Raw genomic sequence first — 288,358 nt, 5'->3', positions numbered from 1 at the left:
GGTGCCCACACTGAAGATGCCGGCTCCAGGGAGAGAAGGAGGACACTGCTGGAGCAAGGGACAGGTAAGTAACTGCATTTTAATAGTCAGCAGCTACAGTTTTTGTAGCTGCTGACTTTTATTTTTTTTTTTTTTCAGCTGGAACTCCACTTTAAATACTTGCAACATAAGAAAACATTAATCGGTTGGGAGAACCACTGTATGTCTACAGTTGTGTTCAAAATACAGCAGTGTGTTGAAAAAAGTGAATAAAGCTCAAAATCCTTCTAATAGTTTTTATTTCCATACACACAAAGGCATTGGGAACACTACACATTCTATTCCAAATCAAAACATGAAGAAAAATATATCAAATTTGTGTTGTTCCTCCAAAAAAATTGAAGAAAAGTGAATATTAGACTGTTCAAAAAATAGCAGTGTTTGTATTCTTCTTTACAAACGCAAACATTCACTATATAAACTGAAAAATGTTTGAAGATTTTGCTTTCCTTTGAATCACTTAATTAATATTTAGTTGTATAAGCACTGTTTCTGAGAACTGCTGTACATCTGTGTTGCATGGAGTCAACCAACTTCTGGCACCTGTGAACAGGTATTCCAGCCCAGGATGATTGGACTACATTCCACAGTTCTTCTCTATTTCTTGGTTTTGCCTCAGAAACTACATTTTTGATGTCACCCCACAAGTTTTCTATTGGATTAAGATCCGGGGATTGGGCTGGCCACTCCATAACGTCAATCTTGTTGGTCTGGAACCAAGATGTTGCACATTTACTGGTGTGTTTGGAGTCGTTGTCTTGTTGGAATACCCATTTCAAGGGCATTTCCTCTTCAGCATAAGGCAGCATGACCTCTTCAAGTATTCTGATGTATTCAAACTGATCCATGATCCCTGGTATGCGATAAATAGGCCCAACACCGTAGTATGAGAAACATCCCCATATCATGATGCTTGCACAACCATGCTTCACTGTCTTCACAGTGTACTGTGGCTTGAATTCAGTGTTTGGGGGTCGTCTGACAAACTTTCTCCGGCCACGAGACCCAAAAAGAACAATCTTACTTTCATCAGTCCACAAAATGTTGCGCCATTTCTCTTTAGGCCAGTCAATGTGCTCTTTGGCAAATTATAATCTCTTCAGCACATGTCTTTTTTTCAACAGTGGGACTTTGCGGGGGCTTCTTGCAGATAGCTTGGCTTCACATAGGCGTCTTCTAATTGTAACAGTACTCACAGGTAACTTTAGACCTTCTTTGATCTTCCTGGAGCTGATTGTTGGCTGAGTCCTTGCCATTTTGGCTATTCTTCTATCCATTCCAATGGTAGTTTTTCGCTTTCTTCCACGTCTGTCAGGTTTTGGTTGCCATTTTAAAGCATTTGCGATCATTTTAGCTGAGCAGCCTATCATTTTCTGCACTTCTTTATATGTTTTCCCCTCTCCAATCAGCTTTTTAATCAAGGTACGCTGTTCTTCTGAACAATGTCTGGAACGACCCATTTTCCTCAGAATTTCAAAGAGAAATGCACTGTAACCAGCATGTACAACATTTTCTGCCTTCCTTCCTTAAATAAGGGCAATAATTGCCACCTGTTTTTCAAAGAATGAATGACCTCACTAATAGAACTCCACACTGCTATTATTTTGAACATGCCCCTTTCAATTAGTGATTCAATTACACAGAATCAGCAGCATGCATGTCATGACTGTTGGGTCTGTTGGATTTCTGTTACTCTACTACACCTGGTAGTCAATTATTTGCCATGTAGAAATATCATTTCTACCAAAAACAGTGATTGATCAGGTTGGTGATGTCTGACTGCTATTATTTTGAACACAACTGTACATAGAATATGGGTCAGTTTGTTCTACCAGAAACACTCAGCTTCAGACTAGAACAAGGGAATATATGAAATAAATAACAAACAGATTACAGCAAATTTGTTTTTTGTTCTCTTTTCATACTGTGTGTCATTTACATCTTTGAACAAGAAAAAGTACTGGGGTTGGAATCTGCTGCTTCACAACATTTTATGACATAACCACAAGGTGGAGAGAAGCATAAATAGGATGCAGGAAAATAGTAATGCTTTGCCTATATAAAGACATTCCCATTTCAGAATATTTATTTTTACATTTTTGGGTGTGCCAGTGTTTCCCAGTTAAATCTCCTGTGCTGTTGCCACACCCCGTGGAAAGAACATTAGTGTCCATCGCATTGTTAATCACATTTTTCAGTTCAGGTTGGTAGTCCTCCACATCTAGAAGGCTGTGGTGATTGACTTGTACCTGCCACTCCAAAGAAAAAACATCAACGCTCTGTTAGAAAGACTTAACATTCTTATATGGGCTGACAAAATAGGAGAGGGACCCTACACAGAACATTCTGTATATGATTTTCCAAAAATATGTATATATATTAATAACACCTACAAAGCCCAAAGTGGTAGAATTACCATTTTTAGCAGATTTTTATACTACAAAGTGGATCCAGGAGGCACATTGAGTGAATCAATCATAAAGGTTTTAAGGGGTATGTTAGGGCAAAATTAAGAAAAAAAAATATGCAGTACATCTTTGCAAAACATACACAATTCTCCAGGTTTTAGACCCCTGCAAGTACAGAAAAATAATTGTTGATCTGCCAGAAATGCACTATACTGCTGGTTTCCTGTTGTGGCTGACAACATAGTGCCTTTTCTGGACTGAAATTGCAAGAATTGATGTCAGTCCTGTCCAGCTTGGTAAACTATAGAATCTCTTTCACTCTCCTTTAGCCCTATAACATCAAGAGTAATTGCTTTGTAGTCCAAGATAACTGGGGAGGATATTACATTACCTGAGATAACACAGGTATAGTGATCAACATCCTCGCTACTCTCCCCCACCCCCCTCCCCTCCAGTGCAAAATCTGGTGTGGCTGTGCATGGTAGTCAATCAGCTTCTAACTTCAGCTTGTTCAGCTTTGAAAATTAAAAAAAACTGGAAGTTGAATGGTTTTTATACAGCGCTGTACTATATTTTTCACTCTCTAGTTTTAGTAAATCAACCCCTATGTTTCTTGCTAAGAACATCTAAGAATGTTTCAGTGTGAGGACCTTGTCCTATAAAATCTTCTCCCAGGGCATGTCAGATAGTCAAGCCATGGGCTGGAGTGCAGAAGTAATTAAAGGTTTTTACAACATTCAAGCATTTGTAGTCACGGGATATATATATGTGTATATATATATATATATATATATTTTTTTTTACAATGTGCTATATTTTTATGTGAGAAATAATTCTGCATGTGTCTGCCCTACGGTGGCAATGAAAATGTATTTTCTGGATATGATCGAGCAGACCTTTCTGGATTTGATTGAACAGACCTTTAATTTTACCAAGCAGATCTTGGTAAACTATAGAATCCCTCTCACTCTCCTTTAGCCCTATAACATCAAGAGTAATTGCTTTGTAGTCCAAGATACCTGGGGAGGATGATTACATTACCTGAGATAGGTATAGTGATGAGGACTCAGAACATCTATGAATTTTTGACAAGGCCGACAGGTGTTATTTGCGCTTACCAGACAGATAAAACAAATTGATTTTTTATGGTATATTTAACAGACTAAAAGGGAGCAAACAAGAGACATTTATTTTTTAGGGTTTGCTTTTGCCCAGACCTGCTACTTGAATCGAATCTCTGATGCTTTAAACAGGTTTCGTTACGAGTACAATTTTTCCCAAACAAAAACCGCATTTGCAGTTAGAAATTAATAGAACAAGTTGCTGACTCTAGTTATTTTAACCACTTCAACTCTGGACACTTTTACCCTCTTCCTGACCAGGCCAATTTTTAGCTTTCAGTGCTATCACACTTTGACAATTGCGCGGTCATGCAACACTGTACCCATATGAATTTTTTAACATTTTTTTGAGACAGATAAAGCTTTATTTTGGTGGTATTTATTCACCACTGGGATTTTTATTTTTTTGCTATATAAATGAAAAAGTCCAAAAATTTTGAATAAAAGTGTTTTTCTTATAACATTTTGCAAATAAATAATATTTCATCATAAATCTTGGCCAAAATTTATTCAGTTATCTTTTTAGTAAAAAATAAATAACACAAATCAGTTTATAACCAAAAATTATAATTTTTAAATTTTTTTTTCCCTTTTTCTTTTTTTTTTTTATATTATTATTTATGGGGTTTTTTACATACTGTCACCCTAGCAGTACAGTGTCATCATGGTGACACTGTACTACTTGTGGGGGGGGGGGAGGAAGATTTTTTTTTTTTACACTTTTTGCAGCCATTGAGAAATACTGTGTGATCTGTGATTGGTCTCAGCTTGTCACATGGTACAAGGCTGTTGTGAATAGCCTTGTACCATGTGACCTCAGTGATCATTCACAGATTTCACACAAAGTGACATCTTGCTTACTACTCTGCATGTGATCACTGATTGGCCAATCAGTGATCACATGATTGGGACCTTGCACAGAGGTCCTGTACGACGATCGGTGTTCCACTGTGTCCGGAGGACACAGCAGGCACTGGATCGCGGTGCTGCGTGCTCCCAGGGAGCGTGCACAAGCAGGGGGCGGGGAGGCTGTTTATAAACGGCCACCCAACCCTGCACTGCCACCGTCTGGCCGTTTATATACAACGGCCGGATGAGAGGTGGTTAAAGTAACTCTTGAGCACAAAAGTCTTTCCAAAGGATGCACAGCTTATGATAATAGCCGATGAGTGGATCTGTATAAGAGGTGGAAAGGAAGGATCTAACTGCAAAACTTTGAGCTGGAGTGCTAAGGGCCTAAAATCCAAGAAAATTAAAATAAGATAAATTGAGAAAAGGAGAAAGAAAAATAGAATTGGAAGGGACCGTATTACCATATTTTGCCATTGAAGAGGTGTTGGTAGGATAGGAGACAACTATTCTGAGCTGTTGAATTTTTTACTAGAAAAAGTAAATGTATGACCATCTGTCTAAGCGACAGAGATAGCATGTCTTCAGATATGATGCTTAAAAGTGAAAACTTAGGATCCATAGGTAAACTAATATGACCAATGCCATTAATCATGTCAAATATGGAGGTCCAATAATGAAATAGCTCCACAAAATATGTATCATTATACCAACATTGCTCACACTCATGGTACAATTAGGTGATGGTGCATGCCCCCACAGGTACACCTTCTGTGGACTATGATAACCTCTATGTACTGTAAATAGTTGAGTAAGCCTTTGAGATGGAGATAAGAAAACTACTTGAACAACCTCAAGAACTTCTGTCCACTGCTCCTCATCCAAAGGGTCCAAATCTTGTTTCCAGCTTTTGTCCCCCCAGAAATGGACTCTGGTACTATTAGCTGTTAAAGGAGTGGAATAAAGATCCCCTTTGAAACACTTCTTTGTCAATGTTTCAGATGCAGCCAGGGGCGGACTGACAACTCATGGGGCCCCTGGACAATAGGGGATCATGGGGCCCCTGTGTCCTCACTCACACTCAAACCACACCAAAAAAAGCCTATCAAAGGTACTAGGGGCATCTCATGGGGCCCCCTACTAACCCTGGGCCCTCGGACAGTGCCCGAGTGTACGAATGGTCAGTCCACCCCTGGATGCAACCATCGTTAGCACCTGAGATGGATTATACTACAAAGGAACAGTGCAAGAGGCCTGCAAGGTGTGAAGGAGATGCAAATGTTGGAAAAATGATTGTTTAGGTAATTGATATTGTTATGATAGAAACTGAAAAGAAAGAGAAATATCATTATTAAACAACTGGTGAATGAAGAGAATGCCAGTCTGTTGCCAACTCCCAAATCCCTTCAATTTGGATAGTTTGGAAAGATACAAATTAATCCAAATTGGGGCATATTGGGTATACCCAGTAACCATTTGGATGGTCAGCCAAATCATGTGAATAAGAAAAAGCATGAGGAGTGAAAATGCCCAGCTTACAACAGAGATATAAGGCAGTGTTGTGGAAGATGGGCATATTTTATATTTAAAATCTTACAAAACCTGAACATGTTCTAGTATAATATATATATATATATACAGTTGTGTTCAAAATAATAGCAGTCAGACATCACTAACCTGATAAATCACTGATTTTGGTAGAAATTATATTTCTACATAGCAAATAATTTACTAACAGGTGTAGTAGAGTAATAGAAATCCAACAGACCCAACAGTCATGACATGCATTCTGCTGATTATGTGTAATTGAATCACTAATTGAAAGGGGCATGTTCAAAATAATAGCAGTGTGGAGTTCTATTAGTGAGGTCATTCATTCTTTGAAAAACATTTGGCAATTTTTGCCCTTATTTAAGGAAGGAAGGCAGCAAATGTTGTACATGCTGGTTACAGTGCATTTCTCTCTGAAATTCTGAGGAAAATGGGTCGTTCCAGACATTGTTCAGAAGAACAGCGTACCTTGATTAAAAAGTTGATTGGAGAGGGGAAAACATATAAAGAAGTGCAGAAAATGATAGGCTGCTCAGCTAAAATGATCGCAAATGCTTTAAAATGGCAACCAAAACTTGACAGACATGGAAGAAAGCGAAAAACTACCATTCAAATGGATAGAATAGCCAAAATGGCAAGGACTCAGCCAACAATCAGCTCCAGGAAGATCAAAGAAGGTCTAAAGTTACCTGTGAGTGCTGTTACAATTAGAAGACGCCTATGTGAAGCCAAGCTATCTGACAGAAGCCCCCGCAAAGTCCCACTGTTGAAAAAAAGACGTGCTGAAGAGGTTCCAATTTGCCAAAGAGCACATTGACTGGCCTAAAGAGAAATGGCGCAACATTTTGTGGACTGATGAAAGTAAGATTGTTCTTTTTGGGTCTCGTGGCCGGAGACAGTTTGTCAGACGACCCCCAAACACTGAATTCAAGCCACAGTACACTGTGAAGACAGTGAAGCATGGTTGTGCAAGCATCATGATATGGGGATGTTTCTTATACTACGGTGTTGGGCCTATTTATCGCATACCAGGGATCATGGATCAGTTTGAATAAATCAGAATACTTGAAGAGGTCATGCTGCCTTATGCTGAAGAGGAAATGCCCTTGAAATGAGTGTTCCAACAAGACAACGACCCCAAACACACCATCATGCAACATCTTGATTCCAGACCAACAAGATTGATGTTATGGAGTGGCCAGCCCAATCCCTGGATCTTAATCCAATAGAAAACTTGTGGGGTGACATCAAAAATGCAGTTTCTGAGGCAAAACCAAGAAATAGAGAAGAACTGTGGAATATAGTCCAATCATCCTGGGCTGGAATACCTGTTCACAGGTGCCAGAAGTTGGATGACTCCATGCAACACAGATGTACAGCAGTTCTCAGAAACAGTGCTTATACAACTAAATATTCATTAAGTGATTCAAAGGAAAGCAAAATCTTCAAACATTTTTCAGTTTATATAGTGAATGTTTGAGTTTGTAAAGAAGAATACAAACACTGCAATTTTTTTGAACAGTCTAATATTCACTTTTCTTAAATTTTTTTAGAGGAACAACACAAATTTGATATATTTTTCATGTTTTGATTTGGAATAGAATGTGTAGTGTTCCCAATGCATTTGTGTGTATGGAAAAAAAACTATTAGAAGGATTTTGAGCTTTATTCACTTTTTTCGACACACTGCTATTATTTTGAACACAACTGTGTGTGTGTGTGTATATATATATATATATATATATATATATATATATATAAAATTATACTTAAAGCTGAACTCTTGGCAGGTATAATAGATACAAACTATTGTGGTTCTGTAATCATTAATACATAAGTAAATGTAATTTATTATATGTAGGCAGTGTAAGAACCTGATTTGACCTGGTATTAGCCTTTTGCAGTCCCTGCTCAGCAGGGCTCCAGATTGAGATGAAGAAGTAGCAGAAGTAGCCAATCAGTTCATGTGCTGCCAAGGAGCACGCTAATAGGAGAGAGCAGAAAAAAGGAAAAATTAGCTAATCACTGTGCTGCCTTTCACTGTCCAGTTACAGGCTGGGAAGGGTTCAGGATGACCTGGGCTCAGAGGAAGTGGGTTTATAATGCTTACCATCAGACTAAGGAAACCTAATGGCAGAAACAAAAGGTACTGCAGGGAAATCTCTGGAGGTAAATATGGCAACAAAGGCTGCTTTTTTATGCTATCTTTTAATGGGCTATCAATGTTTACCTATTATATTTGGAAGGAATTCTGCTTTAAAACATGTTGAGCTCGAGGAAAAATGCTAAACTATTTAATTATACTTCGCATTTCTATTCTGTCAGTGACAAAAGCATTGAATCAGTTTCATTTTGATTAATGTGAAACTGATAAATTACGTACATTTTGCTCGTTATTCATTTACGCACATAACTAAGTGATGTCAATATCTTGACAGTAAAATTAATGTTTCTGTAGCTACTATAGCTGTGAGAGTTAGGAAAAGCCTTTCGTTTCATGTATTGATGGATGAATATATTAATCAGACAAACAGACGCAGAGCAAAAGTGCCCATACATGTGCTTTTTATTGGTAAAGAAAGGCCAATTCAGACCATGATTGCCAGTAACTGGCATGTTTATGGACTGCCCCTGTTCAAAGCAGGGTTATTGGAAGGCTCCCTCTATTCATGTGGTACCATGGAGTAGGTGTGGCAAACCAGGCCCTATGGGTGGTCAGAGGATAGATGGGCAGAGTTATTATTATTATTATTATTATACAGTATTTATAAAGCGCCAATAGTTCGCTCAGCGCTGTACATTACAAAGGGAGACAGAACATGTGACAGAACAATACCAATACAATGCAAAACATGAGGGGATCGAGGGCCCTGCTCTTTCGAGCTTACAATCTAGGAGGGAGGGGGTGGTGGCACAGGAGGAGATAGCTGTGGGGGATGGAGTGGTAGGAAGAGTGGAGGAGGTCGGCAAGTTAGCAGGGGGTGGGGTAGGCTTCCCTGAAGAGATGGGTTTTCAGGGTGCGCCTAAAGGAGAGGAGAGTAGGTGATAATCTGATGGGTTGGGGCAGGGAGTTCCAGAGGATGGGTGACACCCTGGAGAAGTCCTGGAGGCGGGCATGGGAGGAGGAGACCAGGGAACTAGAGAGAAGGAGGTCTTGTGAGGAGCGGAGTGTGCGTGTTGGGCGGTACTTGGATATTAGGTCAGAGATGTAGTACGGGGCAGTATGGTGGACAGCTTTGTACGTCAGCGTTAGGATTTTAAATTTGATCCGTTGCGCAATCGGAAGCCAGTGGAGAGATTGGCAGAGGGGGGTGGCGGAGACAGAGCGGTTGGAAAGGTGAATGAGTCTGGCAGCCGTGTTCAGGATGGACTGAAGAGGGGATAGCCAGCGGCGAGGCAGGCCAGTAAGGAGGGAGTTGCAGTAGTCGAGTCGTGATATGATGAGGGAGTGGATGAGCTGTTTAGTGGTTTCTGGGGTTAGGAACGTGCGGATTTTGGCGATGTTGCGGAGGTGGAGTCTGCACGAGTTTGTTAAAGATTGGACTTGGGGCTGGAAGGATAGGTTGGAGTCCAGAATGACACCCAGTACTCTGGCCTGCGGGGCGGGTTTGATGGTAGCGTTGTTGGATGTGATGGAGAAATCAATGGGGGGTGGTGTCCGGGCTGGGGGGAAGACAAGAAACTCGGTTTTGGAGAGGTTCAATTTAAGGAAGTGGAGCGACATCCAGTCTGATATGTCGCTCAGTAGGTGTGTGATTCGGGCTGAGACCAAGGGGGTGAGGTGGGGGGTTGAGAGATAGATTTGTGTGTCGTCGGCATAGAGGTGGTAGTTGAAGCCGTGAGAGTGTATGAGTTGGCCAAGGGAGGAGGTATAGATGGAGAAGAGAAGGGGCCCGAGGACAGAGCCTTGAGGGACCCCAACAGAGAGGGGGAGTGAGGGGGAGGTGGTAGCATTATAGGTAACGCTGAAGGAGCGTTGTGACAGGTAGGATGAGAGCCAGGAGAGAGCAGAATCTCTGAGGCCGAGGGAGTGTAGTTTTTTGAGGAGGAGGGGGTGGTCGACTGTGTCGAAGGCCGCAGAGAGGTCAAGGAGTAGGAGCACTGAATAGTGGCCATTAGCTTTGGTGGTTAGCAGGTCGTTGGAGAGTTTGAGTAAGGCAGTTTCGGTGGAGTGTAGGGGACGGAAGCCGGACTGTAGGGGATCGAGGAGGTTGTTGTCGTTGAGGTGAGAGCATAGGCGGGTGTAGACTAGGCGCTCGAGGAGTTTAGATGTAAATGGGAGCAGGGAGATGGGTCTGAGGTTGTTCGGGTCATTGGGGTCCAGGGAGGGCTTTTTAAGTATGGGGGTGATGTGTGCATGTTTCAGAGGGGAGGGGAAAGTGCCTGAGGAGAGGGAGAGATTGAAGATGTGGGTGAGGGAGCATAGGATGGAGGAGGAGGAAGGTCGTAGGAGTTGTGAGGGGATAGGGTCGAGGGGGCAGGTGGTGAGGCGGGCATCAGAGAGGATCTTGGAGACTTCCTCGATGGTAGTAAGGTCAAAGGTGCGGAGTGTTGGGGGAGCTTCAGTATGAGGAATGTAGGGTGGGGTGGAAGAGGAGGTCAGAGCAGTGGTGGGGCCGTGGGAGAGGGGTGATGAGGGGGTAGCTGAGTGAGGGTGAAGGGGGTTGGAGAGAGTTTGAGCAGCGACGAAATCCCTGCGGGTTAAGTCGAGGGGGAGTGGGGATAAGGGGGTAGCTGTGTGAGAGGGGACAGGTTGAGAGGGCGTGTGAGTTGCGGCAATGTCCTTGCGAATTGTGTCAATTTTGTTTTTGAAGTGATTGGCAATCTCAAGGGCAGTGAGTGAGGTGCTGGGTGGAGGTGGGGGTGGAGAGAGTAGAGAGTTGAAGGCAGAGAAGAGTCGGCGAGGATTGGAGGAGAGGACCTTGATGAGGGTCAAGAAGTAGGCCTGTTTGGCAGCATGGAGGGAGGAGGTGTAGGTGCGGAAGGCAGATTTGTAGCGGGTGAAGGCTTGTTTGGATTTGGTTTTGCGCCATAGTCGCTCCAGGGCACGACTTTGTCGTTTGAGGGTTTTGGTGTGATCAGTCTGCCAGGGCTGGAGCGGTCGGGGTCTGATGTTGCGTGTGGTTAAAGGCGCTAGTGAGTCAAGGGCTGTTGAGAGCGCGTTGTTGTAGGCGGTCAAAGCCAAGTCGGGGCAGGACAGGGGGAGGATGCGGTCGTGGAGTTGATCAGCTGCAGAGTGGAGGGAGGCAGGATTAAGGTTGCGGAGGTTACGGCTGGTAGTAGTGTGACATTTGGAGGGGTAGGCGTTGGAGGACGAGGAGATAGAGAAGGTTATCAGGTTGTGGTCAGAGAGAGGGAAGGGGGTGTTAGTGAGGTTGTGGGGAGCGCATCGGTTGGAGAAGACAAGATCAAGGATATTTCCGTCGGAGTGGGTGGTGGATTGTATGCACTGTGCAAGTGCAAAGGAGGAGGTTAGGTGGAGGAGACGAGCTGTGTCCGGGTTGTCGAGGTTGACAGGGATGTTGAAATCCCCAAGAATTATGGTGGGTAGCTCAGAGGAGAGGAAGAAGGGTAGCCAGGAGGAGAAGTCATCTAGGAAGCGGGGTATGGATCCAGGAGGCCGGTATATCACAGCAATCTTCAGGGGGGTTGGGGAGAATAGTCGGAGGCAGTGGGCCTCGAAGGAGGAGAAGGATAGGGAGGGGGGGTTTGGGAGGACTCGGAAGGTGCTCTGCGGTGACAGGAGCAGACCAACCCCACCACCTTTACGACCGTTAGGCCTGGGTGAGTGGGTCCAGGTGAGACCTCCGTAGGAGAGTGCAGCAGGGGAGGTAGAATCAGTGGGCTGAATCCAGGTTTCCGTAATCGCTAAGAGGTTGAGGGAGCGGGAAACAAAGAGGTCGTGGATGACGGTAAGCTTGTTGCACACCGAACGGGCGTTCAGGAGTGCACATGAAAACGTGGGGGAGATTTTAGGGAGCAGGGGGACAGATACTAAGTTGCGGGGGTTGCAGTAGGACGTGGAGGTGGGAGGGTGTTGAGCGGGTGAGGGAGGTGGAGGGCCAGGATTCGGGGAGATGTCCCCCGCGGCTAGGAGGAGGAGAAGGGTGAGAAAGGTGGCATGGGAGCAGGATGTGCAGGAGCGTGAGAAACTCCTAGTGGAGGTGTTGGGGTCAGTGGGAGAGAGGAGTAATAGGAGGAGGTGGTGGGTGCCATAGAGGGGTGAGGGAAGCAGTGAGGACACGATATACAAATGTTTGGGAAGGGCAGAGGGATATAGTGAATGGATTTTGGGAACGGAGGAGAGGAAAATGAGAAGGAGGAGTGGAAGAGACATTTTGGGGAGGTGAAGAGAGCAGTAGTAGGGAGATGATAGCAGTGAGGGGGAGATGTACAGGTTGTGGGGTGGAGCAGAGGGGTAGGGAAATGGGATTTGGGAACAGAGGGTAGTAATATGATGAGAAGAGGGGTGTATTATATAAAGGTACACAGAGTGGGTCTCAGGCATGTATGAGGTTTCCCAGGGTGTTTGCTTGCAGTCTTCCAGCGTGCAGGAGAGCTTCTTGCTGTTGTTGTGTCTTCCTGCTGCTTGAGTTCTCCTGCTTTAGTTCAACTGCTGCGTTTAACTGCTTCTTCTATGCACTCGTTCGAAGCCGCCCTCAATCTGAAGCAGCACCCCATCAGAGACTGTGCCCCCCATCAGAGATCTCCCCCATGAGCTGATCGAAATTTATAGGGAGATGCTCAAATGAGCATTCAACTCCACCCCAATTAGAAGCTGATAAAGATCACATGAGGAGTGGGGGATGATTCTCTCAGGAAACAGACACCAGTCGTAAAAGGGTGCAACTGAAGGTGAGAGCTGATCAACATATACAAAAATATAAATACACCATTTGTTCTGAATATAGCAGGAGTCAATGCGTTTTGGAGTTAAGAGTGGAGGTAGGAGAAAGGAGCATTTACCCAGGAGGAAGGCAGCAGGAGTCAATGCGTTTTGGAGTTAAGAGTGGAGGTAGGAGAAAGGAGCATTTACCTGTGAAAGTAGAGAAGGCATAATTAGATTGCTGCGTTTAACTGCTTCTTCTATGCACTCGTTCGAAGCCGCACTCAATCTGAAGCAGCACCCCATCAGAGACTGTGCCCCCCATCAGAGATCTCCCCCATGAGCTGATCTAAATTTATAGGGAGATGCTCAAATGAGCATTCAACTCCACCCCAATTAGAAGCTGATAAAGATCACATGAGGAGTGGGGGATGATTCTCTCAGGAAACAGACACCAGTCGTAAAAGGGTGCAACTGAAGGTGAGAGCTGATCAACATATACAAAAATATAAATACACCATTTGTTCTGAATATAGCAGGAGTCAATGCGTTTTGGAGTTAAGAGTGGAGGTAGGAGAAAGGAGCATTTACCCAGGAGGAAGGCAGCAGGAGTCAATGCGTTTTGGAGTTAAGAGTGGAGGTAGGAGAAAGGAGCATTTACCTGTGAAAGTAGAGAAGGCATAATTAGATTGCTGCGTTTAACTGCTTCTTCTATGCACTCGTTCGAAGCCGCACTCAATCTGAAGCAGCACCCCATCAGAGACTGTGCCCCCCATCAGAGATCTCCCCCATGAGCTGATCTAAATTTATAGGGAGATGCTCAAATGAGCATTCAACTCCACCCCAATTAGAAGCTGATAAAGATCACATGAGGAGTGGGGGATGATTCTCTCAGGAAACAGACACCAGTCGTAAAAGGGTGCAACTGAAGGTGAGAGCTGATCAACATATACAAAAATATAAATACACCATTTGTTCTGAATATAGCAGGAGTCAATGCGTTTTGGAGTTAAGAGTGGAGGTAGGAGAAAGGAGCATTTACCCAGGAGGAAGGCAGCAGGAGTCAATGCGTTTTGGAGTTAAGAGTGGAGGTAGGAGAAAGGAGCATTTACCTGTGAAAGTAGAGAAGGCATAATTAGATTGCTGCGTTTAACTGCTTCTTCTATGCACTCGTTCGAAGCCGCACTCAATCTGAAGCAGCACCCCATCAGAGACTGTGCCCCCCATCAGAGATCTCCCCCATGAGCTGATCTAAATTTATAGGGAGATGCTCAAATGAGCATTCAACTCCACCCCAATTAGAAGCTGATAAAGATCACATGAGGAGTGGGGGATGATTCTCTCAGGAAACAGACACCAGTCGTAAAAGGGTGCAACTGAAGGTGAGAGCTGATCAACATATACAAAAATATAAATACACCATTTGTTCTGAATATAGCAGGAGTCAATGCGTTTTGGAGTTAAGAGTGGAGGTAGGAGAAAGGAGCATTTACCCAGGAGGAAGGCAGCAGGAGTCAATGCGTTTTGGAGTTAAGAGTGGAGGTAGGAGAAAGGAGCATTTACCTGTGAAAGTAGAGAAGGCATAATTAGATTGCTGCGTTTAACTGCTTCTTCTATGCACTCGTTCGAAGCCGCACTCAATCTGAAGCAGCACCCCATCAGAGACTGTGCCCCCCATCAGAGATCTCCCCCATGAGCTGATCTAAATTTATAGGGAGATGCTCAAATGAGCATTCAACTCCACCCCAATTAGAAGCTGATAAAGATCACATGAGGAGTGGGGGATGATTCTCTCAGGAAACAGACACCAGTCGTAAAAGGGTGCAACTGAAGGTGAGAGCTGATCAACATATACAAAAATATAAATACACCATTTGTTCTGAATATAGCAGGAGTCAATGCGTTTTGGAGTTAAGAGTGGAGGTAGGAGAAAGGAGCATTTACCCAGGAGGAAGGCAGCAGGAGTCAATGCGTTTTGGAGTTAAGAGTGGAGGTAGGAGAAAGGAGCATTTACCTGTGAAAGTAGAGAAGGCATAATTAGATTGCTGCGTTTAACTGCTTCTTCTATGCACTCGTTCGAAGCCGCACTCAATCTGAAGCAGCACCCCATCAGAGACTGTGCCCCCCATCAGAGATCTCCCCCATGAGCTGATCTAAATTTATAGGGAGATGCTCAAATGAGCATTCAACTCCACCCCAATTAGAAGCTGATAAAGATCACATGAGGAGTGGGGGATGATTCTCTCAGGAAACAGACACCAGTCGTAAAAGGGTGCAACTGAAGGTGAGAGCTGATCAACATATACAAAAATATAAATACACCATTTGTTCTGAATATAGCAGGAGTCAATGCGTTTTGGAGTTAAGAGTGGAGGTAGGAGAAAGGAGCATTTACCCAGGAGGAAGGCAGCAGGAGTCAATGCGTTTTGGAGTTAAGAGTGGAGGTAGGAGAAAGGAGCATTTACCCAGGAGGAAGGCAGCAGGAGTCAATGCGTTTTGGAGTTAAGAGTGGAGGTAGGAGAAAGGAGCATTTACCTGTGAAAGTAGAGAAGGCATAATTAGATTGCTGCGTTTAACTGCTTCTTCTATGCACTCGTTCGAAGCCGCACTCAATCTGAAGCAGCACCCCATCAGAGACTGTGCCCCCCATCAGAGATCTCCCCCATGAGCTGATCTAAATTTATAGGGAGATGCTCAAATGAGCATTCAACTCCACCCCAATTAGAAGCTGATAAAGATCACATGAGGAGTGGGGGATGATTCTCTCAGGAAACAGACACCAGTCGTAAAAGGGTGCAACTGAAGGTGAGAGCTGATCAACATATACAAAAATATAAATACACCATTTGTTCTGAATATAGCAGGAGTCAATGCGTTTTGGAGTTAAGAGTGGAGGTAGGAGAAAGGAGCATTTACCCAGGAGGAAGGCAGCAGGAGTCAATGCGTTTTGGAGTTAAGAGTGGAGGTAGGAGAAAGGAGCATTTACCTGTGAAAGTAGAGAAGGCATAATTAGATTGCTGCGTTTAACTGCTTCTTCTATGCACTCGTTCGAAGCCGCACTCAATCTGAAGCAGCACCCCATCAGAGACTGTGCCCCCCATCAGAGATCTCCCCCATGAGCTGATCTAAATTTATAGGGAGATGCTCAAATGAGCATTCAACTCCACCCCAATTAGAAGCTGATAAAGATCACATGAGGAGTGGGGGATGATTCTCTCAGGAAACAGACACCAGTCGTAAAAGGGTGCAACTGAAGGTGAGAGCTGATCAACATATACAAAAATATAAATACACCATTTGTTCTGAATATAGCAGGAGTCAATGCGTTTTGGAGTTAAGAGTGGAGGTAGGAGAAAGGAGCATTTACCCAGGAGGAAGGCAGCAGGAGTCAATGCGTTTTGGAGTTAAGAGTGGAGGTAGGAGAAAGGAGCATTTACCTGTGAAAGTAGAGAAGGCATAATTAGATTGCTGCGTTTAACTGCTTCTTCTATGCACTCGTTCGAAGCCGCACTCAATCTGAAGCAGCACCCCATCAGAGACTGTGCCCCCCATCAGTTAAGCACAGGACATTTAAGAACAGTAAATCTGACCATACACGCCTTAAATTTCTCTCTCTTGTTCAACCAGGGAGAAAGGGTGGATGCCAACAGGGAGAGGAATTGGCTAGGATGAGCAGTGTATTGCCAGAATTACCATTGCACAGAGGAGGTGAGTTAAACATGTTCCTCTTCCTCTTTTGTGGCCCCTGTCAGTGATCTTGGCTCCTCTTCTTCACATGTTTGGCCCCATAGTAAGCCGCTTTCTATGGGGGCAGATGTGCTGGCTTGCTCCTGAGCTGGGCTATGTGTGCCCATAGACACACACAGCACAGCTTGGCACCACTCCTAGCTCTCTGCTCACAAGATTTGACTGACAGCAGTTGGAGCCAATGGCTCTTGCTGTTCTCAGTGTGGTGTAGTATGAGCAAGGAGAGGGAAGAGAAGACCGGCAACTGGGCACAGCTTTGGATCAATGTAGGACTCAGGTAAGTGTTTGGGGGGCGCACAGCAAGTTGCAAAATGTTTTTTACCTTAATGCAGGGAATGTATTAAGTAAAAACATTTAAGCTTTAAAACCACTTTAAGCTGGACATACATTAGTAGATTTGTGAACAAATAAACCACTTACACTGTTAGATATTAATTTTATTGAGAAAAATTTTCTATCCTGCTCCTTCAAATTTTCTCTGCACTGTCATAGTAAATGAACGTCAATTTGGCCCACTACCAATTAAAAATTCAAACAAATGAAAAATTATGAAAATATTTTTACGAGCGTATGGCAAGCTTAAAGGGGAACTTTACCCATAACAGTTTGATAACAACTAATGTTTTTAACAAAAGAACATACATTCCACATTAATAATTATGCTACCAAAATTAGCATGTGCTGTAAATTACCTGCAGCATTGTCCCTGTTTATCTTGCTGGAGGTCGCCATTTTGTTGAAGCCCAGAGCAGTCACTTCCTTATTGCAGAAAGGAGAGAAAATGAGGGAGATAGACACAAGATAAGGTACAATCCTTGTTTAATTCTTTTGTCTACACAGTGTGCTCGATTATTAGGCAAGCTATATTTTTGAGGATTCATTTAATTATTGAACAACTACAGTACCCTCAGTCAATCCAAAATGTTAATAAACCTCAAACTTGAATATTTAAGAAAGTAAAAATGAGGTTTTGGTCTTACGAGAATATATACATGTGCATAATTATTGGGCAGCTATTAGTGTGCAAATTATTATGCAACTAAATGAAAAAAAAAACAAATTTTCCCATCTCACTTCTGTTAAACTGAGAATAATAAAACAACTCAAAATGTACATATAAACATTTCTGGCATTTAAAAAAAAAAATCAGTGACCAATATAGCCACCCTTCTTTTCAATAACAGCCATAAGCCTTCCATTTATGGAGTCCGTCAGTTTCTTGATCTGGCGATCAACTTTCGTACAGCAGCAACCACAGCCTCCCAGACACTGTTCAGAGAGGTATACTCTTTTCTTTTACTGTAAATCTCCTATTTAAGAAGGGCCAACAAGTTCTCGATAGGGTTTATGTCACGTGAGGAAAGTGGCCATGTCATTATTCTTTCATCTATAAGGCCTTTACTGGCTAGCCACGCAGTGGAGTACTTTGATGCATGCGATGGAGCATTGTCCTGTATAAATATCATGGTCTTCTTGAAAGATAAACTTTTTCCTGTACCACTGCTTGAAGAAAGTGTCTTCTAAAAATAGACAGTAGGTTTGGGAGTTGATTTTGAGTCCATTTTCAACCTGAAAAGGTCCAAGTAGCTCATCTTTTATAATACCAGCCCATACCAGTACCCCACCTCCAACTTGCTGGTGTCTGAGTCGAAGTAGAGCTCTGTGCCCGTTACTGATCCAGCCACAGGCCCATCCATCTGGTCTGTCAAAAGTCATTCTCATCTCATAAATCCAAAAAACCTTTGCAAAATCTGGCTTCAAATATTTCTTGGCCCAATCTTGACGTTTCAACTTATGTGTCTTGTTCAGCGGTGGTCGGGTTTTAGCCCTCCTTACCTTGGCCATGTCTCTGAGCAGTGAACACCTTGTACTTCTGGGCACTCCAGGTAGGTTGCAGTTCTGGAATATGACAGCACTGGAGTATAATGGGTTCCTGGTAGCTGCACATTTGATTCTTCTTAAAGTTTGGCAGTTAATTTGCATCTTTTTTAACTCAACATGTTTCTTGCGACAATGTTGACTGTTTGCAACAAAATGTTTGACGGTTCTGTGATCATGCCCAAATATCTTAGCAATTTCAAGAGTGCTGCATCCCTCTGAAAGCCTTTTTAAATTTTTGTACTTTTCAGAGTTAGTTATATCTCTTTTTTAACCCAATTTGACTGAGGAAAAGAAGCTGCCTAATAATTATGTACACCTTAATATTGGGTGTTGATCTCCTTAGTCCACATCTTCCCTAATTGCACAAAAGCGCATCACTGGATATGCTTAAATCCAATAAGCAATCAAGTTTATACAACTCGTACTTTGACAATATGCATAAAAATGATGATTTGGTCAAAATATTCACTTGCCTAATACTTGTGTACACAGTGTACCTGACAGCAGAGTTTGTCCTGTCACCTCTCCTGCTTTTCTCTTCTCTCTCCCTTCTGTCACACAGTCAGTATCATTCCACCACCTCCACCACCAGCAGTATATCTTTAGGCTGTCAGATGATCGGCCGCTAGTGGCTCTGAATTTAGGCACAGTGCTGATAATTTAGGACAAGTGAACATGTGTACAGCAGGGTTAAACAAGGTATATTACTGGATTTAAAACAATATAGGCACTTATTTTTAACTACTTGCAGTCCAGGCCAATTCTCTCCTACATATAAAAACCACAAAATAAGCAAAAATGGATACCAAACATGTCACACTTTAAAATTGCTTATGCCCGTGAAACAGCGCCAAACTACGGTACCTAAGAATCTTCATAGGTTATGCTTTAGAAACCTTTACAGGTTTCCAGTTTAGAGTTATGCAGAAGGGCTGGCAGTAAAATTATTGCCCTTGCTCTGATGTTTGTGGCGATACTAAATATGTGTGGTGTGATCGCCATTTACATATGCATGCAGGATTGCCGTGCGCATTCGCACTTGCATGTGAGCACAGGGGTGTTTTAAGGAAAAAATTTCTTTCATCATTTATTTTATTGCAAAAATATTGGACTGTCCTTTTTATTTAGTTAGATTGCTTTTATTGCTCTCACAAGGGATGAACAACAACCCTTGTGATAGCATGGGTCATGACAGGTCCTCTTTATGGAGAGATCTGGAGTCTATTAGACCCCAGATCTCTCCTCTGGCCTCCAAAACATCAGATCAAACCGAGATCTTCTTGATCTGCTGTTTCACAAGCCAGTAACCGCTTTTTAACATGAGACAGAAACCAGAAGTGACAAAATCCTTGTTGTTTCCAGTTTCTGGTGTCACACAGTGGAAGGAAAAAGATTGGTTCCACACACTGTGTCCCAGGAAGCATGTCGCTTGGACGCATCCTCAGCAGGCTCCCAAATGGGAAGAGAGAACCTGGTAAATGGAACCCTGGTGGGGTGGACACCCTCTTTGAACGCCTGTAAAACTAATCTAGCGACTCTATAGCCGCTAGGATTACTTTTACAGTGAAGAGAATCATTGGTCTTAAAAAATGATATCTTGGTTATAACTACAGCTGGAGTGATGACCGATATGACCAAGATATCACCCTTCCAATCCAAGGATGTACGGTTATGTCCTATGGACGGGAAGTAGTTAACATTCTATATAGCTATACTTGCAAAAAAGGGCATCCTAAAGTAATTTATCAGGACTAAATTTTCTGACAAAAGTTCCACTTCAAAGCTCCATACACACGATAAGGATATTGGACGAATGATCGTCCTTTTTTTTTTTTTGCATGCTAGTCTCATATTGAAAGAGAAGAGGTTCCTAAAGTTACGAAAATTCTTGTACAACAGAAAGAAAATTTGGAAGTGATGGAATGTATTTGTAATATATTTTTGGATGAAAACTGCACTGATTAAACGAAAATCGTATGATCTGATATCATATGAGAAACATTTTCGGGCTTGTCCCTTCAAATAATTTTGGACGAAAGCTGTGTGCTAACGATCATATTATCAAAGGATGATGTATTTTTCGTTCGATTTTCTGATCGTGTGTACTAGGCTTAAGGCTCCTTTCACACAGGCGGTTCAGTCAGGTCTGCCTGAAAAACAGACTCTATGAATTTGTGTCAGTTTACACCTGCATACCTCCAATTTGATCCGATAAAAACAAATGGAAGGGGGATCTGTTCCCCTCTGTCTGGCCGGATGAGAGGGCAGTTGGGTGTAAATGTACAGCTGGTCTGTGTACATACGGCTGCCCATTATTATTATTATACAGGATTTATATAGCGCCAACAGTTTGCTCAGCGCTTTACAATATAACGGGAGACAATACAGTAACAATACAGTTCAATACAAGAGGGATTTGAGGGCCCTGCTCCTTGGAACTTACAATCTAGGAGGGAGGGGCTAGTGGTACAAAAGGTAGTAACTGTGGGGGATGGACTGGTTGGAAGAGTAGAAAATTCCAGTATTAGCTGAGGGCAGGATAGGCTTCCCTGAAGAGATAGGTTTTCAGAGATCACCTAAAAGTGAGCAGAGTAGGCGATAGTCTGATAAATTGGGGTAGAGAGTTCCAGAGGATGGGGGAAGCTCTGGAGAAGTCCTGGAGATGAGCATGGGAGGAGGAGACAAGGGAGCTAGAGAGTAGGAGGTCTTGTGAGGAGCGGAGAGTACGGTTTGGGTGATATTTGGAGACAAGAGAGGGGTGGCAGATACAGAACGGTTAGTAAGGCGGATAAGTCTGGCAGCAGTATTCATGATAGACTGAAGAGGGGATAGCCTGCAATGAGGTAGGCCAATGAGGAGGGAGTTACAATAGTCAAGGTGAGAGATAACAAGGGAGTGAATAAGTTGCTTAGTAGTTTCAGAGGTTAAGAACGGGCGTATCTTGGAGACGGTACGGAGGTGAAGTCTACAAGATTTGGACAGTGATTGGATTTGGGGGTGAAAGGACAGATGGGAGTCCAGGATTACACCTAGCACCCTGGCATGAGGGGAGGGAATGATGATTGTGTTATTGATCTTGATGGAGAATTCAGGGGAGGGGGCACGGGCTGGGGGAAATACTAAGAGCTCAGTTTTGGAAAGATTGAGTTTGAAGAAGTGGAGTGACATCCATGCCGATATGTCACCTAGAGGAGAGCGGGCTGTGTCCATGTCCACTCTGCATGAGCGCAGCAGACACAGACCTGTCATCCGGCAGCTCTGCTAAGCTCAGCAGAGAATCAGCAGAGAATCAACAGACGGATCCCCTGCTGAGTAAAATTGGGAAACAGGCCTAAGTCTTGCTATAGTTATGAGCTGTACAATCCAATCTCTCTCATCTTCTTTTCACTGACATCTGAATATACACAAAGTCTGAAAAGTCCTTTTCAGTTGTCTGCTGAATTCTTTTCTGAATAGGAGTGATCAACTTCTGTTAATCCGAAAGGTTTACATAAACCTCAAGAATGTATTTTTTTCTGTCATTTCTTATTAAAAACTACCAATGCATTCAGATAAAACTTAAATCCTTAATAGGAAACATATTAAATATTTACCTGTTACTTTTTATTTACCATGGCATAAATTTTAAAAGAAACAAGATATTTATTTATGTCTCATGTTATTCTTTGCTTTACAAATAACACACTGTGATATTTTCATTTCAATTAATTAGACTCAATTTTAATTTGACATAATCCTTTGCATAATCTTCTTAACATTTCCTGACACATGGTGAGGCCAGACAAAATGCATTAGCTCTCTAATTTGCTTATCATTAACTTATACAATAAAAGTCAGATGAAAATGCTTTCTTACTATAAATGAAACATAAATATTTATGAGTGATAAAATGTCAGCAATTGTGTGGACTGTGATAAAAATGAAACTATTCATTAACCATTTGTTAATTGTGCTTATTAAAAAGTGCATTAAAATGAGCACAAATTTAGCTATGCAGACACAAATGTATCAGAAATTAGGTGGTTTATTAAATGAGTAATTATTATACAATAACGTTTCTTTATGGAATGATAAGTAACTAATTAGACATAAATTGTGTCAAAAGCAGAGTTTCTATACTCTGTTTCATCTGAAGTATTTTACAGCATTAAACATTTACATAAATATATATTAAAGGACCCAGTGAACAAAAAACATAGAAACATAGATGAGTAATGGCAGAAAAAAGACCAAGTGGTCCATCAAATCTGCCTCACTTTATCACAAATTTGGACTTTTTTTTGGATAATGGATTTATTTTTTTGTTTTTTATTATGATCACTTTATTGATATATTGAAAATTTTTTTGTCAGTTTGTATATATAATAGTATATTTCACACACTTTATATAGTTGGATAATAGGAGCGCAACATTTATAGATATATGGTTTAAATTGCACAGTTGGAGTATGTGTTAATTGTTAGGTTTTTTTGTTTAGCTCGCAAGTTACACACACCTGTATTTTGTAAATGTACTGATTCTAGACCCCAGACCTGCATTTATTTGTATCTTTTATATGTGGCTTTTTTGTTTCTCTACCTTTTTGTGTCATACCAATACAAACAAATGAAATAAACACAAGAGCATTTAAACATTTGTAATTGCAACAATTTTCTGGGTGAAGTGGTGCATTATCTGACAGAAATGCAGGGGTGCCAATATCTTTGGCCATGACTGTATGCCTGGGGTTCAGTTTTAAAATCCACTTCACTGACAATTCAACTGATTTGCATCAAATTAATCTCTCTGGGTTTCATATATCCATTGACCTGCTGTCAAATATGTGTAAAAACTTTACTCTCTCCTCTTTCTTCTGAATTTTATTTTAGAAACCTTTGTCATTATGTGTCCTTTTATTAATGTATTAACCTAGTTTTAATGTGTTACATCTTTGTTTTTATGTGGTATTTGTCCTGCAGTTGAGTTCACGTGTGTGTTAAAGGGTGATGGTTTCTACATCTATGTGTTCTTTTAGATGCTGTATAGAATGTCCTGCTCAAGTTTCTTTTGTCACAGCCCTTTACTAGGACACATCTTGTAAATGATACTAGAGCATTCTTTAATTATCCTAAATTATTCACAATAACCTAGCACTGGTAAAGGTATACAAGTTAATTGTATTTATGGAAGAGCTTTGATGTTGCCATAAAAATAAGCAAATTACATTATGTATAAATCCAATTGTGACATGAGATAGTAGTACAGGAGCTGGCCAGAGTCCTTGAGTCTGTGGCCTCCAGCAGAATGTGCAAACCTCTGCACTCCTTTGCTCAGCTGATCTTTTACAAAGTAGCAATCAATTAACGTGATTCCTCTACTACCTTGTTAGACATTAACAGCTATGTTTTTGTGAACCAGAATGTATGTTTATGCAACTATCTGTAAAAAACATATTTTTTGGGCAGTTGGATAGTGTCGATATGTCTTTATGTTTGAAGGTATGTATTTATTCTGAAAATTAGGATCAAACAATCTTTTGCCCTTCTGCTCCACAGGAGGTTTCTCTCCTCCCAGAGTTCACCATAGGACACCGTTTGACAGGTGTACCGTCCCAGTCAAACTCCCCACCTGCCACTGTCCCCTGAGCATGTTGTGCCCTGCAATTAAAGCCAGAACCAAAAGCCCCTTGAGGCTCATCCCAGCACCTTACCAGGTAAGTCTTACCATCTTTTAATGCCTATGGTTGCCTTAAAATTTCTTAAAATTTCAATTAGAAGGTCACTATACAAAAAATATAAATGTCAAACCATAATACTAATAGAAGTTATCATACACAAATATTGGTAAAACACTTTTATAATACAATGTTAACTTTTAGTCTATGGTGAAACAACACATTTAAATACTTAAGCAGTCAGAAAATCATTAGCAGAAATTCACTCTTTAAACACTCAAGCTAAAACAAAATGTGAATGATTGGAGCCTAGGAAATAATTAGGCAGTATCGGTATAGCAATTACATCGGAACATAGAAATTGATTTCCACTGCTGGGATATAGCAAATATAATAATCCTGCATTGCATGTGTATCACAATCAGCTGAATGCAGGCCAAGGGGATTAACCTGGGTGCACTTATACAGTGGTAGATAGACATAATGCAATTTTGCCCAAAAATGCAGCTATATGCATAGTCACGTCCTATAACTTACAATCTACAATACTGATTTCATCTTCAGAACCTCTGTAATTAATGTGTTTTGTTTTAAAGGAATGAGGTGGCAGAGAGAGAGAGAGAGAGAGAGAGAGAGAGAGAGAGAGAGAGTGTGTGTGTGTGTGTGTGTACTGCACATTAACCCACTGGGATTTTTAAGAATGTATAAAGAAACATATGAGGCAGGTCCAAAAGTTTGATTTGTTTTGTCTTTTTCAGTCTCACTCATTTTTTCTACTTTAAAATGTTGTTCAGACATATGTTGATTGTCAGGGAATAGAAAAGTAGAGGGAAGAGCATTGGTGAGCCAAATCTGAGTTTTGTCATTTTAAAAGAAGAAACAATAAGAATAGTCTAATGGTATGTAGTTGAAGTGCAAAAGCATGTCTCAAACAACTGAAACATGGCTCTTGAGAGCCAACCAAGGGAAATCAAGTAACAAAACCTTGCAAAACTTCAACTATAAAAGAGTGCCAAAATCTGAAGTTTTTTTTCATCACTCCTGTCTTTAACTTTTAGAGGTAGTTACCCAGAAAAAATAACTTCATCACCCAGGGCAAAGGGTGGCTCTACAAAAAGGAAACCTATAGCCTTTAAATTGCATTGACTTACACTATATTGCCTAAAATATTGGTATGCCTACCTTTACATGCACATGAACTTTAATGGCATCCCAGTCTTAGTCTGTAGGGTTCAATATTGAGTTGTCCTACCCTTTGCAGCTATAACAGCTTCAACTCTTCTGGGAAAGCTGTCCACAAGGTTTAGGAGTGTGTCTATGGGAATGTTTGACCATTCTTCCAGAAGCGCATTTGTGAGGTTAGGCAATGATGTCTGACGAGAAGGCCTGGCTTGGAGTCTCTACTCTAATTAATCCCAAAGGTGTTCTATTGGGTTGAGGTCAGGACTCTGTGCAGACCAGTCAAGTTCCTCCACCCCAAACTCGCTCATCTATGTCTTTATGGACCTTGCTTTGTGCACTGATGCACAGTCATGTTGGAACAGGAAGAGGCCATCCCCAAACTGTTCCCACAAAGTTGGGAGCATGAAATTGTCCGAAATGTCTTGGTGTTCCCTTCACTGGAACTAAGGGGCCAAGCCAAACCCTTGAAAAACAGCCCCACACCATAATCACCCTGCACCAAAATGTACACTTGGCACAATGCAGTCAGGCAAGTATTGTTCCCCTGGCAACCGCCAAACCCAGACACATCCATCAGATTGCCAGACAGAGAAGCATTATTTGTCACTCCAGAGAACACGTCTCCACTGTTCTAGAGTCCAGTGGGGCCATTCTTTACACCACTGCATCTGATCCATTGCATTGCACTTGGTGATGTAAGGCTTGGATGCAGCTGCTCAGCCATGGAAACCCATTCCATGAAGCTCTCTACACACTGTTGTTGTGCTAATCTGAAGGCCACATGGAGTTTGGAGGTCTGTAGCTATTGACTCTGCAGACAGTTGGCAACTTCTGTGCACTGTGAGCTTCAGCATGAGCTGACCCTGCTCTGTCATTTTACGTGGACTACTACTTCATGGCAGAGTTGCTGTTGTTCCCAGTTGCTTCCACTTTGTTATAATACCACTAACAGTTGACTGTGGAATATTTAGTAACAAGGAAATTTCACAGATGGACTTATTGCACAGCTGGCAACCTATCACGGTACCATGATTGAATTTACTGAGCTCCTGAGAGCAACCCATTATTTCACAAATGTTTGTAGACGCATTCTGCATGCCTAGGTGCTTGATTTTATACACATGTAGCCATGGAGGTGATTGGAACACCTGAACTCAATGATTTGGAGTGGTGTCCCAATACGTTTGGCAATAGTGTATTATACTGGAATTGCATGGGCCTATTACACTGGAAAAGATAGTCTTAGATTGGGGCTAAGACTATCAAAAGTTGCTGGCATTCCTTCCATCAAATGATTTAAACTTCTGAATCTCCTAGTAAAAACAGGTTTTACCTGGGACACAAAAAGTCAGTTGTGTTGCTTCATTCAGGAAATTAAATGAATTGAGACTCTCTAGTCCATGGAAACCCATATTATATCCCCAACTGCAGAAAATGACTAGGACACTATTCTAAAGGAGGCTCAGCAGTTAGTACATAATGTAAAAAAATGTATTGGATTTAATAATCTGAAAAAGAAATTCACACGGTTATGAATTAAAATAGATCTATTTCTTGATCTGTTATTAATATCTGTCATCTGGACTGTCTGATGCATTTATTAAAAAGAGGTGTACTCTTAATCGCCAAATCATACTCCATGCAGTGACATATGATACAGTATTCTTTTTATGATACAGTACATCTTTTTCATATAGACTACCAACCTTTGTCAACCTTTTTAACCCTCCAAAACCCTTGAACTAACTTTCAGCTATCAAGGAACATCTGCAAAAAATATTATACATACAGCTCACAGTACACTAGCTTGATTAGGAAGATGGAGAAAGTTTTTCATAACAGAGTGTAGCATAACAAAAGTATTTAACAACCAGCGAAAATCTCTTTTTAACACCCACTCCCTTAGGAGTTGCTGATGAATTGGGTGTCTTGCACAGCCAGGCATCACACATCTTCACAAAAGCTTTCGTTCAGTCAGAAATTGGTCCTTGAGCTTTGGTTTTGTTGTTTATTGAGGGGATTTGAACTGGGATAGGGTTAGGTGTGTACAGGATGCCCAAGGGTACTGCTAAACAGAGAACAACTTCCTGGAACTATGTACAAGCCTTCTCCGCAGCACAATCTTTGTTGGAGTGCTAGGTAGCGTCTCTCGATGTACCGCCCCAGACTCTAGATGAACTCACTCTTCACCCAGCAATCTGGAGGTATCTCTGAGCAGTGAATCCGTTTCCTGTCACTTTAAGTGGTAAACAGTCACTGGTAGATAGCTAATCTGGTTTTCCACCAGTGCTCCTTCCGCTATCCGCCCAGGGGGTGTACTCATTCAGATCCTCTCCTGTACCACTTGTGGGTTGGTGGGTGCTACCAGGCCTATCAGCTGGGCCACTCCTTCCCTGCCATACTGGTGGTCCTCTGTCAGGGCGCCGGTGAGCTCTCAGCTTTCTGCTTTTGCAGCTCAAGGCCCACTGGGCCTCCTCACAGCTTCCTTCAGCTTCATATCATCCACCCAAACTCTTCCTCCAACACTCTCCTCCAACTCTCGTGCAACTGATCAGGCTCCAACACTTTAAAGGGTGCCAGGCCCCTTGCCAACCTTTTGTTGGGAATTGGCTAGGCTCCCTCAGAAGTACAGCCAGCCACTCCACAGATCCACCCACTACCTCTAATGCCTTCCTCCAAAACCCCTAGAGCAGGGGGAAATTCCAGAGGGGCTGGCCTGCAGAGCCAAAGCAGGTCTTGAGCATGGCAACAGCACGGTCTCAGAGAGCAAAATGGGGCCTGACTGGTCTGCACCCAAGAGGGAGGATTCCAGGAGGATGGCATGTCCCTATCCTGTCCTTGCTCATCTGGAACCTTTCCCTACCGCTAATCACTATTCTTGACAGATGGGAGACCTGTCCCTATGCTATCCATTTGCACAAAGCTTGGGAGCCAGGGTCTTAAGTAGACTCTGTCTGATCCAAGATGGCCTGCTAGAGTAACACCCAACCGTATCACTTCCCTAGTTCCGCTTAACATCCTCTCCCTCTGCAATGCCACTGTAGTTGAGCACCACCTGCAGTGGAGAAAATACACTACACTTGCCTACATGCTCAAGGAATATATTCTGATGCACTTTACAAAGAGATATCAGCCTTTTAGGCAAGTCCCTGCCCCAGTGGATCTCATGATCTATTTTCACTACAAGGTTAAAGATCTTAGTGTCACTTACAATAATTAGAAACCGTTGGGATTTGGTGCAGAAAGATAGTTAGAACTTATAAACATCTAATGGAACAGCACAATTACTACAACCAGGGGCGGACTGACAACTCATGGGGCCCCCGGGCAATAGGGGATCATGGGGCCCCTCTGTCCTTGCCCAAACACAAAAAAGCCTATGAAAAAGGTACTAGAGGCATCTCATGGGGCCCCCTATTGCGCCCGAGTTTCCAAATGGTCAGTCCGCCCCTGACTACAACCAATTTCTAGTAATTCCTTTTTCTTCATAGGCAAGGAGGAAAGCATTTTGAAATATGAATTTCACAGAAGAAATTCAGACCTGTGGATAACGTAATACAAATAAAATCTCATTGGTTGCAATTTTCTGCAAAAGATCTGCACACAGACAATTTTGCACACATACCAGATCCACATTTTATTTGTAGATTTCCTAAATCTACAGGCTTAAAGCAGAACTAAATCCTCCTATCTTTTTCAGGAACGGAAGCAGCCATCTTACCCTCTATTTGATCATTAACTACCATTGTGCTGCATGTGTGATCCGTTATGACACCAGACATTTGATGGTTTGACAGTTTGGTTGAGAGCACAAGCAAATGTGACAGTTAGCATTCTCAGCACGTGCCAGGAATGTAACTGTTTTTTGAAACGGTTAAATCGATGGGTTTAGTTCCGCTTTAACAAAGCATGGAAATGTGCACTGTTGGTCTTGAATCTTTGCAGATTATCCTCGAAAATGTGACCCCAGTTTATGTCCTATCTCAGCGGCTTGACCCATAAGTTAACAATTAAAGCATATTCCCAGGACAACCATTTGGGATATTTTCTTGTAGAGACATAGGACCCCATTTGCAAATTTCAAGTTTTCTTTAAAAAGAAAATTAACAGTTTTCATTGGCAATGCCACCAACTGAAAACATTCTGGTGCTGAGGAATAGATGGAAGTGGCCCTTTATAACAGAAGTTACTTCATTTTTTCCAGGGTTTTGTGGGAGATGGGGAATTTCCATTTTTTTAATGTGTACTTTAATAGTTGGTTAATGTCATAAAAGATTGTATAATCTACAGCGTTTGGCAACATGATACTAAATAAACTTAAAATAAAGGATCTTCTTTCTTCTGCTAATATAGCACATCTAATTGTATTATAAACAGAAAGGATGGACACATGTTATTCAGTTGCCAATTTAATCACACCAACCTTATTTGCAATTACACTTTTGAACTGTTACAGATTATCTTTCATAACAAGCATCTGTTGTGTACTGCCTTCAATCAGTAGACACAGGGAACGTCACAAATATGTCGACTTGTCAACATCGGGGATAAGAAAAATATGAACCTTGGAGGCTTCATGCACATGGGCAGATGATTTTATGCTCAAAATATGCTGCATTTTTGTCTGCCAGAATTTGGCAGAAAATATGGCTGTAAGTATGTGTGGTTATGGCTGCATGGCTTGGAGCACAGGTGCATTCTACTGGGCAAAAGTTTAATTATTCTCTGGCCATTAGAATACATTTACACTCTTTATGCTCCTTTTTATGTGCGTTTATATGTGTTCATATGCATTTATGGGCATATGAGTGCAAATGATGCTCATGAGCATCGGAATACACCTTTGGTGGGGGTTTTTTTTGCTGTAATCGCTCCTCTTCCAATATGCCTGTAAATGCCTATGTGTGCATGACCACATAGACTAACACAGAGCTGCTTTTACAGGAATAAAAAAAAAAAGTAAACACCTGTATAAGCAGCATTTTTTAAGCCCTGCGTGCATGAGCCCTGAATCAACAAAACTTACAACCCTCATGAAAACACATAATGCTCTGGAAGACCAAAGCCCACTACTGCTACAGGGCGGCAGGTGTGTGCAAAATCACATATATATATGATTATGCATTTCCAGATAGGAGGCACACATGAGCCGTGTGCGCGCTCTACCCGCATTGGTGGCCTCACCTGTCGATCACCGGGTCCTAGCCGGAGATTTCCTGCTGGCACTCGGTGATTACCTTGTATCACCAATGGGGGATAGACCTGTATGTAAACAATACAGATCTCTCCCCGTCAGCTCCTGCACATTGCTTTATATTGCTCTGCATAGCCAAACAATACAAAGCAGTGTGCTTACACAGTAAAGCACACACACAGCACACAGTTAACCCTTTGATCACCCCACATGTTAACTCCTTCCTGCCCAGTGTCATTAGTACAGTATCAGTTATTTTTATTAGCACTGATCACTGCATTGGTGTCACTGGGGATGTCAGTGAAAGTTAGTTCCAACCAGTGTCGGAATGCCCGCCGCAGTTCTGCTATAAGTTGCTGACTGCTGCAATTACTATAATATATATATATATATAAAAATTTCCAATATCTATACTGCCATTGGTAGACGCAATAACTTTCACATAAAGCAATTAATTTACACGTATTGGGATTTTTTTTTCAGCAAAGACATGTAGCAGAATACATTTTGGCCTAAATGTATAACGAAATTTGATTTTGTAAATTTTTTTACTGGACATGTTTAATAGTAAAAAATCAAAAATATTGTTTTTTTTCTCACAATTGTTGGTCTTTTTTTTCTTATAGTGCAAAAAAAAAAAAAAGCACAGGCAATCAAATACCACTGAAAGAAAGCTCTATTTGTGGGAAAAAAGAACATCAATTTCATTTGGGTGCAGCGTTGCATGACCGCGCAGTTGTCAGTTAAAATAATGCATCACCGTATCACAAAAAATATCCTGGTCAGGAAGGGGGGTACATCTTCTGGAGGGCAAGTGGTCAACTGAGCATACATGTTGTGTACAATTGGTCTGATGTTAACCACTTCAATACTTTCACCCCCTTCCTTCCCAGGACAATTTTCAGCTTTCAGCACTGTCGCACTTTGAATGACAATTGCGTGGTCATGCAACACTGTAACCATCTGAAATTTTTATCTTTTTTTTTAGACATATAGAGGTTTCTTTTGGTGGTATTTAATCACCACTGGGTTTTTTTATATTTTGCTAAACAAATATAAAATCCCAAACATTTTGAAAAACGAAAAGGTTTTTCTACGTATCTGTTATAACATTTTGCAAATAAGTAATTTTTCTTCTTCACTGATGTGAAGGCGCGGTGCATTCTGGGAGGACATCTATAGACGCCCTCACAAAATGAGAGAACTGCGCTGTAGTTGTCTTTCAGCTATAAAGTGGTATTAAAGTCATTAAGACTTTCTGAGTCACTGACTTGGAAGAAGCATGCAACTAGAAAAGTCAAAGTCAAAACTCATGATTTGCATGGTAGTTCCTGGTCAGTTACTCAAAAATTACTGAAGACATCTGATCTGCTTGGCGGCCAAGAAACTAGAATGTTCAGGCTAGTTATGGCATCATACATATTTCCTTAGTACAGATTTCCTTTAAATGAACATGTGACAGCACATACGTTTTGTTACTTCGCCACCATCCCGAGGTCCGTTACATCAGTGTTTCTTAACCTTTTTTCAGTCAAGGCACCCTTTAATATTATGGACAGTCTTGAGGCATCCCCATTCTAAAATGTGAAAAACTATTCTAAAAGTTTTATATAACGCAGCAACATCCACACATGTAGGACACCCAACATTAGAGGGGATTTATTCTTCAAAAGCAAATACACTTTTGCACCCTGGTACTGACTAGTATTTCAATGTTTCTCTTCTCCCTCAGTTATTCTCCATCACTCAGGAGAGGGGAAGGGGAGGGTCAAACTAGGATGCTGTACAGGCAGCTGACATCCTCCTTATCAACTGATGATGCCATTGGTTGTCAGGACGCCGGCGGCTAAAAGGTCGTAATGGTGCACAATTTAGACCTGTGGCTTTGTGTAATTAAAAGGCAGGCTTGTTCCACCCTCTGACTTGTATACAATTTTTGGACAATTTTAGACATTTTGCCAAGGCACCCCTGAAGAAACCTCAAGGCACCTCAAGGTACCTGGGCACCCTGGTTGAGAAAGGCTGCCTTACATCACTGTCTCCACTTCCTGAGAGCAGGGAAAAGGCATGCCCCTGCTGGTATCCCACAGTACATTACCTGGTGCCTGGGTGATCTGTTAGCATTGCTACACAAGAGAAGGGGAGGAGAGAATACGATTATGCTATACATCAAATTTTTATGAGGATGGTTTTCACATGCATAGCAACTTACATAAACAGTGGAGAACACTTAAATGCTGGTTTAAAAACACAATTTGCCTAAGGCACGCTCATTGACATTTGTAAACTGTCAAACAATTAATTTCTTCCTATATAGGACAAAAAACATTAGGTACAGCAACATGAAGACATTTTCTTTTGGAAGAAAGACATTTTATGTTTGTTGAATATTGCAGCTTGTCAGCCTCTAACATTCTAATTTGATCAAATGTCAAACTGTCTTCGTGATTAATGTGTGTGGCTTTATTTTTATTGTCACCTAAATTTTCCTGACAGGAAACTGAATAAATGAATTTTGGAAAATGTAATAATGCTGAGTTTCAATGTATTATATATGATTTTTTTAAGAGAATTTGATATTCAAAATAATATACAGCATTAATGTCTGATTTTTGACTAAGGGAAAATTTAACCACCAAGAGACTGGTTGATTCGTTAGTTGGTTCTTACTGTGCCTGCAGAGCTCGGGATCCCTAAAGAGCTACCACAGATTCCTCCCATCCTCTGCCCCTTTCGACTGTCAACCAAATGTGTAGGGAAGCTTTATAAGTGCAGTGGGTGGGAGGAGATATATTAGTATGTAAGAATCTTCTACAGCCAGGTTTCCTTTTCATTGGCTAAATAGCCAATAGCACTTACAGTATTGTACAGTACACTACTGTAATTAAAATCCAGCTGCTACATGAAGTGTAACTAAAAGCAAAACTTTTTAAAGTTTTGGATAGAGTAGAGAGGGATTAGAAGCCGTCAGTTTTTATTGCTGTCTATGCCCCTGCTAGGGAGATTCACCCTCGCTATCTGTCCTGTTTACCATTATCACTGAACGTCAAAGTAAAAGAAAATTCCAAATATTGGTTCTCATCACCCTGATGACACCCCGGGATTCCTTGATTTTGAAGGAATTGTCTCTCACCTCTTGATTTGGCTATTCGAAAGGAAATCTCTTCTATGGGACACAGATGAAAAATGGAAATTACAGGGGTTATAACCCTTCCTTACTCTATCCAAAATGGAAAAAAAGTTTTGCCTTTAGTTACACTTTAACTGCTTGCCGACCGCATGCCCGCCTGCCTGCAATGTACTGCGGACGGGCGGCAGCTACAGGCAAAGCAGCGTATGGTCACGTAACTCTGTCTTTAATAACGTAGGGGGAGCACTATGCTCCCCATCTGCAACTGCTGTGTCCAAAGAACACAGCAGAATGAAGATCACAGTGAACAGGACCCGGTGATCATGTGATCGCTATGTGATCACAATATTAGCAAAGCTGTTATGAATCAATTTGATTGGCTCACAGCTCTCACATGATACATGAGACCAATCACAGCACTCTAGCCAATCACAGATCACTATTATATTGAACTGTTGTGAACTTAACTCATTCATGACAGTTCAAAGCAAACATTGTGTAAAAGAAAAAAACCCTGATCACCCCCCAAAGTAGTATAATGTTACTATGATAAAAAGTATTTTTTATTCGATAATTAAAAAATAAAAAATACTGTATTGAGAATTTAGAATGGTATTTTTTTTTCTTTTCTTTTTTTAACAACTTGCCAACTGCCTACCCGCATTGTGTGGGGGAGCAACTGCTCTGGGCAAAGCAACGTAACCTTACGTCGCTTTCTATTTTGGATTGTGAACAAGCCTGTGCCCCCCGCACTGCCCCCTTCGGTCCAGGGAGAGAAGAATGAACATGGCACTGAGCAAAAGCACTACATTTTACACGCACACATTAACTAGCACATTTAACCCTCTTGATCACACGTATTAACCCTTTGATCACCCCATCATCCAGCCAGTGCCATTAGTACAGTGTCAGTATATAGAATTTTTCACTGATCACTGTATTCCTGCCACTAGCGACATCAGATAATGTTAGGGTCTGTAATCTCCCCTCCCAGCCAGGGTCAGCTAGCATTAGATTGCCTGCACACTATCGCACTCACGCTATAGGTCGTTGATCACCTCCATTACTAGTATAGTGTTTGTACAGATCAATATAATGATCATGAACAGAACTATACTAGTGCCTGCTTTGTATAGTGTCCCCAAAAATGCAGTGTTAGCAAGATCAGACCCGTTCACTGTCAGCTCTAGCATTTATCCCCTGCTCTGTTTTTCACTGAAGATTTGTACCAATTGATTGTGGGCAAAAGCAATTTATATGCACAACAATACATTGCTGTCCACCCAAATTCAGCTCTTGCAGACAATTCGCATGGAAACCTATCACGGTTTCTGAATTGAAAACTTTTTTGGGCCCAACCCTCAACATTGGCATTACAAAAAAGAATGAATTGTGTTCATATTGGTCCACAGACCCGATTCATCGTATGCCCGTGTTCTCTGCTGTTACATATATGCCCAACAAGGACCAGCAACATACTGGTACATTGCTGGACTTTGAGTGGTTATACCGGGAGGATGCCTGCAGCTACAGGTATCATCCTGGTATCGTTTTTTTTCAGCTGGTGATCAGCTTTCATGTAAAATCAACCCTAGTGGTAATTAGCTGCTGAATCATTTTTACTAGCAGTAGGAAGGGACTTCGCCCGCCACCTCCCATGACTTTCTTGGGCTCTCCCGTTACACAGGGGAATCCAAGAACGCAGTCGGCAGTTCCATCAGCTGACCATAGAGCTGATCGAAGACCAAAATAGCTCCAATCATCTCTATGGTCTAAGAAACTAAAAGCTACGAGCATTTCATCAATTCTGTTTCACCAGGTATTAGCACAATTTTTAAACTGGGAAAGCATCTGATCGCATCGATCTTTGTTTGATCAGGTGCTTTAAGGGCAGAGGAGAGATCTAGAGTCTAATAGACCTGATATTTCTCAGAAAAGAATACCTGTCATTGCATACTGGATATTTACATTCCCTGTGATCAAAAAAAAGGGACAATGTAAAGATAGGAAAAAAAACAAAGTTAAAAAAAAAACAACCCCGCCCCCCTTTTTCATGCTCAAGCGCAAAGGCGAACGCAAGCGTAGGTCCCATGTCAGTATGTAAACAGAGATTGCACCATGCATGTGAGGTATCACCGCAAACATCAGATCAAAGGGAGTAATTCTAGCATTAGACCTCCTGTGTAAATATAAAGTAGCAACCTGTAAAAGATTTTAAAGCATCGTCTATTGAGATTAAAAATGAACATACTGTAGTCTTTTGCCGTTGCACGGGCATGTGTAATTTTAAAGCATGTCATGTTTGGTATCTAGTTATTTGCTGTAACATTATCTTTTATATTTTATCAAACAATTGGGCAATATATTGTGTTTTTGTGCATTAAGATTAAAAAAAGTGTATTTTTTCCCAAAAATTAGCTTTTGAAAAACCGCCATGCAGATACTGTGTGGTATAAAAATTGCCACACCCACCACTGTACTGTAGGGCCATTGCTTAAATTATATATATATATATATATATATATATATATATATATATATATATATATATATATCTATATATAATGTTTAGGGGTTAAAAGAAATTTTCTAGCAAAAAAAAGTTTTTTCATGTAAACATTCCAAACATTCCAGGGTAAGTAAACTTTTGATCATGGCCATTTGGGTGATTTCTGTTATCATTATGATTTAAGAATGAGCCAAACAGCTATTTGATAATAATTTGCTTCATATGATCATCATCCTTCAATAAAAGAGAATTTTTTGTTTTTGGCATGATCAGTCATATTTTCAATATCAATGCCAAAATTTCACAATTTCTGGCAGGGTATGCAAACTTTGGAGCACAACTGTGTATATATATATGTGTATATATATATATATATATATATATATATATATATATATATACACCTGTGGCCATGGAGGTGATTAGAGCACCTGAATCCAATGATTTGGAGGGGTGTCCCAATAATTTGGCAATATAGTGTATATATATATATATATATATATATATATATATATATATAATCTTTATGCTATGTAAAACTGTAATAAACTGTTTTTATGAGTCTGTGAAAAACAGTTACAGTTTTTTAATTGTAATCCATCTGTATATATATTTCAGCAGTTGGTTATATTATGACCCAAGGTGCTGATGAAGCTGGATTTTCCCATGAAACGTGTTGAAAATTTACAAGCTGATCTCAAGAGTACATGAATGACCATGTTGGATGGTTAAGATGTTTACATTTTTTTTATTCTTTTAATGGAACACTGATATACAGTCAGGTCCATAAATATTGGGACATCTACACAATTCTAAAATTTATGGCTCTGTACACCACCACAATGGATTTGAAATGAAACAAACAAGATGTGCTTTAACTGCAGACTGTCAGCTTTAATGTGAGGGTATTTACATCCAAATCAGGTGAACGGTGTAGGAAGTACAACAGTTTGCATATGTGCCTCCCACTTGTTAAGGGACCAAAAGTAATGGAACAGAATAATAATCATAAATCAAACTTTCACTTTTTAATACTTGGTTGCAAATCCTTTGCAGTCAATTACAGCCTGAAGTCTGGAACGAATAGACATCACCAGACGCTGGGTTTCATCCCTGGTGATGCTCTGCCAGGCCTCTACTGCAACTGTCTTCAGTTCCTGCTTGTTCTTGGGGCATTTTCCCTTCAGTTTTGTCTTCAGCAAGTGAAATGCATGCTCAATCGGATTCAGGTCAGGTGATTGACTTCGCCATTGCATAGCATTCCACTTCTTTCCCTTAAAAAACTCTTTGGTTGCTTTTGCAGTATGCTTTGGGTCATTGTCCATCTGCACTGTGAAGCGGCGTCCAATGAGTTCTGAAGCATTTGGCTGAATATGAGCAGATAATATTGCCCGAAACACTTCAGAATTCATCCTGCTGCTTTTGTCAGCAGTCACATCATCAATAAATACAAGAGAACCAGTTCCATTGGCAGCCGTACATGCCCACGCCATGACACTACCACCACCATGCTTCACTGATGAGGTGGTATGCTTAGGTTCATGAGCAGTTCCTTTCCTTCTCCATACTCTTCTCTTCCCATCACTCTGGTACAAGTTGATCTTGGTCTCATCTGTCCATAGGATGTTGTTCCAGAACTGTGAAGGCTTTTTTAGATGTCGTTTGACAAACTCTAATCTGGCCTTCCTGTTTTTGAGGCTCACTAATGGTTTACATCTTGTGGTGAACCCTCTGTATTCACTCTGGTGAAGTCTTCTCTTGATTGTTGACTTTGACACACATACACCTACCTCCTGGAGAGTGTTCTTGATCTGGCCAACTGTTCTGAAGGGTGTTTTCTTCACCAGGGAAAGAATTCTTCGGTCGTCCACCACAGTTGTTTTCCGTGGTCTTCCAGGTCTTTTGGTGTTGCTGAGCTCACCGGTGCGTTCCTTCTTTTTAGGAATGTTCCAAACAGTTGTTTTGGCCACGCCTAATGTTTTGCTATCTCTCTGATGGGTTTGTTTTGTTTTTTCAGCCTAATGATGGCTTGCTTCACTGATAGTGACAGCTCTTTGGATCTCATCTTGAGAGTTGACAGCAACAGATTCCAAATGCAAATAGCACACTTGAAATGAACTCTGGACCTTTTATCTGCTCATTGTAATTGGGATAATGAGGGAATAACACACACCTAGCCATGGAACAGCTGAGAAGCCAATTGTCCCATTACTTTTGGTCCCTTAACAAGTGGGAGGCACATATGCAAACTGTTGTAATTCCTACACCGTTCACCTGATTTGGATGTAAATACCCTCAAATTAAAGCTGACAGTCTGCAGTTAAAGCACGTCTTGTTTGTTTCATTTCAAATTCATTGTGGTGGTGTATAGAGCCAAAAAAGTTAGAATTGTGTTGATGTCCCAATATTTATGGACCTGACTGTATGTTAAACAAAGTGGCGATATTTCACATTTATACTTTTTTGTCTGTATTACACCTTCGGAGGTATATATAAAGTCCCATTTTGCAAAGTTTTTGTTCATATATATCCTTTGTCAGGCTTCTCTTTTTAGCAAAAGTTCTACCCATGGCAACAAAAAAGAAACACTTGTTCGCTTCATCGTAGCTGGGCAAAGGTTGTAAATGTGCTTGGAATTCTAAGATGAGGGCTTTCTGGGATTCCTTCCCTTCATTATTCACTTATGGTCCGTAATAGCAAGTGTACTATTCAAGTCTACTTTCTGCTCACTGTTTTATTAAAAAATAAAATCTTGTATTCAGGAAAACATTACCACAATTACCACAAGGATAATTTCCGTCCTTGATGCATTGCCTTGTTTCTAAGAGGTCATTACCTTGGGATATCCATAACCAACAGTTCATTTGTCTTTGAACTGTTTGCCATCTCCCTTGCTATTGTTACCATATAACCTCAACAGAAATTATATGTTTTCATTTCCACAAGCTCAAAAATAAGTAGAGAAACTATTGGAATTCTAAATTGAGCTGATAATGGAAAACTACATGATTTATGTATTTTTATTAGTTATCAATACAGATTATTTTAGCACAGTGATTTCATCTTGTAGACAACCATAATAATGCAAGTTCTCTCTGTGTAGCACAGCCATCTAGAGTTATTTTGGGCAATGGTTTGGAGGCAGGGAAGCAGGAGCATAACATGGCGAGGACAGTAGGGAGATAACAAGGGCAAGGGTGAAAGGTGACCCACAGTACTCAATCATTGGATAATAAGCGTTGTCAGTCAAACACTGTATATGCTGTAGTCTACCCACATGGAAGAAAAATATATTTGAAATATATTTTAAAAATATTCTTCCCAAATATATATATATATATATATATATATATATATATATATATATACACTGCATGTTGAAATGCGTTTTTTATATATTACAAAATATATGAAAAATATTTTAAAAAATATATATTTTTGAAATATATTCTTCAGATTTTATTAACATGTAAAAAAGTAGTTTTAACATATATTTTTACATATATCTGCAAATGCATTCCAAAAATGTAGATTTGTATTTTTAAAGACATACAGTATATTTGAAATGCATGTTCAAAAATATTTTTCATATACTTTGTAATAAAAACACATTTCAACATGCAGTGTATATATATATATATATATATATATATATATATATATATGTTTTGTTTTTTTAAATATATTGAATATGGCCAAAATTGTAGCATTTCAAATATATGTCAATATATTTGGGAAGAATATTTTAAAAATATATTTCAGATATATTTTTCTTCCATATGGGTATGGAGAAGGCAGGTGTGCTGCAAGCTGAATTATGCACAGATGAGTCTATGCTACCCCAAAGACTCCATAGAAGATGGAAAGCCTGAAGGGAGAGCTTAACAGATGCTCCAGAAGTGCTTCTTATTTGGATTTATTGGGTCAGTGTTCTTGGTCTTCAGAGCACTTTTGAAAGGGTAGAGATCAACTGTTTCAGTTTCAGTCACACAGTAATAAGTACCTGGAAGAGCTTTCTCGGCTGGGACTCATTTGGGGGAATTCATAAAGGGTGTTGCAGACACTCTTTAGACGTTTTCCATGACACAGCACCATAAATGTTGGTGCTTGAGCCAATTCATGTACCTGTCAGAGACACACTGGACACTCCTTCCTCAGTGCACTCACTCACTCATCCTAGCAGGCAGTGGGTTGATCCATAGCTACTATTCTAAGCCAATAGCGGTTTTCAATGAATCTGTGTACTGTCATACACTATCAATCAAAAGTAAAGTGGACCTGATGGGGAAGTAGTCTTTCAGCTCTGCCCACTCACTGAAAAGTCATTTCCCAAATATGAGCTATGTCAGGGAGTTTCACAGACAGCCATAAACCTCAGGACAAAGGATCATTTTTAGAAAAATTAAATGTTTCCATTACCTATGCTTTTCTGCACATAAAAAGATATCATGTTATCTGACTGAGTTTACCATAAAGAAGGACATCCTCTAAACTAGCAACTGTTGAAACAAGCGTTTTCATTTACATCAGGATCCCTAGCGTTCCACCTTACATCAGAATCTGCAGAGTCCCCCCTTACATCAGAGTCCTCAGTGTTCCCTGGGGTAGAAGCTGGGAGGCAAAACATTAGGAGGCAGAGCAGATCAGGAGGAGGAGATTCCATCTTGGGGCAAGCATTCACTGGTAGCTTTGATGCTGGGAATCCCTAGCAACCAACTACCAGAGCTGATGACAGCAGAGGACAGCTAGGTGTAGAAGTGGAACCTAGAGACTACAATGGAACCAACTGGGTTGTTTTCACAGACAGTTTCTCCAGCCTACAGACTTTAACTGATGCGAGAAAGCAGGGTATTTCTTACAAACTGTTTATGAAAATGCAGGTGATTGGCAACCCTGAAAATATGAAAGCTTCATGACCTGCCAATGAGTCTAATCATTTTTATAGAGACATAATGGGGACATGTCATATATCTCCTTTTGTGGGCTTGTCTGGGTAATTTTGTCCTCTAGAGATGGCGATATCTCTAAGAGGTTTTTGGAGCAGGAAGTTTATTGGATTTTTAAGCTGCGCTCTGGAATTTCCCTTGGCTTAAACCACCACTTGGATGTCCATTTGTATTTATCAAAGCCTTATAGCTTTATTTGTTTATTTATGCCAGCTCTTGCTGTTTGGTGAAATTTATATTTTTGCTCATATGTTTTTTGGTTGTTATATCTGCTTTTTTACTGTTTAAAATATTTATTAATAATATTAATAATATTGTAGTTTAAACAATCACAACTGTATTTTTTTTTTATTATTACCCCTTCTACCTTAACATCGGGATGGACATATTAATGGACTGGTTTCATCAGTTAGTCATGCCTTTTTAGCTGAAAAGAGTTAGTGTAATTGCCTTGTTTTTATGGAGATGTATAATTAATAATAAGTACATTTTTGAGAGGACCTGTGTTGTGTGCAGGACATTCGAGGGTTGCTTTGCGTATGGGCTTGAAGAGATCTTGAACCTAGCACTGGCGTTTCCAAGTAGCCTAAATAGGATGAGGAGGTAGAGCAGTGTTACATTGTTTCCATGACACTGGCCAACACTCCCTGGCTGTGCCTGTTATAAAGTTGATCAGTTGGGATGGATTTTACAGACTGATCTCTTTTTATTTAAGCTGTGGTCTACATGCATTCAAATGCTAAAGAGGAATGGGCTGATACCAGACTCCCAGGCCCCTCCAGTGAACCCTCTATGGACTTCCATCCCTTGATAAGTACTGCCACTCATCTTTGGATGCTCCTTTTTGATGCTTCATTCTCACTATGTCTTGCTGGTCTACCGATATACATCTGAAGGGACTGCCTATATTGTACTTTCTGCCTAACCTCTGCCTACTCTGCTTTGCCTAACTTGGAAGATACTTCTTTTGATTAATATTGAATACCTAAAGGGACTGCCATGTCTATCCTTATGCATCTCAAGTGGTTATTCCATTACCATGTCACTCTGCACAAAATGAGTTGTTTCATATGCTCCCTTGTCACTCTAATCTAACCAGTTTTGGCAAGAAGTCTCCTTGCTGACATGTTTATCCACATTCAAGGGACTGCATATATGTTTATCGTTCTACTCTGTCAATCTTGCAAGAGATAACTTGGCTGTTGAACACTATGCCTTACAAAGAGAGTGTATCTAATGTCTTTCATATTACTTAATTGAATTTGGAGCAACCTGAACTTTAACCACTTCCCATCCGACCCATGTACATAAACGGCCAGACGGGAGAAGTGCAGGAGCGCGCTGCCGTTCATAAACAGCACCCGCATGTACAGCCTGTGCGCGCTCCCAGGGAGCACGCAGCACCGTGATCCGGTGCTCTCTGTGTGAGGTCCCAATCATGGGATCACTGATTGGCCAATCAGTGATCACATGAATAGTAAGCAAGACGTCACTTCCTGACATCATTGCTTACTACGTCTGAAATCTGTGAATGATGACAGAGGTCACATGGTACAAAGCTATTCACAACAGCTTTGTACCATGTGACAAGCTGTGACCAATCACAGCTCTCACAGTATTTCTCAATGGATGCAGGAATGCAGCCAGAGAGAAAGAGAAATTATTGCTTTTACAGCCTTTATGGGTGTAAAAGCAATCAGCGTGAAAAAAAAAAAAATCTTCAACACCCTCCACAAGTAGTACAGTGTCACTATGGTGACACTGTACTGCTAGGGTGACAGTATGTTAAAAAAAAAAAACATAAACATAATAATATACAAAAATAAAATACAAATGTGAATAAAAATTTGAAAAATTATAATTTTTGGTTATAAACAAATTTGAGTTATTTTTTATTTTTTTTTACTAAGAAGATAACTAAATACATTTTGGCCAAGATTTATGAAGAAAGATTATTTATTTGCAAACTTTTATAAGAAAAACACTTTTTTTCAAAATATTTGAAGTTTTTCATTTATATAGCAAAAATAAATTAAAATCCCAGTGGTGAATGAATGCCACCAAAATAAAGTTTTATCTGTCTCTAAAAAATGCCAAAAAATTCATATGGGTACAGTTTTGCATGACTGCTCAATTGTCATTCAAAGTGTGATAGCACTGAAAGCTGAAAATTGGCCTGGATAGGAAGTGGGTGCAAGTGTCCGGACTTGAAGTGGTTAAGATTATCACATTTATACCAGGAATCTTCTACAGATGGGCCCTGGACCAAGGATGCTATTATTTTTCCATGTATGAGGGAGGTCCTTTTGACTGATAAATATCCCCTGGATGGTGTCCCACTATCAGGTGCCTGAGGGAGTTGAAGCCATTACATGTATATTATCATCACCAATAACATCTTCCTCTGGACTACATGTTGATGCATTGTCTGGGACTGTATGTTGTCATTTCCTCATGTGACATGAGGAGACTGTTATTTGGGACCTATGGAGTGTGGTATGACTCTTTGTGTTATTGTTTTTAGAATTGTCTATGTCAAATAAAGAAATGATTGCGTGCCATTGACCACTAGCCCCATTAGCATCATTGCTTTTGCATTACCAATGCATATAAACAAACCCCGCATTCTGGTTGAGTCCATAATTAGCCATTTTTTTCATGTAGTTTCTCCATATGTTGGTGTCTAGGGACTCCCAGTTTATTTTAAAAAAAAGTCTAAAGGTACCTAAACTATTATAATAGTTACACATTTAGGTACCGTGAGACTTTTTTGTAGGTTTTGCAACATTCAAATGCTAACATCCTATCATTTTCATCTCTGAAGACCAAAAAAAATGATTATATAAGAGGAACTTTGCATCTAAAATTCTTCCACTCTTGATCCCAAATGACCTCTCTACATATCTGGATAAGTAGTTACCTATAGCAACTTGTGCAAACAAGTTTTGTTTTGGACCTGAGATAGCCAGGTTAACCTTAGCTGCCATAGCAACTACACAATTTTCTTTTCTGCTCCTGATAAATGATCACATCTCTATGTTTACTGTAATAGCTAGCGAAAAAAAATACCAATAAATAAGTTTGAAAGTCTTGAAGCTCTGGCCCTATATCTTTGCCGTCGTACACAATAAAAAAGATGCCCTTTCTCTTTTGTGTGCCTGTATGCAGCCATTAGTCACCCCATCTTTGTTGTTTTTTTGCCAGTATTGATTCAGCCAGTGCAGGTTTATCGGTTTATCTCTTGGTCACTGAACTCATCTGAATCTTTCCTAAATTAAACCTTCCTAGATGTGTTCTACTGTTATCAGCAATTATTTTCTATTTCATCCTGCAAAATCAGCAATATCATGTCTAATACTGTATATTAGATTACACTATGACTCAGCAACAACTGACTTTTTTTTTTATTGTATTTTTACCTACTAACGTGTTTGATTTAATAATGTGCACTACTGATAACATTGGCAAGCCACACAGACGTGGAGATCCTTTCAAGGAGCCATTTCCTTGCAGTTTACAGTTTTAATATTGGTGCTACAGTTGCACAGATCAATGTTCCGAAACCACAATTTCACCTAAGCTGATCCATGAAAACCCAACCCAAATAACGGATTAGAAAAATGACTGCCTGCAAAAGGTCTTAACTTAAATATTGTATCCTTAAATTAGATTTATTTGTGCATGACCTGATATTGCCGCAAGTTTAAGGCATGCACGGAATAATTTCCAAACTAGAAAAAGTATGGAAAATATTACTACTGAATATAAGATTTATATTAGCTGGGCCACAAAAATGAAGAAAACAATTTATGAAGACGTTTACCTTGAATAGACTTGATAGTACTTGAGGCGTTTGTATTGTATTGAAAATACGGCATAAAATATGGAATTTTGCATTTACTGGTAGGAAATATTGCTATAGACTCTTATCTTTAATTTTTAATGACTTACTTCAATGAGAATCAGTAAAACGTATGTAGGGCCATTAGATTGGGAGTTTCTTGGGAGTTTCTTTAGGACAAGCGGTAAAGAGGCATAGGGGTTTATTTACTAAAGCTGGAGAGTCCAAAATCAGACTCCCTTCTGCATAGAAACCAATCAGCTTCCAGGTTTCATTGCCAAAGCTTTATTAAACAAGCTGAGGTTAGAAGCTGATTGGTTTCTATGCAGAAGGGAGTCTGATTTTGGACTCTCCAGCTTTAGTAAATAAACCCCATTATGTCATTTCTCGCTGTCTGTTTTAACCCCTAAAATCCCCACTCCACTGCACTGCAACAACATGCAGTGCATGCAGGTATGGCGCAACCCCATTCCGATGAGTGGGTCATATATTCGATGGGTGGCAAAGACCACCGAATGTGACTGGGGACAAATCATTGCATGGGTACATTACTATTCACTGCCTTTGCAGCTTTAGGAAGAGAGAGGACAGTAAAAAAGCAGTTCATCTGCATGTCATTATAACCCTCCCCCAACCACAAGTGCAAGCCTAGCACTGACAGGGGTGCTTACAATGGTCAGTGTTTATTATTTATGTAAAATCCTTATCCCAAAAAGAAAAAATAATAATTCTGCAACTGCTTAAAAAGGTGTTAACTGGAGTTAGGCTTATGTACAATCCATCTTAAATTAGATGGCTGAACAAAAAAACTGAGCCATGTATGGCCAGTAAGGGAGTCTCCATTCCTCTTACATACTGTAGATAGAGAAGATACCCTAGGACAGAAAGTGAGCTTTTAGCCAGATCACCAGGTGAAAGTATAGACTAAAACAGAAAACAATAGTTATGTTTTGTTTTTGGGTTTAGCTACGCCTTAAGGCTAGGTACATCGCATGTGAACCGCACCGCATTCCTTTGCAAATCACATGCAAATTGTGTGTGGTGCGATTGGACCCATACATTATGTATGGCTCAGATCACACCGCACCCACACCAAAAAGGTGCAGGACCCTTTTTTGGGTCTGCACTAGAATCGGATCGCATAGGTATTCACACCTATGTGATCTGATTCTGCACATAGCACCGCATTTTGACGACTATTTTCGGGGTGTTGTTAACTTAACATACACACCTGCATCGGTTTGCATGAACAAGGTGAGATCCTGATGTGGTGCAGAATTCGCACAGAAAACACTGCGAATTCCGCACCACATCAGTTTGAACCCTAAAGTTAACTGTGAATCCCCAGAGAAGTTGTCTTATCTCCTGCTCAGCTCTGAAATGAACACAGACCTTCTCTGGGCTTTTGTAGCTAAAGCTGGTCATACATGTTCAGTTTTGGGGTTGAAGCAAAAAAACTGAACCAATTCTTCCATCCACATAGTCAGGGTGGATAGGGGAATCCTTCCCGCTATGCTATTGTATTCTGACAGTGTGGGGAATCTCCCTGTATCAGAATACACAGATCAGTGCTGTAGCCTATTGCTTTTATCTGACAGTGCGTTTGAACAGAAATCAGTTGGTAGATCGACTTCTGTTCAACCACAGTTGCCACACATGGATTGAAATTGGGCCAATCCCTGCTGAACCAGCCAAGGTTTAATATATGCATGGCCAGCTTAAAGTGATTGTAAAGATTATTTTTCTCTGAAACAACAAACATGTTATACTTATCTGTTCTGTACAATGATTTTACACACAGCATCCTTGAACCTCCTCTTCTGGGGTTCCCCACCAGTGCTCCTGACTCTCCTCTTTTCTGAGTGCCCCCAAAGCAAGGCACTTGTTATGGGGGCACTTGTTCAGGCTCGCTCCAGAGAAAGGCTTTGTGCTTCTATAGACACACAATGTGGCTTGCCCTCGCTCCCTACTTCCTCCTCACAGGATTTGACTGACAGCAGCAGGAGCCAATGGCTCCCACTGCTGCAGAGTCTCCTGTGAGAAGAGAGAGAGCAGAGATTAGCTGCTGCTGCAGATAGGTACATCTCTGGATCAAGATTAGCCTCAGGTAAATGTTGAAGGAGGGTTGGGGGGAGCAACTTTCGAAAGTTTTTTTTTTACCTTAATGAAGAGAATGCTTTAAGGCAAAAAAACGTTTTGCCTTTACAATCATTTAGGGAAGTGATCATAAAACTGTCAGATAACAAAGCCTTTAGTTTTGCTTCTTGTAAATCGTACAGTATCTTGATTATATGACAGTTTTATAGCTTAATCTTCTGTTGCAGCACCCCAGAAGACTGATTACAATTAGCACTGAGCTCAGACAACAGACAACATCCTCCAAGTCTCTCTTGGTCATATCTGATGTGTTTAAGTCAAAGACTTCTGATTGATGTCTTTATGCATTTACCACGTGTTTCAAGGATTAATAGAAACTACATGAAAAGGTATAGTCCCCTTGGATCTAATGTTTCTTACTCACAAAACTCAAGAGAACTTAGAACCCCAGGGACTCGTTTTTTCCCCCATACTTTCTGTCTCTTTTTCTTTATATTCTTTAATATTTTAAGAGGGAACACATACCTTGCTATTCTTTCTTGTTTGCTAAGTTCTTTACAGTTCTTTTGTATTTGTGATTTTCTGCTAAAACCATTTGTGAATAAATGTCATGGATGAATACCGTGTTAATCCAAAATCAAGAAAAAAAGACACATCTTCACATGGCATGTCTGATATTTTATTTGATTCAATATTTCTTGAACTACTTCAAGTCCAGACTGTTTTCTTCCCCTACAATCCAAGCGATTTTTCAGTTTTCACACTCTGAATGACAATTACTCAGGCATACAACACTCTATCCAACATTTTTTTTAGACCGATAGGGTTTTCTTTTGGTGGTATTTAACTTCTTCCAGTTGGCTATACCCTATATGCGGCCTCTCGGCGGGTGGGCCTTAATGCTGAGAGGCTATCTACGCTATATTGCCAAAAGTATTGGGAAGCCTGCCTTTACACACACATTAACTTTAATGGCATCCCAGTCTTAGTCCATAGGGTTCAATATTGAGTTGGCCCACCCTTCGCAGCATTAACAGCTTCAACTCTTCTGGGAAGACTGTCCACAAGGTTTAGGAGTGTGTCTATGGGAATGTTTGACCATTCTTCCAGAAGGCATTTGTGGGGTCAGGCACTGATGTCGGACAAGAAGGCCTGGCTTGCAGTCTCGCTCTAATTCATCCCAAAGGTGTTCTTTCAGGTTGAGGTCAGGACTCTGTGAAGGCCAGTCAAGTTCCTCCACCCCAAACTCACTCATCCATGTCTTTATGGACCTTCCTTTGTGCACTGGTTCGCAGTCATGTTGGTACAGGAAGGGGCCATCCCCAAACTGTTCCCACAAAGGTGGGAGCATGAAATTGGCCAAAATGTCTTTGTATGCTGAAGCCTTAAGAGTGCTTTCACTGGAACTAAGGGGCCAAGCCCAACCCCTGAAAAATAACCACACACCACAATCCCTTGCCCACCATACTTTACACTTGGCACAATGCAGTCAGGCAAGTACCGTTCTCCTGGCAATCGCCTAACCCAGACACGTCTATCAGATTACCAGAGCAGCATGATTGGTCACTCCAGAGAACATGTCTCCACTGCTGTAGAGTCCAATGGTGGCTTACTTTACACCACTGCATCCGATGCACTTAGTGATGTAAGGCTTTGATGCAGCTGCTCGGCCATGGAAACCCATTCCATGAAGCTCTTTAGGCACTGTAGTTGTGCTAATCTGAAGGCCACATGAAGTTTGGAGGTCTTTAGCTATTGGTCTGCAGACAGGTGGCGACTTCTGCGCACTGTGCAATCAGCATGCGCTGACCACTCTGTCATTTTCTGTGGCCTACCACTTTGTGGCTGAGCTGCTGTTATTCCCAGTTGCTTCCACTCTGTTACAATACCGCTAACAGTTGACCATGGAATATTTAGTAGAAAGGAAATTTCATGGATGGATTTATTGCACAGGTGGCAACCTATCACAGTACCACACTTGAATTCACTGAGCTCCTAAGAGCGAACCATTCTTTCACAAATGTTGTAGAAGCAGTCTGCATGCCTAGGTGCTTGATTTTATACACCTGAATCCAATGATTTGGAGGAGTGTCCCAATGCTTTTGGCAATATAGTGTATATACGTACCTAAAGATAACCAGAGCTGTGCCCAGAGCGCATGCCCCGTGAGCTCCCGGCATAGTTACCGACGGCTAATGAATAATCAGAAACTCTGCTGCATCTCCCAGAATCTGAAACCTCTTAAAGGGCTGGGAGGCACTGATGCCAAGAGGATAATCACAACTTTTTTTTTATTTTTTATTTTGCTATATAAAGGAAAAAAGACCAACAATTTTGAAAAGGAAAATGTTTTCCTTAGTTTCTGTTATAAAACTTTCTCCATAAATTTGAGTAAAACAATATTTTGCTGGAAAAAAAAAACAAATAGGGGTTTCTTAATTAGTCTGTGTATAGAGTCTACAATCTAGGATACATATATCTGAAAATGGATCAGTCTTGATGTACTGACTGCCTATCTAATTTCTTACCCGCGCTGCTATTCGTGGCCGCGGCTGTCAATCACCTGGTCCCAGTCGGTGATTACTCGCTGGCACCCGGTGATCAAGCATTACCGATGGAGGGAGGGAACTGTAAGTAAACAATATAGTTCTCTCCCGTCAGCTCCTGCACACTGCTATGCATGGCTTTGTAAAGCACTGTGCTTACAGTGAAACACACACAGCACACAGTTAACCCTTTGATCACCCCACATGTTAACCCCTTTTTGCCCAGTGACATTAGTACAGTGTCAGTGCTTTTTATTAGCACTGATCACTGTATTGGTGTCACTGGGGATGTCAGTGACCATAAGTCAGTTCCTCCCAGTGTCAGAATGCCTGCCGCAGTCCCGCTACAAGCTGCTGATCACCACCATTACTAGTAACAAAAAAAATATATATGAAAAAAGTCCCAGTATGTATACCGCCATTTGTAAATGCTATAACTTTCACCTAAACCAATTAATCTACACATATTGGGATTTTTTTAAGCAAAGACATGCAGCAGAATAAATTTTGGCCTAAATTTATGATGAAATTTGATTCTTTACATTTTTTACTAGACATGTTTAATAGCAGAATACTAAAATATTGTTTTTTTTCTCAAAATTTTTTTTTTTATAGCGCAAAAAACGAAAACGCACAGGCAATGAAATACCACTGAAAGAAAGCTCTATTCGTGGGGAAAAGGATGTAAATTTCATTTGAGTGCAGCGGTGCATGACCGCACAATTGTCAGTTAAAATTATGCAGCGCCATAATGCAAAAAATGGCCTGGTCAAGAAGGGGGTAAATCCTCTGGAGGGCAAGTGGCACACACAGCATGGACATACTTACAGTTATAACCCAAAACACATTCTTCTACTCCTCCTGAATATAAATCTACCACATATGTGAGACATTTTCACAGCCTCGATGCATAGAGGGGCCCAAACTCCAAGGAGCACTTATAGGCTTTCAAGGAGCATAAATTACACATCTAATTTCCTGACTACCTATCACATTTTGTGAAGGCCCTAAAGGCCACCAGTACACGCCCACAAATTATCATATTCTGGAAAGCAACACCTCAAGGTATTGCCTGAAAGGCATAACAGATTTTTTAAAAATGTTTTTTGCCACAAGTTTATGGAAAACCCAGGAAAGAAAAAAAATGTATTTTTATCAAATACATTTTATCAATTAATACGATATTTCTAACCTATGGCATAGGAACATTCGTTTTTTGAAAATTAAATAATTTATTTTTCACCAAGTTTTCATTTTAACCACCTTCCGCCCGCCCTATAGTACGACAGGCGCAAGGTGGTTCTCTAGTTCTGATAGGACGTCCTATGATGTCCTACCATTCTCACTGCGCATGTGCAGCTCACGGAGCTGGCAGCGCGGCGATCGCCGGTGCGCTGTGTCCCTCGGACACAGCGGATCACGGAAAGAGCCGAAGATGTCGGCTCGGTCATGTGATCAGCTGTGTCCAATCACAGCTGATCACATGTAAACATGGAAATGCCGGTTATCGGCATTTCTCTCCTCTCGAGCTGTCACGATGACAGCTCAAGAGGAGAGGAGAGCCGGTAATCGGCTTTCAGCGGAGGGGACATGTACACTGATCATCAGGGCACTGATGATCAGTGTGCCCTGATGATCAGTGTGGCCCCAGAAGTGCCACGTGTCAGTGCTCATCAGTGCCACGTGTCAGTGCCCATCAGTGCCACATCAATGCCACATATCAGTGCATACCAGTGCACAATAATGCCACATATCAGTGCCTATCTGAGCTGCCTTTTAATGTCACCCATCAGTGCCAGTCAGTGCCACCTATCAATGCCAATCAGTGCCACCTATCAGTGCCAGTCAGTGTCGCCTATCAGTGCGCATCAGTGCCAGTCAGTGCTGCCTATCAGTGCCATATATCAGTGTCATGTATCAGTGCTGCCTTTCAGTGCCCATCAGTGATGCCTGTCAATGCCCATCAGTGCAAACTACCAGTGCCTCCTCATCAGTGCCACCTATCACTGTCCATCAGTGCAGCCTATCAGTGCCCATCACTGCAGCCTCATTAGTGCACATCAGTGAAGGAGAAAAATCACTTATTTACAAAATTGTATAACAAAAACTAAGAAAAAACTTTTTTTTTCAAAATTTTCAGTGGTTTTTGGTTTGTTTAAGAAAAAATAAAAATCCCAGAGGTGATTAAATACCACCAAAAGAAAGCACTATCTGTCTCAAAAAAATGATAAAAATGTAATATGGGTACAGTGTTGCATGACCACGCAATTGTCATTCAAAGTGTGACAGCGCTGAAAGCTGGAAATTGGCCTGGGCAGGAAGGGGGTATAAGTGCCCTGTAGGCTAGTGGTTAAAAAGTTATTTCTCACACACAGCATATACATACTTACAATTACACTCTAAAGAGACTTTTCAATAGCCTAGCCACATAGAGGGGCCCAAAATCCAAAAGAGCACCTTCAGCCATCCTAGGGACATAAATTACGCATCTCATTTACAGACTACCTTTCACATTTTTGGAGGCCCTGGAGCACCAGGACAGTGGAAACACCCACAAAATTACAACATTTTGGAGAGTAAAAACCACAAGGTATTTTTTAACAGGCATAGTGAGTCTTTTGAAGACTTAATTTTTTTGCCACAAGCTTTTGGACAATTCGGAAAGAATTTTTTTTTTTTAATTTTACACAAAGTTGTCAATTTAATAAGATATTTTCCAGGCACACCAAGGACATACCTAGAATTGCAACCCAAAACACATTATGCTACTCCTTCCGGAGTATGGCGACACCATATGTGTGAAACCTTTTTACTTTTTGGTCTGATTATGTACTGAACATTGTATCTTGTGTAGTGCACAAATCAATCATTCGTATCCAAGCCAACATACTGTAATAGTTATAGAAATAAATATGTTGTGCTGTGCAAAAGTGCATGAAATAACCAAATAATTCGTTCTTTGAACGCATTAGCCATGACTTTCCCAGGGGTAAGGGTCTTATTTCTGATTTGTATCGCCAGTTCTTGGTTAGCTCCTTTCCCACACCCCCTCTATATAGACAAAAATGGGAAGCTGATAGTGGTACCACCTTTTCGGATGAGGATGATTCCATGGTGGATAACATACGTAGGAGCTCTAGATCTCGCTCTGTCCGTGAGACAGCCCTCAAGGTATTAACCAGATGGTATTATACCCCATCTAAACTACATGCCCTATATCCAGGGACGTCCCACCTATGCTTCCGGGGCTGTGGCCTTGCCAGTACTCTGGTGCATACATTCTGGGCTTGCCCAGTTCTCTCCTTGGTGTGGCACAAGATCTCTGAGGTAGCTTCTGCACTGGCGGGTGACCCAGTGCATCTGACTATGCAGTCCTGCCTATTGGGAGCTCGTATCCCGGGGGTTCACACTGAATTATGAGGTTAATCCATACCATTTGCATATCCACCCTATGGGCTACCGCCCTACACTGGATATCTATCACAGTACCATTGGCCTCTGTTCTACATAGAGTTGATGCTGTGATGCTCATGGAAAGAATTAATTATTCTTTACTGGACAAGATGCACTTATTTGATAAAAAATGGGAAGTTTGGAAGACTCAGACATTTACTACATGACTAAGGACATTCCTTATTTGGGTTGATTGACTTACTCTGTTGGTAGTTGTATAACTCTGCCTTCCTCTTTATTTATATTGCTCATGTACTTAAACTCTATGCTCTCTTCTTCTCTTAACTTTTTCTTTACTCTATATGAATGTGCCTTTTTGAATGTCATTTTACAGTCTATTTCTTGAAAAATAAAATCGTTTGTAAACAAAAGAAATAACCAAATCAATATAAATAGCACATACAGTGGGTAAAATAAGTATTGAAAACGCACCATTTTTCTAAGTAAATATATTTCTAAAGGTGCTATTGACATGAACTTTTCACCACATGTTGGTAACAACCCATGCAATCCACACATACAAAGAAACCAAAACAAAAAAGTTCAGAAATTAAGTTATGTGCAATAAAATGCAATGGCACAGGGAAAAAGTATTGAACACGCTAACTGAAATTTATTTAATGCTTTGTACAAAATCCTTTGCTGGTAATGACAGCTTCAAGACACCTCCTGTATGGGGAAACTAGTTGCATGCATTGCTCAGGTGTGATTTTGACCCATTCTTCCACACAGTTTTCAAATCTTGAAGGCTCCATGGGCCTCTTCTATGAACTGATGTTTAGTTCTTTCCATAGATTTTCTATTGGATTCAAGTTAGGTGATTTGTTGGGCTACTCTAGTAGCTTTATTTTCCTTCTTTGAAACCAATTGAGAGTTTCCTTGGCTTTGTGTTTGGGATCATTGTCTTGCTGAAATGTCCACCCTCATTTCATCTTCTTCATTCTGGTAGATGGCAGCAGATTTTTATCAAGAACGTCTTGGTACATTTTTCCATATATTCTTCCTTCAATGACATGACATAATTCCTTCTGTAATCAATGCCATCAGTATATTTTGCAATAATATGGTTGCTAAGGTCTTGAGAGAGCTCTTTTGCTTTACACATCATGAAATGTTTCTTGTGTGACACCTTGGTAATCAGACACCTTTTTATAGGCCATCAGTTGAGACTGCACCAGCTGATATTAATTTGCACTGACAAGGGGCAGGATTTTTTTTTCTAAATACTGATTTATTTCAGCTGGTGTCTTGGCCTTCCATGTCTTTTTACAGCTCCCTTTCTTCATGTGATCAATACTTTTGTTGTAAAGTGCTACATAAACTGTTGGCACTATATAAATCCTGTATAATAATAATACTTTTTCCTGTGTCATTCTATTTTATTACACATAACTTAATTTCTGAACTTATTTGTTTTGGTTTCTTTGTATGTATGGATTGCATGGGTTGTTACTGACATGTGTTGAAAATTTCAAGTCAATAGCACCTTTAGAAATATATTTACCTAGAAAAATGGTGATGTGTTCAATACTTATTTTACCCACTGTATAATAATTCATAGGATACACAAAATTCATACATAACAGTGAGCATATAATAATAAATTAAAATATATAAAATAAAAAATCAAATCAGAAAATAAGTGAATAAATAAATAAATGGATAAACTCAAACAGCCCCAATAAATGTGAAAGTTCATAAAGTCACAGTAGTCTATTTGTGCAGCAAAAAAGAAGCTGTGGATATCTAATGCCTCCAATCTTCACCACAGTGCTATCTACTAAGAGGGATGATAAACCTTCTTACCAAAAATGTTAGACCTCTGTGCAGAAGGTCTAACAGCGCTTAGTGGAGAAAACCCTCACTGAATGGATTGATGCTTTGCTTCAATCAGGAATCAGGCAACTTGCCAAATGGCTGCAGGCATCCCCACTCAGCAGACTTCAGGCCGCCAGCTCACACCACAAGATGGATCACAGCATTCCCAATAGGGCTCAACCCAGGCAATCACATATAGAAAGGGGATCGCTAGTCCCTTTGAATTAAATATTTGTGTTGGTGTTTCAGAGGTGATGTCATTACGCCTGCAGATGTGCTTGATGCTGTTTTATGATATGCCTTTTACTTCTCCTAAAATGTGAGCAGATACCATATTTTAAATAAATGTATTTTAACTACTACACAATGGCAGGTGTGAAAAAACACTGTAAATTAAGAAAGCTTTCAGAAATAGAAGTGTTAAAAGTTTACTTTTAGAAAATAACAATAGGAGTAAAAAAAAAAAGGAGATCAACAGAAGAGAAATCCAAGGCAAATCAATATATGGTGCTACTACCCTTTGCCTTCAAAACAGCATCAATTCTTCTGGGTACACAGTTTTTGAAGGAACTCGGCAGGTAGGTTCTTCCAGACATCTTAGAGAGCTAACCACAAATCATTTGTGGATGTAGGCTGCCACAAATCCTTCTGTCTCTTTATGTAACCCCAGACAGACTTGATGTTGTTGAGATCAGGGCTTTGAAGTGGCCCAGTATCACTTCCAACACTCTTTGTTTTTCTTTACTGTATACTGAAAACAGTTTTAAATTACATTGACTACATGTTTGGGGTGGTTGTCCTGCTGCAGAATAAATGTGGGGTCAATCAAATGCCTCCCTGATGGTATGGCATGATAGATAAGTACCTGTCTGTATTTCTCAACATTGAGGACACCATTGATTGGGCAACATTGAGGACTGTAGACTCAATGGTCAGCTAAAGAACGTTAAGGCAGCAGATGAAAGAAATATCATGCTTACTTCCCTTTGATATCACAAGATGTCCAGTAGGGCCATCAGCACAGAACTGGCAGAAACCATTGGTACCCAGTTACGTCCATCTACTGTCCCAGAGGTGTAACTAGAACCTTCAGGGCCCCAGTGCAAGAAACCATGAAGAGACCCCTGACCCCCCCCCCCCCTCCGATCCATACCATCCCAGGGCCCTTTATTATGGTCCCATAGAGGGCCCCCTCCCTGATGTTTTAGGTAGGGTTGCCATTTTTTCTTTAAGCCAAACCTGAATACTTTTTGTAGTGTACACTATACATGTATTTTTTGATTACATAGCATTTCTAATCATATGGGTTTAATCACAAGAGTTCCCCTTACATCAGAGTCCACAGAGTTCCCCTATACATCTGAATCCGCAGAGTTTTCCATTACATCTGAATTCACAGAGTTCCTCTTCACACTGTAAGGAGAGACTCTGCAGACTCTTTAGTAACCAGAGCCCCCACTTACATCTGAGTTCCCAACATTGCTCTTTAATCAGGGTCCCCAGAGTAACCCTTACAGAACAGTCTGCAGAGTTCTCCCTTACATCAGAGTCCACAGAGCCCCCTTTTATCAGAGTCTGCAGAGCTCCCCTTACATCAGAGTATGCAGAGACTGCTTTACAACAGAGTTTGCACCGCTCCACTTACATCAGAGTCTGCAAAATATCCCTTGCATCAGAGTCCGCAGAGCAACCCTTATATCTGAGTCCCTCTTACATTAGTATACTCACTGGGAGGCAGGAAAGAGAAAGAAGAGAGGGGGAAGACTTACACTTACAGTGTATGGATGGTGAGCTCACTCACACATTGATAGTCTGCACCGTTCCTCCTCTGTCTGCTGTGCTTCAAACTTTCCATCCACACATCAGCTTTTCTGAGGTACAGCACTGCCAGGGATTGGAGTGTGGACAGGGCAGGCACAGGAGAGGGCAGGAGGAGGAGCAGATCAGCTCTCTCTTCTCCTATCTGTGTGTGTGTGTGTGTGTGTGTGTGTGGGGGTAACTGTCAGCGCTAGCTCTGGGCTGTGTGAGGGAGACACTCAGCTCAGCACAACTCAGACAACTGCAGCCAGCAGCCGCTGAGGAGCCACAATCCGGGTTCTTGCGCCCCCCCCCCCCTACAGTGGTTCTACTCCAGGGCCCAATTTCAAAACATGAAGAAAAATATATCAAATTTGTGTTGTTCCTCTAAAAAAAATTGAAGAATATTAGACTGTTCAAAAAAATAGCAGTGTTTGTATTCTTCTTTACAAACTCAAACATTCACTATATAAGCTGAAAAATGTTTGAAGATTTTGCTTTCCTTTGAATCACTTAATTAATATTTAGTTGTATAAGCACTGTTTCTGAGAACTGCTGTACATCTGTGTTGCATGGAGTCAACCAACTTCTGGCACCTGTGAACAGGTATTCCAGCCCAGGACGATTGGACTACATTCCACAGAAACTGCATTTTTGATGTCACAAGTTTTCTATTGGATTAAGATCCGGGGATTGGACTGGCCACTCCATAACGTCAATCTTGTTGGTCTGGAACCAAGATGTTGCACGTTTATTGGTGTGTTTGGGGTCGTTGTCTTGTTGGAACACCCATTTCAAGGGCATTTCCTCTTTAGTATAAGACAGCATGACCTCTTCAAGTATTCTGATGTATTCAAACTGATCCATGATCCCTGGTATGCGATAAATAGGCCCAACACCTAGTATGAGAAACATCCCTATATCATGATGCTTGCGCAACCATGCTTCACTGTCTTCACAGTGTACTGTGGCTTGAATTCAGTGTTTGGGGGTCGTCTGACAAACAGTCTCCAGCCACTAGACCCAAAAAGAACAATCTTACTTTCATCAGTCCACAAAATGTTGCGCCATTTCTCTTTAGGCCAGTCAATGTGCTCTTTGGCAAATTGTAATCTCTTCAGCACATGTCTTTTTTTCAACAGTGGGACTTTGCGGGGGCTTCTTGCAGATAGCTTGGCTTCACATAGGCGTCTTCTAATTGTAACAGTACTCACGGGTAACTTTAGACCTTCTTTGATCTTCCTGGAGCTGATTGTTTGCTGAGTCCTTGCCATTTTGGCTATTCTTCTGAACAATGTCTGGAACGACCCATTTTCCTCAGAATTTCAAAGAGAAATGCACTGTAACCAGCATGTACAACATTTGCTGCCTTCCTTCCTTAAATAAGGGCAATAACTGCCACCTGTTTTTCAAAGAATGAATGACCTCACTAATAGAACTCCACACTGCTATTATTTTGAACATGCCCCTTTCAATTAGTGATTCAATTACACAGAATCAGCAGCATGCATGTCATGACTGTTGGGTCTGTTGCATTTCTATTACTCTACTACACCTGCTAGTAAATTATTTGCCATGTAGAAATATAATTTCTACCAAAAACAGTGATTGATCAGGTTAGTGATGTCTGACTGCTATTATTTTGAACACAACTGTACTTTGTCTCTGTTGGAAGATTGAATTTTTTGCTCCTCCCAAGAACCTCCTATTTAAGCCATGTCCTTGCACTTCTTGTTTGCCAGATTATAGTGCTCTCTCCAACCGATAACTTGCTCCTTGCATACCTGCTGCTGTCCTTCTCTACCACTTGTTATCAACCCTTGGCTTGTTCATTAACTGCGCTTCTGTCTGACCCCTTCCAGCTATTACTCATTACTGACCTTTTGGCTTGTTTATCGACTACACTTCTGCTTGTTCACAACCTGCTTTGTCTGCTACCGGACCCCCGCTTGTTCTTCCTGCTGGTACAATCCTGAGGGCCACAACCTGGCATTAGCAGGCAGCAAAACCCATCTCTACCTTGAGAAGCTCTGGTGAAGACTGACTAGTGCTTAGACGCTTAGTGCACGTTGGGTGAGCTTGCATTATCACTAGGGGGATCTGCTTGTGTATTCATCCAGCTGACTATGCATAGACCTCTTTACTGCTATAGCCACTGGCCTTCGAGCCTGATCTCAGGTCACAAGTTTTTTCCCACTATGATAGTCGTTCATGAATTTACAGTCTTTATACCATCCTCCTGGCTAGACCTCAGCTTGGTCTTTTGCAATATGGACCCTGTTTACTCCATTGGTTGTCTAAGAAACAATCAATACATTCAACAAAATTGTGGCCCATGTTAAAAAAAATACTAACTGTTCCTATGGCGTGCCCTGTCCACTGTGCACTCAGCCCACAGTTCTGTTAATGAAACAAACATTTGAAAATTTCAGTTGTATGAATATTTTTAATGTATTAAAAACTGAACATAAATTGTGTTACATGGTAGAGCAATGATTAAATATGGTTTCATGTGATGATATTTGCAGCTGTGGCAGTGTTCAGCGCCCTGTTTAAAAATAAAAAAAAGGCATCCCAGAGTTACCATTTTCATTTTCTTTCATGTCTGCGGCTCAATTTTTTTAAAAGGACAAGTTCAGAATTTTCGAATCTGACACCTTTACACCCAGGTTTCCTAAGCTATAATGCACTAAGCCCCTCCCAACACACTCACACCACCACGTCTGGATCCTTGGTAATGAAATTCTCTGCATTACTGGCCACGCCTGTGCATTGCTGCACTTTTAGTATACAACTCCATTCAAGTCAAGACTGGATAGCCCAATTCAGCCAGCGATAAAGAGTATTTAATCGCCAACAATGTAAACATTGACTGGGTCATGGCTCTGCTGTGAAGTTAAGTAGCAGGGGTAGGGTGGTTAGTGCAGTTTAGGTTAGAAGGGTTGGTGAAAAGGGGAAGTTATTAAACTTTTTTTCAGAAATAGCTTAACGCATGCTTAAATTAGTGATATTTTCCACAAAGATATTGATAACCTGGAAAAATGATGGTTAGCACAGGAAACTCAGTGTTGTGTCTTTACAGAACTTGCCATACAAGCCACATTTGAAAGATCCAGCTGTTTTGTGTATAAATCAAACCTTTATGAATGCAAGGAGGAAGCAGAAAGCCACATACACAAGCTGATACAGTCAATAAGTAGAATAGCCAATTTGTTAATCATTGTAGCGGTAGCCCCTACCCCATAACTACTCAGTCAACAGATTAGGTCTAAAATAGTAAATTCTCCATAATCAAGCTGGACGTGGGACATGAATAAAGTGAATGAATATACTACATCATTTCCAAAATATACACCACATCATTTTATAGAATAACAAAACAAATCTGAAAACATTAATAGAAAAGTAAGTTAAGAACCATACGTAATTGTTTACCATAAAACGTGACGTTAATGAAAATCATTTTATTTGATATGCACCATTATTGTTTAGGTGTTTTCAACTTCATATTTGTTGTGTGGACAAAATATGCTTCAAGTTACAGTATAGCCATGATCAAAACTCAAAAACATTGTAACACAAAGAACTATTTAAATTTTTGATACCCACATGATTCAAATATTTCCATTCACCTCAAGTAATAAGGATAGATGTAAAAAGATGTGCTAGGAAAACGCATTGACGTTTCTCATGTGACATAAAAGCCCTTGTATAAAAATGGAAGCTTGCTCAGTTTCATTTATTCAATCCAACTAAGGTTCAGGCATCGTGCAATGAAGGCAAACATGTCAGAAACCTCCTCAATCACTTTAGTAGTGGGTTTTCCTGCCCCATGGCCAGCTTTGGTATCAACATGGATGAAAAGTGGATTCTGTTGCTTTGGACTGTGGCCCACAACATGCTGTAAAGTGGCTATAAATTTCAGAGAGTGTAACGGGACAACTCTGTCGTCATGATCAGCTGTAAGGAGCAATGTAGATGGGTACTGTTTTCCATCATCAGGCACTTTGATATTATGAAGTGGTGAGTACCTACAATGTTAAAAAAAACAACATGGTCATAAGGAAATCAAACAGAAATATCATGCTAAAATTACGCATACGAAAAACTTAGGGTTCTTAAAAGAAAAAGTATATAAATGCCTCTGCTGTGGTTCCTTCCTGCCACCCCCTATACAACTACAGAACATAGTAACTGGTGGCTGGTGTGGCACAGGACCAAAAAATTGAGAGTGTTAGACAGTGCCAGATTCTGAACCATTTTTAGCCTGAGTTTTTTTTGTTACTGCAGAGATCGGTGGACATAGACAGCCAGCGGGAGAGGTGAGTATTCTTTGCAGGGGTCTTTCATTTTATATTCTTATTTTAGCAGCAGAATTGCTTTAAAACATATTTTACTATTTTCAGAAGCTAAAGGTAGTGATCAAGACAAAAAAAAAATTAACTCAAATTAGATGTAGATTTTTGAATCAGTGGTTTAGTTATTTACAAGACAGTATCCATGACAGAAGCGTACATGGCATCTGCAGTAATATTCCTTATTTAGAAAACCTGTGCAGTAATAGAATTAGCAGTATTTATGAGCCACCTACTTGTGAGACATTGCAAACAAGTTTCTTATTGATTGAACATATTTACTGGTATGCTCTTTGAGGGATTTTCATAATTTGGGCCAGGATCTTTGCAATATAGGCCGTACCCTTACATTTTAGAGGCCTTGCCTGTCTATAATTAATGAATAAGGAAAGGTTTTTAAACTGCAGAGTTAAATGTGTAGTTCCAAGAATGGTGTAAAGCTGAATGTTTAGACTATGTTGGTCATAATGTTAGCAGGTGGTCTGCATCCCTCACACAAGGGTCCTGACACACTATCAGAAAATCAGAACAATAGTTTGATTTTCATATAATGTTCACACAACTTTCAACATCTGATTCAGACTTTCCAAATGAAAATTTCCAAACTCCAAATTTTTTTTTGAATGTTGACAGGACTAATGATTTTCGTTTATCCTCCCTAACGGTCTGATTATGTCCATATTTCTGTGTTCAAAGCGGTACATTTTTTTGCATGGAAATATGTATTTTTTTTATTGTAGGCCTGTAATTTTTAGGAATAACTTACTGAAATCTGTCCGAACAAGAGTCTAGTTAACATCCCGGGTATGTTAAAATTTGAAACACGAAATCATAAATTATAATTCAATAAATAATCATAAAAACTAATAATATAATATTAAATTTAATTCTATAATGTAATCAAACCAAAAACACTGAAATTTGAAATATAGCGCCAAGTTCGCACATCACTGAGCAAAGTCGCAGAATCGTTTTCAGTGTTCGATGACGAATTTCCCCACGAATCATTATCACTCAATTCTGCAAGTGATTCTAATTTACTATCGCTGTTCTCTAGCTGCTCTAAAACCGATTTTGACCTAAAGGGACACTTTTTGGATGCCATGGACATTTCTGTTTCCAGGCAGAAAGAACAGTAAAAATGAGGGCAGGGCACAGGACAAAGCTCTAGGGACAAAATGTATGTGAAATGGTTTGATACAGTAATGTTATACTATGTGATTTTATTGAATTTATTGAATGTCATTGTTTGTCATTTTCAAATTTCCGGCCAGTTCCATCCCCGTACTTCCCGACGCTCGCAGGGGACAGAACCCAGATGACAGATGCCGGCATCCTCCGGAGGATATTACAGGGGACACTGCAGGAGGGACATCGTGGGAGCGCAGGACATGGTAAGTGATCGAGGGATCCTGGAGTAGCGCCGCATGGTAAGCCTGAGTGTAGCTCGGGGTTACCGCTTGTGGTACTGAAACTTTACCCTGAGCTACACTCGGGAATACTGACAGGGAGGTTAATGTGTACTGTTTTTGTACGAGAAAAATCAGATATGAAAAATCACATATAAAAGACTGCGCAAGACCAGAAACTAAACAAAAACAAAAAAAAAAATCCCTTTGTCGCATGAGAATATTAGTACGATTAGTACCATCCTTGGTTTCAACCTGCAGTGCAACATCAAGGAAAACCAGACATTCATCCGATTTTCTTATAGTATATAATTCAGGAGTTTTTGGACATTAATTTAAATTCAGAACTGGGGGCAAAATTTTAATTGATAAGGAACATTTGTGTCCCTAGAAGGTAAAAAAAAATATGGGGGGTTGTGTTTCTAAAGACTTAACTAATGGGGTAGTTAATGCAGTTAAAGAAGAAGGAAAGGCTATTCACTAAGTACATTCAGGCAGCACAGTGGTTTAGTGGTTAGCACTTCCGCCTGGCAGTACTAGGGTCGTTGGTTCGAATCCCTACCATGGCACCACCTGCCTGTGCCTGCGTGGGTTTCCTCCGGGTACTCCGGTTTCCTCCCACACTCCAAAGACATGCAGGTAGGTTAATTGGATCCTGTCTAAATTGTCCATAGTATGTGTATGTTTGAATGTGAGTTAGGGACCTTAGATTGTACACCCCTTGAGGGTTAGGGACTGATGTGAATGTACATCATATATATGTAAAGCGCTGCGTAAATTGACAGTACTATATAAGTACCTAAAATAAAATAAATAAATTTCTACTAAGAAGCAGTGTAAATTAGCCTTCTTTTTTATATATATGTTATCTAGCTCCAGATCCTGGCCGGCTGCTGAGGTTGGTGGGAGGAGACTCAGACAATGTCCACAGTATTGGCACTAGTGGGGTGACATGACTACTCTTATTGTCTCTCACTAAGCTGCCAAGTTACGTGACTGTTTATTATTACAAAGCCATTATTAGTAAAAGCAGAGGGCAGGCAACACTGAACGCTTACTTAGTAGATAGCCTTTCCTTTTTCTTTAAAGATTTTGGTAGTACAGGTGAAACTCGAAAAATTAGAATATCGTGCAAAAGTTCATTTATTTCAGTAATGCAGCTTAAAAGGTGAAACTAATATATGAGATAGACTCATTACATGCAAAGCAAGATAGTTCAAGCCGTGATTTGTCATAATTGTGATGATTATGGCTTACAGCTCATGAAAACCCCAAATCCACAATCTCAGAAAATTAGAATATTGTGAAAAGGTGCAATATTCTAGGCTCAAAGTGTCCCACTCTAATCAGCTAATTAAGCCATAACACCTGCAAAGGGTTCCCGAGCCTTTAAATGGTCTCTCAGTCTGGTTCAGTAGGAATCACAATCATGGGAAAGACTGCCCTGACCTGACAGTTGTGCAGAAAACCATCATTTACACCCTCCATAAGGAGGGAAAGCCTCAAAAGGTAATTGCAAAAGAAGTTGGATGTTCCCAAAGTGCTGTGTCAAAGCACATTAATAGAAAGTTATGTGGAAGGGAAAAGTGTGGAAGAAAAAGGTGCACAAGCAGCAGGGATGACCACAGCCTGGAGAGGATTGTCAGGAAAAGGCCATTCAAAAGTGTTGGGGACTTGCACAAGGAGTGGACTGAGGCTGGAGTCAGTGCATCAAGAGCCACCACACACAGATGGATCCTGGACATGGGCTTCAAATGTCGTATTCCTCTTGTCAAGCCGCTCTTGAACAACAAACAACGTCAGAAGCGTCTTTCCTGGGCTAAAGAAAAACAGACCTGGTCTGTTGCTCAGTGGTCCAAAGTCCTCTTTTCTGATGAGAGCAACTTTCGCATCTTATTTGGAAACCAAGGACCCAGAGTATGGAGGAAGAATGGAGAGGCACACACTGCAAGATGTTTGAAGTCCAGTGTGAAGTTTCCACAGTCTGATTTGGGGAGCCATGTCATCTGCTGGTGTTGGTCCACTGTGCTTCATTAAGTCCAGGGTCAACGCAACCGTCTACCAGGAGATTTTGAGCTTTATGGGGATGCTGACTTCATTTTCCAGCAGGACTTGGCACCTGCCCACACTGCCAAAAGCACCAAAACCTGGTTCAATGACTGTGGGATTACTGTGCTTGATTGGCCAGCAAACTCGCCTGACCTGAACTCCATAGAGAATCTATGGGGCATTGCCAAAAGAAAGATAAGAGACATGAGACCGAACAACGCTACTGCAGCATCCTGGTCTTCCATAATACCTCAGCAGTGCCACAGGCTGATAGCTTCCATGCCACGCCGCACTGAGGCAGTAATTGCTGCAAAAGGGGCCCAAACCAAGTACTGAGTACATATGCATGCTTATACTTTTCAGAGGTCCGATATTGTTCTATGTACAATCCTTGTTTTATTGATTGCATGTAATATTCTAATTTTCTGAGATTGTGGATTTGGGGTTTTCATGAGCTGTAAGCCATAATCATCACAATTATGACAAATCATGGCTTGAACTATCTTGCTTTGCATGTAATGAGTCTATCTCATATATTAGTTTCACCTTTTAAGTTGCATTACTGAAATAAGTGAACTTTTGCACAATATTCTAATTTTTCGAGTTTCACCTGTAAAAATCAAACAGAAGATTACAGTTTTCCATGACGTGCACTAATGCTCAAACTTTAGGTAACAAGCTTTGTCAGTTGCCAACCACGTATGTCTAGGGATAATTTAGACTTTACTGTGATCACAGAAACAGGGTTCAGGGATTCAAATATATCAGGGTAAAGACTACACACTAAAGACGATAAAGGAAAGAGGTGAGGTGGAGTTACCATTTTGTCAAGAAGAGAACAAAACGAACGATAAAGTATATGTGAACCCTTACCTTGCAAAACTCATTCAGTTTAAAATAGAAAAGCAAAACACATATATATATATATATATACATATACACATTTCTCTAAAATGGTTATTAAAAAGCTCAATCTGAGGAGATCATATTCTAAACCTGGTACATCGACTGTCTATGTTAAAGTGGGAGGAAATGAGGATTCTAGTAATCGCCAAAGTCTTCATTTGATATTAGATCAAAAACTGAAAAAGCATATACAAAAACAAAAGTTTTATATTTCATAAAGAGAAATTTAGCTGAAAAGGGTATATTTCTAAAAAAGAAAATTAAAAGGCTGGAGTAAAATGGTAGCAGTCAGTGGGCACCAATAAAATCTACCATCATGGTGGCAACTAGATTATATGCCAGGTAAATTAGTAAAAGTAAACAGAAGAGAAAAACCATAATGGCTTTCTACAGAGGTAACTAAATTAGTAAAGGAGAAAGAAATCAGCATATAGGAGAAACAAGGAAACAGAAAGTGCAGCTGATAGAGAAAAAAAGACAAAAAGGGGGCAAACATGTTATCGATTCTTCTAAAGCACAGAAAGAGAAGGAAAAGGATAAATGTGTTAAGGAAGGAGACAAAATCCATTTTACGTATATCAGAGACAGGAAGAAAAGATACTGTACAATCGCAAAAATGAAAACTGGGAACAATAATTATGTTGAGGGAGACCTGAATGAAGTAGAGCATTTGCTGAGTCTTTTCAGAATTACAGGGCACAAATACAAGCTGGGGGATCATATTGGTTCTCAAAGTGAAGGTTCATCTTCAGAGTTTCTAGAAGCAAATGTGGCTTCATGATATCATTCCAGAGTTCCAAGAGAACTTCAAGAAGTAGTTGTGGGACCATTAACTGATCTTTTATCAATCTCTTCTAACTGGAAAAGTTATTCATGACTGGCAGATGGTTATTATTGTACCTATCCACAGGAAGAATGGTAAGGAAAAAGCAGGCAACTACAGGTCAGTGAGTTTAAAGTAGTTCTAAAGGTTGAAACTTTTTTTTTTTTACCTTGCATTCTCTCTGAGTACAGACTCTCCTTCCCCTCATATACCAACCTGAGCTCAATCTTCATCCAGCTCTCTGCACAAGAGCAGCAACTCTCTCAGCTTTCATCTTCCTCACAGGCTCAGAGACAGTCAATCACAGCCAGTGAGGAGGGAGCGGTGCTGAGCAGTGTTGTGTGCTTGCCTATGGACACACACAGCTGGCTCTGGAAAGAGCCCACACGAGTGCCCCCATAGCAAGCGGGCTATGGTAGGCACTTGTCTGGGGGACGAGCCAGGAGCCGAGACGTGGGGGAGTGATGCTGCTCATGGCAAAGCCATTGCACAAAGCAGGTAAGTATGACATATTTGTTATTTAGAAAAAAAATTATACAGGTTTACAATCACTTTACATCTTCCGTAAAATGAAGAGAACCAGTCCTAAAAACAAGTATCAACACAAGCTGTGTTCAAGAGACAAGATTAAGTGATATAACACACACACAAAGATCTACCCCCTTTTGTAGTGGCATGATAATGCCATAGCCACAGGTCTTCTGGTGCAGCTTCAGAAGCCTCCAAGTATGCAGTGACATATTGAATGCAGTGACATATTGAAGCTAAGCTTGGTTAGCATACCATCAAATAACATTTATACTATACCAAACACAAAAATTATTAGCAACAAAGAAGCCACACTCAGTACTACTCTGAAACTGAATATTTCTACACTAAAGATTTCTCTTGTTAGGCTGCAAAACAGTAATCATTTTCATAGTGCCCGTCCAAATCAGTCTACCCAAATTACCATCAAGGATCTAAAATGAAGACAGCAACATTACAAATGCATGGACTATCAAAACATCACTTTCCTTCCTGCATAGTAGCATTCTTTCCTGCTGTATCAGTGCTATTGTATACCATTAAATCAAATCAATAAGTGCTTACAGTATAGGATTTCAAACCCAATCCATGCATCCGCGCACATTATCATTTCATTTCTTGCCATACACAGAGTTCAGCATACACCACTATCAGATTACTATTTCCTATAATAATTGCTACTTGTTCTGCTAAAATAATTAAATGACAAACAGAAATGTGCTCCTTTGAAAACAAAGCTTTCCTACAAGCCAAAACTAATCAACTGAAAAATCAGAAATACAACATATATGGTTCTATGATTATTATATTATGGAATAAGTCTACATTTTCTTTCACATAAAATAAAATTTTTTTTACTTTTAATTTTGTCTTGTGTGGACTTTATGCCAGAAATCATTATACCACAAGGAACAGATTTTGTCTTAGGTTCCACTTTGTTCATCACTGTGGCTTAGCCATGTAGATTCATACTGGCTGAGTGTATGTTTATGTATGGAGCAGACACCCCTGGCCTATCTCAGGAAAACAAATGCGATCACTTGACAAAGTGCGTTCTCTGTGATTAGTTTGGTCAGGGGCTGCTTGTATAGGTTGCAGTCCACCCACTGACAGATTGTCATTTCTTTAAGCCAAATCTGCTGACAGCCACTTCAAGACTGTGGTACATCAATTCTTCCACAGCCCAACAGTTGAGCTTTCCACTTACATCCTGGTGTGTGGACACCAATGGCAAGGTTGTTGTTGTCCACACTTTGTGGACAAAACAGCAAGGAGATCTATCCAGTGGGGACACAAAAAGCAATACATTCTGACAAAGGCTGTAACCTAAAATATTTTGGCTGAAATTCTACTCTAATAAAGTAAATAGATAATTATAGACAGAATAGAAAACTTACTTGTACAGCCACTCAAACTGGTCCTCTTTGTCTGAGCAACCATAGTCTGTAGTCCAAGCATGACCGATCGTAAACTTGTGGAACTTCAGCATGTCCATAACACCAACTTGAGCAATGGCACATCCAAAAAGGTCAGGACGTTGATTTGCACAGGCAGCTTCAAAATAACATTGACATATATATATTTTAGATGCTGAAGAGGCTTATAAATAATGCATTGGATTAAAATTGCTTTAGGATAGCAGCAGCATCATCAAACAATCCATAAGGGCTTGAATACACTGGCATTTGCTTGCATTAGAACTACTTTCATCCAATTGGCAATGTAAAAGAATCTCAAAACATGTCTGAAGGAAATCAAAAGAAGGTCACAAGCAGCTCAAAAGCATCTAAAAACTAAGAATGCTCCCTTTGCTAATTGACATAAGCTCTTACCTCTTTAGCTGTGTTTTATCTACAAAATTTGTTCCTGGGATATCTTTGGATCATTTCCTCCAAAATTATAAAACTTTCCAAAACAACACCTAGAGCAAACCTGTCAAGATATAACCTTTATCAAGTGCTATAACAGTATGGGTTAGCCAATTTAGCCTTTGGCTTGATTGAAAGGATTAAATTGTGCAGGAGCCGCCATATTCATTTGTTATGTCACTATCAGCAGGCAGGGTCTAATTCTCATTTAGCTGCAGGCTATACAGAAATCTAGCACCTGTGTAGTGTGCACTGTCTTTTTTTTGTGTGTTTGCTGCTGTCGCATGTCCTCTGCATACTGGTGTCCATTTTTTTTTTTACCTCTGTGTCAAGGAGGGGAATATATATCCTTTACAGCAAGTGATGATGAGCTATCTATATAAGTAACGATCCTCTAAAACGGCCTCTGTCTACAAAACCTCATAATGGGGTTATTTGGTGTGTGTATGTGTATATATATATATATATATATATATATACACACACACACACACACATATATATATATATATATACACACACACACATATATACACATAAACACAAAAGCTTCAATTGTAAATAATAGTCTCACAAATCAAATTGAAACCTGCTCTCCTAAAGCAGGTAGGGGGAGACACAGCATACAGTGCACAACCTAAATAATAGGTAGTATTAATAGGTACTGATCTTGTTGTTATCAACATTTAGGAAATCTTCACAGTGTCGCAATGCTGATTAAAAGTTCTCCCATCAAGGGTAACTTGCAGACATAGGGAAATGCTTTTCTAAGTGTTTCCACATGGCATAATCAAATTACCACATTATTCTGCTGTTAAAGTGCGATTTAATTATGTGGATACTCTTTTCTAGATGTTGATAACAATGAGATATATAACTATCAAGTGCTTTCACCGTAGTGCACCATATGGGGTTGAGCCTACAACTGCTATAGATGAGCAAGCTTAATCTTGATTTGTGACAACTGATGCTCTTAGAAGCACCCATGTATTATTATTTTACAGGATTTTTATAGTGCCAACACGTTGCATAGCACTTTACAAAATGGAGGGAGACAGTACAGTTACAATACAAGAGGAATCAGAGTGATCTGTTTTATTTTGTGTTTGCACAAATCACATGCTCACAGAATCTGGCAGAATGTGAAATCACCCTATGTGCCCTACCACACATAGGAAAAAACTGTGAGATTTTGGAATTGCAGAGCCAAGCTGGGGTGGTGTCAGACTCCTAATAACTACATGGAGTTGCAAGCTGCTGGTGCTTTTTGTGCACAGCTTTTGAAAAAATCTAAATGCATCTATTACTAGGCACAAAAAGGTTACTTATATCAAAGGTTAGCATTACCCAATTACATTACACATTGACAATTAACTTTAAAATTAATTGGCTATGGAGGAAACACAAGAGATCCCAGCTGAGACTTTTCTACAGCTGCATGGAACATGAAATAAAAGCTAACTAGTTGCTACTAACCCCATGTGCTAAATCAGTGGCTGAAGGAAAGCTTTTTAAGATCGCTCTTTACAGTAAATCCTGTCACATAAAAAAAAACCCCAAAAAACAAAGGGAAGAACTAGAAACTGACATTTAGTCTGCAGTAATAGGATACTGATACCACGTTCTTGGAAAGGCATATTTAGATTCATTTGATGGGATGCAGTGTCAAACAAAAGTAATACATAAGTAGGCTGACCCTGATGGGGCTTGCAGGAGGTAAACTAACTTCTTCCTACATGTGCATACATACACGGCAAGAAAAGCCTGTACAAAGATGAGTTAGTCTGTTCATATGTACAGTAAATTATAGGTATATTAACAAACATGTATATGCAAGTACATATATTTCCTGGGTATTGAAAATCTATATTCACTCCTGCATGGTGCCATAATGCGCACACATACTTCAGTATGAGGGAAGTGACTAGTATCTAAATACATAGACATGTTACACTGTGACTGGTTTGCAGAATAGAAACATCAATCTCTGCAGGTGGCAGCCTAAGTGGTAAGGAAATGTAGAGATGCATAGCATATCGCCATACTTGTCATACATAAGTTGTTGGTAAAGAAATCCTGCCCCCCCCCCCCCCAAAAAAAAAAATGGTTTATGTGAGGTGTATTAATCTAGATTATATTTGATTCATCATTGCTCTTCTTAGAATTCTGCAGTCACTGGGGTGAAGAAATTAGAAGCACCACGCATAACATATAAAGGTCTCATATATAGTATCGCTGAAAATAAAATGTCTAACAGGAAAGCAGTCTGATTAGCATACTTTGAAAGACAGCCATCTTCAGTGAGTAAAATATGACTTTTGTACTTTGTAAAATCCTTAGATTGGTGGCCACTGAGGGTAATTCACGTTACAGTTATACTGCTGCCTACAGAAGCACTGGACACAGGCAAACATAAAACTGTAGGACAACCCAGGATTAACCCTCCTACTACCAGCATGCTTCAGTTTTATAGCAAAGCAGAACCTGAGAACATGATAATAAACACAGAGGGGTAGAACCAGTGTTCCACTATTTAATGCCAAGAAATGGATTTTACAATGAGTACAAGATTCAATTTTCTTTCTTGTCCAATGAGAGACATAAGAAGTAATTCACAATCAGGATGTCCAAAAGAAGTCTAACTTAATTATGGGAAATACAGCAAATAAACTAAGTGGCCCAAGAAAAAACCACAGAACAGGGTACTGCTTGCAGCTGAAGGAGCTGCCTGAATGACTTTACCCTCAAACCTGGCATCAGAAGAGGCCTGAACATTCACCTGATAAAGATTGGAGAATATGTGGACAGATGACCATGTGGCAGCCCTATCGAATCTGAGAAACAGTTGCCTGATGCCAAAAAGTCCACTAAAGAATCACAGATCTGGTAAAGTGTGCCTTGAGAGAGACATGTGGAACCCAATCTCTGAGTCTATAAACTTGAATGATAGTCTGCCTAAGTCCCCTAGAACTGGTGGAACATGAAACTGAAGCACCCTTACTGGGTCCATCCGGGATGAAGTCTTTCTAAAAGCTGCAGTGACTGAGAGACTCTCAATACACAACCACATCCAGATAACAGAGAAAATTTTCTTTTAGACATCTGGAACTGGACGGACAGACAGACAGAACGATGTCCTGGTTAAGGAGAAAGGAAGAACCTACCTGCATCACAAAAAAAGTCCTAGGCCTCAACACAACCTCATCCCTATGTAAAACCAAAAAAGGGTTCCCAACAACCCAAGGCCACCAGAGAGGGGAAGACTAAAGGAATATCACCTTGTGGGTGAGAGTAAAGAGAGGATGTCACTAATTGGTTAATATGGCAATTTTGAAAGTTCCACAAACTCACAGGACCAAATAGGGTGAGTTACATGGCGTTAACCAAGCAATGAGTGGCAAATGGTCTCTGAAATTTGACAGAAACCTGGCTTTGACAAAAATCTAAACCCTGGTCTAGACCCAGGTGTAGGAAGAAGAGGATTTGCCCCATAGAGGACCTCCTAGGGTGAAAGCCCCAGGACATGCCTTCCATGTCTAATGGTAGACCTTGCGAAAGGTAGACATTTTTAACATTGTGTAAATCATAGATTTGGCTATTGCCAATTAAGATTTGCTAGAAAAAAACCACTAGAAGCTGATTTCCTTGCCTATCAGAATTTAGGCTTCAACAGCCATGCTGTTAAAGCCAGCAATTGTGAAGCATGATGGGACGGACATGACCAAATTTGTTGGTACTGCTACAACCTCTTGAAACGTTATTCCTCTTAAATACTGATGCAATTAAAAGCAATTGTCTCATGTATTTATGCCTTTCATACAGTGAGGTTGATTTACTAAAGCTGGTGAGTGCAAAATCCAGTGCAGTTCTGCATAAAAAAACAATCAGCTTCTAGGGTTTTTTTTCTAGCAAAGCTTAATTGAACAAGCTGAATTAGAAGCTGATTGGTTACCAGGAACAGCTGCACCAGATTTTGCACTTGCATTTTAGCAAATCAACCCCCGTATGTCACAGAGTAAAGCAAAAAAAAAACACTTCCCCATGGTAGCTACCATGGGGAAGTGATCTGCCTGCCTGCCTACCCTGTGTCTTAGTGGGAAAGTCTGCTAAGGTGTTTGTGCATGGGGGAAGGATCACATTGATGGGAGGGAACAAGGAAAAGTCTGTTTTGCTCTAATTGTTGCACTAATTTGAGCACAAATATATATAATTATTGGTGTGAGCATATTACTCAATCATTTTATTTTTGTTTCATATAAAAAATTTGTTTGAGGAGACTGGCAAGATTTACAGGAGCATCTTTGGAGCCCCATGCTGTTGTGGATTGATGTGCGATTGGAAATTAGTGTTTTTGGCAAGGGTGCACACAACAAGGGGACAGAGAAGGTGCACAGGTACGTAATGTTAAATGTATATGTTGTCACATATTCATGTGAGCATATTTAATGCAAATATTTTTTATGTGATTTGTGTGTACTACACTATATGAGTTTTTTCTTTTTTTTTGGGAACATGTGTGAGGATGTATGAAGGAAAAAAACTAGAGAAGACACGGAGACAGTTTTGAGAATAAAGGCTCAATTAAACTCATTTATTTTTTTTATGGGTCAATAAATCTGGTAAGAGGCAGGGATACTGAACATACACAGACCTGTTGAATAGAGGAGTGTGTGCTATATAGGTCTGGATGGTGTGGACTAAATTTGGTGAACAATCACCAGGAGGAGTTGTGGATTCTTCTGGCTGCTGTGAAATTTAGTGTGGGGCACTTGTGCACTGGATAATAACATATGAGCATAATTTATGGACTACCTGCTCTTGATTTCTTTATTATTGACATTTGCATTATTATGCTTTGGTTTATTATATACACTATATTGCCAAAAGTATTGCGACACTCCTCCAAATCATTGGATTCAGGTGTTCCAATCACTTCCATGGCCACAGGTGTATAAAAATCAAGCACCTTGGCATGCAAACTGCTTCTACAAACATTTGTGAAAAAATAAAATGCTCTTAGGAGCTCAGTGAATACAAGCGTGGTACTGTGATTGGTTGCCACCTGTGCAATAAATCCATCTGTGAAATTTCCTTGCTACTAAATATTCCACGGTCAACTGTTAGTGGTATTATTACAAAGTGAAAGCAACTGGGAACAACAGCAACTCAGCCACGAAGGCGTAGGCCAGATAAAATGACAAATTGTAATGAAAATTCTTCATACTGAGGCATATTGCCTAAAGGTTTGGCAAACTTTGAGCTCCAGACCTTACGGGTGGACTGGGAGCAAAGCTTTGGGGGAAAGGGGCTGAGGGAGATGGATGATCTTGCCAACAGCAGCATCCTTTTAATGGTAACCAGAGCAGATGTGAAGAGACATTGTCCCTTGAAGGCCAAGCAGAGCAGGAGCTTTTTAGATGCAGGTTCTGCAGTCCAACACTTTATATAAAGAGTCTTCAGCATGTGGGGTAGAGACCCATGAGGGTGATTTATTTTATTTATTTGACATACTTACATAGCACTGGCAATTTAGCAGTGCTTTTTATAAATATAATGCTGACATTTTTTATGTTGGATTGCCATATTATATAATCTTCCCAGGAGCAGCCCTGGTCATGCTTTTTCCCCATGCTTTTTCCCTCTTTACCCTGATGACCTGCTTCTCTTTTTGAATGACCCAGACCCTTCATTGCATGCAGTTCTCTGCAGTTGTGATGAATTTACCAGATACTATGCCTTGAAAGTAAATTGAGCTAAATCTGCTATTTTACTGTTAGACCCTGGAACTACAGTATCTGCAGACCCTGACCTAACATATCTAGCGTGCAAATTACAACTGAGGTTTTGGACTACATTGCTCTAAATTTGTTGCCCCTGCTTACTATGCTGAAACAAAAAATTGAGGTCTGGAAACATTTAGCGCTGTCTCTAATTGGCAGGATATATCTCTTGAAAATGAAGTTCTCCTATATTTTCTGAGACATACCACTGTATGGGTACCCTGCTCTTATTTCCAAAAGGTTAATGGGTTATATAGCTCCTTTCCTTTGGCCATTCTCCCACCCTCCTATTGGGTGTTATAGGAACTTATGGGTCAAGCTGGCTTGCTATTACTTGATCTTAACTATTGAACTAAGCCCTAATTGTAAATGATCATCTTTGGTAAATAACAAATTAAATCCAGACAAGGGTGCGTGTCCCTATGCACTATCTGGCCAATTGATGAATCTAAAATATAACCTTTATTCAGATATATATAAAATGTATGCTAAACTGTAATTAATGCCTATTGGAGTGGAATGCACTGCGCACAACAGTATGACTGGATAACATTACAATTAGTTACCTTACATCCAAATGATTAATAAGACCAGCCCAGATCAAATACCATAACGTTTTAGATGAAGTTACGGCATAAAGAAGACACTGTAATTTGATCATAAGCCTATCAGATGGAATATATAATCTCTATTAAGGAGCTAAAGTTACCCCATGGACAGAACCAATTAAATTGCTACCGATATGTAATATGGGTACACTCATCCACGGGTCTTAATGTCAGCCTCTAATGGACAAGCCCCATATATCACTAAATCCAGTCAAAAATACCGCACTATCTTGAGGAAGGCAAATGATGCACTATAAGACGGAGTGCAGACCACTCCAATAAGGGGGGGAAGGGGTAAATACCATGTACATTTAAAAAGTGCTCCGAAAGAAAGACCCAAAGAAAAGAAAAAATAGCCATTTTGCCACCATGTGAAACTGAGCACAACTTCCAGCCACTATGTGACCAATTATAATTCTTTATAATCCTGACAAAGCTCTGTTTTTTGGAGCAAAACATGTAAAGTTTCTTTTTCTTTTTTTTCTTTTCATTCCACTCCAGTAGGCATTAATTACAGCTTAGCATACATTTTATATATATATCCGAAAAAGGTTATGTTTTAGATTCATCAACTGGCCAGATGGTGCGTAGGGACACGCAACCTTGTCCGGCATAGATTTATTACTTGATCTCAAGTATTTTTTAGCAGGTCAAATGGTGTTTGCTCAGAGATGTTTGATAAGGGATGATGGTGATGCTGCTACAGTACACACTAGCTTAAACTATCTGCTTTATAGGGGACCTCAGGCACCACATTTTGTCACTCAAATGATTCCTGCCATGAAAGCATGGGGTCAGGCTCACAAAATACTGTATCCGAGGGGATCTGGAGTCCCACCTTGTTCCCCAATTTGTGAGAGCCCATGACTTCCCCATTTTCTGTAACTGCCAGATCCAGCTCTATGAGCCAATCGATAGATTAAAAAGACTGGAGATGTGACTTCGGCAGGTACATTTTTGACATTTAACAAATTAAAGTGCAAATACACACTCTTTAGTGTACTTTTTCAGGCTTGTACAATTGCTTCACACTTTTGTGTTGCAATTTGGCTAGCTCGTTTGGTGAGTCAGCCCTCCTGGATGGAAATGGTATTATGTCCTGATTCTATGGTTAACCTTTATTTGTAATCTACAAGGAATTGTTCCCGATCAGACCTCCTTTCAATGAGCATTGTAGAATGAAGTGGGTAGCTGATGTTCTTAATTTACAGGGGGATGACTGAGAATATATGAGGGGACTACCCATTTCAGCATCTGGTGTCTGCTAAAGACAGACTAATTCAGTACAAGTTTCTTCACCGTATTTACTTTAAGCTTGCTAAATTAGCTGGCATATATTTGCCTCTTTCCGTGGAATGATGGTGTTGTACCTTTATCCCAGTTGATTTCTGACATATCTTTTGGCATTGTCCAACAATTTTGGATGGATGTAACTCAATTTTGGAGGTTACAACTCTCCCTGTCCCCTTGTCCATTCCAGGCTGTCTTTTGGACCTTGTGGTGGAACTGGCCACCACGAAGGCACATAGAATCCTACGGAGTGTACTTTTGATCTATGACCACAAAGCAATCTTATTGCATTGGGGAAAAAAACCATGCCCCCAATACTACGGTTCTGTATTTGAATCAGGGTTGTCCCAAAAAATGTGAAAATGTTTGGGGTAGCTGGGTGTCTACAGCTGATACTAATGGGTAGTCTCCCATTGATTACTGTATAATGGTCAGGTTGAACATTTCCATCCATCTGAATCTCTGCCATGAATGTGGGGTTATCTATATTTCTGGGAGTGGGATACTTCTTGAGGCATTTGTCTCAATTAATTTTATGATGTTGGGCATTGTTGGGATTGTTATTAATAGGGGCCTTGTAGGTTTTTGCCCTAGAATATTGGCCACAAACAACTGTCTTCCTATTTATGGTACATGCGTTTTCCTGGAATGATGGGAGGGTATTGTAAAGAAAGAGACTTTGAGGGAGTAGGGGGGCTGTCAGTCTGGTAGCTTTTCTATTTATAGATCGTTCTTAAAATTTGTAGCAAAAAAAAGGAAATAAAATTCTTGGAACATGTTTGGTTCTCTTGCTGGACTGTATGCTGTGGTAAGACAAGACACTGATGGAGCCACAGTGGGGGCAGACTTCTTTTTTAATAAAGTTCTCTTCACACAGACACAAGGCTAATATGTACTTAGTTGAACAAACAATTTGTCAGGACGTTTTCTATGAAGCAAGACCTCAGGTACTCAGGTAAGCAGGTAGGGGTTGGATGGCTGAAGGTGACAGCAATCATTGTAAGCCAGCAGCAGGTGCAAAAAAAATCAGAGTTCCATGTGGCACTCTGCAATGCATGAACAGTAGAAGCAGCAGGGGGGTGTTTCCTAGACCTGAATGGCAGAACAAGCATGCCATTCCACCCAATGGATGACATCAGCTCAAAATCCCTCAGCATTCACCCCGTCCACATTAGGAACAAGCAGAAAGTTGGAATTTAAAGGTGTTCACAAATCAACGTAAAAGAGGTATATCCTTGTGGTCAGCCTGATTAGTATACTCCTGGAGTAAACATTCATATATAGGGTGAGCACTGAGGCAATGCCAGTAGCTCTGATCTGGAAAATGCTCCAGAACTAACTTGTTACCAGAATAAAGTCTGGAAAGCACCTTATGAAGAAACCAGTGCTGAAGTCTCCTCCAGGCTAGTCCTGCAATGTTCAGTCTAGATGGATCTGGATGCAGCACCCCAAAAGCAAGGCTCGGGATAAGTGGCAGTAGGGGCAGTATAGCCCAAATATGAATTACTTTCTCTGTCTCTTAATGGATGAGAAAGAAAATACCTCCATTGGACTTTCTAGTGAAAATGAAAGTACTAGAAATGTACAATGTGCATTTACTTTTAGACCACATTTATAAAAATGAGGAAACTGGCATTTTAAAGCCTTGTTCTTAGAGAGAACAATGGAAATGAAATCTGTGGGGAACACAAGGATCCTAATAATAAAGAAAAGGAAATTTGTGCAGTGAATGTCAAAGCAGGAAATGTGTAGGTCAGCTGCTCAGGTAGCAAGTAATTCTGTCATGCAGAAAAATATAGGTCTTTTCCCTAAAGAATTAGAGGGAAAATATAGCCACAGTATTATAAGACACTTTCTAATTTAGTTTCCTATTAAGGATTAGAAAAACAAAGATAATCTCTAAAACCAAGAAGTACAATTTCCTCAACATATTTACTTTTGCATAATATGAGGAGGATGTAGCAGAGTGTTTACTTTGGCAACTTTAAAATAAAACATCAGGTTACAGACCTTGCTAAACAGTGTGAAATAATCATATTAAAGCAGAATTCCATTTAATGAGGTTGTATATTCTTGATGTAACTGTCTTGATCTCACCCTGCACAGTGGCACTCAGACTGGGAGAGGAGCAATACTAGGAACCAACCAGGCTCTGCCGCATGTACAGGGAACAAGCTGACAAGAGGAGAGAGCAAAGTTTGATGAACTGATGACTTGTCAGTATGCTGCTTCATTGTCCCATCAGCAGGTTACGGGCAAGAAGTGACAACTGCATTCCTGAACTAACAAAGAAAGCCTTGTCAAACTTCTGTGGTCTCTCACAGAGTCATATAGGACATAAAAATTGTCTGGAAAGAATTGTGAATCACTTGGCACATACGTTAATGTATGTGTATTTCACTCATCTTTATTGTTAGCTAATTATAATTTTATGAAATATTGCATTATATAACACATATACTGTATAGAGCAATTAACTGTAGATACAGAAAAATGCAAATACAAAATTAAAAAAGGAAAACAAATGAGTGAAGTCTTGAACCCAGCAGAGAATCATAGTTTTGACTGAACCCCAGTGGAGAGTCACAATGTGTAATCTCTGACATTTATTCCTACCCGGGTACCCGGCCACCTCTTTAACTATACTTAGTTAATCCCCAACACATCTTCCTAGCACATAAAAAGATTTAACTGGCTTACATGTTAAAGGGCAGCACAGTGGCTAAATGGTTAGCACTTCCGCCTGGCAGTACTAGGGTCATTGGTTCAAATCTTAACCACGGCACCACCTGTCTGGAGTTTGCATGTTCTCCCTGTGCCTGCGTGGGTTTCCTCCGGGTACTCCGGTTTCCTTCCACACTCCAAAGACATGCTGGTAGGTGAACTGGCTCATGTCTAAATTGGCCCTAGTATATGTATGAATGTAAGTTAGGGACCTTAGATTGTACGCCCCTTAAGGTTAGGGACTGATGTGAATGTACAATATATATAGTAAAGTGCTGCGTAAATTGACAGCGCTATATAAGTACCTGAAATAAATAAAAAAATGTTTATATAGCTACAAACAATTAAGCTTAATTTAATGCAAAGGTAAGTGTAAAAACAAACAAACAATCCTACACGTAGGAATCATTTATAAGTCTCTGCTGGCAAAAAAAACTTTTACTAACCTGCTGGCATTTGTAAGATGCTGGGAGTATAGCCAGGTGCCAAAAACTACATCATGAGTGCCTGCCCAATGGGCAAAACAAGAAGAGAGAGGAAACAGAAGCAGAGGAATATAACACTGCACTGGTGGGGACATCTCCAGCACCAGAGTGGATGTCTCCAGCACCTTTTTAATTTAATTTCAATTGTTACGGGATTCTAAATTTCCCTGACTTCATGGCTAAGCTTTGTAGGCTTTGCCAACAGCCAATTCCTGTCCCATGTGGCTGCCTCAGTGACTAGTAAGTGCACTCTCATTGAACAAAGGGAATGGCAATGACGGGCTTTGTCATAAATCAGTGTTTAGTAACAAGACAAAAACTAAAAAGAAAGGGATGAAGAAGAAACTTTTAACCACCATATAGCAGAAGTACTGCTACAGGGCATCAGAGATGCGCAAAATCACGTATATAAACATAATTTTGCATTTCCGGGTAGGGGGTGTGCACGCTACCTACCCGATCCCTATTGGCTCCTTGGCATGTCAATCACTGGCTCCCGGCCACCGATTCTCGTCCAGGACTTGATCGTTGGCAGAGCTGACAGGGGAGAGGTCTGTATGCAAACAACACAGATCTCTCACCTGTCAGCATGAACAGGCTGCTTTGTATTGCTCTGCACAGCAGACCAATACAAACCAGCTTGTCTACATAGTAAAACACACACAGCACACTATGTATAACACAACACAGCACACTGGTAACCCTTTGATCGCCCTAGATGTTAACCCCTTCCTGCCCAGCGTCATTAGTACAATGACAGTGCTTTTTATAAAAGGACAAATTTCATTTATGTACAACATTGCAGTTCTCATTTAAAGTAACACAGCGCTGTATTGCAAAAAATGGCCTGGACAGGAAGAGGGCTAAATTCTTTGGAAGGCAAGAGGTTAAAAAAGCCAAACTGACAATTTAGGGCTTATACTGACATTTTCCACTGCTTTCAGAATGTGGAAAAAAGTCACTAGCTATAAAACTGCTCAGCTCTTCCCTAATACAATATTTTATTGTAAAGCACATATATGGGTAAACCATTTAATCAAATAGACTTACCTACTAGAAGGCCACCGTTTGATCCTCCATTAATGGTGATGTTCTGAGGAGAGGAATATCCTTTCTTAATCAGAAATTCAGCTGCATTCTGGAAGTCATCAAAACAGTTTTGCTTCTTACCCAAACAGGCAGCTTAGAAATATATAAGAAAAAAAACAGGTGCTCATATGTTAACCAAAACTGCTTCAGTAAATTTACGATGTTATCCAGCAAATAGTGAAATGATGCTAAACTGAAAAAAACACCCAGTTGGTCTTACAGCTAGATATAAACCCCTATATGACTGACCAGTAACAAATATATTTTTTTCAAATGAGCAAGGTTGGTGCAGAGTTGCAGATTAAGGATTATGTGTTTTCACAACATTGGTTAACTGATGACCAGGACATTTGCACCTCAGGGTGGCATAGTCCTAGGAAAGTGTATGTGTGCACAGAAACACAAAATCTGTGAGTTGATTGGAAGTTTACATTTGAAAAGGAACTCTTGGCAAAAGTTAAATAGGCTTGTTAATCCCCCAGGGGACCCAGTACATATAGCACGTGTTAAAATCTGTGCTGTGGTTTCTTTATAAAATATCTTGTTTATTACTGTCAGTGCTGGGTGCAGCTCCACCCCAGACAGAAGCCCAAATTATGGGTGTTCTTATGGGAGAGGTACATGAAGCAATGAAGCCACAGCCCTTTTTCCAGTCTGCAGTGCTCCTTCCCTGCAGTCCAAGCCTCCACTGCTCCCTTTACATAGATAAAAGACTGAACAACCCACAACTTCCCTCCATTCTGCAGCCATGCCTCATCTGTTTCTGTTAAAAGACTGAACCCATTACTTCCCAAATCTCCATCTCCATTCTGCAGCTGTGCTTCCCCTGTTCCCTATGCTACTGTTAAAAGATTATGCCTGCAATCTCCTGCAGCTGCCAGCTAGTCCTAAGGAGATGGCTACAGCAGAAGCTGACAGTTTCTGTTGTGTGAATGACAGTGTCTGGGGGCAGCACTGTCATCTACAAAAACACAATCTGACAATAACACATGCCAGCAGCTACTATACTAATCTATCTTGGATAAATGTAGTAGCTGCCAACATGTGCTATTGTCAGCTTGTGTTTTATTTGTGAACGACAGTGCTGCTCCCCAGCCACTGACATTCATGCAACAGAAAATGCCAGCTACTACTGTTGTATTTCTCTTTTAGGCTAGCTGGTGGCTGCAAGAGATTTCAGGCTCAGTCTTCTAACAATAACAAAGGGAGCAGAGGAGGCACGACTGTAAAATGGAGAGCGGGCTGTGGGAGCTTAAACTGGCCATAGTAGGATTGAAACTCAGTCGGTTCAGTAGGGATTGATCAACGTGTGCACATCCATGTTTTACAGAAGTTGATTGTTAGATTGCTTTCTATCAAACAGGAATGTCAGAAAATTTTTCGTAATCAGTGGCTGCAGCCACTGATCAGTGTATTCTGACAGCATTTCCGCTGTCAGTATAAAATATCCTTGCTGGGGGCTGGCTAATCAAACAAACAATTCATCTATGGCCAGATGTAATTTTCTATCTGTACAAACAGAGCAGAGGAGGCATGGGCTGCACAGCAAAAAGGGCTTCAGCTGTTCTGTCTGTTGCATTCAGAGCAGGTGGGGGCTGTACAGGCTGTGTATCTGTCTTCTGTTCTGTCATTCAGTCTTTGTCCAGCATTTTCGGATAGTGGTGGAAGACTAACTATATGACAGTGCTGCCTATAATCCACAGCACTGACTTTAAACGGTGAAAAGTGCTGGGTGTGCACATAGTCCCATGGGTTATTGATGTGACTGGAAAATAGTCACCAGTCTTTGCAAGCGTATAGGATCTTCATGCCTCAAAGTTAAGCTCGGGGGGGATGTGGTAGAAAGGGGAAAAAAAGGGGGAAAGAGGAGATAAAGGGCCACTCTTCGCAATAACACTGCACAGAGCAGCAAGGTATAACATCTTTTTCATTTTAATAAAAAGAAAAATGCCTTTAGAATCACTTTCTCAGGTGCTCACTGTAGGACTCACTCTTCGAAATGTTAACTGTTACATTTTATCCATCTTCATAAAGGGTTAAACTCTACTAGGGCTATTAAATGGGTTGTTTTATAGGATGCTAGAATTCATATCTAATGATACTGCTCAAGACTGCTCAAGCTGTAACAAAAAGTGCTATTTTAAGAAATAAGTCATGAGCTTAAGTGTTTACTGACACAATGAAAGAAATAAATCAATTATGTCTAAAACAGTCCTGTTCAGTAGTCAGAACATCAGGTGTGCAATCAAGAAATGAAAAACAAAATGCAAAGATGTATACCAAAATTTGAATCTGGAATGTAGATAATTAGCTATTTCCTGAATGGAAATTAGGATATTTTCAGACCATTATGTAAATTCTTTTTTTTTTAAATAAAAAGCAAAATCGTAATCAAAATTATACTCCTTAAATGTATTTAGAGATACCATTGCAGAGAAGTTTCAGTATAAAACAAGTTTGTGTTTCCTAAACTGGTCCTCAGGTCAACTTTTCTAGCTTAAAGTAAAAAAAAAAAAAGCTAAAGCTTTTAAAAAAAGGAAAGTAAAAATGTGAGTATATTTTGTATTTCAATGGTTGTTATTGATTTTCAAATTAAAAAAAAAACATTTTGTGGTACAGAAAAACATTAGCAGAAATCATGCCCACGCAGGGGCTAGCAATGGTACATATATCAAGTGTAACTAGAACGAAGGTCAGGGGAACTGACCCCATGAACATCAATTACCAACCGAAAAGAGGAGGAAAGAAAAAATAGAGAAGAGAAGGAAAAAGGAAAAAATAGGGGGGGGGAGCAGGGTAATAGAGGCCAAGACCAAAGCAGGTATTTGCGAGTGTCTGGACCAGCCATCAATTTAGGCCCAAAAATGTGAGTATATTTTGAGGCGCAAGCATTCAGAAACACTTGGATGTCTATTTATGAATGTTTTCACCTAAGAGTCACACAACTTTCACCCAACAATAACACATTTTTAAACTGGGTTCATTTGGTAAAATGTACGAATACTGAAGGTTATGCGAATCTTGGGGTTGGATGAAAAAAATTGTAAACGGACAGTTTGAGTGTTCTCAAACTTCTATTAACAAACACAGACGCTTTCCTAATGGCAGGTTACATACAAGATACTAGTGGCGATAGCAATTTTAGTTAAGTGAGCCACTTTGTTTATGAAACCTAATAGACATACAGTATGTGATTTTCATACACTTTTCAGACATTATGGACCAGTTTGGACCATTGTTTACCTGTGGCAAGCATGCTGCATACATTACTTTGTTAACCAATTACGAATATATCATATCCCCATTATTCTTACATCAAAGACTGCTATAATTTGCTTGATATATGCCCAGCACAGACAGCAAAAGTGTGCTTTGACAGAACACAAACTGCATACGTTAGTTTTGCGTTTTTGATTTTTTTTTTACTTTTATTAAAATCTCAATCTGAGCAGAAGGGTAAATTTACTAACCTTTGTGCCAGGTTTCTCCATATTCTCCTCCTCCCCGGATGTTGGCAATAGCAAGTATGCCACCTAAGTGCCTTACAAAAATAAGTCTGGAAACACTGAAAAAAAAGTATACAATTAATATTCTTCCAGTTTGCATAATACAAAATGTAAGAAACATCAAATTCTATGGAACTCAATTTATGACTGATTGCATATCTCCCACCTTTCCAAAATGATAATAAGGGACACCTTTTGGTACACTCTATGTAGACAAAGGATGATGTGTAAAGTATACATAAAAACAGAATGCAATCATTTGCAAGTCTCATAAACCCAATTTTATTCACAATAGAAATTAGAAAAAATATAAAATGTTTAAATCAAGAAAATGTACCATTTTAGAAATAGCGTAATTTTGAAATTGATCACTTTAAGCAACTCAACTGGGCCACATTTTAGCTCCAGGCTGTGACTGGACAATGAAGGTGAGGCAGCAAACTGATGAAGTCAACCCTCTGATCTATATTCCTCGTCAGTTTCTTGTTAGCACATGTCTAATTGACTAGAAATTTTGCCAAATTTAGCTCTCCCAATTTAAGAGCTGCTTTTTTGGAGTTACAAGAGGCTGGTGCGAAGTTAAATTCAGGTACACAATTTACTTTTAATGAACATGTGACTTTTTTTTATATATATTTTGGTTGGATATAACATTTTAAAATATCTTGAGCAGGCTTACAGGATTTCAAGCCTGCCATAACAATTGTAAGTTATCCTCAGAGTTCATAAGCAGCTAGTTTGGTAAAGGATATCTAAACCCAAGAAAATAAATTCTATATATTGCACCTTATCTGTCCTTAGATCTCATAGATGCATTTGTATTTTTTTTTAGACTAATTACATTTTCAGCAAGTACAGAAAATGCCAGTTGATCTTGCCAGAAATGCTGTGTCCTTGTCACTTCCTGCAAAATAATCTAAAATCACAAACTATCCTATTTTCCTTTCAAATTGTCTAGTCTAAACTACTAATTACCCTGCCTCTCCCCCTTGTAATGGGAATGAGTATAGCAATGTGTTTTTGTAGAGCAAGTATGTATAGCAGCCTTAATGACAACCATGGCTCCCACCATAGATACAGTGCCAAAGGTGAGCATAGCTACTCTAGGACAGTGGTGTATTGTCTGCAGTATTACCAGATGATAGTAAAGGATAAATAAAACTAATAAAACCACCACATCTAAAGACTGCTAAGCTGCAGTATTACATTTTAGTTTTTAGGTTTGGATAAACTTTAAAAATAACACATCCAATTTAAATCTGGCAACAGATTCCACTTATCTGTTTTTGGATGAAGCAAACATAAAAAACAATATTACAATATTTTTGGGTGAATCCCAAAAAGCTATTTTAAATTACACACAGTGCCATTTGGACAAACCTGCATGTGCTTGAAACATGCAGGTGAGAGTGGAACTGTTTTAAGCACTAAATCACATGGTAAGTATATCGCCAGCATTACATAACGCAGTGCAATAACAGAAATTCCATACTAGAGTCACCATTTTAAGCACAATCATTCCATTATGGCATTGTCATCATTTTATTTTGTGTAAGTGGAGTCTATGTTAAAAGTTTCTTTCTATATCTGTCTCATATCTTTTCACTTAAAATGGTTACCCGTGCATTATATATACCCGTAGAAAAAAATGTGGACTGGACAAGCTTCCCAATTAAAGCTACTGGACTACATAGTCACATTGGTCCAGCTTAGATTACTGTAACTATGTATTTACCAAACCTGGATGATACCCCTGGAAGATGGAAATCACTTCTGGGTCCCTGAGCTGAGCAGCTGCCTAGCTGCTTGGTGAACACAGGAGGTCAGATACTCAGCACGGGTGCCATTTGGAGAATTGCCTTTTCTGAATGAATGCAGAGTTCTCTGATTGGACAGGTGGAGAGTTGGGGTAGGCAGCAATGTCATGCTCTATACCTCGTCCAATCAGAGAAAAATTTGTATTCAATCAGAAAATGCTTTGCATTTTCTGATTGGCAACTGTGCCAAGTGGCCAACCTCCTGTGTTCAGTATGAAGAGGTGCAGCAGCTTGGCGTGGGACCCCGAAACAAGTGCAGACCACTTGAGTAGTGGTGCTTACATTAGTGAATTCAAGCTTCCAGGGGCATCAGACAGGTATGATATATACATAGTTACACCAGTCCAAGCTGAACCAATGTAACTATGTATAAAATATAAAAACCTTTTCTTTAAACCATTCATGAAAAAAAAAAATTTACATTTTTTTTCCCTTTCCTTATCTCCAAAATTGTCCTACATAAATTCAAAATTAATCCACCACAAGTCCACACTATTAGATCTTCAAACGTTGAAAATATCTTCAAATCCAAGATACCTCAAAAAAATATAAACTAAATATAGTGCATTAACTTTTTAAACCAATATTTCAATACAATATTTGTGATACTATGCAAACACTCATGGAGAAAAAAAAAAAATTAAAATTTAATTGCACTTTCAAGGGTGAAAGGTTTACTTTTCTTTGGGAATATTCAGAGAATTTGAATTTATGTATAAAATACCAATGCCTGGAATTATTCTTTAAATACAGTATAATGCCAATTTCTTCTAAGCGGACTAATTCTGCATAAAAATTCTTACCTGTAGCTTGGTGTGATGGATATGTTAAAGCCTCCATAGCCATAGAGAAATGCTGGGTGAGAACCATCCAAAGGAATACCCTTTTTATGGATAATAAACATAGGTATCTGGGTTCCATCTTTGCTGGTGTAAAACTCCTATAAAAACAAAAATAATAACCAATTAATCCCTCAGTTTAATTTAAAGTTGGGTGAAATGGTAATGCAAGAGAATCTAGATGCACATATTACTACCACAACTGCAAAGAAAAAATAGTTGCATTGCAGAAAGCAGTAAAAAAAAAACTGATTAATATTTCCATAAATTTTACTTGAAAGGGAAAATTTTACAGATGCCTCTATCATTGAAAATAAAAGTGTTGCAGAAGAAGAAAGGACTTCTGGATTAAAAAAAAAGAAGAAAATCACGATACAGAATGTGGCCAAACGTATGTGGACACCTCAAAAATTTCCAGTGAAGGGTACTGTTAATTCTAGAGCATATAATACAAAGATATTTTAGATCATTTTCTGATTCCAACCTTATGGTAAGCATGTGAGGAAGGCCCTTTTCATTTCCAGCATGACAGTGCCCTTGTGCACAAAGCCAGGTTCATAAAGAAATTGTTTGACTAATTTAGTGTGGAGGGACCCAAGTGGCCTGAGCAAAAGCCTGACATGAAAACCTACTAAACACCTTTGGAAAAAATTGCATCGCTGGTTGCTAGCCCAGTGTTCTCGTCCGAAATCAGTACCTGACCTACCTCTTTTGAAAGAATGAATGGGATGTTCAACTTGCTCACATAGGCAATATAATGTAGGTTTGTATGTGAAGGACTCCCCTAGCCAGTTTTAAATTATTCTGTGGGTTTTCTGCTACTCAAAAGAGAATTAGATCCAGGAGATAAATTTACATCCATGACCATTTAATATACAGCCCTGGCCAAAAGTTTTGAGAATGACACAAATATTAAATTTACCTGCAAGGAAACACCTGCAGTCATCATTGCTTTGCACAAAATGGGATTCACAGGCAAGGATATTGCTGCTATTAAAATTGCATCTAAATCAACCATTTATTGGACCATCAAGAACTTCAAGGAGAGAGGTTCAATTGTTGTGAAGAAGGCTTCAGGGCACCCAAGAAAGTCCAGCAAGCATCAGAACCATTTAGGAATGGCCTTAGCCACCGTTCTGGCCACGCCCTCTGATGCAGTTCCAGTGGGCAAGGTGAAACATGTTAGAGGGCGTGGCTTGAACGGCGGCTGAGGCCATTCCTCAACATTGGACTCCTGAGGTCGATTGAGCAGCATCCATACCTTCACTTGCATTGGCTGACACTGGAATCACTTGGACTTATGGCCCCCTCTTCTCACTTGCCAGTGGGGTGATCTTTTTCCTTCCATCCATTGCTTGGAGCTGTGCCATAAGGTATATCTTTCACTAAGCACCAGTACCGTCTCCTAAAGTTGATTCAGCTGTGGGATTGGGGCACCACCTGTGCAGAGCTTGCCCAGGAATAGCAGCAGGCAGGTGTGAGTGCATTTGCAGGCACAGTTAGGCGAAGACTTTTGAGGATGGCCTGGAGTCAAGAAGGGCAGCAAAGAAGCCACTTATCTCCAGGAAAAACATCAGGGACAGACTAATATTCTGCAAACGGTAGAGGGATTAGACTGCTAAGGACTGGAGTACAGTCATTTTCTGGCTTATCTGGAGAAAAAAAGATGAGCGCTACTATCAGTTAATCATCCTGAGACTATTCAAGTGTGGGGTTGCTTCTCAGCCAAAGAAGTAGGCTCACTCACAATTTTGCCTAAGAACACTGCCATCAATAAAGAATGGTCCAAAAATATCCTCCGTCAGCAACTTCTTCCAACCATCCAAGAACAGTTTGGTGACGAACAATGTCATTTCCAGCATGATGGAACACCTTGCCAGAAGGCAAAAGTGATAAGTAAGTGGCTTTGGGAACAAAACATCAAAATTTTGGGTCCATGTCCTGGAAACTCCCCAGACTTTATCCCATTGAGAACTTGTGGTCAATCCTCAAGAGGTGGGTGAACGAACCCCCCCCCCCAAATTCTGACAAACTCCAAGCATTGATTATGCAAGAATGGGTTGCCATCAGTCAGGATGTGGCCAGAAATTGACAGCATTCAAGGGTAAATTGCAGAGGTCTTGCAACTGACACTACAAATATTGACTTTTTGCATAAACTTAATGTAATTGTCAATAAAATCCTTTGACACTTACAAAATGCTTGTAATTATACTTCAGTATACCATAGTAACATCTGACAAAAATATCTAAAAACACTGAAGCAGCAGACTTTGTGAAAATTAATATTTGCGTCATTCTCAAAACATTTGGCCAGAGTTGTACTTTGCAGTCTATGATACACATTGTTTAGCAGGTGTGTGACCAGGCATCGCTTGAAACATAAGGAACAAACTCTAGTTTCTACATCTGCTCATATCTACTGGAACCTTCAGAAATACCTGTGCATAGACTTCATGCTTTATTACTATCTTGACCACTTATACTGTAATCTTTGATGAAAGTCTTTATGCTGCTAAGGCCTCTTGCATACGGGAATAAAAAAAACACCATTTTTTTTTTTTACTGATCTGAACACTTGCCTATGGATCAAGAGACACATTTGTGTAAAGAGTGGTAATGCAGCAATGTGGCAATTAACAAAAAAGTAGGGAGTATTTTCATGAGTACTTGTGAAACTACTCCCGATACCTTAACAGATACTTTGCGGTGTGATTTGCATTGATGGACGCAAATTGCACCGCAAAGATTAGCATTCAAGTTGAACAGGAATGTGTTTTCAACCCAAACCCAGCATTTTCATGGTTAAGCAAACCACCAAACAAACTGCCCATATTTGGTCAATTACATCACCCAGGATCCTCTTGTGATGATAATGAAGTCTGATGAACCCCAAACTGTGTGCAGAAATCATATTCAGCAGTGTCACCCTCCTTTTTACATTATGCATGAGTCAGTAATGGGGACATTCAGATTTTTGTTTCGCATCTGCTAGGAAGCAGAGTGGTAACAGATTGAGCAAAAAAAAAGCTCAAGATACATTGGCACAAAGCATACCACCTTGAATGGAATGGCATAAACATCTTAGCCAGGATGTGCACAAGCCTGTTAATGAGCCAGATTATGAATGGTTGCTGTACATTTCCATTAAGCCAGAGACTCTCAAAGCCTTGTCTTAAAACCATGTAGAAGCAAATGCACATGATGCTGACCTGTTTTTTTTTCACTACCAAGCCCCAAATCTTTGTATATTTCATAGTTTGTACTGTGAGGAAGTAACATTTATAAAAAGGTGATTAGACTCATGTATGAGAAGATGCCAATCAGTTAGACACCAAACATAATAAAAGAGAAGTATGGACAAAGCTTTTTTGGCCATACTTATCTCATGTGTCACAATAGTACAATTACTTTTGTCCTCCTGTGACCCAGCTAATAGTAGGCAGAGCCGGCAATATTGTCAGGATGAATATTGCATCTCAAACACCTATGTAGGCATAAATACAAACATTCCCTTTTGCTGCACCTTATCAACATGGCTAGAGTGTGCATTGCATTCAAATGGAAGCAAACTTCTCCTCCTACCCTAGCTATGTGGTGTTTGAAAGCCCACAAATTGTATACCATGCAAAATCTTATCTTTACATGCAATCATGAAGGTGATTCAGAAAGACCTGTATTTAACTGGGTAGATTTTACCATTTTTTTTTAGTGGAAGCTAGGAGTCCTAAACTTTTCCACTTTTGTTTGTAAGGGTGTTTTTCCCTGGAAACTGTAGAGCCCCCTTTCCTTAAAAGCGGATTCACACTGTGTGGGGTTTTGAGCTCCGGTTTCCATGCAAATTGAAAGTAGTTGTTCAGCGGTTCAAGGCCGGTTCACAACAGGATTTGAAGAGCAAAAACTGCACTGAAATTGTGTTCGCAAACTAATGACGTGTGGTTTAGAAGCGGTTCCCATAGAAGTCAAAGAGCCTGAATTTGCATCTGAACTGGACTACACTGGTCCAAAAACGTACAGGGTCCTTCTTGAATTTGAACTGAATCTGCACTCTGGCTGCACCGCATATATGAACCACCGCAAAAGAAATCAATGTTCTTTCACATCATGTGAATTCGGATGTGGTTCAAAACATCCAATCTGCGTATATATATGAACCGGCTCTTACTCCCTATATCCCATGTGATACTTTATATTCCATGATCACAGGATTCTAGACCCCCAGTCTCCCACAGACAGGAAAACCAATTTCATCTAGGATTTTTGAAAAAGTTATAAAACTGGGAGGAAGACAGGAGGTAACACTCAAAACCAGCATTGAGAAAATTAAGTAATGCAACGTCATAGACTGATGCACAGATGATACTGACCATTAATGCTGTGACAAGCCATTTAGGTAAAGACATTAAAAACATGTATTATATATTCACCTATGTATACTTACACTGAAACTATGCTTTAGTTTTATATGAACTGTACTACCATCTGGCCTTCTTCTTGAATATATAAAGAATTAAGCATTTGACATGATTTTTGTTTTATCAGGACACAATTTTTTTCATCATGTAATCAAGCTCTTAAGAGCAATAACACCTTGTATGTTATATGCAATGTTAATGCTTTTGGTGTGAAAAGTCCTGCAAGTCACACTGAGCTAATTATACTGAAAGAAAACCTCAAGAGAGTCTAAAAAAAAAACATCTGCCATGGTCTGCTCTTCTTCAAGATCGCTCATTACACACTGAGGAAAACCTGTACTTGCTTTGTCCTTGTATATGACAGAAGTCCTAAGAAAAGCTAAAAGAGAATTCCATATCAAAGTACAAGTCTCTTTATTTGAAAGTGTAATATTGCTCAATATGAAGTAGTTGCTTAGGCCCTCTTTGAAGACAGAGTGTGTTTTATTTACACTGAGATGCAATATTCTCTGTTTTTCTGTAAAGTGACTTTACAGTCATTTAAAAAAAATTATTTTTATATAAAAATGTATGTTAAAAGATTTTCTTCATGTAAGTAATCTTAACAATGAAAATTAATGTTCTTAAAAATCTTGTTGCTATATATAATTTGTCATTTTATATGTACATGGCAACAGCCTTACTTGCTCATTACATACTCTCACATAACTCTTTTTGGTACTACATAATGGTTGTGATTTACTGCTCCTTCTTACAATGCAAGTCCTGTTTATGAATGTTTCCAGTGTACTAAGCCAGCAAACTGTTTGCATCACCAGACGATATACTTGTGGACCACTTGATTATCAAGGTATTTATGAAGTTGTCATTTGCACAATAGAGAGCATGGGGAACATTGATGAGGTGTTGTGGCTATGGCTAAAGGGAGCAAAAGAACTGTCTTCACCTATTTATAAACAGAAAACCTGCACTAGTCATGAGAACATAAGACTTTTCACATCTCCACCACTGAAAAGTCTCTGGATGAAATGAAAAAGCAATAAAGGGTGCATGAAAACAGCACTGTGTGTGTCAATTCTTTATAATGCAATTAATAGAAGTAGGCACACACCAAAATAGTGAAATTGTGATAATCATACAAAATAGCTATGAATCAACATATATATATTACTGTGTCACAAAAAACATGAAATCCAAAATCCAAAAAATTGTTCTAATGTGACAGTCCAACTGTTGACTAGCTCTTGCAACTCCAAATTGTGTTCCACCACAGTGTATGGCTGAAATGGGAACTCACCAGATCAACTTGGCCAACAAAGTAGTCAGCAAGCTTGTAAACAAAGATCCTGTATGCCTTAGGTGTGTGCACAATCCTGCAGAATTCTTCAACCTACTCCAATCAAATGAAATTAAACCACCTTCTTCATTCTCAGTATCTCAAAAAAGGCCAAGAAAATAATCATAGTGCAGCAAATTCTTTATTCAAAAATATGTAAATGTATTCCACTCATATTATAGGTGCCACAGGGAGCACCAACCCAAGCAGCTCACTAAGGGGTTCTTTCCCTCCACACCACCACTTTTCCTGTGGTCGGCGTGTGTTCTAATACCTGGAAGTGACGTCAGAGGAACCGGAGGTGAAGTGCGCGGCTCAAGCCTTGATGCATTTCGCATATAAAGTGTATTCAGAAAGCTTCCAAGTGGGGCTTGGATGTGATATCGCCACACACGACAGGTTTGAGATTGCGGTAGTCTAAGACAACCTGATCCTGAGTATATGCAAATACACTTGTGTCAGTGGCAAAACCTGGCCATGTGAGATTAACGTGATTGTTTTGATCAATAAAGCGGTTTTTATGGTTTTACACTATGGGAGCTTCCCTTTTTCTTCCTCTTTCTGGGGTTCATATGAGATAAAGAGAAAGTCCAGCGGAAGGGGTATCTAAGTAAAGGAGCACTTTATTGGTGATGTATGTTAAGCCACGTGGAATTTGGAGATTCATTTCTGTGGGGGGACATTCACAAATATTTTGTTTGCGTACACAGAAGTCATGGATTTTTTTCTTTGTTATTTTTATTGCACTATAGCATTTTTGGTTATGGACTTTGCAGTTATATGAATTGAGCATTTATTTCATGAGCACCACAGCACTTTCATATGTGATTTTGTTTTCCACAAAATTGTTTGACATATTGTGGGTTATTTGCACTATAGCATTTTTTGTTATCTATTTTATAGTTACATGAATTGAGTATTTATCTTATCAGCACTATAGCACTTTCATATGTATTGTCACACAAAAATTGTTTGTTATATATTGTGGCTGATCAGTATTTGGGGTTTATATATAACATATTGTGAATGTTATAGGTGGGGTTTGTGGGTTAGCGCTGTTTTATATTATTTGTGCATTTTTTGGAGTTCACAAAAAAAGGAATAGCGGCTTCCCTGGGGAATCAGGGCCCCTGATTTTTTTGTGGCATTTTTTGCTTTTTTGTGGTGCACTCCAACACTGAATTATATTGTGAAAGAGGGACTTGGCAATTAATTGCAATTCATCTGCTCACTCTTCATAATATTCTGGAGTTTATGCAAATTGCCATCATAAAAACTAAGACAGCAAACTTTGTGAAAATGAATATTTGTGTCATTCTCAAAACTTTTGGCCAGGGCTATAATGGGTGGTATCTATATTCTAAAATAGCGAAGACCACCTAAATAACATATACATATCTGAAGCCAAAAAAAGTATACAATTTTCTTATTAAAACAGTAAAATTTAGTTGCTGCCTGGCTGCACAATGATCTACCTGGCTTGATGATGATCCACAGGCAGAAAGACACTGACTGTTCTGGCAGCTTAAATGTATCTCAAAACATGTGTCTAATTAGAGCAATTTAAAAATAAACTCCAGTCTTCCCTTTAGTCTTGCATATCTATATAGGCTACTTTCATTTCTTCCAAAGGCAGATTGTACCTGGCCAATTAATTTTATTAACTGGATGTCAGCATCACATGTTGGCATTACCTAGGCTGGCATGCTTTCAAATAAAGCCTGCCCTGCACGCCCACTCCTCCAGACTCATGGTCACCCCTGAAAGCATTTTGATATAAACATAACTCTTCCCACTCTCCACTGCATTCACATGGACTGAGGGCTCTGAAAAGAAGCACTGTCAGTGTGCTATGATGTTTTCAGAAAGCACTGTGTAGCACCTTGCCTACCACTCCCAACAGCCATGATCTGCCTGCATTGCACAGAGAAGCAGAGATCCAGCAATGTTGTCACCGGGTCTAAAATCCAACCATTAGATTTACCATTACCAGCATGTCTATGAACCTTCCAGGACGGCACACCTGAGAGATGAGGGGCTCCTCCCTACAGGAACCACAATTTACAATTGTTAGAAGTCTCCTCCCTTCCCCTTGCCCTCCAGTTTGTAATAAAGTAACTACCAAACTGGTCCAAAAGGGGAATCATTATACATAGGCACTCAGCAATTACTACTTTTAGGCGTTTCCTGCCCTCCCATACTAGGGTGGGAAGTAGGCCTGCTGTTCTGGAAGGTTTGTAGAAATGCCATTACCAGTAAGTCTAACGGTTGATTTTCTCCTATCACCTTCCAGGATGGCACACGAGAGGATAATCAAGTAACCGCAGGCCTAAGTTAGGGTGGGACCACAGCCTGTTGCACCTTGTTGTGTTGTTGTGAAAGCACTTCAATTCGGTAATGTTTCAAGAAGGTGTCTTGACTGGACCAGGTGGCTGCACAGCAAATCTGTTCCAAGGAAGCGTTTTTTTCTGCCCAGGATTTAGCTATAGCCCTGGTTGAGTGAGCTTTAACGTTTGTTGGTGCAGGGATCCCTGAACTCTCATAGGCAAAGGCAATATGGTCCAGCATAAGAAATTAACAGATGGTCGGACCTCCTAAAATCTTTGGCCCTATGCAAATAAGTGAGGAGACATCTTTGCATATCAAGACAGTGTAATTTCTCTTCTTTTGCATTCCTGGGATCATCACAGAAGAAAGTCAAAGTTATTTCCTGTGTTCTATTAGATAAGGAAGCTACCTTGGGCAGTTACATTGGGTCTGGCCTAATCAACAAAAAGGGTTCTTTGACTGACAAATTGTGTAGGTCTCCAACTCTGCTAGCCGTGGTGACAGCTCACAAAAAGATAATTTTAACGTCAAAAACTTAAAGGGAATCTCCACAATTGGTTCAAAAGGGAGCTTTGACAAGGCTTCTAGCACTTTGGTCAGATCCCACTACAGAAACCTCTCTTTTGTGGCTGTGGTAATTCTCTCCCTGGTCACCAAACCCACTTAACTAAAGGTTCTCTAGCTAATCTAGTGTCAAGTTAAAACTGAAAGTGCAGCAACTTGTACTTGAAGGGTGCTAACTGCTACCCCTCTTTCAACACCATCCTTGAGAAACTCCAGGATCATTGGAATAGAGGTAGAGGACACCGGTTTCCATTTGCACAAACAAAAGATTTTCCATACTTTTTAGTAAATTTTCCTGGTTACAGACTTCCTGCTTAGGAGACTGTCCATAACTCTGTCCGAGCAACCCTTACTCTTTAGGATCTGGTGCTCACTAACCAGGCAGTCAATTGGAAGAATTCCAGCTTGGGGTGAAGCACCGGGCCCTGAAAAATCTGGCAGGATCGGAAGCCTCCAAGGCGGTGCCACCGAGAGTCATGAACCATGATCTCCTTGGCCATCAAGGTGCAATCAGGAGGAGGTGGCTCGATGACTGGCTGAGCTTCTGGAGAACCCATGGGACTAATGCTGGGGGGGAGGCATATGCCAGCCTGAACCACAAGATCTGAAACAAGGTGTCTAGGCCCTCTGATTCTCTCTCTCAGGATATTGAGAAGAACCTCGTTACCTTCCTGTACCTGCCATTGTCAAAAAGGTCTATTTCTGGGTTGCCGAACCATTGAACCAAAGCCTGAAAGACCTTCTGGTTCAGCTCCCAATCCCCCTCTCTGATCGGCTGGTGACTGAGGAAGTCTGGTTGCTTGTTCCACTTATATGTACTGTCGCCAGGGAAAAAAACTTTCCCTTCGGCACAACCCAGGATTTCCTTGGATAGGTCCAGAAGATGTCTGGATCTGGTTCCACGCTGACGGTTCAGGTAGGCCACCGTAGTGGTATTGTCAGAGCTGACCTGAACCTCCCTGCTCAAGATACTGTTCTCAAAGCCTCCAGGGCATTGCCAACCGCCCTGAGCTACCTGGAGTTGGACGAAGACTGGGAAATCACCGTTTCAAGGACCTTGGGCTTTGGCTTCTCCCAGGTGCGCACCCCACCCCCAGGAGCTTGCATCTGTAACCACTTTTAGGGGGTCCCACTGGGCCCCGGCCCTGCCTCCATGCAGATTGCTGAGGGTTACCCACAATTCTAGTGAGGATTTTACCTGTGGAGTTAGGACCTGCTTTTTGTCCAGGGATTCTTTCTTCATGTCCCAGGTCTCTTGAGTAGATTTGTGCCCACATTATGGCCGGGATTGCTGCCAACATCAGTCCTAGCACCCTCAAGACATCCCTTGGGGAACTTGAAGGCATCTTTATCAGACCCCTCATTGACAGGACTATCTTCTGTACCTTGTACCTCGGTAAAATGTTTTTAAGCTCGTGTCCACTACATAGCCTAAAAAGGTTTTGACCTGCTCCGGCTCCAGAGATAATTTCTCCATGCTTACTATTCAGCCCAGAGACTCCAGGGTGGTGATCACCCTCCCCGTGTCTGCCTTCACCTGGATAGCAGAGGGACCGAAAATTAGCAGATTGTCTAAATAGGGGATCAGGGATATCCCCTGAAGGTGCAGGAGTGCCACTGCTCTGGCTAGGATTTTTGTAAAAATCCTTGGACTGGCCGCTAGTCCAAAAGGAAGAGCCATGAACTGCCATGGAGCTGTTTCTTCCCCAATTATCGCAACCTTAAGTATGCCTGATGTTCTGGATGAATTGGGACATGTAAATAGGCATCCTTGAGGTCCAGCTATGTCATAAAGGCCTTTTTTAGGAGATTTTTGCGGGGGAGTAAATACTCTCAATGGAAAATCTTTTGTACACCAAGAATTTATTCAGGTTTCTGAGGTCTATAATTAGGCGGTATTTTCCTGAAGATTTACAAACAACAAATACGTGGCAGTAAAATACCTGGTATTGTTGGCTTTTGGGTACAGGTACTACCACCAATTCTTCCGCCAGCTCCTAAACTGCTTCCAAGAGAGCTTCCCTCCTCAAGGCATCCTGAGAAAGGTAGGTTAGGGTGATCATTTGTTGGGGCCTTGACAAGAACTCCAGGCAATAGCCCTCTTGTACAAGTTGGCAGATGTAGGCACTGTCTGAGATTTTCTCCCACTGGAAGGAAAAATGTGACAGGTGGCACCCTACCCTGATCCTAGCATCACGATTTCTTTAGTGCTGGTGCCTGTGGAGGAAAAACAGCAAAATTCTCCTTTGCCTTCCCCTCCCATTGCCCCATTTCTTATTCGGTTCCTTTTTAATTCCATGCTGGTTCTGCCTTGAGGGGCCGTTAAAAAATCTCCTATATTTTTCCTTCCTGGGTTTACCTGGGCGTTTCTTCCCCTTCTCAGATGACCTGGACAACACATTGTCCAACCCTGGCCAAACAGCAGGGAGCCCTCAAAGGGGAGACCACATAGTTTACCTTTCGAAGTGATGTCACCTTCTCATGCTTTAATCCAGACAGCCCTTCTGGCTGAATTAATGAGTGCAGCTGTTTTGCCTGAGGCTTTAACAGCTTTGACTGCAGCATCTTCCCTATCACTGAGAGTGAATCTATTACTTCATCTGACTTGCCCCCTGCAACAGATGTTTGGTCAGTTTTTCCATCCAAGAGTCTATATTTCTGGCAATGCAGGTTGCTGCCAGAGCTATGGCCATGGCAGATGTGTTAGCATCCCGTGCCTTCCTTAGGAGGGATTCAGACTTTCAATCTATCAAATCCTTAATGCTCCCTGAATTCTCAAAGGAGAGATCAGACATCTTGGTAACTTGCACCATTGCAGCATCCAACCTGGGAAGCTTAAAGAATCTCCTCCTCTTCTTTAAAGGGGAACCTTCTTTTCCAAGTCTTAGATCTGACCATTCTCCTTTCAGGATCCTTCCATTTCTGTAGGATTAAATCCTTTAAGGATTGGTGGAAGGGGAACACCCTAGCATGGGCCTTAACTAGGCCCCTATACATTTTGGCCTACGCTCAGGTATCTCAGGGGGTTTCTGGGATTTCTTCTGTGGCGTAAACAGCCTGAAGGAGCCCCTTCATGTCTTCCACCACAAAGAGGTGCCTGCCAGGCTTAACCTCCTCACCTACCTCACTACCCAGGTCTAGGTCCACCTCCTCCCCTAAACTGTGGTCTGATTTAGGCTGACTATCCAGCTCTCCCTTACTCTCCTCCTCATCCCTGGCTTGGGCTGGAGGAAGCATGGGAATGCACCTACAATGTGAATTTCAGACCCCTCCATGATTTCTAAGTAGGAGAACTTGCAAAATCGCAGGGTGTTCAAATACTTCTGTTCCTTACTGTATAGAACGTGCAACTGCATTAGGAAAGGGCAGATAAAAGACATAAATTGGGAAGGTGAGCTGACATTGGGTCAAAATAAAGAATTGGAAACTGCATAATACTTACAAATGGAACTGAATTTATTATCGAATCTTGCAAAACTTCTAAAATATACATCTATAACACATTGAAGTATTCTGCAGTAGATTTTATATGAAGAGTCTGACATGGGTTATAGCTACCATAAAAAACCCTAGATATATATTTAAAATTAATAAATCCATCTAAATTATATGAAAAAAGTACATAAAAATTACACACGCAGGAGCATCAATATACAGCTGTGGTACACAAATAAACTCTTGATTTATTAACCAAGTGTTTAGGCATACACTATTTAACTTTCCACATAAAACTGTATGAAATAAGTGTTTAGGGTGCATGCAGCATTTTCACAATAATTGTAAAGAAAAAACCTGAAGTGCTGAGTGTGGAACAGATTTACAAAGCATAGGCAAGGAGAAAGTAACTTTGTCCTCCCACATCCCCCCAGTCTTCCCCTTTCCAAATCTGGGTCTTTTCTAAAGACATGCAAGCAGCTTTTTAAATTGATTTTTATGTAAAAAAACACATTACAAACTGCTGCCAGCTTCCAAAAGAAAGCTATAGACTGCTGCCAAATTACAGAAGGTTACTTGAGACATGGAAATCCTGCAGTTATGAAGGATTGCTAGGGGCTACTGCTATGTTATTATGAAGTTACCATAGGCACAAGACAAGGTTGCATATTTTTATGCTAAGTGAAACCAAGTCTTGATCCCCATCAGATATGCCTCTAGTACTATAACATAGCCACCCAAGGCCCAATTGATGTCAATTCCCATTGAACAGTATGTAGCCTGTTGGTAGCAGCTACAGGACTACTTTTAATATCTCCTTGATGATAAATATAAATTTGCCTGTCTGAACCAAGGAGTTCTTATATGTGAAAACGTTTTTCTAAAATGGCATATCTTACCTGCAGTACTAACCTAGTTTAGAAGGGTAAGGAATTTAGGCATGCTAGGTGTGCTCAAAAACATTCACTGAAGTACACAGGGCATATATAGCATGCTCTTGTGCCTCTTTTGCAACCTCTTTTTTATCTGCTATTCCTGACTTTCAAAACTAAAGAAAAAACTAAAGCAACAACTAAGATGGGTAATAAAACATAATGTTTAATGTATATAAAAACTCTCACCTTGTAAAACAACCCATTCAGTTTAAAATAATAATGAAAGGCAAAACATTTGTGTATACATGCAATAATAGCCACTCCTCTTTTTTTATAAGTGATCACATATCTTCTGTTCTCAGCTGCATACAGAGCTCAGAGAGCTAAGGGTGGAGAAACAGCAGTACATTGATCTTCCCAGTGAATGGCTGTGCAAAGGGTGGAGAGTAAAAGAAAAAAAAAACCTATTTGGACAACTGCAGGAAAGGCTAAAGCTAAGCATACCTAGCTTTTGACCTTTAGAGAAAGTAAGTTTGGATGGATCGAAAAACCGCAGAGATGATTAAATACCATCAACAGAAAGCTCTATTTGTGGGAAAAAAAGACATACATTTCATTTAAGTGCAGCTTTTCACGGCCGCGCAATTGTCAGTTAAAGTAATGCAGCGCCGTATTGCAAAAAATGGCTTGGTTAGGAAGGGGGGTAAATCCTCTGGAGGGTAAGTGGTTAAGTAGTGGATGTGTATGGATATGTTTTTAGGACTAAGAAAATAATTTAGTGTCATTTTAGGTATTATAGAGAAACTGAACACACAACAGCAAATGCGTAATATGTATAAAAATATTGAGAAGTAGAATTTGCACTTCAGCTGCCAATGCCTTCTGCCAAGGCATTCTGAATAAATATTCTGTCAAGACTGCATTTGTCTTGGCTAGAACTACTGTATGAGCAGTGTTTCCTTTCACTCCAGGTACATGGTTTTCATTGGCTCTCTTGGGAAAATGAAGGGGTTGTTTTGTAGAAATTTTGACAAAGGCAGATCGATAACATGAAAGCAGCAGAAATGTTCACATAAGAAAAAGGTTTTCTCTTCCTGATGAATCAAAATGTACAAACAGCTTATCTTCCTTTCAATATGACAGCAGTACTTCTGCACAAGCACAGTTTCCATTACTTGACTTAATGGCTTCACATAAAAATGCTATAGATTTGTTTCCAAACAAAGTAGCTCATACATTTTATTCTTTTGCTAAGTAAATATTTTGGCTAGAAAACGTGTCCGCCAAGCTCACACTAAACACTGTGTACAGTATATATTATTTCAAGCAGAAAAAAAAAGTATTTCAAAATTTTGAATAAATGTCTTAAAGCAGACCTTCACCCTCCTCACCCACATATCACTATTTCATTCCACCCAATAGGACATGTGTTTCCCCCCCCCCCCAAAAATGTGTTTTTTTTTCCATCTCTCTGCAATTCCAGTATTCTGTAATAAAAAAAAATGACATCCCCTGGCCCACAGCCTCCTGGGATACCAATGTGAGGCTCTCTACAGTGCCACACAGCACTGATGTATGCCATTGGGTGGCTGGTCAACTCTTGCTTGGCCTTGCAACCAAACCCCTGATGATACTCTGTGGTGCATGTGTGTAAGAGGGGGCTAGCTGCAAGAACCCAGGAAAGACAGCAGCCCTCTCATGATGTAAATGAAGATGATGGTAATGCAGGATCCCAGGGGGAACAGCCAATTGCAGCAGGATAATGCTGCACTCGGAGTGAGAATAACCCAGGAAACCAGGTAAGGTGGGAATAAAATAGAACAAAACAAATAAAACCAGGGGGGATGGGGGAGGTGTTAAGTTCTTCTTTAAAAAGCATTCTGTCATCTCTTAAGCAGCTGGCAAAGATTTTGACACTTAACATACAAATTTTTTATACCTAGAAAAAATTAACAACTTCAAGACTGCTATGAAAAACACAATACATGGCATGACCTGAGAAATTAACTGCGTGCTTTGAAATAAATTCTGTGTTTTAACCTCATTTTCTTCAGTACATTCAATGACTATACTTTTTAAAACAAGTTTGCCTTGAACATTGGCTTTTGGAGTGAATGGACTTCCCTGAATGAAATCCATATTCATTATTAGAAAAACATTTCCATCTGGCTCCTTTAACATTTTCCAGTCTCTACGTCCGAATTCGAATGTCAACTCAACCCCATTAACAATTAGAAAATCAAATTTTCTTAAAATGAAAATTTCCAAATGAAACTTTACTAATGTATGGTCAGTGTAAAATGATTTTAGTGACTTGGACAAAATGTGCATGCATACACTACAGTTGCAAGAAAAAGTATGTGAACCCCTTGGGATTACGTGGAGTTTTGCATGAATTGGGCATAAAATGTGCTCTGACTGTCATCTAAGTCACAACAATAGAAGAACACAGTCTGATGAACATAATACTACACAAACATTAGATGTTGCCATGGTTTAATTGAACATAACATGTAAACATTCACAGTGCAGGGAGGAAAAAGTATGTGAACCTTTGGACTTAATAACTGGTTGACCCTCCTTTGGCAGCAATAACCTCAACCAAACGTATCCTGTAGTTGCAGATCAGACCTGCACAACGATCTGGAGTAATTTCATCTGTCCACAGTATATTTTGCCAGTAGTGCTGTGGAACATCCAGGTGCTCTTTTGCAAACTTCAAACGTGCTGCAATATTCTTTTTGGACAGCAATGGCTTCCTCCATGGTGTCCTCCCATATACTCCATTCTTGTTTATTGTTTTCCTTATTGTAGATGTGTCAACAAAAATGTTAGCATGTGCCAGAGATTTCTGTAGGTCTTTAGCTGACACTCTGGGATTCTTCTTTACCTCATGCAGCATTCTGCGCTGTGCTCTTGCAGTCATTTTTACAGGACGACCACGCCTAGGGAGAGTAGCAACAGTGCTAAACTTTCTCCATTTGTAGACAGTCTGTCTTACCGTGGACACATGAACATCAAGGCTTTTGGAGATACTTTTGTAACCCTTTCCAGCTTCATGCGAGTCAACAATTCTTGATCGTAGGTCTTCTGAGAGCTCTTTTCTGTGAGGCATGGTTCACATCAGGCAGTGCTTCTTGAAACCAGTAAACCCAAAACAGGTGTGTGTTTTTTAAGGGCAGGACAGCTGTCAGCAACACATCCAATATCATCACACTGATTGGAGTCAAGGTTGGCTCACTCCTGGCTCCAATTAGCTCTGGGAGAAGTCATTAAGCTAGGGCCTCACATACGTTTTCCTCCCTGCACTGTGAATGTTTACATGTTATGTGCAATTAAACCATGGCAACATCTAATGTTTGTGTAGTATTATGTTCAGCAGACTGTGTTCTTCTATTGTTGTGACTTAGATGACGTTCAGAGCACATTTTATGCCCAATTCATGCAAAACTCCACGTAATCCCAAGGGGTTCACATACTTTTTCTTGCAACTGTATTAAAGCATCTGTAAAGTCAATACTAGGCAACCAGGAAAGCATATGAAGAGATTCCAAGAGCATGGAAAGTGCCATAACTACTGTAAAAACAGTTGCTTAAATAATTCCTTTTTAGAGCAATTATGTGATCGCAATGCCTCCCTGTGCTGCTTGCCTGCCTGAAGGGTGTGATTGAAGAAACAGCAGCACGCCATTGTGAGTGGCACACCTGTCGGCTGTAAAATTAAAAGCCACAGGGGCCACTGTCAATCATTTAAGGCAGGGGAGAGGACTAGTAAGCCTGTGATATCACAAGCTGACAATGGGGCTACTTACGTACCATACATCCTCATAGTGTTCTGTTGTCACTAAGGGCGTAAGAAAGCATGCATGCTGACAATGCTCCTATAAGATTTGTAGCCCATGGTTGGCGTTGTTAGCTCAAGACAAGAAGGGATGTAAGGCAAAAGTTGCTGGCAGACTTGCCATATTTTAGTCTTTCACAGACAATAAACTAAGCCTGAAATGTCATATATGACTGTGATTGAGAAAGCAAATAACTGATTTAGACTTTTTAGGTTACATACAGTTTAAACAAACACTAACTTGTATAGTACATATTATTACGTGACAGAGGTAACCTCATCTTTTTTAATTATATTTAGCCAATATGCACAAGACAATTTAAAATGAAAATAAATACTGTTAAGCTAAAAATACTTATTTTATGCTGGCCATGACCTAAATCCTAATAATAAAATCTATATATAAAATATATGAATATACAATGGCAGCTTAGTCACAGGAATTCATTGCTGATAAAAAGTGGCATTTTCTGTTTATAGAACAATAGTACATTATTTCATATAATACAAACATTTCAGTTTAAAATGCAACTGCCATTTATTAGGAAACATAAAGCATTAACAGAAAACATCAGAGAAGGTAGGAACTGTCTACAAATCTTTTCATTGTGAAGCTTTAGTCAGCTTTTGAAGTGCAAAGTTTAGAGTGATTCTGTCATAAAAAAAGCATTTAACATTAATTTAGGGTCTTAAGGGATCCCAGAAAAAGGTGCTTGCATACAGCAATTTTTCCATGCAAAGCATCTCCTGGGTACCCAGAAGCCTGAACCCAAGGACACAAAGCTTTTAACTAGAGCTACCAAGTTGGAGTTTTGACATGCATCAGCAGAATCTCAAAATGCCTGTTACACTTTAGCAGCCAACCATGAGGCTTATGAGATCCACAGAAGAATGTTTTGGTTGTGCTAAAGTTTCAATTTCAAGCTCAAGTAGAAGTCAGCATTTTGAGAGTGCCTGATTTGACACTCATGGTTCATACAGATTTCCATAGAAAGAAAAGCACCATTTAGCATCTACTTTTAAGAATTTGTATTTTACACTTCCTCTGTAACATATGCGCGTATCTACAGTGTCTACTGGCAGAGTTGTTCAAATCTCTAAATATTACCAGTAAACATTTTTTTAGCTGGGAGGGCTGCTAATATGCAAATGAATTGTTCTCCTAAACCTGACAAAATAGTCAACTTGTACCTACCCTGCTTTACAAAAATGGGAGGGGGGGGGTCTGTGGGTCATAGGCTTTGTCTAACCATGCCAACGAGTGGCTTCTAAATGTGGTTAGTCTGCTATTAGCAGAGTTGTTCTTTATGGATTTCGTCCTGAAAGAATAAGCAACTAGAGATGAGCACTCCTGGGTTCTCTGCCACGTGGGGGGATCGGGGAACATCCATCCCACCTCTGTTCCATCCTGAGATGATAATCGACAAACACTGGCTTTTAGCAGTAGCTGTGAGCTTATGAAAACCTATCTGTCAAACAGTTGAAGGAAATCTGCACTACGCAAATATATAGGCTGCCATTTCAGAGTGCCATTTCTGAAATTATACTTAAAGTAACTGTAAAGGCATATATTTTTTAAAATAACAAACATGTAATACTTTCCTGCTATGTGCAGTGGTTTTTCATAGAGCAGCCAAGATCCTTGTCTTCTCTGGTCCTCTGCCAGTGCTCCTGGCACCTCCCCCCCTGCCAAGTGCCCCCATAGCAAGCTGCTTTCAATGGGGGCTCCTGAGATGCTCCTCTTTGTGACCATTCACACACAGCGGTGGCTTGGACCTGCCCCCTGCTCTCCCCTCATTGGTTTACTGGCTACGACTGACAGTAGCAGGAGCCAATGACTCCCACTGCTGTCTCAGCCAATGAGGAGGGAGAGACCTGAGACAGCTGAGGCTCTTGTGCACATCGCTGGATCGAGATGGGGCTCAGGTAAGTCTACTCAGGGGCATAGGAAGTCTTAGAGCTTTTTCACATATGAGGTCAATGGGTGGTAAAATCAGGGGGTTGAGTACAGTTAAACAAAGATACAGCCACTCACAGCATCGTGGGTGTGGCAAAACTTAAACAGCATGTAGCTTTTAGCGGTAGCTGCCTCTACTGAACGCAACACAGTCAGTTCTATAGGACTGCACTGGAAGTGCACCACAGCCACGTGAAATGTATACATTTGCAGAGCAGTAGTATGGCAATTATAGGGTTAAATCAGGTGGTGAGGTGGCGACATACTGCCTCCTCACCGTCTGTCAAACATCTCTGAAAAGTGATCCGAGTGTGGATTGCTATTTAGAAGAGCCGCAGTGCCTGTCACGCTTGTGAACAAGCCCATAGTCACTCAGGACATTCAAAAGCAGTCCAACTAAGGGGTGGGCAACACAAAAAAAAAGTGTACTTGCAGCTCAAAGGGCTATCTGAAGGACCTTATGCCAAAGCTGGAATCAGATGAGGCAGAAACACTCACTTGTTAGAACCTAGAGATTAACAGAACAAAAGGCAAGCTGGCAGCCTTAGAAACAGCTGCCTGATGCCAAAAAGCCCAAGGAGGCATTGACCTAACAGAGTAAGCTTTAACAGAAAAGGGGAGAACCAATTTTTGACACCATAAGCCTAAATGATGGTCTGTCTGAACCACCTAGAAGAGAAGCTGGGGCACCCTTATGGAATGATAAAAAAGGCATCCGTCTTTTTGAAAGAAGCAGTGGCTTAGAGGTAGACTCGCATATCCCAAACCAAATCCACACAATGGACAGCAATTTCATTTGATGAATCAGAGCCAGACAAAGGAACAGAAAAACAATCATCTTATAAATTTGGACCTTTTCCTGTATGTGAAAGTTCCCTTTATCATCTCCCCTTGGGCCTTTTGGGAAACTAGTACATTTTGCTTGGTGGTACCCACTGCCTAATTTCTTGCCTAAGCAAGAATGACTTCCCCTCGGCCTACCTCAAGTCGCCCCTCTCAATTCTGCTTCCAACATCCCAGGAGACCAATCTCACAGCAGGCCATTGTCTTGACAATGTAAGGGACCAGCTGTGAGTCAGGAAGTGACAGCTGGATCTCTATGCCAAGATGATGGTGTGGATGATCCAAACTCCTGAGAAGAATCACCTGAAGCAGAAGACAGTGCTGGAATTCATGGGCTGCTAAATATCTGTTTCTTAAAAGTTAGCAGTCAGGGTATTTGATTGCTGCTGACATTTACCCTTTACATGCAGGGGTTCTTCTTTAGGATTTCCTCTATATGATGAAAGGCAAAACTATCTTAGGCAGGAAAGAACTCCTGGACTTTGACATCACCTTTCGCTATGCATGACCAAAAAACGTTGCAAGATAAGGCCACAGTTCAAACACTTGCTTGTAAAGGTTATAGCTACAAGGAAAACAACCTTGTGAGTGAGCTTAAAGGAAAGAGAAATGTCTCCAATTGGTTTTCTGAAGCACAGAGAGAATCTGATTCAGATCCTATGGAGTCACAGTGGAACAGCTGGGGGAGCCCCATGGCAGACCTCCTGTCCAAAAGTCCAAATAAAAGAGTGAGAGGCCAATGATCTCTGAAACAGAATGGAAAGTACAGACACTTGCCTTCTGATGGTGCTGAGAACCAAACATTAGTTCAGACTCAGCTGCAGGAAGGAGAGGATCTGTCCCATGAAGAAACTCCTGGAATGAAACCCCTTAAGACCCAAACCAAGTGAAGTATGCTTTCCATGCTCTATTATATACCTTGCAGGAAGTGGACTTCCTAGCATTGAGCATCATAGAATTCACAGACTCAGATAAATCTGTTCTTCAAAAAGCATGGGCTTCAACAGTCATGGTGTTAAATCCAGTGACACAGGACGAAAGATGGCAAATTGGCAGATGGTCTGGCATAGCCCTTAATGCATCGGCTATAGGGGTCGATGTATCACATTCACCTAGGCTAATCTGAGGCACTGAATATCACCAGAATGCCCTCCATCTTGATCCTGTGGAATGTACTGATACCACAAGGCCACCAGTGCATTTTTTGCTACCATCAAAGGATCCCTGCACCTGGATACAAGCCAGACTAGTTGGGAGCCACAGAGTCCTCATCCAGTGTATCCTACTTGTGACACAGGTCCTGAAACACCACCATATGTCGGGACCACTCTCCTAGGTCCAGAAGCTGTCAGCTGAGAAAACCTGACTGCTAGTTGTCTACGCCTGGTAAGTACTTAGCTGACAAGGCTGGAATGTGCAGTTCTGTTCTGGAGAGGATTTCTTCTGCCCTCCTTGCTATGAGACTTGTGGATCTTTCCTGATCGTTGATGTACAACATTGCCTCAACGTTGTCTGACTTAAACTGGACCTGGTGCCTGTTGTGGGAATATTTCAAAAGAAAAGGGACTTCCCTGACCCATGAGCCAGACTCTTGAGCCATCAAGCCAGGGAGAGCCTAGTCCTTGGTGTCTACTGAATCAGCCTGCCCAGAGACAGGAGTGGTGTGCCCCACAATAACAGAATATAGCATTTTAGACATCTGGAGTAACACTGGGAAAAAGGAACCAGTTACTATCAGGCTTAGGACTCTCATGCAGACGTTTAAAGTCCATAATCTTCTGGACCTGAGATTGAAGAGTATGCCGCTTCTCCTGAGAAAAAACAAAACTCTGGGCCGAGACGCGTCCAAGACCAGACCCCAATACTCCAAGCAATGAGTCTGTTCCTGCAATTTCTGAAGGTTCACAATCCACCCAAACAAGCCAATAGGGAGATGGCTTCATAGTCTTCTCCTTAGAGTTCTTCTGTTTAGGAAAATGGGTGACCTTGCCAACAGTAGCATCCTTGGTATTATCAAGAGGTGCTTTGCTTCGAAGGATATGTGGATCAAATACATCTTGCAAGAGAGCTCTGCAATCCAGCAGTGTAGTCAAAGTGCCCTAAGCATATGCACTGATAGGATATATATGCAAGAAATAAAACAGGAAGCTTCCACTAAACAGTTACAGATGAAATGTAACACTATCAATTGCAGAGGTGGTTAGATCTTTTTTATTAGGGGTTTTGACTAAGTCAGATTGTTTGGCAAACAAAGGTCACAGCTAAAATCGGGTTCAGAGCGGGAGAGGGGGGCAGAAATGGTGGGCATAGTTGGCATTCTAGAAAAGTATCTATGACAGGCCCATTGGCTAGATTACCCCCCGTAGCACTAGAGGATTACTGTTGCGTTTGAGTGCATATGTGTGCATGGGGGGGTCAGAGGATGGAAGATTTCCATCCTGGCACCAGCAAAAGGGACACTTCTCTTTTTAATTTAAACAAAAAAAAAAACTTAGACTTTAAAGGTAGCTGCATCCTCCACTGTTATGGTAGACATGGCTGGATCTACAGTATAAAATACAATTTCTGAACAGAATCCTCACAAAACAGATACTAAAGCCAGCAATTGGGAAAAAGGGAAAAATTAAAACACGCCTGATATTTAGCAGTGTCTTTCTGCTAAACATTGATCTACTAAATATCACAATAAAGACCTGTAAAGGAAGAACTGACTTTCATCCTCTATCAGACACTCTCCAACTCAGACTGTACTCAGACTGTGTCATAGTAGAAGTTATTGACACTCACTCATTGATCTATTAGCTCTTTGGCTTGAGTGGAGTTGACAGGTGTCATTGTGACCATCATCACACCGTGTTCCTTAGAAAGTGACAGGACTCGAGAGAATGGTTGGCCCACATAATATGAACAAGCAGATCAGGATATGCAGTCAGCTGTCTTCCCACATTGAGACAGATTACGTACCTCTAACCATGAAACACATTAATCAAAGCAGAGTTCCTGAAGCTTCAAAGGACTAAAAAGTCAGAACAAAGATGCAATATTTCTCTATGCAAATGTGCAAAAGCAGCTTTTAATCACCTGTACTGTTTGGTAGTCCGATGGATTAAAACCTTTGACAGTAATTTCCCGGAAAACTTTTGGCTCTTCTGTATCTTTGGTCAGGTCATAGTGATAAATTATGCCTAAAACAAGAGTTTAGGAACATCAGCTTGGTACACACAGATCACAGGAAGAACAATGGTCTCAAAGCATTATAAACTCATAATGAATGACAAAAGCTGCAGAACACCAATAAACGGCCTTGGGTATATTTACACAGTGAATAATTTATAAGCACTTATTCAGAGGAAAATGAATCCTGCCATGAAAGGTGGCTCAATTATTCCTTATAAGCAGTTTAAAATGAGCCAGTTACTGACAAATGTAAATGTTTTTACGTTTCAGAATATAAATCAATAACTAAAATCTAACTAACAGATTCCACAAGTGCATCTTGCTAAAGAATTTTAATATTTAATCATAAAATATTTTCCTAACAGGCTCTTCACAAAATTCATACACTTTTGAAAATACATATTTGTGCTGCAGTAATAAAAACAAACTGCTAGACAACTGCATAACTGTTTTCATTACAGACTATGCAAAACTACATGACTTAGCCCGGGTTCATACTGAATACGACTTTGAATGCATGCGACTTCACTTGAAGTTGCACAATTTCAAAGTCTGATGTCAGTATGACTTCAGGTGAGACTTGTAAAACATATCTATGCAAGTCGCACCTGAAATCGCCAAAAGTAGTGCAAGAACCACTTTTCAAATCGGTGCAACTCCAACTAAGTCGTAGTCAAACTGAACGGTTCCATTGCTGATCATTGAGAACTGTCAAATCGCATGACAAGTCAGATCAGTGTGAACGGAGGCTTACTGTAAGTTTAGCTCCCATTCAACAGGATGGTGGTAGTCTCCCCAGTATATCCTCTATTTGACAACTGCATTATTGCATTTCTTTCTTTTAGCCTTTTCGCTGCTAGAGCCATTTTTGCACACATTATTAAAAAATAATTTTAGGCCTGAAGATTTCATAAAACCCCAAAACATTATACATTTTCTAAAAGGAGACACCCTAAAGAATAAAATAATGGTAGTTGCAATTTTTATGCCACTCAATATTACTGTAAACGTCTAGGAAATGCAAAATTTCAGGGAAAAAAAAACAGTTAAGTTAATTTTAGGGCACACAAACAGAATAAATTACGCAATTAATTGGTAAAATATAAGAGGAGGTTGTACCGAGTAAATAGATACCAAACATATCGAACCTTAAATCTGCGTGTTCCCGTGAAATGGCGACAACTTCAGTACCCTATATACCTTCAATACTCTATTTTTCATAGGTGACACTTTAAAAGCTCCCTATAGGTCAACAGTTTGGCGTTACAGAGCTCTGGTGCCAGAAATATTGCTCTCACTCCAGCATGCGCGGCAATATTCAACATGTGTATCGCAAAAGATGTTTGAATGCATAGCCATCTCCAACGCATGTGTTTACATTCCTACATGCATCTAACTTTTAATAAAAAACCCTTTTCATAGTGGCTACGTGGTTAGCACTTCCACCTAGCAGCACTCGGGTCTTCAGTTCAAATCTCAACCTTGACACTACTTGCCTGTGTGTGTTTTCTCCGGGTACTGCGGTTTCATCCCACACTCTGGAGACATGCTGGTAGGTTAATTGGCTCCTGCCTAATTTGGCCCTAGTGTGTGTATGAATGTGAGTTAGGGACCTTAGATTGTATGCTCCTTGAGGGCTGGGACTGATGTGAATGTATAGTATATATGTAAAGCACTGCATAAATTGAGAGCGCTATATAAGTGCCTGTAATAAATAGATATTTTTTTAATTCAGCAATAGACACAAACAAAAAGTAATTGGCCAATCAAGTCTAACACTTCTCACTCTGATTATGCTTCAGTTTTTAATTAGCATTATTAGGAGACCATAAACACAGAAAGAAAATTAAAATACTTAATCGTTCATCAAGAATACAAAAAAGGCTAAGTTCCCTTTTTTTTGTCAATTCCAGCTCCCCTATGTACCAAAATACCATTAATGTACTTCTTGTGCAGAAATAAAAAAAGCTTTCTATTTACCCTACACACCCCTTCCTTCAGTGTCCAGCTGGCTGTATAAAAAAAACTTCTCCATTACTTCCTGGACAGACCTTAGAAGGTGACACAGGAAAGCGTTCACCAGCTAAACTGATTAGTACCCACCCTGCATCTGCCCTCCCCCCTTCCAGCAGATCACTAGCACCCACCTCCTCAGGTGCATGCTTTTCCAGTGCAGTCAGTGAATACAGTTCTCACTAAATACACAGCCATAGATCGTTCATTTGTCAGAGTGTACAGGAGCGAAGCAATCAGTTCACTTCCTGAAGACCCTGCTGGGCGAAACGTATGTCGAAGCATCAATACGACACATCTGGGTCTGGGGACAGAGAATTCAGCCATATCGAAAGCGAGGCTTGGAGCGCACGTCGGCCATCTTTGACATTCACAAGCTGCAGATACTGGTGCTGATACTACAGGCACCACTCGATGTCAGTGCAAAATTGTTTGTTTTTGCTCATAATGTTGAATTAATAAAAGCTACACTTAGAAAGATTTTATATCGGTCTGGTTTATCTGAGCGGCCCGGCACCACATCTCCTTAAAGTGGAGCTCCACCCAAAAGGGGAAGTTCCGCTTTAAGGACTGCTCCCCAGGATTGGCACCTTTGGGGGGCGGGGGGGGGAGCGGGTACCCGAATTTGACAGGTATCCGCTCCCACTTTCGGTCTGATCACCTAGGCGATCAGAAATGGAAGGTGTCCTCCTTCCCTCCCTCCCTGTAGTATTTTGGGACATGTGACAGGTCCCAGAAGACTACAGGACCATTCACAAAGCGCAGCGCTTCTCATGCATGCGCAGTGGGTACCCGGCTGTGAAGCCGCAAGCTATCATGGTCGGGTGCTCACACTGAAGATGTCGGCCTCCTGGAATACAGGACAGCCAGTGAAAAGAATGGCGGGGGGACACACCACAGGACTGAGGGACAGGTAAGTGGCTGTTTTTTTAAAAGTCAGCAGCTACAGTTTTTGTAGCTGCTGACTTATTTTTTGACAGCGTGAGTGGAACTCCGCTTTAAGGATTAGCCTGCATTGTATTACCTAGATGAATTGGAGAATTTGCTGAAAATCCCATTGCCTTAGCTTTTGGCCTTATCAATGGAGAGCTGCTGGAGGGAAGCAACACTCTAGGAAAGCCTGAGAGGATGGTTCCCTATATGACCAAAATGCGCATCTGACCACCTTAATTGGGGTCAAAAGGTCTGGTGAGTGAGCAATTTATATATAATTTGCCGGCACGTGGTGTAGATATTAAATCACTCACTTATATGGGTTACAGCATAGAGGAATAGAAAAGACTGTCACTTGAAACTCAAAACATGAACTCACTCTTGGACTTTCATTGTCTTTTATATTTTTTTATATAGTCAGTGGGAAATGGAGCACCCATTATAGGTGCAATATATTAAATATAACTGTTCTAGGAGCATGTTGGGAAACAAGGGGCAACTGCATATCTTACACAATTTATAATTTTTGGACACATTAGGCGCCATAATAATAATAATTTTGTAATTTGGCAGAGTGTACAAAAGCGAAGCAATCAGTTAACAGTCTAAGTGGATAGAACTATAGTATTGAAAACAGGAGATGTATATCCTGGGTTCTGTAAAGCTCACCATACACTATGCAATCTGATTGTACAATTTCCTTGAGATCTACCATCAACTATGTAGTGCAAGGGCCTGTCTGATTGGATACAGAGTGATTGGATAGGTGGTTTTGGTAAATCTAAGGCTACATTCATTCTGATACATAGCAAGAACACCAAGGTGCATTTTTTACAGGACACGTGACTCAAAAACCACACCAATGCAACTTGGGTGCGTTTTTTAATGCGGTTTTGCTGTGTTTCCCATTCATTTCAATGGGGAGGTGCGTTTTTACCGTACCAAACTTGCACCAGAAATGCAGCAAGCAGGATTTTAAAAATCACAGAAGACCCGCAACAGATCAGTGCGAAAAATTCTATAGGATTACATGGTCACACATTATTTTTCCCCTTTTTTAAATGCAAAAGCAGAAGAAAAACAGATCAGTGTGAAAGCAGCCTAAAGGAGATTGTACAATCAGATTGTATAGTGTATGGCCACCTTTATACACCTAAAATTACCAAGTTGCACTTTCAGTGACATTAATGGCACACTGAACACAGAAGCAAATACACAATTTGCCACATGAAAAAAAGAGTGAGAAACAAAGCAAAGCGCACAGTAACAAAAACGTGCAACACGCAAAAATGTCCCATAAGCTACTTTGCCACGTGTAGGGCAGCCCCCCAATCTATGGGCTACCCTATGCATGACAAGTGAATACGTGCTGTGCATGGAGTAGGACTTTAGGCAGATAGGCTTGTGCAATAATCTGTGAAAGCCACCAAGGTATAGTGAAGTGAAAAGCAGGTTGGTCCTTATGAGGACCCTCAGGAATGACAAGGAGAGTCAGACTGTCTGAAGGAAGCTGTGGCCGAGAGGTAAACAAGAAAAGCTCACACCACAACTAAGCAATGGAGGGAAAGCTTTGTAGGGTAATAGGATTAGGACAGAGATGGAAGTACAATGTCCAGATTAAAGTGAAAGGCAGCAACCACCTTCAAAACAAAAGAGGCTCTAGGCCGGGAGTCAGCAACCAGTAGATTGTGATCCACCAGTAGAGTGCAATGCAGAGGGACTACTTGTTGAAGCTGTAGAAGGGAGCAAGAGCTGCATAAGTTGATGTGTCCTCTGTAGTGCTGGCTCCTATGCCATCATGGTTGGTGTGTGTAGCACCTGCCAAGCACGACCCATTCAAGTGAATAAGGCAGTGCCCTGCAAACTTGTGCAGTACAGCAAACAAGGGATTAAAGCAGGCAGCAGTGTGTTGCTTTCCTACCATCTGCTTAAACCCCTTGGACACCGCAGAAAAATGCAGTTGTGGGGCAATTTCAGAGTGGCCCCATTTACTTCAATGGGTCTGGACTGACAGGCGGTGGCAACCATCAAAAGCAACAGGGGGTGTAATTCCTGCTGTGGCATGTGTATACTTTTAGCTGCTGCCTCAGGAGCTAAAGTGGGTAGGGATCGGGAGCGGTAAAACCATGACTCAACCGCAGGGTTTTACCATCCTCCAACTTTATATGTGAATGAACCCTAAGAGTGCCACTGCTGGATGCAACTAAAGGCTCATTCACAAATGCAGCAGACACTACTTCTTCTCTGCAAAGTGATCCGAGAGTGTTTGAAAGGTGGGGAGGAGGCAATATGTTACCTCTTCACCACCCGATTTAAACCCATGATTGCCCTGCAAAGCACACACTTGTGACACACTAGTACAGCAATTAGAGGTTTAAATCAGGTGTGAGGAGGTGACACTAGCCGACACTGTGCCTGGTGATCTTTGACTTCTCCCCTGTTGTTCAGGTAGATCTCCACTTTTTTAACCATTTGCCACCTGCCCTATGGCCGAATGGCGGCCGGCAAATGTCATCAGCGTTCCGGGTGGACGCCATATGCGCAGATTGCGCTCCTGCAGAGCCGCGCAGCAACGCGATCTGTCACCGGCCGTGTACCTGGGACACGGCCGATGACAGATCTGAGTATCGGCACCCATTGCAGGTACAGGTTGACAGTTGTATACAATGGATGGCTTCATTCATGCCATCCATTGTATACTATTGTCTAGCTGTGAATGGTCACAGCTAATCACATGCACATGTCATCTGATTAGCTGTGGCCAAATCACAGCTAATCGATGTCATTCAGGTAAATGCTTGCTTATAGCAAAGTATTTTTTTGCTATAAGCAAATTGTGTAAAGAAAAAAAAATAAAATACAGATCACTTCCCCAAAGTAGTACAATGTTACTATGGTAACATTGTACTACTTTGGTCCTAGTGAAATATGAAAAAAGAATCTTAAAAAAATGTAATAAAAAATAATAAAAAAAATAAACAAAATATATATATTTTTTTTCATACTGTCACCAGTCAGTGTCCCTGATCACTGCCATGCCAGTTATATGATGACGCTGTACTGCACTGGTGACAATATGTAAAAAAAAATAGTGAAACTAATTTTTTTAATTTTTTCATTTTCCGAAAAATTATGACAAAAAATATACAACTTCAAAAAACTCGCCATGCCTCTTACGAAGTACGTTGGACTGTCTACTTTGCAAAAAGGGGTCATTTGGGGGATATCTGTACTGTTCTGACATTCTTGGACCTCAAGAAATTAGATTGGCTGTCAGTACTTCAGGATTGATCAATATTCACATCTATACCATAGTTTGTGAACTCTATAACTTTCCTACAAACTAAAAAATACATCCTAATTTGGGTTATTTTCACCAAAGACATGTAGCAGAATACATCTCGGCCTAAATTTATGAAGAACAATTATTTATTTGTAAACTTTTATAACAGAAACAAAGAAAAATGTGTGTTTTTTTCAAACTTTTTGGTCTTTTTTTGTTAATTTAGCAAAAAATAAAAACCCCAATGGTGATTAAATACCACCAAAAGAAAGCTATAGTTGTGTAAAGAAAATGATAAAATTTTAGTTTGGGTACAGTGTTGTATGACCGCGCAATTGTCATTCAAAGTGTGAGAGCGCTGAAACCTGAAAACTGGCCTGGGCAGGAAGGTGTAAAAGTGCCCTGTATGGAAGAGGTTAAGGCTGCCTACCCCTGCTCTAGGGCTTTAAGACAACCTTGTCCTCGAGGAAAAATTAAAAACGTTCTTTACAAGATAATTCTACCAGCTCAGACAAGCCCTTAGCAGAAATGATGGCAACAAGCAAGGCCACCTTGTGAGTCACAGTAGGCAGGGGAATGTTTTTGACTGTTTAGAAGTGTGAGGAGAACCAGGTTAAGATCACATAGAGTCATTGGGGGTTGTACAAGTAAAACTATAAAGAGAAAGCGATCTTTAACCACTTCAAGTCTCGACACTTTTACCCCCTTCCTGTCCAGGCCAATTTTCAGCTTTCAGTGCTATCACATTTTGAATGACAATTGCGCGGTCATGCAACACTGTACCCATATGAATTTTTTAGCATTTTTTGAGACAGATAAAGCTTTATTTTGGTGGTATTTATTCACAGCTGGGATTTTTATTTTTTATGTAAATGAAAAAGTCCAAAAATTGTGAAAAAAAGTGTTTTTCTTATAACATTTTTCAAATAAATAACATTTCATTATAAATATTGGCCAAAATTTATTCTGTTATCTATTTAGTAAAAAAAAAAAAAAACCCAAATTAGTTTATAACCAAAAATTCTAATTTTTAAACTTTTTTTTACATTTTTTTTTTTTACATACTGTCACCCTAGCAGTACAGTGTCACTATGGTGACACTGTACTACTTGTGGGTGGTGATGAAGATTTTTTTTTTTTTTTTTTTACACGGATTGCTTTTACACCCATAAAGGCTGTAAAAGCAATCATTTCTCCTTCTCTCTGGGTGCATTCTTGCAGCCATTGAGAACTACTGTGTGAGCTGTGATTGGTCACAGCTTGTCACATGGTACCAGGCTGTTGTGAATAGCCTTGTACCATGTGACCTCTGTGATCATTCACAGATTTCACACATAGTAGGCAATGATGTCAGAAGTGACATCTTGCTTACTACTCTGCACGTGACCACTGATTGGCCAATCAGTGATCACATGATAGGGACCTCGCACAGAGGTCCCGTACAACGATCAGTGTTCCACTGTGTCCGAAGGGCACTGGATCGCGGTGCTGCGTGATCCCAGGGAGTGCACACAATCAGGGGGCGGGGAGGACGTTTATAAACGGCCACCCGACCCTGCACTGCCACCGTCCGGCCGTTTATATACAACAGCCGGACGGGAAGTGGTTAAAATAAAATAGCAAGTGCAGACAATTGTTCTTTAATAGTACCCAAAACCAATTTTCGATCTAGGCCGGATTGTAGAAAGGTAAGGATCTGTCTGCCTGACAATTGTCCATGCCTGGCATGTGGATGGCGCATAAGGCTGGAACCTGAAGTTCAGCCCAATGTAGAATTTGCTCTTCTTCTCTTTTCACAGCAAGACCCCATGGTTCTCCGGGTTCAGGCTTTGCCTACCACAAGACTCCTAGTTTCCTCGTGATGGTTGATGTATGCCGCACTGCTGTGACATTGTTTGACTGAATTCTGGTTAGATGGGTTTCTCTTGCAGAAGGAAAACACTGGACTGCATAGTGACTGGAATTAAACCCAGATACTCAAGCAATGTGTCAGTTCCAGTGCTGACTTCTGAAGGTTCAGAAGCCAACTGAACCTTTGTAGAGTCTGTGCAGACCGTTCTCTTACTAGGAGGTCATCCAGATTTCCCACAATAGGAATGCCCTGTAAGCATAACAAGGCTTGTATTGGAGCTAGAAATTTGGAGAGGCTATCGTTCATGCGCTTGAAAGATGGGAACATGCAAGTATGCATTCTTTATGTCTACCGAGGTTTGAAAATCTACCTGATGAAGGAAACAGACACGTGGGTGTGGCAAAACACATCAAGGGTGGAGCATAGCGACGTCATCACGCCATCCAGAAAGCCTGACCGCTCACCTGGTATATGAAAGTAGAAGTCTGAGGCTTTTAAAGTAACCTGTGATTGATTGCCAATAAGTGCTTGAAGTTGTGCACTGCACTTGTGACTGGTTTTATCTCATGTTTTTAATAAAGTGTGAGTTTTTTTGTGACTATATTACACAATGTGGAGTTTTCTCTTTGCCCTAAGTGAATGAGCCTGGTTGTGTCACTTGCTCTATGGGAGAAACTAGTGGATCATGCGGAGGTGCTTGCTCATCAAATGGTTGGTGGAAACTGCTCTATTAACCCTTTCGTAAAAGGGAAAGGTGCTAATTGACCTATTATATACCAAATAGGTCCACAGTTTCATGTGAGAGCGAATGATGACGGGACCCTCTCCTATAATGATATATTAATGGATCACTGAATTATGTACATCTCACCCATTCTCTAGTTCATTTCATGGGGTGTTTTGTTTTCTTATGGACATTATATATGCATTGATGCATGTCATGCTTTAATGGTATACTTTGATACACAATTACCTCATTTATGTTTAATACCTATATATGAAGTTTATGAGTTGATATATTTACACTGATTTAAGTATTTTGGAACACAGTGAGTTTAAATTGATCTTATTGTTATTCAATTGCATTGTTTTATGTTACTGGTTTAGTATAGTATGAGCAGTATAGGAATCTGATTCGACAACAAGAAGCAGGAAGGAGGCAGAAATTAAAGTGGTTCTAAAGGCTTCCTATGCTTGAAGGTAAAAAATCTTCTGTGTGCAGCCCTCCTTAATACTCACCTGAGCCCCACTGCAATCCAGCGATGTGCACGAGAGTTGGGGATTTTCCCTCCTCATTGACTGAGACAGCCAAGTGAGTCAATGAGGAGAGATGGGGGTGGGGGCAAGCCACAGCTCCATGTGTGAATGGACACACAGAGCAGCGGCTCTGGGGGCACCTGAAAGGAAGGAGGGGCCAGGAGTGCTGGCAGGGGACCCCAGAAGAGGAGGATCGGGGCTGCTTTGCGCAAAACCACTGCTCAGAGAAGTTAAGTATCACATGTTTGCATGTATGCTTTAAAGTGTTACTAAACCCAGGACCCTGCATTCACTATGTCTGGTCTCCCGCAGTACAGAGAACATGGAAATGCAAATATTTTAGGAAATATAAACTCCTAAATACCTTTTCTCATCAGTAGTTAGAGCAATCTTGTAACCTCTATCAGTGTCCAGCAGAGCACTGGTTAAAGCTTGTAGGAGGAGTTTTCATTCTCCCCTGATTGTCCTATGGTGCTGCAGGACCCCTGACCCTTTGCTTTGTCTGGACAGCGCTCATCAGCCCTGTGCTGATCAAATGCACTCTGTCAAGGTAAAAAAAAAAACCTCTCTGTAGCAATACACACCAAACTGAGCATGTGCAGCTTGCCCCCAATGCTCTGTTCTATCAGCAGATGGATTGGGGACTGTGGAAAAATCAGAGGATCAGAGAAGTCATGATCAAACATCCTTTTTACACAATGAAGAGGATTAACCCCTTAGGTTCCACAATAAGTATAACAAGCATGCTTTACTGCATATACAGACTGATTTTACTGTTGTGGGTTTACTAACACTTTAAAACTCTAGCTTGCAGCCTTCAGATACCACTTCCTTTACTCAGCCATTGGAGATGTTGGTCTAAGTGGTGCCTTTCCCTCACTGAGAGGACGACTTGTCAGTGGGCTTGAAAGATTTGAGTCCAAAGTTTTGATCTTGCATTAGAAGTGCAGGGTAAAAGAAGGACAATCTTTTTGGCTTCAGTAGCAGAAGAATGGGCACTATGAGAGGTTGGCTTTCTTTGTTGTGATAAAGCTGTTGTTATAATTATCCAGGGAAGCATCAAAAAAGAAGTTCCCCATCAAAGGATATGCAGAGCAAGCATTTTTTTCAAATTACTGTTCCACAGACCAGCATTTTAGTTAAGAATTTCCTGCATATTAAGAGACAGGAGACACAGTCCGCATATGAGGTGGGCAATATCCACCAAGCTGTTAACAAAATAGTGCAATGGAGCACACATAAACTCCAAAACGTTTCAGATCTGCATGGTCAGTAAGTAATTCTTTGGACATTTCCTTAGTCCATACCTCTAAAATCTCTGCTATGCATGAGCCTTTTATGTCAGGCTGTGCTGACTCCAAGGGATTGAGGGGGACAGGGGAGGGAAGCTCCAGCACACAACATGTGATTGACAGCCTCAGCTGTGCATGTTTCCTTATGAGACTGTGTAGAGGACAGTGTGTCTCTTCTCACCACTCAGGTCTCAAATTACACCCTTAAAGCTCTTCTCTCTGAGCTGTGCAGTGTGTGACATCAGACCACCGCGCCCACCTATAGAAGCGCAGTAAAGCTGTATAAATTCTGGACTTTAAATGGATGTAGAGAAGAGATGGCTGCAGATAAACTGATACAATGTATGTAGAAGGATTTGATTAATCTTTTTGTATCACCTGAGGCTAGTCACTTCACTAGGTATATGTAAGGGTTTACAACCACTTTAAAGAAAATCTGTAGGCAAACCATATCTTATAGGGTGGTATGAGGGCTATAATGTAAGCACTTTTAGGTGTCTGGTCTCGAGCTTAGTTTATCTTCGGATTGCCCAGAGATCCTCAAACAAAACCCTTACATTTGATTATCAAATATCAACCACACATTTTCCTGGTCAATAACTGACTCACTTTATCTCACCCTTGAACCTTCTTTTTACCTTTTGAGGCCATCAAGCAGGAAGTTATGAAGGCAGGAGAAGACAGACCAGTTATTGGCCAGGAAGCTGTGTGGTTGATTTATATGTAAAAGGGTGCTGGAGTCTTGGGGATCGCCTGAAATTCTGAGGATAAACTGCACAGGTGAACAGGCACTGAGCGGTCCTGCTTTATAAACCCAAAGCTATCACACTAGGTACAGTGAATTCACAAATTCACTTTAAGCTTGTTCAGTTTCACTTTATGCATGTTATGTAGCTTAATTTGGAGTTGGTTGTTTGATGTTTACTACTTTCTAAATATAGACTACTGCTACTAATAATACATTTCTAGCTGTGAAATGAAGAAGTACGTTTCAACATTTAATTATTTGATGTCTATGTCTGTGAAGGATGATAAAAAATGTAATCATTTCACAGGATTATCAAACTCAAAACAATAGTGTCACAAAATAGCTAAATAATACTAATAGGCTTAGATGTGGTTAAATTACATCAGCAACAATTTCTGCACACATTGTTAAAGTAAAAATATTTGTAGGTTTTTTTTTTGTCCATCAAAGAACACTGTTCTTGCTCTTGCTAATGTGAACATCTAAGCTCCTGTCTAGTATCAATGGGTGATCTTCCAGTCTGAAAGAATGTCACATCTACTGTGTCCAAATCAGGAAAAGAATTCTTTTGCACACTGTGCTAAATCTTTTGATTACAAACACATAGAACAGACACAGCAGTCATCCCTCTGTGTATTCCCAAAATACTATTGAAAATATGCCCAGTCATTGCAGAACTCTCAACAAATATGCATTTCACTAAGCCTGAACATCTAAATGGCTATTTGAATTTCTGTACAGCATTGCAAACACATTTGGACCTTGGATTTATATGAAGGCACAATACATGGACATATTAGTCAAGAACTGTGTACAGATAACAGATAATTGTCCCTACCCACATGGAAGAAAATAATATTTGAAATATAGTTTAAAAATATTCTTCCCAAATATATTGCCATATATTTGAAATGCTACAATTTTGGCCATATTTAGTATATTTCAATATATACAGTGGGGATCGAAAGTTTGGGCACCCCAGCTAAAAATTTGTATTAATGTACATAAAGAAGCCAAGGAAAGATGGAAGAATCTCCAAAAGGCATCAAATTACAGATTAGACATTCTTATAATATGTCAACAAAAGTTAGATTTTATTTTCATCATTTACACTTTCAAAATAACAGAAAACAAAAAAATGGCGTCTGCAAAAGTTTGGGCACCCTGCAGAGTTAATATCTTGTACTGCCCCCTTTGGCAGGTATCACAGCTTGTAAACGCTTTTTGTAGCCAGCCAAGAGTCTTTCAATTCTTGTTTGAGGTATCTTTGCCCATTCTTCCTTACAAAAGTCTTCAAGTTCTTTGAGATTTCTGGGCTGTCTGTCACGCACTGCTCTTTTAAGGTCTATCCATAGATTTTCAATTATTTTGAGGTCAGGAGATTGTGAAGGCCATGGCAAAACCTTCAGTTTACGCCTCTTGATGTAATCCCCCATGGATTTCGAGGTGTGTTTAGGATCATTATCCATTTGTAGAAGCCATCCTCTCTTTAACTTCAGCTTTTTCACAGATGGCATCAAGTTACCATCCAAAATTTGCTGAAATTTTATTGAATCCATCTTTCCTTCTACTCGTGAGATGTTCCCTGTGCCACTGGCTGCAACACAACCCCAAAGCATGATTGATCCAACCCCATGCTTAACAGTTGGACAGAGGTTCTTTTCATTAAATTCTGTGCCCCTTCTTCTCCAAATGTACCTTTGCTCATTCCGGCCAAAAAGTTCAATTTTAACCTCATCGGTCCACAGAACTTGTTTCCAAAATGCATCAGGCTTGTCTATATGTTCATTTGCAAAGTTCAAACGATGATTTTTGTGGTGAGGACGTAGAAGAGGTTTTCTTCTGATGACTCTTCCATGAAGACCATATTTGTACAAGTATCTCTTTATAGTGGAATAGTGTACCACAACTCCAGTGTCTGCCAGATCTTTCTGGAGGGATCGTGCAGTCAAACGTGGGTTTTGAATTGTTTTTCTCACAATCCTGCAAGCTGTTCTGTCTGATATTTTTCTTGGTCTTCCAGATCTTGCTTTAACTTCCACTGTTCCTGATGACTGCCATTTCTTAATTACATTCCGAACAGAGGATATTGACATCTGAAAACGCTTTGCTATCTTCTTATAGCCTTCTCCAGCTTTGTGAGCGTCAACTATTTTCAGTTTCAGTTTTCTAGACAACTGCTTAGAAGAACCCATGGTGCTGCTTGTTGGGGCAAGGTCAGATGAGTCTGGGCATTTAAAACCTTTGAGATTGACATCACCTGGTCTTCCCAGACGATGATTGAGAACAATCCATGACACTGGCAGGTCTCAGCTTGGCAAAGGGGGCAGTGCATGCTATAAATTCTGCAGGGTGCCCAAACTTTTGCAGACGCCATTTTTTTGTTTTCTGTTATTTTGAAAGTGTAAATGATGGAAATAAAATCTAACTTTTGTTGACATATTATAAGAATGTCTAATCTGTAATGTGATGCCTTTTGGAGATTTTTCCATCTTTCCTTGGCTTCTTTATGCACATTAATACAAATATTTAGCTGGGGTGCCCAAACTTTCGATCCCCACTGTATATATATATATATATATATATATATATATACGCTGCATGTTGAAATGCGTTTTTATTACAAAAATATATAAAAAATATGTTTAAAAATACATTTCAAATATACTGTATGTCTTTAAAAATACAAATCTACATTTTGGAATGCATTTACAAATATATGTAAAAATATGTTAAAATGACTTTTTTATATGCTAAAACAAAATCTGAAGTGCGCTCCTGTACCTTTAAGGATGGGTTGGCTCCCTCAGGTCTATCTGCCCTTGGTCTATTCATTAAATACATGTCCCTCTTCCATGGGGGCTCTTAAAATTGGAGAGTTAGGAACTACAGAATACTGGGGTGCCATGATGAGGCTCTGTAGCTTACAAAAGTATTTGCAAATGTGTGCTAACTAAACCCCTGTTTTTAACTCATACTCTTAGACAGGTTAATTTGGTTTGTTTGCTGGCTGGCAAGTTAGAGCTGGGAATATTTCTTTTTTGTTGTTTGACATGCGTTGCCCTTCCATGTGCTCCTTGCTGAAAAGGCCAGTTATAGACTGTGGAAGTGGCCTTTTTTTGTACCATTTTTTGTAATGTGATATTCTACGTTATGTCTGCTAATTTGTTATGCGTTTCCCTCACTTATCAGGACACTAAAATTCTGTTTCTGGTACAAAGCATGCCAAAGGAAATCTTACAAAGCCTGTTTTACAAAAATATTAGAACACATTCAAATAAGTAATTCTAATACATTAGACGTACTGTCATTATCTGAATGCTAACTTTTGATGACGTTAGCATATGTCTAAACAGTAGTTACTACTCAATGGAGCCCACTCATGCAAGTTCAGGAGAGGGAGAGGGAGGTTTAACCTCACCTAAAGGCGGCAGCTCCTAAGCTCTGCTAAAATCCTATGTGTACATGGACACATAGGTTTTTATGGAGTTGAGTTTAGGAGCTTTGGCAAAAAAAAATGCCAAAAGCTCCTAAATTCAAGTTTAGGAGATGCTCCTGTACATGAGGTCTTACTGTTGAAATTACCAGTAACCTGTATCTCATTAAACAAACTCAAGAAAATGCAGGTAACATCTGTAGTAACAAGACAGAGAGCATACCCACCTGGTGATAAAAATGACGTGAACTGGTAAAAAATCTCAGAATCCTTCTTCTGACCACTGTATCCTACAATGCTGCCAACATCCAAAGGTAAAGTCTTAAGATGGCGGCCAGTGGCAAGATCCCGCAGCTGCAAAACATTCTTCACATCATGGAGGTAGCACAAAACGAGGAACTTAGAATAAACACAGGCCACCCATTCTGGAATAAAGGAAAGAGCAGAATTCAAAATATGAATCTACAACTAGGTCCAAAATAAAGAGAAAATTAAGTGTTTTCATGCAACTCATTAAGAATCAAGCAACTGTATAAAACCACTCAAAAAACAATCAATCATTCTCAGTTGAAAAGGATTTTATTCAACAGAATGTGCCATTTTAACTTGGAATTTAATCTATCAACTAATGCCAGTATAATGTCAGGTGTAAACAGATCAAGACCAGAAGACAAAAAGAAAATGATTAATTTACTAGTGTTTATAGTCTGCATCTTACTAGAAGCCGCTACTAGCAGGCCCCCATTACAACATACCCAATACATACACCGCTTTGACTATTTGTAGCATCTCTCTTCTTCCTTCATACTTTTATCATACGTAGAAGATGCAGCAAATATCCTTTTAGCAATTTAAAGAGAGATGCTGCCTTGTGTAACCCTTTAAAAGAAAATTATCTAGCTGCTACTGAACCCTCAAGTGTATTATGCTGCATAGAGCTACACCACAAATATGAAAGAACTCTGGTCTAATTAAAAAGCAAGATGGTTTTAAAGAGCAGCTGTTGGAGTCTCTAAAAATAACCAGTTTACTGTTTCACCTACTTTCCTCACAATGGGAGAGCAGTTAACGTAAAGTCCAATAACTAACAACCTCAGTAATGATGCGTCTGATGTGTATGTTCCACGCTTTGGAATGCAGATAGTTTATCATTAGGGAACACAGAGGTGCCTGATGTGGCATGTGGATTCACATGCAGCTCACAGGCAGCACCATTGGCTAAATGGTTAGCACTTCCGCCTGGCAGTACTAGGGTCATTGGTTCGAATCCCAGCCATGGCACCACCTGCCTGGAGTTTGCATGATCTCCCTGTGTCTGCTTCGGTTTCTTCCCACATTCCAAAGACATCCAATTTTTTTCTTTTGCTGGCTAGCATAAAAGTATGTTGGGGAACTTCATAGGTCTGCCCACCTATAGAAGCATTTTAAAGGTTTCAGCTTGCACATTTATACCATATTACAGAGAATGCAGCACTAAAACAACCTTTTTTGCAGCAAGAGGAATAAACCTCCATGGAGACAGAGAGCACAGTCATGTTTGCCGTAGTTCAAGTCAGAAGTCAGTTGGCAAATCAGCCCACCAGCTTCCATACACTATGATTGTTCAACCAAATTTTAACCAAAACTATATCTTTTCTTGCAGTTTTGAATAGAGTAGGGAAGCATTAGAACCCCTTTCAGGTTTATTGCTGTCTGTGTCCCTGCTGGGGAGATTTACCCTCTCTATTTGTTCCAGTGACCAATGTTACTGTAACAGAGAGTGCTGTAAATCTAACATTTTACAGTGGTCACCAGAACAGGTGGTGACACCTATTTTTTGACTGTAATTGAAAATGTGGACAGGACCTATAAATTTACCGGAAGGTCACCAACCCAAAAAAAAATAAAAAAGGAAACGGGTAATCAAGGGTGGCTAACCAGTAGTAAATAGAAATTACACACATATAACACAAAAATATTTATTAACAAAAAACTAATAAAACACCCATCTTAATGGGTTTACAATTTACGTAAGTCACATAGGTACAGTGGGGCAAAAAAGTATTTAGTCAGCCACCAATTGTGCAAGTTCTCCCACTTAAAAAGTGGAGAGAGGCCTGTAATTGGCATCATAGGTAGGCCTCAACTATGAGAGACAAAATGAGAAAAAAAATTCAGACAATCACATTAACTGATTTGGAAAGAATTTATTTGCAAATTATGGTGGAAAATAAGTATTTGGTCAATATCAAAAGTTCATCTCAATACTTTGTTATATATCCTTTGTTGGCAATGACAGAGGTCAAACGTTTCCTGTAAGTCTTCACAAGGTTGGCACACACTGTTGCTGGTATGTTGGCCCATTCCTCCATGCAGATCTCCTCTACAGTAGTGATGTTTTGGGGCTGTCGCTGGGCAACACGGACTTTCAACTCCTTCCAAAGGTTTTCTATGGGGTGAGATCTGGAGACTGGCTAGGCCACTCCAGGACCTTGAAATGCTTCTTACGAAGCCACTCCTTCATTGCCCGGGCGGTATGTTTGGGATCATTGTCATGTTGGAAGACCCAGCCACGTTTCATCTTCAATGCCCTTGCTGATGGAAGGAGGTTTGCACTCAAAATCTCACGATACATGGCCCCATTCATTCTGTTCTGTACATGGATCAGTCGTCCTGGTCCCTTTGCGGAGAAACAGCCCCAAAGCATGATGTTGCCACCCCCATGCTTCACAGTAGGTATGGTGTTCTTTGGATGCAACTCAGCATTCTCTCTCCTCCAAACACGACGAGTTGTGTTTCTACCAAACAGTTCTATTTTGGTTTCATCTGACCATATGACATTCTCCCAATCCTCTTCTGGATCATCCAAATGCCCTCTAGCAAACTTCAGACGGGCCTGGACATGTACTGGCTCAAGCAAGGGGACACGTCTTGCACTGCAGGATCTGAGTCCCTAGCGGCATAGTGTGTTACTGATGGTAGCCTTTGTTACGTTGGTCCCAGCTCTCTGCAGGTCATTCACTAGGTCCCCCCGTGTGGTCCTGGGATTTTTGCTCACCGTTCTTGTGATCATTTTGACCCCACGGGGTGAGATCTTGCGTGGAGCCCCAGATCGAGGGAGATTATCAGTGGTCTTGTATGTCTTCCATTTTCTAATTATTGCTCCCACAGTTGATTTGTTCACACCAAGCTGCTTGCCTATTGCAGATTCAGTCTTCCCAGCCTGGTGCAGGTCTACAATTTTGTTTCTGGTGTCCTTCGACAGCTCTTTGGTCTTCACCATAGTGGAGTTTGGAGTGTGACTGTTTGAGGTTGTGGACAGGTGTCTTTTATACTGATAACAAGTTCAAACAGGTGCCATTGATACAGGTAATGAGTGCAGGACAGAGGAGCCTCTTAAAGAAGAAGGTACAGGTCTGTGAGAGCCAGAAATCTTGCTTGTTTGTAGGTGACCAAATACTTATTTTCCACCATAATTTGCAAATAAATTATTTCCAAATCAGCCAATGTGATTGTCTAGATTTTTTTTCTCATTTTGTCTCTCATAGTTGAGGTCTACCTATGATGCCAATTACAGGCCTCTCTCATCTTTTTAAGTGGGAGAACTTGCACAATTGATGGCTTACTAAATACTTTTTTGCCCCACTGTATTTCCAACAGAGTTTGCTACATCAGAATATAAATGTCATAGGTTTACTGTCAACGTGTTTTGCAGTATAAAGTAACCCACTTCTTCAGGACCTCATGTTTTCAGATGACAAAATAACATACACAAATTGATTTCTTGCTTCTAGAACAATCAAGAAAATACATATTACAAACATTTGTGGGTGAATGTTCACAATTCAATTTGTAAACCTTTAAAACAAAGGTTTCTCTACCAATAAGAACGGGGAAAGAAGAAAAAAAGGGGGAAAGGGAAAAGAAGGGGGAGAAGGGATACTTACAAGACCTAGAAACATAAAAGAAAAGAGAATGAGATTGGAGGGCTGTCACATATATCTAGGCTGTGGGGAGGTAGTTAGGAACCAGACAGGAGAGGCATGTTCTAAAGGCACATAAGCCCATAGACTCACTACCACAATAAAAATATATTTAAGATCAAAACTAGATCTACTGTTATAATAAGTAGATGGGTAGAACCAAAAAAGAAAAATAACAAATATCCTTGCATAATTTACGGCCCCATAAATCCATACATACTCACCTCAAACTATAGCTTCAAAAAAAGGACAGGGTAAGCAGTTCTTCTTAAATATCACAGTAGTATATCTCTGAAAACAATATGGAATACCTAATATAGTACTCCAGATATATACTCCTATTAATATTAAAAATAAAGGAAGAAAAAAAGGGGGGAATGCAAATAAATACCCTTTAATAGTATATTATGTGTGTAATTTCTATTTACTACCAGTGAGCCACCCCTGATTAACCATTTTCTTGTTTATTTTTATTTGATTTATTTTTAGGCTGGTGAGCCACCAGTAAATTTATAGATCCTGTCCACATTTTCAGTTAGTCATTTCTATTTTTTGGTAAACACTTTTTGTGGCAGGATCTCCGCCTTTTTTGTACTATTTATTGTCTTACTTGCATGGGGATGTTCATATTTATGTCATGTTGATTGTTTTATGTAGATATATCCAGTGAAGAGACCCAATGGCTGATCTAACAGGGGCAGGTTGGGGGAATTTTGCAGATAAGATCAAATCCCATTCAGTAGGTTCACAAAAGGCTGAAAATTAAATTAGTAGATATACAGTACAATTAAAACAATTATTGGAGCAAAAATTTAAACTGCATTGGCACAATTTCTACTTTAAACAATATATAGAATCAAAAATAGTCCCTTTTGGATTACGTATCCAAGTATTCCCCCCAGTACAGGAAAGTATGGACCAATATGTGGTCTGGAACAATTAATGGCACCTTACCCCTTGGAGGTACCATTTCACATTGAAGGGAATACTCACGCTCTGATTATAAAGCCTTGAAAGCACTTATTGAATAGGAGAGGGAGAGTGGGGATGTTTACTTTGAGACCCTAATTTGTGAGGAAGGAATCGAGGATGACTCTCAGATTGCTCTTTTAACTAATGATAGCCCTAGAAACTATAAAGATAAATCGACCACATTTCCCACTCAAAACAATCCTAAAGTTGCACTTTTCCTAAAATTAGTTGTTAATGACATTGAAGCATTGAAAGATGGGGCTAAATATTCCAACCTACCAAGAGAAGAATCTCAAGTGTTAAGGGATTTGCAAGAACGCCATAATCTAGTGATTAAACCTGCAAATAAGGGGGGAAATATTGTTTTACTCACCCATGAACAACATATACATATGTGTGAGAAAATACTACGTAATGACTCTTGGTATTGGAAAATTTTGGCTACCACCACTACATTATTTCAGAAAAACTTTTTTGAGATCATTGATAGGGCCTATTTGAAGGGAGTGATAACCAAGGTTATAGTGAAACATCCTGTTACTCCTATGTTTTATGCATTGCCAAAAACTAATTTTCATTTAAACTATTTTCTTTTACAAAGAATTTTATTGTAGATTGAGCAATGATAAACAAACATTCGGAACATAGAATCCTTGACCAATACATAGGAAATTGTACTGTATGATAGAGAAATAATGTAACGCGTACATTGGAGAAAAAAAAACTCAAGACATCAGCTATAACAGAAGTGCCCGGTAGAAAGGGTACGATTCACAGACTTTGATGGTCAATGATAGTGCAGATTCTGAGAGAGAAAATTGCTACATCGAGAAATATTGGACAAGAGTATAATAAAGACACAAACCAAGAAGAGAGAGAAGAGATAAAAAAAAAAAAAAAAAAAAGGGGGGGGGGGGGAGATCACAGCAGAATCCAACCTCATATCGACAGAAGGGACTGGTCGAACCTCGATGGTTGGGCCACATCCAGCCAGGGACGCCATATCCGCAGAAATTTTGTATGAGTATCCAATAATATGGCCATCAATTTTTCATTAACCATTATGAAGTTCATCCGGTTTTTGACAGCCTCAAAGCTGAGAAGAGGAGTCTTCCAAGCCCTCGCAATTGTCAATTTAGTAGCCATAAATAAGTATGATGCCAGCTGCCATTCAGAACGGAGAAGGCCCTCCATTGGTTTAAATAGAAGCGCTTCGTACGGGTTACGCTTAATATCTGTGTGAAGCATAGTGCGAAGGAGGGCATACACCCTAATCCATAATCTGCTTACTTTAGGGCAAGTCCACCAGATATGAGCCATGGTACCCAATTGTTGGCATCCCCGAAAGCAAACCGGGGAATACGTAGGGATGAAACTAGCTAAACGAGCAGGTGTATAATACCATCGATAAAGAATTTTGTAGGCATTCTCAAGAATAATGACATTCCTAGAGCATTTAGATAATGCTTGGGTCATGGTCCGCCAATCCTGTTGGTTTAAAGTCCCCCCTAATTCAGACTGCCAGCGCTGATGATAGGAGCGAACCGGAGGGGTTCTATAAGAAATAATGGAGGAGTAAATCAGGGAAATCAAACCCGGAGCATGGGGTCTATGTCTGCACTGGCTTTCAAAGGGGGACAGACGATACGGTCCCGAATGCGTGCGTATTAGTGTATGGACAAAGTGACGAAGTTGAAGATATCCAAAGTGTTCCCGCAGAGGAATATTATAAGAAGAGCGCAGAGTTTCAAAGGAAAGTATTCGAGTGGGAGATAGAAGTGAATGTACATCGTAAAAACCATGCGTCTGCCACCAGGCAAACTGCCTGGGGTTGTCCCGGCCTGGAGGGAATAACGGGTTATGCAATAGACGTAACAGCGGCAGGTGAGCAGAAATAAGGCCCATTTAAACTATTTTCATTTAACACTCCAACCTCCTGGCTTTAAGAAACACTTAAAAAAATAAAAAAGAAAGAAAACTGTTTTTGCAGATCAAGCAGTGGAAAAAATATGGAATCACTCAATTGTGAGGAAAATATTATGGAATCACCATGTACTTTGCAGCTCTAAAACAAACATCTGCATCAGATTACATCTGTTAATTAGTCTTCAATTAAAAAAGAGTGCTTGCAAACCTTGGTGAGCTGTTGCACCAAGCTGATTGACATGAATCATGGCTCCAACACCAGGGATGTCAGTTGAAACAAAGGAGAGGATTATAAACTTCTTCAAGAAGGTAAATCATCACAGAATGTTGCAAAAAGATGTTGGTTGTTCCCAGTCAGCTGTGTCTAAAATCTGGACCAAGTACAAATCAAATGGGAAGGTTCAAAAAGGGAAGCGTACTGATAGACCAAGGAAGACATCAAAGTGTCAAGATAGAAAATGTAAAGCAATATGCCTTGAAAATAGAAAATGCACAACAAAACAAATGATGAGCAAATGGGCAGAAACTGTCACAGAAATGTCTGTGACTGAACTGTAAGACATTGCCGAAAGGAAATGGGATTTACATATAGAAAAGCCAAACGAAAACCATCATTAACGCCTAAACAGAAACAAACAAGGTTAAAGTGGGCGAAAGAAAATCATGGACTGTGGATGACTGGATGAAAGTGATATTCAGTGATGAATCACGAATCTGCATTGGGCAGGGTGATGATGCTGGAGCTTTTGTTAGGTGCCGTTCCAATTAAATGTATAATGATGACTGCCTAAATAAAACATGCAAATTTCCACAATCACTGATGACATAGGGTTGCATGTCAGGTAAAGGTACTGGAGAGATGACAAGTTTATATTAACAATTTCTTATTCCATCAATTGAAAGGGTGTTTAGGAGGAAGGATAGGAGGGGAGGGGAGGAAGGATAGAAGGGGAGGGAAGGAAGGATAGAAGGGGAGGGAAGAAAGGATAGGAGGGGATAGGAGGGGAGGGAGGAAGGATAGGAGGGGAGGGGGGGGGAGGAAGAATAGGAGGGGAGGGGGGGAGGGAAGAGGGGAAAAAGGATAGGAGGGGAGGAAGTATAGGAGGGGAAAAAGGATAGGAGGGGAGGAAGTATAGGAGGGGAGGAAGGATAGAAGGGGAGGAAGGATAGAAGGGGAGGGAGAATAGGGGGGAAGGAATTATTGACAGAAAAGGAAGATAGGAAAGAAGAGATGATAGGAAGAGAGAGAGGATAGGAACGGAGGGAGGATAGGTGGGGAGGAAGGATAAGTGGCGTGGGCGGGGAGAAAGGATAAGAGGGGAGCGAGGGAGGATAGGAGGGGAGGGGAGCAAAGGAGGATAGGGAAGATAGGAGGAGAGGAATTAAAGGCAGGGTGGGGGGAGATCATAGGCAGGAAGGAAGGATAGGCATGAAGGAAGGAAAGAGGGGTGGAATTACAGGCAGGTAGGGAGGAATTATGCACAGGAAGGCAGGACAGGAGGGAGAGAGAAAATGCTTTTTGCATTTTGCTTTGTAGTTTTTACACACGCATTTTTGCCATGTTTTCATGGTTTTTTTTTTTTTTTGCTTTTTGTTAAAGGGGAAATGTTTTTGTTGCTGGGCAGAATAAAAGTGCGGCAAAAACACAATACATGCATTTCAGCAGCATGTCCGTAGAATTCTATTGTAGCAAAATACAATATTTTGCATTTAAAAAAGTTCCTGACCCTTTCCAAAAACGCAACTGCTCAAAAAAAAAAAACCACAGATGTAAATGTGTCCCATAATGTTAAATGGCCTGTAGTGCGTTTCTACAATTGGCACTAAAAAAACGCATTGGTGTGAACCAGCTCTTAGTGATCACTGTGCAAGCTCTGTTTATTAAATGGAATAAGTGCATATAGCAATAATGGTGTGCAATTTAAAGATCTGTAGACTTCATGTAATAATTCCTTCTGAACCTGCTTTCCATAAAGTACTATTTTTAGACCAAGTCTCTGCTGACTTAATTAACCCCAACCACTCTGATTGCCTTGGAAAGGCTGATTCACCATCAAGAGAATACAAATGATTAATCCCTTGATTAACCTTGAAGTGAATCTGGTAATGAGGTGATATAGTTACATTTTGCAATAAACAGCAGAAAATTAAAGGAAGGAAAAAAAAAAAAACTTACTAGTTTCCATGACGTAGCCAAAAACATTGCACCCCCAATCTCAACGTGATTTCAATGAAACAATGAAGAATTTCAACAGCTAACAACATTATGTCAAAATAGAACCAAATAAACATGCTTTACTAGAGATGTACTGTACAATTCTTGACGCTTCCTAAAACGTTATTTCTAAAAGGTCATTACAGTGACTGGGCCTTAGTGACGAGTCCGGGGGGAGTGAGAAGTGTTCAGGTTACCCATTCATCTAAGCACATTTTTTACTTCACTATTCCATGCCTGACCTTCACTGTGAAAATCAATTATTATATTATTGTTATACAGGATTTATATAGCGCCAACAGTTTGAGCAGCTCTTTACAGAATGAAGGTAGACATTAAAGTTACAATACAAGTTGGTACAAGAGGAAACAGAGGGCCCTGCTCGTTAGAGCTTACAATCTAGGCACATTTTTTTACTTCACTGTTCTACGCCTGACTATCACTGTGAAAATTAATGAAAGTATATCTGCAAAAGACACCAAGAACAGGTCAGTCCATGCCAGTCCTCCAGTGTATTTCCACTGTTTGTATTGGTTTTATCCTGGTTCAATAAAGTGGATTGTTTGTAGAGCAGCCAATTGGACTTCCTTTGTTCTCATCTATGTAGCACATGAGCTGGGCTAATACCTACAGGAGGAGTTGTGCTTGGCGACTGGGAGTCTCTCTACCTTGAGCAGCGGTAAACATATATGCACCAAGAACAGGTGTTCCTTCAAATGCATTAAGATAAATAAGCCCTAGAGCACTCAACTAGTTTAGAATAACAGAACTCTTCTCAAACTGGCCCATAAATAAAGTGATACATTTAGGTATTCTTCACACAACCATTTGGCCGCATACACAGGATTCCCGTGGCAAGAATTGGTGGATTCTTGCAAATGGAATGACATGTGCAGGCAAATAGAAGCACCACTCAGCCTGTACAAGGTATTGACAGGCTGATAGCAGTGGCATGTAGCCACACAGTTCGCATGTAACCACATACCAAGCTGTAACCTGCGGTTAGGGATGTATGTCCAAGCCAGGATACTGTCAGATGCATCTAGGCTCGGACACCCATCTCTAACCACACCACTTCTTGATGTGAGGTTACATGAGTACAGTGATGGCTGCTGTCAGTCTGTCAATACACTGTCATTCCAGCCACAAAAATCCACTAATTCTTACTGGAATCCTGTGTATGCGGCTGAACGCCCGGCTGAAAGAGGCCGTGTGTATGTAAACTTCAACAATGAACGTCTCTAAATTGCTTCCTTTTGGTCTGTTAAATATACTGTACCAGTGACATTTGTTTGTTGTATCTAATCAATAAGTGCAAATATTACCTGTTGATTATGCCAGAAATCATGTAAGCTGATAGTTTTCTGCCTGTGCGGTATTCTTATTATTTACATTGCTCTCAGCTATCTTTGTCACTTTTCATCAATTGCAGTGTGTTAGCAGCCCATTCATAATGAACAGGCTGCCTTAACGCAGCGTCAACGTGTAATAATTAACGCACTACAACACTTAAGTATGACTGAGCCCTCAAGGATTTCGTTAAGAGGAGAGAAAAAGTGAAAGGGATTCGAGCACAATTAATTAAAGCCACAGCAGTGGTGTATTGAAACAAATGAAAGACTTAAAGAAGACTTAAAAGAGTTAATTGGCAAAATCTTTAACTCCATAATGGATAAACCGGATGTGGAGACGTTTAAATTGGATGGAGTGTATAGGATAGGGAAGTATCAACAAGAAAAAGGATTAGAAAAACCAAGAGATATAATTGTTAAATTCCATAATTATGGAGATAAAGAAGAGATATGGAAAAAGATTAAAGGAAGAACAAGTATTGCATACGGAGGGAAAAATATTCACATTTTTGCGGACTTAACAGCAGAGACTCTGAGAAGAAAGAGATCACTGAAACCCCAATTAGAAGTGATGAAAAAATATAACATGAAATACAGATGGGGACGTGCAGCGAGTTTAATCAGTTGGAGGGATGGAATTACAGCAATTTTAAGATTTCCGGAAGATATGGAAGATTTCTGTGATAAACTTGGACTGCAGAGACTAAAGGTTGGGAAGTGGAGGAGGGAGAGTTACGTACTTTTGGGGAGGGAAAGTGGCAGCTGGTTAGAAGAGGAAATAGAGAGTCAATAGATAAGGGGACATCGGGGAGGAGGGGGGGAAGGTGAGGGGTCATAGTCAGAGCCGAATCCCTAAGGTGGGATCAGAGGTGGATCATGATCCAAAGGCAAAGGAGGCCTGGGGGGTGGTGGGGGGGGGGAGGGGTAGGGAGGGTAATACTCTGCAAAAGAGAGGAGAGAGGGAGAGGAGGGGTGAAGGAAAGAGAGAGATAAGAGGAGCGGGCTAACATGGAAGAAGTCCAGTTTGTAACCTATAATGTAAAGGGGCTGAGTTGTCCTGGGAAGAGATTTAGATTATTTAAGGAGTTGCAACATAGAACATCCTCAGTGGTTTTTTGCAGGAGACACACCTAGAGATGGAGTCGAAGGTCAGGCTGAGGACTAGATATTTCCCGACATGGTATTATGCGGACTCACCAATTAAAAGAGCAAAAGGGGTTGCTATAGGCTTTGCAAAAAATATAAGGTTTGAGGTGGAGAAGAGAATAATAGACCCAGAGGGAAGGTTTTTGTTTCTGAGGAGTAAGTTGCAGGAAATTGAGTGTACAGTGGCTAGTATATATTGCCCAAATAAGAAACCGTACATATTCCTGAGGGAAGTATTGAAGAGGCTGATGGATTTTAAAAGGGGTCGCTTGATAGTGGCTGGGACTTTAATATCTGCATGGACCTACGGATGGATACTACCTCTTGTGTGAGGAGGGAGAAGAGCAGGTCCTTGAGATTATTAAAGAAATCGTTGAATGAACATCAAATGGTAGATATATGGAGAATTAGGCATATGAAAGATAGAGATTATACATTTTTCTCACATGTTCATGAGACTTACTCTAGATTGGATTACATATTGGTAGAACATCAATTTATAGACTCTGTGGTAGAAGTAAAAATTGGAGGAAGTTCTATTTCTGATCATGCCTTGGTTGCAATGAAGTCAAGATGGGGTAGAGAGGAGGATTTGTTTGGCGGATGAATGAGGCACTTCTTCTGGATGAGGATACCGATTGAAAGATTGCGATAGAAATTAAAAGATTTTTCGAAGAGAATGATACAGAGGAAGTGTCGGTTGCAACAGTGTGGGAAGCCCATAAGGTTTATATTAGAGGACTATTCATAGCAATAGGGGCAAAAGAGAAAAGAGGGAAAAGATTAATAGACTCTTAAATGAAATATTCAATCTTGAACAGGCTCATAAAAGGAAAACATCTAAAGAGATAATGCAGAGAATAATAAAGAAGAAAGAAGAATTAGAGAAGGTAATAGAGGAGGAAAAAAGAAGAGTCTTTAACAAAGTATAAAAGTGAAAGGTATAGATGGGGAGATAGGCCGGGAAAATATTTAATGAGGGCCTTGAGGAAAAAGAAAAATAGGAATTATATAGAAAAAAGAAGAAAATCTAAGAGTGAAATGGTGCATTCAACTAAAGATATCGCTAGAGTATTTAAGGATTATTATAGTGATCTATATAACATCATACCCCAGGACAATTTCATAAAAGCTGATATAGTAAACATAGAAAAAACATATTTAAAAAATGCAGGTCTAGCAAAATTAAGTGAAATCCAATTGAACTCCTTAGAATCAGAAATTACGTCAGAGGAAATAGAAATAGCATTAAAAAACACCGCGGTGGGGAAAAGTCCGGGCCCAGATGGGTATACTGTAAAATACTATAAAAAATATAAAAAAATATTTGCTAATACCCAAATTGAAGATATATATGAATGCTTTGGGAGGTGAGATGGAAATGAGGGGAGAGTCCTTACAGGCTAATATAGTTCTAATTCATAAGGAAGATAAAGACCCCTCTCAGTGTGCAAGTTATAGACCAATTGCGCTGTTGAATGTAGATACTAAATTGTATGCAAAGGTTCTGGCAAATAGACTTAAGGTCTTGATGCCAGAATGGATACACGGAGATCAGGTGGGGTTTGTCCCGGGAAGAGAGGGTAGAGACAATGGATTGAGATCATTATTGCTCATACAGGAAGGTAAAAATGGGAAAACCCCAGTAGTACTACTGTCAATTGACACTGAGAAAACATTTGATAGAGTGAGTTGGGGATTTATGATGGACACCCTGGAGGTGATAGGGCTGGGGGATAGAATGAGGAAGTAGACTGGTAACTTATATAGAGGGCCTACAGCCGCTATTATGGTTAATGGAAGAAGATCAGAGATTTTCAGGATGTCAAATGGAACAAGACAGGGATGCCCTCTATCTCCACTGCTGTATGTCCTATCGTTGGAGCCACTGCTGTCTATGATAAGAAAGAACATAAATATAAAGGGAATAAAGATAGGAGACAGAGAACATAAGGTAGCAGCCTACATGGATGATTTGATGTTCTATGTTGGAAATCATCGGATATCACTTCCAAATTTAATGAAAATACTGAAGGAATATGGGGAATTATCAAATTTAAAAATTAACCCAACAAAAACTGAAATTTTAAATATAAATCTTAAAAATAGTGAAAAAGAAAAAATACAAGAAGAATTCCCCTTTGTTTGGAGAGAGAAAGAATTAAAGTATCTTGGGATAAAACTGTCTGCTTCAATTTAAAATATGTATAAAATTAACTATATTTCACTTTTAAATGAGATTAAGGAAGAGTTGAAGAGGCTGGGGAGTGGAAATCCGTCTTGGATGGGTTGTATAAATTTGATAAAAATGATAATTGTGCCCAAAGTTTTATATAAATTTCAAATGATTCCAATTAAACTCCCAGAGGTTTTTTTTAAAACACTTAGAAAAATGATGTTGGGATATATATGGAGGAATAAAAAACCTAGAATATGTTATGAAATGCTGACTAGAATTAAAGAGAGGTGGTTTAGGACTCCCATATTTCAAGAGATATTATAAAGCGGTGATAATTGCGAGAATTTTTGACTGGACTCATAACCCAGGGAAAAGCTGGGTTAAAATTGAAAATACACTGAGTGGGACAAATTTAAACAGGATTATATGGTTACCTGCACAATATAGAGGATTAGATGTTAACACAAGTGTGTACACTTTTATTGTTTTAAAAGTTTGGGAAATGTTACACAGACAAAAGGGATGGGTTCTTAATTCACAGTTAATGCCACTAAGGAATTCAGAATATTTTGCTCCTGGGAAGGAAGATATCACAGGGAAATGGATCATAAAACAGGATGCGCAATTGAGAGATATAATGGTGGGTGAGGAAATAGGATCATATAGAGAGTTGGAGAAGAAAAAGGGAGAGGTTTTTAGCAGAATGGACGAGTTACGATATTATCAATTTAAATATTTCTTTGGGAGTCTCCCAAAACCTGTGAGAACTAGAAAGGAGTGGAATCCATTTGAAAGATTATTAGAAACACGGGGAGATGGGAGACACGGAGTTGCAAAAATATATAGAATACTAAGGGAATTAGACACTGGCACAAAACGAATATATGTAGAGAAATGGGAAAAAGATATGGGAAGGGAACTAGACGAGGAGCAGCAGAGGAAAATGTTTAGATTAATTCACGAAAATATTAGCATGCGGGAAGTGGAGTTGAACTATAAGTGTTTAGTAAGATGGCATATCACACCGAATGTGGAGCACAAATTGAATGGGGAGATTTCACCACTGTGTTGGAGAGGGTGTGGAGGAGTGGGTACGTCATATCATATATGGTGGGAGTGTTTAAAAATACAGGTGTTTTGGAGGAAAATTGTTTACTTAGTAAGGAAAATTACTGAGATCGATATTAGATTGGATCCAGAGCTATGTCTTCTCCATGTCACAGAGCTTCCAGTGAGATTACATAAGGACTAAGGAAAATGGCATTTCTTGAGCTCAGCTAAGAGTCTTATACCTAGGTTCTGGAAAAAAAGGGAGGTGCCGACAAAGGAAGATTGGATGGTCAGAATGAATCAGATTTGTGGGTCGGAAAGATTGTATTACACGCATATAGATAAGATGGAGAAGTATTATATAAAGTGGAAAAAATGGGAAGAGTATAGAGAAAAAGTGAAATATATGATGATGATTTATACCCCTTGAAATAAAAACGGATTTTAGAAATGGTTTTTAGAAAGAAAAAAAAAAAAGTTTTGGGTTAGAAGAGAACTGCAGAGTGGGGGGGGGGGGGGTGATTGAAGGAGCAGGGGCGGGGGGGGGGGGGAAGTGGGATATAGATAAAATATGTCAATAGGAAGATACTGATTTGATGTCTTTTTTTATAGAAGAAAGTGATTGTGATTTTTATTTGGTTGAAAATTAATAAATATTTATAAAAAAGAAACAAATGAAAGATCACACTGAAATTTCAAGAATCTAAAAATAAAGAAATAAACAGTGTTCTGCATTTTAAAAGCACAAGGCACTGCGGGCTGGAGCTTACTAAAATATTTTCAAGATTCCAAACATAGGTTATATAAGGTTACAAAAGCCAAGATTGCTCTATAAGCCCTGTTCAGTGCTGTTTCAAGATGAATACCAATGGGGCCCACTGAAAGCTTAACATCGGGGCAGGCTGGAGGCAAGGTATATTTGTAAACTGAGAATGTATTTCCTGATCACTGAGGCAGTCTTAATCACCTGTCCTGTGTGTTATTTCCTTGTTGCAATGGGAAATACTGCCAGGAATGTAGAATCAATGAACATTGGTAGGTGAAAGGTTTTCTATATTCCTATAAACAGCTATTCATATGATCAGTGTAAACCAACAGTAATCACATTCTGAGAACCGGTGTCAATGGCTCCCTCACTCTTCACAGCACAGTTACTACAAGTCAGATGTCCACGCACACATTTCCATTTACACTCCCAGCAGCATGTGTCCCATCTAAACATTGCATAACAACATATAGCTGTACATATCATTGTTGAAAGTTGAAACAGTAAAAACTTTTCGACTGATACACTAGATAGCAGTCATACTGCAACAGCATGTATCACTTTGCAAATAAAAAATATGCATTTATTATTTTTTTCTGCAGAAGTCTGTAAACCATCTCACCAGCGATCAGCAGATTGCTGGTGCCATGCAGGTCTCCTGCAGATCTGTCAGTATATCTGCTTGCTCAGACGGGATGTAAGAGCAAGCAGATATACTGACTGGAAGAATGAACTAACACTGCGCTGTGAAGGACCACAAGGTGACAGCCGCTAAGGCTGTCGGGACTTTCAGCCTCTCATTCACAGATGACTGTGAATGAGTGACGAGCCCGTGTGGGCGGAGCCCCACACAGCCACATTTTAAAAAAAAATTTTGGTTGGAGAACATGCCCCGCTAGCTGTCAAAGCGAGGATTGGGGCCTGGTCTGATTGTAACATGTTACACCCTGAATATGGATGTAACGTAACCTGTTAGGAAAGGTGAACTTAACTTTTAAATGCACTTTTGAAATTCTCCGATAATATGTTTCTTGCAATACTTTCACGCTTAGATTAAAGAAATCAAACACTGTACATTTTCTGGCATTTATTATATTAACTGAATTGCTGTGCAAGCAACAAAGTACTGGTTAGCTTTTTTCCACATAACATAGCTGTGTGGATAAATTATATAAACAATAGTGCAGCGCTCAAAACTAATGCAAATGACAAAAAAACACATACAGCTGATAAATACTAGTGCCAACCCTTATTCAAAAATACGAAATTTAAGTGCCACTTATATATAAAATAGTGCAGCGCTCAAAACTAATGCAAATGCCAAGGGGAAAAAAAACAAAAACATACAACAGTGATAAATATTAGTGTCAACCCTTAATCAAAAAATAAGAAATTGGAGTGCCAAACCATGACCATAAATACATTGTGCATAAATTAATGAGTATTGCTTCAAGAAAATGTCCAATAAGGAAAAAAAAAAACTCTAACAGTGCTCACACAGTGCCACACAAATAAAACCACATAAGTGTTAAAATCAAGAACAATGTCCTATTAGTGAAAAAAATATTTATATTCATGCGATGTGCATCTGTGATGATGGATAAAACTGTGACTGTGTCCAAAAATCCTTCCGTGTATGGCTAAAATGCCTCCTCACCTCCTCCTACTGACCCCGAAGGGCCAACAGGCATGCAGGATCACCTGGATCCTTAAATTGTAAAGGCCAGCAGCTTCCTTTCTTTCTTGGATCTCCTCAGCAGGATTCCACAGAGCCCCCAGTCAGTCAGGGCAGTCCTGGGGAGTAGTAGCTCACCAAACCGGTGAGCCAAAAAGAAACTCTCTAAGTGTAGTATTAAATTACTTGTGTTTATTTCCAAAGAGTAAAAAAAGGGGTTACACTCACATTGCAGACATTCTCCCTCCTCACTGATGTGTGGGTGTACTGCATGCGAATGGGACCTCTCGGGTGTAGCAAGATGGCGTCTCACGCCGGAAATGCGTCACCACGCACCGGAACTACGGACTCGCGTACCTACGCGTTACGTCACCGTCTACTCGTGACTTCATCTGGGTAATACCCTACGAGCGTAGTTCCTCCCTTTATATCGGACCCAAATGTAATAGCATCGCTGGAGGCCCGCCTCTCATACACTCCACAGTACCCACGCCATTTTCCCGACTACCTCTCACATTAACAACGGCGGCCATTTTCCCGTCTCCCTCCTATCGCCTAGCCTGCCGCATACTACAACATAAAATCAATGGGAGAATCTCCTAACAGGAGACTATTATAGGGGGACTGAATGCTAAATACTGCTGAATAATATTATACATAAATAAATAGTCCATCCGCATCACTAGGGGAAAAACAAACTAGAGGGATAACCTTTAATTAAAAACGATACATGAATAATCAATCTCTCTGGGGAATGTATTAAAATGATACCCATAAATAAAAAATTATTTAAAAAAATTATTTTAAAAAACACTAGAGAAAAAATAAAATATATATATATCAACAATATATATACACATATGAGAAATGTATATATTAAAAAACATATATACATATATATTTTTAATATCCCGAAAGGGCAGTTCGTTAGAATGAGAAGGAACTGCACCTTTGAACGAGATTATCTTGAACAAGCGGATCTACTAGGTTCAAGATTTATTGAATAAGGTTACCCGGTAGAGGAGATAGAACGGAAAATTAAGGAAGTGGGTAACATGGATAGAAACACTTTCCTTGAAGATAGGAGTAAGGATAGGGGGTTTGATGCTCAAATTGCGGTCATTTTAGATTTTAATATACATTTTAAATTAATAGAAAATATTTATATAAAACATTGGGATATCCTTAAGTTGGATCCGGTCATAGGGAATTTGCTACCCGACTCCCCTAAATTTATTTATAGAAGAGCCCCTACGATCAGGACAAAGGTGGTCAAGAATGTACTGGATCCTCCAATGACAAATCACATTACTTTCCTGAATGAAAAAGGTTTTTTTCCATGTAGAAATTGTTTTACATGTGTGGCTACAAAACGATCAAACAAAAGACGGAATAGCTTTATAGCCACTACAACGGGCCAGGAGTATCAGATTAATGACTTCATATCTTGCAAAACGGAGGGAGTCGTTTATTGCTTGGAATGTGAATGTGGGCTCCAATACATAGGCAGGACTAAGAGACCACTATGGAAAAGGCTACGGGAGCACGTCCAGAATATTAACAAAGGATTTCCAAAACACAGTGTTTCGAGACATTTTGCACTATGCCATAATAAAGATCCCAGTAAAATGAAATTTTGGGGGATTGAAAGGTATAAAAAACACTGGAGGGGGTCTAACAAAATTAAATCCCTTAGCCAGGCGGAGTCTAGGTGGATTTATTCTATGAATACACAAGTCCCCAAAGGGCTAAACGTAGAGTTTGATTTGAATAGCTTTATTAGTGATTACTGAGAGGTTGTTTTTTACTCCTTGTTTGCACATTAAGGATAATTAGAGGATTAATATGTGAAGGATAGTTATACACTATATCCTAGTGAGTTGTTACTATTAGTAGTATTTATTGTGATAATATTTCTCAATATCATTAATCATGTTTAGATTCTAATAGTTATTCTATGTTTTGATAGCATTTTATATTTTTTTAATTATTATGTAAATGTGTGGGTAGATTGTATGACGTAGGGCATTATGGCATATTTATATAAAGTTTTTTATGTATATATGTTTTTTAATATATACATTTCTCATATGTGTATATATATTGTTGATATATATATATTTTATTTTTTCTCTAGTGTTTTTTAAAATAATTTTTTAAAATAATTTTTTATTTATGGGTATCATTTTAATACATTCCCCAGAGAGATTGATTATTCATGTATCGTTTTTAATTAAAGGTTATCCCTCTAGTTTGTTTTTCCCCTAGTGATGCGGATGGACTATTTATTTATGTATAATATTATTCAGCAGTATTTAGCATTCAGTCCCCCTATAATAGTCTCCTGTTAGGAGATTCTCCCATTGATTTTATGTTGTAGTATGCGGCAGGCTAGGCGATAGGAGGGAGACGGGAAAATGGCCGCCGTTGTTAATGTGAGAGGTAGTCGGGAAAATGGCGTGGGTACTGTGGAGTGTATGAGAGGCGGGCCTCCAGCGATGCTATTACATTTGGGTCCGATATAAAGGGAGGAACTACGCTCGTAGGGTATTACCCAGATGAAGTCACGAGTAGACAGTGACGTAACGCGTAGGTACGCGAGTCCGTAGTTCCGGTGCGTGGTGACGCATTTCCGGCGTGAGACGCCATCTTGCTACACCCGAGAGGTCCCATTCGCATGCAGTACACCCACACATCAGTGAGGAGGGAGAATGTCTGCAATGTGAGTGTAACCCCTTTTTTTACTCTTTGGAAATAAACACAAGTAATTTAATACTACACTTAGAGAGTTTCTTTTTGGCTCACCGGTTTGGTGAGCTACTACTCCCCAGGACTGCCCTGACTGACTGGGGGCTCTGTGGAATCCTGCTGAGGAGATCCAAGAAAGAAAGGAAGCTGCTGGCCTTTACAATTTAAGGATCCAGGTGATCCTGCATGCCTGTTGGCCCTTCGGGGTCAGTAGGAGGAGGTGAGGAGGCATTTTAGCCATACACGGAAGGATTTTTGGACACAGTCACAGTTTTATCCATCATCACAGATGCACATCGCATGAATATAAATATTTTTTTCACTAATAGGACATTGTTCTTGATTTTAACACTTATGTGGTTTTATTTGTGTGGCACTGTGTGAGCACTGTTAGAGTTTTTTTTTTCCTTATTGGACATTTTCTTGAAGCAATACTCATTAATTTATGCACAATGTATTTATGGTCATGGTTTGGCACTCCAATTTCTTATTTTTTGATTAAGGGTTGACACTAATATTTATCACTGTTGTATGTTTTTGTTTTTTTTCCCCTTGGCATTTGCATTAGTTTTGAGCGCTGCACTATTTTATATATAAGTGGCACTTAAATTTCGTATTTTTGAATAAGGGTTGGCACTAGTATTTATCAGCTGTATGTGTTTTTTTGTCATTTGCATTAGTTTTGAGCGCTGCACTATTGTTTATATAATTTATTCACACTGAATTTGGTATCAGTTTTGAGTGCTAGCAGCTAGCGATAAATTTTAGTAGGTCCATTTGTATAGCGCAGGAGGATTTCAGATCATTCATAGCTGTGTGGATAGCCTACGTCAAAATCAAATTAAATTACATGAAAGGTGGACACTGCTTAGCAGAATACATTTGTATTCACAAAGCAATTAGTCAGAATCATCTTTCACTAATTGGAATATCTTGAAAAGCTTTTAATGTTTTCTAACTGAAATCTTCTGTTGCATATCAGCATACAATGTATATGACAACTCTATGGGTCTTCCTGTAGAAGTGCATTCAACCCACTGCTCTACCCCCAGGCTGCTTTTAAGACCACTTGTATCTATACCCTAAAACACAGCAGTCTATGTTTAGATGATGTTCTATGTGTCCACTATCGCAAACAGCAAGCCAGCACTAATATAGTGTTTTCACAACACCAAAACAATAAAAAATTGATAACTAACCAGTGTAGTGTTATGTAAAAAAGTACTACTAAAATAATATAGAAATATACCAGTGCTGTAACACACAATCCAACGTGTAATATTTGCAGGGAAACGCAAGTGCATAAATTCACATTACATACCTATGTGATATTCAAATGAATGAACAAAGTGCAGCAATAGAAATAGATATACATAAATAAATCTATATCGCATACCAATGACGCAGATAAAAACACGAAGTGCAACCATAATAATGATAATAGTAAAGTTAATAAAATATAATAAAGTTCATAAAGAGTCCATTTATATTCAATAAATCCCCCAGTGAGCTTTTATGTGATGTTCTCATGCAACTTGATTATGTGAGGTGCAAATTATCTCCACAACATGGCAAACTATTCTGCTCACCTGGAGTATTTACCATTGAAGTCAACACTCTGACCAGGAGTAGGCTGAGTCACCATCTAGGAACGCTATTGTGATATTTTGCTGCGCTTTTAGTTTTGGCTCCTTGCAAGTGTTTTCCGTTTCAATATTTTTATTAAGAAAGTTTTGTTTTAAGAATACAAGAAGCTCAAGATACGCCCACGCAGGGGCACTTGCAAGTGTTTTCAATCTGCTTTTGGGCATTTTAATAAAGAATACACAGTGGCGGCACAGTGGCTAGCACGTCTGCCTTGCAGTAAATGGGTCATGGGTTCGATTCCCGACCATGGCGCCTCCTGCATGGAGTTTGCATGTTCTCCCTGTGCTTGCGTGGGTTTCCTTCGGGTGCTCGGTTTCCTCCCATCATTCCTCTCTGTCATTGCCAACAAAGGATATATAACAAAGTATTGAGATGAATATTGACCAAATACTTATTTTCTACCATAATTTGCAAATAAATTATTTCCAAATCAGCCAATGTGATTGTCTGGATTTTTTTTCTCATTTTGTCTCTCATAGTTGAGGTCTACCTATGATGCCAATTACAGGCCTCTCTCATCTTTTTAAGTGGGAGAACTTGCACAATTGGTGGCTGACTAAATACTTTTTTGCCCCACTGTAAATGACTCAGATCATCAAACAAATTTTAATATTACACGAAGATATCCGGAGTAAATACAAAATGCAGTTTTTAAATGATGATTTCATTTATTAAGGGAAAAAAAGCTATCCAAACCTTCCTGGCCCTATGTGGAAAAGTATTTTAAGTAATATTTATTTTATAGTTAGAAAGGAAGTTAAAATCTGGAATTTTCATATAACTGAAGTGAGTGATGGAAATAGAAGAAAGCATGCGTAAAGAGAAAATTAATGTAGACATAACATCTTAGAAATGGCAAGCTACAATATAACAAATGTTTGCTTTTGGGTTTAACACTGCTTTAACTCTTTACGGGGATAGAGCTGTATAGACCTCCTACCAGGAAAAAGAACACACTGCTAAAGATGTAAAGCCAGAGTGTTTAACCCTTTATGGGAATCAAGCTGTATATACTCAAGTTTCACAAGTAATTTCTCAAATAATTTTCATGAGCAGGAGAAATGTAGAGCTTTGCTCCTTTGAATGCTGGTCTTGCCAAATGTAAATTAGGCAGTTTTGATATACAGATTTATTTCTTTTTTACATGTTCCAGAGCAGATAGAATATTGTAGATAAGCGTAGATTGTCGATGCATCTATGTGGGAAATAGGTGTCAAACTGAAGTAACCTCCCAGAACCAGGAGGTTATGACGGCATATACAGTTTCTGGGAAAACATTGTCTGATAAGCACTAACATGGTCGACATGGTCAACTGACAGAAAGAGACAAAAGTATATTGTACAGGATTGTGACCTAGAATAAAAAAACAACTGCTGCAAGAGTGACTGCAGAGCTCAATCTCAGTCTTGTGAAGACTGAGATTGAGCTCTGCAGTCACTTTTGCAGAAGTTTTCTGTCGCCAACAAAGGTTTCAGCAGGTGCCGCACATCCAGCAGGAGAGATCATGGAGAATCTGAATCTCTGTCCTGTCGAAGGAAACACTTACCTGTTGCCACACTAGCTGTAGAACCTCTTCATTCAATGCATAATAGTGCACGCAGCAAAGGATATGTTTTGGGTAAATGGAAAAGGGATTCCTCAGCCTGTGCTTCAGATCTGAGTTGACGATGGCTTTTCTCGCTCTCTTACAGTTGCGACTGGATTTAGGAAAAAGACATAGCATTTCCAGTGAAATTAGATGCTCAGAAGTGGCCTGTTGAGTGTTCTCAAAAGAGAAGAGTTTTTCGTCTATGTCGGAGATTTTTTTACATTGTTTAGTTCAAACCTGAAATTGGACCCGATTCTTGTGACTAGGCATTCTATTTCTGTTCTAGTCAGGAAGAGACCGAATGAAGGTGCAAAGGTCAGTCTTCTCTCCTGCCCAAGATGCTGAGAAAAAACACAAAGAGTCCAATCCAATGAGAGATTCCACAAGGAAGGAGTTGGAACAGGGTCAGAGACTGAAGGTATGCTTGCTCCTTGATGCAGTGTGGTGGGGAAACTGCACAAGCATGTATTTTCATCCTGCTCCAACAGCTGTTGCAGAGTATTTTGCTTGCAGTTGCAGAAGAGCAATTTCCAAGGGGCTGGGGGTGGCGTCAGAAGATTGGGAGGTAGAAACGGCAAAAAAAGCTGTGAATGTCTGACTGCCAGGTCGACTTAGACGATCCTGCTTTCCTCCTCTTTTTAGTCATATGCCAAGTGTAGCTCAGATAGGGTTAGTAATGAGATTTGTCTCCCTCACAGTGCAGAGCTTAAACAGGTTACCTTTTTACTTCTCCATAGCTGTGCTAAATTCAAATAATTACAGCAAAAGTGTGCCCATTTATAGTTATTCAAAGCTTATTATTCACTTACCCAATACATCCTTCTCATGCTCCAGAACAAGTTCTTTCCACCTGGATTCCACAGGGTCACTGAAGTCTATGTTAATTAGCTTGTATTTTGGGGCATTACGGTTGGTCTTAAATGTGAAGACAGTTCCTTCATTTGTGATATAATCATATTCTGCATCAAAGTTATCTATGAGCTTTTCCCAAGGAAGAATACCTGTAAAAAACAATTCAATTCTATGTTTAAATAATGTATTCAAAATCTATTCCACAACACATAAGACTAGACATTCTGTCACGAGTGCCATTATGATGACTGGCAGAAGGGCCAACGCTTTACAGAGAACACCGAGTTGCCCTTAAAAGAGAGACATCTAAGTTGTGACGCACTGACATCTTTCTTTTAAACCTTGTATCTGTCACAATGTGAACTGGCTGCTAGACAAAAAAGAATAATAATTTGAGAACAGTGATGAACTGAACTTGTCTCTGAATAAATTAATTCCAGCTATGAACAAGACATTTTAGTTGACAGAAATGGGGAAAAAACTGTTGGGTTTTGTAGTGCAATGGGATTTAAAGTACAACTCCAGCCAAAACATTTTTTTTGCTTTGGATAAAGTGGCAAAAGGCTAGAGCCTCTGTCAGTTTTTTTTTTCATTGCTGTCTGTACATCGGTTGGGAAGATTTCCCTGCACTTTCAGTTGGGGCAGAAGGTGAATTAAATGTCTCCAGTTAGTGGAGTAGGGATGGGTTACAATACCTGAAAATGTTCTCAATGTTATTTGTGTCTTGCAGTCACTGACAACTACTCTCTCCATTTCAAAAAGCAAAGAAAAGAAAAAAAGCATAGTGGGGCTGTGCTGGGGTGGGTAGAGATCGTTTAAATAATGATATAATTGTAAACCTGTCCATTAGGTAAAAATTGAGTCACAAGGCAGCAGGAAAATGAAGAAGTGTTATATTTCAAATCATATTTGCAAGATCAACAGACGTTCCTCCCAAAACACTCACAGAGGTGTCCTTTTATCATGCAGTGGTAAATGACCGCTGCTCGGTTCTCTGGCATTCTCAGAGGATCAATTCTCCTCTGAATGCCTTTTTATGAAGCGGTGTAGATCGCTTCTCCGAATGAAGAGAGAAGCGATCTACAAACGCTTTGAACGCTGGAAAAAGGATGCTGCTACTATAATCTCGCGAGATTACAGTAAGAGATCAGTGAAACACCATTTACTAAGCAGCAGTAAATTATTGCTGCTTCGTTTGCGGTTCCCCCGATTCTCCACCTCTGGGCTGGAGAGTCTGGAGGGAGAACACAGATCACCAGTGAAGGGCTGAAGGGCTTCTTCATATACTGGTCATCTGTGTGCTGAGATGATGAGCGGGGAACATGTTATCCACTGATCATCTCTGTTTCCTAAACCACTAATGATCTGAGATTAGCAACAATCCTTAGGATCACCGCTGATCTCTGTTTCATAAAAGGACACCAGAATTTATAGTAAGTTTGTTACATATGTATTCAAGAATGTAAGACAATTTGCAACTTTAGGAATGCACCAAGAAATGGATTTCTAGCAACTCACCGCAAAACATTAGTTCTTGCCATGCATTGAGATGCAATGCTTATCAGTTGACAAGGTGCATTGCTGCATATTAATACAACACGGTAGTGTGAACGGGCCCTTTAAATCTGTTACTAAACTGAACCAGTGGACACCAGCAGAACACATCAGTGAGCAACAGTACCATCATTACAGGTTTGTGGGAGACGATGAAGAAAAACTACAGAATGCTAGTCAGGGGGTGAGGAGGCATATTAGAAGCCAGCAGGTGAATAAACTCCTGTTCCACGTTACTAGCAAAACCTGAAATGGCAATTTTGGGTAAAAATGGAAATAAAATAGAATTTGAATTTCAGCTGCATGTACTACACATGGCTTAAAAAACTCAGTGTTGACTTTTTCCTCTAAACAAAACATAAATATCCCAGTGTGTGCAGCAAAGTCATTTTTAGAACACAATTACCAAGATGAACGGGTTATGAAGTGTTTCTCAAACATTTCTCTTGAGATTTCCATTAGTGCCTGTGAACAGTCTAATATATGATAGATCTAAAAATTGCTCTGCTGGGCAGGAGTAAATCAAATACTCCACTGCATGTTAGTTACAAGCAAGTCTGTGAGCACAGAAAGGAAACAGTCTATTAATATACTGCAGGTTTACCATGAAATTACCATTTCAATCAATTCAAATAACAGAAGATGGAAATTGGGAAAGAGGCGGCCAAAGATCAGAATTTTCTTTTGCCTGCCAATTAGGTGGACACGGTTGGCATTTTGAAGTCAATTAAATCTGTACAACTTGGGTAATATGTAAGATTTACAAAGTAAAATTACTAGCATCATACTATATATGAGAAGCCAACTTGCACCACAGTACAGGGAGGCTGGATTCACACTTTAGCGTAGCAGATTTAAGCGGTTTTTGCCAGAAAGGAAAGTTAACACTTTCTCAAAGTGCCATTGTATTTTAAGCCCTAGTCACACTCACACATTTTCCTTTGTGCGCTTTGTGTGTATTTTTGGGCGACGCACACATAGGGTGGCCTATTCACTTGAATGTGCTGCCCTGTGTGTGACAAACACACCAAAGAAGCATTGAGCTTGCGTTTTTACGTGTTTTCATACAGCGTTTTCCAGGCTTTTTTTATTCGTCACTAGAGAAAAGTATCATTCGTTGATTCAATTGTTGTTAGGTTTTCCAGCTTTTTAAGCTTTTCCATCAACTTTTATTTTTTTTTAATTAATTTATTATCTTTTTTTTGTTAGGGTAATGGGTAGAGTTAAGATTAGGATAAGGGTTAGGGATTAATATTTTATTTACTGTCTTCATTTTATTTATTTATTTTTTGGTTAGGGAGTTAATAATAATACGAAGAAATTATTAAATAAGTGTAAAATAAAATATAAATAATCATAAATAAAATAAATGAATATTATATCATAATAAATAATAATTAACCCCTAATTAACCCATTCACCCCCTGTCCTAAAAAAATATAAATTAATCATAAAATAATAATAAACACCCTAACACAAAATAAATAATAATAATAATAATAAATAGTATTACTATATTATTATTGTTATTAATTTTTTTGCTCAGATTTGGGTGTTTATTATTTATTTTTATTATGATTATTAATCTTTTTGTTTTAGGGTTAAGGGACTAAGGATAGGAGCTAATTATTTATTTTTTACATATTAATTTTATTGATTTATTATATATTTATGATTATTTTTATTTGTGTATTTTATATTTATTTACTCATATATTATTACAATTTTTATTTTTTTTTAGGGTTAGGAGGCTAAAGGTTAGGAGCTAATTATTATGTATTTTTTACATATTACTAATTTTATTGATTTATGATATATTTATAATTATTTTATTTATTTGTGTATTTATCTTACATTTATTTACTCATATTATTACAATTTTCTTTTTAGGGCTAGGGGGCTAAGGTTAGCAGCTAATTATTATTTTTTACATATTACTAATTTTATTGATTATATATTTCTGATTATTTTTATTTGTGTATTTATTTAACATTTATTTACTCATATATTATTACAATTTTTATTTTTTTCATTTTTACTTTTTATTTTATATTTTTAGGGTTAGGGGGCTAAGGTTAGGAGCTAATTGTTATTTATTTTTTACATATATTACTAATTTTATTGATTTATGATATATTTATGATTTTATTTATTTGTGTATTTATTTTACATTTATTTACTCATATATTATTACAATTGTTTTTTACATCTTTTTAATTTGAGCAGAAAAATGTGTGAATATGCGCAAAAATGCGCACACTGTTTACATTAATTTCTATAGAACTAAAAATGTTTTAAAAAGTACATATCTGCCCAATAGATTGTAAGCTCCAAGGAGCAGGGCCCTCCTATCCCTCTTGTATTGAACTGTATTGTTGCTGTACTGTCTTCCATTATATTGTAAAGCGCTGAGCAAATTATTGGCGCTATATAAATCCTGTAAAATAAGAAGAAGAATTTGAGCGACAACAAAAATTCCAGAACTTGTTTGAGCTTCAGGTGACTTGGAGTGCAGATGTGAATCATCTCCATTGAGAAAAATTGATTTTTTTTCCTCCTCAAGCGTTTTGGAGCTTGGAGCTCCAAATTGCTGAAGTGTGAATGGAGCCTAAAAGGCTTGCAGCTGTTGCCTTACAATGGTAATGCATCTGACCTCTACTCACCTAGAGAGAGGGAAATAGCCTCTATTTAGGCGTTATGCTGTCCTAAGCACACCTGAAATAGGGTCACTTTTGAACAAAACCCTTATATTGGGATTAGTTTAGTAAAAAAAAAAACAAAAACAAAAAAAAAAACAGAGAGGAGAGATAGATTCATGTTTTTTTTTTAGTTCTAGTCTCCTGACTCCTCTCAGCATCCCCTGCACCCCCCTTACAATTCTCTTTCTAAATTTAGCCACAAAAATCTGAAGGTGGCAAGGAGGAGGACACAAAATAAGGGAAATGCAATCATGATTTGTACATTGTGAGGCTTGGTGCTGCTTGCTGTAACTTGCCTCAAGTGCCTCATGGTAAATATAGACCCAATAATCACATAAAATCAGAGTAGCTTTTCCATGCAGTTTGCATTGTAGTATAAATTATGTTCTGGTAGGTACATAACCACCTAAAAGCAATTTCAACAGTCCAATTGAGAGCGTAGTCTAGTCAAAGAAAACAAAGAAAATCACGCTGTTAAAGGCAAGCTCCATAATAATGAACTGTGGCTTGTTTCAGGACATGTTTCACCAAAACCTGTGCATTCTGCTCCACTAGACAACTTCTATTAAAATATAACTTTTATGTTCTCATCTTTAAAACAAAAGAAAAGAATCCATTGGCTTTATTTATGATGTGAAGTTTGATAAACTCTCTCGCCCCCACTAGCTTAAAGTACCAATAGTCAGCTAATTATTTTCCCTCTTCTCTCTCCAACTATGGTGTCCTTTTATCAAGCAGTGGTAAATGACCGCTGCTCAGTTCTCCGGCATTCTCAGAGGATCAATTCTCCTCTGAATGCTTTTTTATGAAGCGGTGTAGATCACTTCTCCGAATGAAGAGAGAAGTGATCTACAAACGCTGGAAAACGGCTGCTGTTATTATAATCTCACAAGATTACAGTAAGAGATCAGTCAAACACCGTATACTAAGCAGCAGTAAATTATCGCTGCTTTGTTTGCGGTTCCCCCAATTCTCCACCTCTGGGCTGGAGAATCTGGAGGGAGAACACAGATCTCCAGTGAAGGGCTGACATCGCTCCTTCATACACTGGCCGTCTGTGTGCTGAGATGATCAGCGGGGAACATATTCTCCGCTGATCATCTCTGTTTCCTAAACCACTAATGATCGGAGATCAGCAACAATCCTCAGGATTGCCGCTGATCTCTGTTTCATGAAAGGACACCTATACACTGTAGTTATCTTTGCTTTCTCATAACCATCTCTATTTCTGTAATACTTTGATTTCCTTTACATTAATTCCTTTAATTTCTCATTACCAGTGCCCTTCTCTCTTATACCTTTACATGTTTTTTAAAACCATCCTTTCCTTTTCACAATAGCTTGTGAATTTTTCTTGGCCTGACCATTAATCCCTCCTCTCTATTTTGTATCCTATAATATTGAAAGTAGACTGAAATTAAAGTGTTAACCACTTCAAGTCCGGACACTTTCACCCCCTTCCTGTCCAGGACAATTTTCAGCTTTCAGTGCTATATCACTTTGAATGACAATTTCGCGGTCATGCAACACTGTACCCATATGAATTTTTTTGCATTTTTTTGAGACAGATAAAACTTTATTTTGGTATTATTTATTCACCACTGGGATTTTTATTTTTTTTGCTATACAAATGAAAAAGTCCAAACATTTTGAAAAAAAGTGTTTTTCTTATACAATTTTGCAAATGAATAATCTTTCTTCATAAATCTTGGCCAAAATGTATTAATCTATCTTTTTATTAAAAAAAAATAACCCAAATTAGTTTATAACCAAAAATTATAATTTTCCAAATTTGTTTTTTACATTTTTATTTTACTTTTTTATATTATTTGTTTTTTTTTGTTTGTTTTTAGCATACTGTCACCCTAGCAGTACAGTGTCAACATAGTGACACTGTACTACTTGTGGGGGGTGATGAAGATTTTTTTTTTCTTTTTTTACACGGATTTCTTTTATACCCATAAAGGCTGTAAAAGCAATAATTTCTCCTTCTCTCTGGCTACATTCTTGCAGCCATTGAGAAATATTGTGAGAGCTGTGATTGGTCACAGCTTGTCACATGGTACAAGGCTGTTGTGAATAGCCTTGAACCATGTGACCTGTGTGATCATTCACAGATTTCACATGTAGTAAGCAATGGTGTCAGGAAGTGACATCTTGCTTACTATTATTCATGTGATCACTGATTATGGTTTTATCGATTTATTAAACATTGGAATTGGACATATTGACTGTTGGTTGTGTATGTCATTGCATAATCATTCTGGCTTTCTCCATGAGCTCTCTGATTTTCTTGGTTTTATTAATATTACATCATACTCCTAATGGTCATCAGAACAGCTGTGGGACCAGCCCCCCCCCCCTATTTTTGCCTTGTTTACTCCATGTTGGTTGTGGGATTTAGCGCTTAGTGTTTGTTTATTGTTGAATAAACAGACCCTTAGAGTGTTACTAAACCCACAACAGTACAATCTCTCTGTATATGAAGTAAACCATGCTCGTTATAATCGCTGTGGAACCTAAGGGATTATTCCTCCATATCGTGTACAAATGTTTGATCCTGACTTCTCTGATCCTCCCCTTCTTCCAGTGTCTCCCAAATATTTCCTTATAGAACAGAGGCTAGAGGCAAGCTGCACATGCTCAGTTTGGAGTTTATTGCTAGATAGTTTTTTTTTTCTTGGGAGAATGCATGTAATCAGCACAGGGCCAATCAGTATGCTCCAGACAGAGGTCAGAGTTCCTCCATCCTGTTACAGGAGAATGAAAACTCCTCCTACAAGCTGTAACCAGTGCTTTGCTGAACACTGATAGAAGTCACAAGACCGCTTTAACTGCTGATGAGAAAAGGTACTTAGCAGTTTATATTTACTAAAATAGCTGCATTTCCATGTTGTGTGTACTGTGGGAGACCAGGTTTAGTGAATGCAGGATCCTGGGTTTACCAACACTTTAACAGAAATGTAAAGCCTGGTGTCCATAGGCATGCGATTCTGTGCGATGTGATTTTAGCCTATTTATTTTGTAGGGCTCAAATCACACAGCATCTGCATGAAAAAGGTGCAGGCACCTTTCTTTACCACACTGGAATCGGATTGCATGGGTGCTAACACCTATGCAATCCGATTCAGGCAATCACACTGTGTTTTGTGACCTGTTTTTGAGGAGTCGTTAACAATGACAACAGGAGCAGATCACATGAACACTGTTAGATTGTGATGCGGTGCGGGAAATGCACAGGGATCACAGCGAAACCCGCACCGTAACAGTGTGAACCAAGCCTTAAAGTCAATGTACATGTTCAGTGTTTCCAATAATATTAAAAAGATTAAAGTGTAATGTGTGTTAATTCCTTACAAGCTAAGTCCATCTTGCACTAGACTGACTATGGAAAACACTAATGGGTGTGATTGAGTGCTATGGACTAGAACTTTTCACAACCCTAAATCCTTTCATGTTGGTTTCATCCTGTAGGAGCAACATGTAAGGTTTATTTCATGGGAAAAGTGATGGTCTGAGTAGACAACAATTTTAAGGTGAAAGGTAACAAAATACAGTACAGTGGAACAGTATTTACCATTCTTAGGTTTATGTAAATGTCTGACATACCTAAAATACATTTATTTGTTTGAATAAGATCAAGGATTCCTACTACTAATAAGGTATATAAAACCATGCAAACGAGAAATAGCTTGCATTAACACAACAGCTCTTGGGTGTAAACCATTAACTAAAAAAAAAAGAAGAAAAATAATAATTTTATATATATATATATATATATATATATATATATATATATATATATATATATATATATATATTTTTTTTTTGCAAAGGCCTGTATGTTTTACTTGTGTTTACATGAGCACAGGCATATATCTGGGTACAGCCATGCACAGTTATCCATGTCTATGGCCATCTGAGCACAGAAACTGGGCTTTCTGGACAGGATAAACACACCCATGTACAGGACCATGAATGAATTATAAAATATAGCACACCACCAACATGTCATATCTTTAAAGCTGAAGTTTAATCTACTTTTTATCACATTTGTTGGTTGTTCTCCCCACACCATAAAACGTTTAAATAAAACCTCTCTGTATTCATTAGATACCTCTCTGGCTATATCCCTTCTCTCCGTTGGGAAGGGCCCGCATGTGACGTTGAGCCTCCGTGACTGAAAGAACTGCTATCCAATTAATGAGAGGGGCGGGCCAGGAGTATTTAGGCTGGGGAGGAAAGCACCAAATGATGCTGGATGTCTTCCAGTCAGGAAATAAGGTGGACTTTAACTCACCTGCTACAGCTTTTAATGTACACTATGAGAAGCTCATAGACATCAAGACATCAGAGTAAGCAATTTCAGTGCTGGAGAGCAGCCTGTACAACTATACATGACTGAAAGTAAGGCTGAGATTAAACTTTAAAATCTCAGTTTGATGCTGGCAGGATATCCTTTCTGTTCCTGACACTTGACTAGGAAAATGTCAGACCATTTCAACAACGCTCCGAAATAAAAATCTTGTTGACCTCCAGACTCCCATTCCACGTGCTCGTAAAAGAGGAAAAGACTGATACAATATCAAGTACAATAAAAAGAACAAAAAAAAACAACAATTTCACAACCAGTGACATTTTATGGTTCTAATCTGAAGTCTTTGTATGAAATCATAAAATGTTGCAAGGTCATAATACGCATTTTAATTTGGACTTGTTTTCAGAGTTTGAACTCAAGCCTTAAAATATCACACTTTAGATTGGTTGGCCCACATCCAATGATTAAAAAATTCACATTTTCCTTGTTCACATTATCATGTAGTACTGAAATCTGTCCAGTGGCTTTCACCATCCCTCCCTAAAAATGAGGTGTTCTGAGCAGTTTAAAGCTAGCACTGAGAAAACACATCTTAGTATACCTCTTTGACTAATAAATCAGTTATAACCTGAATTCTAAAAAAGCACTTTTGTTCTACTATACTATTTATTCTCTATTGTTATAGAAAAAAAAAAACATACAAATTTATCACTTTCTGGCCACTAGGAAACAAAGCAGATGGCAGTTGGATGTACATGGACAACGGAGTCCGTTTACACCCGACTGCCCATAGAGCAGAGCAGGTTCTGTATGTGTTCACTCTACATAAACGTATTGGACACGGACTTGTCATCCACACGCTCTGCATTGATTAGCAGAGGGTCAGCGGACAGATCCCCTGCTGATCTAAAACGTATACTTTTCATCACTGTGCACACTGCCCAGATGCTTACTCTTACTGGTAGTGTGGCACTAAAGAGGAGCCCGAAATCCAATATGAAGTATTCCAATAAGTAAAAGTGACTGCCAAATCACTTCTAGTAATACAAAATGCAGTTTTGTTCCACTCAACTTGTTAAGGAAACACAATTTACAACCTGGTAACTGGGGAAAAATATAGAACCCACTTCCAGGGGATGGCAAAACAATGCAGAACCTACTTCATGGCGATCTGAAGAGAATGTAGACCCAGTTTCTTGATGACTAGGAAACAATGCAAAACCTACAGTGGATAGAAAAAGTCTACACACCCCTGTTAAAATATCAGGTTTCTGTGATGTAAAAGAATGAGACAATGATCAATCATTTCAGAACTTTTTCCAACTTTAATGTGACCTATAAACTGTACAACTCAATTGAAAAACAAACTGAAATCTGTTTTTTTTTGGGGGGGGGAGGGGTGATTAAACATAAAAAACTAAAATAATGTGGTTGCATAAGTGTGCACACTCTTATAACTGGGGATGTAGCTGTGTTCAGAATTAAGAAATCACACTCAAAATCATGTTAAATCAGTACACACAGGAGTCAGTACACACCTGCCATCATTTAAAGTGCCTCTGATTAACCCCAAATAAAGTTCAGTTGTTCTAGTAGGTCTTTCCTGACAATTACTTAGTCGCATCCCACAGCAAAAGCCATGGTCCACAGAATCTTCCAAAGCATCAGAGGAATCTCATTGTTAAAAGGTATCAGTCAGGAGAAAAGTGAAAACGAATTTCCAAGGCATTAGATATACCATGGAACACAGTAAAGACAGTCATCAAGTGGAGAAAATATGGCGCAACAGTACATTACCAAGAATTGGATGTCACTCCAAAATTGATGAAAAGACCAGAAGACAACTGGTTTGGGAGGCTGCCAATTGGCCTACAGCAACATTAAAGAAGCTACAGGAATATCTGGCAAGTACTGACTGTGTGGTACATGTGACAACAATCTCCCGTATTCTTCATATGTCTGGGCTATGGGGTAGAGTGGCAAGACGGAAGCCTTTTCTTATGAAGAAAAACGTCCAAGCCTGGCTAAATTTTGCAAAAACACAGAAGTCTCTAAAAAGCATGTGGGAAAATGTGTTATGTTCTGATGAAACCAAGGTTGAACTTTTTGGCCATAATTCCAAAAGATAGGTTTGGTGCAAAAACAACACTGCACATCACCAAAAGAACACCATACCCACAATGAAGCATGGTAGTGGCAGCATCATGCTTTGGGGCTGTTTTACTTCAGCTGGAACTGGGCCTTAGTCAAGGTAGAGGGAATTGTGAACAGTTCCAAATACCAGTCAATATTGGCACAAAACCTTCAGGCTTCTGCTAGAAAGCTGAACATGAAGAGGAACTTCATCTTTCATCATGACAATGACCCAAAGCATACATCCAAATCAACAAAGCAATGGCTTCCCCAGAAAAAGATTCAAGTTTTGGAATGGCCCAGACAAAGCCCAGACCTGAATCTGATCAAAAATCTGTGGGGTGATCTGAAGAGGGCTGTGCACAAGAGATGCCCTCGCAGATTTGGAGTGTTTTTGCAAGGCAGAGTGGGCAAATATTGAAAAGTCAAGATGTGCCATGCTGATAGATTCATAGCCAAAAAGACTGAGTGCTGTAATAAAACCAAAAGGTGCTTCAGCAAAGTATTAGTTTAAGGGTGTGCACACTTATGCAACCATATTATTTTAGTTTATTTTTACTTCCCTCCACCGAAAAGATTTCAGTTTGTTGTTCAACTGAGTTGTACAGTTTATAGATTACATTAAAGGTGGAAAAAGTTCTGAAATTATTTATCTTTGTCTCATTTTTTTACATCACAGAAACCTGACATTTTAACGGGTGTGTAGACTTTTTATATTCACTGTACCTTCTAGTTACTAGAATAAAATGCAGAACCAGCTTTCCAGTTACTGGGTAACAATGCAAATGCAGTTTCTGGACAAATAGAAAATAACGATATGGAAATCTGTCTGGGTTTGATCAACTAAGGTTTCTGCAAATCCAGTTCAAAATTTGGTGACCGGAAACTTAGAGGCAAGATTAAGCCAATTTAGAGCTAATAGGCAAATTACTGGCAAAATGGCATGGGAAGGTTAGCAATGCCATGGAGGACATATACCAATGCAAAATTTTTTTATATATATATATATATATATATATATATATATATATATACACATACACATATACAGTGTGTATATATATATATATATATATATATATATATATATATATATATATATATATATATATACACACACACACACACACATATATACACAGTGGGGATCGAAAATTTGGGCACCCCAGCTAAAAATTTGTATTAATGTGCATAAAGAAGCCAAGAAAGATGGAAAAATCTCCACAATGCATCAAATTACAGATTAGACATTCTTATAATATGTCAACAAAAGTTAGATTTTATTTCCATCATTTACACTTTCAAAATAACAGAAAACAAAAAAATGGCGTCTGCAAAAGTTTGGGCACCCTGCAGAATTTATAGCATGCACTGCCCCCTTGGCAAAGCTGAGACCTACCAGTGTCATGGATTGTTCTCAATCATCGTCTAGGAAGACCAGGTGATGTCAATCTCAAAAGTTTTAAATGCCCAGACTCATCTGACCTTGCCCCAACAATCAGCACCATGGGTTCTTCTAAGCAATTGTCTAGAAAACTGAAACTGAAAATAGTTGACGCTCACAAAGCTGGAGAAGGCTACAAGAAGATAGCAAAGCGTTTTCAGATGTCAATATCCTCTGTTCGGAATGTAATTAAGAAATGGCAGCCATCAGGAACAGTGGAAGTTAAAGCAACATCTGGAAGACCAAGAAAAATATCAGACAGAACAGCTCGCAGGATTGTGAGAAAAACAATTCAAAACCACGTTTGACTGCACAATCCCTCCAGAAAGATCTGGCAGACACTGGAGTTGTGGTACACTATTCCACTATAAAGAGATACTTGTACAAATATGGTCTTCATGGAAGAGTCATCAGAAGAAAACCTCTTCTACGTCCTCACCACAAAAATCATCGTTTGAACTTTGCAAATGAACATATAGACAAGCCTGATGCATTTTGGAAACAAGTTCTGTGGACCGATGAGGTTAAAATTGAACTTTTTGGCCGGAATGAGCAAAGGTACGTTTGGAGAAGAAGGGGCACAGAATTTAATGAAAAGAACCTCTGTCCAACTGTTAAGCATGGGATTGGATCAATCATGCTTTGGGGTTGTGTTGCAGCCAGTGGCACAGGGAACATCTCACGAGTAGAAGGAAAAATGGATTCAATAAAATTTCAGCAAATTTTGGATGGTAACTTGATGCCATCTGTGAAAAAGCTGAAGTTAAAGAGAGGATGGCTTCTACAAATGGATAATGATCCTAAACACACCTCGAAATCCATTGGGGATTACATCAAGAGGCGTAAACTGAAGGTTTTGCCATGGCCTTCACAATCTCCTGACCTCAACATAATTGAAAATCTATGGATAGACCTTAAAAGAGCAGTGACAGACAGCCCAGAAATCTCAAAGAACTGGAAGACTTTTGTAAGGAAGAATGGGCAAAGATACCTCAAACAAGAATTGAAAGACTCTTGGCTGGCTACAAAAAGCGTTTACAAGCTGTGATACTTGCCAAAGGCGGCAGTACAAGATATTAACTCTGCAGGGTGCCCAAACCTTTGCAGGCGCCATTTTTTTGTTTTCTGTTATTTTGAAAGTGTAAATGATGGAAATAAAATCTAACTTTTGTTGACATATTATAAGAATGTCTAATCTGTAATTTGATGCCTTTTGGAGATTTTTCCATCTTTCCTTGGCTTCTTTATGCACATTAATACACATTTTTAGCTGGGGTGCCCAAACTTTCGATCACCACTGTGTGTATATATATATATATATATATATATATATATATATATATATATATCTCACAAAGCATCAGTTAACTTTCGGACCTGATACACAGAATATGAAAGAAAGACATTTCATAACCATTCCAAAAGCCTAAAGGGAACTGAGAATATGGTTACTGGCAAATTGCTTTTGATGTTGCATGTTCCAGCCCCATCATCCTGTTTGTGGCTGATACCCATAGCAATCACCCCTTGTTTCATTTTCAAAAATAGACTGTAAAATTGACAGCTGAAGGCAGCTGCTGTAAGCAACAAGACTTTTTCTTTGGCACATCAGGCTTTTTGTGAGGCACTGACTCAGAACAATCGTGTACAAATTAGGTGTCCTGAGACATGATATGCATATACAATCAGGTTTTTTGATATGTCAAGTATGTGACGGTGACTCAACATATGTCGAGTAAAGGTAGGATTGAGATGAAAACTTACAGCAATGGCAGCTGCCATATTTTAGGTAGGTTCCTTTTAAGGTCAAAATTGCAATAACATCAATATACTGCATGTAAGGCAGTGTGTGCTTTAATCCTACTGCCAAAGCAGAATAACATATTTGCCGTTAGCAATGTTCTAGTAGTTGAAAGAGGTCATTAAATATGAAGTTATCCAGCAACTTCTATTTCTAATAAATCAGTGGTATCGCCAAGAGAAAATGAAAACTGGAACTCCATATCAATAAAGAAATGTCTATAAACTATACCTCATTCTGTACTGCTGAGCAAAGAAGCAAATCTTAACTCAGTTTGTAGAAAATGAGGCACTGTCCAGAGCAATACGTCAGATATACTAGAACACTGTATTACCATAATGTGATAGAGAAAAACAGCTGTCTGCAACTGCTCAAACCAGTCACAAAAAGAAACCTCCATTAATTAAAGGTCCAATCTATGATTGGGACTCAAACCTGTATTTTCTAGTATCTGACTGCAGTTTACCTGCTGATAAACTGATATTCTTGTCTAATTACAACATATGTCAATGGTCATAATCTGGCAGGTATTTTTTTACAGCAGCATGGGAGGGGTTTACAGTGGTTCTAAAAAAGATGGGACCCTTTGTATTACCAGGGTGGCTATTGAAATAGCTTAAATCCATTAGAACTGAGCATATCAGTACATCCATAAGGCAGGCCATAGACAGTGTTGACAAGGGAATCCCTGCCGCTGAGCCATTCTTCTCCTGGCAGGGAGAAGACCATGAGAAGACAGAAATTATTGCTAGCAGCTATAATAGCCTCTAGCAAGAATCAAATTTAACATCCAGCAGGCTGGTTGCGCCCAAATTGATCGATCAATACACAGTTCAAATCTAAGCTGGCTCCTGCTGAATCGGCCAAGATTCGAACTATGACCAGCTTAAGTTATTCAAAAAAGTATATTCAAAGAGGTAAGAGAAGGATTCAAGTACTGTTGTATGTATTGTGCTAAAAGAGTGCCGCTGCAAGAACCCTATAACCCAAAGCTATATCCACAGAAGCCTTTGGGTGCTATAGCATAGAGCATACAGATGAAGTGGAGTGTCTTCATTGAAGTGGAAGACTGATACCACCTTAGGAAAGAAAGATGGCATTAGCTACCTTGTCTTTGTGATGGATGAGGAATGGCTCCTTTTATGAGAAGGCCATTTGCTCAGAGACATGTCTAACAGAAATTATAGCATACAAAAAAAGCTACTTTATGGGAAGATCATCTAAAGGTATTTCCCTGTTCGGTTCAAAAGGTAGCTTCTTTGGGGCAGAGAGAACCAGCTCAAGGTACCAAGGAAGCACAGGGCGCTGCATGGGGGGCCTGATATGAGATACACCTTGTATAAAGGTTTTTAGATTGAGCAAGGCCAACGGTCTTTGGAAAAGAATGGACAAGGCTGAAACTTTTCCTTTCAGAGTGCTTAGAGCCATGTTCTGGTCAAGCCCTGGTTGTAGGAAGGCCAGAATATGAGGTATGAAGTATTCTCTGGGATTAAAGAGCCTTTGTTCAAACCAGGCAAATAAGGAGTTTACGGCACAAAATAGATTTTTCTATAAGTAACATTTCCTACTTTTAACAAAGCAGGGATACAAGACTCAGAGACTCCTTTCTCCTTTAAGACCTGGACTTCAAAAGCCATGCCATTAAAGCTAGAGACTGAGAAGCATAATGGAATAGGAGGTCTTACAACAGCAGGTCTGGCCTGCTTGGAAGAAATCCTAATTAAAAGGTATGCGCTAATAACAAACTTATACAAAGGTGTATATCATCATCCAAAAAACATTAGTGTTTTAAATAAATAATTATAGTGTCCAAACATAAATTAGTGTCCAAAAAAAAAAAAAATATATATATATATATCTTCAGTGACTTGAACCAATTGTGAAAAATCCACCACCAAAGGAGATTAAATGAACTCACCAGAGCTAATGGCTGGTCAGATTATAAACCAGCAACAGCGCTTGTGCTCTGGGAGCAATGAATCCGGTGACGTCGATGTGACGAAACCGGTTGGGCGTAGCCTACTCGATGTGGACGTTAGAGAGCCTTGCTGTTCTGTGCTGTATGGGAGAGATCCGCGGTGAGCGTTAACTGTATCTCAACCCTTTTTTGCGATTGAAGGTGTCTGTTGGACACCTTGTTTTGTACTGCATGCTCTCATGGAGGTATGAGAAAGAGTGGAGAAGTTCATCATAAGAGCTTGGGCTGCAAAGTTGTTTGTCTGTGATTATTATTATCTGGAAGTATCTGAAACATCACCATATCTATTTGGACATCGGGTTCATTGCTCCCAGAGCACAAGCGCTGTTGCTGGTTTATAATCTGACCAGCCATTAGCTCTGGTGAGTTCATTTAATCTCCTTTGGTGGTGGATTTTTCACAATTGGTTCAAGTCACTGAAGATATATATATATATATATATATATATATATATATATATATATATATATTTATTTTTTTTTTTGGACACTAATTTATGTTTGGACACTATAATTATTTATATAAAACACTAATGTTTTTTTGGATGATGATATACACCTTTGTATAAATTTGTTATTAGCGCATACCTTTTAATTAGGATTATTGTTGCCAAAATTTATTTTGGGTGGGATATGCTGCTGACATTTTGGTGTTTTTTGGAAGTGGCGCTTTTTTCTTTTTTAATTTGGTACTGCTTGGAAGAAAGCAGGAGTCATCTCCTTGCACTCTGAGTATGTCTTTGTACCAGGTTCTTCTGGGTTAGTTTGGTGCAATGAGAATCACCGGATTCTTCTATTTCTCTATTCTGTGTAGTAACTAAGGCACATATTGCACTGGAGGAAAGGCACAGATAACTGAACTGAATCCAGGGTATTTTGAGAGCATCTGATGCCTATGCTAGAGGTTCCTTGGTCTTGGCTACAAACAGAGGTAACGGATGTTGAATCTGGATGCTAGGATGTCTACATTTGGAGTCCCTCATTGTTAATATATCAAGCTGAAAATGTTGGGGCAAAAGGCCCATTCCCCTTGGTCAAGGCGGTGATGGCGAAAGTAATCTGCTTTCCAGTTATCCACTCCTGGGATGTAGAGAGCAGAGAACACTGGATAGTTTTTCCATCCATGAGATGATCTAGCTTGCTTCCTTTAAGCCTGCATGTCTCCTGGAAGGAAGGGAGGGAGGGGTGGAAGGGAGGGAGGGAGGGGTGGAAGGAAGGAAGTGAGGGAGAGGTGGAAGGAAGAGAGGGAGAGGGGGAGGGGTGGAAGGAAGGAAGTGAGGGAGAGGTGGAAGGAAGGGAGGGAGAGAGGGGGAGGTGGAAGGAAGGGAGGGTGGGAGGGTTGGAAGGAAGGAAGGGAGGGAGGGGTGGAAGGAAGGAAGGGAGGGAGGGGTGGAAGGGAGGAAGGGAGGGAGGGGTGGAAGGGAGGGAGGGAGGGAGGGGTGGAAGGAAGGGAGGAAGGGCTGGAAGGGAGGAAGGGCTGGAAAGAAGGAAGAGAGGGAGAGAGGGAGGGGTGGAAGGAAGTGAGGGAGAGGTGGAAGAAAGGAAGGAAGGGAGGGACAGGTGGAAGGAAGGGAGGAAGGGAAGGAGGGGAGGAAGGGAGGGAGGGGTGGAAGGGAGGAAGGGAGGGAGGGGTGGAAGGAAGGGAGGGAGGGGTGGAAGGAAGGGTGGGAGGGGTGGAAGGAAGGGAGGGTGGAAGGGAGGGGTGGAAGGAAGGGAGGGTGGGAGAGAGGGGTGGAAGGAAGGGAGGGTGGGTGGGAGGGGTGGAAGGGAGGGAGGGAGGGAAGGGAGGGAGGGGTGGAAGGAAGGGAGGGAGGAGTGGAAGGAAGGGAGGGAGGAAAGGAAGGGAGGAAGGGAAGGAAGGGAGGGTAGGGGTGGAAGGGAGGGAGGTGTGGAACGGAGGGGGGGGGAGGAAGGAATGGAAGGAATGAAGTGAGGGGTGGAAAGAAGGGAGGGGTGGAAGGAATGGAATGGTGGAAGGAAGGTAGGAAGAGAGTGGTGGGAGGGGTGGAATGGTGAAAAGGAGGGGAGGGGTGGAAGGAAGAGTGTGGTGGAAGGAAGGAAGGAAAGAAGGAAGAAAGGAAGGAAGGGGTGGAAGGAAGGAAGGGAGGGGTGGAAGGAAGGAAGGGAGGGAGGGGGGGAAGGAAGGAAGGGAGGGAGGGGTGGAAGGAAGGAAGGGAGGGAGGGAGGGCTGGAAGGAAGGTAGGAAGAGAGGTTTGGAAGAAAGGAAGGGAGGGGTGGAAGGAAGGAAGGGAGGGGTGAAAGGAAGGAAGGCAGGGAGGGGTGGAAGGAAGGCAGGGAGGGGTGGAAGGAAGGAAGGGAGGGGTGGAAGGAAGGAAGGGAGGGGTGGAAGGAAGGAAGGGAGGGGTGGAAGGAAGGGAGGGGTGAATGGAAGGAAGGGAGGGAGGGGTGGAAGGAAGGAAGGGAGGGAGGGAGGGCTGGAAGGAAGGTAGGAAGAGAGGTTTGGAAGAAAGGAAGGGAGGGGTGGAAGGAAGGAAGGGAGGGGTGAAAGGAAGGAAGGCAGGGAGGGGTGGAAGGAAGGCAGGGAGGGGTGGAAGGAACGAAGGGAGGGGTGGAAGGAAGGAAGGGAGGGGTGGAAGGAAGGAAGGGAGGGGTGGAAGGAAGGGCGGGGTGAATGGAAGGAAGGGAGAGGTGGAAGGGAGGGGTGGGTGGAAGGAAAGGAGAAGGTAGGTGGAAGGAAGGAAGGGAGGGGTGGTGGAAGGAAGGGAGGGGTTGGTGGAAGGAAGGAAGAAAGGAAGGGAGGGGTGGAAGGGAGGGAGGGGTGGAAGTAAGGGAGGGAGGGGTGGATGGAAGGAAGGGAGGGATGGAAGGAAGGGAGGGATGGAAGGAAGGGAGGGGTGGAAGGAAGGAAGGAAGGAAGGGGTGGGTGGAAGGGAGGGGTGAATGGAAGGAAAGGAGGGGTGCAAGGGAGGGGTGGGTGGAAGGAAGGGGTGGGTGGAAGGAAGGAAGGGGTGGGTGGAAGGAAGGAAGGGAGGAGTGGGTGGAAGGAAGGAAGGGAGGAGTGGGTGGAAGGAAGGAAGGGAGGAGTGGGTGGAAGGAAGGGAGGGAGGAGTGGGTGGAAGGAAGGGAGGGAGGAGTGGGTGGAAGGGAGGGAGGAGTGGGTGGAAGGAAGGGAGGGAGGGGTGGGTGGAAGGAAGAGAGGGAGGGGTGGGTGGAAGGGAGGGAGGAGTGGAAGGAAGTAAGAAAGGGGTGAGTGGAAGGAAGGAAAGGAGGTCGGACTTACATGCTCAGTCAGAAGCACCAGTGCTGTCGACTGCTCTGTGTACAATTTCCACAGGGGGAGGAAAAGCAGATCCAGCCTCTCTCCCCTCTTCTCCTATTGGTGCAGAGGATAGGGGGAGGGACTGGGCACTGAGGAGCACACAGGGAGGGGGGGGGGCAGAAAGAAACAGAGTGTTCAGGGACAATCCGTGCAGCGGTGGGGGCAGTGACAAGCAGTGATCTCCCGTATGTCTTTCAATGAAGCAGCTGGAAGCCGTTTCTCCTCTCCCTCCTGCGGCTTTCAGCTGCTTCATTGAAAGACATACAGGAGATTGCTGCTTGTCACCGCCACCCCTCCCACACACCCCTAGTCTCGGCACTCCTTGGCCCCACCTTATTTCCACACACCTAATGCAAGCGGGCAAGTGGAAATTTCAGCAACTGACATATATAATTGTAACACAAGCCATATTGTAATTTAATGGTTTTAAAACTATCTTTTATTTTCAATTTGCACTGCTTTCATTTTCTGTAAAATTCAATGCAATTTGACAACCCCCATAAATGTCATTTCCTGCTTGTGTGATTGGTTTACTGATTTTACCAGCCATCTGCAGTAAGATACAAATCACATTTTAGGCATCCTCTGCAACAAAAATTTCAGTTTTGGTGATATTCTCCAAAAAGGCTAATCACTTCTAAAGTTATTGAGACCCTTTACTGATTATAGAGGCACCTTTCCTGATTAGAACATTGCAAGTGCACCAGCTGAAAAATAATTAACATCACTCCCATTCAGAAGCAATAGCCAAAAAAAATAGAACAAACATATTTTGCTTCAGAGCAGATACAGGTGGACACTGCAACAGAGTTTGTTAAAATCCCTGCAAATGTATATAGATCATCCAGAGGAAACTGTTTTTCTTTTTTCTTAAAAGTGGAGTTACTCTATAAGGATGAAAGAACTGCCACAATGCATACCTGCCCTATGTTTATCCATTGCTATGTATGCTCCTGGAGACTCTCTGTTTATAACGCAAAATTGTTAAAGTGATTTTAAAGCTCAAGTTTTTTTAATATAACAAACATGTTATACTTGCCTGCTCTGGTTTTGCACAGAGCAATCCTGATCCTCCTCTTCTCAGGTCCACTGTCAGTGTTACAGGCTTCTCCTCCTAGTCCCACATAAGAAGCTGTTGCCTAGGGCGCACCTGCAGGCTCTCTCCTGAACCGGAATGTGTGTATCTATAGACACAAACAGTGCGGCTTGGTCCTGCCACCCACTCCCTCCTCACAGCATTTGATTTACAGCTGCAGGAGCCAATGGCTCTGTCTACTGCCAAGTCTTCTACAAAAAGAGAGAAACGGTGAAAAGAGCAGTTGCAGACGGGCACAGCACTGGATTGAGATTGGGCTCAGGTAAGTATAAAGGGTGGTGAGGGGGTGATACAAACACTGGGACATTTTTTACCTTAATGAAGGGAATGCATTAAAGTGATTGTAAAGGCTAAATATGTTTTAGCTTCAAGCATTCAGCGCCCGCAGCCCCCTCAATAGTTACCTGAGCCCTATATTGATCCAGCAATGCGCACTCGGCTCTCCCGGTTGCTCCCTCTTCATTGGCTGAAACAGCTGCAGAAGCCATTGGCTCCTACTACTGTATATCACAGCCAGTGAGCCAATGAGCAGAGGGCGGTGTGAATGGACACACAAAACATCAGCAAGTCTTCTCGGGTGCCCCCATAGCAAGCTGCTTGCTGTGGGGGCACTTAGCATGAGGGAGGAGCCTGGAGCGTCGGCGGGGAATCCAAGAAGAGGAAGATGAGGGCTGCTCTGTGCAAAACCATTTATACAATGTAAACATAAGTATAATAGCATAATAAAAAAACACAAAGCCTTTAATATCACATTAAAGCGATTCTAAATATTAATTTATTGTTTTATAAAATAAAAAAATACTTTCTATACTTACCTACTGTGTGCAGTGGTTTTTGCACAGAGCAGCCTGGAATCCCCTCTTCTCAGGTCCCTCGCATGTTCTCCTGTCAGGTGCCCGCACAGCAAGCCAATGAGCACACGGAGCCGCGACTTGCCCCCCCCCCACCCCTCATTGGCTGACTGGCTGTGATTGAGAGCAGTGGGAGCCAATGGCTCCCGCTTACTGTCTCAGCCAATGAGGAGACAAGGGACAGCCGAGGCTATCGTTCACATCGCTGGATCGCGATGAGGCTCAGGTAAGTATTATGGGGGCTGTCGGTTAAGTATGCTGGGAATGTTTTGTACTGTGTTTGTTCTGTGCAAAGCCCTTCCATGTACATCTTATTTTAAAAAGCTAGTTATAAATTAGAGTGGCTACCAATTTTATTTATCTTAAAGAGGAATGCTTAGATTTTGCCTGTAAAAAAACAGACACACCAATCCCAGCTATACCTACAGAATGCTCCTCCAGAGCGAAAACTATTGTATTTCGGTAACTGTATAGGGTTAATATCTGTAATGATAGTAATTCCTTTTTTATTCACATAGCTTTATTAATGTTTTCCCTACATCTGCATGCAAGCCAAACTGTCTAACAAAAGTCATGGTTAGAGAGGTTGGGACAAACAGTGCTGGCGGTACCTACAATAGTCAGCTTTTATTTATATAGTTTAAAACATTTTTCCAAAAGAAAAAAAAATGTTGTAACGGTTTTAAATATGCTAACTGGACTTAGGCTTTAATTTGTATTGCTTACTTAATGTCTATTGAACACACTTGCCTATTTACGACTAATGTACTAATTAAAACAGGGATTGAGAAAAACAAAACTTATGTAAGTGAAAAACTATCATGTTTTGTGCAATCTTGGTATACAGTAAGAACACACAAAATATTAAACTGCATAAAAGTTTCTATTTTAGCATTTTACTCATGAAAAGAGACTTACATCCTAGCCACATATTTTAAATGTAATATATAATTAACGAATGTCACTTTGTTATGGATTCTGAGTGAATAATTCATTCAAGTTTTGTGTATTTCTTCATGGCTTCGATTGGTTTTCAGTGAAGAAAAGAAACCAACTCAAATCTGAAAATTAAAACTCTTCCCAACAGGCACCAAGGAATGAAAAATTCATAATGCAAAGCATCAGAAGGGATGGGATCCAATTTTCTCCTTTAATGGATTTCAATTACCATATTTTGGCACAGAAATAACAGCACCAAAGGAAAGTCTTTAATGGCAAATGAGAATGATTTGAAGTAGCACATGCTCCCATAGTTCCTTACTCACTCAGTAATGTCAATTTAGGCAACACAAGAAAAACAAAATCACAGGAACAGTGCAAAGCCATGTCATTTTACTTATGTGTAGTTATGGAAAATGGCACAAATGGTATATACTGCTTCAGTAAATTAAAGCTGAACTCCAAGTAAACATCTAAATATACATTAGAATAACAAATTGTTGACCTGATTAGTGACAACACTAGAAAGTGGAGGTCCTTCACAGAACTTCAAAAGAGATTTGACCTGCCAAAAGGAATGATTTAGGGATATTTGCAAATTTGTCACTACGCCCCGACAATCTCTAACACTTTGCAATTTTCTAAATGGATTCTATTAGAGGGAATCTGGCTAGGTTACTTTCCTAGAGTTGTCACACAAAATATGGTCACAAGCTTCGATAAGCTAGATCTGTGCCCTACATAAAGTGTAGCCAATGACAGCAAAAAAAGAATGGCCACAAGCTTCGATAAGCACGATCTATGCACTATATAAAGTGTAGCCAATGACAGATGCAGGCATTGTGGAAAGATCTTGGGTCTTTACAGCACATATAATGGCAATGCCTCCTTCTCAAAGCATAGTGCCACTGCCACCCTATCAAAGCATATTGGGAAACTGTTCATGCTGTCATCCACCCAATGTTTGACACCTTGTTCCCCTATCCCCCAAAACCTACCTTCTAGGTCTACCCCCCACCCCAGCTGGTTTCTCTAAATAAGCAAAAACCTAACATATTTACAGTGGTGGGATGTTTAGTAGTTCTGAAATGGAAGAGCACTGAGCCCCTATCATTCATGGAACTACATAAGGATTCTGAATGTCAATCTTATGGAATATTTTACTGCCTTCCTCCACAATTTACCTAATAAATACAACAAAGTCTAAAAGTTGTGGCATCATACAGAAACTGCTACTGACTCTTGATCTCTGACCTCACTAGAGTCCGCACTCCAATCGGGCTGTGGGATTGGTCACTCAAAGTGGTTATGATGGCATTCTCGCTTTATTTTGTTCCTGCTCAGCGATAAAGTTGTTCTGTTCTCACATTGCTCACATTTTCACCCTAACATGTACTGAATCCTGGAGCAAACTCTGTAAAATGAGATGTATTCCTTGTATACTTGGCACTTGTTATGGTTATGGAACTTTATTAAAAATCAATAAGAGTCAGAATAAAAAAGGGCAACGTCAAAAGATTTTTAATTCCATACAGCCAGTTTTGTGAGGTTAAGACCCCAGTAAAACAGATCTGCCTACCCCAGTACTAAGCATGGCTTCTTCCATTCAACACTCTAAACCGGCTGACGGTACTGGCCACAGAGGCTCCCACACAAAACTGTTAAGTAAGGGCTGTCCAAGTCTAGGTGTTTAGGGATAAGCTGCAAATCAGACAGGCACATGCCACAGTCCCTTGCATAATGGGGGGCCACTATTCAGAAGCTTCCCAGACCCCCCCCCCCAAAAAAAAATAGATGAAGATTAACAAATAATGGGTATAGAAAAGATTCATCCCTCTTTAGAATAATCACATTGTGTTGCTTTGCAGCTTGAAAATGAAGACAGACACAGTTTTTGTTTTACCCAGATGCATTTACTCACAACGTCCAAGTGAAAGATATAACACCGTGTCAGAAAAAATTTACAGTATTTTGCCGCATCCATTTTTCCTTCTATCCTTACAAGTGCCTCCAGTCCCTGCTGCAGAGAAACGCCACCATAACAGGATATTACAACCTCCATGCTTTACTGTAGGAATGGTGTTATTTGGATGGTGAGCTGTATTGGATTTCTGCCAGACATATCATTTAGTGTTGATGCCACATAATTCAATTTTAATTTCATCTGACCATAACACTTTTTTCCATGTGGCCTCAGAATCTTTAAGGTGCGCTTTGGCAAGGCTCAGTCATGACTGCAAGTGGCCTTTCTTGAGGAGTGTTTTTTTTCTTGCAACACAATGACCACTCTTTGTCATAAATTCCTGCAACTGCTTCAGAGTTGCTGTGGGCCTCTTGGTAGCTGTGACCAGTTTCTTCCTGGCTTTTTGGTCCAGGTTAGAGTGACATCCTGATCCAGGGAGGGTCTATGTTGTACCAAATATCTTCCACTTCTTAATAATAGACTTCACTGTGCTTTCTAGACATTGATAAAGCCTTTGAAATGTTTTGTATCCATCTCCTTATCCTTTTTCTGACTCAGTGATTTTTTTTTGTTTTTGAAATTTTTTTCTGACATGTTGGCGTTATATCTTTCACTTGGATGTAAATACAGCTGTCCTCATTTCAGGCTGCAAACCAACACAATGTGTGTATTTTAAAGGGGGGGGGGGGGGGGCACTGCACATATTAGTTTGACCACATTTGATCATCCAACAGGTTCATGTCAAGGTAAATATGCACTGTAGTGTCAAAATAGTTACAGGTTACGTTAGTGGTCAGCTAAGGTCTGTCACAAAGAGGGGTAAACAATTCAACTTGCAGCGAGTATATTTACCTAGCTTTGATCTAAAATCTTGTACCAAAAACAGACATCTCTGCATTCACCAATCACCTAACGTTGTTCACACTGGAACACTTTTTTGTGTAGGAAAAGAAAAGGTTATCCATTATTGCCTTGCGTTATTTAAAGACACGGTCATGCAAAGTCATAGTTTCATGAGTATCAAATCTCCTTTAAGCAAGCCATTACTTCACACTGCAAACTCTTTGACATGTACAATTATACGTCTATTAACTTTCACTTCCCATACATGAGATAATCACCTAATTTACAGTTGCAGTGGCAAGGGTAAAAGCATTTTAATGTGGAAAAAGCAGCCAATTTCAAAAAGCAGGGTGGTGATCTGCAGGTTACATTGTACAAGATCAGTGAAAGATCAGTTCCTGCTGCTTTCCTTTATCCGACTTGCTGCACGGCTGATTAAGCACACACTTACCAGTATTATTATGTTCAGGAGGAGGCAGTCATTTTAAATGAAAAGAACAACCAGAGTTCTAGAAGGTGCCATATAAAAAATACCAGATCAGCTGCAAGATTTGCAATGAACATTACATTCATACCATCACAGTTTCAAATTAGGTAATCTGCTCACAAGGGAAAAAAAAAAAAGGATAGTCAAGATCAAGAAAAAAAACTCACCATTGATGCCATGTGGTTGCTTGTGCAAATCACAATACCATAAACGGTTAACCGGATCACAACCCTCACTGATAGACAACAGTGCATACCGACCATCATCAGAGACCTAAAGGATGTAGAAGTTTTGAGGTCAGACATGCCAAAAGACAGAATCGTTACTCTATGTTAAAGAAGTTTCCCAAATACTTGCAAGTAGTGTTCCAAATAAAATATTTAACACGTATGTAAGCTTGTGGAGAATTTGTGGAGTTGCTTATTGTTCTAAGCTGCTATTGTAGACTAGCAATACATAGATGTAAACATTTCCAGCATTCTCCTATGGGATAGACTGAAATTCATCTGAAAAATATTACTTCCAACAGCACTGTTCTAATAAGATGTAAAATATTAACACATTTTATACAATATAGTTAAAAAATAAACAAAATCCTATTTAACTGGTATCTTGTGTACAATAATATAATATCATATTATATTACTATATTATAACATGTTCTAAAGATGTAGGTAGTTTCTACATAAAGGTGACTGTTAACCATATGTTTAAAAACAAAAATGACCAGCAAGGTACATCTTGGCATCAACACCAAACATTATTAATCCTTATAACAAGATTTTTTTGGCTGGATATCACTTCTTAATATAACACAACTGATCATTTTCAGGAGGAATAAATGTATGCTGTTTAAAAGACTACTTTTTTTATAGGATCAGTCAAATAATGGAAAAATTGTGAAGCATGTCCCCTTTTCTTATTTCTATGTTAAGTGTAAGACTGAGAACACAGTCCAAATTAAGAAAGCCAGGACGTTTGCATAAGTTAAATCTATTTCTGTAGCATGGTATGGTAATTGTTTGCTTCTCAAAGCTACTGAAAGTGATTTACATTAACTACACAAGCCAATACAGCTAAATTAACTTCAAAAATGGAATTATAAGCAGCTAGCTTTCTACTTAGAACCATGTGCTATACTTTTATTAATCTTGTGCTTAGGCGGTATAGAGAAGGCTATTGATTCCTAAAGTACGCAAGTGGGACACTTCTGTGAAATGAGGTCTGCTTGGTCAACATTTATGGGTACTAAAGTCTAATTAAAATAGGAGAACACCAAAAGTGTAGTTCCTAACCAGTGGGTTTAATTTCCACTCACTTTATTTTCTATAAATTAACAATTCTTAGAGCTTTAAAACAAGCCATACCTAACCTCTGTAGCTGCTTTTAAACCATAGCTATTCATACTCAAATATCCTAAACATTTCACAACAAATATTCTAAGAGCCGGTTCTGTGCGATGCATTTTTGGTGTAATGAGGTTTAGGGGTGTTAACACTGAACTCTATAGAACATGCATTGTGATGAAAAGGCAACATGCAGGACTTTTAGCCTTAGCGCACTGCACCTAAAATGTACGAAAAAGCACAGTTGTGAATGGGGCCTAAAGTTACGCTTAAAGGAGATATTTTGGGACTATTTCTCCTATTGATCACAGAAGGCCAGTTTGTTCTGCACTCCAGTGACCAGTTTTTAGCTTTACAGTTCCATCCAGATGCCTGGACTGGCAGCTGGCTCAGCCTCTCAGCATGCCGCTTAGAGCCTGATCCAGCCACTCCTGGTTCCTCCACAGCTCAGCACTCCAGTGAGTAATTACCGGCTCTCTGCTCACGGAAGGCTGAGACCTGAGCATCCTGCAGTCTTTGATCGCTCAGTGTTCAGCCTACAGCCTCATGTACACATGAACTCACCTAGTCAAACTCTCTTGGCAGCAGAAAAACATTAAACACAGCAAAAACGTGTGTAAACATGGTGCCGCGTTTAGCTCTTGGATGTTTAATCATTTGATTGGCCAGAGTATTTTCCATCGACATAAACGCCTAAACGCTAAATGCCGCTAGCGTTTAGCTGTGTTTTTGATTCATTTAGCGTTTTTTGCCCAAAATGTTCCTCTCCTGAATGCGAATATTCTGCATTCAGAAGAGGAACGTTTAACTGCCCCTAAACTTTGCACCTCTTAAACTCTGGTAAACAGCCTACGTGTACATGGACACACAGGCTTTTATTGAGCTGAGTTCAGGGGCAAGAAAAACACCAAAAGCTCCAAAACTCACTTTAGAAGCAGCAGTGGCCAAGAGGCCTTAGAAGTGGTGAAGATGCTGCATCCACCTAGGTGAGCATGCAGCATACACTTTTTTTTTCCAGAAACCCTTAGGGCTCATGTACACAGGGCGTTTGAAAAACTTTTCTGAACGCTGAAAACTGACTTCTAGAAAATGTAGGTTAAAAACGTCAGTTTAGCCGCGTTTATGTTTAGAAGCGTTTTTAAAAGATAATCTCAGGAGACCCTCCCAAATGCCCAGAATGCACTGAAAAATAGTAAATTATTAACTATTTCAAAATTTTGTGAGAAATACAGAGAGCAGAAGCAGAGAAAGCAATACTTTCTGATGGGTGTTGCTACTGTAGCAAAATTGGCTCGTGAAACATGCTTGGCACTGTGGGAGGAGTTACATAGTGCTGTAATGCCTCCGGATGCATTTTGGAGTGCACACAACACTCCTTGTGCTTTGTTGCTGTGTTTTGATGTGTTCCAGTACAGTTCTGTGCAGAAATATTGCAGGACGTTCTACCATTTTGTCCTACAAGCGAAACCTGGAACTGACTGCACTGGTGTACTAGGTCCATTTGAGTACATGGAAAACGCTCTGCATGCATTTTTGATGAAGAAAAAAGGCTCTGAACAGCATCTGGATATGGACCAGCCCAAAAACGCATTTAAACACAAACGCACATAAATGCGTTTACATGAGGTTACAAGCGTTTGGCATTTGAAACGCCAGTAAATTCTACTGAACTCGATTTTTTTGCTTTCAAAAAAATGCCTGTAACCTTAATTGCCTGTAAACGACTATGTGTACATGGACACATAGGAAAACATAAAGGAGAGTTCAGGGGCTGCTGAAAAAAAAACGCACAACTGCTCCTAAGTCCTTACCTCTTTTTTAAATTTGTTTCTAGCTTACAAAACCCTTATTGTGTGCTTACATTAGAGGGTGGGGAGCCTGCCAAGATCTGCTTTTCAAAGAAGCTGCACCTATAAAGTATTGTAAACTTTGAACATTCATTTGATCACTGTGCTTATAGATACATAAAATGAGGGCTTGTTTTACAACCCATACACAGATGGCGACTTGGAATCACAGCGATTGTGCCCACAATTCCAAATCATGGCAAAATGTGTGTTTGGGTGCCATTCAATCTTAATGTCACCTCAAATGCAGTCTGATATTGCTGTGGTTGTTGTGCGAAGAATCCAGCACCAAGTAAATGGGCTGCTCTATGCGTGACATACAGAATCTCATGAAAATCGTGAAGCGAGAACCTTTCCATGAGGGACCTTTCAGTAACAAGTCCTTAAAATGAGTCGGGAGCGTACAGGGCATGCGCTCTTGGCACATTCGTTTACTTTTGGTACGCCAATATGAGGCAGCTCGGTGTCAAGTCCCAGCCACTGAGAGGCTGCATATTTGCGTACTGTCGGAGTCAACAGGTTAACATGGTAGAGTATTATTGTCACTTTTTGTCTAAGAGTGTACAATGCACTATTTCTTATGGTTATGTAACATGTACAGGAGAGAAAGATTTAATGGCAACAGCATTCTATTGCAAATTAGGCTTCAAAAGAATCTTTTTCTCCCACAAATACCCAACAGCTGATTTAAATTAATTCCATCTTTATCCAACACAAGCATCCGAACATGCCAAGTTTGACTTTTTTATCAAAAGTCAACAGCTATGCCCTCATCTCCACTTCTAATCATCTCCTCTGACCAATAATGTGTGCAAAGAGTAGTGACACCATGGTTAGAGAAAATGCAGGTTTATCTTTGACATCAAGGCTGCGACTGACAGTCTGGCTTCCCCATAACTATGCTGGGTGGGAGACAAGAAACTATCCATCCAACACTGAGAAATTTGCTCACAGCGCCAGGGATTTGATTTGTAAATTTTGACCTCCTGGTACTGCTGCTGCTCAAAATATAAAAAGAAAGTGAAGGCAATATAACATTTAAAATATACTGGCGATTCTGGCTCTAGTTTGGTTTTAAAGGAAAGCTTTCAAGAAAGCAATATGGGGTCTGTCATTGATGACCTCTACTTTTGAAAATTCTTCTTGCACATCAGTGGTTTCAATACTTTGAGTCACTGACCTGAAACAAGTATGTATACAAGGACTTCAGACTTTTCTCCGACTTCCTAAAATGACATACTAATGATAAGTGACAAAGTTCCACAAGTAAGCAGAATGGCCAATCAAACAGCTTTTTTAAACGTCATTGATGGCCGACCCATATTTCTCTCACAAAAGGTCTATTTTAACCCTTTCCTTGCCAGACCAAAATGCTCATATGGCCTTGTTTGTTTTCTAAAGACCCCAAAAAAGAAGGTAGCACTGATTTTAGATGGTAAAGTATCATTCCAGTCAAATCCTAACTATACCCAAACCTGCTCCCACCCCCATTCCAAGCTTATTCTAACTACCTCATAAATAAATACTTACTTTTTCCTAGGGAGCTCCGGTCTGGTCATATGATCATTCCAGCAACCGGCTTCAGTGAAGAGGAGAGATTGCCTACAACAGATGCAGAACCTGGGTGATGACATCACCCACAGGGCATCACCTACAGGGCATCCATTGACATCTGTCACTCCTCCATACTCTATACAGAAGTGGCCTCAGCATAGGTAAGTATAAACATCTTTCCTTTCACAGGGTAGTTAGATTAAGCTTAGAATGGGGGTGGGAGTATATTTAGGTATAATTAGGATTTGACTGGAATGCTACTTTAAAATTTCATAATCACAAATGTTTGTTAACTTGGTTCGTAAATCTTCAAAATGTAAAATGAACCAGGCATCTCCTTATATAAAGTATAACTGCCCCAATTCATAGTGTCTAGTGTGGATCCTGGCTGCTCTCTCCTCTCTGAGCATCACTGAACCAGTGTTTCCCAATGAGGTTGTGTAGAGGGAGGTGTGTCCATTCCCAACGTGCAAGTCTCTTACACTCCAGTCTATGTTCTGTGTTGTAGAGTGGGTGATGTTGTATCCTCATCCCCAGCCTCCTGGAAGCTCTGAAGAAGAAATGACTTCTAAATTTTTTTCCAGCAGAGATCCAATTATCCCTGTCAGTGTGAGGTCTGAGAAGGGACAAAGCAATTCAAGTTTAGGTGCACTGCACTGGTTTTTTTTCTTTCAACTCTTTTGAAATGCCAATATTACATTTCATACACTTCAATGCATTGTAGAAACAGACCGTACATGGAGCCTTCAGGTGAGCTCTGGTCCACTACAGAAGAGTACACATACTAAGCAATTTTTGCACTACACTGTAGGGGCTCTAATTCAGTGCAAATGAGGCACACAGAAAACAATTGCCCAGCCTCCTCTCTCTAACATCACAGTTCTCCCTCCTCTTATATTACAGTTCTGCCTTCATATTACAGTCCCTTGCATCATGGTTTTCCCCATCACCACCTTACATCACCAATACTCCTTTCATATTAAAGCAGAACTATATCCAAAACATTTTTTCCTTTTAGATAAAGCAAGGGAGGGTTAATGCTGAAAGTAGGTAGGTGGTCTTTTTCCTGTTCCTTGGGGGCCCCCTCAAGATACCAACACCTGGACACAGCTACGAGATCTCGGAAAGTGAATGCACTCAAGTCACCTCAGTTGTGATTGCAAACACTTCAGTTTTATTGGCATAACATCAGGGTATTTATACTGTAGTCTTTGGGCAAACACACCCTCAGACCATCCAATCAAATACATGTACATTTTTTTTACCTTAACTCCACAATTATTTGTATGAGGTTTGCATTTTCACTCTTCTGGTTTATCTGTCATGCCATATCTGGTCTAACGCCCAGACCATGGCTGTAATCTGACCCAACGCCCAAGTTGTGGCTACAACTTTTCAGAAATGAGAGGAAACCTTATCTGCTTTTTTGTAAAGTTTGCAAAAACACAAATTTCTACATGAAGCTGACATAGACAGTTTTGTTAGTGTGTACATATCTCATATATGTATGTTAAACTAGCATCTTGTATTAGTGTATACAAAATGGATTCAGTTATATTCCATTTAATCCTTTCAATTACCACTGTCAGATTTTTTTTTTTCGCCATCTGGGTCCCATTGTGGAGATTTCCCTTCAATTCCTACACCATAGCCAAACAGAAAGTGAGAGGAAATCCCTGCAAATTAAGGGAATTCCCTGGGGACCTCCAAGTCACCATAACTTATTGTACGGGTTCCCCTCTATTACATTTCTGGGAACAACCTAAAATTTGGGATTTTCTTTTACTTTCTTTTTTAATGATAATCAGGACAAATAGAGAGAGTGAATCTCCTTAATGGGGGCACATACCACAAAAAAACTGATGAGCACTCTAATCCCTTTGTAACAGATTTGCCAAGTTGGGTGAAGATGTGGTGATGGCAAGCTCAGGGGTGGCAGCCCTGGATGTCACTGCTATCCCTAACAGCCGGGAGGGCAGACCATCTGGGAAGGGTGGTGAGGGTAGTGCAGGAAGACCTAGACAGTTGGTGGTAATAGGGGGTTCTACAATCATAAGGACTGATAGAATAATTTGTCGCCGGGATCACCTCAACCAAATGGTTTGCTGTCTCCCTGGTGCCAGGGTTTGGCATGTGGTGGACCAGGTTGATAAATTACTGGGTGGGGCTGGGCATGACCCACCCAGCTGTCTTTGTCCATGTTGGAACCAATGACAGAACACATGGAAGGTGGAGGCTCCTTAAGAATCAATTTAAAGAACTAGGCTGCATCTTGAAGGGAAGGACCTCCAAGGTTATTGGTGGGTGGAATGGGGAAAGATGGGGGGAGGGCTATGACAGGTGATAAGAACAATCCAATGTTACAAACAACCATTAGAACTGAAACCATTTGCATGAAAATAAAAAATACGCAAAATACGTGTGTACAAGGTGTCAAAGAATGAATGTGTTTGTTCAGCAGTGCCAGAAGTCTGCCAAGCAAAATAGATGATTTGGAAGTTTTGGTGCATGAAGAGAACTATGATTTAATTGGTATTGCTGAATCTTGGCTTCATTCTTCACATGACTGGGCCATTAATATTCCTGGCTATGTTCTCTTTCAGAGAGACAGGGTAAAAAGGAAAGGTGGTGGTCTCTGTCTCTATGTGAGAAGTGATCTCAGAGCAAGTGTGAAAGAGGACCTAGTTGATGGAGAGTGTGATGAGGCTGAAGCATTATGGGTGGAACTGCACATGGGGGTGCATACTACAAAGGTAATCGTTGGAGTATGTTATAGGCCACCCAGAGTTAATGAAGAGGAGGGGACTCAGCTCCTTGCACAGATCGAAAGGGCTGCAAGGTCTGGGACAGTGATCATAATGGGGGATTTTAACTACCCGGAAATTGAATGGAGTAATTGCACTGCAGGAACAGTTAAAGGGCAAAAATGTATAAACGTACTACAGGACAATTTTATGGTACAGTTCATAGAGGCCTCAACTAGGAATGATACTCTACTGGACCTGGTAATCTCAAACCATGGACAGCATATTACTAATGTCCATATAAAAAAACATCTGGGTAGCAGAGACCATAACATGATTTAATTTATTGTTAGCTGTAAACAACAAGCACATACGGGGAAAATAAAAACGCTCAACTTTAAGAGAGCAAATTTTCCAAGGCTGAGAGCTACTCTCCAAGACTTAGACTGGGAGGGAGTATTGGCATCGATAAACACAACACAGAAATGGAAGTTCTTCAAAAAGACTGTATGTGAACATACAAGAAGCCTTCTGTGCTGCTGGCACCAAGGAATGGACCATTCGAATCTGTAAGCATCACCACGTCCTAATATTTTCTGAAGCCCCTCCTGCCTCCTTCCACAGCCACCTTTTGGCTGGTGGCATTGTGAAGGGCTAATGGAAAGAGCAGGAGGGGTGGATCTGCCTTTAATAAAAACACTTTAGGGGTCCAGTGGTGTTCTTACAGACACTTCTAGGCTGCTTACCAAGCTGCTCAGAGTCATTCAGGTCATTTTCAGCAAAGCCACTGAGAGGAAGAGACTTCAAAGAGCACAAAACCTATATAGAGCTCATCGGCTTGTTGCATATAATAAAGGTGAAAAAGTCACATAGAATATTTCAAATCTGGGCAGATTGACCATTCAGGTATTGCCCAATGGCCCGGGATCAGTAGGGAGCCCTGTGAGGCTCACTGGGCACAATTCACCAAGACGTATCTTACCGCATCTGAGTATGTGGTACGATACCGCATAGCATTTTTATAAAAAAAGTTTGTATTCACCAAAAAACGCTACTAAAATACCGCATGAGCTATTTTATCAAGTCATTTGGTATTTTAGTAGTGAAAACCATGCATTAATGTTTTAGTTGTCAGCGGGGTTCCCTACTGACAGCTGAATGTAAAAGAAAGAATTACCGGCAAGCAAAATAATAAATAAAAAAACAGCGTGGGGTCTCATCCTCTCATCCATACCAAGCCCTCCGGGTCTTGTATGGCGTTTGAGGGGAAACCCCATGCCAAAAAAAAAAATGGCGTGGGGCCCCCCACAAGATCCATACCAGACCCTTCTCTGAGCATGCAACCCAGCAGGTCAGGAAAGGGGGGGGCAAGTGAGCGCCCCCCCCTCCTGAACCATACCACACCATATGCCCTCAACATGGGGGGGTATTCCTTGGGGTGGAGGGGGCTCCCCCCCCAAAGCACCTTGTTCCCATGTTGATGGGGACAAGGGCCTCTTTCCCACAACCCTGGCCGGTGGTTGTGGGGGGTCTGCGGGTGGGGGCTTATGGGAATCTGGAAGCCCCCAGATCCCCCCCCCCCATGTGAATGAGTATGGGGTACATGGTACTGCTACCCATTCACACACAAAAAAAAGTGTAGTGTGAAAAAAGACAGGAGACAGTCTTTGACAAATCCTTTATTAAAAGATGAAAAATAAATGAATGTCCCAGAAGAAGATCCAATGTCAGTTACGATGCCAGCCACCTCCGCTACCCGACTGCTCTGCTGGCTTGACAGTTCTTAAATATGTAAGAGGCAGGGCCACCCGGGGACGTCACGTGTGTTACCCCTCCCCTTGTGGTGTCATCAGCTGGGGCATGCTGGAGCAATGATGTCACAAGGAGGTGGAGCCACACACCTGATGTCACTGGGTGGCCCCGCCCCTTACATATTTAAAAACTGTCAAGCTAGCAGAGCAGTCACACGGCCGGGAGCCAGCATCGGGAGCGGATCCTTTTTTTTTTGTTACCATCAGTCGGATAGCGGCGGCAGTGGGCATCGTGATTGATCTTGGATCTACTTTGGAGGACATTCTTTTATTTTTCTTCTTTTAATAAAGGACTTGTCAAAGACTGTCTCCTGTTTTTTTTCGCACTACACTTTGGGGCCGGGATCTGGGGGCCCCCTTGCTAAAGGGGGCTTCCAGATGCCCTGCCCGCAGATGCCCCCAACCACCGGCCAGGGTTGTGGTGAAGAGGTTGTTGTCCCCATCAACATGGGAACAAGGTTCTTTGGGGGGGGAACCCCCCCAAAACCCCCTCCATGTTGAGGGCATGTAGCCTGGTTTGGTTTAGGAGGGGGGGTGCTCGCTCGCCCCCCCCTTTCCTGACCTGCCGGGCTGCATGCTCGATTAAGGGTCTGGTATGGATCTTGGGGGGGTGACCCCACACCGTTTTTGTTAAATTTTGGCATGGGGGTTCCCCTCAAAACCCATACCAGACCCAAAGGGCTTGGTGTGGATGGGAGGGGGAACCCCACAACGTTGTTTTATTATTTTGTAAATTATCTTAAATGCTCTTTCTATGCAGCTGAGCTGCAATATATAGGTGGGGTTTTGGCTTGAGTGTAGGCGGAGACACAGGGGGCCCCCATTATCTTATTGCCTGGGGGCCCCATGAGTTGTCAGTCCGACCCCTATTTCAAATTTAAAAGTCTTATATTTTAGTACTGAGCATAATAAATAGAAATAAACCACTAATGTTCCCGAATAACAAGCTGTTATAGTTTGGAAGACATATATAACATTTTTGATCATACAGCATGTGTTTTAGAAGGATGAAAACACAACATACGATTGTGTCGATTACTCCTGAATGTATTCCCATAGAATCTTTGGCTTACAACTAGTGTTTTTTTTTTTTTTGCATTGCACAAGAAATAACTTTTGTAAATTGAAATCTCACAGCCCATGCCTGAACATGAATAATAGCTCCAATTTCTCTGGAGTGAAGAATCTCTTATCTGTCTGATGATGGAGATAGGCAGCATATTTCAGAAGTTTCACTTGAAACATGAATGCTGCATATACCCTAAATAAATGGGGATGTTGAGCAAGCAGAGGAGCATCATTCTTTTTTTTTTTTTATTATTTTCTAGAAATTATTTCAGTGCCTTAGGACTTCTTACCAGAATAAAGAATAAGTGCTGTTAGTACTAGGTCAAGCTGATGTAGGTATTCCCCACTGGATAGAACTTGGAAAAGGCCAATTAGGTGTTCGTTCATCACCATAAATGCCTCAACACTTGAGAATACCATACTACAGAGAATATCAGGGTCACTAAAGTGATGCCATTTTATCACAGTCTCTATTAAGACTCTGTACTATGTGAGTTATAAAAGAAAAAAAGTTATATACAAGAACCATGTACATATAATATGGGCAAAGTTATATACATTTATATTAAAATCAATAATGGAATAAATTATCATTTGAAGCCCCGCTAGAACCTCAGTTTAAATCTGTTAAATATATTTAAGGTGTATCAAAACAAAGGGTGTTGAATGTCCTACAGTTCATTTTCTTTCTAAAGCTGTCACAGCCTGAGTAGATAAGCCTGTTGCTTGCCAGTAGCTGCTAGAGATTAAGCAGCAATCTCATTGGAGAGTTCCAACAACCCCCTACTGAATTATAACTAGAGCTTTCCAATCAGTGGGGAGCATGAGCTTTGCTGATTGCCATACCATAGATCTGACTCTATAGTGGGTGTATCAGACCTCTGTAATGAGACCACTGCTTCCAAATAGAGAGCAGGAGTGCCATTCTATAGCTGCTGGCAGGCGAAATGCATTTTTACCCAGGTTGTGGCTTCTTTAGATTTAAAAACGAACTGCAAGAGATTGAACATCTTTTGCTTTGATGCACCTAGAATGTACTTAATAGGTAATGGCAGCTGAATAAAACTGAGGGCTCATTGGGCTTTAATGAATAACGGAAAACTAAATGAATAACAGGGTGCTTTAAAACTGATTTTTTTGTTTAATAATTAAACAAACAATTCACATTTTTACCTTCATTCCTTTCCATGGAAGAACAGCTTAGAAGCTCTGCAACATCTGTTGTCATTAAAAATTATATGGACGTGTTCAGTCTCTCTACTCATGCAAAAATAGTGTAGGGAACCATGTATTTGACTCTGGTTCAGACTAGCAGGGCTTTGATGAGCTTAGAAAGAATGGTCACTACTCACAGGAAGACAAGAAGGGCCTGTGTCAACAGGCGTTTGTTCACTTTAACTGGGTTTGCATTTCCAGATCAAGTCTATGTAAATGTAAAATCCACTTTAGGCAGGTCAAATGCAGGTCAGAAGCAAGTTAAATGTACCTGACAGTGAATTCTGAATGATCTGAGAAGCATCTCAAATGGATGTCAAACTGACGTCATTGGCACAGGCCCCAATGTATTTCTGGACATGCGCTCAATGGTCTGTATGATGGCAGTAACTTGTATCCCATAGGAAAAGAGCTGTAACTATTTTAGACACAAATAGTACATGAAAAGTGTTTACTGGACCTCTACAGATTGCAGAATGTTCTATTTGTAAAATGTGGGACAGCTAATGTCAGTGATTAATTTATTACAGACATTTCTTCTGCTGTGAAGGACAAATACCACTACTGGGCAATAACCTTGTCTTTGTCCTGTGTATTACTTTGTAATTAGTGTCCCGGTGAGTGAGCAGAGCAGGCCAGGATAACTGGGAGAATGAAAAATAAGTTATCATGCAGTAACCTCTAAATCAGAACAAGAAAAGAAGCATATAAATATAACAGTCTATTGACCTTTCTATATATCAGGTACATTTAACTTGAAAATGTCTGAAGACAGTACGGATGTTTTTACACATGTATTTACCAGGAGCCCAAAATGTAGCTGTATTTTCATTAGTGTGACTTCCACAGAGTCAGCACATTTTGATGTAAAATGTTATATAGCAATAATAAAGCAATAATATTACACTTGAAATTAATAAAAAGTAACTGCTAAAGTGGCCACAGTGAGGGGCTGAACATGGTGCACACATCTGACCACCCTTAACAGTGCTCCTTTAACTTGTGCACTTCACTCTGCCAATTGTAAATCAAGAGAGAGGTGAGGATGCAGCTGTAGCATCTTATCAAGAGGGACAGTTAAAATGCAAAGAGCCTTCCTAGCTGTTAGAGTCTGTGAGCACGTGTAGTCATGAGCTTATGCCAGCTCCCCAGTTTTTGCCTTAAGACAAAATTGAGCTGCATTGACAGATTAGCTGTATACATCGGAATGCCATAAAAAAAGATTATAGAGAAGTGTCAAGGAAAACTACATTAGATATGCATTCCTCTGGCTTATTTGGGGTTGACTTTGGTCCACTTTCAATGCAATCATATTTTACTTGGTGGCTCTCTCCCATCTCTTTCGTCCACAAAAATAAAACAAGGAAAAAAACAGAGAATGGCTATGCAGACTTAACTAAGACCGTGGAGACCTATAAAGAGTTGAAAGATTCTAATGCAAGGAATCAAATATCATAGTTACATAGTTAGTCTGGCTGAAAAAAAGACAAAAGTCCATCCAGTTCAACCAGAGAAATGCAAAAAACCCAGCAAACCATGATCCAATTTGCTCCTGTAGGGGAAAAAAAATTCCTTACTGATCCCCCGAGAGGCAATCGGATATTCCCTGGATCAACTTTACCTATAAATGTTAGTAAGCAGTTATATTTTGTGTATCTAAGAAAGAATCCAAGCCTTTTATAAAGCAATGTGAATAAATCAAAGAGTGCACTAAATATAAGTAAATACAAACATTATTAGTTTAAAATAATGATGTCCGTGATAAAGAAATATTATATAAAAGTCCATCCACCATCACAAAGTAATTAAACAGTTCTGAAATCTTGTATAAATCAAACACCGTGCAAAAAAAAATCCACCACTGAATGAAATTGGTACACTCACCAGAGCTCCATGCTGACCAGATTATAAATCAGCAAAGATACCGTTTGCTCTGGGAGCGATGATCAGCAGAAGTAATCCAAACTGGGAGCAATATACTGCAAGCAGCCAATCAGCACAATAAGGAATAGCCTTAACAGCAGGTAGTCATCACGTCTCCATACCATTGATCATGTTCGGGGAATCAAAAAAGGAAATCATGGTGCAGTACATTTAAAAACAAAATGTTTTATTAAAATGTCAGAAATGCACTCAAAAACAGGGTGTCTAGCTGACACCAGCAATGACAGCCTCAAGAAAGCAGGGACGAGCCTCGCTCACCCCAATATCACAGCCGACAGTCTACGAAGAGCGTCCTGACGTCACATCCAAAAGAAGCCCCGCCCTACTAGTTTCGTCATCCGACATCCTCACGGGGCGAAAAGGCCCCCAGAGCAAACGCTATCTTTGCTGACTTATCTGGTCAGCACGGAGCTCTGGTGAGTGTAGCAATTTCATTCGGTGGTGGATTTTTTTTGCACGGTGTTTGATTTATACAAGATTTCAGAACTGTTTAAATTACTTTGTGATGGTGGATGGACTTTTATAGAATATTTTTTTATCACGGACATCATTATTTTAAACTAATAATTTTTGTATTTACTTATATTTAGCGCACTCTTTGATTTATTCACATTTTTACCTTTTTTTGGTTAGGAGTGCAGCTTTTGTTCTATTTAGTTTGTGGCGCTTTTTTTCTCTATTTCTTATATTATCTTTTATAAAGCAATCCACTGAGCTGGCCAGAACCAACTCTTGAGGGAGTCTCTCATATCACTGATGGAATTTTATTTAAACAAAAAAATCTTAACTATATTCCCAAACCTTTCCAGAGGCCCATTACCACAAAACCCCTTTTTCTGAGATGCTGGCTTACTTAGCAAGCTTCAGGAACATTTCCAAGTCACACAAAGTTGACCAAAGCTGGCCATAGATGGATAGAATTTCAAACAAAAATTCTTAGGAAATTCTCAAAATATTTCAATGTCATACAAAATATTTTGTTTGCTTTTAACATTGGATTTTGAAGGCATGGGCTTTAATGAACGAAAAACACATATGCTGTTAGAAATTTGTTAGAAAAATATTCCATCACATTTCTAGTCACTGTGGTCGAAAACGAATGTTGTTTTGACCCACTAAGTATTAGAAAAATGAGCAAACTTTCTTAGAACATTCTTTTCCTAAGAATTTTCATTTACAATTCTACCCATCTATGGCAAGCTTAAGGCCTCATGCAAATTGGTTTATTGTAATCCGCTGTTTCTCCTGAAAAGAGCACATCAGCATTACAAACTCACCTAAGCTGCACTTTTTCAAACCAGTTTAGCAGAGTTTGGCAGTTAGAATATTTATTTATTTCATCGGCCAGAAATTTCATTTATTCTGGCTATTGAAGTGAATAAACGCTGAAGTGCTAAATGAGTTTAGGTGCAATTAGACGCATTAAGCAGCGTCAATTGTTTTTTCTGCAAACTCTGCTGCTCCTTGACGCACTAGCAGTAGGTTTTTTCCTTGCCCTAAACGCTGCTAAAAGCCTATGTGTACATGAACACATATGGGGAGTTTGGAGGCAGGAAAAAAAAATGCCCTAGGAGCAGCTGTAAATACATCCAATGTGCATGAGGCCTAAGTCTCAAACCTACTAAAAATACAAACATTAGCCTAACTTCTATATCAGTGCTCTGAACCACTGTGAAACAAGCACTAGGAATTAAAAATTAATAAAAAAAATAATGAGCACAGTCTTCTTTGCCTCTAGACCAGCAATGGGCAAACTACGGCCCGCGGGCCGTATACGGCCCGGCGGACCTTTTAATCCGGCCCGCGGAGCTAGGCTCCCGCAAGGCCAGTGGTCGGCAAGCCGCGGCTCTTTACAAATTTAGATGCGGCTCTCCTGTGTGCCGGGCGCCCGCTCCCCTCCCTCCTCTCCTCCTCTCCCCCTCTCCCCTCCTCTCCTCTCGGATGGCCGCCCCCCCTCTCGGATGGCCGCCCCCCTCCCTCCTCTCGGACGTCAGGACTCTGCAGCTGTCAGGATGTAGGCGGGGCAGCCAGGATGTAGGCGGGGCAGCGTGACGAACTCCTCTCACAGTCCTCCCTGAAGACCAGAACGGCGCGGGAATACGAGAGGAACGCGCGGACCAAAGGTAAGTGAATTGACACAGGGGGGGGACTTACTATATGGGGGATGAATTACTATATGGGGGACTTACTATATGGGGGACTTACTATATGGGGAATGAATTACTATATGGAGGACTTACTATATGGGGAATGAATTACTATATGGGGGACTTACTATATGGGGAATGAATTACTATATGAGGGACTTACTATATGGGGAATGAATTACTATATGGGGGACTTACTATATGGGGAATGAATTACTATATGGGGGACTTACTATATGGGGAATTAATTACTATATGGAGGACTTACTATATGGGGAATGAATTACTATATGGGGGACTTACTATATGGGGAATGAATTACTATATGGAGGACTTACTATATGGGGAATGAATTACTATATGGGGGACTTACTATATGGGGGATGAATTACTATATGGGGGATGAATTACTATATGGGGGATGAATTACTATATGGGGGATGAATTACTATGTGGGGGATGAATTACTATGTGGGGGATGAATTACTATGTGGGGGATGAATTACTATGTGGGGGATGAATTACTATATGGGGGATGAATTACTATGGGGGATGAATTACTATAGGGGGGATGAATTACTATGGGGGACGAATTACTATATGGGGGACGAATTACTATATGGGGGACGAATTACTATATGGGGGACGAATTACTATGGGGGATGAATTACTATATGGGGGATGAATTACTATATGGGGGATTAATTACTATGGGGGATTAATTACTATGCTTACTATGGGGGAATATTACTATACTTACTATGGATGACACATACACATCATTCATCTACTCTTGGTCCGGCCCCCGGGTCCAATATATGAACCCATTGCGGCCCTCAAGTCAAAAAGTTTGCCCACCCCTGCTCTAGACTATACAAAAGAAAACCAAAATTAAAAATCACATTAAGGGAAGAATTTTTGCCACTGCTTAAGTTATTTTACTGGTACAATGGTTAATTAGAGTAACAAATACCATTGAGATGGCCATATCAGCACCTTGCCTCTAGTTTTTGGAAATTGTGTTGATAGTTGTAAATAATAATCTAAATGCTTACATGTATTTATATATATACAAAAGCAAACACACTAATATTAACTACAAATGAAAAAAGTAATGCAATGTCTAAAAAAATTAAAAGGATACATTCAAATGCAAAAATAAAACCATCAATTTAGTAAGCTGCAGCCAAATACAGACAACCCAGCTTTCGTGTTGTCATGCGCCCTCTGCTGGAAAAACAGCAGGAATGAAAGCCTTCCAAAAATGACAACTACAACAAAATTGGTTATGTTTATTAACTCTTGATCTTTATTATCCTTGCTCTGTTGCCTGTAATAACTCCAAACCAATTAGATCTTTTAAAAAATGTCTTGTACTTATTTATGGAAACAAAGTCAGTCATCTTCACTGTGAACTCCTTAAAGTGTTCTTCTAGTCTAAGTTGAGACAACCCCATTACATGTTTGCAATATGTTCCCATTCACACATGCCAATTTTTTTAAAGAAATATATTTCTTCCCTTTTAGCGTCCATTCACGCCATATGTACTTTGAGCGCAGGTAAACACGTGCGATGACGTGTGTTAACATGCTGTGTTGCGTTTTAACATGCACTTTTCTCCTCGCTGCGTGGAACATGCAAAGGTTTCTACGGCACAGTAAAGCAGCAATACCTGTGCTGGCCTGCTATTTTTCCTGTGCGTTAATGCACACTGCTGACAAGTTACAATGCATTTTTTTTTTAAAGTAGGGCTTATTCTACTTTTTTCCCCAACAACAAATCATCGCATATACAACACACCAGTGTGGGCTGCTCCCATTCACAAACCTTATTTTTTACAGGTGTTGTGTTGGCAAGCATTGAAAACAATGTGTCAACGCATCTAGTGCAAATTGATCTTTAGAAGCTTCTGAAGGATAGACCTCATGGTAGATTGCCAGTGTCACAGTGTTTCTGTCCCCACCCAGACTGGATAATTATGTTAAACATTACTCTACAGCAGGGGTCAGAAACCCATAGATTGTAGTATGGACTTGTTGAGTCGCCATCCCAGAGCATCAAACAGAGTGCAATGCAGAGGCAATGCTTGCAAAGTTGGAGCTGTAGCAGGCAGCAAGAGCCGCATAAGCCAATGCCTCCTCTGTAGTGCTGGCTCCTGTTCCAATCCAGAGTGATACCAACTGCACTCCACCTCTTATCCTGGCTAGTGGTCTCCAGAGTGGTGCCAGCAGCAAGAAAAAAAAAAGAGATCCTCAGGTCGGTGTGAAGCAATGCACTGGGCATAATAGTATAGGGCTGCTTTCACACTAATGTGCTGCAGTTGCAATGCATGTGATTGCGACACGGTAGTAAAGCAATTAGACGTTTAAATGAAGTGTGAGGAGGCGACAGTGTACATGGTGATCTTTGACTTCTCCCATGTTGTTCAGGTAGATCTTCACCTCTTTAAGGTTGCCTACCCCTGGTCTACAGCCTCCTCCTAAACATTACAAAGCAGGAAGAGCTTTGCAAGGTTTTTAAGCTCTGAAGAAAGGTAGGACCTTGACAGTACCTCCTCCTCAAGGGCCCCTCCCCCTCTGCGGCACAACAAAAGGTTTCTGAGGAAATCGGGCGTGAAAAGCGCGGAGGAGGGCAGGAGCATGAACATCCACGGAAGGAACCCAGGAACGTTCCTCGGGACCATAACCACGCCAATGGACCAGAAACTGTACCCGACCGCGGACCAACCGAGAATCCAAGATGCGGCTCACCTCATACTCCTCATGGCCGTCGACCCTGATAGGACGAGGCCGAGGCGGAGAGGCAGTAAAGCGATTACAGATCAGAGGTTTCAACAGGGATACGTGGAAGACATTGGAGATGTGCATCCCAGGAGGAAGAGCAAGGGCATAGGCAACCGGGTTCACCCTGCGAAGAATGCGGAAAGGACCAACAAAACGGGGGGCCAGCTTGGGTGCGGGCACCCGAAGCTTGAGGTTGCGAGTGGACAACCACACCCGATCTCCGACCTGATATGAGGGAGCGGGCAACCGTCTACGATCAGCCTGGAGCTTCTGGCGCTGTGCTGAGTCGTTCAAGGACCTCTGAATCTGCCCCCATGAGGAGCGCAGAGCAGCCAGGTGGTTATCCACAGCCGGAATGTCCTGTGGAGAGAACAACTCAGGCAATACAGCGGGTTGGAACCCATAGTTGGCCATGAAGGGGGACATCCCAGAGGAGGAGTTGACAGCCGAGTTCCTCGCAAACTCTGCCCATGGCAGGAGATCGACCCAGTTGTCCTGATGATCCGATATATAGCAACGAAGGAATTGTTCCAGGGCCTGGTTGGAACGCTCCGCAGCCCCATTGGACTGAGGGTGGTAGGCCGAAGAGAAGGAAAGCTCGATACCCAACTGGGAGCAGAAGGCGCACCAGAACCTGGACACAAACTGGCTCCCACGGTCCGAGACAATCACCTTGGGCAACCCGTGCAAGCGAAAGATCTCCTTGGTGAAAACCGTAGCCAGTTCTTGTGCAGTCGGCAATTTCTTGAACGGAACGCAATGGCACATCTTAGAAAAACGATCGATCAACATAAGAATGACCGTATGACCTTGAGACGCAGGAAGATCCACAATAAAATCCATGCCCAGGTGTGACCAGGGACGCTCCCCATTGGGAATGGGTTGCAGAAGGCCCAATGGAAGGTGCCGAGGAGATTTATTCTGGGCACAGACCGAACAAGCTGCTACATATGAGGCAATGTCAGAACGGAGAGATGGCCACCAGAATAACCGAGAAACGACCCAGGACAATTGGTTCCTACCAGGATGACCGGCAGTCTTGGAATTATGGTAGGTACGTAGCAAGCGGGTACGCAATCCCTCAGGTACAAAACATCTTCCAGCCGGTCTCTCAGGGGGAGCGTTAGTTTGAGCCGCCAAAATCTGCTCCCCAAGGGGAGAAGTCAGGTTGGTACGAATGGCAGCCAGGATCTGGTTTGGAGGAATGACCGAGGTCGGCTCAGTGTCCTCCCTGGACAGCTCAGAGTATTGCCGCGACAAGGCATCAGCCCTGACATTCTTGGAACCAGGCAAGTAAGAGACCACATAATTAAAACGTGACAAAAACAGAGCCCACCTGGCCTGACGGGGTGTCAACCTCTTAGCCTCCGAGAGATATGTGAGGTTCTTGTGGTCAGTGAGAACTAGGACTGGGACCACAGAACCCTCAAGCAGGTGCCTCCATTCCTTGAGAGCCAGAATAATGGCCAACAACTCCCTGTCTCCAATCTGGTAGTTGCACTCTGCAGAGGAAAGCTTCTTGGAGTAGAACCCACAGGGAAGTAGGGCTCCCTCGGGTGACCGACGCTGGGACAAGAGGGCGCCTACTCCTGTCTCAGATGCATCAACCTCGAGAACAAAAGGCAACCCAGGATTGGGATGAGACAGAATTGGGGCCGAAGTGAAGGCGGCTTTCAGAGCCTTGAAAGCGGAGATGGCCTCGGGTGACCACTCGTGAGGGTTACTGCCCTTCTTGGTCAGATCTGAGAGAGGCTTGGACAGTGTGGAAAAGTTCCTGATAAACTTCCGATAATAGTTGGCAAATCCCAAAAAGCACTGAATGCACCGAAGACCACTGGGACGAGGCCACTGCAGAACCGCTGAAACCTTCTCAGGGTCCATAGAAAAACCCACCGGGGAAATGATGTAGCCCAAAAAGGCAACCTGGGATTGGTGAAATTCACACTTCTCGAGCTTACAGAAAAGCTCGTTTTCACGTAACCGTTGCAGCACCCGCTTAACATCCTGGATATGAGTCTCCATAGACGCAGAGTAAACCAGGATGTCGTCCAAGTAAACCACCACGCACTGCTGCAACAAGTCACGTAAGACATCGTTAATAAACTCCTGAAAGACCGCGGGTGCGTTACACAACCCGAAGGGCATAACCAGGTATTCATAGTGGCCGGTTCTGGTGTTGAACGCGGTCTTCCACTCATCGCCCTCCTTGATCCGTACAAGGTTGTGGGCAGCCCTAAGGTCGAGTTTAGTAAAGACCGTTGCTCCCTTGAGGCGGTCAAACAACTCGGTGATCAACGGAATAGGATAAGCATTTTTAATCGTGACCCGATTGAGACCCCTAAAATCAATGCAGGGTCTCAGCTCACCTCCCTTCTTTTTCACGAAAAAAAACCCAGCTCCTGCTGGAGACGTAGACTTGCGAATGTGCCCCCGGGAAAGCGCATCCGCAACGTATTCCTCCATGGCCTGATTCTCTGCCACCAAAAGAGGATACACCCTGCCACGCGGAGGAGTAGCACCAGTTTGTAAGGTTATGGCACAATCGTATGGACGATGAGGAGGCAGGGCACCGGCGCGCACCTTGTCAAACACGTCCAGGTACTCCCCATATTCAGTGGGCAGCACAGAGTCCGAGGAGGTGCACAGCACCTTAACCGGACCACGGATGCAACCAGCCCCACACCGTGGTGACCATGAGAGAATCTCGGCCGATCGCCAATCAAAGGTCGGATTGTGCCTCTGAAGCCAGGGATAGCCCAAAACCACGGAGTAGTGTGGGGAAGAAATTACCTGGAAACAGGCCAATTCCCTGTGAACAGCCCCAATAGCTACCTCCACCGGCAGGGTCTCGTGGGTAACCTGCGATGGCTGCAAGGGCCTGCCATCTATCGCCTCGAGAACCAATGGAGTCTCTCGAGCCTGCAGAGGAATGGAGTACTGTGCAGCAAACGAACTGTCCATAAACAAACCGCCAGCCCCAGAGTCTACCAACGCCTGGGCCGTCACCGAGCCTCCTGCCCAAGAGAGGACAACGGTGATAAGCGGTTTATCTTTACGGGAAACCGGGGACGAGGAAACTCCACCCAAGATCTGCCCCCGACAGGATCTCAGGTGCGGGCGTTTCCCGGACGGACCGGACAGGACTGCCGAAAATGCCCCCCGAGTCCACAGTAGAAGCAGCGACCCTCCCGACGCCGAGAGGCCCGCTCCCCCTCGGAAAGGCGAGCAAACCCCGGCTGCATGGGCTCACTACCAGACAAACCATCCCCAGGAGGCGTGGGAGGAGAGGGAGGCACGGGTGGGACAGAAAACGTAGGCGCCAAACGGTTAGGAGGCCTCCGCAGCCGCTCCTTAAATGAAGGCCTCTCTCTGAGCCTGGTGTCAATCAAGATTAGGAAGGAGATGAGTGCCTCTAACTCCACAGGCAGTTCTTTGGCTGCGATCTCGTCCTTCAACGCATCAGAGAGACCATGAGAGAAAGCAGCCACTAGAGCCTCATTGTTCCAACCCACCTCTGCCGCCAAAGTACGAAATTCGATGGCGTACTCGGCAACGGTTCGTGAACCCTGATTCATGGACATGAGCAATTTGGCAGCAGAAGCGGAGCGAGCGGGTACGTCGAATACCGTACAGAAGGAGGCAACGAAACGGGTAAACACGTGAATCACCGGGTCATTCCTCTCCCATAAGGGATTAGCCCAGGCCAAGGCCCTATCAGAGAGTAGCGAGATTAGGAAGCCAACCTTTGCCCTCTCAGTAGGGAAAGCGTGAGGTATTAATTCAAAGTAAATCCCCACTTGGTTAAGGAAACCACGACACTGACTCGGTTCCCCCCCAAAGCGCTGCGGAAGAGGGGCAGAACCAGTCATACCTCTGGGTACCGCGGGTTCCGCAACAGATGCGGAGGTAGGTGCAACAACCGGAGCAACAGTGGGAGAGTCCACCGGAGTAACATCTGACCTAATAGCCCCAGGGGTAAGGTGTGCTGTGCGTGCAAGCAGAGCCTGCAACGCCTGAGCGAACTGATCCAACAAGCGATCCTGTTGGTCAAGTCTGGCGAGTAACATAGGGATCGAAGGCGTACCTGCACCGTCAGGATTCATGGCACTTGTGTAATGTCAGGGCAGGACCGCTGGAATGGGCAGGCAGGCCTATGGTACGGTCACGCTGCGACTGACGACAGCCACTACCCACAGACCAGAGCCCCTCAGGGCGCGGAGTCTAAGCCCCAGGCTACCCTTCACCAGGGCCCCTGATGGTGGGGATGGACTTGACGCAGACTGAGACCAGGTCGCGGCCCCCGAGTGACCCCAGCTGCGATAACGACTGCCGCCAATGGCGTACAGCTGGTGGGAGCTAGATGGGAACACGAGTAGAGTAGTCAGACAAGCCGGGTCAATAACAACGGAGCAGACAGTACTAGACGGTAGGCAAAGAATACTCAGGTCACGGGCCGGGTTCAGCAACGGAAGGTCAGGTAAAGGGTTAACGCAGAGAGTAGTCTTGTCCAAGCCGAGTCGGTTACCAGGAGAGCAATGGGAACAACACAAGAGCTTGCAACAGGGCAACATACAGGACACAAGTGCAGAGCACACTTGCAGACAGCAGGTTTAAATGTGCTCAACCACACCCTTCTGAGGAGGAGCCGCAGAAGCCTGAAGGCATAAAGGTTCCCACCATGCTTTGCAGAAAACCAAGATGGATGCCAGCTCATGGAGATGCACAAGCTCTGAAGAAAGGTAGGACCTTGACACAGAGCCAGAACACCAGGAGTTATCTGAGGGTACTATAATTTCCTAAGAAAGGATAGAAGATTCCTAGCCATGCAGCTCTTGTGCTGGGGCAAAAGCGATGGATGATGCCATTCTACAGATGCAAGTAAGAATGTTGTTCGCACACCAATATATTTTTATTATATCTGTTCTATTTAGTTACAATAACATTTTGGAACACTCAGGGTCCCCTTTATTAGGCAATTGTGACCTGTACCTGGGACACTATTTGGCCCCCAAACAATGCATATCTTATTGTTACTAAATGAAAGCAGATATTTGAACAATATCTTGGTGTGCATACAACATTCTTATTGCTTCATAGGTACTGTACTGATGGGGAAGCACCGACGCATCCAAAATAACACAGTGCATACATGCCTGAAAAATTTCTATAATCTTTCACATGTACTGTATATTTGCACGATTTATAATACATTCAATAAATATCTCATGTTAAACATGAAAACAAAGCAAACGTGAACCGCTCTCTTACCGTAGCACCTCCCATCCATTTTGGGTTATCCGGAAACTCGGCACATAAAACATCCTTAGACTGGTCTGTTCCCAGGACATGATAATAGAGCTTCTGATGCAGGTTGGTGGATGTTTCCGTACCTTTCCAAAATGATGATGGTGAAATTGAGGGAAAAAAATGTAGATTAAGATGGGCACGGTATTGCAATCAACACATTAAAGACATAATAAACCTAATACCACACCGAAAAGTCTATTGCTATATGTTTAATCTGCCATTACTGCTTACAGAGGATTTTCACCCTGTAAACAAAAATTTAAAAGTTGGCAGCTACAAATACTGTAGTTGATTTTTTAAAAAAAAACACACACTTACCTGTCCCAGGATCCAGCAATGTCTTCAACCTGCTGGCTCCATCATCTCAACTGTGGGAAGCTGGCTGTAAATCCCTGCGGCTACACAGTCAGCTGCCTAATGCACATATGCAAGCTGCGCTGTGCCCCATAAATAGTCCTACAGTTTCCTGTGACCTGTCCAAAAAAGGCGGCAGAGAGAGGTAGGGGTGGGGGGTAAACCTCCACTTCGAGGCAGTAGGAGCAGAAGTGGGAGTGGGTACCTGTCAAAATTGGGTAAATGAAACCCAAGCCTGCCCCCCCCCCCAAAAAAAAAATTCCACATCCCTAATATGGGAGAGGAGGGGAAAGCAAAGCGTAACTTCCCCTTTTGGGTGAAGTTTTGTTGAAACCACTTGCTATCTGGGACAAACATGATATTTTCTAAAATCAGAAGCCCAGGAGAATAAAAGGTGGGCGTTACATTTTTTTTTATTTTGAACAATATTTGCCTAGCCATTTATCAAACACAAATTTTCAAGAAAAAAATGCATTTCAGTGCACACAAACACAATATAATACCCATTTTGTGGTAAAAATTTTATTTTTTTCTACATACTTACCTGTAAAATCCATTTCTTAGAGTACATCATAGGATACAGAGCAGGCCATAATAATGACTATGTGGGTTATATATTTATATATAGGTGAATGGACACTGGCTGAGCAATCAAACAGGAAGTCTTCCCCCATATAACCCTTCCTACACAGGATGTACTTTTTTGTAGCAAGCAATAAAAATCCAGAAAGAGGGGAAGGATCTCTGTGTCCTGTGATGTACTCCAATAAATTAATTTTATAGGTAAGGGTGTAAAAAAAATCCAATTTTCTTTCTTGTACATCACAGGACACAGAGCAGGCCATAATAATGACTATGTGAGATGTCCCAAAGCAAAACCCTGGAGGGGTGGGTGACATTATAATAACCACTGCCAACATCCCAAAAGGGAGCTATTCAGCTGTACGTAAAACACTGCGGCCAAAAGCAGAATCCTCCGTGGCTCGGACATCCACCTGGTAAAATCTTGTGAATGTATGACCTGAAGACTGTGTAGCAGCCTCGCAAACCTGAGCAATTGACACATGTTGGCGGATAGCCCAAGAAGCCCCCACTCTCACCTATCAGGATAGATGAGCACAGACAAACCACACATGTGAAAGGAATCAGGAGCAGCAAGGAGCATGGGTACTATAAGTACTATGGAGTACTTCCTTAAAATCCATGATGACATCTAAGAGAAGGTGGTTGATGACATCGTAAGGAGTATTACTCAGGCTTGGAAGAAATTTGTGGGAGTGTGATACTTATTTCCGCAGTATTGATAAGGCGTTTTTGGTTGTTTTTTTTGGCAAGGGTATTTATGCCTTACACTACAGAAGTGTACACTGAATGGTCAGTTGGCCTATTTTACTCACAGAATGACGCACTATCACAGTTATTACACTGTGCTCACTTTTTCACTTTAAATATCATGTTTTTTTGAAGTTGCACAGTGCATATGGTATATGGGTATGTAATTGATTTTTTATAAAGTTAATGCACTATACTACTACTACTACTACATCGAGTTTATATAGCGCCAAAGGGTTTGCTCAGCGCTGTACAATAGGGGGGACAATACATTGCACAGTACAACAAAAACAGACAGCGTACGAGGGGTAAGAGGACCCTACTCTTTCAAGCTTACAATCTATGAGGGAGGGGGTAGTGGAACAATAGGAAGTGGCTGAGGGGAATGAAGTGGCTGAGGGGGATGAAGTGGTGGGAGGAATGAGGGAGAATGGCCGTTAGGGCCACTATATGAGATTTCTTTTTTTTTGAGGTACATATTTTCCTTTGGGAGCCAATAGAAGGGCTCGAAATTAAAGGATCTGAAAATTTGCATTATTGGAATCAAAGATTGGAGTGACTTTAATTGTGAACACGAGTGACTTATAATTTTTTATTATCATAATATTTTTAATTTTTATTTTTTGGATATAGAAGTATTTTTTTGGGTTCATTTATTACATGTATTTAAATTTTTGCTTTTCATTATATGAAAATTTGTTCCACAATTTTGGGGATATTTATTTAACATATTGGAGTTATAGTGAGCATTGCACTTTCAAGGGTGAAAGTTAGATCTTATATGTTAGAGGGTGTAGTTGTATTATATTATATATTTTTGTTTGATACCGTATTTATAGATTTATAGTCAAGGCTGAAACCTGAACCCTAATAGTAACAACAGCCAACTTATTTTCTACTCCTGATTGCAGAAAAGACAAAATTCTCCCAATCAAATATTTCCAGGGCTGCCAATTTCGACCCTCACACCAATAAATATACGCCTTCCAAGTTCTATAATAAATGTTCCTAGAAACCAGCTTCCTAGCATTCAACATTGTGTGGATAACCGAGTCTGACACTCCCCTATCTTTCAAGATTTGGGTCTCAACAGCCATGCCGGCAAATTCAGCAACCATAAAGCTGGGTGCAATATAGGTCCCTGAGACAGCAGGATTGCCCACTGCTAGCCTGACAATATCCGCCCATCAAAACTTCCTGGGCCAGGCTGGTGCCACTAAAAGCACCAGAATCACCTCATCTTGAATCCTGCATAATAGCCATGGGAGTAGTTGAATCAGGGGGAAAGGCATAGATTAGGGAAAACTAATCCCACCGTATGAGCAAGGCATATACCCCTATTGCAAGAGGGTACCGCATCCTGGACACAAACCTGTCCACCTTGCTGTTGAACTTGGACACCAATAGATATATGTCTGGGTACCCCAAATGCTGGCAGATTGATGAGAACAGCTCAGGATGTGGAGCACATTCCCCCAAAAACAACCGCCGACAACTGAGGTAGTTCACCTGCCAATTCTCTATCCCTGGAATGAATACTACTGACAGAACTGGAACATGCCTTTCTGCCCCAGACAGAATGAGATTTACCCCCTCCTGCTCTTGGTACCACCTTGGTGGTTGATGTATGCCACTGCTATAGCATTGTTGGACTGGACCCTGACTAGCCAACCATGGAGCCTCGTAATCCAATATCTCAGGGCAAGCTGTACCACCCTAAGCTCCAGAATATTGATGGAAAGGCTCCTTTCCTGCAGTGACCACTTTCCCTGGACTGTGGCCCCTTCTAGAACAGCCCCCCAACCCGAGAGGTTGGCATCAGTTGTTACCAGCTTCCAAATCACTAATGGGAAAGATCTTCCCTTTTCCAAATTCCCTGCTTCCAACAACCAATTCAGGCTTTGCAGCACCTGGGGGGGACAAAGATATGCGGTACTCCAGCACTGGAATCTTTTTGTTCCATGCCGACAGAATACTCCACTGCAAAAGCTTTGAGTGGAACTACGCATAGGGCACTGCCTTGAATGAGGATACCATCTTTCCCATTAACCTCATGCATAGACGAATGGAAGGACACTTCCTGCTCCTCAAACTCCAAACCTCATCTCTCGGGGTGCAGCCCTTTACTGGAGGCAGAAACACCTTTGCCTGGACATTGTCTAGGACCAACCCCAAATACTCCAGACTCTGTACTGGCTCTGCGGCCAACTTCTCAAAGCTGAACACCCAGCCCAAGTGTTCCAGAGTATGAATTCGCAAAAGCCACATTTTTTCTTAGGCTTGAACCCGACTGACCCCTGAACAGTAGATCATCCAGATAGCCCAAAATCGATTCTCCCCGAGTTCTTAACAGCCCCAGAACTGGAGCCAGACTCTTTGTAAACACTCAAGGAGCCATGGCTAGTCCAAAAGGTAGTGCCACAAACTGAATATGTTGAGTTTCTATCGCAAACCGCAGAAACTTTTGATGAGCTGGAAATATTGGCGCATGCAGATACAGCGTCCTTGATGTCTATAGATGCTAGAAAGTCTTCCTCTTGTAAAGATGCGACTACTGACTGGACTGACTCCATCCTAAATGAACCAATCGTTCGGAAACGAATCAGCCCCTTTAAGTCTAGAATAGGCCTTACATCCCCATTTGGCTTTGGAACCGTGAATAGGTTTGAATAAAATCCCTGGAACCTTTCATCCGCTGGAACCTCCACAATCACGCCCTGGGACAACATCCAGTTGAGTGCCTGAAACAAAGAATTCCTTCTCAATGGATTTGTGGATACATTTGACCTTAAGAAATGGGAGGAAGAATGACCCAAAACTCCACTTTGTAGCCCTAAACAACTGTAGCAATGATCCACTTGTCCTGGATCAGCTCTTCCCAGATTTTCACAAAATACAAAAGTCTTCCCCCACCCACACAATTGGGGGCGCCCCTTTATAATGAAGCAAACTCAGAATCTGACCTGGTGGGCTTCTGCACCCAGGGCTTCTTCTGGCCCTGAAATTTTCCCCTAGATGCAGAGCCCTGTGTATGGCCAAATGCTTGCCTATCGGATGAAGCACCAACCACTCAAAAGTGCCTGGCCCCTTTGGGTGTTCGGACTTTCTTTTAAAAGGGTAAAATCTTACTTTTTCCCCCTGAAATCTTCTAGATATACTTGTCTAGGTTCTCCCCAAACAAATGTTCTCTATGAAAGGGAAAACTCACCAAAAATCTTTTGCACGGTAGTTCCACTGCCCAACTCTTTAACCACAAGATCCTGCGCATGTGTACGGACAGAAGGGCCGTGCGAGGTATCTGCTGACTTGAGTCCTTAAAGGCATCTACTACAAAACACAAGGCCTGTGGTAAATCTGCCAAATCCACAGCCGTATCCTGCTCCAGGACAGATGGACATTTATCCACCCGTTTAACACGGTCATTCAGACCACTGGTTGTGCGGCAGCCCCTGCCAGGGAAAAAGAAGCCTTGAGGAGCAATTCTAATTTATTATCTGCTGGATCCTTAAACACCTGGGCATTATCCACAAGACAAGTTGAATGATTATTAAGGGAAGACACAGCTGCATCTACCCCCCACTTTCTAACAAACGTCTCCTCCATAGGATACTGAAGGGAGAATCTTTTAGGTAGAACAAAAACTCTGTCTGGGTGCTCCCAGTCAGCATACATAACTTGCTCCAAAAGAGGATACACTGGAAATACTTGAATACTTTGAGGTGGCTTTAATATGCCCAAAGAGGAAGAAGAGACCTCAGATGCCTCTACTAGGGGTAACTTGAAACCTGACCAGACCTCTGTGATTGAGAAGCAGAACCCCCCTGCTTCTCATCAGGCTGTGACTATCTGATAGAAAATCAATCACCTGAACCTCTTCAAGATCCTCTACTGCATCTTCATCCTTAGGTTCCAACCACTCTTGTTCAAGGACTGGTGGATCCAAAGATGGGGATCTTTCCCGCTTCTTACCCCCGATGGTATGCAACCATCCCAGCAATCTTGTCTTCTAACCCTGCTGAGGCTGATGCACTGGCAGCAGCTAGAACGCTGAATAAATGCAGCCGCTCAGATTGACCTGTTGCCGCTAGGCTTTCTGGAGAGGATAACACAGCGTAACTTCGACTAGGCTCCACAGGACCTGGCAGTGGTGCATTTGCACCTTTCCTGCTTTGCTTCCCCCACACCACTTTCTGGATGACATTACCTGCACTAGCGTTATAATAACTGTGTAAGAATTTAATAAAAACACAGTATACACAATGGACCTGCTTAAGAATCAAGCAACACACTCCAATGCAGTCCACTGAAAAAAAAGGGTAGCCTGTACACAACCCTCCTGCCTAACTGGCCGACCCTCTCAGGGGAGTACTTACGTGCTCTTTAGAATAACCTGCTCTGTGTCCTGGCCATCCCTCCAGGGTCCAGCAGTGGGACAGCAGATGTAGCGGCGGCTACAGCAGCTCACGTGTAACAGGCAGCCTCCTACAGTTGCAAGAAAAAGCATGTGAACCCCTTGGGATTACGTGGAGTTTTGTAAACATTCACAGTGCAGGGAGGAAAAAGTATGTGAACCTTTGGACTTAATAACTGGTTGACCCTTCTTTGGCAGCAATAACCTCAACCAAACGTTTTCTTTAGTTGCAGATTAGACCTGCACAACGATCTGGAGCAATTTTGGACCACTCCTCTTCACAAAACTGTTTCAGTGTAGCAATATTCTTGGGATGTCTGGTGTGAATCGCTCTCTTAAGGTCATGCCACAGCATTTCAATCGGGTTGAGGTCAGGACTCTGACTGGGCCACTCCAGAAGGCGTGTTCTGTGCTGTTGCAGCCATTGTTTTGTTGAATTACTTGTTGCATCACCCATCCTCTGCGGAGCTTCAGTTGGCGTACAGATGGTCGTACATTTTCCTGCAAAATGTCTTGATAAACTCTGAAATTCATTTTCCCATCAATGAAAACAATCCGTCCAGGCCCTGAGGCAGCCCCAAACCATGATGCCCCCTCCGCCATGTTTTACAGTGGGGATGAGGTTTTGATGTTGGTGTGCTGTGCCTTTTTTTCTCCACACATAGTGTTGTGTTTTCTTCCCAAACAACTCAATCTTGGTTTCATCTGTCCACAGTATATTTTGCCAGTAGTGCTGTGGAACACCCAGGTGCTCTTTTGCAAACTTCAAATGTGCTGCAATATTCTTTTTGGACAGCAATGGCTTCCTCCGTGGTGTCCTCCCATGTACTCAATTCTTGTTTAATGTTTTCCTTATTGTAGATGTGTCAACAAAAATGTTAGCATGTGCCAGAGATTTCTGTAGGTCTTTAGCTGACACTCTGGGATTCTTCTTTACCTCATGCAGCATTCTGCTCTGTGCTCTTGCAGTCATTTTTACAAGACGACCACGCCTAGGGAGAGTAGCAACAGTGCTAAACTTTCTCCATTTGTAGACAGTCTGTCTTGCCGTGGACACATGAACATCAAGGCTTTTGGAGATACTTTTGTAACCCTTTCCAGCTTCATGCAAGTCAACAATTCTTGATCGTAGGTCTTCTGAGAGCGCTTTTCTGTGAGGCATGGTTCACATCAGACAATGCTTCTTGAAACCAGTAAACCCAAAACAGGTGTGTGTTTTTTAAGGGCAGGACAGCTGTCAGCAACACATCCAATATCATCACACTGACTGGAGTCAAGTTTGGCTTACTCCTGGCTCCAATTAGCTCTGAAAGAAGTCATTAAGCTAGGGTCTCAAATTTCCTCCCTGCACTGTGAATGTTTACATGTTATGTGCAATTAAACCATGGCAACATCTAATGTTTGTGTAGTATTATGTTCAGCAGACTGTGTTCTTCTATTGTTGTGACTTAGATGACGTTCAGAGCACATTTTATGCCCAATTCATGCAAAACTCCACGTAATCCCAAGGGGTTCACATACTTTTGCTTGCAACTGTATATAAATAATATGGCCGACTTCCTCTTCCTGCTGCTACTGCGCATGCATATCCGCCGTGTGTGTGCGCTCCTGCCATGTGCTTGCGCACCCACGAGAAAACAGACTCCCTCAAGTGGCCAAAATTAGGTACTACAGGCAGGTCCTTGACTCTCAGTAGAATCATTCCAGACCTCCCAGTATACTTCACAGAGCATATGCAGCATCTACCTTACAGACACTGTCAAAAAAACTGTGTATTTTCTGTGTAGGAGGGGTTATATGGGGAAGGACTTCCTGTTTGATTGGTCGGCCAGTGTCCATTCACCTATAGGTGGCATATAACCCACAGTCATTATTATGGCCTGCTCCGTGTCCCGTGATGTACAAGAAAGAAATATAAAAGATTATGCATAGTTTCCAAACATCCTATAGTTTAAAATTTCAGACATCCATGAAATGGTGACAAACTACAGTACCTAAAAATCTCCGTAGGCAACGTTTGAAAAGCCTCTAATGGTTACAAGTTTAGAGTTAAACGTGAGCTCTGCCACTATAATTATTGCTTTCACTCTGACGTTCACAGCCATACCTCACATGCGTGGTGCAATCATCTTTAACATGTGCTTGTAGAATCTACATGCGGGCTCGCATTTGCGTGTGAGCATGGGGGACGGGGATGCTTTAAGAATTTTTTTTTTTTTTTTAATTAAATTTATTTTTTTAAACTGTTCCTTTGATTTTTTTTTTTATTCAATTTAATTGCTATCACAAAGGATGAGCAACATCCCTTGTGATAACTGAAACACTGACAGGTCCTCTTTATTGAGAGATCCCTCCTCTGCCTTCTGAAGCAGCCCATTAATCTGAGCCCTGTAAAAGTGATTGAACCGCTGTAGAGCCACTCAACTACTTTTACATGAAAGCATATCACCGGCTGCACATTTTGATAGCAGGAGCATGACTACAGCTGCATCAATGATCCTGGTATTATTATTATTATACAGTATTTATAAAGCGCCAATAGTTCGCTCAGCGCTGTACAATACAAAGGGGGACAGAACATGTGACAGAACAATACCAATACAATGCAAAACATGAGGGGATCGAGGGCCCTGCTCTTTCAAGCTTACAATCTAGGAGGGAGGGGATGGTGGCACAGGAGGAGATAGCTGTGGGGGATGGAGTGGTAGGAAGAGTGGAGGAGGTCGGTCAAGTTAGCAGGGGGTGGGGTAGGCTTCCCTGAAGAGATGGGTTTTCAGGGTGCGCCTAAAGGAGAGGAGAGTAGGTGATAATCTGATGGGTTGGGGCAGGGAGTTCCAGAGGATGGGTGACACCCTGGAGAAGTCCTGGAAGGCGGGCATGGGAGGAGGAGACCAGGGAACTAGAGAGAAGAAAGTCTTGTGAGGAGCGGAGTGTGCGTGCTGGGCAGTACTTGGATATTAGGTCAGTGATGTAGTTCGGGGCAGTGTGGTGGACAGCTTTGTACGTCAGTGTTAGGATTTTGAATTTGATCCGTTGCGCAATCGGAAGCCAGTGGAGGGATTGGCAGAGGGGGGTGGCAGAAACGGAGCGGTTGGAAAGGTGAATGAGTCTGGCAGCCGTATTCAGGATCGACTGAAGTGGGGATAGCCAGCGGCGAGGCAGGCCAGTGAGGAGGGAGTTGCAGTAGTCGAGTCGTGATATGATGAGGGAGTGGATGAGCTGTTTAGTGGTTTCTGGGGTTAGGAACGTGCGGATTTTGGTGATGTTGCGGAGGTGGAGTCTGCACGAGTTTGTTAACCATTAGCCGCCCGGCCAATGGCCGTTTGGCGGCTTCAGAAGTGTCTCTCCGTTCCGGGTACACGCCATTTGGCGTGCTCCCGCACATGCGCCGTTTGCGCTAATGCAGAGCGGCGCAGCAGTGCGATCTGTCACCGGCCATGCACCTCGGACACGACCGATGACAGATCCGAGTACCGGCTCCCGTTGCTGGTACCATGTGACCTGCTGTGACCAATCACAGCAGGTCACATGACAGTTGTATACAATGGATGGCTTTATTCATGATGCCATCCATTGTATACTAGTGCCTAGCTGTGAATGGTCACAGCTAATCACATGCACATGTCATGTGATTAGCTGTGACCAAATTACAGCTAAGCACAAAAAAAAAAAAAAAAGCTGAATGAATCGATTTCATTCAGGTAAATGCTTGCGTATAGCAAAGTAATTCTTTACTATAAGCAAATTGTGTAAAAAAAAAAAATAAAAAAATACTGATCACTTCCCCAAAGTAGTACAATGTTACTATGGTAACATTGTACTACTTTGGTCATAGTAAAATATGAAAAAAAACTTTAAAAAAATAAAAAAAATTTAATAAAAAATTAAATATAAAAAAAATAAAAAAAAATAAAAAAAAAATATATATTTTTTTTTTTCATACTGTCACCAGTCAGTGTCCCTGTTCACCGCCATGCCAGTTTTATGATGACACTGTACTGCACTGGTGTCAGTATGTAAAAAAAAAAAGTTGTGAAAATAATTTTTTTAATTTTCCGAAAAATTATGACAAAAAAATACAACTTCAAAAAACTCGCCATGCCTCTTATGAAGTACGTCAGACTGTCTACTCTGCAAAAAGGGGTCATTTGGGGATATCTGTACTATTCTGACATTCTTGGACCTCAAGAAATTAGATTGGCTGTCAGTACTTCAGGATTGATCAATATTCAGATCTATACCATAGTTTGTGAACTCTATAACTTTCCTACAAACTAAAAAATACATCATAATTTGGGTTATTTTCACCAAAGACATGTAGTAGAATACATCTCGGCCTAAATTTATGAAGAACAATTATTTATTTGTAAACTTTTATAACAGAAACAAAGAAAAATGTGGTTTTTTTTCAAAATTTTTGGTCTTTTTTTGTTAATTTAGCAAAAAATAAAAACCCCAGCGGTGATTAAATACCACCAAAAGAAAGCTCTAGTTGTGTGAAGAAAATGATAAAATTTTAGTTTGGGTACAATGTTGTATGACCGCGCAATTGTCATTCAAAGTGTGAGAGCGCTGAAACCTGAAAAATGGCCTGGGCAGGAAGGTGTAAAATTGCACGGTATTGAAACGGTTAAAGATTGGACTTGGGGCTGGAAGGATAGGTTGGAGTCCAGAATGACACCAAGTACTCTGGCTTGCAGGGCGGGTTTGATATTGGCGTTGTTGGATGTGATGGAGAAGTCAATGGGGGGGTGGGGTCCAGGCTGGGGGGAAGACAAGAAACTCGGTTTTGGAGAGGTTCAGTTTAAGGAAGTGGAGCGACATCCAATCTGATATGTCGCTCAGTAGGTGTGTGATTCGGGCAGAGACCGAGGGGGTGAGGTGGGGGGTTGAGAGATAGATTTGTGTGTCGTCGGCATAGAGGTGGTAGTTGAAGCCGTGAGAGTGTATGAGTTGGCCAAGGAAGGAGGTGTAGATGGAGAAGAGAAGGGGCCCAAGGACAGAGCCTTGAGGGACCCCAACAGAGAGGGGGAGTGAGGGGGAGGTGGTAGCATTATAGGTAACGCTGAAGGAGTGTTGTGACAGGTAGGATGAGAGCCAGGAGAGAGCAGAATCTCTGAGGCCGAGGGAGTGTAGTTTTTTGAGGAGGAGGTGGTCGACTGTGTCGAAGTCCGCAGAGAGGTCAAGGAGTAGGAGCACTGAATAGTGGCCATTAGCTTTGGCGGTTAGAAGGTCGTTGGAGAGTTTGAGTAAGGCGGTTTCGGTGGAGTGTAGGGGATGGAAGCCAGACTGTAGGGAATCGAGGAGATGGTTGTCGTTGAGGTGAGAGCATAGGCAGGTGTAGACGAGGCGTTCGAGGAGTTTAGATGTAAATGGGAGCAGGGAGATGGGTCTGAGGTTGTTCGGGTCATTGTTTTTGAAGTGATTGGCAATCTCAAGGGCGGTGAGTGAGGTGCTGGGTGGAGGTGGGGGTGGCGAGAGTAGAGAGTTGAAGGTGGAGAAGAGTCGGCGAGGATTGGAAGAGAGGGTCTTGATGAGGGTCAAGAAGTAGGCTTGTTTGGCTGCGTGGAGGGAGGAGGGAGGAGGTGTAGGTGTGGAAGGCAGATTTGTAGCGGGTGAAGGCTTGTTGGGATTTTGTTTTGCACCAGAGTCACTCCAGGGCACGACTGTGTCGTTTGAGGGTTTTGGTGTGATCAGTCTGCCAGGGCTGGAGCGGTCGGGGTCTGATGTTGCGTGTGGTTAAAGGCACTAGTGAGTCAAGGGCTGTTGACAGCGCGTTGTTGTAGGCAGTCATAGCCAAGTCGGGGCAGGACAGGGGGAGGATGCTGTCATGGAGTTGATCAGCTGCAGAGTGGAGGGAGGCAGGGTTGAGGTTGCGGAGGTTACGGCTGGTAATAGTGTGACATTTGGAGGGGTAGGCGTTGGAGGACGAGGAGATAGAGAAGGTAATCAGGTTGTGGTCAGAGAGAGGGAATGGGGTGTTAGTGAGGTTGTGGGGAGCTCAGCGGTTGGAGAAGACAAGATCAAGGATATTACCGTTGGAGTGGGTGGTGGATTGTATGCACTGTGCAAGTGCAAAGGAGGAGGTTAAGTGGAGGAGATGGGATGTGTCCGGGTTATCGAGGTTGACAGGGATGTTGAAATCCCCAAGGATGATGGTGGGTAGCTCAGAGGAGAGGAAGAAGGGTAGCCAGGAGGAAAAGTCATCCAGGAAGCGGGGTATGGATCCAGGAGGCTGGTATATCACAGCAATCTTCAGGGGGGTTGGGGAGAATAGTCGGACGCAGTGGGCCTCGAAGGAGGAGAAGGATAGGGAGGGGGGGTTTGGGAGGACTCGGAAGATGCTCTGCGGTGACAGGAGCAGACCAACCCCACCACCTTTACAACCGTCAGGTCTGGGTGAATGGGTCCAGATGAGACCTCCGTAGGAGAGTGCAGAAGGGGAGGTAGAGTCTGTGGGCTGGATCCAGGTTTCTGTGATCGCTAGGAGGTTGAGGGAGCGGGAAACAAAGAGGTCGTGGATGGCGGTAAGCTTGTTGCACACCGATCGGGCATTCAGGAGTGCACATGAAAACGGGGGGGGGGGAGATTTTAGGGAGCAGGGGGACAGATACTAAGTTGCGGGGGTTGCGGCAGGACATGGAGGCAGGAGGGTGTTGTGCGGGTGAGGGAGGTGGTGGAGGGCCAGGATTCGGGGAGATATCCCCTGCAGTTAGGAGGAGGAGAAGGGGGAGAAAGGTGGCATGGGAGCGGGATGTGCAGGAGCGTGAGAAACTACTAGTGGAGGTGTTCAGGTCAGTGGGAGAGTGGAGTAATAGGAGAAGGTGGTGGGTGCCGTAGAGGGGCGAAGGAAGTAGTGAGGACACAATATACAAATGTTTGGGAGGAGCAGAGGGATATAGTGAATGGATTTTGGGAACAGAGGAGAGGAAAATGAGAAGGAGGAGTGGAAGAGGCATTTTGGGGAGGTGAAGAGAGCAATAGTAGGTAGATGATAGCAATGAGGGGGAGATGTACAAGTTTTGGGGTGGAGCAGAGGGGTAAGGAAATGAGATTTGGGAACAGAGGATAGTAATATGATAAGGAGAAGAGGGGGCGTATTATATAAAAGGTACATGTACAGGTACATCCTAAGGACGGGAAGCGGTTAAACATTCCAGCCAAAACTATTTTCCCACTCATGTTTTGTCTTGATGACCAATACCAAAGTTCCATCTATACATAAATTAAGTATTTTTACTGAAACTTGTGTCCCTCTTGGATATATTTTAACTATCAGTGCGACAGAAGTGAGGAAAAATCTCCAAAAGGGAAAGAAGCACTAACAATTAAGAGGTTCCAACTCTTTCATACATGGAAAATAAATGTACTGCTGGGAGTACCACTCGCAATTAAAACAACAATGTGCAAAAAACAGTATCTCAGAATAATCAATTAGAGTAAGGGTTTTTGTTTGAATCATCTTAAATCTTAAACTTAAATCTTGAACCCCTGCCTGGTTCCCTTACTTATTGGTCACACATTGTTAATACCAGACAGGAATTAACAAGTAATTTTTTTTTTTCCTTTAATTAGACACCCTATCCAAAACTAAAATAAATTGTCTGGTTTGACATACACTAGAAAAACAATTTTCTGACATATACAAGCCATAATGGTCCATGCACGCTAAATGCCTGAAAAGCTGTTTTTTTCCGCAAAACTTTCCCCTCTGCTCATTTTTCACCATAATCAATTTACACTTGAAAACCTCGAATGCACATTTTTTCTGCCCGAAAACTGCTCTCAATAATGAGCTTGTGATGGCTTTTATTTTTCATCCTGTAAAAGTTCCTCTTTAAATATGCCTGTAAATGCCTGACTGTGTATGGACAAATAGGCTAACACAGAGTTGCTTCTACAGGCTGAAAGAAAAAAAAAAGAACACCAAAAGACTGTAAAGGTAGCATTTTTTTTAATGCCCAGTTTGCATGAGACATAAATGTTCAACTGAACTAAATACAATAGCTAAAGTCTCAAAAAGAGTTTTCTTATTCATGTATGTACCATATTATCTAAAAACGTGTCCTATGATTTAAAAAGTATCTTTTTATTCTGTGGCATTAACTAGAAAAATATTGTCTGGTCTTAGGCTATTGTATGTGCCATAGGACATTAAACACTAGGGCTGATTCTATTAAACCTGGTGCATGCAACCAAATCATGTCGCTGCTCACAGCAGCTATTAAATGGTTAGTTTAAAAGCTGAACTCCAAGCAGTATAATCCAAAGGAGGAGCAGCATACTCTCTGACCTGTTTCACTTGATAGGCTTAATCATAGAGGATTCTCTAAGATTAAGCCCATTGGGTGAAACATGTCAGAGAATTAATCCTGGGGTGCAGAAATTCATTGGCTGATTAAAGACATCAGTGATGTTGGGGTGGATCCAGGACAAACTGGACACACAGGAAGTGGAAACACACAAAGGGGTTGATTTACTAAAACTGGAGGGTGCAAATCTGGTGAAGCTCTGCATAAAAACCAGTCAGGTTCCAGTTTTTTGTTTTTTTTTGGCAAAGCTTAATTGAACAAGCTGAAGTTAAAAGCTGATTGGATACCATGCACAGCTGCACCAGATTTTGCACTCTATGGTTTTAGAAAATCAACCCCGTAGTTTTCTAGATAACAAACATTAGCGTGAATATTTATATACATGTCACATAAAAGTGGTTCTAATGGCAAGACATTTTTACCTTAATGTATTCCCTGCTTTGAGTAAAAAAATGTCCCAGTAGTTTTGCTTTCAACACAAGGCATGGTCACATAAAACAGATTCAGTCCCAAAGGAGGTAAAATCCAATTTTATAAGGTACTCACCATCACTTTTACCCTCTTGTTTAGGATAACGGTTATAAAACATTCCAACACCATCGTGGGTCCAAGACATGCAACTAAATTTTACTCTCTCCAGAACATCTGGCAGTTCCTCCTGGTTGCAAACTTTCAAGAACTTGATAGTTACCCAGTCGGAGCCACTATTACTTAAACCATAGGCAAAATACTCCCCATCTTCTGTGAAAGCATAGCCTGAAAAACAGCAAAAAGTCCTACTCAGCAAAAAGCTGCAATTCTATCAATACATATCTACTTTAAAACTTTCACCAATTAAAAGGCTTTTCAACTTTAATCAAGAAAAAGATAAATCTCTTAACCAGTTGGATGTGTTGTTTTCGCTGCCTATTTGGTTACCTAGAGTCTGAATGTATTAAAACAGAAGATCATATCGCTCCACATTTCTGATTAGCAGTTTTAGGAAGGGTATCATTAAAGTAAAACTCCAGTCAAAACTTTTATTTTCACATGCAGTAGGGCTGCGTTTTGTCCAGGGGCTCAGTGAAAAGCTGTACTTATCCATTCCTCTGATCCTTCGTAAAACCGCGCTCCCCCACATTCAGCGATGGATTGTTCCTGCCGTCCTCACATCCGAAGCTCGTCTATTATTATTACATCGAGTTTATATAGCGCCAAAGGGTTTGCTCAGCTCTGTACAATAGGGGGGGGGGGGGACAATACATGGCACAGTACAACAATAACAGACAACGTACGAGGGGTAAGAGGGCCCTACTCTTTTGAGCTTACAGTCTAGGAGGGAGGGGGTAGTGGTACAGTAGGAAGTGGCTGAGGGGAATGAGGGGTGGGAGGAAAGAGGGAGAGTGGCCGTTAGATGAGGGTGGGGTAGGCTTCCCTGAAGAGATGGGTTTTGAGGGTAAAATTCTCCTTTAAGGGGGCATGGCAGGGGGGTTGTCTTATGCCTACATACTTTTGCTAATCCTTGTGTCCCTCATTCCCATCTCAGAAAGTTGGGACGTATTCCTCAGAGGCCTACCATATCTGCAACTTCTTGTACTGCAGTACTTCCTCCTGACTTTTAGTGGAATAAAGTTGTATCTGGGCCTATCAGCAGTGGTGTGATGCTTCAACTAATTTTTTTGTTGCATTACACTACAAGCCAAGGAGGCTATGGAGATCCTTTGGTGTGTAGAAGCTACCTCCCCTGAATCCATTTATTTACATCAATATTTTAATACAGAATTACCAATACCCTTACGGGTCCAGCACTCATTTTCCATAACTATCCCAGCATGTTAGACTTTCTTTCCTGTAACCTATTGAGGTGTAAAAACTTGAGAAATGATTGACTAAAACTGTACAATGAATGGCACCAGGTTTAATTTAAATTAGTTCAACTCATGATTGCTACTGGTTAAATTAACCTAACAAAATGCAAATCCAGCAAAGTATGAGAAGACTCATTAAACTGAGGTTAGTGCGTGCTGTGTTCTTGCAGACCACATTATCATTGTACCACATTAATTACAATAAGATAGTTGTCAAAATGAAGCACAGCATCATTTTCACGTTTTTCTACAGTTAATAAAAAACTGTGATCTAATGAATTTTGTATGTGCGTATGTATTAGGAAACCTGTTAAATTCTTCATTAACGACCCTATTAAGAGTTCAGGGTTTTGCTAGAGTCAAACCACATTCAAAGGTGTGGATTGCCCGCAAGCTGCTAGTTTTACAGTTATACTTTATGTGTATAAACCCATCAGCCATAACATTATGACCACTGACAGGTAAAGTAAATAACATTGATTGTCTCACTACAATGGTATCTGAAAGTGGGGTAGGATATATTAGGCAGCAAGTGAACATGTATTCTGAAGGTTGGGGGGGACTCTCCGATGTCCGAATACAAAGGCACAATGGGAGGATACTCCCATACACATTGAATTTGTGGATTGGGGAATTGTCATTTTTATATTTTTTCATTCAACTTGCTGGTTGAACAAAAAAAAAAGGATCATCTATGGACTGCTTACGTTTTCAATCCTCATTTTGTTCTCCATTTTTTCCTGCATTCATTTTCTGGTTTCTTTGCTGCGGGTGATTGCACTAACCCATAAAACATATGGTTAAAAGAGACCCTGCATTTTATCATCTGCTTTTGAAAAACTACATTGCAAAATGTAAATGTAAAATGACAGGATCCCTACAGGAACAGGGGAGCCGTAAGTATATTTTTTAATTTTTATGTTTTTAACGTTTTGGATAGAGCAGGAAAGGGTTCACATCCCCTATCAGTTTGTTTTTGTTTCCCAACTATTTCAGTGTTAGACAATTGTCGTAGTACAGTTCCCTGTTAAGCCCGTTTCACATGTAGCGAACTCTGTTTTGCTCAGTGGGGGATCTGTCCTCTGATTCCCTGCTGAGCAGAGCAGAGTGGGCAGATGACAGACACAGCCCATTCTGCTCTATGGGCAGTCAGGTGTAAACAGACCGGCTGCCCATTTACATCCAACAGTCCTCTGATCCGCTTAGATAGAGGGGAATGGATCCCCTTCCATTTCTTTTTAGAAGATCGGATATGATTGGAGGTCAGCAGGTGTGAATGGACACAAATCCAGTTACACTCACCACTCCACAGAGGAGAATGCAGGGTTCAGTTGGGTCCTCCTGAAAAACTGACAGGCATACCTGATCGGACCGATCATGAGAAAGGGCCCTTAGTCGCTCAGACAAATGTTCCCCGACTGAAAGATTTCCCCTCACCTTTTGGTCTGGTGACAATTCTTTTCCCATTGATTGCCATCACTTTCTGTCCCATTGGCAGTGGTAAACAGGACAAATAGAGATGGCAAATTTTCAAAACAGCTGCACAATAAAAACCTTTTTTTTTTTTCCTCAAATCCATGTGCCTCAACCTATGTACCTACCTCTTGTTGTATTAAGCACATGCATAGCCCCAGGACAGGATCTTTTCATTGAGAACAAAAGCAGTCCTTGGATGGGATGGGGAATGGTGGGGCAGGGGGAAGGTGACCTGAACCCCATAGAAAATCTATGGGGCATTGCCAAGAGAAAGATGAGAGACATGATATGGGCATGATGACGTCGGGAACAGATCATTCACAAGACCGCTAGTGTGTGGGGGAGGATCGGCAGATTAGGTAAGTATATCTTTGCTTTCTGAGCCCCTAGAAAAAAAACAAGCATTTAATCCATGCACTGCGGGCACAGTCCCACTGCATGGGAAAATAATAATGTTGCCCCGAATTCTTCTTTAACACACAGGAGCTTCATGAACAAACTCAGTAAAATATGATTATGCTTTAAATGAACATTAATCCGAAAAGACAGCTTACCTCGCAGAGCAACCGTACCATCTTCGGAAAATGTATTAGGATCCAGAAATACTCTTGGTTTATCATCTAGAGAATCCTGAACATACATTACTTTTTGATTCTGAAGGCCAGAATTGTAGAAATAGTAATACCTGGTTGTTTGCAAAGAACAATATATACAGAATGTTAGTGAGCATAGAGCAATATAAAAAAATTAATTTACACAGTTATCATAGTATCTGTGGGATAACGTACATCATTAGTGACAGAGCAGTAAAAATATCAAAACCTCTAAATGGTTCAAGGGTCTGTTATCTGTTATGTAAGAACTCCATAAGATAGTATTTCCTATACTTTGAGACTCTACCAAGAAAAGTAATAGCTCTCGGTATAAGCAGACACAGAAGAACAGTGCTGAATTGAATAAATATTCTTAATCTAATGTCAGCTATGAGGTGCATATACCAGGAGGAAACATAGTAAAAAGACCTGTAAGGGCGTGTATGTGTGGACATTTTAGAAAACAGGAGTATCCAGCAGTCATTGGCTAGGAATTGCACCAGGGAGGAAGATTATTCCTTGCAAGTCCAGAATCCGTCAAGTGCTGGTCAGACATCGAAGAATCCTGCAATGCCATCCATTGTTAACCAATAGGATCCCCAATCGACCAAGGGTGGTATATAGGAAGGCACAAAATATTAAAAATGCAATTGCATCCAGTAAACCTTCATCTCTTAAACCTAGTGGTGCTAGTTCTATACCAACTTTTTTGGCTTTAAAAGGTATTTACCAATGCCGCAAGCATGATTGCCTTACTTTTATTACTCATGGTCAATCCTCTTTCACTGATCAGGCTGGTAGATCCTTTTTCTAAATTAATTTCTTACATGTTCCTCCTCCTTTGTGATTTATTGTACCACCTGTCCGTGTGGCCTACAATATGTAGGTAGGACAATTAGGACGTTGAGGGCACGTTTTGGGGAGCACAGTAGGAGTTTAAAGAAAGGCTCACTGAAATATAGTGTCTCTACACATTTTAAGAAATATCATGACAAGAATCCCATTAATCTGAATCTTGTTGCCATTGAGCCTGTCTCTCGGGAGCCTCCTGAAGGCAAGAGCTTCAAAAGACACTGCTCCAGGGAGACATTCTGGATCTTCAAGTTTAACTCCCTTTACCCAAGTGGCTTGAATGAAGAGCTAGACATCTCCACTATTTTCTAATTTATCAAAGGCTGTATGTACTAGTATTATTCCCTTCCTTTCTTTTTGGTGTATACACGGTTTGTTTACATATACTTCAGTGACCTGAGCATCAGTCCCATATGGCCCTTGTGGACGCCACCTACCCCAGTATTCCTGAGGTTCATTTTTTTATTGAGTTTACATGGTTGATTTATGTCCATATGGATATTTGTATGCCCACATACACATAGGTGTATACATGCACCTATATTTTTATTATCCTAATTTAATTGTTTGATACTTTTGTATATACTGTTTTTTTTTTAGATTCTTGTTTGGTACAGGATTTTGTATTCTGCTTGAGTATATTTACACCATTTCACCACATGTTCTTTCTGATGGTCCCGTTAAGGATTCATTTTTTATGAGCATCATTTTATAATATTTTTCTTATGCCTTTATTTTTACTTGTGGTCTGTGAATTGGAGTCAGGTTTTCATGGATCCCTGATTGATTAAGTTATTAGTACAATTATTGTTTCCCTGGTATGATTAGCCTGGCAACGTTTGATTTTTTATATTTTTACATTTTAAAATATTGTTTCAATTTATTCTTATTATTCAAAATTTTCATTTGTTTTCCATTGTTTTTATTTTTTTTTTTATAAATTCTGTCATTTACACTTTTATTATTCCCATTGCTTTTCGATGTTTACATAGCCTGCTGTGTTAATCTACCATTTATTATTATTTTCCCCATTTAGCTGATGATATACTTTTTGTTTTAATTAGTTATACATCCAAACCAGCATTTTTACATCTCCTGCACATGTGGTTACAATGTAACTTTTTGATCATTTATCTGTTTCCATTTGTATCTTTTTTCACCACAGACTGCCAGCAGACTGCAGGTTTGGATTGTTCTGCTTCCTTGACTACTTTGTATCAGAGGCCTTGTTCCATTCCTGCTTTCTCTTCTTCATCCTGTATACAGGTGTAACATGTAACATATTACAGAAGGTGACCTTATCCTTTAAACTATGGCTGGGGTAGGTGTTAGCAGATCATATCCTACTGTTAGAACATTGCCTCGCTAGACACTCCAAATATGACAATTTGTTGATAGGCAGTATATGCATACACATGAATAATTCCCCACCCAGTAAAAAAGGCAATATTTAAGTATTTAAGCACTGCATTATAGGATGTGGGAGGGGATATACTGTACCATTTATCCTTATACCAAGAAGTAAGGCTTCTTTGGGGGCTCTAGCAGATTTCTGGAGAGGCAAATGTTTACATATGGATATAACTTGGGATCTTATGATGCCCACTATCTGTAAAGCAGCCGTAGGCTCAGTTCACACTTCTGTGTTGGGGAAATGTGTATGTTACCACAACACACATCATTCTGAATGGAACCAAACTCACCTTGCCGATGGATGTGCGTTGTGGTGTGCTGCCAGAACAGGTACATTTATGTTTTCTAGGACATGAGTGTACATTTATTTCGAATGGCCTGTCTAATGCAGCGCATGTGAATATGCATTCAAGCAACGCACCCTAGCAAAAAAGTGTGAACCTAGCCTAAGTTAACATTATTGTACTACAGCATGTCAACTTTCATATTTCTGAAATATGCAAGACTAGATAAACTTAACAACACATGTATGGCAACCTCTGCAGGAATGCTTTTGGTACCTTTTTCCTTTCTTGAAATGGCAGCTATACTTGGGATAGTCATAGAGTTCTGTCATCCGATCCTTAAACAGCTTTCGAACTGGACATTGCTCAAGAAAAGGCATGGTCAGACTATTCTGACCTTCAACAAATGCCTGAACAAAAAACAGAAAAACATGGTAATTTACATCACTATGACTAGATCCATTTTCTGCTGCATTACTTTCATCATTATATTCTAACATTTTAATATGTGGTCAGCAATGCTAAAAAACAGTGAGGAGTTTCATTACCTTCTGTTCCTATAGGCGAGCAAGCAGTCCTGCAAGTACAGTGTGATTTCTCTATAGTCCCATCTTGCAGTGACACAGTCCCATATAAAACAAATGTGCAAATTGAAGCAGCACAAATCTTTTGATTCCGGTAGCCACAGCTATTCGCTGCTCTCTGCACAGCCAGTGATAACCTGCGGTGATCGCTGCTGGATGCACACAAAATGCATCCAGCAGTGATCACCGCAAGTAACTGTTAGCTGTGCGGACAGTCAAAAATACCTGCAGCAGCTGGTGACCTATTATTATACTGAATGGGGCCAGCAGCCACACCCAGACGCTGCTGAAAAATGGGCTGGATGGGCTAAAAGTCCAGTGTGCAATGAGACCTAATTCAGTCGGCAGAAACTGTCATCAAGTGCAAAGCTTGTACTGGGCTCTATTATTAGATGGATGCATCCTGTATTAAATGTATATTTTAAAATAAAGATTGTATACAAATAATACCATATATACAATTTCAATTCATAGAATTGTATAGACTTATAAAAAAGTATAAATATAGTTGTCCAAAAACTACTTTCAAATTTCTTTAAACAGATAACCACCTTTGTCTGTTCACTGTCAGGATCTTCAAGCCACCTGTATGGATCAGCAACCTTTACACCATGGTAGTCATCAACCTTTAATACAAAATAATAGATACTAAACAGATTGTTTTGCATAAAACCCATGCATTTATATCAGATTATTATTTTATGTGTACAATGTAATAATGTGGACCAAACACTTTACCTATGTGCCAGGTTGAACTGGACATCATATTTTACACCACACACCTTCACCCACCCAGTAGAAGCAAGCTTGTTTTTCTGTGCTTTTTTTTCTTAACAATTTAGTGAAGTGCGTGGCTTTAGGGCCGCCTGATTTTTTTTGGGGGGGGGAGGCTTCCCCTGCTGGACCACCCTACCCCATGATGTCTGGGATCACAATGAACATAGTCAGGATGGTAAGAGCAAGAATATTTAGGAGTATCTGTTCCTTGATGTCCTCTGCGTGAACCTGGAAGCACCCAGCTCTGAGCAAATCTAGGTTTAAAGGATTAGTTCACCTTTTGGTAAAAAAATAATAAATGCACATTTTTTTGCAGGTAAAAAAATGCATTTATTATTTTTTGCTACAGGAGCCTGTAGAGCATTGCACCAGCGATCAGTAGATCGCTGGTGCCATGCACGTCTCCTGCAGATCTGTAAGTATATCGGCTTACCCGTACGAGATGTAGCAGGGGAGACGATACCCCATTAGTTGTTAAAGCGAGGGAGTGGGGATCGGTGTTTTCAGAACATAACAAGTTGTTAAAATTCAATCACCTGATTCAAGGCTAAGTTCCGTTGTTTGGGAAACCACTGCAAACCATACTGTATGTCTTTGATAAGGTGCGCATAACACTGTGAATTCTGTAACTTGTTTGTTTACTTTTGCATATAAAAATGAAAAAACAATAAAAATTATTAGAAAAAAAAGGCTAAGTTCATGTTTAAGGAATAAATAATAAATGCACATACTTTTGCAGGAAAATAAATGTGCATTTATTTTTTCCTACTTTGCACCTGCCATCATTGGATGAGGGGGTGAGTGGTAATGAACAGGAACAACCCTAAATATGGGTGTAATATGTTCTAAACGTGAATTTAACCTTTAAGCACAGTCTGTGCTCAATTAGCTGGAAGAGAGGGCAGGAGACTATCAGCTTGCTGATAAAAATCAAAAACCAACCTCTGACTATAATAACAGGCCCCTGATGTCTCCATAAAGAGTACCTGTCACCTGCCAAATGTTATCACATAGGGGCCTTCTTACCCCTTTGTAATAGCTATAAAATGAATTGAAAAAAAAAATTTGCATACAGGTGTTGCACATGTATGTAAACAGAAATTACACAACACGTATTGGGGCTGGCTAACTAAAGGCAAATAGACTGTGCACTTTGCAAGTTCAGTTGCACTCTGCAAGGGCATAACTCAAAGCTTAGTAAATGAGGTGAAGCTTCACTTTGCAAAGAATACCCAATCACATACAAGGAAAATAATAATAAAAAACAAAACAACAACACACACGATTGAATAATGGAAGTCAGCAGAGCTTTACCACATTTCCTAAGCTCTGGAGCAAATGCCCTTACAGAGTGCAACTGAACTTACAATGTGGGTACCTCCATGCATGCCAGAGTGACAAGAAATACTTCCTTCATTTACAGTTAAAGCGGAGTTCCACTCCACTGTAAAAAAACAAAAAAAAAAGAACTGTAGCTGCTGACTTTTAAAAAACAGCCACTCACCTGTCCCACGATCCAGCTGTGTCCTCCCCACAGCCCATTTTACCAGCCGTCTGGTGTTCCAGGCGCCAGCATCTTCAGTGTGGGCACCCAGCTGTGACAACTTGCGGCTTAACAGCCGGGTGACCACTGCGCATGCGCGAGTAGCGCTGCGCTTCCTGAATGGTCCCGTAGTCTTCTGGGATCTGTAGAGACACTTCGGAGAGGATGGACCTGTAGAAGAAACTTGCTGGCCACGACACGACTCTGGAGATTTCTCTGCTGACCCACAGCTGTTGATCAGCTCTCCAGAGCCCTATCCCGGGAGATAGCTGTAGTTCATCACAGGATCCAGAGGAGGGAGTTTCCATCCCAGGCTGCAAACACCCATCCATCCTTAAAGGGGACCTCTGGCAGGACGAATTCCTTTATCACCCAGGAATTACCCGCTGTGCTGTATACCATCTAGAGGGAAGATATTCCATACCTGGCTTACCTCATCTATCCTTAAAGGGGACCTCTGATTACATATATTACATGCCTTCCTCCTGGGTAAATGCACCTTTCTCCTACCTCCACTCTTAACTCCAAAACGCATTGACTCCTGCTATATTCAGAACAAATGGTGTATTTATATTTGTGTATGTTGACCAGTGCTCACCTCTAGCTGCACCCGTTTTACGATTGTCGTCTGTTTCCTGAGAATCATCCCCCACTATTCATGTGATCCTTATCAGCTTCTAATTGGGGTGGAGTTGAATGCTCATTTGAGCATCTCCCTATAAATTTAGATCAGCTCATGGGGGAGATCTCTGATGGGGGTGCTGCTTCAGATTGAGTGTGGCTTAGAAGGAGTGCATAGAAGAAGCAGTTAAACACAGCAGTTGAACTTAAGCAGCAGGAAGACACAACAACAAGAAGCTCTACTGCATGCTGGAAGACTGCAAGCAAACACCCTGGGAAACCTCTTACATGTCTGAGACCCACTCTGTGTACCTTTTATACAATACGCCCCCTCTTCTCCTTATCATATTACTATCCTCTGTTCCCAAATCTCATTTCTTTACCCCTCTGCTCCACCCCACAACCTGTACATCTCCCCCTCACTGCTATCATCTACCTACTATTGCTCTCTTCACCTCCCCAAAATGCCTCTTCCACTCCTCCTTCTCATTTTCCTCTCCTCCGTTCCCAAAATCCATTCACTATATCCCTCTGCCCCTCCCAAACAATTGTATATTGTGTCCTCACTGCTTCCTTCGCCCCTCTATGGCACCCACCACCACCTCCTCCTATTACTCCACTCTCCCACTGACCCCAACACCTCCACTAGTAGTTTCTCACGCTCCTGCACATCCCGCTCCCATGCCACCTTTCTCACCCTTCTCCTCCTCCTAGCCGCGGGGGACATCTCCCCGAATCCTGGCCCTCCACCTCCCTCACCCGCTCAACACCCTCCCGCCTCCACGTCCTACTGCAACCCCCACAACTTAGTATCTGTCCCCCTGCTCCCTAAAATCTCCCCCCCATTTTCATGTGCACTCCTGAACGCCCGATCGGTGTGCAACAAGCTTACCGCCATCCACGACCTCTTTGCTTCCCGCTCCCTCAACCTCCTAGCGATCACAGAAACCTGGATCCAGCCCACTGACTTTACCTCCCCTGCTGCACTCTCCTACGGAGGTCTCACCTGGACCCACTCACCCAGGCCTAACGGTCGCAAAGGTGGTGGGGTTGGTCTGCTCCTGTCACCGCAGAGCACCTTCCGAGTCCTCCCAAACCCCCCCTCCCTATCCTTCTCCTCCCAAACCCCCCCTCCCTATCCTTCTCCTCCTTCGAGGCCCACTGCGTCCGACTATTCTCCCCAACCCCCCTGAAGATTGCTGTGATATACCGGCCTCCTGGATCCACACCCCGCTTCCTGGATGACTTCTCCTCCTGGCTACCCTTCTTCCTCTCCTCTGAGCTACCCACTATCATCCTTGGGGATTTCAACATCCCTGTCAACCTCGACAACCCGGACACAGCCCGTCTCCTCCACTTAACCTCCTCCTTTGCACTTGCACAGTGCATACAATCCACCACCCACTCCGACGGAAATATCCTGGACCTTGTCTTCTCCAACCGCTGCGCTCCCCACAACCTCACTAACACCCCCTTCCCTCTCTCTGACCACAACCTGATCACCTTCTCTATCTCCTCGTCCTCCAACGCCTACCCCTCCAAATGTCACACTACTACCAGCCGTAACCTCCGCAACCTTAACCCTGCCTCCCTCCACTCCGCAGCTGATCAACTCCATGACCGCATCCTCCCCCTGTCCTGCCCTGACTTGGCTTTGACCGCCTAAACAATGCGCTCTCAACAGCCCTTGACTCACTAGCGCCTTTAACCACACGCAACATCAGACCCCGACCGCTCCAGCCCTGGCAGACTGATCACACCAAAACCCTCAAACGACAAAGTCGTGCCCTGGAGCGACTATGGCGCAAAACCTAATCCCAACAAGCCTTCACCCGCTACAAATCTGCCTTCCACACCTACACCTCCTCCCTCCATGCTGCCAAACAGGCCTACTTCTTGACCCTCATCAAGGAACTCTCCTCCAATCCTCGCCGACTCTTCTCTGCCTTCAACTCTCTACTCTCTCCACCCCCACCTCCACCCAGCACCTCACTCACTGCCCTTGAGATTGCCAATCACTTCAAAAACAAGATTGACACAATTCGCAAGGACATTGCCGCAACTCACACACCCTCTCAAACCGTCCCCTCTCACACAGCTACCCCCTTATCCCCCCTCCCCCTCGACATAACCCGCAGGGACTTCGTCGCTGCTCAAACTCTCTCCAACCCCCTTCACCCTCACTCTGCTACCCCCTCATCACCCCTCTCCCACGGCCCCACCACTGCTCTGACCTCCTCTTCCACCCCACCCTACATTCCTCATACTGAAGCTCCCCCCACACTCCGCACCTTTGACCTTACTACCATCGAGGAAGTCTCCAAGATCCTCTCTGATGCCCACCTCACCACCTGCCCCCTCGACCCTATCCCCTCACAACTCCTACGACCTTCCTCCTCCTCCATCCTATGCTCCCTCACCCACATCTTCAATCTCTCCCTCTCCTCAGGCACTTTCCCCTCCCCTCTGAAACATGCACACATCACCCCCATACTTAAAAAGCCCTCCCTGGACCCCAATGACCACAACAACCTCAGACCCATCTCCCTGCTCCCATTTAAATCTAAACTCCTCGAGCGCCTAGTCTACACCCGCCTATGCTCACACCTCAACGACAACAACCTCCTCGATCCCCTACAGTCCGGCTTCCGTCCCCTACACTCCACCGAAACTGCCTTACTCAAACTCTCCAACGACCTGCTAACCGCCAAAGCTAATGGCCACTATTCAGTGCTCCTACTCCTTGACCTCTCTGCGGCCTTTGACACAGTCGACCACCCCCTCCTCCTAAAAAAACTACACTCCCTCGGCCTCAGAGATTCTGCTCTCTCCTGGCTCTCATCCTACCTGTCACAATGCTCCTTCAGCGTTACCTATAATGCTACCACCTCCCCCTCACTCCCCCTCTCTGTTGGGGTCCCTCAAGGCTCTGTCCTTGGGCCCCTTCTCTTCTCCATCTATACCTCCTCCCTTGGCCAACTCATACACTCTCACGGCTTCAACTACCACCTCTATGCCGACGACACACAAATCTATCTCTCAACCCCCCACCTCACCCCCTTGGTCTCAGCCCGAATCACACACCTACTGAACGACATAGACTGGATGTCGCTCCACTTCCTTAAATTGAACCTCTCCAAAACCGAGTTTCTTGTCTTCCCCCCAGCCCGGACACCACCCCCCATTGATTTCTCCGTCACATCCAACAACGCTACCATCAAACCCGCCCTGCAGGCCAGAGTACTGGGTGTCATTCTGGACTCCAACCTATCCTTCCAGCCCCAAGTCCAATCTTTAACAAACTCATGCAGACTCCACCTCCGCAACATCGCCAAAATCCGCACGTTCCTAACCCCAGAAACCACTAAACAGCTCATCCACTCTCTCATCATATCACGACTCGACTACTGCAACTCCCTCCTCACTGGCCTGCCTCGCTGCTGGCTATCCCCGCTTCAGTCGATCCTGAATACGGCTGCCAGACTCATTCACCTTTCCAACCGCTCCATCTCCGCCACCCCCCTCTGCCAATCCCTCCACTGGCTTCCGATTGCGCAACGGATCAAATTCAAAATCCTAACACTGACGTACAAAGCTGTCCACCATACTGCCTCGAACTACATCACTGACCTAATATCCAAGTACCGCCCAGCACGCACACTCCGCTCCTCACAAGACCTCCTTCTCTCTAGTTCCCTGGTCTCCTCCTCCCATGCCCGCCTCCAGGACTTCTCCAGGGTGTCACCCATCCTCTGGAACTCCCTGCCCCAACCCATCAGATTATCACCTACTCTCCTCTCCTTTAGGCGCACCCTGAAAACCCATCTCTTCAGGGAAGCCTACCCCACCCCCTGCTAACTTGCCGACCTCCTCCACTCTTCCTACCACTCCATCCCCCACAGCTATCTCCTCCTGTGCCACCATCCCCTCCCTCCTAGATTGTAAGCTCGAAAGAGCAGGGCCCTCGAACCCCTCGTGTATCACATTGTATTGGTATTGTTCTGTCACATGTTCTGTCCCCCTTTGTAATGTACAGCGCTGAGCAAACTATTGGCGCTTTATAAATACTGTATAATAATAATAATAATAATATTTACAATAAGCATCTGGTGAGTGCGTATTCTTACCACATCTTTGAGCACATCACTGAATATTAAAACCACTCACAACTGTGATTGACACCTTAGCACGGACTGTTACTTTATGAACTATTTATCTTCATTTTATTCATACATATCCAGTTTAATGGACATAAGTTTATTTTAATTTTAGCGCTGCACTTTGATTTTATATGTTTACTGAGGTTTTATCTGGTTACCTTTCAGTGCAATAGCATTTGAGCGCTCACTGATTTCACTCCCTTCCTGCCCCAACCAATTTTTAGCTTTTCAAGTTGATTGATAATTGGGCTGTCATGCAACACTGTACCAATATGAATTTTTGGTGGTATTTACCATTGGGTTTTTAAAATTTTTTGCTAAACAAACGAAAAAAGACTGAAAATTTAAAAAAAACATTTTTCATTTCTGTTATAAAATTTTGCAAACAATTTTCTTCTTCACAGATAAGGCGGTATTGAGAGGAATTGACTGACAGACAGCACTGATGGACAATGATATGCTGCACTAGTAAGGTGGCACTGATAGACACCGATATGTGGAACTGATGGGGCTGCACTGATGATCAGTGCCCTGATTAGCAGTGTATATGTCCCCTGTCACAGGATAGCTGGTTATCGACTTTACTTTCCTCACACTGTGACAGCGCTGAGGAAAGGAAATGACGATAACCGATATTTGTTTACATGTGATCAGCTGTGAATGGACATAGCTGATCACATGGTAAAGGGCCGCTGTGATTGGCCTTTTACCTCAATCTGCGAAGGACACGGGGGGCGTGCGCGGATCTGGGAGGACATCAAAAGATGCCCTCCCAGAATTTAACGATCATGCTGTAGCGGTTTTTCAACTATAGCATGGTTGGCAAGTGGGAAGAGGATGCGGATGGCTGAGAGAAGCCCAGGTGCCAAGACGTAATTTATATTCGCCATGGTGACCTGGCACCTGGGATTTATCAATCCATGCACTACATGTTGTAGTTAGTGGTAAGAATCATGCCCTATAATTGTTCTGGTGACCGTTGTCATCACCAAGACTGAAAGTGAGTGGACGGCTGACAGAAGCCCAGGTGCCAAGATGTAATTTCTAGTCACCATAGTGACCTGGCGCTTGGGATTTACTGATCCCTGCACTACATGTTGTAGTTAGAGGGCAGAATCATGCTCTATATTTGTCTTGATGACTGTTGTCATCAAAAGGACTGAAAGTGAGTGGATGGCTGACAGAAGCCCAGGCGACAAGACGTAATTTCTAATCACCATCCCGACCTGGGATTTATCAACCCATGCACTACTTGTAGCTAGTGGGAAGAATCATGCTCTATATTTGTTCTGGTGACCGTTGTCATCACCAGGACTAAAAGTGAATGAACGGCTGACAGAAGCCCAGGTGCCAAGATGTAATTTCTAGTCGCCATGGTGACCTGGCGCCTGTGATTTACTGATCCCTGCACTACATGTTGTAGTTAGTGGGAAGAATCATGCTCTATATTTATCCTGGTGACTGTTGTCATCCCCAGGACTTAAAGTGAGTGGATGGCTGACAGAAATCCAGACGCCAAGACGTAATTTTTAGTCACCATAGCGACATGGCACCTGGGATTTATCAATCCATGCACTACATGTTGTATTTAGTGGAAAGAATCATGCTCTGTATTTGTCCTGGTGATGGTTTTCATCACCATGACTAACACCCGGACTTGCAAATCGTATGCCAAGTCGCACCCTATTGTTTGCTATTAGAGCGTCCATATCAGTGTGGTTCCGACTTGGTTGGAGCCACACCGATTTCTAAATTAGTACATGCACTACTTTTGTTGCGATTTTTATAGACATCTGTGTCAGATGTCTTTCAAATCGCAACTGAAATCGACAGGTCACCCGATTTTGAAATTGTGCGACTTCACTGTAAGTCGCATGATTTCAAAATCAGCTTTGATGTGACCGGGGGGCTGAAAGTGAGTGGATGTTTGACAGAAGCCCAGGCGTCGAGACATGATTTCTAGTCACCATGATGACCTGGCACCTGGGATTTATCAACCTATGCACAACATGTTGTAGTTAATGGGAAGAATCATGCTCTATATTTGTCCTGGTGTCCGCTGTCATCACCAGCACTGAAAGTGAGTGGACGTCTGACAGAAGCCCAGGCGCCAAGATGTATTTTCAAGTCACCATGACGACCTGGCACCTGGGATTTATCAACCCATGCACTACATGTTGTAGTTATTGGGAAGAGTCATGCTCTATATTTGTCCTGGTGTCCGCTGCCATGACCAGGACTGAAAGTGAGTGGACGTCTGACAGAAGCCCAGGCGCCAAGACGTAATTTCAAGTCATCATGACGACCTGGCACCTGGGATTTATCAACCCATGCACTACATGTTGTAGTTAGTGGGAAGAGTCATGCTCTATATTTGTCCTGGTGTCCGCTGTCATCAGCAGGACTGAAAGTGAGTGAAAAGGCAACATTCTGAATTGTCACCAGAAAAGGAATATGGGGTAAATCTTCCAATGGGGACACCTGCCTACAGGGCAGGAAGTGAAGGAAGATCATCTGAATGTGACATAAAAAACTGAAGATGATTTTATTGCTTTCCTATTCTACTTAAAAAGTAGATGCAAGTTTTGTCTGTAGCAATGCTGTAAATGACATGAGTAGAAGGTGAGGGATGTAAGCCTCTGGCTGTGTCATAGTCTCTCTCTGTTACTGTGGCCTCCAGGACAAACACAATATAAATGCTGAGCAGGCTGTACACCCCATGCAGTCAGCAGGGGTGGCCCGGTGTGGAAGGTACAGGTGCACTCTATGTACACAGATATGACATCCTCCATGTTGATGAGACACATGACAAAGCGATTTGCTGTCACTGTGAAGGATGGCCAGGCAGCCTCAGCCTGCACTCACCACACTGTCATCACGAAAGGCCTCCGGATAGCGGAAGGTTGGCGGCTGCTGCATGATATCCATTGGCTGAGAAGACAAAGCGATCTGTCCCACACACACACTGAACTCGTTTTACAACCGGCACCTCCTATCGGCCTGAACAGCTGCCGGCGCTTCCTAGTGACGACCAACCCCAGCCAGCCTGTCAGAGTCTCCGCTACACCGGGTACGTCATCAAAAAGGGACAGGGGACGAGGATTGGCTGCCTGCTGGGCAGTGTATTGCTGAATGGAGTATGCCAGAGGCGTGTCTATAATGTAGTACCACGACAGTCTAGTATCATGGGACATTGCTAGTATATTATAATTGTATGCAGAGCCTGTCGTGTTACCACAGTGTCAAGCGGGATTCATGTGTTGTAATTGTATGGGCTGACTAGTGTGGCACCACAATAGTGTACCCGTGAGGAGTGCGGTCTGCATATTGGGATGATGGGATTATTGGCTGCAATACTCAACACTCTCCTTAGGTGTCAGTATATTTTACACACATACATGGGAATGACTTTGTTGTTCCTCAAAATCTGTTTTTGTTTTCTGCACTGCTTGATACTATGTTGCAGGTAGTAGTGGCTAATATTTAGCTCTTCACTGATATATGTGCAGCTGGAAAATGGCATCATAGTAAATTATACAGAAATAATGGAAACATTACTCAATATATTAATAGGAATAGATTTACTCATTTCATACAGTACATGTATGTGTAAAGCACTACATTTTGAACTGTTTTATTAGGAATCTTTAAAAAATTAAGATGAAAAAAATGAACAATTAAAAATTACAAATGCCAAGTAAACCATTAATGCATTTCTGATAACAATTTGGTTATTATTGATCTGCATGGGGATTATAGCTGGAATATAATGGTTACACATCTCATACAAATTAAATTATACCTTTTTATGGGTAGAATTACTTTTCTATATGGGGATTATGGGGGGCATATCATGGTAACTCTTAACCTTTCAGATAAACAAATGCATATATTCATTTTTCTACGTGGTGATTATGGGTGCATTTTTGTGGATACACATGCCAAGGATCATATTTCATCTATTTCTGAAAAGATTTTGGGCATAATTCTTTTTCTACATGGGGATTATGGGGGGATATCATTGTTAAACATGCCTAGGAACACATTTCACACCTTTCTGATAAGAATATGAGATTAGCTATTTTTCTACATGGGGATTATGGGTGGAATATTGTTTTTTACCATGCCTAGGAAAAAATTTGACCCCTTTCTGATAAAAATATTAGAATAGTTATTTTTCTATATGGGGATTATGGGTGGAATATCATGGTCGAACATGTCTAGGAACACATTTGAAATCTTTCTGATAACAACATGAGAAGAGCTATTTTTCTACATGGGGATTATGGGTTTATTATGGTGTATACACATGCCAAGGACCATATTTATTTATTTATTTTGTTTATCATGGTAACTCGACCTATTTCAGATAAGCAGATGCAAATAACTATTTTTCTATGTGGGAATTATGGGTGCGTTTTTGTGGATAAACATGCCAAGGATCATATTTCATCTATTTCTGAAAAGATTATGGGTCTAGTTATTTTTCTACATGGGGATTATGGGGGAATATCATGGTTAAACATGCCTAGGAACACATTTCACCCCTTTCTGATAAGAATTTGAGAATGGCTATTTTTCTACATGGGGATTATAGGTGGATTTTTGTGGATACACATGCCAAGGATCATATTTTCCTATTTCTGAAAAGATTATGGGTATAGTTATTTTTTTACATGGAGATTATGGGTAGAATATCATGGTTTAACATGTTTAGGAACACATTTGACCTCTTTCTGATAATAATATAGGAATAATTAGTTTTCTACATGGGGATTATGGGTGGATGATTGCACATACACAAACCAAGGACCATCATTAAATTGTTTCTCCAAAGAGTATGGGTATAGTTATTTTTCTATATGGGGATTATGGGTGGAATATCATGGTTGAACATGTTTAGGAACACATTTGAAATCTTTCTGATAAGAACATGAGAAGAGCTATTTTTCTACATGGGGATTATGGGTTTATTATGGTGTATACACATGCCAAGGACCATATTTATTTATTTATTTTGTTTATCATGGTAACTCAACCTATTTCAGATAAGCAAATGCATATAATTATTTTTCTACGTGGGGATTATGGGTGCGTTTTTGTGGATAAACATGCCAAGGATCATATTTCATCTATTTCTGAAAAGATCATGGGTCTAGTTATTTTTCTACATGGGGTTTATGGGGGAATATCATGGTTAAACATGCCTAGGAACACATTTCACCCCTTTCTGATAAGAATTTGAGAATAGCTATTTTTCTACATGGGGATTATGGGTGGATTATTGTGGATGCACATGCCAAGGATCATATTTTCCTATTTCTGAAAAGATTATAGGTATAGTTATTTTTTTACATGGAGATTATTGGTAGAATATCATGGTTAAACATGTTTAGGAACACATAAACATATATATATAAAGACCATATATAAGGTGCAGCGCTATAATAACATATAAAACACAAAAGTGCCAATATCAAATCACACTGCGGTGAAGTTAGATGAGATGAATAATAGTCTTAAAATAAATCAGAAGTGGGGATCCAAACGATCCTAATAGGTGCGTGGGATAAGATTCTGTGCAGCACACGGTGACTCTGAGGTAAGAATTACGCACTCACCAGAAGTGCGTCAAAAAAACGCATGTGGGTTTTATCCTGTAATATCAGAAAACGATCATCCGTTGCCAAGATAGAGATAGAATCCTACACCTTCCAGATCGTCCCTTGGGTATGTGCTTCAAATTTCATAAGCGCATCTCAGGCATATCACCATCCGGGGTCCCCTTTTAAGGCAGATTCTGCAAGTGGGGACTCTCATAGAAGAGAGCCCAATAAGGGACACCACATAGTGTAATACCGTATGAGCTAGGTTTATTGAAGATGCAGCATGAAAATGAATACAAAGCAGTAAAATAGAATAGAACACTGACCAGATACTGTAAAGGATGACCACCAGCGGTGGTCAGACGTCCAGATAATGCAGCCCCCCTGACGCGTTTCGTGCAGTGCACGTTATCAAAGGGTCCTGGGCTTGCATAGGGGGACGCCAAACCAGCAGTATATATGCCCAAATTTAATTATTTAATTAATTATGTTTAGGAACACATTTGACCTCTTTCTGATAATAATATAGGAATAATTAGTTTTTTTCATGGGGATTATGGGTGGATGATTGCACATACACAAACCAAGGACTATCATTTAATTGTTTCTCCAAAGAGTATGGGTATAGTTATTTTTCTATATGGGGATTATGGGTGGAATATCATGGTCGAACATGACTAGGAACACATTTGAAATCTTTCTGATAAGAACATGAGAAGAGCTATTTTTCTACATGGGGATTATGGGTTTATTATGGTGTATACACATGCCAAGGACCATATTTATTTATTTATTTTGTTTATCATGGTAACTCAACCTATTTCAGATAAGCAAATGCAAATAGTTATTTTTCTTCATGGGGATTATGGGTGGATGATTGCACATACACAAAGCAAGAACCATCATTTAATTGTTTCTACAAAGAGTATGGGTATAGTCATTTTTCTACATGGGGATTATGGGTGGAATATCATGTTTAAACATGCCTAGGAGCATGTTTCACTTTTTTTTTTATAAGAAAATGAGAATAGCTATTTTTCTACATGGGGATTATGGGTGGATTATTGTGGATACACATGCCAAGGATCATATTTACCTATTTCTGAAAAGATTATGGGTATATTTATTTTTTACATGGAGATTATGGGTAGAATATCATGGTTAAATATGTTTAGGAACACATTTGACCTCTTTCTAATTATAATAATATAGAAATAATTATTTTTCTACTTGAGGGTTATGGGTGGATGATTGCACATACACAAACCAAGGACTATCATTTAATTGTTTCTCCAAAGAGTATGGTTATAGTTATTTTTCTATATGGGGATTACGGGTGGAATATCATGGTTAAAAATGCCTAACACATTTAACCCCTTTCTAATAAGAATATGAGAACAGCTATTTGTCTACATGAGGATTATGGATGGAATATTGTTTGTTAACATGCGTAGGAACACATTTGACCCCTTTCTGATAAAAATATGAGAATAGTTATTTTTCTACATGGGAATTATGGGTGTATTATTATGGATACACATGGCAAGAACCTTATTTGACTTATTTCTGAAAGATTATTGGCATAATTATTTTTCTACATGGGGATTATGGGTGGAATATCATGGTTAAACATGCCTAGGAATACATTTGACTTTTTTCTCTTAAAAATATGAAAATAGTTATTTTTCTGCATGGGGATTATGGGTGGATTGTTGTGAATACACATGCCAAGGACCATATTTGTCCAGTTTTTCATAACAATATGGGTATAGACTTTTTCTACATGGTGATTATGGGTGGAATATCATGCTTAAACATATCTAGCAACACATTTGACTGGTTTCTGATAAGAATATGAGAGTATTTATTTTTCTACATGGGGATTATGGGTAGCTTTTTGTGAATGAAATCTGACAGGGAGTAGAGCTCCATTGAAAACAATGCAGCCTTTTTCCCCGTCAGTGTTTGTCGGCAATCGCCGGGCTCCGGTGGGTAATCACCAGCCGGGAGCCGGTGATTGACACCCGCGGCCTCTATCGGTGCCGTGGGTAGGGCGGTCGCATGCCTCACATGCGCCCCTTACCGCGAGATGCAGGATCATGTTTATATATGTGATCCTGCACACAGGGGCCGCCTTGTAGCAGTATATGTACTTCGGGCGGTCCCTTAGTGATTAATGAACTTTGATCTGCAGTCGTTTGTGTTTTTATATCTGTCAGTAGTTCATCTTTAAAGTGACACTAAACAGTATCCTTATTCTCCAGAAATAATCCATATACATCCACTGCTTAGAGAGTAAATTCAGCTTAATCCTAACTAGCCTTAAAGAGTATGTAAACCCAACATTTCATATTCCTGATATGTGCCTGCTTTACAGAGCACTTGTATGAAAAATTATCCTGTTCTTGTACTGCTTCCTTTGTGTGAAATCCCTGGTGTTCCAGCCAGTCCCTCTGCTTTCCTAGTAAAAACTGACCACGCCAAGCTGGAGAACAGTGTAGTCAGTTCTCTAGCTGTGCTCTCCTCCAGTGATCAGACTTGTCCTGACACCCCCCCCATCCCTGCATAGCCATTCACTGGGAAGACAAGTGTTCTGCTGTTTCTCCTCCCCTAGCTCTTATGCAGCTGAGATCAGAAGGAATGTGATCACTTATAAAAAAAGGTATTTATAATATTTTTTTAGATCTATAAAACGTATTCTGACAAATGTGTGTAAGAAAGATGTATATACTTACTTATTTTCAACCCGCACTAGTCTTGTCACATGATCCAGCTCCCATGTGTCAGCCAGCAGCAGCTGCAGGGTTTGGGAGGGAGCGCCAACCTTGACGTCCTTGACAGCGTCAATATACATGATACCAAAGCCCAACTCAGACACCGCCTACTTGTCTAACGCAGTGTTTCTCTGCCTTTTTTCAGTCACGGCACCCTTTAAGATTCTGCACAAACTCGAGGCACCCCATTGTAAAATATAAAAAAAGCTAAACAAATAGTTTTATATAACACAGCAACATCCACACACATAGAACACTCCACATTAGAAATGATTTATTATTCCAAAGCAAATCCACCTTTGCATACTTGTATTTCAACATTTCCCTTCTCCCTCAGTTTCTCTCCCGCATTCAACTAACGTGACTCCAGTGCTGATCAGAAGGGGCAAACAAAAATGCTGTGCAGGCAACCGATTTCACCCTTATCATCTGATGATGTCTTGTCTCCAAATATCACCCAAACCGTACTCTCCGCTCCTCACAAGACCTCCTACTCCCTAGCTCTCTTGTCTTCTCCTCCTATGCTCATCTCCAGGACTTCTGCAGGGCTTCCCCCATCCTCTGGAACTCCCTACCCCAATCCATCAGACTATCGCCCACTCTGCTCACTTTTAGGTGCATTCTGAAAACCTATTTCTTCAGGGAAGTCTACCCTGCCCTCATTTAAAACTGAAATCCTCTACTCTTCCAACCACTCCATCCCCCACAGTTATTACCTCTTGTCCCACTATCCCCTCCCTCCTAGATTGTAAGCTCCAAGGAGCAGGGACCTCGAACCACTCGTGTATTGAATTGTATTGTTACTGTTCTGTCTCGTGTACTGTCTCCCACCATAATGCAAAGCGCTGAGCAAACTGTCGGTGCTATATAAATCCTGTATAATAATAATAATAATAATAATGTAATTGGTTGTCAGGACACTGGCAGCTGGAGGGCTGTAATGGTGCATAATGAAAACCTGTGGCTTTGTGTAACTAACAGGCAGGCTTGATGCACCTGCTGGCTTATATAGAATTTTTTGGGCAACTTTTAGGCATTTTGCCAAGACACCCTTGAAGAAACCTCAAGGCACCCTGGTTGAAAAAGGCTGGTCGAACTTTAGACTGATATCTCTGATAAAGAAGATATCTCTGATAAATCTATCTCTGATAAATCTGTATATGTCAAGCTAGTGATAATGCCTGAAGAATTACACTACCGGCCAAGATAGCATAACATAGAGCAAAGGTAGGCAACTTTTGAGAGTTAGAGATCTACCTGGACAACATGGAAGAGAACAGAGATAACCACTGTGTGGCGCCCTTTTTTTTTAACCGTTTCCCGACTGCCCTATAGCAGAACTACTGTTACATCCTTGCGCTGTCATCCTTGCACAAAGTTCACAAAGTTGGCTATCTGCAGGAGCAGTTTTGGGAGAAAAGGCTGCTGCAACTGCTAAGCTGTAATGGATTTTTATTATGTTATTATAAACTTTGTGAAACTGACAACCAGAGGTATTTGTGGTGCAGGTTTTTGGCAGACCTTTATTTTCTAAACTCTGAGGACCTCTGGTGGACATTTTCTGGTACTGATTTTCTTCAGACTGCCTGTATTCAGAGGAAATAAATGGTGTTAAACTCAAAAGCAAGAATTTATTTCATTGCAGTTTACCAATTCTTAGATGTGATGACTGCATTACTTTTCTTTTTTTTGTTTTTTTTCCCTCTATTTTCACCTGGTGATCCAGCCAGTAACTCTGCTATTTTTTTTAACATACTTTAAACACAGTGTTCCTCAACCTTTTTTCAGTTATGGAGCCATTTAAAAGTATTTTCAATCTGAAGGTACCCCAGTACTCAAGAACTTGTTCACAGTTTGGGTGACAGTAAAACCATGTGGCTGAGTCACATTTGTAAACTTCCCCCAACTGCTTCTCCTTTAGCTGCACGGACAGTGGTGGGGTTGTACATATGATGTAGCTGCGATGTATGCTTTACCGCCATGGCAGGTTTGTACCTCCTGTCCCCTGTTCAGGTGAATGGGGCCATGCTGCAACTGTTTTGCAAATGCATGCATTGTACACAGTTACAACATGGTGGTACTGCATTTAGGAGGTTAAAACAGGCTGTGAGGGGGCATCACATTCCCTCCTCACCGCCTGTCAGATGCCTTGCCACCAGTGTGAATGAGCCATAAAAAAGCTGTTCCACTAGCTTAGAAAAGCAGTTCTGATCATACAGGATTAAGGGTTAGGATTAAAGGCCAATTCACATTTATGTGCACTAAAATGTATGGAAAATGGATGTACATTTCCATCCATTTTAGGCACATGCTGACATCCGTTGACATGCATTTTAGCGTGTGTTAAAGCATACTGCATTTTCACAGGATATTTTTGCAATGCGTGGACATCCACCTGCATCCGTTTACATCCACTGCGTTGCTCTAAAATGCATACATGTTGCATTTTAGTGTAACACGTGTGAGTAGGACACATTAGAAATGATTGTTTTTCAGATGTCCTTCCGCTGATCTGCATATTACAGCTGCGCTAAACCGCAGGTCAACGCAATGCACTGGTGTGAATTGGCCCTAAAAGTAACATGCAGACATACATATACACATATATACAAACACACCCGATCTCTTGACATCCGCCCCCCCCCCCCATTGCCACCGCCGCTAACACCACATTAAAAGCAGTAACCTGCAAAAGAAGCAGCCGACCATGCCCGCACCCTCTAGCAGTGCGCAGCCTCCTCACAAGGTCCCTGTCCCTGCCACTTCTTACGGGAAGGGGGGGGGCAGCTCCCCACCCCCCTGAAAATTGCTGCCCCAGGCAAATGCCTTGTTTGCCTCGCAGTAAGTATGCCGCTGCCTCCCAGTACAAACCCTCCCCCCCAACCACAAACCCTCTTTATCTCCTAGTACAAATCCATACTTCCCAACCATCCCAGATTTGGCATGATCTTTCCAAGATTCAAACAAAATCCCAGTATCCCATGAATCCGGTCTTAGTCCCGGAGCTCAGTGGCTAAACAAGTTCTGGCATATGCCTCCACTTATTTGCCTGGCAGGGGCAAGCTAGTACGGGTATCTGGGGCACTTGTCCCACATCTCTTGTGGGTTACCTGGGGTCCCACATGCCACAATTCCCCTCTCTCTGTCAGTCACCATCTCTTTGATTTGGGAGGGGGGTAAAAGGATATATGCTGGGGGGGGTGCTTTGGGAGAGGAGAGGACTAATGCTATAAAGTGGAGTGGGGATTGGATTTCAGTGCACAAGCAGTAGTCTTATCCCCTCCCAATGCACTCCCCAGCACATGTCTTCTTACCCCACTTTCTCCCCCAAATCACTACTGGTAGATGCTGGTTGCCATAGAGGGGCCGATTATGACATCTGGACCCCAGGCACCACACGAGATGCAGGGCAGGTGTTGTGGGTGTCCGCACTAGTGCGCCCTTGACAAGCAAATTAGTGAAGCATGGTCCAGCACTGGGCTTGGGACTCAACCTGGATTTACAGTACGCCAGGATTTAAATCAGTTCTCAGAGCTGTCCTGGCGAATCTGGGGTGGTAGGGAGGTATGCCATTCTGCCAACATACAGTTCACAGCTCCGCCGGTCTAAGCCCTGTATAGCAGCCTTTCTCAACCAGGATGCCACAGTACCCCCATCAAACTTAGAAAGCACCCCTGGGTGCTGCAGCACCTTGGTTGAGAAAGACTGCTTTAAAGAGTATTTAATATTTATGACATGTGCCTGCCGTATCATGTACTTGTATGAAAAATGATCCTGTTCGTTTTGTAATGCTTAATTTGTGTGAAATCCCTAGTGTTCCTGTCAGTCCCTCTGCTTTCCGATTAAAAACTGACCACACTAAGCACAGGAGGACAGCGTAGTCAGTTCTCTAGCTGTACTGGGATCTCGGTATGATTTCCTCCAATGATCAGACTTCTACTCACATGCCATCCACCCCCCCCCCCTTCTTGCGCACACAGTAATAGACTAGGAAGTTGTGTGTCTGCTGTTTCTCCTCCATCAGCTCTTTGTTTTCAGCTGCAGGGAGGGTATGTGGTCACTTATAAAACAGAGAACAAAAGGTATATATAATGTTTTTTATATCTATATGCAAATGTTTTGCCTTTCATTTATATTTTAAACTGAATAGGTTGTTTTACAGTGTTAGGTTTTACATATACTTTAACAGGCCACGCTGTCCAGACAAAGTAGTAATTAGAGTGTTTTGACAAACCACTTACCACTGACAGGGGTGCTTACAATGGTTAGCTTTTATTTGACTGGAAGTGATGTCAGGCTCAACCTGGAAGTGTTGTATTTCATAGTGTTTTACAAGGGCTCTGCTAATTTTACCTGTTTGTGAGTATATTTAATAAAGTGCTTTATGTTTTGCTGTAAACACTACACTATTGGAGTTTTCTTTTTTGTGCATTGAACTGGAGGGAGCAAATTTAAGTAATTGGATCATGTGGAACAATCTTAGGAGGGCTCTTTAACATCAAGAGGGGCACGCCAAAAGGACTCTGATTAGGCCACTATTATAAGGATAATTTTGGTAAGCCTTTGTTCACTTTGAGCACGGGTGATCTGGACCTTAAAGGGACACCACACTGAAATTGCACAGCAAGCTTCCATATTGGTGACTGGTAAACTTAAAGCACGGGGTATGTGGAGTATTATTGTGTAAGTGTATATTATGCATGCATTTGGAAGCTGGGTTTAAGAAATATACTGGAGGTGCTGTTGCACGTGAAGGAACTGGAGCTGACTGGGGGGAGGGGGGGCGTGTGTTAAAACGTTAGCCTGTCCTGCATAGAGAAGTGGAATATATATTTCTAGTAAGTATTTCATCTACCTATTTACATAATTGAGGATTTTATGAATGAACGTTGTATGAAATGTGTTATTGACCTATGCACGTCTAGTGGGTCAATTATTTCTGTTGAACATTCTATCTGCTTGGTTATATAGTGGTTGAAACTTATGAATGACCTATGCTTGTGAGTATATTGTATGCTCATTTCAATGTATTTGAAAATTGAGTTACTACGCTATGAGGTCCTTTTTCTTCCTTTGATACATTCCATTGTGACTGAGTTGAAGAGATAAAGGCGTACTTTGAAGAAAGGATTCCCTTAGAGTTTGGAGCGAGCCGTGACTATATGGAAAAACAGTGTATGACTCAATTTTTAAAAGGGGTTATTAAACTCTGGCAAGCTTCCTTTCCACTTGAGGGATAAGGGTAGTAAAAGGGTTTCTATAGTTGAAGATTTTTGGCATAAGAGAATGACTTATATTGTGGTTATATAGGAGACATTCTCTTTTGGATTCAAATCAACATTTTATGGGACATATTATTGTATTTCACTTATTTAGACACTGTTTATTTAACGATAAGCCAGGTTAAAGGTAAACTTTATTCAAAATAGTTTAAATAACCTACCCACCTAGAGCTTTTATTCTTCCTTCCACTTACAGCTGCATTGAACCAGACCAACTCTTTACTTGAATTCACCTCGTTGCTCGTGTAGTGCTACCTTCTTGAGGGCTTCTGAATTTATTTTGGGTCCCGCTAAAATGCATTTTCCACACTTGCACACTTGGAGTCAGTAATACAGTCCTTGAGCTGTTTCTTTTTTTTCCAACTTCTGTTTATTGAAGTTTTGAAAAAGGTAAGTATAAAACATGGCTTTGGGGCATACCCCAGCCCAAAAAAACACTTCCAAACAGAACTAAAATGATAAACTAACATTACAATCACTTCTGATTAGACCCACACCTGGTCCGCCATTCCGTAAGCATCATGAAAGGCCGGATGACCATGCTTCTTACTACATTCAAAAACTTAGGGACACAAATGTGTAGCGAGATGAAATGATCCCTGTGACCTATGTAAGAGACAATTAGTACCACTCGTACTAAAGAGATATGTTCGTAAACTCAAAACAAAACCAACCCCTGGTAGGGATCCAGCCCGATTGTCCAGGGCATCTGTGGTAGAGGAAGAGGTCAACAAAATATTCCATACTTTATCAAACTTTTGGGGGCAACCCCTAGAGAGGTAGGTTGCTTTGTAGAGGGGGACAACTGAGTCGACACATTTTTTCCTAAAAGGCAAGGTAGGGGCTCAGTGCAATTTCCATTTCAGCACAATAGCCTTTATAGCATAAAATAACAAAAGACCCAGTAGAGTGTGGGCCGCCCTGGTAACCACCAGTGGTTCCACCAGTCCCAATAAGCATACCCTCATTGTCAAAAGAATATGTAGTTATTACGGCAGAGTATGTCCAGACAATAGGTTCTAATCTGTGGGCAGTCCCAAATAATATGAGTAAATCCAGCAGGGTCCCACGGACACCTCCAACATCTAGAAGGGATAGTAGAGTATATGTGGTGTAACCTTTGTGGAGTAAAGTAGATCTTATGAAGAATCTTAAATGGGGTCAATCGATCCTTGGTTGCTATCAATTGTTGAAAGGGGTATTCCCAAATATCCTCCCAATCCTGTCCATCTAAGTCAGGCTCCTCTGCTCACCACAGGGTTTGTAGTGCATCTAACGCCACATGTATAGATGGCAATAATGCTTTATAGATCTTTGAAAATGGTTTACATCTTGAGCTGTGTTTTTTGTTGTTTTTATTAAGGGGTTAACAACTTGGATGGGGTCTAGGGGTATATGGGATGCCAAAGGAACTCTAAACTTAAAGACAAACTTCTTAGCAACCTGTACAAAATGCAGATCTCTTTAAGAAGCACTAAAGTTCCCTTGGTGCACGTCCTCAGACCCCAGATGAATCTTTCCTCTTCACCCAGCTACACTAAGGGTATCGCTGGGCAAGGGATTCCAAGATCTAGCAATTAAGCAGTCCCAGATGAGAACTAGTTGGATCTTGCACCTGACCTGCCTTTCCCTTTATCTGGCCCAGGTGGTGTAGAAGTACTCACACTATCCTGTCAGTGCAATGGGTTGGTAGGGGCTTTCAGGCCTTTTGCTGGGCTGGCTCCTTCCCTGATACACAGGATGTCCTCCCTAAGAGACTTTGGGCAGTCAAGATCCTTCTTTCCAGCATCCTGCCTATATTTAGGCTCCCCTCCCTGAGGCCTCTTCCTAGGCTCCACCCTCCAGCCTTCTCTTAATCCATCTTCCACATGACTCCCCTGCTGCTCAGGCTCTGCCACATTTAAGGGTTGTCCTTGGTCACCATGCCCAGCCTTCTGCCTGGGTGGATTGGCCAAGTTCCCTCAAACATGCAGATCTTGGCTTCCTCCCCTCCTCCGCCCCTCTTCCAGAAAGTTCCTACAGTTTCTGGAAGGGTGAGAGGGCTCCAGAACCCCTGACGTGTAGAGCATCCCAGCCTGTTCTGAGGTGAACTCAATACCTCATGCCAGGCTGACTCATTCCAGGCTTCTAACATGCCTCTGACACACAAACATCCTATCTAGCTAAACTAGAGGGCACTTCACTTGCAGTCCTATGCTTTGGGAATACTAACTGCAGCGTCACATGAAGCTGCAAACCAGACATTTCTGACCATCTCCACTACAGGCTTACCAATAATATACAAATATGGGGCAATACTGTGACTAGATGGCAGTACTAGGGTCGTTGGTTCAAATCCCAACCACGGCACCACCTGCCTGGAGTTTTCATGTTCTCCCTGTGCTTGTGTGGGTTTCCTCCAGGTACTCTGGGTTCTTCCCACACTTACCCTACCAATGTTGGTAGGTTGTTTGGATCCTCTCTAAATTGGCCCTAGTATGTGTATGTATGAATGTAAGTTAGGGACCTCAGATTGTATGCCCCTTGAGGGTTAGGGACTGATGTGAATGTACAATATATATGTAAAGTGCTGCGTAAACTGATGGCACTATATAAGTACCTAAAATAAATAATAAATAAATAAATCTTCCACATCCGCATCTGAATTCCTTTATAGTAGTAGCATGTGGTACAAATATATCTCTCTTCTGTCCCACTTTATGTAATCTTTATGTCTTTTGTCTATTGAACTGGATGATGTTATCATTTTTGTAGTTTTCTGACATCTAGTAGCAGTTTCTGGCCACAACAACTTGTTTACTATGTGGTTTTTGTATCTTCCTCTGCCCATACTTTTTTCTTAGTGCTAGTTAGTTTAGTCCGAGTTAGACCCTTCCCATTTCTTCCATATTCCCTCAGTTAGTATTAGCTTTTCAAAGAAACAGGACTCAGGAATGTCATTGCCTTCTTACACTTCAAAAGACTGGAAAAACATCCTATGTACTGCAATTAGCTGAGGTAAAATTGAGTGAGATTCAACTCCTGTGTCTTATTGAACAGTTGAGGTGGTTCTTCACCATAGAAACAAAAAAATTTAAAGTCAGTTGCTACAAATACCCTAACTTCTGACTTTTGATAATAGGGCACTAGCTTGTCCAGGGATCCAGTGAAGTCCACCCCTGAGCTAGCTCTTTGCTGGCTTCCCACTGCATGTGTCCCTTAAGCCTTCAGAGGAAGGGGGAGGCTGAAACTTCTCTTGGATTGCCGCATCAAAACCAGGTACCCACTCCTCCCCCCAAAAAAAAAAATAAAGTACCAAAAATTAAAGTGGGGGAGGCAGACAAGTGGAACTTCCTCTTTTGGGTGAAGTTCCGCTTTAAGCTGCCTATGGATGGTGCCAAGTCATCAGAGACCATGGTGTCCAAACAGACTGGTTCTAAAGAGGTATGTCAAATAGCATTTGAAACAGAACAACATCAGACACAGTGCTTCATTGCTGGTATCAGACTGCTTCCTGGTCCCAATGGCAACAGCAGGGAAAATAACCTCCTCTTATTACAGTTAGTTTCCACATCTGTGGTTGAAAATAGAGATGAGCGAATCGAACCTGGCGAAGTGGAATTCGTTTCGAATATCAGGAAAAATTCGATTCGCATCGAATCCGAATTTTAGCAAACTTCGGGTGCACGAATCGAATTTTTCCCGATCAGCCGGCAAAAGTGTCACTGCAGAGAGCTCCGCTATTTCTGACAGTTCTGACAGTTCATTTACAGCGGTTGAAACATTGTATCTATTTGTTTCCATTTAGGATACAGATGTTTTTATTCGGAAATAAATAGATACAATGTTTCAACCGCTGTAAATGTGAAGGAACTGTCAGAGAACTGTCAGAAATAGCGGAGCTCTCTGCAGATACACTTTTTGCTGTACTTTAATTCTTCTTCTTCTTTTCATTCTTCTTCTTCTTTTCATTCTTCTTCTTCTTTTCATTCTTCTTCTTCTTCTTTTCATTCTTCTTCTTTTCATTCTTCTTCTTCTCATTCTTCTTTTCATTCTTCTTCTTTTCATTCTTCTTTTCATTCTTCTTCTTTTCATTCTTCTTCTTCTTTTCATTCTTCTTCTTTTCATTCTTCTTCTTCTTCTTTTCATTCTTCTTCTTTTCATTCTTCTTCTTCTTCTTCTTCTTTTCATTCTTCTTCTTTTCATTCTTCTTCTTCTTCTTTTCATTCTTCTTTTCATTCTTCTTCTTCTTTTCATTCTTCTTTTCATTCTTCTTCTTCTTTTCATTCTTCTTCTTCTTCTTTTCATTCTTCTTCTTCTTCTTTTCATTCTTCTTTTCATTCTTCTTCTTCTTCTTTTCATTCTTCTTTTCATTCTTTTTCTTCTTCTTTTCATTCTTCTTCTTCTTCTTTTCATTCTTCTTTTCATTCTTCTCATTTTTCTTTTCATTCTTCTTTTCATTCTTCTTCTTCTTCTTCTCATTCTTCTTTTCATTCTTCTTCTTCTTCTTTTCATTCTTCTTTTCATTCTTCTTCTTCTTCTTTTCATTCTTCTTCTTTTCATTCTTCTTCTTCTTCTTTTCATTCTTCTTCTTCTTTTCATTCTTCTTTTCATTCTTCTTCTTCTTCTTCTTCTTCGTCGTGCCCCGTGACTGCCCAAATGAGTGAAGTGTGCGGTGATTCTAAGATCGACGGCACTCATCTGCATGTCATACTGACTGACAGTATTATTTCTCTTCCCCAGCAGACTCCAAGGGCATTTAAATTAAAGGTACAGTGTTCTGCACTAATATAAAGGCTCTCTGAAGCCTAGAAACCCTTTTAATAAGTTAAATTCGCGGCGAATAAATTCGCATCGAATCGAATTTCTCCCGCAAATTCGGCGAATCAGCCGAATCGAATTTTTGAATAATTCGCTCATCTCTAGTTGAAAACATTGACCTGCTGTCAACTTGTAGATGAGCAAGCCATTATATCCAAAGGGATGCTGTTCAAATGTAGATGATATTAAAAAATTAAAACTTAAAAAGATTTTAATAAACAAAGTACACCCATTCTTGCCCTGGCCAGAGTATTAAAAAAAGTTAAAGGGTCAATCCTCGCAGTGCTGATATTTCAGTTTTTGGTAGATGCTGGAGAACAAAATCACATGACAATTTCTTCTCCTGGGGACTCAATGGTGAGATATCTGCACTTCAAGTAGATTACCTTCTGTGACCATTATGAAGTGGTCTCATTGGATTTTTTATTTTATGTTATGGAGAATCCAATAGGCGATACTGAAACATATAAGATGTATGGGAAAACTCAAAATTCCTAGGTGAGCAAGAATAGAGTTGGCAATCTCAGAATAGGGAGATCTCTCTGATGGAGAATCCATCCCATATAAAAGGCAAGGCACTGACACAGTCCACTATGCTCCAACTGTAAAGAAAATAACGCTTTTGGGTGAATGGGTCCTTTAATAAAAAGCAATCCAAGTGTACACTTTTTACCCCATTCTATTCTGGGTCTTCTTCATCTTAAAAAAAACTGCAAAGGGTTAACTTTGGGGAAAATTGCTCTCTTTCCCTTACAGTGTGGCTTTGCTACTACTGTTTGATTATTTATTAAGATATATTTTATAGTGATGGACTGTGAAATCACGGTAGATTTCCATGGCCTAGTTCCACTGTGTTTCACATAGCTAATTATGATGTTAATTAAAAATTAGCTGTTGATGACGGTTACATTGTACATGCAGATTAGAAACCAATGGATATGATCACTGAGACAGACGAATTGCTAAAGAGCAGGTTTTAGTCATTTGCTCATATCTACTTGTTAAACCGTCTGAGATTTTTAATATACCAGAGCAACTTTGTACTTTTGTGAAACTCCAACACCATTCACACTTCTACTTCTTATAGTTACTCATTGATTTAAACCAAAAGTGACCTTCAGTTAATTGCCTAAAAATGAGCATGTAACATGTTTTCATTTTAAGAAGGCACACATGTTATTTACTTACTAAAGTATAATGTGCAAGGACATCATTTTATCATGAAAAACATAATTTTTAGGGCATGCCATAAACTTCATGATTTGGACAGGAAGACATATGTAGTATAGTAGTATACCCTAGTTAAGAAATTAGAGAGCAAACAGGATAAGATTGTGAATAGTTAATAATTAACACACCATACAAAGCATGTAAAAAACACTTTTGATTATAAAACAAATGACAGAAAAAATAAAATGACTTTTGAACAGTAACTTTAGCTGTCCAACTGCAAGATATATAATAGGACTGATATTTTTAAACTACTATATCAAAAATCAGCAAAATGTTTAAATGATTACAACGTTTGATGGTTTCTGCATGATATATGCAAAAGTATGAATCTTCATAAATAGTTTTGGCAGACGTTTTTATTTCTTTATAATATGTTTATTGCAAATTAAAAAAAAAAGACATGAAAACATTAAAAAGAAAAGAAATAAAAAAAAAACAAACAATATCAACAATACACAAGCGAACAGGGACTTTAGACAGTGTACAGAGGAGGTAAAATAATGTCACCTTATCACTTAGATATATAAAGTACAAAAGGCTCATTGGTATAAAACAGTGGTAGAAGACACAAGGGTCCCATGAAATCCATGGTTAGAGGCAAACCGGTCAGGTTATAGTATCATAACCTAGTAGGGCGAATGAGTTCTTAAAAAACATCTGCAGTACTAGATATTAATAAGGCATGGAAAAAAAACATCAAAAAGAAAGGAATAGTCAAAATGTTTTCCTACATATACCAGACAAAGGTCGTGTAGGTTGTTGTATAGATTTATAGAGCCATGAAAGAGAAAGAGAAGAGAACAAAAAAAAAAGTGGGGGGAGGAGAAGGGACGGGGGGAGAAAGTGGAAAAGAGGTGGGAAGAAACGGAAAGAAGGAAGAATAGGGGGACAAGAGGAAAGCACCAGGAATTGCACCTGAGACTCAGCAGGTTGATAACAGATGCTAGAGAAATGGAGACGAGGAGAATGAGGTCTGATCCCCTAAATTTATAAGAATTGAGAGAAGTTGGCTGAGGTACGAAGTATTCCCATCCACACCATTGAAGGTTGTTCCAGTGGTTTATCCTCGGCATGGATCATCTTTTCCATGGATTGCATTTTGTCCATCTCACACACCCACTCCGCCATAGAGGGACAAACTGTTTTACACCAGTTACAAACAATAACGGTCCTAGCCGCTGTGAGCATATGATGCAAAATGTCCTTCTTAATGGATTTGAAGGATCCCAGGATGATCAAAAGCAATGTGATATGTATGTCAAGTTGAAAAGAAGAAACCATGATTGCATTATATATGCAAAATATTTTTGACCAGAAGAGGGCAACAAGAGAGCAGTGGGCCCAAATATGAGTCATGGTACCACTGAGTGAGTATTTTATAATTTCTCTTTTGGTGTTTGGCAGAGATAGAGAACTTGTGAGCAAGGGAGAGAGACGTATTCCATTCAACGTGGGAAACTGGTAAACCCACCCTCCGATTACCAACTGCACAAAAATGGATTGTTGTCAGAGGGATCTGCAACAATTAACATTTTGTGAACAGTGGAGAGGACATGAGCAGGTCTCTGCTCCTGCAATGATAAGTGCTCGAAATCCATCAGAGATCTGTTTAAAGAAGAGGTCGAAGCCAAAGAACAGATATGTCCAAAGCTGACTGTACTGGTTCCACTTCAATCCACATTGAGGTGCAAGAAGTTTTTATTTATAAAGCAGTAAATGTGACGTTCGCCAAACATTTCCTGCAGGTGAAATTGGTGCAGGTGTTTTAAACTACAGTAATTGATTCACCTAAAGTGATTTTTTTCGGTGAATGCCACATTCCCTGATATATAAATATGCCCCTGTGTCAAATTAAGACATTTTAGGCCAAGGGGCAAATTGAATAGGGGTTCAACATATGCTTTACATGGCTGGTATAATTAGCTTTATAGTCAAAGTGATATTATTGAGAGATACTGTATGTATAACATGCCATAGGACCTATATATGTATCCAGACATTACTTTCCTGCATCTAACATACATTTTGTTTCCCATCAACATCAGTGGTTCTGAGTAGATGACTGTTTTGAGGTTCCATTTGAGTTTCTTTGGATATAGCAGATCTTATTAAGATGTTTTTGCATTGCAGGCAACACAAGTAGAGATGAGCGAATTTTTCAAAAATTCGATTCAACTGATTCGGCGAATTCCAGGAAGAAATTCGATTCGATGCGAATTAATTCGCTACGAAGTTAACTTATAAAAAGGGTTTCTAGGCTTCAGAGAGCCTTTAAATTAGTGCAGAACACTGTACCTTTAATTTAAATGCCCTTGGAGATGAGGAAGGAAAAGGAGAAGGAGAAGGAGAAGGATGAGAAGAAGGAGAAGGATGAGAAGGAGAAGGATGAGAAGAAGGAGAAGGAGAAGGATGAGAAGAAGGAGAAGGAGAAGGATGAGAAGAAGGAGAAGGATGAGAAGAAGGAGAAGGATGAGAAGAAGGAGAAGGATGAGAAGAAGGATGAGAAGAAGGATGAGAAGAAGGAGAAGGAGAAGGAGGAGAAGGAGAAGGATGAAAAGAAGGATGAGAAGGATGAGAAGAAGGATGAGAAGAAGGAGAAGGATGAGAAGAAGGAGAAGGATGAGAAGAAGGAGAAGGATGAGAAGAAGGATGAGAAGAAGGAGAATGATGAGAAGAAGGACAGTTCTGTGACAGTTTCTGTCTATTTCTGACAGTTCTGTGACATTCACTCCATACAGCGGTTTCAACTGCTGTATTGAGGGAATGTCCCAGAACTGTCAGAAATAGTCTATTTCTGACAGTTCTGGGACATGTATGGAGTGAATGTCCCAGAACTGTCAGAAATAGTCTATTTCTGACAGTTGTGGGACATTCCCTCCATACAGCGGTTTCAACCGCTGTATGGAGGGGATGTCCCAGAACTGTCAGAAATAGTCTATTTCTGACAGTTGTGGGACATTCCCTCCATACAGCGGTTTCAACCGCTGTATGGAGGGGATGTCCCAGAACTGTCAGAAATAGTCTATTTCTGACAGTTGTGGGACATTCACTCCATACAGCGGTTTCAACCGCTGTATAGAGGGAATGTCCCAGAACTGTCAGAAATAGTCTATTTCTGACAGTTCTGGGACATTCACTCCATACAGCGGTTGAAACATTGTATCTATTTGTTTCCATAAATGACATTCTGCAGATACACTTAGAGGAGCTCTGCAGATACACTTTTTGCCGGCTTGGAATTATTCTTATTTTCATCCTACTTCTTCTTCTTCTTCTTCATCCTCATCCTCTTCTTCTTCTTCTGAGGATGAGGATGAGGATGAAGAAGAAGAAGAAGTAGGATGAAAATAAGATTAATTCCAAGCCGGCAAAAAGTGTATGTGCAGAGCTCCTCTAAGTGTATCTGCAGAGCTCCTCTAAGTGTATCTGCAGAATAGAGGAACTCTGCACATACACTTTTTGCCGGCTTGGAATTATTCTTATTTTCATCCTACTTCTTCTTCTTCTTCATCCTCATCCTCATCCTCTTCTTCTTCTGAGGATGAGGATGAGGATGAAGAAGTAGAAGAAGAAGAAGAAGTAGGATGAAAATAAGAATTCCAAACCGGCAAAAAGTGTATGTGCAGAGTTCCTCTATTTCTGACAGTTCTCTGACAGCTTCTTCACATGTACAGCGGTTGAAACATCTGTATCCTAATTGGAAACTAATAGATACAATGTTTCAACCGCTGTACATGTGTTCCTTCTGTCAGAGAACTGTCAGAAATAGCGGAGCTCTCTGCAGGGACACTTTTGCCGGCTGATCGGGAAAAATCCGATTCGCGCACCCGAAGTAGGCAAATATTCGGAATCGAATTTTTCCTGAAATTCGTATCGAATTCCGGTTCGCCTGCGATTCGCTCATCTCTAAACACAAGCATTTCAACATCTCTGAATACAAATTTGAAAAGCAGTGTTTGGCAAAAATATCTGTCTACACAAGCTCTTAAGCTGGTCATAGGTGGATCAAAATTTGTCCAGTTCAGCAAGTACCCACTGAATTACAATCCATCTATGGGCAGGCTGATTGGCTGATTGCACTGAAGTTAATCTATCGATTGACTTAAGTACAATCAGCTTGTCATTTTTTTTTTTTTCGATCATCGTGTTCATAAGGCTAGGAACCCCCCACCTGCTGCCGAATACAATAGTGCAGTTTGTTTAGCCTTGATGCAAACAGATCTGTATAACTGCAGAGATTGAGCTCATATCTGTCTTGAACTTTATGGATTATAAGTGATAAATAATTTCCCTTGGTGAGCAAAAGGGTTTACCCAGCTTCAACAAGTAAGCTGTTTCATCTCTGAGGTGGTCATCAAACTCGAGTTACCTGCCTCTTTTGGCACAACATATTTTTAGTCTAATAGAATGATTGATTGATTTTTGTTGGGTCTCAAGCCCTAGTTATGTTTGCCAACCCAATTTTAAGTGTTATAGCTGCTGCAAAGATACTTTAAACTGTCGTGTGGTTGGCAATGGTTCATAGATGTGGCTTTCACTGTTTGCAAAAAGTCTACCTTTCAATTAATGACAAGATGTGGTGTGCGCTTTTTTTTTTTTTTATATTTACTGTATACCCTACCCTATTTACTGTATGCCCACTCTTGCTGGGCAAAAGCCACCAACTAAAGTCCTAGTTTCCAGATATAAGTAGAATAAAACAAATCAATCAAATGCCAGTACTTTCCTACCTCAATTGATGAAACAGATCACAAAACCATCAGTACTTTCATACATTGTATTGTTTTTTACCATGCAAACCTTCACATTTCCCAGCATTCCACTGTTTGATATTACATTCATTTAATGACTATTTTTGACTTTCTTTTGCTGTACTATGTACAACAAACAAACAATTCATTTGTCTGAACACAGTATAGAGTGTCACTTTTTGTTTTGACTTCAGGCTATTTGAATACAGTGCAGAAAATTGCTGAACTTTGCCATTGTTCAGCTTCTCCTCAGGTTAGAAAACCGGCTTTGAAACACATAAAATAAACAAGATCCTTTCTCTTCTTTTTTTTTTTGTTATATGTGTTATATTAATGGGCATCTACCTGCGATAAGGCATAGAGGCTCAATTTACAGGACTTAAAAGGGTCATCTGTATCGTCAAGCCTAATTAGGTTGTCTCACAAAACAGGGGTTACCAAGAGGCCACATCTTTCCACATACCTGGGAAAGCTGTTCCGGTGCACAAGGGTGATCAAAGCAAACACAATTAGCGGCCACAAATAAAGAGAATATGTCATTATTTTCAGATCTTTACCTTAGCTATTATTAAATTATTTCTCTGTATAATTTGTTGCAGATTTGTTTAATGAATACGTATTTGAATATCTACCCTTTTAAGTCTTCATTGTGTCAAATAATCAAATCAACCTGGAATATAGTAAAAACCAAAAACTCAAGGAAGTCCTTATTCTCATTGGAAAAAGTTTACACTAACAAAAATGGTAAAATTGTAAAGACAGCCTCTAATAATCACCTTTAAAAGTCATGATTGCTTTACTACTTAAATATGCTTACAATAAAAACTTTTTTTTTGAGTATAAACTTTGTTTTTTTTAATATCATTGTCTTATTTTTGGAATTGTAATTGAGTATTTTTTAATCTGATTGTCAGATTTTTTTTGCTGAATTAGGCTAATTTGGGCTAATTTGCCTGAGGGGTTGTTCACGCCTAATTAAGATAAGATAAATGTGTGTATCCACTTTCTTAAGGGATAGCTTTTTGCCTCGTCCATCATGTTCAGAAGCATCTGATCTTTTAATAAAAAAAATGTCAACTCTACAGTAGAGTAACTGAACCCTGTCCTTTTTTTAGGTTTTGTTGGCTCACTTACATTGAAAATCAATGAGAATATTGCCTGTGGCTTAACATTGCCATTGTTCTTTGTTCTCCTTAAAGTGGTTGTAAAGGCAGAAGGTTTTTTACCTTCATGCATTCTATGCATGACGGTAAAAAAACATCTGTGTGCAGCTCCCCCCACAGCCCTCCAATACTCACCTGAGCCCCATCTTCATTCAGTAATGGGCATGAGAGCCTCGGCTGTCCTGGAACTCCCTCTCTTCATTGGCTGATAAATCAGCAAGAGCCATTTGCTCCCACAGCTGTCAATCACAGCCAGTGAGCTAATGAGGAGAGATCATGGACAGGGCTGAGCTGCTGCTCTATGTGTCTTATGGATGCATAGAGCTGGGCTTGAGCGCAATCACACACCAGTGCCCCCCTAACAAGCGGCTATTGGGGGCACAAGCCAAGGGAGAGGAGCCAGCAACACCAGCGGGGGACCCGAGAAGAAGAGGGTCAGGGCTGCTCTATGCAAAACCACTGCACAGAGCAGGTAAGTATGATGTATTTTTTTTATTAAATCTGGACCTTTAATACCACTTTAACATTTGTTCAGGCCAGAAAATGGCTGACTCTACTGTTTTATTGATACTTCATGTGACCCACAGCAGATATCAGTGAGGTTGCAGAAGCTTCCCTCAGGTAGGGATAGCATAAAAGAATTCATACATTTTATTTATTTATTTATTTATTACAGGTACTTGTATAGCGCGGTCAATTTACGCAGTGCTTTACAGATGTAGCGCCCTCTTTGTTTGATTGGCTGGTAGGTAAATTTATTTGGTTTCCCTGTAGGCAGAGGAACAGAGGAGTTAAATGTGCTAGGAGCCATTTCAGTATCTCACAGGTTGCTGATTTGCTACTTTCCCCTGTTTTCTGGATGGTTCTAGAAGTATAGTGGGAAGAAGAGTGGGACAGGCAGACTGAATATTTATGGGTCTCCAGCCAATCCCTTGGAGGCATGCCCATTAAGTGGAGGGAAAGCCCATAAATACTCTGGGGCCTGGCAATCTGGGTGCAGAGTCCAGGGTTCAGCCATCTGCTGGAGACCCCTGGGGCAGAGAGAGAAGGAGAGGAGCCTCAGGAGTCCAGTGCAGCCGTTTAGCTTAGCTGGGGACCCTACAAGAAAGAAAGAGACAGACTGGGTCAGCGTTGAGTTAAAGAGCCAGGAGTTCTGGAGTAAGAAGGCACCCTTTTCTGGGACTGAGTGAGTACTTGATTCAGCTACTCAAAGGAGAAGTGACTGTGGGGTGGCTAAGAGTTGTACAAGTCAACCAGGGCCACACCATATCTCAGAGAATGAATAAAGTACAGGATCTGTGCAAAGAGGGCAGACGTTTTAATACTACTGCTACTATTACTACTGCTGGCTAAGACAAAGTGCATTGCAACCTACATTGTGCAATACAGCTTGCAACCTGTACAGAGCAGCCAAAAGTTTAGCAGTTCTCAAATTCTACAGTTTTACAGTTTGGGGTATCCCATGCTCCCCATCCCTATCCAAGTTCCTGTTCCCAATAAAACACTAAAACAAAACCCCTAGACTGATCATTGATCCTGTGGAAGTGTACCAAAAATGCGGTGTGCCTGGCTGTGGATGCGGTATAGGGGGAAATAGGTCCAATTGCCAGTGGCTCCTTCGGGGGTAGTGCTACACATATTTATTATACATTCACAAGAGTCCCTTCCCTCAAGGAGCTTAAGATTTAAGGTTCCTAACTCACGTTCATATATGCGCATACTAGGGCCAATTTAGATAGGAGCCAATCAACTTTTCTAGGTTGACACACACATATGCACAAAATAGTAACCATGTTGATGAAGAATTACATTGTATTTGCAGCACCATAAAGAACTTTTAGAAAATCTTCATCATTGCAGGTACTAGGTATACCATTTCGAACACTTGGCTGTCCTCCACTTGCCTTGAAAAAGTATTCATAACCCTTTAAATTTTCCACAATTTGTCATGTTACAACCAAAAACGTAAATGTATTTTATTGGGATTTTCTGTGATAGACCAACACAAAGTGGCACATAATTGTGAAGTGGAAGGAACATGATAAATGCTTTTGAAAATATTCTACAAATAAATATCTTTGGCATGCATTTGTATTCAGCCCCCTTTACTCTGATACCCTTAACTAAAATCTAGTGGAACCAATTACCTTCAGAAGTCACCTAATTAGTAAATTGAGTCCACCTGTGTGTAAGTTCATCTCAGTATAAATACATCTGTTCTTCAAAGCCCTGAGAAGTTTGTTAGAGAACTTTAGTGAACAAACAGCATCATCAAGGCCAAGGAACACACTAGACAGGTCAGGGATAAAGTTGTGGAGGAGTTTAAAATGGTTAGGGTATAAATAAATATCCTAAGCTTTGAACATCTAATGGAGCACTGCTCTTTCCATCATCCAAAAATGGAAAGAGTATGGCACAACTGCAAACCTGCCAACACTTTGCCATCCACTTAAACTGGCAGGCCGGGTAAGGAGAGCATTAATCAGAGAAGCAGCCCAGAGGCCTATGGTAACTCTTTGCAGTTTGCGAGATGCCATGTGGAGGAAGGATACTACAAACATGTGGAACAAGGTGTTCTGGTCAGGTGAGACCAAAATTGAACTTTCTAGCCTATAAGCAAAATGCTATGTGTGGCAGCAAACTAACTCTGCACACCACCCTGAGCACACCATTCCCACTGTGAAACATGGTCATGGCAGCATCATGTTGTGGGGTTGCTTTTCTTCAGCAAGGACAGGGAAGCTGGTTAGAGTTGATGGGAAGATGGATGGAGCCAAATACAGGGCAATCTTAGAACAAAACCTGTTAGGGTCTGCAAAAGACTTGAGACTGGGGTGGAGGTTCACCTTCCAGAAGGACAACGACCCTAAACATACAGCCAGAGCTACAATGGAATAGTTTAGATCAGTGGTCTTCAAACTGTGGCCTGAGGGCCAGATGTGGCCCTTTGCTTGCTTTTATCCAGCCCTTGGGACACTATTTTATCCACCAATACCAACAATGGGGCATAATTCCCCCCACTGACACCAATCATGGGGCACAAGTGCTCCCCACAATAATGGGGACCAATGACCCCACTGAAGGGGCACACTTCCTTCCACTGACACCAATGATGGGGCACAATTCCTCTCACTAACACCAACAATGGGGCCCAATGACCCCACTGATAGGGCACAATTCCTTCCACTGACACCAATGATGGGGCACAATTCCTCCCAATGTCACCAACAACGGGGCCCAATAACCCCACTGATGGGGCACAATTCCTCCCACTGACACCAAAGATGGGGCATTGTTTTTTCCCCACTGACATCAGGACCTTTTCTACTCCTAATGGCCAAAGTCTGGCCCCCCTACAGTCTGAAGGACAGTAAACTGGCCCTTTGTCTAGAGAGTTTGGAGACCCCTGGTTTAGATCAAAACATATTCATGTGTTAGCATGAGAATGAGAATCTGTGGTAAGACTTGAAAATTGCTGTTCACAGACACTCAACATGCAGTCTGACAGAGCTTGAGCTATTTTGCAAAGAAGAATGGGCAAAAAATTCATTCTCTACATGTACAAAGCTGGCAGAGACATACCCAAAAATTGCAGCAAAAGGTGTTTCTACAAAGTATTGATTCAAGGTGGCTAAATACAAATGCATGCCACACATTTCAGATATTTATTTGTAAAAAATGTTGAAAACCATTTTTCATTTTCCTTCCACTTCACAATTATGTGCCACTTTGTGTTGGTCTATCACATAAAATCCCAATAAAATACATTTATGTTTTTGGATGTAACATGACAAAATGTGAAACATTTCAAGGGGTATGAATACTTTTTCAAGGCACTGTATCACTTTAACTAAATTGTGCCACATATGTACGTTTTAAAGCTTAACTGTTAAAACACCTTAGGACTTTTAATAGATCCAGGACCTATTTATCTCACCTTTGCCTCGTGTTATAAATGCAATCACCAAGTTGGTAGACCAGTGCAAAAATTGCATTGTTTACACCCAGAGTATCTACTTATGTAGTGTAACTGTAGACCAGGACTGAAAATGGCAAAGTGCCTGTTGTGTGAATAAAGTCTTCAGTTCTTAGAATCAAATTATGATTAATGTATCGCACTCTTCTCATGTAAGCAATGGAGATCACAAAGTTTTAGAAGCACACAGCCCTTGGCAATCTAGCTATACTGTATACTAGAGTACATTTCTTTGATCCATTGCTGGGAACAAAGGAGGCATCAGGGATCCTGCTGGATAAGTGTTTCTCAACCTTTTTCCTGTCAAGACACCCTTTAAAATTATGGACAATTTCAAGGCACCCTCTAAATTAATGGACAGTCTTGAGGCACCCCATTCTACAATGTAAAAAACGATTCTAATAGTTTTATATAACGCAGCAACATCCACACATGTAGGACACCCAACATTAGAGGCGATTTATTCTTCCAAATAAAATACACTTTTGCACACTGGTTGTAAGGGACCGCCCGGCGGTACCACTAGCACTCCACTGGTCGGATGTTCCCAGCGCACGGAGTCTAAGCCCCAGGGTACTTGTTCACCAGGGCCCCTGATGGTGGGGATGGACTTGGAGTACCCTAGGACCAGGTCGTGACTACTGAGGACACCCGTCAGTGGTAGGGGTATTCGCCAGGGGCTCCCACGGGAGAGAGCCAGGTATGAGGAGGTCTGGAGACCCCGTAGAGAGGGATGGATGGATGGATGGATGGATGGATGGCTGAGCAGGAGCAGGGTCATACAAGCCGGGTCGGTAACTATGGGGACGGTGCGGTACAGAGCAGCGGGCAGAGAATAGTCGGGTCACACGCCAGGTCAGCAACAGCAGGTCAGATCCAATAGGGGGCATTCAGGAGAGAGGTCAGGCAAGCAAGGGTCAAAACAGGAGAAAACAGCAAGGTCAGGGCACAATCCGGGTCAGCAACTTACTTCAGACAGGTTCACAGGATACAAAAGACCAAAAGGCACTGAATGACAGCTCAGGGCCGTTTAAATATCCCGCCCTGCGCTGTCATTGGTGCCAGGCGCGCGCCCGCGGTCACTACTGCGCATGCGCGAACCTGATTGCCGCGGTCGGCCAAGTCCCGGCGCTCGCGTACAGGGAGGTGTACTGCGCCTGCGCCGGGACCAGCGGCGCGACGATCTCCGACATTGCCCCCCCCTACGGGCAACCTCCGGATGCCCACCCGATCTCTCCACCACGGGTGATCACGAAGAAACTCCCGGACTAGTCTAGGTGCGTGGACATTATGAGCTGGTTCCCAGGAATTGTCCTCAGGACCATAGCCCTTCCACTTAATTAGGAATTGGGTCTGGCCCCCCCTTCTTCGGCACTTAAGGATCGTTTCCACCTCAAATTCCTCTTGTCCTTCGACCGTTATGGCCTCAGGGGGTCTGGATTCTCGTTCTGGGAAGGCATCTGGGATCACTGGCTTCAGCAGAGATACATGGAAAACTGGATGAATTCTGAACGTGGCCGGAAGGATCAGCTCATATGCCACTTCGTTGACCATCCGCTTTACCTGAAAAGGCCCCACAAATTTAGGTCCCAATTTTTTCGAGGGACAAAGCATCTTTAAGTTGGTTGTGGCCAACCACACCTTCTGCCCAGGCCGCAACGCCAAATCCCCTCTTCGTTTCTTGTTAAACTCCTTCTTATTGTCCTCTTTGGCCCGAGCGATGGCTTCCTGGAGTAATTTGTTATTGACGGAGAAGAAGGTCAACGCATCCTGCGTGGCTGGAACTGGGCATTCAGAGACCAAGTCAGGGAGAAAGACAGGGTGAAACCCATAATTCGAAAAGAATGGGGACTGCCCCGTTGCCGAATGGCTTGCGTTGTTATAAGCGAACTCCGCCAGGGGTAAAAGAGACAGCCAATCATCCTGCAGGAAAGACGTGTAGCAACGCAAGTATTGCTCCAGGGTCTGGTTCGTCCTCTCGGTCTGACCGTTGGTCTGAGGGTGGAACGCGGAGGAGAGGGACAACTTGATGTCCAGGGCCTTGCACAGAGCCCTCCAAAACTTAGATGTAAACTGGACCCCTCGATCAGAGACGATGTCCTCGGGTACTCCATGAAGTCTAACGATCTCCCGGATAAATATTTGCGCCGTCTCAGTTGCTGACGGAGTCTTCCTTAGTGGCACGAAGTGAGCCATCTTGGATAGGCGATCAATAACCACCAGAATTGCTGTGTGGTCTTGTGACGGTGGGAGCTCGACTATGAAGTCCATCGCGATCTTCTGCCAAGGCCGTTCGGGAATCGGCAAAGGTCGCAACAGCCCCCAGGCTTTGCTCCTTGACGGTTTGCTCTTCTGGCAGATGGTACAGGATCTCACGTAGCGCTTGCAATCCTTAGCCATGTTTGGCCACCAAAACGAGCGCCGGAGAAGCTCCAGAGTCTTGACTGGGCCAAAGTGACCCGCCAGCGGGTGATCGTGGCAATGCCCCAAAACCAGGGTCCGGACTTCCTCAGGTACCACGATAGAATCCTCCTTCCACAGGAGTCCCCCTTTGTTCTGGAGGGATACCCCAACTGGGGTTGGTGTGGCCGTAGATGCTTCTATTAACTTGGAGCGAAGGTCCGTCTGGAGCGCCAAGAAGTTCCCTGAGGACAAGATAGTGTCGGGTACCAGTTCTTCTTCGGAGTCCTCAAACATACGAGATAGCGCGTCAGGCTTCGTATTTTTAGATCCGGGCCTGTAAGTAATATGAAAATTGAATCTGGAAAAGAACAGGGCCCATCTTGCCTGCCGTGGGCGTAGACGCTTGGCAGTCCTCAGATATTCCAGATTCTTGTGGTCTGTGAAAATCAATATAGGGTGTGAGGCACCTTCCAGCAGGTATCTCCATTCTTCTAGCGCTGCTTTGATAGCCAGCAACTCTCGATCCCCGATATCGTAATTCTTCTCTGCTGGGGTGAGTTTCCTCGAGAAGAATGCTACGGGATGGAGTAACTCTTTGGTGCCTTTCCGCTGAGACAGGATGGATCCTACCGCATTCTCCGATGCATCTACCTCCAAGATGTAGGGCAGGGCCGCGTCCGGGTGGCCCAGGATGGGTGCCGAGGTAAACAGCTTTTTCAGAGCTTCGAAAGCTTTTTGAGCCTCTGGTGTCCATTTGAACCGGGTTCCAAGTTTGGTTAGTTGGGTAATGGGGGAGACCAGACCCGAGAAGTTTTTGATGAACTTCCGATAAAAGTTCGCGAACCCTATAAACCGTTGGACACCTTTTTTGTCCGTGGGTTCAGGCCAATCTAAAATTGCAGAGACCTTCTGGGGGTCCATCGCGACCCCCGCAGTGGAGATAATCAGGCCTAGAAACGTGATGCTAGTTTGCTCAAAGCAACATTTCTCCGCCTTAGCATATAACCCATGCTGCCGCAATCGCCCCAAAACTTTTGCCACATGTATCCTATGATCCTCTAGAGAGGGTGAAAAAATTAGTATGTCGTCCAAGTAGACGATAACGAAGACATCCAAAAAGTCCCTGAAGATGTCGTTCACAAAGTGTTGGAAGGTGGCTGGTGCGTTGCACAGCCCAAATGGCATGACCAAGTATTCAAAGTGGCCAAACCGGGTACGGAAAGCAGTTTTCCCCTCGTCCCCCTCTCTTATGCGTACCAGGTTATAGGCCCCCCTTAAATCAAGCTTTGTGAAAATAGCCGCAGCCTTTAGGCTCTGAAACAGTTCTGGTACCAATGGCAATGGGTAACGATTTTTTATCGTGACCCTGTTCAGCTCCCGGTAGTCAATACAAGGTCTCAGGGTTTTGTCTTTTTTCTCCACGAAGAAGATTCCCGCTCCTGCTGGAGAAGTGGAGGGGCGGATGAATCCCTTCTGGAGGCTGTCCTCGATATATTCCTTCAGGGCCCCCAATTCAAGCTCAGATAGGGGGAAAATACGCCCAAAAGGGATTTCAGAGCCTGGTAACAGGTCGATTGGACAGTCATACGGGCGGTGGGGGGGCAGAGTGTCGGCTCCCTGCTTACTGAACACATCCAGGAACCCATGATAGGCTGCGGGAATAACCTGTTTCAAGTCGGAGTCTCCTTCGGAGCAAAGGAGAACTCGGGGCCCCGCGGGGCCCGAAGTGCGACAATGTTCCCGACAGTATGGGGAAGGGAACGAGATTGACCCGGTCTCCCAGTCAATCTGGGGGTTATGGGCCCGTAACCATGGGAGCCCCAGAATGACTGGGAAAAGAGGTGATGCAATAGCGTCCAGGCGGAGGAACTCCTGGTGCTGGTTGGCAATGATAGTGGCAATGGGGGGAGTTTCCTGATTAACTACCCCCGATTTTATCTGGGAACCATCAGCCAAAAAGATGTTGAAGCCCTTCTGTCTGTGTTGGAGAGGGATACCCTGTTGGTGAGCAAACTCTAGATCCAGGAAACAGCTGCATGCCCCCGAATCAACTATGGCTGTCACCTCCACGATCTTTCCTGGAAGCTGAAAGGAGAGGGGCACTACTAAGTATTGCGAAGGACAGGTATTGCTAATAGACAAGGAAGAAAAACGGGTGCACTTACTCATTTTTTGAGGGCAGGATCGCACCATATGACCAGCTTCACCGCAGTAAAGGCAGAGGTTCTGGGCTCGTCTGCGCTGGCGTTCCTCCGGTGATAATTTAGGCCGTGCCAGACCTAGCTGCATAGGTTCCGGAACATCTCCTGGTGGTGGGTTCTGGATGCTTGGTCGGGTTGGTGGGCTGGGGCCTAGGAATGGACCCCAGGTATTTCCGCGACCCTGGCCGGACCTCTCAAGCCTGCGTTCCCGCAGTCTTCGGTCAATCTTAATTGTCAGGGCAATAAGGTCTTCTAGAGACTCGGGAACCTCCACCCGGGCCAGCTCATCTTTCAAGGGATCGGAGAGTCCCATACGGAACTGGTGCAATAGAGCGAACTCATTCCAGCGTGTGTCCCCCATCCACCGCCTGAAATCAGAGGCGTATTCCTCTGCCGCCCGCCGGCCCTGTCGGAGCGCATATAAGGTCGCTTCGGCAGAGGCTGCCCGCTGTGGGTCATCATACAAGATGGCCATTGCTTCAAAGAAACTATTGACCGATCCCAGGTGAGGATCATTGTTTCCCCTTAGCCGGTGGGCCCAATCCTGGGGTTCACCCTGTAGTAGTGAAATAATGAATCCTACCTTCACGTTTTCGGTCAGGAAGGTACGGGGTTGTAGCTCAAAGAACAAGAGACAGGAGTCGCGGAATGACCGGAAGCGTGTGCGGTCCCCGTGAAAACGCTCCGGTAGGGGTACTCGGGGTTCTACCATAGGGAGCGGGGCGGAAGCCCCTGAGACTGGCTCCTGAGCTACCAGGGCCGGGGGTGCAGAAACCGGGGCCTGTGGGGCAGGATCAGAAATAGAGCCAGTCTGGATGCGATTCTCCAGCTGCATGCATCTGTCCTGCAGGACCGTTACGGCCTGCGTCAAATTAGCTAGGTGCCTGCAAATTTCCTCTAACGGGGAGGGCCCTCCTCTAGGCTCAGTCATGGCCTTTTGGTACTGTAAGGGACCGCCCGGCGGTACCACTAGCACTCCACTGGTCGGATGTTCCCAGCGCACGGAGTCTAAGCCCCAGGGTACTTGTTCACCAGGGCCCCCTGATGGTGGGGATGGACTTGGAGTACCCTAGGACCAGGTCGTGACTACTGAGGACACCCGTCAGTGGTAGGGGTATTCGCCAGGGGCTCCCACGGGAGAGAGCCAGGTATGAGGAGGTCTGGAGACCCCGTAGAGAGGGACGGATGGATGGATGGATGGCTGAGCAGGAGCAGGGTCATACAAGCCGGGTCGGTAACTATGGGGACGGTGCGGTACAGAGCAGCGGGCAGAGAATAGTCGGGTCACACGCCAGGTCAGCAACAGCAGGTCAGATCCAATAGGGGGCATTCAGGAGAGAGGTCAGGCAAGCAAGGGTCAAAACAGGAGAAAACAGCAAGGTCAGGGCACAATCCGGGTCAGCAACTTACTTCAGACAGGTTCACAGGTTCACAGGATACAAAAGACCAAAAGGCACTGAATGACAGCTCAGGGCCGTTTAAATATCCCGCCCTGCGCTGTCATTGGTGCCAGGCGCGCGCCCGCGGTCACTACTGCGCATGCGCGAACCTGATTGCCGCGGTCGGCCAAGTCCCGGCGCTCGCGTACAGGGAGGTGTACTGCGCCTGCGCCGGGACCAGCGGCGCGACGATCTCCGACACTGGTCCTGCCTAGTATTACAGTGTTTCTCTGTTTTTCTCCATCCCTGAGCTAATGTGACCCCAACACTGATGGAGAGGGGCAGGGGAGGGTCAAACAGAGATGCTGTGCAGGCAGCTGACATTCTCCTTATAAACTGATGATATCATTGGTTGTCAGGACGCCGGCGGCTAGAAGGTTGTAATGGTGCACAATGAAAACCTGTGACTTTGTGTAACTAAAATGCAGGCTTGTTCCACCCACTGACTTGTATACAAGTTTTGAGCAAATTTTAGACATTTTGCCAAGGCACCTCCGAAGATACCTCAAGGCACCCTGGTTGAGAAAGGCTGTGCTAGGTGTACATTCTGATTCTAATACTTACTGTGTGTGTGGGAGATTGGCAACATGTGCATTGTCTTCTTTTTCCTATCAGTTTGTGATCTCCAGATGATTTTAGCCACCTGACAACTGTTCACACTAAATGTACTGCGATTAGGCGGCGGATGCAGGTACAGGATACCGCGATCTGGCAGTTTTTTCTTTCTGCAAATCACATATTACACACATTACATATTGTAAGCCACACAATTAACCCTTTGATTGCCCCTAGATGTTAACCCTGCCCCCCCACTGTCATTAGTGCAGTGACAGTGTACAGTATTAGCACTGATCACTGTGTTACTGTGACTATTGATGCCAGTGTTAGTGTACCTCCCAGCCAGCATCAGCTAGTGTCAAATTGCCTGACACTTTATCACAGTCAACCAGTAAACCGGTTGTCAGGTTTTCCAAAATGATCAGTGCCGGTGGCTATAGCCGGCAACACTACTCATTGTATTCTACTGGAAAGCTTCCTGTCAGCAGAATTCAATAGCCCAGCGGGAAGGATTCCCCCATACACACTAAGGTCCAATTCACACCAGTGCATTGATCTGTGTTTTAGCGCAGCTGTAAAACACCTGGACAACAATAGTTTCCAGAATGTTTCTTTTCATACCACAACACTTCATTGCGCTAAAATGCAACATATATGCATTTTAGTGCAATGCAATAGATGTAAGTGTATTTAAGTGGATGTAAGTGGATGTCAATGCAACACAATGCTAAAGAAAAAAAAAATTGCCGTGACCCTTGACTGGACCCATGAACCCCTGACCTGACCCATGATCTTAACCTTGACCCTACCCATGACCTGACGCATGATCTTAACCTTTACCCTACCCATGACCTTACCCATGGCTCTTGACTTTACCCTTCCCCTGACTCTTGAAACCCTGACACAACCCTAACCTTTAACCCGACCCTACATATGACCCTCTCCCTAAGCTTCAACCCCTGACCCAACCCTAATCTTTAACCCGACCCTACATATGACCCTCTCCCTAAGCTTCAACCCCTGACCCAACCCTAATCTTTAACCCGACCCTACATATGACCCTCTCCCTAAGCTTCAACCCCTGACCCAACCCTAATCTTTAACCCGACCCTACATATGACCCTCTCCCTAAGCTTCAACCCCTGACCCAACCCTAATCTTTACCCTGACCCTAAAGTTTACCCAAACCCTAAACTGCACTTGACCCTGAGCCTGAACATTTACCTAGCAATGGACATCTGTGTAAAATCAAATCCTTTTTCTGGGTGACAACGTAAATCATGGTATAAGGTCCAAAACTGCCCTTTACTTTCACGTTGTGATAGCAATGGATGGACCCAATAGCATCTTCTTGTTCGCCGCAATCTCCTCATACTATATACCTCCTTCTCCTCAGTATAGCTAACACTATCACAATGATTAGGGCTGTTGTGGAAGACATCCTGTCACAAAAAACAGGAAGCACAAATCCACTCAACAGTTCTCCTCATACGATATGTCTTCCCTCATCACACTCCTCCACACATAGGATATGATGTCACAGGATATCCTGTGGAGGCACATATAAATGCGAGTATATTTGCTATAGCTATTTTTTTTTCTATTTTAACACCTTCCTACCTGGCCTATAGCAGATTGACGGCCGAGCGGGACACTCCTCGTTGTGATTGGGCGTCATATGATGTCTTGTCAAAACAAGCCGCTCACGCAGTGTGGCGCGATCTGTCACTGGCTGTGTGCACGGGACACAGCCAATGACATATCACTACACCGGCCCATTGCCAGTGTGATCAATCACAGCAGATCACATGTCAATTGTATACTATGGATGGCTTCCTGTCATGCCATCCATTGTATACAATTATGTTGTTAGCTGTGACTGGTCAAGGCAGTCACATGATACAGACACGGCCAATCACAGCCCATCTGTATCATGTGATCAGCTTTGCCCAATCACAGCTAATCACTACAAAATACTGAATGAATCAGTTTCATTCAGTAACAATGATTGCAAATATCAATAAAATACATTGGTATTAGCAATCATAATGTGTTAAAAAAAAATCCTGATCACTTGCCCAGAGTAGTTCAATGTTACTATGGTAACATTGTATTGCTTTGGTCACAGTGTGCTGAAAAATAAAATAGTAAAAAAAAAGAAAAAAATTTAATAAAAATAAAAAGTAGAAACATTTGGAAAAAAAATACAAATTCAATTATTATTATTATTTATACCAAAGAAATGTAGCAAAATACATTTTGACCTAAATTTATGAAGAAATTTTATTTATTTGCAAAATTTTATAACAGAAACGAAGAAAAGTTTTTTTTTTTTTCAAAAGTTTCAGGTATTTTTTGTTTTATGTAACAAAAAATAAAAAACTAAGTGGTGATTAAATACCACCAAAAGAAAGCTCTGTTTGTGTGAAAAAATGATAACAATTTCATATGAGTGCAGTGTTGCTTGACGCGCAATTGTCATTCAAAGTGCGACAGCGCTGAAAGCTAAAAATTGGCCTGGGCAGGAAGGGGGTAAAAGTGTCCGGTATTGAAGTGGTTAATAAATGTATAGCACTATATTACTATTTTTATCATTTAGTTCCTGTGTGTGATAAAGGAGTGAATGAGGAGATTAATCTGAGTTATCACACTATCTGGGAAATCATGCACCCTTCTTTTTAACTAAAGAGGTCTTAATGGTCTGGTGAGTTATTTAAGCATAGCTTTAACACTAGCTGAAATATGGATACTGCATGGTGAAGGAGTAATAGCACCAAGCAACTGTTTTCATCGAGACTGCACTTTATGGACATTTTTTTTCATAATATATATTTTGCACTTCCTATTTTCTTTAGAATTTATAATTTTGTATTATCATTTAATGGTAGGCATATTATGGTTGGTACAGTACAGTGCCAACTTCCTGGCGGGCTCAATCAAGTGGGTTTGGAATAGGATCTGAGCACTAATGAGCTCATCCCTAGTCTCAATCTTTTGATTGTACACCTCTTGAGGGTTAGGGACTGATGGGAATGTACAATATATATGGAAATCGCTGTGTTAATTGACGGTGCTATATAAGTACCAATAATATTGAGTTTACATGGAATAATGAGTTTACATGGAACCCTAAAGATTTCCAGGAAAGGTAAAAACTGCAAAGATAAACAGTTTACTCACTTTCAACTTTAGAAAGAATTTTGAACCATTAGGCCAACCATTTTACATGTAAATGATGCCAAAGTGTTGAAATAAATGTGATCCCATTATTCATATATATAGTACATGGAATGGTGAGTCAGGCTGGTTTGCACTTTTGGAGTGACAGGTGCTGTAACGTGAAACCTTTGCAACTCGCCTTAAAGGTCATCAGCCACGCTTCACATTGCAGTACTAGCCTATCAGTGCCATCTCTTGAAATAACAATCACTTTCAGGACCCCTTCATCTTCTTCATGTGTCCACCTTTCCCCACCCAGCTAACCTTCCTTCCCTCCCTGGCATGTGTCCTTCAGCACATCTCTTTCTGTGCTCTCTCTGGTCTCTTCCTGTTATCATCACAAAGACCTCTATGTCCTTTATGTCATGCTTGTGCCTAACCTTCCTCAAAGCGTAGTACTGTCTTCACTTAGAGCCTAGTGAAAAAAAATTCTTATCTGTTGCATTTTTACTTTCAGAAAGGAGGCATTGTGTTTTAGAGCTAATTAAAAACCCCAAATTGAAGGTATCTTTTTGAAAGGAGTTAATCACTAGCTTGAATTAATATAATTTGGGAGTTCTTTAAATGTCGATGTATCTATATGGGTTGATTTTAGAAACCAGTAATGTAAAGCAGCTCAAACAGGAGGCTTGCTAATTAACTTCTTATTGCATTGAATTTATTTTGTTTCATGCATTTATTTTTATGGTCCCTAAATCCTACTTGCTAAAAGCTACAGTTTTCAAATTTAAATAATTGGCTATATCAGGGGTGTCAAACTGATGGCCCTCCAGCTCTTGTGAAACTACAAGTCCCATCATGCCTCAGTCTTTGGGAGTCATGCTTGTAACTGTCAGTCTTGCAATACCTCATGGGGCTTGTAGTTTGGCAACAGCTGGAGGGCCGCCAATTTGACACCTGAGGGCTATATATTAACCTCTTCACACCAAGCGTACGCAACTGTGCAACCTCTCGGTGTCTGGGCCTTGACGCCAAGCGGCCGCACATTTGCGTGCAATTTAAAAAAACACTTGTGTTGAGAACGCACGCCATGTGTGCTCCCAGCACACATGTCTGGTACTCACGGAAAGGTCCTTGATCTCCTCTTGTGATCAGGACCTTTCCCGATCATGTGTCTGCCATGACAGCGAATCACATGACCCTAAAACCCCTTCCACCTCCTGTCTTCTGAAACCCTTAAGGGGCCGGGAGGCGCCGGCACCAAGCGGTTAGTTAAGCTATATCTGTATTATAAGTGTACATGCACTCATGGCAGACGCTGGCAGCAACACCCTATGTAAAAAGTGCTCTGTACACTGTATGCATGTAATGTTTGAGCAGATTTGCATGCATGCAGTGTTATAGTGTAAATGGTCCTGTTTCTAGGATGCACATAGCTTCCCAAGGAAGCAGCCTAGCATCCTTCGTTGCTAGGATGCAGGCAGCTATTGCTGCCTAGTCTCCTCTGTAGTTTGGATGCAGGCTGCTATTGTCACATAGCTTCCTCTGGTGCTAGGATGCAGGCGGCTCTTGTACTTCAATTGAGTTCAATTGAGCTGTATGCATGTAAATGTTAACACAAATGTTTGCATGCATACAGTGGAAAATATGGTACGCATGCAGGACCTCAGATGCAGATTTTCCATTTTTGTTCATTCTGTGTGTATGGACCCATAGCTACTCACCAGCATTCAGATTTGTAAAAAAAAAAAACCTGATTAAAAACATCAAGTTTTTCACACTTGTGTGCAATTGCCCTACTACAATAAAATAAAGAACAAACTCCTTATTAATATACAGGTACTTATATAGCGCCATCAATTTCTGCAGCGCTTTACATATATATTGCACATTCACATCAGTCCCTAACCCTCAAAGGGTGTACAATCTAAGGTCCCTAACTTACATTCATACATACACATACTAGGGACAATTTAGACAGGATCCAATTAACCTACCAGCATGTCTTTGGTGTGTGGGAGGAAACCAGAGTACCCAGAGGAAACCCACGCAGGCACAGAAAGAACATGCAAGGTAGGTGATGCTGTGGTTGAGATTTGAACAAATGACCCTAGTACTGCCAGACGGAAGTGCTAACCATTTAGCCACTGTGCTGCTCAACTCCTTATTATTGAATGTTTGATAGAAGTGAGACATGTACCTAGGTTTTTACAATTGAAACATTTTTTTACTTTACACAGATTTTGCTTATTTACAGGTTTATTCAATGACACACAGGCAAAGTGATCAGAAAAGAGCAATACCCCACAGCATCCAATCAGATTTCATTTCACTTTAGACATATCCCATTGACTAGCTGCATGGGATGACTGCACACCCAAAGTTACCACCCCTCTTTACATCACCTTATTCAATATCCTATCTAAAGCAGAAGTTGAACTCAATAAATATTATTACAATGAAAAAAAAATTGCACTGCATGTTTGTGAGTACTTTATTCTAAGAAAAAAAAATTGATCAGCACATACTGCATTATTTATTTGAACTGTCATTTCTTACAGCTTCTCCCTGAAGCTGCCAACACAAATTACAATCACTGCATTTTCTCCAAAAATTGTGTAGTACAAGGGACAGTTTAGATAATTAATTCTTATATTGAATCAGGTATACCCTTGTATTACAAAGTTTGTATACCTAAAGAAGGTTGTGCAATAGATTTCAACATTTCAGATAGGCCCTATCATTATTGATCTTTAATTGTGTATTATTTTCCGATCAAATCTAGACTGCAAGAATTTATATTAGAACTTCCCTTTATTAAAATAGTAGTAGCCTTCAGTTTTAAAACTAATATGAATGTTTGTATTAGCTAAGGAGTATATAGTAACTTGACTTACCTGCAGTTGTGCAATGTTATGTTGACAAAATTGTAATCATTAAAGACTTTTTCTAAGATTTAGGGCAGGGTTATCCATATCTCATGTGCTATTTTCCATGTCTGAGTTGTGGCAAGTCCGCCCTGTCTTGTAAGACTTTGACTCCCTGATATAAACACTATAGTAAGCATGCTGACCTTTGTGACGAAACGCTCAGTGGAGAAGCTTAGGTGTTTATTTATTATCATACTGTTTATATATTATATTATCATACTGTTTAATATATTCTATATCAGAGCCTTGTGTCTAGACACGGCTCTTACTTACCTATGCTTGTAAGTTGCTTAGTGTGCCCATACTGAATTCATTTTGCAGCGGTTGTAAAATTGTAATTGTTTCATTGCTACCTATGCATGCCTTCACACATGCACAACCATCTACTTACACTGAAATACATTACATTATTTATTTATTTATTACAGGTATTTATATAGCGCCGTCAATTTATGCAGCACTTTTACATATACAGTACATTACATTGGTCCCTAATCCTCGAGGAGCGTACAATCTAAGGTCCCTACCTCACAGTCATAAATACACATTATTAATTTTATTTTTATTTTGCCTCTGAACTCAGCTCTATATTAGCCAATGTGTTCATGTGCATTGTAATGTTTAGATCCATATTTTAGAGCAACATTTAGGGGCATAAAAATGATAGATTTATTTCAGCTTGCTGAGTGTGGCCACAAAATGATCATCCTAGAAACACATAGCTGTTGCTAGCAATGGCATTTTGATTGTCCAAAAGTTTAATTAACTGAACTCAATTTACTAGTATGTGCTGTGATTCGACCATAATTCCCCACTGTCCCAGATTTGCCAGGGCGTCCTAAGGTTTGAAATAAATCCCGGCATCCTGAGAATCTGGGATAAATCCTGACACCTGGCTCCACTAACCCACCTGATATGGGAGCCAGGTACAGTTGCCCTGCATCTCTCCATTGCCCCTCTATGGCAGCCAGCATCTCTCCCCACTAGCTGCCTGTATAATCACTCAGCCATCCTCGGCTCTGACATTTTCATGTACACAGACGAAGAGAAGGAGGCGGGGGGGAGACATTGCTCTGCAGTATCTGCACTGATCTGTGGTCTGTATGCAAAGGGGGGACACAATGACCAGGAAGGTGGGGGGGCATGGACAGATAACATATTTTCATGCTACAAGGAGTAATCTGAGGAGGGGAATAAGATGATATGTTCTAGGGGGCACTTTGGGAAGAGTTGGGAAAGTTTGTGCTGGGATTGGGGATTGGGGGGTGATTTGTTTTAGGAGTGAGAGTGAAAATTTGTGCTGGGAGACAATGATTTGTTCTGGGAGTGGTGAGCAGCACTGTGTTCCCCGTAGGTCACTACTACCCTGAAGTGTTACTCATTCTCAAGTTTTAAAGTTGAAAGTTATGTTAGACGGTGCCAGGACTATTTGGCTGTTAGTTTGCTGAGCTCTTCTGAGTCCTGTAGGGAAGGAGTAATTGATAATGAATCTTCCCCTTGACACAGTGCAGGATCAGTCCCAGACAACAGGGGAAAGCAATTAGTGAGTTACAAATGGTTATCTATATAACATTAGAGAAAAGAGGCGGCGCCATCTAAGTGCAGTAATTTTAAATCATATATTTGCATATAGTTTAACAATTTACAGGATGGAGGGAAAAGGCACTTGTCCTATTGAGTGCACCTGCAAAGGTCCGGAGTGTGAATGGCAATTCTCTGGTGAGAGGCCGATGTCCTGGGTTGCAATGGTGGCTCCCAGCATTTCCTGCGGTCATGGATACACCAGGAAGGGGAAGGCCAACATCACATAGGTCACGTAGAATGTGGGGGATGGTGTGTTTTCGGAGCATGCATGCTCCCTCTTCAGGACCAGGACAGGGGCCATCTTGGTGTGGGTATATATCGAGAAGGAACCAGAAGACAGAGGGATACACCGGTACCATGGAAACCAAACAATAATCGCCAAGAGGGACTCTCTGTGGCATACTATGGGGACAAGGATATTCTCATGCCATATACATATACTGATGCATTAAACACTGTGAAGCACAAAATATCTAATATAATATAAGAACATAATTAAATATGAATGCATCGAAATCCATAAAACACCAAAGTCTATAAAACACATGCTGTCTATGATAAACCAGGGTCAGGTGTATTTCTTTACTTACTGATGACGATATTCATAATGTATAAATAACTTAGGGGTCCTGAATAATAAAGTGAAATAAAAAGATGTAAATATTAGAATATTAAAAGTTATATAAAAGAGAAACATTTCAGTAGTGTACATGAAGGTACACTTGGTACAGCAGGAAGGAGAAGGCCGACATCACTTCCGGTCAAGTGGATGGTGCGCGCTCGGAGCATGTGTGCTCCCTCTTCAGGCCAGGACAGGGACCATCTTGATGGGTGTATATATCGGGAAGGAACCGGAATTCAGAGAGATCATTACACCTACACCGGTACCATGGAAACCAAACAATAATTACAAAGAGTTCATAACAAAAGGCAAACAATACCCCATTAAAGATTTTTTCAATTGCTCTACTGAATATATGTTCTACTGCCTCACTTGCTTGTGCGGTCTATTATATATTGGATGCACCATCCGCACTCTTCGCAAAAGATTTGGGGAACATAGGCGCCTGGTGGAAAATGGCTCAGATAGACACAGTGTTCCCAGACACTTTTCAGAATCACATTACCAATCCTCATATGGACTAAAAGTTTGTGTCATTGAATCCATACCTTTATATCTCCCAACAGCAGAGCATTTCAAATGCCTTTGCTCAAGAGAAACCTATTGGATCTTTATGTTAGACACATTAACACCTGGTGGCTTAAACGAGAAATTAGAAATCAGTACCATCTTTTGAATCCAAGACACCTATCCGCCTCGAGGCACCACTCATTCATGTGCTTATATATTTTTACTGTCCCTCTAAAAAATAGATTCCAGTCTCTGTATATAAAATCATCCTCCATATCAGAAGATCTCACCAACTCAGATCACTGTTTATATAAACATCATCTACGGACATATTTCTATCATCCAGATACACACGTACAAAATAAAGGATTTCCAAGTGTACCTTCATGTACACTACTGAAATGTTTCTCTTTTATATAACTTTTAATATTCTAATATTTACATCTTTTTATTTCACTTTATTATTCAGGACCCCTAAGTTATTTATACATTATGAATATCGTCATCAGTAAGTAAAGAAATACACCTGACTCTGGTATATCATAGACAGCATGTGTTTTTTAGACTTTGTTGTTTTATGGATTTCGATGCATTCGTATTTAATCATGTTCTTATATTATAGATATTATGTGCGTCACAGTGTTTAATGCATCAATATTTTATAAATGTATATGGCATGAGAATATCCTTGTCCCGATAATATGCCACAGAGAGTCCCTCTTGGTGATTATTGTTTGGTTTGCATGGTACCGATGTTGGCGGAATGATCCCTCTGTCTTCCAGTTCCTTCCCGATATATATCCACACCAAGATTGCCCCTGTCCTGGTCTGAAGAGAGAGCATGCATGTTCCAAATGCACACCATCCCCTGCAATCTACTTGACCAGAAGTGACGTCAGCCTTCTCCTTCCTGCTGTATCTGTGACTGCAGGAAACCCTGGGAGCCACCAGTGCAGCCCAGGACATCGGCCTCACACCAGAGAATTGCCATTCACAGTCCGGATCATTGCGGATGTACTCAATAGGACAAGTGCCTTTTTCCTTCCATCCTGTGAGTTGTTAAACTATATCCCCTCCCTCCTAGATTGTAAACTCCAAGGAGCAGGGCCCTCGAACCCCTCGTGTATCGCATTGTATTGTTATTGTACTGTCTCATGTATTGTCTCCCATTGTAATGTACAGCGCGGAGCGAACTGTTGGCGCTTTGTAAATACTGTATAATAATAACATGCGAACAAATGTTTTACAATTGCTGCACTTAGGTGCTGCCACCTCTTTTATCTTATAGCTCAATCCCAGCTGACAGCGTCTAAGCACGCTATCTTTTATATGGACTCACATATGGACCAATTTATGCACCTTTACCTTTACCATTTATAATCATATGCCTGCACCAGTTTGGGGTTCCCATTTTGAGTAATATATTGTGACAAACACTGCAAAGGCCACTCCATTTTCTCTTGACTGCGCCAAAAATTTGAATGCTCTGTCTGGTTATCTATATAACATTGCAACTGTGCTAGAACTAGAAAAGTAACTCAGCTACCCTAATGATGCAGTGCAGCCCTATTTTCACAGACCAGCTGGCCGTGGTAGTAGAAGGGAAGTAGGAGTGTCCAAACAGAAGCCTATGCCATGTGAGTTCCTTCCTTGCTTCTTCCTGTACAACTGATTTTGATTGGACTCCATGAGAAACTTTCATTACAGGCGTTATTTTACATCAAGCTTTCTGAATGTGAGAGGTAATATGGAGCATGCAAAAAAAATTTAACATTATAAGGGTAAGGGTCATAAGGGTTGGAAGCATCATCATAAGACAAAAAAAGGGAGTGAGCTGGACTGGTGAACTACATCAGTCTGGATAAAGAATTGAACTATAGGGAAGATACAGGTCATGCTCCCTAAATGCATCTTAAAGTGGAAGAACAGTCTAACTATTCTTCAAAATGTGCCATCCCTCCTCCTACCTATCCTGCCTAACCTGTATAAAAAGATGAGTATACTTTCCTTTTTTTTTTTTAATGCACTCTGGTCATCCAATAACCTGATCCTGCAGCTGCAGCTCAGGGAGTGCTTGATAACGGCTGGGAATTCTGGGAGCTGTGACATCACCCATAGACTCCCATGGCCCAGCTCCCATTGTAAGAGCTCCCTCTTCTCCTCTGCAGCAGCTGCTCCAGCTGCAGGAACTCATGTATAGACTGGGACTGGAGTGGATGAAAAATAGGAAAGTATACAGATCTTTTTTATTCAGGTTAAGCAGGATAGGTTGAAGGAGGTGGGAAAGAACATTTTTAAGAATACTTAGACTTTTCCCTTAATATATATCTCCCCCTAACACTTAACCCCTCACATTTGCCTTTAACACTTAATCCCCCCCAACACTTGAAGTGTGACTTCAAACTTTTCTCCAGTATTTATCTAAAACTTGACAACTGTTTATATCATTCAGGTAGGGATCACATCTATTTAAGGTATTTGAAGCCTATAACTTAAAAAGAAGCTTCAAAAAAAGGAAAATGTAGCCAAAAGTCCCATACAAGCATCTGAAGACAGAAAACCCTATTAATCACTTCAGACATGCCAGAAGCATGAAGTGTTATCACTGTGATCACGCCAGTGTTTCTACGTCTTTTCCAGGCACCCATAATTTTACTTTCTGTACTAAGGCCTACTTGTTTAATTATAATTACATGGAGGGTTGTAATATCTATGTTTACTTTTATGTGTTTGCATAAGATTTCATGTTCTGAGTCATAAGGAGAGGGATTCATTTGTAGCAGATTAGTAGACCTATCTTCAAAGTTAGACTCATAAATCTCAGTGTTTGTTAAGTTGCACTGTGAAGGTGACAGTGCCATTAAAGGATTACTGAAAATGCCCCTATTTACCATTATAGACAGAAAGTTCCTGAGTAAGCTGCTTCCCTTGTATTTGTACAAGGAAGGTGCCATACTTTAGACTGTCTTTACAGGGTAAAGTTCTTTTTCTTTCATATACATATATCATGTTGAGCTTACTGTTTTGTGCCATTTGTATCTAAGAGATGATATCACAACTCAAGATCCAACCAGTGAACACCATGGTCACATATGCATTAATTGAATTGGATAATGTACCCAATGTAGTATTGTATAGAAATGTAAAGCCCAACTCAGTCAATCAGTCAGTCAGTGTTGATGGGGAAATCCCTCTTGTAGCGCTATTGTGTTCTGCCAGCGGCCAGCCTTCCCTGCCAGCAGAACACAATGATTAGTGTTACCAGCTTGTGTACAACCAGGGTGCCCATACATGGATCGAAACTTGGCTGGTCCCTGCTGAACTGGCTGAATTTTAATCTACGTATGTCTGGCTTTACTCCTCAGTCTTGATTCCAAACACCTCTTCCTAAGTCATCCTGCAGTGTAATGGGTTAAAGTTACAGTTTCCTCTATGAGCTAAGCTAATTTCCTGCCCTGGGGACCAGACATTTTGTCCTGCTCGTTATCTTTTTGAGTTCTTCTGCCTTTGGGGTCTATGAGAGAGAACCTGTAGAAGGAAGATCAGGTGACTGTGGCTTCAGGTAAGTAGACTAGGCATTATCTAAGCAAATTGTAACAGCAGACATACACACAACATCATTTCTCTTTTTTTTTCAGAGACAGTCCATCCAAAAGTAATATTCTATTTACTCGAGTCAATCAATGGTTTCTTATTTGTCTTGAATGCTTCAGCTGTCAAACCTAATTGACATCATTCTTAGACCCACCATCACACTTTTAGGGGTTTCCATCCACCATTGCGTGTTCCAGCACATCCTGCTGTATCTCCATAATATAAAAAATAAATAAACAGGTAGAGTGGAAACCCTTCATAATGCTGGGACAGTGTGCAGAACCAGTAACTCAAGCACAAAATTCTTACCAATAGAGTCCCCTGAGAGATATAAATAATTTTCAGAAGCTTACCTCTGGAGCATCTATCAAACACTGAAAGATCACATTTGGGTGGACCATTAATGAATTCTTCTTAAGATTGCATAATATTTTAATTTGTTTACTATTCAATTTAAATATAGTAGATTTGTACAATCAGACTGTAAGATGGGTACCCTGCATTATTATTATTTGTATTATTCCTAGATTGTAAGCTCTAACGAGCAGGGCCCTCTGTTTCCTCTTGTACCAAATTGTATTGTAACTGTAATGTCTACCTTCATTCTGTAAATCGCTGCGCAAACTGTCGGCACTATATAAATCCTGTATAATAATAATAATAATAATTATTATTATTATTATAATAAAGGATTTATATAGCACCAACAGTTTGCACAGCGATTTACAATATAAAGGGGGACGGTACAATTACAATACAGTTCAATACAGAAGGAATAGGACAGCCCTGCTCATGGAGCTTACAATCTATAGGAAGGGGACATGCTTGTTTCTCTCAGCTGTATTTGCCTAGACATTGATCAGAATCCTCCAGTACCAGCTGTGTCTTTGAGGAGGAAAATTTAACTTGTCAAGGTAAATCACAACTGGATCTGAAAGTACCACTCATTGTGATCAAGTGATTGAGGTGTGATTATGCAAAGTCTATGGGTAATACATGCCATTTGTTGAGTTGTGCCAAAAGGATCACTTCTGATATTATATTTACTAACCTGTGCAGCATCCATTTCTAGATGAACATTATATGGTGATGAACATGAGACTATGCTGTACATAGTCTGATCTACAGTGGAGTAGCCACCTGCTGAAGGGTGTTTGCTAATGGTAGAACCAATCCAAGTAGACCAACTTTACGGTTCAGTTTTGTTTGTCCCCTTATTATCCTGATTGTAAGCCATACATCACTCACACAAGTTAGAGCAATAAGGCGGTGACAATCTTATCTCTCCATTTCCTCTTTCTTTGTCTTTTGCCTGTTTACTTCTACTTGAAGACTTGTCCCTGTCATGTGGTAAAATTTGTAAGAGAGCACTTTGCTACAGGCACTTGTGGACACTCTAGTAGAGCACTCTAGCACTCCGCTTGTTTCAAGTGGGGAATCTCAGGTATCCTGGCATCCCTCAGAGTGACAATGATGACTAAATAGTACTTGTTTGGTTACTTACTGATAGTTACACATTTTGTAGATTCCCCCACTTGCTATAAAACCAGTTTGGAAACTGATGCTAATTACTGCATTATTTTATTACACTCTTTCAAAAACTGAAAAAACTGGGCCTGATATATGAATAGTAACAAAACAGTGAAGAGTTTTACTGTTGTTCAGTTGTAGAGTGTTGTACCGTGATGGTCAATAACAGGGGCGGACTGACAACTCATGGGGCCCCTGGGCAATAGGGGATCATGGGGCCCCTGTGTCCTTGCCCACACTCAAAAAAGCCTATAAAAAGGTATCAGGGGCATTTCATGGGGCCCCCTACTGACCCCGGACCCTCGTGCAGTGCCCGAGTGCTCGAATGATCAGTCCGCCCCTGGTCAATAATTAATGCAGAAAGTTTGGAGTATATGTGATTCCCTTTTTTGACCAGCTTGAGTTGCTACCAACTTCCCGTCCGGCCGTTTATATACATGCAGTGCAGGAGCGGGTTGCCGTTCACTAACAGCGCCTGTGCACGCTCCCTGGGAGCAAGCGGCACCGCGATCTGGTGCCCGCTGTGTCCTCCAATCGCTGTACGGGACCTCTGTATGAGGTCCCAATCATGTGATCACTGATTGGCCAATCAGTGATCACATGAATAGTAGTAAGCAAGATGTCACTTCTGATATCATTGCTTACTACTTGTGAAATCTGTGAATGATCACAGAGGTCACATGGTACAAGGCTATTCACAACAGCCTTGTACCATGTGACAAGCTGTGACCAATCCCAGCTCTTACAGTATTTCTCAATGGCTGCAAGAATGCAGTCAGAGAGAAAGAGAAATGATTGCTTTTACAGCCTTTATGGGTATAAAAGCAATCAGTGTAAAGGAAAAAAAAAAATCTTCATTACCCCACACAAGTAGTACAGTGTCACCTAGGGTGGCAGTATGTAAAAAAAAAAAAAAATAATAATATAAAAAATAAAATAGAAATATAAAACAAAGTTTGAAAAATTATAATTTTTGGTTCTAAACTAATTTCGGTTATTTTGTTTTACTAAAAAGATAACTGAATACATTTTGGCCAAGATTTATGAATAAATATTATTTATTTGCAAAATGTTATAAGAAAAACACTTTTTTCAAAATGTTTGGGCTTTTTCATTTATATAGCAAAAATATAAAAATCCCAGTGGTGAATAAATACCACCAAAATAAAGTTTTATCTGTCTCAAAAAAATGCTAAAAGATTCATATGGGTACAGTGTTGCATGACCGCGCAATTGTATTTCAAAGTGTGATAGCGCTGAAAGCTGAAAATTGGCCTGGACTGGAAGGGGGTAAAAGTGTCCGGACTTGAAGTGGTTAAAGATGCAAACTTTTTGGACAACTTAAAGCTGAACTTAGGTATCAGCAAATGTTGTCTAAATACAAAAGGCCTGTGTATTCTTGCTTGAATCCTGATGTGCCTTGCACATTTTTTTTGAAATCTGCACAGTAATTCAGTGTGAACCTTTTTCTCTGTGTAGGAGCTTCCTGTAATAATGACAGGTCACTGCTGTTCTCTCCTTGTGCAGGATGACTGGTCTTATATCTGCCCCCTCATATCATTTTCTGCAGACAGCCTGTAGTGGGCAGAGCCTGCTGGGTCCCCCCATAGCTCAGCTCTCTGCTCAGACTATGTACAGGATAGTGATGATATCACCACTACTTTCACAAGGTAAACACTGGGTTTGCAAAGGCATTAGGTGCGCACAATGTGAAGTTATATCCTTTGGGATTATTAAAGCAGAAATTCAGCATGGCACATGCGCAGATATGCCCACTAGCTCTGCCCAACCAACTCCCATTGGCACATCTGCACACAGGCAGGTCATTTTATACACATGCCCAAAACCAGGGATGGTTTTGCTGGTGGCAGTCTTTGTGCATGTGCAGGAAACCCTGCGCATGTGCAGTTGCCTGAGAGAACCAGCACATGTGCACATGCTCAGCAGGGCTCTCTTGGGACCCAAGCCCTGCAGCACATCTGTGCAAGCACAGGGGGTGGGGAGAAATTCTCACCTAGGCAAGAGTGTAAGAGCTGCTTTGCAGCACAAACAAATCACTTTGTAAGATAAAAAAATGTCCATTTGTAAGAAAGGGAAAGGAGAGAATGCAGGGCAACACAACATAACCTTTAGCGTCAAGGTCCACTTTAAGTAGTGTACATAAAGTCTTTGTTCCCCAAATTCAGCTTTAAGCTGAACCAACCAAAAATCCATTGGTGAGTGGCTCTTTTGGCACAACTCCACTCAACATCTTTTGAATAAAATCAGAAAATTGTCGGGGGTTTCTGACAACCAGAACTGACAGATGTCAGAATACAATAGGCACAGTGGGAGATTCGTCGATCTGTCCTCTTTAGCATGGATGGAGGGATCTGCTATATTTCGTTTGCTCAGCACATAAGCTGTACAACAGAAATCTATACATGTATGGCCTGCTTTAGATGCCTTCATCAGGCTTTATACATGAATAAGCTAGACAAAACGATCCAAATTATACTGAAAGCTTGAATCTTTAAAATAGAACTTCACCTAAAAAGGGAAGTTCTGCTTTTACTCCCCCTCCTCTACAACGTTTGGATGGTGTTTTTTTTTTCTTGGAGCAAGTACCTCCAAGAAACAGGTCCCAGGGGGCTGCGGGTCCATTGAGAAATCACAGCACTAATAATGCATGCACAGTGGGAAGCCAGCTGTGAAGCAACAGGAAGTCACAGCCTGGCTTTCTGTATTCAAGATGGCAGCTCTGGGGACCTGAAGATCAGCAAAGAACTGAACCGGTTGAGGACAGCGCTGGATTCTTGAACCAGTAAATGTCTGTTTATTAACCATTTGCCGCCCGGCCTATAGCCATTTTGCGGCCGCAAAAATGCATTACCTTTCCGGGGTGTATGCCATTTGGCGTCCTCCCGCATGTGCGCAGTTTGCACGGTTGCAGAGCCGCGCAGCGGTGCGATCTGTCACCGGCCGTATACCTCGGACACGGCCGATGACAGATCTGAGTACGGACCCCTGTTGCAGGTACCATGTGACCTGCTGTGACCAATCACAGCAGGTCACATGACAGTTGTATACAATGGATGGCTTCATTCATGCCATCCATTGTATACTAGTGTCTAGCTGTGAATGGTCACAGCTAATCACATGCACATGTCATGTGATTAGCTGTGGCCAAATCACAGCTAAGCACAAAAAAAAAAAAACCCTGAATGAATCGATTTCATTCAGGTAAATGCTTGCTTATAGCAAAGTAATTCTTTGCTATAAGCAAATTGTGTAAAAAAACAAAAACAAAAAACAAATACTGATCACTTCCCCAAAGTAGAACAATGTTACTATGGTAACATTGTACTACTTTGGTCATAGTAAAATATGAAAAAAAATCTTTAAAAAAATTTAAAAAAATGTAATAAAAAATAATAATAATAAAAAAATATATATATATATATATATATTTTTTTTTTTCATACTGTCACCAGTCAGTGTCCCTGTTCACCGCCATGCCAGTTATATGATGACGCTGTACTGCACTGGTGACAGTATGTAAAAAAAAAAATAGTGAAAATAATTTTTTTAATTTTTTCATTTTCCGAAACATTATGACAAAAAAAATACAACTTCAAAAAACTCGCCATGCCTCTTATGAAGTACGTCGGACTGTCTACTTTATAAAAAGGGGTCATTTGGGGGATATCTGTACTATTCTGACATTCTTGGACCTCAAGAAATTAGATTGGCTGTCAGTACTTCAGGATTGATCAATTTTCAGATCTATACCATAGTTTGTGAACTCTATAACTTTCCTACAAACTAAATAATACATCCTAATTTGGGTTATTTTCACCAAAGACATGTAGCAGAATACATCTTGGCCTAAATTTATGAAGAACAATTATTTATTTGTAAACTTTTATAATAGAAACCAAGAAAAACGTGTTTTTTTCGAAATTTTTGGTCTTTTTTTGTTAATTTAGCAAAAAATAAAAACCCCGGCGGTGATTAAATACCACCAAAAGAAAGCTCTAGTTGTGTGAAGAAAATGATAAAATTTTAGTTTGGGTACAGTGTTGTATGACCGCGCAATTGTCATTCAAAGTGTGAGAGCGCTGAAACCTGAAAAATGGCCTGGGCAGGAAGGTGTAAAATTGCCCGGTATTGAATTGGTTAAAAGTCAGCAGGTACAGTAAGTAAGCAAAATAAAAGACATCTCTTTAACTCCAAAGTTTATGTATAAAGTCCAGTTATATAACACAAGTCATACATACAGTATGTAATATAATATACACAGTCAAACTGTGGAGGGAGTGGAGGAAATAACACTAGTCAGCTAGGTGCTGGTAAAATGTGGAAATTCTAAGATGGAAGACCCCTCTGTATTACTGTGCTTAGTAGTCTCAAGCAGGGTTCCACTTATAAATGTCAGTCAACCTGAAACTAATTTGTCTAATTTTGGTGGATGTTGAAGAGCTAAACTACTTATCAATTTATTTTATCTTACAGGGACCCTATTGGTGAGATCTGCACATGTGCTTTGGCCACGATGAGGGGATCTCAATCTGCTTGTTGAGTTCAATGGAAGATACTGGAACATGTACATTGGATAGGGTTGCCACCTCATCCCTTTAAAAGCGAAAACATATTAAATGTACAGGCTCTGTGGCTGATTAAGGTGGTGATGAAAATCACTTAATACCTTATCTGCATTAAATTAGCCTCAGAACCTGTGTAATTAATATGTGTTTGGTTTTTAAGGGGATGAGGTGGCAATCCTAACATTGGCCCATCCAAAACTCCCAGGTGGATAGAACAGATTCAGCATAAGCTGGTACAGTCCTCAATATGTACAAGAATCCACGTTCAGACTGACATACCTCCCAACTTTCTGAAATGATAAACAGAGACACATTTTAGCACACAATGGGGTAAATTTACCTGTGCACTCAGAATCTGGTGCAGCTGTGCATGGTAGCCAATCAGCTTCTAACTTCAGCTTTTTCAGTAAAGCTTTGGCAATAAAACCTGGAAGCTGATTGGATTTTATGCAGAGTTGCACCAAATTTTGCACTCTCCAGTTTTAGTACGTAACCCCCAGTATGTAGCCTAAGGACACGTTCCTCCCACTGGCCCTGGTAACACAAACTGTAAAGATCTATTATACAGAAAATGATTGGCTAAACCACATCAATGCTTTTTTTACCTCTATTTTTCACTTATATTGGCTTTGGAAAGTAACAAATTCATTAATTAAAAAGGTGGATACAACAATTACTGCAGCTTAACACTTTTGATTGATTTGTAATATAGTACATTTTGTATAAAGATATACACAACACTAAAAAGAAGGACTACTGAGGCTGCACAAAGGATAGAGGGATTTGGTCTCAAAAGAAGGACAGTCCGTCCAAAAGAGAGTTTAGACTCTTCCATGTTCTATCTACAACTAGCATGCAACTTTTTTGTTTAGTGACCCTAAAATCAGAGTGAAAAAAACCCTCAAACAGGATCTTACAGCTTAATATCACATTTGCCTATGATAATTTATTGAAGAAATAAAAAAAACATGTACATATCTCTTTAATGATATGTGTTTATTTAATAGGGCAGTGAAAAGAGCAATCAAATCAGTTAAAATGTATTGGTTGCTATGTGTTACTGCAGTTTTTCTCTGTCTTTTTAAATCAGCCTCTTGTTATTTTTTTAATAATTGCATATTCATATATATATATATATATATATATATATATATATATATATATATAAATAAATAAAAATAAGGTAACATATTTTCTTCTAGGAATTTTTGCCTTTGCATACTTGTGTTGTATAATATTTTTAACTAGTGTGCTATTTACTTACTGGAACTTGAAACAATATTCTGATAGTGTTTGTTGCAAATCTTGCATCTGTAAACCTTTTCTTATCAAATAATGGAGCTGTTGAAAAAAAAAATATTGCTCTGTATCCAAAGTGGGGAATACCATTGACACCCTGCAGTCAGTGCAGGGTTAATTGAACAGAAAAACATCCAGTAGTAGCAATACCCTCTGTAGACACTTGGGGTCACTATCCTGCCATTATGTGCTTTTAAACATATGAGCAGTCTGAAGATTTCTCAATGGCTTCTTCTGTTAAAGTGTCCTATCATTTAACAGACTTGGTGCTCTTTACAACATACGTTGTGCTGTCTTCTATTTAGTTTATTAATCGTTTGATGCAGTTTATGTATATGTGCTATTGAGTTCAGATTTGTGCTGTTTACAAATTGTTATTATCTATAATATGACCCTACAGACGGTTGTACGGTTGACCCTGCCAATAGATGAAGTCTTTTTAATTAACAAGCTCATTATTAGCTTGGTTTAATTTATCTGATAGCACCACTGTCAATAAATGTATACCCTCATGACAACATCTTGCAAATTAAGCATTCTAATTTCCTTAAATATTTTGAAGCCCGAATTTTCCATTGAAAGATAATACTTATCCGTCTTGGTAGGTGTTTCTATGGGCTGTCTGTATAGCTTAAGGCTGAAACCCGCTGTCAGCTAATGTCACAGAGCTGGTCAAGGGTCTAGAAAGATCCCAACATCCCCGTTGGGATCTGCCCAGAAGCCTGGATCAGCAGCTGGCTCAGCCTCTCATCAGCACAGTGGCTAAATGGTTAGCACTTCTGCCTGGCAGTACTAGGGCCGTTGGTTCGTAATCCCAACCACAGCATCACCTGCCTGTAGTTTGCATGTTCTCCCTGTGCCTGCATGGGTTTCCTCTGGTTTCCTCCCACACTCCAAAGACACTGGTAGGTTAATTGGCTCCCTTCTAAATTGTCCCTAGTATGTGTATGTATGAATGTGAGTTAGGGACCATAGATTGCACACTCCTTGAGGGTTAGGGACTGATGTGAATGTACAATATATATGTAAAGTACTCTGTAAATTGACGGTGCTATATAAGTATCTGTAATAAATAAAAAGAAAAATAAATCATCTGAACCAGTTGCTCCCTCCGCTCCCCAGACCAATGATCCAGTGAGCGCTGGAGGGGAAGAGCAGAGAACAATTCCTGACAGTCACCAATCTATGCTCAGAGGGGGAAATTTGTTGTCTTAGCTGGAATATTTTGCACATTAAGCTGATCATGGACTGCTTGAATATCAGCCAATTCCTGCTGAACTTGGTAATATTCAAGCTGTGGGTGGCCCTGCAAACATTCAACAAAAAATAGGTTAAAACTTCACTGAGCAGAGGTGCCAAAATATTGGCTGAGCAGAGGCTGCATCCTATCGGATTTAGGCTGGCCATACACTATACAATTTTATGTCCAATTTCTGCCCAATTTTCTTTAGATTTACCTTCAACTGTGTTGTGCAAGGGCCCGCCTAATTGGATACAATTGAAAGTGTTAGTTAGCTTTGACCTCATATTATATAGTTTTTGGTAAATCTAAAGCAATTTTCTAAAGAAAATTGTATAGTGTATGGCCAGCCAAAGTCTCTGTTTGGGTATTCAGGCAGCCCTGGGTGTTGTGGCTGCCTGAATACAACAGCTAGCAGTGAGGATTCCTCCATCTACGCTGTTAGCATGGATGGGGAATCAATTAATTTCTGTTGTTCAGCCTGTGAGGCTAAATGAGAGAAATTGAGCCATGTATGGCCAGACTTAGGCTGGCCATACACTATACAATTTTCTGTCCAATTTCTGCCAAATTTCCTTTAGATTTACCTTCAACTATGTAGTGCAAGGGCCTGCCTAATTGGATACAATTGAAAGTGTTGTTTAAGTTTGATCTCATATTATATGGTTTTTGTTAAATCTAAAGCAAAATTCTCAAGAAAATTGTATAGTCTATAGTTTGTGGCCAGCCTTATCCAATTAGGCAGGCCCTTGTGCTACATAGTTGAAGGTAAATCTAAAGGAAATTGAGCAGAAATTGGACAGAAAATGGTATAGTGTATGGCCAGCCTTAGCCTATTGTTCTGCTGTGATAAGAATGATGTAGGACGATTTATACATGCAAAATGCATGGCGCAGTAAAAATTATTATATGTGTCAGTAAACCAACATTTCATGACACGCTTAAAAAACAATCCATTACATTGCACTCCTATTATCTAAAGTGATAACTGTGCCCCACTGTTTACTTTGTCTTGTCTACATGTTCTAATCTACTGAGATATACCAGTACTTATCTGAACTGCTGTAGTCTGAAGCTGATGGCAGACCCTGTCAGCTGTAACTTGTGTATGTTATGGAGGTACATGAAATACACAAAAAAGTCTTAAACAGATATCTTCCTTCTTGACCAATGTGGAAAGTCTTTTTCATAGTACTAAAAACCCCACAGCTAACTTTGTACAGACAAGTAAAGTCCTGGAGGAATATTTATACCTACAATGCAGCCTTCAACCCTTGGTGAATATTGTCATCTTCATAGCATAGATTTCAGTTCATTTTATCTTGTATCTAAAATTCTTTTGCTCATATTTAAACTAATATTGCTGGTACCATGACACCGACATGACATTTACAGTGACGTTATCTCACAAGAAAAATTTTGAGATGCAAACATAATTCTATATAAAAAAACAGGACATCTTTGCATGGCAGTAAATCTGAAGATATGCAAAGCAACTCCAGTTAATTTGTAGCCTGTCTTCAACAGAAATTCGTCAACTGCAGAAGTAGGTCATGAGTTCAGCAACAGTTAGTAAACTGCACCATAAAGACATTTAGCTAGCATTACTCCTTACTTGTGTAGTTTCATAAGTTTGTTTTCAAAAAAATAAATAAAATGAGCCACCATTGAGAGTGGGGCTGAGTGCTGGAAATCAGAACATGGAAATTAGTTGTTAGATGATGTTTGTGGCTGATTTGCATTTTGTATGACAATGTTTGGGTGAGATGACATCAAAGTAAAAAAATATGGTGAAAGACTGGATTCCTCTTTTTCTGAATAATTTCTATGAAATTTAGCTCACGTTTAGTTCCACAATAAAATGTTGCAGCTTCTTTGTTAATAATGATGGCATATCTGTCTGAATCATATTTGTGCTTACAGTGAAAATATTCATCTTGTTACTTTACTCTTCACAATTTTATTACCAGCAAACAAATAAACTGAAATTTCATCTGACAAACAGACCTCAGCAGTTACTCTGTAAGACATTGTGTTGCTTTGGGCACTAATACTCATACATATAAAATTGATATTCTACATATAAATTTTACTATGTTATTATGGGTAAATCTTTTTTTAGTGACCAGATATTAAAGCCTAATTCAACCCTTTAATTTATAATTGTAATGGAGTAATAAATATTCTGTTCTTTTACTTGCTAAGTGCAGCTGCTGGGGTAAATACTTTGTGCTGACAGTGCATAGAAAAGTCGGACTCCTGTTCCTATATAGAATCCAGCGACCCAGCTTTCCTGTGGTCCATCATGCCCCCCTGAACACTGCTCTAATCAATAATGGCCATCTCTCCTGTATGCTGCCAGTACGTGGTATTTTAATTTTTGCTTCAGAACTTATCAATTAAAAAGTAAAAGGGCACCATAGAAATTCGAGTATATGCTGCTTACATCACTATAAAGGGTTCAACTGAGCTTTAAATCAAGCTATATATTATATAATCTATCTATCTATCTATCTATCTATCTATCTATCTAAGTTCCTAAAAGCCACTGTAGATCGACTTTCACTTCTCCATTTATAGCTATTTACAAAGAATGTAGACAAAAAAAAAGAACAGACCATATTTGTTTGCCTCTGAATTATCACACCTCACTCCATAGTTCCTTAAGAGGAGTCTCTGAATTCCCAAAAGGATCAGCTTTTCATTGAGAAGATAAAGTTTATTTTGGCCTTAAAGATTTAAATTGTTACTAAACAAGAAAGCAACACATTTCAACTCAGGAATGTAAGGTAAAGAAGATGGAAGGCTGTCAGCTGTCCTGAAGACTTTACCTGCTCTTGCACATTAGAGTGTTTGTCAGAGAGGATTTCCTCTTTTGTTTTACTGCCCCCTCTTTCCCGTTCACTGATCTCCTTTCCTGGAGCTTCTCCTCTGTATGGCCCTGGGGTATTTTAAGGTCTTCAGTAGCATTTCCTTTAAGCCTTTAATTGGAAGAGTTATACCACCCAAGCAAGGAACTTCCAAATAGAATAACACCTGATTATGGCTTTATGGGGCCTGTGTATCACTGCCACTAGATCTCTAAAAAACAAGGACATCATCCTTTAAAAGCGACAAAGTTTTATGCCATCTGAGTAAGAGATTGGCTTGTTCATTCATTGTATAGCTGCTGCTGCAAAAGCAATCAAAAATAGCATGTAATTGCTTACTTGACTTGAATATTTATTGGTAGCTGGTCTTGCTCCATTGTATCAAACCAGGACTGAAATGGTGTTTCTCAATCCTAGTATATATTATACTTTGCAACCCTCTTATACAATATATATATATATATATATATATATATATATATATATATATACACATTCACATATGGACTGTTGCGAATGTACAATATATATATATATATATTATATATATATATATGTGTGTGTGTGAAGCACTGCGTAAATTGATGGTGCTATATAAGTACCTGTAAAATATATATACACATATATATATATATATTTACCTCTAAACATAAATACATATTTCACAGGAAACATGTTACCCTTGGAACACATATATACACTCACCGCCCACTTTATTAGGTACACCTTTCTAGTATCGGGTTGTACCCCCTTTTGCCTTCAGAACTGCCTTAATTCATCATGGCATAGATTCAACAAGGTGTCAGGAACATTCCTCAGAGATTTTGATCCATATTGACATGATAGCATCACGCAGTTGCTGCAGATTTGTCGGCTGCACATCCATGATGCGAATCTCCCATTCCACCACATCCCAAAGGTGCTCTATTGGATTGCAATCTGGTGACTGTGGAGGCCACTGGAGAACAGTGAATTCATTGTCATGTTCAAGAAACCAGTTTGAGATGATTTAAGCTTTGTGACATGGTGCATTATCCTGCTGGAAGTAGCCATCAGAAGAGGGGTACACTGTAGTCATAAAGGGATGCACGTGGTCAGCAACAATACTCAGGTAGGACATGGCATTTAACCGATGCTCAATTGGTACTAAAGAGCCCAAAGCGTGCCAAGAAAATATCCCCCACACCGTTACACCACCACCAGCCTGAACCATTGATAAAAGGCAGGATGCATCCATACTTTTATGTTGTTTATGCCATATTCTGACCCTACCATCTGAATTTCGCAGCTGAAATTGAGACTCATCAGACTAGGCAACGTTTTTCCAATCTTCTATTGTCCAATTTTGGTGAGTCTATATGAATTGTAGGCTCTGTTTCCTGTTCTTAGCTGATAGAAGTGGCACCCAGTGTGGTCTTCTGCTGCTGTAGCCCATCTGCTTCAAGATTCGATGTGTTGTGCATTCAAAGATGGTATTCTGCATACCTTGTTTGTAACAAGTGGTTATTTGAGTAACTGTTGTCTTTCTATCATCTCAAACCTTTCTACCCATTCTCCTCTGACATCAACAAGGCATTTTTGTCCACACAACTGCCACTCACTGTATTTTTTCTCTTTTTCAGACCATTCTCTGTAAACCCTAGAGATGGTTGTGCGTGAAAATCCCAGTTGATCAGCAGTTTTTTAATTACTCAGACCAGCATGTCTGGCACCAACAACCATGCCACATTCAGTCACATAACTCCCCTTTCTTCCCCATTCTGATGCTCGGTTTGAACTTCAGCAAGTCGTCTTCACCAAGTCTAGATGCCTAAATGCATTGAGTTGCTGCCATGTGATTGGCTGATTAGCAATTTGTGTTACCAAGCAATTGAACAGGTGTACCTAATAAAGAGGCAAGTGAGTGTATATTATCCTTCCTTTTTTCACTAGCAAAGGAGAAATAATATACTTTACTGAGGAAATGTTAATGTTCTTCTGTCTCTTGTTTGGTCCTACACTGTCTGATCATCATTGCTAATAGTGAAGCAAGAATCAATCACATCGATGATGAAGATAGGATGGTATATGGCCAGCTACAGCTAGTGGGTCTACACATTCTTTTTAAAACTAGCTGACTTTTTAATCCTAAATAATACAGTTGTAATTATTGAACATCCCCCTGGGGCTTGGTAACTTCTTGGTTTAAGGATCATTTGATAGTGGAGTA

General features: G+C 41.1%; 1 protein-coding gene and 1 pseudogene across 1 annotated transcript; both read right to left on the bottom strand.

Annotated features, from left to right (window-relative positions):
- Positions 1-59,015: 59,015 nt before the first annotated feature.
- Positions 59,016-229,071, bottom strand: PREP (prolyl endopeptidase). The gene is made up of 15 exons (XM_089665074.1): positions 228,905-229,071; positions 219,490-219,564; positions 218,631-218,764; positions 215,767-215,897; positions 212,436-212,645; positions 197,442-197,563; positions 173,881-173,986; positions 148,286-148,477; positions 124,477-124,674; positions 109,340-109,443; positions 86,630-86,766; positions 83,974-84,068; positions 80,465-80,596; positions 68,057-68,213; positions 59,016-60,620 (listed from the first exon to the last, which is right to left on the bottom strand). The coding sequence occupies exons 1-15, from the start codon at positions 228,965-228,967 to the stop codon at positions 60,329-60,331; spliced, it is 2,148 nt and encodes a 715-aa protein (XP_089521200.1). The 5' UTR covers positions 228,968-229,071; the 3' UTR covers positions 59,016-60,328.
- On the bottom strand, positions 97,512-98,544 carry LOC149470338 (uncharacterized; annotated as a pseudogene).
- Positions 229,072-288,358: the final 59,287 nt, after the last annotated feature.

The sequence above is a fragment of the Staurois parvus genome, unplaced genomic scaffold (assembly GCF_062004578.1).
Source record: "Staurois parvus isolate SC_StPar_1 unplaced genomic scaffold, SC_StPar_1.0 ptg000048l, whole genome shotgun sequence".
Taxonomy (NCBI): Eukaryota; Metazoa; Chordata; class Amphibia; order Anura; family Ranidae; genus Staurois; species Staurois parvus.
This window is presented reverse-complemented; position numbering and strand designations above follow the sequence as displayed.

What these genes read in the sequence shown, in the direction of transcription:
- PREP (XM_089665074.1), bottom strand. Translation starts at nt 228,967, where the DNA reads ATGGATATCATGCAGCAGCCGCCAACCTTCCGCTATCCGGAGGCCTTT. An exon ending in AATGGATGGGAGGTGCTACG is followed by an intron (nt 173,987 to 197,441) that starts GTAAGAGAGCGG and finishes TACATCCTTTAG; the next exon opens with GTCTCTGATGATGGTCGGTA. An exon ending in TGGAGAAACCTGGCACAAAG is followed by an intron (nt 80,597 to 83,973) that starts GTTAGTAAATTT and finishes TATATTTCTAAG; the next exon opens with CTGCCTGTTTGGGTAAGAAG.